The 243,793-nt window shown below is 39.3% G+C and overlaps 2 protein-coding genes, 1 long non-coding RNA gene and 1 other non-coding gene across 10 annotated transcripts; 2 read left to right on the forward strand and 2 right to left on the reverse strand.

Annotated features, from left to right (window-relative positions):
- The first annotated feature begins 20,879 nt into the window (after positions 1-20,879).
- Positions 20,880-84,288, forward strand: LOC139185700 (uncharacterized). The gene is made up of 11 exons (XM_070798159.1): positions 20,880-21,335; positions 21,393-21,479; positions 21,702-22,180; positions 29,693-29,786; positions 33,310-43,309; positions 44,923-45,027; positions 51,944-52,214; positions 54,699-54,863; positions 55,421-55,560; positions 73,460-73,514; positions 82,684-84,288. The coding sequence occupies exons 1-5, from the start codon at positions 20,880-20,882 to the stop codon at positions 33,457-33,459; spliced, it is 1,266 nt and encodes a 421-aa protein (XP_070654260.1). The 3' UTR covers positions 33,460-43,309; positions 44,923-45,027; positions 51,944-52,214; positions 54,699-54,863; positions 55,421-55,560; positions 73,460-73,514; positions 82,684-84,288.
- A 285-nt stretch (positions 84,289-84,573) lies between these two features.
- On the reverse strand, positions 84,574-88,763 carry LOC109565726 (uncharacterized). The gene is made up of 3 exons (XR_002181690.2): positions 88,637-88,763; positions 87,804-87,914; positions 84,574-85,383 (listed from the first exon to the last, which is right to left on the reverse strand). It is a non-coding gene; the product is annotated as an uncharacterized lncRNA (long non-coding RNA).
- Positions 88,764-88,870: 107 nt separating this feature from the next.
- Positions 88,871-243,590, forward strand: EML4 (EMAP like 4). 7 transcript variants are annotated; one of them, XM_019970058.2, is made up of 24 exons: positions 88,871-89,156; positions 152,395-152,577; positions 171,567-171,696; positions 174,563-174,736; positions 176,591-176,719; positions 177,193-177,218; positions 177,411-177,443; positions 191,329-191,452; positions 192,842-192,991; positions 195,733-195,802; positions 197,207-197,317; positions 199,149-199,244; positions 205,004-205,138; positions 205,245-205,380; positions 216,878-217,029; positions 218,118-218,243; positions 218,328-218,459; positions 219,188-219,255; positions 227,985-228,073; positions 229,460-229,557; positions 236,107-236,194; positions 236,838-236,936; positions 239,752-239,882; positions 240,779-243,590. In XM_019970058.2, the coding sequence occupies exons 1-24, from the start codon at positions 89,132-89,134 to the stop codon at positions 241,250-241,252; spliced, it is 2,979 nt and encodes a 992-aa protein (XP_019825617.1). In that variant the 5' UTR covers positions 88,871-89,131; the 3' UTR covers positions 241,253-243,590. The 7 variants fall into 7 exon arrangements, with proteins under 7 accessions (XP_019825617.1, XP_070654655.1, XP_070654656.1 ...); XM_070798552.1 differs by lacking the exon at positions 88,871-89,156 and adding an exon at positions 89,199-104,154; XM_019970056.2 differs by lacking the exon at positions 88,871-89,156 and adding an exon at positions 140,187-142,755.
- Positions 201,544-201,616, reverse strand: TRNAW-CCA (transfer RNA tryptophan (anticodon CCA)). The gene has a single exon. It is a non-coding gene; the product is annotated as a tRNA-Trp (tRNA).
- Positions 243,591-243,793: the final 203 nt, after the last annotated feature.

Genomic DNA, 243,793 nt, shown 5'->3' on the forward strand with positions numbered 1-243,793 from the left:
GAGATTGACAAAATTGTATCGGGGTGCTGTTTGGTGAGAAATGTTAAATGTGCATAAACTTTAACCTAGTTGTTGAACTTCTAAAATTTTATTCTAAAGAAAGAATTAGATAAGTGCACCAAGAAATCCACAAAGATGTTCTTTGCAGTGCTGTTTATAAAAAACTAAATGTACCCTCCTACCATTGTTTATGCACCATCTTGTACCAGCTTGCTATCTGGAATTCAGCTACTCTTCTTTGGATTTCTCTTTCTTCTCCCTTTGTCTATTATCTCAAAAGCCCATCCTAAAATTTCCTCCATGTATCACATCCACCAGTTTCTTCTGTCTAGCTCAGACCCTCCATGAACCACCTAGAGACTATTAAACTGGCCACCTTGAAGAAAGAGCATCTTTGTGAAGGGCATGCAAAACAGGGCCCTTCATGAAAGGGCCCTTCAGGAAACAGGCCAAAACATGAAAGACCCTCCAGAGCAAAGAGCAGCTTATTGTCAGCTTTTCAACTCCTGGCCCCTGAGTCTCTCTGACTCACCCTGGCTATGCCACTCAGCATAGGCCTGAGCAAAATCCTTTTCTCCTGAGTCCATCTGAAATAGATTAGAATTTTTCAAAAGGGACTTTAGTTCTTTTTTCTTTAAAGGGAAGGGAGGTAAATTCTGATATATTAAGCATTTTAAAAATGAGTTTGTGTGCTTCCTATCTTAAAATAATAACCACCTGGCAGGATATCTCTTCCCTAGTAAAGCTCTCTGAACTCCAAAACCCTGGCTTCCTGTCCTTCAGTTCTGTGTGCAATCGCCAGCACACAGCCCCCTTCTCTTTGCCTTTGGAATGAGTGTACCAACAAGCTTGACCTGGGATGCATAATGGAAATCACACCTTTCTCTGTGGTTGTTCCAAGTAGTACTATATTTTACTGCAAACCTTTATTTTTGAAAAGGTAATTCCTGAACAAGTTAAAAATATTTTTCAACAATGCCAAAATATTTACAGTGAAAAAACTTGCTTCCTCTCAGCCAGGCACCCAGCCAGGCACCCAGCTCCTTTCCCCAGAGGCAGACATAGTCTTCCCCGGCCAGCGTTATGTGGAGATGAGTAGGCAGTATACAGCCTATGCCCTGTTCTTCTCTGTGCCTTTTTCAATAATATACTTTAGAAATTGTTCCTTAATATACACACAGCTAGGCTTTATTCCTCTGATCAGTTTTATGGATGTATGTAACCCATCCACCAAGTCCCCTATGGATGGATATTTAGCTAATTTCCAATCTTTTGCTGTTGTAAATATGCTGCAGTAAATATCTCTTTGGTTTCCTTTTGTATGTCTGTTTTAAAAGCTAGGAATGTAGTTTTTAGGTTAGATTGAATCTGTATTTAAAATTGTGATAAAGAAAGAAAGTCAAGTCGTTCAGTCGTGTCCGACTCTTTTGCAACCCCATGGACTGTAGCCTATCAGGCTCCTCCATCCATGAGATTTTGCAGGCAAGAGTGCTGGAGTGGATTACCATTTCCTTCTCCAGGGGATCTTCCCGACCCAGGAATCAAACCCAGGTCTCCTGCATTGCAGGCAGTCGCTTTACCATCTGAGCCACCAGGGTAGTCACAAATTGTGATAGATATTGTCAAACTTCCAAAACAGTTGTTTCTATTTCCATTTTCACCAACAATACATTACAGTATTGGTCTCCTCCAACCACCCACCAAACTTTTTATCTTTGTCAATGTTATCATATAAAGAATGATGTTTTGGTGTGGGTTTAATATGGATTTCTTCCAGAACAGGTGACACAGAGCAAGTAGTGTAGCAGAGTGCTTGAGAGGAGAAACACTGATCCTTGGTTGCTTGAGTGACTTGGGTAATTTATTTAACCTCTCTGTTTTTGGTTCCTCATCAGTAAAATAAATATCATCATAATCATGCATTCCTCATAGCCTTGTTGTGAAAATCAGATGCATAAATAAAAGCAAAGCTCAGTATAAGTGTTAATTGTCACAATTACATTTTCCTGTGTTTAATGACCATTGTAATTTTTTCCCGGGAACTGTCTATTCATGTCCTTGACCCATTTTTCCATTGCTTGTTGTTTTTTCTTTCTGAAATGTAAAAGCTCTTTGTATATTTTTAGGAAATAGACCCTCTGTCACTTGCGTAGCAAATATTTCCCCAGTTTATCCTTGTCTGTTGACTTTATTGATGGCATTTTTGCCATGTAGAAAATTTTAAATTTTTATGCAGTTAAATATAGCAACCTTTCCTTTTATGACTGTTGGGCTTTAAGCTATGCTCCAAAAACCTCACACTTCTTAAAGTATTCAATATGAATGAATAGAAACTAGAACTACTTCCTGCTTTTCCCTCCCTGCCCTTCCTCCCCTGCCTGGCTTCCTCTCCTATGATTGAGTCAAGGTTATCGCCTAGTATAGCTTTAGTGGGTTTTCCACATTCAATTTCTCCCTGCTCCCATCTGAGGTCCTTGAAGAGTAGCTCCCATCAGGGCATTTTCCTGCTCTAGAGTGTTCAGGAACTACCCATCACCAACCGAAGCAAGGATAAGCTTCTCATTAGAGGCATCTGTCTCAATAACATCAGCTTACTTCGCCAGCTAGTGATCCCCCTAAACGTCTCTTGTCCTCCCTAAAGGAGGACTCTTGACTCTTCAGTGTTGCCCTAAATAATCTATTCCTCCTCCCTGATTTCTATGCTACATCTACTTGTAAAGTCTTCTGCCAATCTCTGCCTATGCAAATTATCCTCATCTTTCAAGACCCACCCCAAACCCCTTTTCTTCATAGTCTCAGCTGGTCCCCAGCAGTCAGACGTGAGCTCTTTTTCCCTTTCCCACTCGAAGAACCTTGTTTGTTCTTTTCCTGAGACACGCCTCTCCAGCTCCCTTAAACAAACCAAGAATCCTAGGGAAAATGTGAACTATTCTCATTCATCTCTGCCTCTGCCACAGTTCCTTAACCTTTAGTTGAAATAAATTGTAGACACAAGTAATCAGATTGATGGGGGCAGAAGGGCAGATTATGAGGGAGTTACTGTTCTCTGGCGAAACCAACGAGTCCAGACAGCTGGGCTGGAGGCTACAGGAGCTGCCTTGGCCAGTCAGCCTCTCCTGCTGTGTGTGTGTGGGGGGGGCGGGGGGGGAGGGGGTGCTACTTACCCTTCTTTCAGTTGGAAATGGAAGAATAGCAACCTTTAAACAAAACAGAAAGAACTTGTTGGGTGGAGAAGCAGCCTTCAGCCTCTGCCTGCCTCCTGGCTCCATTGTCAGAGAGGGATCATATGAACCCTGTGGAGGCAAGATGGCGGCAACAATTTAGCAGTCAGCTGTACTCCCAAATCATCTCAAATTCAAGTCAAGAAAAAGGGCACCTGCCTCCCTTCTAGCAGCCCCAGCAAAGTTCCCACTACCTTCCTCTGTCTCTGAATGGGCTAGATGTCCACCTTTGAGCCAATCACTGTGACCACAGGAAAGCATTGCTTTAATAGGACCTGAGCACATATCTACTCTCAGATATGGATTGGGTGGATTCTATGAGTATCGGGACACAGCATACAGCTTAAAATACTTCCCCAGAAGGAAACTGACATACTGTGACCAAAAGAAGGAAGAATAGATGCTGTTGACCAAACCAACCAAATAATGACCGCACAGAATACAGGAACACGGCTGCCCTCCTAGAAGACAGGGGTGGGTCAGTGCTATTTCTCTCCTGCCTACCACTCTCCCTGGCCCTGGAGGCAATGGTTCTAGCTTCCAAACACAACACAGTCCCCCAAGGTTTGTGGCTGAGCCGCAGGACCAGTGCGAACAGATCCTAACCAAACCCCAGACCAGGCAATGGCTGGCGTGGTCCAGCCGGCTCCAAGTTATTAGAACCAGGAGTCCCAGCCCCAGTCCCAAGAGTTGTAGGATTGTTTATCTTTGTTGGGGAAAAACTGCAGCCAGAGCCATAAATCACTGCCCAGCTGGATGGCTTCGCTGAAATGTTTGTTTAAACAGTGAAATCTCCTGACGGACTGAAAATATAGGATGGATCACTCTGTCCTTCTTGGGCCTAGTCGTGCAGGCTGGAGCCTGAGGCCTGTGAGGGGTCTCAAAATTGGCTCCCCACCCCCGACTCCTCATCCCTCCCACCCCCCAATATCAGCACTAAAGTATGAAGCCAGAGCATAGCTAATCTGAAACAGCAGATAATGCAAAAGCCGTGTCTATCAATCTTTGAAATGCAATCTCTAGAGTGGTTTGCATTGGACTAATGGAAGTAGCATTTCTGGGCTAATGTGCACAAAGAGGGTGGTCTCTGGAAGGACACGTGCGCAGAGCTTACGTGGTGAGGGCAAGTGAGCTCCGCTCTCTGGGCCTCAGTTTCCTCACTTGTTATGTAAGGGAATTAGACTTGGTCTTTACATTTTCTTCCATCTCTTGCCTGCCAAGTAAGGCTGCCGAATGTTTACATTCCCCAGAGAAAGACTAGATAAACAGGACGAGAGGAGCAGGAGAAAGAAGGGCGCTGATAATTCCCTGAGGTCCCTTTCAACCCTGGGGTGCGCCCTCCAGGGCTCTCTGACCCTTCAGAGGAGAGAAGAGGCAGCCGGGGACTAAGGGTGTGGTCGGCAGACACAGATGCGCTCCAAGGAGGAGGGAAAAGGGTAGCCACTGATGGATGTGTGTGACGTAAAGCAAGTCAAACTGCAAGACTGGGACCTGGGCCCAGGCGGGTCGAAGCCTGTGAAGGAAGGGAGGAAGGAAGCCCATCTGGACAGAGGAGGCTTGGCTGGGGCTGGGCAGCAACCAGAGATGAGCAACCCTCCTCAGTCCTTTTCTGAAGGAAGAAGGCAGCAGAGGCCTGAGTCTTTCCAGTCTGGGGGCTGTCTCCCCGTCTCTGTGATGGGAGCCATGACAAGCCTGTGATAGAGTATGTGACGTGGGGCATTGAGCCATCTTGTCATTGATTTGCCAAGTATTTTCAAGAATATATTGCCTGTCTGGTACTGTGGGAGGCTTTGGGAATGTAACGATGAATGAGACCAGGGTTCTTTAAGAGTTCGTGATGGGCTATCCCAAAAGGGTGAGCGATGGGATTTACAACAAGGATGTGGGAGGAGATTGGGAAAGAATTGCAAAGGGATTTGTTAATGGTTATGTGAGGAAGGTGTGGGGGGCTGGAATAGGGTCTGTTATTAAGGTCTGCAGTGGAGTCTGTGACGAATGGTCCAGAGGATGGGATGGGTTTTGTGGGGGCAGGGTGGGATTCATTAGCTATAAAATGGGAATATAATGGGGTGCATGATGGTAGGTGTAACAGGGTATGTGAAGGGGTAAGAACTGTTGGGACCCATGATGGTTCATTAATAGAGCTGCCTTTCTTGACAGCCCAGAGGAAATCAATTCTTCCTTTTAATAGGGTCTCAATATGGCACCCCACTTCAGTACTCTTGCCTGGAAAATCCCATGGACGGAAGAGCCTGGTGGGCTGCAGTCCATGGGGTCGCTACAGTCGGACACGACTGAGCGACTTCACTTTCACTTTTCACTTTCATGCATTGGAGAAGGAAATGGCAACCCACTCCAGTGTTCTTGCCTGGAGAATCCCAGGGACGGGGGAGCCTGGTGGGCTGCCGTCTATGGGGTCGTACAGAGTCGGACACTACTGAAGCGACTTAGCAGCAGCAATAACATTTTATATCTATCACTGCTAATGCTTTTGAAATTAGTTCATTAGACAACTGAGATGAGTTCATTATTTTGTAATTATTTGTCTAATTTCTGTCTCCCTTACTAGGCTTAAGAGCTGTGGAAAGAGCAGCTTTAGTGGATCTTGCAGGATCCTGTTCACTGCTGCACCCCACTTTCCACCCACTCAACAGGGCTGGGCACATAGAAAGCGTTCAGTAAAGTCTGAACAGATAGCTCCCTGGTAGCCAGGGTGCCAAGACCCTCCCCTAAATAATGCCAGCAACTGGATGTCTTCAAAATAAGTAATTTTCTGTCACGATGAGGGGGGTTCTGGTTCTGTTTGAAGGGACATGGTGCCATCTGGTGGTGAAAGGGAAGAAATGCATTGAGAAGAAGCACTCATCCTGCCGGGTGTTAACAGCCTTCACTACCTTAGGGGGCCAGCAGCTACCCACCTTCCACCCTCCCAACCCCCAACCCCCAGCTTTCAGCCCAGCCCCCAGCCTCAAAGAAATCAGCCCCAGCTTTCCTTGCTGTCTCAGGAGTGGAGCAAGAAGAGTAAGAAAATGGAGACCATGTGAGCCTTGCGCTGAACCGTCCTTTCCTCCATCTGCATTAGGGCCACCAGTCCTGCCTGCCTCTGGCTGGGCTCAGCCTCCTTCTCCTTGACTTTGAATTCAGCCCCTCATCCTAGGAAGCGGCCAGTCCAGGGCAGGGGGCATGGTGCAAACAAAGCTTAGATTCAGTGGCTTCCATATGAAAATTTCTCATCATTTGAGGCTTCACTGTCCAGAGCGGGTCAACCGTTTCACACACACAGACACAGGTACGTGATATCTCTGCTTTACATAATGGTGAGTGAGTTCTGATTAAACTGACCCCTTCCATCCCATTTCTGTACATGGTGTGGTCAAGTAAGTGAAAGTCTCTCAGTCATGTCTGACTCTTGGCAACCCCATGGATTGGGGGACCTCCCAGGCTCCTCTGTCCATGGGATTCTCCAGGTGAGAATACTGGAGTGGGTTGCCATTCTCTTCTCCAGGGGATCTTCCCAATCCAGGGATTGATGGTCTGGTCAAAGGTCCTGAACAAAACACTAGGCAAAAAGCCCCTCCTAGGGAGAACAAGTGGAGCATCTTTAATTACACAGCTTTCACTGTGGACCTCCTCATCCTCAGCTATAAAGTGGCCTATGGAATAGTAACGAGAGAATTGAACCCTGAAATGATTGGTTCACTGGAACACAGCTGCCCTGTACATTGAATTACCAGTAATACTTGTATGTGTTTTGTACTTGCTTTCTTTCATTCCCATGTAATGTGTTTTATTTTCATTATTGCAATTGGATGAGGGACAGCGGCAGTGCCCCTCAAAGCATGCCATATAAACACACACACGTCAGCTCAACACAAAGTGCATTCACAAAGCACACCCGTTGCCACTCTGCACTCAGTCCCCTAATCCCTTCTGTATGGGGATTCTGAAGTTGTCCTGGCCAGCAGAGTTCCCCTAAGGACATAGGAACATCTCTGAATGTCCTCCATCAAAATGCGGCTTTCCAGTGAACAGACAGCATGCCAGGTAGCTCACAAGTAATGGAAGATTTCCTTCTGCTCCCACAGTACCACTTTCTGCTGGGACCCAGGCACCCACGTCAGCCTTGCTTCCAATGCTGCAGTTCTCACCGAGGAGGGGAAAATGTCCCCCCAGTATGAATGGCTCTTTTCATTACTTTTCCAAAAGGTGGCCTGATTCTTTCCATTTCATTGCAGCCTCCTCTTTTTCATAACTTTTTAAATGGTCCCTCAGGGCAAAGCTGAAGGACACAGAATACTATCCACTGATGCCACCTTACAGCATCCTTGGGGCAAAGCATACCCAAAGCAGTATCCTGCACCTCACGCCTTTCCTACCTCAGGGTGAGTCCCCACTCTACCACAAGAGCAGTCAATCCCAAGCCCTCAGCATCGTCCTCCATCTTCTTCATCCATTGTGGTCCTAACCATTGGTCCCCAATTTTCCTTCACTGTTCCTCGAAGGAGGCCCATAATATTCCATCTTTATGACCTACAATTCTTACCACAGGAGCCTCTCCAGGAGACACTCACTGTAAATAGATAGGCTAGATACATGGAAAGGATCTTAAATTAATAAAGATAAAATAAACCAGAGTAAAAGAAAACAGCTCTGCCAGGTTGAAACATATACAGCCGTTTCTCCAGCAAAAAACACTGAAAACATCAAAGCTGATGTCCTGTTTATTTGAAGGTGACAAAGTTAGGATGGAGCAAGAACACACATGAAGGACTAAAGGAGAAGGTAAGAAACCCATCCAGCAATCCTGGCTGGAGTGTGGTGGGCAGGCACCCCTCAGATCCCATCACGGGGTCCGCCTGAGGCCGAGGCCACATTATTCTGTGCCTGTGTGACAGAATGGAACACTCCAGAAGCTGCCTGAACGGGGGTAGCAGGAGTCAGACCACCAAGGGCAGCAACATATGCTCAAGTAACAAAGGATGGGGATCCAACTGCGCAGCTGTGCTCCAAGGAGGCAGGCTTTGGTTTAAGTGGCAGGATGTGTGCGATCACTCGGGACAGTCTGGAGGAGGCTGACACTGCCAGGAGAGGCCACTGAAGAGAGAGAGCTTTACAAACAGAGAAACGAAAGTGAGAATGATGGCAGCAGTCTCATCAGAGACCAGGCGAGCCAGAAGGTTTGTTTCAAATGCTGAAAGGAAAAAAAAAAAACAACCTCTCATTCCTCAAAATCTGTACACAGTGAAATAGTGTTCAAAAATGGAGAAATAAAAGCTTTTCAGACAAACAGAAGCTGAGAGAATCAAATATCAGTCGGTCTCTTTTATAAGAAATGTAAAAGTAAGTTCTCCAAGGAGAGAGACACCGAACTGAAACTGGGGTCCACACAGAACATTAAGACCTCCAGGACAAGTTAAAATCAAAGTAAATATAAAAGGTTTCTTTTTAATTATGAATCATTGTAAAAGATAATTGACTAAGTCAAAAATAGTAGTATTGTGGGATTTTAGCATAACGTAAAACAATTGCTAATAGCCTAAAAGTTGGAAGGGGAAAAAAATGGGGTGGTAACATTGTAAGGTTCTTTCATTCTGGATGAAGAAGTATAATATTACATGGAGATAGTTGTGATTAATTGCAATGTATATTTTAAATTCTGGACTGCAGCCTACCAGGCTCCTCCGTCCATAGGATTTTCCAGGCAAGAGTACTGGAGTGGGGTGCCATTGCCTTCTCCGAATCTAAAATTAAGATTAATTAAATACATACAATTTAAACCCAATGGCAACATGAAAATTTTTAAGATGTAAATAAAGATGCCACAGTGGATACAAGAAGAAAAAAGAAGAAGTTCTCAATCGAAAACCAGGCAGAAAAAGAGGAAAAATTGAACAAATAACAGATAAATAGAAACCATCTAGCTAAATGTCAGAGTTTGATCCATGTTAACGATCTAAACAATATTAAAAGACAGATCATACTGCATAACATAGCAAGATCTAATTATATGCTGTCTACAAGAAATTTATTTTAAATAAAAAGATGTACATTGGTTAAAAGGAAAAGAATGGTAAATGATACACCATGCAAACACTAATCAACGAAATAGGTAGTGGTTACATTAATACCAGGCAAAGTAAATTTCAATGCAATAAATATTACCAATATAGAGAAAGATGTATTTAATGATAAATGAATCAATTCACCAAGAAGATATAATAATCCTAAATTTTTAAGCCCTTAACAAATACATGACGAAAAAACGGATAGAACTGAAAAAAGTAGGTAAATTCACAATTATAGTTGGAGCCTATAAATAAGTTATTAAAAAGCAGAAAATCATTAAGAATATAAAAGACCTAAGCATCACCATCAATGAACTTGACCTAATGCAACGTATAGAACACCCCACCCAATGAGGGCAGAATCCACATTTTTTTCAGGTACTTATGAAACAGAAGTCAGACTATTTGTGGGGCACAGAAGCAAAGCTCAACAATTTTTAAAGACTTTAAATTATACAAAGGATGCTCTCTGACCCAAATTGTGTTAAATTGGAAATTAACAACAAAAAGATAACTGGAAAACCCTCAAATATTTGAAAATTTAATGTCTGATGTGAGTATGACTAGGTGGTTGCTGTTTGGTGTGAGATACATCCCTCTTCTCAACTGCTTCACAAAAACCCTTAGTAAAACCTTCACAGCTGACTCATGCTTTAGCCCACGAGTACATGCTCAGTCATGCTTGACTCTTTGTGACCCCATGGACTGTAGTCCGCCAGGTTTCTCGGTCCATGGGATTTCCCAGGCAAGAACGCTGGAACAGGTTGCCATTTCCTTCTCCAGGGGATCTTCTGACTCAGTGATCAAACCCTCATCTCCTGCATTCCTGGCAGATTTTTTACCACTGAGCCAGCTGGGAGGTCTAAGGCTTTAGCTCTGTAGGTGGCAAACTAGGGCCTTTGGCCGGTTGTCTTTGGGCCTGCAAGCTAAGAATGGCTTTTCCAACTGGAAAGATCGTGAAGGTGGGGATGGAGGAGAAGGAAAAGGAAGAGCAGCAGTAGTCACCTAAAACCGCCTAAAATACTTGCAAACCTCTCCTTTAATAAATGAGATAGTGTTTCCTCTTCTATTTTCCAAAAGTTTCGTGACATATTGTGTGTGTGTGTGTGTGTGTGTGTGTGTGTGTGTGTGTTTTAAATGTTCAACAGAGAAGCCTGGTGTTTTGGAGTTTCCTTTGGGGAATGGTTTCTAATTATATATACAATTTCTGTAATAGCTATAGAGCTACTCAGATTTTTTCATTTCCTCTTTTGTCAGCTTTGGTGATTCACTGCTTTGTGTTAATTAACTTTTCCTTCTGGTGTCATTCTCCTTCATTTTGAAGGATTTTCTTTAGCATTCCATGTAGTGCATTTCACCGCTGTTAAGTTTCCTCATCCTTTGTCTTTAAGTACCTTTATTTCACTTTCATTTCGAAGGATATCTCCTGCAGGATACAGAATTCTAGGTTGACATTTTTCTTCTAGAATTTTAAAAATACCATTCTCCTATCTTCTGGGTTTTGTTGTTTCTGAGGAGAAAATTCAGTGTTCATTCTTACTTTTGTTTTCTGTTTGTAATGTATCCTTTTCTTCTGATGCTTTTACGATTTTTGTCTTCATTATTAATGTTTAACAATTTGATAGACTTGGTGCGGTTTTCTTTGTATTTATCCAGTTTGAGGTTTGTTGAGATTCTTTGGTATTTGACTGTATACCTTTATCAAATTTGGAAATTTTCCAGACACTGTTTTTTTTTTTCCAATTCTGCTATATTCAGTCTTTTCTCTCTTTCTGGAACTCTAATTACATGTCTATTGAACAGATGATATTGTCCCATAGGTCACTGAGTCTAGGAGCTCCAGTCTGGATAGTTGCTATTTTGCACATTCATAGGTATTTTCTTCTACAATCCCTAATCAGTGTTCTGTTGAGCCTATTCAGTGCATTTTTCACTCTAGATACTGTATTTTTCAGTTCTAGAAAAAAACAATACTTTGGTTCTTTTTTTTTTAATTTCTCTTCTCATTATTATCTTGTTTCCTCTAAATGCCTGAACATCTTTTTTTTTTTAATTGGAGTATAGTTGCTTTCCTGAATATCTTTGTAATATATCTTATGAAGTTCTTGTATGCTAATTCAATAATCTCTGTCACTTATGGTTCTGGTTTTCAGAATTGATTTTATCCTGGTTATGGGTCATCTTTTTCTACTTCTTAGTATGTCTAATAATTTGGATGCTGTTGGACATTGTAAATATTAAATTGTTGAGTGTCTGAATTTTGCTGTCTTTCTTTGAAGAATGTTGAGATGGGAGCTGGGGAGGTCAGGAAGTTGAGTTACTTATAGATACGGTAAATGCTTTTAAGTCCTGTTCTGGTGCTTTTTTAGGGTGAGTCTAAAGCAGTGGTTCTATATCAGCTTCCCTGCTAGCTCAGATGGTAAAGAATCTGCCTGCAGTACAGGAGACCTGAGTTCAATCCCTGGGTTGGGAAGATCCCCCAGAGAAGGAAATGGCAACCCACTCCCAGTATTCTTGCCTGGAGAATTCCATGGACAGAGGAGCCTGGTGGGCTACATGCAGTTAATGGGGTTGCAAGAATTGGACACAACCTAGGATTAAACCACAAAGCAGTGGTTCCATATCAGATAGAGTTTTCCCTCAATTCCCAACCCCAGGATATTAGTATTGTCTGAAAACATTTTTAGTTGCTAAAACCAGGAAGGTGCCAGGGTCATCTAGTGATTAGAGGACAGGAATGATGTTCAGTATCCTACAATGCAGAGGAAAGCTCCCCCAAAAGAAGAATTATTCTTCTCCCCAAATGTCATAGTATCAAGGTTGAAAACCCCATTCTAGAGTACTTTTACTCTAGTGGGGTCAGTTAGCCTACTACTGGGATATCTGCTGGATGCCTAGATATTCAAGAATGTTTGTCTCTTCTCCAATTTAGCTAGTTGGAGTTCTAACATGTAGACCAGTGTAAGCTCTGGAAGTTGTTCAGCTTACAGCTTCCTGGTAGTTATAGGAAGAGCCTGGTGGGAGTCTTACCCTACATGTACACAGCTTAGTATTTAGCCAAAACTCAAGGGAACACATGCAAATTGCTGAGGCTATTATCTGCATAGCTGCCTCCTCTCCAGTACTCTGTCTGTGCCACAAATTCCAGTTGCCTGAGTCTTCCGGACCTCTAACCTCTGACATTTCAACTAAATGAGACCTTCAGGCTCTGTTGGGGTTTCCCTTTCTCTGTGCTTGTCTGTAAAGAGCCTCCAGGCAGAAAGCCTGGGTGATGAAAGGCTTCTTTGTGTGTCTCTCCTATTTCTCCAGGTCTTGCAAGGTAAGACACTAATTCCCTTTGCTTCTTACATTCCTTTCAAGGGTGCTGGCATAGTGAAGAGCCTTGAAAGAGAGAGATAGTGCTTCCCTTTAGAGCAAAGGGCAGGTTCCTGTACAGTGTTATCAAGGTGATATCTCTCTGCAAGGCAAAGGTGAAGAGGCTTACTCCTCATTGAAAATGATGATATTTGGCAAAACTAATACAATTATGTAAAGTTTAAAAATAAAATAAAATTTAAAAAAAAAAAAAAGAAAATGATTCTGGTTTCCTAAGCTCAGGGTGCCTCTTCTGTAATGCAACCCAGGAAATGTGCATGTGTCAGTGGGACCTCTCCACATTGCCCCATGGGAACTGGGATGAGGAACCAATGCAAATGCTGATACTCTAGCTCCTGCTGTTGCTTTAAGTAATAACATTCTTTGTATCTGACCTGGGAGTCTTGTGTCTTCTGCCAGCACCTGTGAAACAGCATGAAGCTAACTTGTTAACTAGCAAGGAGGGTAAGTTCTCCTTCACATTTCATTTATCTATTTACTTAATTGCCTGCTCTAGGTCTTGGTTGCAGCACACCGGAGCTTCAGTCTTCATTTAGACTTTTAGTTGTGGTATGCAAACTCTTAGTTTCTGCATGGAGGATCTAGTTCCCTGACCAGGGATGGAACCCAGGCCCCCTACACTGGGAGCGAGGAGTCCTAGCTAAGCCACTGGACCACCAGGGAAGTCCCTCTCTGTCACTTTTCTTGACACACCTGTTACGTATTAGGTACTGTGCTCAGCTCTGAATATAGGAAGTGAATGCAGTCTACAGTCCAGTGGGAGAGGCAAAGATTTTAAAAGACAAACACATAAAAATTTTAAATGGCAGCAATTAGTAAGAAAGAAACAAGGAAATTACAAGAGAATGACAAGGAGGACAGTAGACTGGATTAGAGGAGGTCAGTAATGGGAGCAAGGAGATAAACCCACTCCAGTACTCTTGTACTCTTGTACTCTGGCAAATCCCACGGACGGAGGAGCCTGGTGGGCTGCAGTCCATGGGGTCTCTAGGAGTCGGACACGACTGAACGACTTCACTTTCACTTTTCACTTTCATGCACTGGAGAAGGAAATGGCAACCCACTCCAGTACTCTTGCCTGGAGAATCCCTGGAGAATCCCAGGGATGGGGGAGCCTAGTGGGCTGCGGTCTATGGGGTCACACAAAGTCGGACATGACTGAAGTGACTTAGCAGCAGCAGCAGCAGCAGGCAAGAAATGATGGAGGCTTGGGCTAAGGTGTGGCCATGAAGAGAATATTGGGAACACTGGGAATAAAAGCTGGATGAGTAAAGTCTGGCCAGGCCATGAATGCTCTGCCACAGGACCTTTGTAAATGTTGCTCCATCTGCCTGGAAAACTCTTTCCCTTCCTTGTTCTGTGTCTGCTTTTTCTTGTCCTTCAGGTTCAATTTTTTAAATCCCAGGTCAAGAAAATTAGACTTTACCCTGTAGGTGTTGGAGGAAGGGTGATATTTGAGAATCTTGAGTTTAGGATTATGTCCAGATGCACATAAATAAAAGCATGACTTTAGTGTCTTAAACAAATATAGGTTTGTTTTCCTCATAAACAAGGAATCTAGAAGGAGTGGCATTTGCCCAGCTGCTCAGTGAGACCAGGAACAACATTTGATCTTTCCTTCATGGTTGCAAAACGGCTGCTGCAGCTCCTTCAACCACATGTAATGCAGTAAGGAAGGAGAACAGGTGGCACCATTCAGGATGGCCTATTTTAACAAACCATGACAAACTTTCCCCAAAAGAAACCACTTCTACTTATTTCTCACTGGTTATAACTGATTCCTTTCCCTTTAGAAAACAAAACATTTAACTTTTTCCAGACTTTGTCATGCAAGAACTTCTGGAATTCTTGAGCTAAGGAATAACATCATCAAAGAGGTGCTTTAGGAAGGGACAGGCTGAGGGCAATGGAGTGGTAGAATGGGAAGAACTAGGAACGGAGATGAGTTAAGAGGCTGTTACTGTCAGTCAGTGAGAAGAAGGTCTGAATTAGAATAAAAACAGAAAAAATAAACTGCTTAACTTAGGGGAGGTGTTAAGGTGTTAACTACTCGAAGCTTTAGTCATAGATATGTGAGTTTCTATGCTGTCATGGAAATGTGTGTCCTTTTTGCAAGGAGAGAGAAATGTATGTACATAGATGTGCATTTCTGTGTATTAGCTTTTTCACTGTGTCTGTGACTGTATCATTTATTCATTCATTCAGCAAACACTTGCTAAGCCCCTACGTTGTGCAAAGCAATGTGGCAGGTACTATGGGGGAACATGAACACGAATCAAATAGAAATCCGACCCTTGAGGAGCTCACAGACTAGAAAGAGCAAGCACATTCCTCAAATAGCTAAAAGGCAAATTAGTAAAGTGATAAATATCATAAAGTTATGAAAGTTCAGAAGAGGAAGTCATGACCTTCACGGGAGGGATAAGGGAGAATATGGCATTTGAATTTGGTTTTAAGGAATTAACAGGATGATGGAATCACCATATGATCTGGGCACATATCCAGAGAAAACTCAAAAAGACACACGCACCCAGTGTTCATAGCAGCACTATTCACAATCGCCAAGGCATGGAAGTGACCCAAATGTCCACTGACAGATGGATGGATAAAGAAGACGCGGCACACACACACCACAAATACCCACACATATCATGGAATGTTACTCAGCCATAAAAAAGAATGAAATAACGCTGACTGCAGCAACACAGATGGACCTAGAGACTGTCACACCAAGTGAGCCAAGTAGGACACAGAAAGACAAATGTCACATGCTGTCACTGATATGTGGCATTTTTTAAATGATACAAATAAACCTATTTACAAAATAGAAATAGACTCACAGACACAGAAGACAAATGTATGGCTATCAAAGTGGAAAGGGGGGAGGAATAAACTTGGACTTCAGAGTTAACAGATACATACTACTATCTGCAAGATGGATAAACAAAAAGGACCTACTGGAGACTTGCCTGGTGGTCCAGTGGCTAGAACTGCACACTCCCAATGCAGGGGACCCAGGTTCAATCCCACATGCCACTACTAAATGTTCCGCTTGCCACAATTAAGGCCCGGCATGGTGAAGTATATAAACATTAATAAACAAATAATTTCTTTTTATAAACAAGGACCTACTGTATAGCACTGGGAACTATTTTCAGTACCTTATAATAACCTATAATGGAAAAGAATAAGAATATAGATGATGTATAACTGAATCATTTTGCTGTACACCTGAAACACTGTAAATCAACTACAATAAAAATTTTAAATTTAAAAACGAAAGAATAGGAGGAAGGGAAGGGATGTAGGCAGGGGACAAGGAGCATTCTTAGCAAATAAGCTTGAAAAGGTGGTGAAAAATAAGCCTGAAAGAAAGCTGATCTAAAGAATTGGGACTTTATTTTGTAGACCAGCAAATACTTATTGGACTCCTACCAAGGACACGGTACTGTGCAAGATCTTGAATCTCCATATACGATTGTGTGTCTGTGTTTCCATGTATGCCTGCCTGTTTTCCAAAATGTGTATGTTTCACGGTGTGTATGTACTTCTGTTGTGTCTCCCTCTATGTTGTAGTATCAGTAGTCAATTTCTTTGGGTGTACTCTCACACATAACCGTGTCCATGTGTTTATACATGGCCAGCAGATGGCGCCACAAAATCATAACTAGCAAGGACAATTCCGCCTGTTTCCAGCCGACTACTACAGCATCTCAGACTCTATGAGGCCATGGAGAGATCTTGAGGCCCTTGTAAGGGCTGGGGAGTCGTTTATTTCAATCACTAGCATTATTCACCACCGCATTCCCATGCCAAGCACAAAATTTGGCAAACCGAAATCCTCCATGATTGTGTATTGATGAAATGCTAACATGCCCTGTGGGAGAAGTGGGAGATGGAGACAGCCAGGGAAAGGAGAGAAATACAGCGAAGGTGGCCCACCAGTGAAGACCCCACAGGAAGTGGGCCGTCAGTCGCACTCACAGAAGTCACAGAGGGATACAGAGGGGGACAAACAGTAAACTCAGCCACTGCTGTCACCCAGAAGACTTCCCCTCCTTATACTGTGGCATCTGATCCCGATCCTTTTATTTCGTGCTTAATAAGCAGTAGGACTGGTGGGAAATACCACCTCTGATCTCTCAGAGCTTACAATCTAGGAAGAGAAATACAGTTGTTGAATTTATTATACGTATGATCTTGGATTTGGATCCTGAACTAGAAGGGAAAAGGAGACGTTGGAGAGTGGAAGAAATGTGAGTGGATTTCAAATTTGTGAACTAGACAGTAGTTATTTTAATTTTTTAAAATAATAATAATAATTACAACCAATAAATCCTCTCTGCCTATTGCTAAGAAAGTTCCTTCCTGCCCAGAGTGAGAAGTGCTCTATTAGGGACAGGGGCTTCCTTGGTGGCCCACCTGCCAATGCAGGAGAGGAAAGAGATGCGGGTTCAATCTCTGAGTGGAGGAGATCCCATGGAGAAGGAAATGGCAACCCACTCCAGTATTCTTGCCTGGAAAATTCCATGGATAGAGGAGTCTGGTCGGCTACCATCCATGGGGTCGAAAAGAGTCAGACATGGCTGAGCGTACACCCACGCACACATGCGGGAACAGGGGCACAGATCTGGGAGAGGGTCCAACTGGGTGTGTTAACAGACCCTCTGGCTCCTGGAACCTCCTCCCCAGCCCCTTCCCACCCCAGGAGACTGACTGATCAGGAGACTGGCTGCTCTCTCTCCCCTATCTGGGCTACCCCCAGGTCTCACCCTTCTCAGAGCCGACACCTGTGATCTCTCCCAAGAGAGTGCAGGCGCCACCCCCTCCCGCAATCAGCCTGTTCGGAGAGGGAGGCTATGATTGCTTGCAGGAGCTACCGCTCTGGTCATTACACACAAGAACACAGGAAGGGATCACCTTCCATACCGCTTCTGCTCCCATACGGGCAGTGAGGCTCAGATTTTTGCAGAAAAAACCTTGAACCAACGAAGATCTACGCAGTGGGACCAATTTCAGGTCAGCTGCATATATCGGGGGCCGGGACTATAAACACGTTAACGGCCTGGCTGAGCTAGTACGGCCGCGTCTGGCTGCTTCCCCGTGACTGCGCCATCCTCCGCATTGCCTCACTCCTTTCTCTGAGCTGCCAGCAGCACGTGGCTGTGCGTGTCACGCCACTGCCGGTCAAGGCCTCCGCGGGGCCCTCTGAGGAGTCCCACGTACCTCCGTCTGGCACTCAGAGCCCTCTGCAAAGTGGCCCCACTTCCTGCTCCAGCTGTTTCTCCCATCACTCCTCTGTACCCACTTTTGCCCAACACTCTCGGCATCCTGGCTATGCTCGCACTTTCCCTCTCCTGCACCTTTGTGGATGCAGTTCCTCCGCCGGAAGGGCCTCCCTCCCCATCTCCGCTTGGCAAGTGCCCATCTGCCTTTCAAGAAAGTTGCTCAATCATGTCCGACTGTTTTCGACCCCATGGACTGGAGCCCACCAGGCTTTTCTGTCGATGGAATTCTCCAGGCTAGAATACTGTAGTGGGTTGCCATGTCCTCCTCCAGGGGATCTTCATGACCCAGGGAACCTGGGTTTCCTGCATTGCTGGTGGCTCAGAGGGTAAAGCATCTGCCCACAATGCGGGAGACTCGGGTTTGATCCCTGGGTCAGGAAGATCCTCTGGAGAAGGAAATGGCAACCCACTCCATTATTCTTGCCTGGAGAATCCCATGGATGGCGGAGCCTGGTAGGTTACAGTCCACAGGGTCACAAACAGCGATTTCACTTTCTTTTCCTTCATTGCAGGCAGATTCTTTACCATCTGACCCTTCAAACATGTGTCTTTCTAAGGCCTTTCATACTCCACCCCAACCTGGTTTGGCCTCTTTCTCCTCTCTTGGCAGTTATTTTCAGCTTCATTACCTTAATGCTTTATTTTTGGAATGCTAATTCCTTCTGTCCAACTCTAAGCTCTTCAAGGGAAAAGCCTGTCTCTTATTCATTCAGTACCTAGCAACTTGTTGGACATACAGTAGGTGCTCAATAAATACACAGGAGGTAATATGGCTAAGAGTGTTTGCTATACTTCAATGCTATGAGACACAGGCTCACATAACCATGAGCTCTGAGGAACACAGAATGTGGGTGCTCTTTCCAGAAGGAGCTGGAAACAACAGCTACACTGAGCAACCGTTAGGTGCCCTCTGGCCCCAACCCCCTCCCCATCTGGCTCCCAGCTTCCTCAGTCCTCAAGAACACATTTTAAAAATAACTCCCTGGACTTCCCTGGTGGACCAGTGGCTAAGACTCTTCTTTCCCAATGCGGTGGGTCTGGGATCAATTCCTGGTCACAGACCTAGATATCACATGCCACAACTAAGAATTCGAATGCTACAAGGGAAAACTGAAGATCCCACATGCAGCAATGAAGATCCAGTGCAGCCAAATAAATAAATATGTAACGTATCTATATATCTCCCCTCCTTGCCTCCTTCTTCTCTTCTATGCCTTTCTCTTTTCTCTTCCTTTCTCTCTGCTAAAGCCCTCAGGTTCCTGCCCACAGAATACTGGGGACAAAAATAGAAGGGCTGGGGGAACCCACCAGCTTCTGAGCACTGAGATGAGGAAGTGATTATCAGAGGTCACTGTCCTGGTCAGTTCCTGTTTCTGGAGCAAAGATGCCAAAATCTGTTCCTTTTTCTTTTGAAAAATGTAGGAGTTTTGATTTCCAAAATTCCCAGAACCGAGACTGTCACTGTGAGCTGTCTGTGTTTCTGTCTGCCTGCATCTGTATGAAGGGTCTGCCAAGGCCTCCTGGACGTGCTCCTCATGGGCAAGCATCCAGGGGCAGCCTTGGAAATGACACCTTACTCCCTGCCCCTCCTCAGTTCCACCACCCCCAACTGGGCCTGACTGAGGAGAGATAAGTGTCTTAAGACAGGCCTGCCTCTGGCCTCCTAATGCCTCCTGGGGCATCCCCAGGATTAGGTCTGGCTACTGAGGAACCCTAGAGAGAGTAGAAATTTAAACTGATAACCTGGACTCAGAGGCAGACCAATTTGGGAAACCCTGTCCATGCTTTGCTCCCTTGCTTGAAACTATCCTATGGGAGTGGGGGGAGGAGGGGAATGGGAGGAGCACACACAGCCACCACTGTCCCTGCCCCTAGGCTTGGCACAGGGCCCCACCTTCTGTGCCCCAGTCCAGACAACCCACTTCATGTAGAATCAGACTCTCTTGAACCTTCTGCAGAGAAAAGAGGAGGTCCAGAAACGAAAAAAAAAAAAAAAAGGATTTCCCCAGCAGTCCTCCAGGTTCCATCCCTGGGTTTAGGTTTGATCCCTGGTCTGGGAACTAAGATCCCACGTGTCATGGGGTATGCGCAAAAAAAGAAGAAAGGAGGAGGGCCAGCATGGGAAGTATTGTAGGTGGAGATGTGGAAAGGTGAGCTAGGAAAAGGAGGCACTTATCGCTAAACCAAGCTCAGAGCTTAGAGCAAGGGGAAGAGAGTGAGAATGGGCCTTGGCGTTAAGACCAGGCTCAAGGTGTGAAGGTCAAAGCAGTCTTGGTGCCAGGCCCTTTGGGTTGGGTTTGCCTCGCAGTGGCAGGTTCTTTGCGTGTGCAGGAAGGAAAACTGAGCGCTTTCTAGCAGGATCTACATTTGGCCTGTTTTTCCTTTGGTCTCTGCTTTTGTTTGTCCTGTGCCTGCCCAATTCTCATTCATTCACTCATTTAACAAACACTTCAATAGCCTAGAACATTTGCAAGATAGCAATGGCCAGGGCTTTCCAAAAGGGTAGGCTGGGGCTTGCAGAGGCCTCCCTGCCTGGAGCTTCAGCATCACGCTCTGCTGAGGCCCTGGCGTGCAGTGCGCCCCGTTTGCACCATCCCAGAAGTGGGGCCCGAGGCCTGAACGGCAGGGAGGCCCGAGGGGACTGAGCAGGGGACGCAGAACCGCTTCCCAGATGGACGGCCCAGAAAACCAGGGGCAGGTTAAGGGGCCAGAAGACTCGGCAGGGCCGTGGAGTCTCTGTGGGGGCCGAGCCTGCGCCCGGGGAGCGCGGATGCTGGCAGTGAGAGACGGCGGCGCTCCCAGGAAAGGGGTCCCACCTCCGTGCCGCGGGCTGGGAGCCGCGCAGCCCTCGCCAGCGCCCCGCCCGCCCCGAGGCCCGAGCGCGAGGCGCCGCGGGAGGAATTCCAGCCATTTCCTCTGCGCCGAGCGGTATGCGGCCTGCTCGCTGCCCGACCGCAGCGCGGCCCGGAGGTGGGGGCCGGCGGCGCAGGCCAGTCACCAGCCGTGTCTGGCAGCTGCCCGGGCCTCGCAGTCCCGCTCCGGATTCCCAGAGGGCCTCCTCTAGTCCATGCGACCAAAGCGGCTCTCAAGCGGCCCCAGACCCGTGCGGCTCCCCCGGCCCCAGCTCCTCCGCGCGAGGCCGCCGCCGGCTGAACCGCCCCCGCCCCGCGCCTGCCCTCCCGCCTCCTGGGTCCCACCGCGCCACCCCCCACACACTCCCGGCTGCCGCCGACCTCCGCAGGGCTCCGGAATCTAAGTTTGAAACAGAAGGTGGCCCTTGCTACGTCCCTTTTGGGGCCCGTCCCTTGGCCTTTCTAAGCCTCAGTTTCTCCACCTGTGAAATGGTCACCCTAACAACAGCGCTACCACGTTTGTGCCGCCCCGAGGTTGAGTGAGAAAAGGAACATGCCGGATCAACATCGACGATGTTCTCGTTTCTCTAGGTACCTCTGCTGTCCTTAACCTCCCGGGATCTTCCGCCCACCCTGCCCAGGGCCTCTTCTGATGGAGCAGACAGGGCGGCTTCACAGGTAGGCACTCTAGACGGCCGCCTCAGGGACCAGCGGAAGACGCGGAAGACTCTTCCTCGGGTTTATTTGCCCTCCAGGTTCTTTAAAAGCCTAAAGAGCAGTTATTTTCATTTTTTAAAATGATGTCATCGCGGTCTGAGAACAACCCGGCACGTAGTGATTAGGAGAAGTTGAGGGTGCAGACCTGGATGGCCTGGACTCTACAAATGGGTCTGAATAGAGAATGGCCACCCCGTGCCCTCTGGGCTCCTCTTTCCAAATGCAGATACCTCCCACCACCCCACCCCCACCCCCATCCCCCTTCGGAGAGTGGACAGTCGTTCAGGCTTTAACTCTTTGGAGGAGAAAGAAAGGGAAAGCCAGAGCCCCCAGGCGACAAGGAAGGTGGGAGCCACTTCCCCCGCTGCCCACACCCGCCTCACCCACGCCCACGGCTGCGGTCAACAGAACACGAGGTGGGGTTGGAAAGCCCCGGGTTTCACCGGGCCTAACCGCCCACTTCTTTGCAAACGCGGCACGGTAAGAGCCGCTCTGCCTCGAGGTTCCCCGATATGGCCCTTCGTTTGGATACTGGAACTCCCTTTCCAGCCAGAGCCCCGAGGCCGAGAATCAGCCGCAGGAGGTGCGCTCCCTCATCCCCACTACACACGCTGCAGCCACAGACCGCAGAAATCCAGGTGGAGACAGGTCGAGAAAAACAGGTGCTATAAACATCCCAGTCCAGCGAGTTGGGAGACGCGGCTCGCAGGCAGCCCCTCCCCGCGCACACTCTTCCGAGCCGGGCACTTCCGGCCATCGTTGCGCTGCAGGCGGCTCTCGGAATCGGGAGGGGCGGACTCCATCTGTTTCTGAGGCCTGGCTTCCCTTTCCTGTCCCCAGACCCCTTAACTGCCTAACCTGAGGGTTTTCTCTGTACTCAGGATATACCTCCCTAACGGCCATTCGCAGACGGCTCCCTTCCTGCGCTGATATTTTTTTAAAGGCTTCTCCCAGGGACCCCAGGGACCCCAGGTTGTGTGGCCAGTCTTCCGGAAATGCTGGCTCCTCTTACAAAGATGCATGAGGGGATGCTGCCCTAGGTTGGAAGGCAACCAACTAAATCTTAAAATGTAAAGTTTGATTCTGAATTTTTGATAGCACTTTTTGTTTTGGGGGAGGGGGTGATGGTGGGGAAGAGGCTGGAGGCAGACTGTATTTAAAAGAGGAGGAAAAGGAAGGGGGGGAGTTAAGTATATGCAAAGAGTGGGTATGGCCGCATTAGAAAAGAGAATTGCTTTCCCAGCACTCTGGTTCCCAGTTTAGTGGGACTTTCTGAACCAGTCTCCTGAGCCTGGGACTTGTTGAGGTGCATGCAGCTCGCTGAGAAAGAGCCTGTTGGACAGAAAAAGACTCCACTGGGGAAAAGGCAGATGAAGTTCCACTGCCTGGGGCTAAGGGATTCAGACACAAAAATTGTCCCCAGAATCTCAGAGGATCTCATGGCTCCAGGAGAGAGTGGCAAAGAGCAAGGCAGGTTTGGAGATGATGAGTGAAACAGATCTGAACCACCAGTTTTCAAATGTGACTGTAAAAATAAGCTCTCACTAAATACTAAATAGAGCCCTGGTTTAAAAATGAAGTCACACCCCTTTTCCAGTGTGGGTGCTTACTCTTCAGTGGCTGTGCAGGGGAAACACTTGCCCAGCTCATTACACAGAACCCTACTTAGAACGTACTGTTAATTCCCTGTTATTACACATGAGAAAACTGAGGTCAGAGAGACTAATTAACTAGCAGAGGAGAGTTTCAAGCCCAGGGATCTGACTCTGGTGGCTACCTGTGGAACCTCTGCTGTAGGGTAATTGACTCTGATGCTCTTTCTGACCAGAGATTGAAATGACTCCACTTCAGCCTTCAGCTGCCTTTCACAGTGAGGAAGACATTGCTGTAACACCCACCAGGCTCTAGCAGGCCCCAGTGATTGCAGCTTCATTGAAATTGATGGTTTTCCTGAGGGGGCCATGCAACCTATTCCAAGACTCCAGAGTACAGAGGAACAGACTGCCCATAGGAGGAGGACTCTGAGTGGCCTGGATACAGTCATCAAGGTCAGGCCTTCCTGTGTGATTTCAAGACTACAAGGAGCCCCAAGTGGCCTTCTAACTAAAAATCAACCATAAAAGAACCATTGTGCTCAACACAGAATCAGATGTGTGCTTATAGGTCACTGCTGTCTCATCTTGGGCCACGCGCCAAGGCAACCCAAAGATATTTGTCTAGCTTTCCTAGTGTTTTTCAAAAGTTGAGTTAATTACCAAGCATTTAAAATTGGAAGATGGTACAAAAATATCTGGGTTTTCTTTCTCTTTCTTTTAGCTTCTGCCCCTAAATCTTAAGAGCTGGCCACACTGATGAGTTCTTCGTGGTCCACCCCAATCCCAGCCATCGCATCCTGGTTTTCACTCCCATCCTCCTGTTGGCCCATTAGCATTTGAATTTGCTGACCCACATCTCTCTCACTAAAATGCAGGTATTCACTGAAGAGGTAACTGTTGAGTCTAACTAGTCACATTCTGGTTTGGATATCTTTTCTGGAGAGCTGGTTATGATAGAACAGTTGAGGTAAGTTAAAGTGAGGGTAGGAGAGAAAGTAGGGCTCCCCTGGACAAGGCGCCCAGCCATACCAGAGCAGAGCAGATTGCTGAGATCCTGGAAGACCGCAAGATGAGAAATTAGTGTTTGAACAACTGACTTGGATGTCAGAACATCAGCTGCTTCCCAGAAGCTCGTCCTTTCATGTATCTTTGCAAACACCACACTTTCATTAGCATCTTGGGCTGCCTTCCCCAAACCTCCCTCTGGAAGTGCCTTGGGGAGTGTCCAGAAGCACACCCTGGAGGTGATTAGAGGGCTGCCGGCTCAGGCTGTGAGCAAGCCCAAAGGAATGGGTCTGGCTTTCAACCAGGACAGAACTGAGCCTGGAAGAGGAGCTGAATGAAGACGAGGACCAAGTGATTAACTGGGGTTTGAGCAGCCAGGAACTGAAGCATGGTCTCATTCACCAAGATGGTGAGCAGCTGTGCAATCTGAAATGTGGACCACAGGAGGGAAAACCATCTTCCCCGAACTTGGAAGCTTTCCTGCCAAAGCAGTTTACTGTGCCAGCAGAGAGGAGAGAAGATTTTGTGTGATGACGTGAAGGCGGATGAGATGGCCTTAGACAGACTACCTGATAGACCTTGGGACATCAGCCTTCCCCAGATGTCCATGGGGGAGAGTTTCAGCCCTGAATATTTGAACTTGGACCTTCTTGGCAGCAGTCCATAGGACAAGTGTGTCAACAGAGCCCCGGATGTGTACTCTGGGGTGTGGAGGGCGTGAATGTGATGAAGTACTTTTAGGGCTTTCAGAGAAACAGGAAATTCAGTTATCAGAGACAGGAAAGTCTGTCCACCTACTTTCAAACCCAGTGAATAGCGTGGCACTCAGACTTGTCACAACTGCCTTTGGAAAAGGCGACAAATTAAGAGAGCAGGAAAAGAGCAGGAAAGACCCCTTCAGGGAGTTGACTGGCTGGGTCAAGGCATGTTCTCTTCAGAGAGCCTCCTCTCACCTCCCATATTAGTGGGAGCCCCTGAAATCCCAGCGTTCAGCCTTGCCACCATCATCTGCTTTGTGTCCAATGGGACTAATCTCACGGTGAACTCGTTCCTGTTATGTCAGCCCTGAAATCCCCCTGGCTCCCAGAGGCCCTGTCTTTCTCCTATTCTGTGGCCTCTCCCACCCTCCTCAGTCTTGAAACTCTTCTTCCATGACATCTGTAGTTCATAATCCATGATTAGCAAACTTTCCTTTATCCTCAGTCTATTCTCTGAGCATCCCCTTCACTTCTTTCCCTATGGGACCCCCAGCTCTCCCCTGAGTTCATTGCTGACCCCACAGCCTTCTCCAGTGGGGCCTGAGTTTTTTCTCCCAGCCTTCTTTCCTAGGCCTAGGGGGGAGATAGGTGTCCTCCTTAATCCTGATTGTCACCTCTGCAAGTGCTCTCTTGCATACCACATTCAGTTGCATCTTATCAGATTTTACCAATCTCTGCTATCTTCTCCTGACCCCCCGGCCATATTTTGTTTGCAGTTTTTCTAGATCTTGATTCACCATCACTCTTTCCAACACTGTCTTAACTCTTGGTGATTTGGTATACATGTCAATGACCCTTCCAATACCCAAACCTTTCAATCTCTTGAATTTCTGTCCTGCAGTGATTTTTTCCTCCCCTCAATCCATAGTTGTGATTACACATGACTGCAGTCCCTCCATAATCTCAATTGTATGCATCCTCCTATCTTTCCAAGTTATCCCCTTGCTTGATCTCAGTTATCCTCTGACCCAACGAGAACCTTCAGTCAATTGATCCCACCACCCTTCACTGTTGCCCACCCCTTTGATGTTCTTACTCCCCTCCTGACCCAGTGTAAAATTTCATGACCATATCAGCTGGAGAAATACACCCAGCCAGGCTGCCTGACCTCGTTTGAAGTTCATACTGATGAAACTTAAGTGGGCCCTTAGTGCTTCCCAACTGTAATACTTAGGTTTCCCTGGTCCACTCACTCACCTAGGCTCCTGGATGACAGTTTCATACTTTATTTTTTCTTCTCAAACCCTTCATATTCCCTCCACACTCTCTATCACCTGAATTCTAAAAGAATCTATTGGGATTCTTTTTCCCCTGGGAAAATAGAAGGAGCCAAAGGAGAAAGCTGCAGATCCCTACCATCACATTTATCCCGTCCAGCAGTTTCATCTTCCTACTTTGCCTTTCCACCTACTATCTCAGTGCTGACTCATCCATCAAAAGCAAATTCCTCCACTTGTGTAGGCAATCCAGTCCCTCTCACCTACTCACGGACATTACTCAGTAATTCTTTCTTTCCTCTCCTACACCAAGTTATTACTCTGCTGGATTTTTTCCATCAGCATACAAACATGCTATTATTTCATGTATCTTTAAAAAAAAGAAAAGTCTTTTAATGACTGTACTTCCCTTGGCAGCCTCTGTCACATTTGTATGCTCCAATTTAGAGCAGATCCCTCAGAAAACTCATCTGTACTTGCTATGCCCAGTTCCTCTCCTCCAGTCCTGTCTTACACCAACCCCACAATCAGGTCTGTGTCCCTCAGAGTTCCACAGAAATTATTCTGGCCCGAGTCACCATGACTTACCTAAATCCAGTGGTCAATTCTCCGTTCTCATCTTATTAATAGCGTCTGATATAATGGACCACATCCTCCTCCTCCATATATCTCTCTTGGTTTCTGTCCTCTCTCACTGCACTCACCTTCTTGGTCTCTTCCATGGCTCCCCCTCTTTTCCCTGACCTCTAAATGTTGACTTGCCCAGGACTCAGACTTCAATCCTCTGCTCTTCTTTATCCACCTCTTTTGATGATCTCATCCAGATATGTGGTTTTAAATATAATCAGTACACCCATGACCCACATTTATATATCTAGTCCAAACCTCTGAGTTATCCTTGACTCTTGTCTTCTTCTCACATGCACATCAGATCTGGTAGGAATTAACTCTACCAACAGAATACACCCAGAATTGAAGCACTTCTCACCTCCTTCCTGGCTGCCATCCTAGTCAAAGACACCATCGTCTCTCTCCTGGATTACCACTGTGTCCATCTGTCCAGTCTCCCCACTTCTACTCTGGCCTTCAGCAAAGAAGCCAGAGTGATCCTTTTAGAATGTACTTTAGACCATATCTCTCTCTAATCAAAACTTCAAAAGCTCCCTCTCCTCTAATTTTTTTAGGGTTACACTTTAATAAATTCCTATTCCTCTCAGTATAAAAACTAGTCTTTATAATGGCCAAAACAGGTCCTGCATTAATTATCTACCCACCTCTCCCAGCACTCACCTCTTTCTTCTTTGCAGTATTTTATTTTATTCTTTTTTTTGGCCAAGCTCCATGACTTGCAGGATCTTAGTTCCCCAACCAGGAATTGAACTCAGGTCCCTGGCAGTGGAAGCACAGAGTTCTAATCACTGAACCACCAAGGAATTCCCTGTCTTCCTCTCTGGATATTCCCTTCCTCACTCATTCTGGGAGCCCAGCCTCCTTGATGTAGATGTACCCTCTACCGAAACACTCTTGCCCAGAGTCTACTTCCAACTTTCTCATTTCTGCAGTCTTTATATTCTCAGCTTTTCAATAAGACCCATTTGACCACCCTGTGTAATACCGAAACTTGCCCTTTCCCTGCATCCTGATACTCTTGATCACTCTTAACCTGCACAACCTTGTTTTTCTTGTCCCCAAAGCATTTCTTATCTAACATACTATATGATTTATATATTTATGTTTATTGCTTATTATCTATCTTCCCCTCAACTCCACCCCCACAGGGATCTGTCTCTATATTGTTCACAAATATATCTGAGATGGCCAGAACAATGCCTGCCACACGGTAGAGAAGCCAATGCATGTTTTTTGGAATGAGTGAAAATAATCCAGATACAGAGGGACTTACTCCCTTGGCCATCCAAAATTTCTGTGCCAAGAACAAAGGGGAAAATGGAACCAGAAAGAGCAGCTGGAGCTGACCATAAACACATGATTCATGGACAAAGTCAGGTCAAGTTGGAATGATCAAACTGAGTGCTCATAATCACTAGATAGATAGATAGGTGATAGATAGAATCCCCCACATTGACTGCAGAAATGAGAAAGTTGGAAGTAGAGTCTGGGCAAGAGTGTTCCAGTAGAGGGTACATCTACATCAAGGAGGCTGGGCTCCCAGAATGAGTGAGGAAGGGAATATCCAGAGAGGAAGACAGGTAGATAATAAAGTGACTTTGTTTACCACATCAGTTCAGTTCAGTCGCGCAGTCGTGTCTGACTCTTTGCGACCCCATGAATCTCAGCATGCCAGGCCTCCCTGTCCATCACCAAATCCCGGAGTTCACTCAGACTTACGTCCATTGAGTCAGTGATGCCATCCAGCCATCTCATCCTCTGTCGTCCCCTTCTCCTCCTGCCCTCAATCCCTCCCAGCATCAGAGTCTTTTCCAATGAGTCAGTTCTTCGCATGAGGTGGCCAAAGTACTGGAGTTTCAGCTTCAGCATCATTCCCTCCAAAGAAATCCCAGGGCTGATCTCCTTCAGAACGGACTGGTTGGATCTCCTTGCACATATAGAGTAATAAAAGCCTGGGCCAATGACACTGACTTACCCAAGTTCCCATCATTGTCAGTTGCTTCTTAGCTGTTCTCCCAGCCCTAAGTGGGCCAATTACAGTTGACACTTGAACAACGTGGGTGTGAACTGCCTGGGTCTACTTGTATGTGGGTGATTTTTAATAAATGTAAAATCAGTACTCCCTATCTGCAGGTTTCTCATTAAGGGGTTCAATCAACCACAGATTGTTTAATCCATGGATATGGAGGGTCAACTGTATTCAGTAGACTATACCGTCTTTCATGAAGTTTTTGAGCATCCACGGATTTTAGTATTTGCAGAGACTCCTGGAACCAGTGCCCCGTCGATACAGAGAGACAACTGTACAGGTTGACAGAGCCACCAGAGACAGTAAAGGGCAAAGGACAGGATCCTACAAGTGGAGACTTTGAAAAAGAAACTCCTGTCTCTTCACCTCTTCCTTTAAGTGCCTTCTCAGTGAAGGATGCTGCAGTATCAGATGTCTGGGACAGTACCCAGGCCATTTCATCAGATTTCTGCCATTATTGGATGCAGATGGTTAATAGTTCTGCTTGCCTGGCCCCCACATGTCCACTGTTAACAGAGGCCTGGAGGCCTTGCCTTCCTTTCCCATAGGGATTACACCCTCCAGGTTGACTGCCAATGTATTCCTTCTCGAAAGATGCCAGTGTTATGCAAGGAGCCTTTACACTAAAGATAAACCAGTTAAATGAGGCTCCTGAGGCCCTCCAGACATTTTAGATAGAGACTCTGTGGTACCAGCCGTGTAGCTGCACCAGGAGTTTGAGGCCAGAATAAGGTCTGGGGCAGGAGGCTTTACGGGTCCTGAGGCAAAGTAGAATCTCAAAGCCTTTACAGAGTTGAGGCTTCAGCTCATGACAGGCCTAAATAACTGCAGGCAGAACTTCCAAAGAACTCTAGGCAGAAGATCCCCCTTGACTAGACATGAAGACAAGATCCCAATTTAGAAGACAGACTCAAACCAACTTGCCTTTTTTCCAAAACAGGGGACTGTTCAGCTGCACCTTCATCTTAAGCAACATATGTGCATTGATGGAGCTTACCTGGTGCCAAGAGAGTGGTGAAAGGCATGGAAATAAGGTAAGCTGGTGTCATTTTCTCCATAGGAAACGTTCATTCATAAGGAAGGCATTCATCTTTGACATGAATAGGGATGCCCTCTGTGATTCAGATTAGACACAAAACACAGCGGAAGAAACAGCACTCCTGTATAACAATGTAATTTAAATTAGTTAAAAATATTTACCCAGTCCCATGAGAGAGGTCAAAGGGCTTAAAGTGTATTCTCAACGCTCAATCTAACATCTCTTTCCTCCACTCACCATTGCCCCATTTTGGTCCTCTTCACTCTCCCCAAAGTCAGCTAACAATCCTCCCCCACCCTCTGTACCTCCATCACACACACACACACGCACACACACACACACACACACACAGGTTCTTGATGCCCTTCCTCGATTCTGTCTCCTTGGACCTTTTCTTTTCTCCATTTCCAGTGTAATTATTCCTGGCCTCTCAGGCCCCTTTCAAGTCTTAGTTCTTCCCAATTCCTACTCTGATCAGCACAGTAGCAAATCAGCTGAGCTGGAATCTTTCTTAGGCAGTAGTTGGGTAAAGTTGTACATATTCATGGGGCAATATTGTATAATCCTATGCCTTTTCTCCATATCTCTTTTAAGGATGTGGTTTTAATATCCACATCCATCAGCATTTTCTCCCTGGGAGAAAAGAGAGTGAGGGAAGGAAAACAGTGAGGGGAGTCAGAGTGTGTCTGGGGAAGGGACAAGGCAGAGGTTCTTTTGATCTGCTCCTTACATTCAGCTCAGATGCCTACACTGGACAGTGCCCAGGTTATTGGTAGATTCTGGGACATTCCTATGTTAGCATAATCAAAAAGAAAACTGAACAAAACCAACAAGAGGTTAATGCACAAAGTCAAAGTAGAGAGGAATCTCTGGGCCTCTGAACTTGACTTGAAACATTCCGAATGAAGGCGGGAGCTGGGAGAAGAAAAAAAACCGAAAACTGTGTTTTTATTATTTTTTTTCTGATTACAAAAGTAATATATGTTCAATGTAGAAAACCAGAAAAATACAGAAAAGTATAAGAAGGGATTGGAAAAACAAAAGAAATAACACTTGTGTTCCCGCCACCCAGATATAATCAATATGAACTTATTTGTTTACATTTACAATGCATGCATATTGTTTTTTAATCAAATTATAAACATAGTATATACGCACTTTTAGAAATTTTTTCTCATTTAACAATGTATCATAATTTCCCCAAGTCATTAAATATTCTTACATACAATATGACTTGTTAAAGCTGTTTATGATTTTATACTGTGGATTTACTGTCATGGATTTGACCGGTTTTATATGGGAGAGTAGGTTGTTTCCAAGCATAGAATTTTAACTGTGGCAAGGTTGTCTGCACCACCCGTGTTTTTGGACAATCTAACCTTCTTCCCTTACCAGCAAGTAAGGATCCCTTCAAAGTTCTAGACCAAGAGAACCCTGCATTGGCAAAAGTAACTCCTCCCAAGCATTCAGCTATCTCTGTGTCCTTCAGAGAAAGCCTGGCATTAGGCTTACTCTGAGCATCAGAGTTGGAGAAGACAATGGCAACCCACTCCAGTACTCTTGCCTAGAAAATCCCATGGACGGAGGAGCCTGGTAGGCTGTAGTCCATGGGGTCACTAAGAGTTGGACACGACTGGGCGACTTCACTTTCACTTTTCACTTTCATGCACTGCAAAAGGAAATGGCAACCCACTCCAGTGTTCTTGCCTGGAGCATCCCAGGGACTGCTGTCTGGTGGGCTGCTGTCTATGGGGTCGTGCAGAGTTGGACACAACTGAAGCGACTCAGCAGCAGCAGAGCATTAGAGTAAGGATAGTTACTCTTATGGCCAGGCCATTCTTGAGCAGATGGAGGGAAAATATTTGTCATTCTAAATCAGGGAGTCCACCCAACTGATTCAATGCAGTCATCTTCAAAAATATTTTTTTGTGCTAGTCCTGAGCTAGATATTATAGAAGAAAAGATATGGTTTCCATGTGACATAAACCTGCACTCTTTGTGTGTCGACAGACATAGAGGTGTGAAAGAGTCAGGTAGAAACAGATTATGTGTGAATGACTACGTGCTAACTCTGTGGTTCGAATCACAAGTGCTTTAGGAGGTGAGAAAACTATAAGCACAAGGTAGACTTGAGCAGTCTGGGAAGGTGGAGCTTGGAGGCAGGGTAGGCAAGGAGCATTCCATGTGGGAGGGACACAGAGGCCAGAAAGCACAGGAGGCGAGAAGGAGGTGCATGTGGCTGCAGTCTGAGGTTGAGGGGGAAGTGGTCCGTCTAATTGGATAAGTCATATATGGGGCACATGCAGAGAGGGTCAAAAAGATGTTTGGCCCTAATTCTGTAGCTGTTTCCCCTTGTACCAGAGGTGTCACATCAAGAGAGGAAATGTCTAGTCAAATTCAGGCTGAGTTGTTTTTGTTTTTTGGTGTGTGTGGGGTAGCAGGGTGGGGCCAGGGGAATGGTTTATAAATAGAACTTCTCGAAGCCTTTAATATTGTTTATGAATGTGGCAAGGTCAAGAGAGGAGGGAATCCGACTTCCCAAGAGTCTTCGACCACAGAACTCTTGTTACCATGGACCATCTCCTTGGGTGTTCCGGGAGACACAATTAGGGGCTAGTGAGAACTTCCTCGGTGGTGCAGTGGATAAGAATTTGCTTGCCAATGCAAGGGACACCAGCCTGATTCCTGGGCCGGGAAGATCCCGCATACCACAGGGCAGCTAAGCCCATGCACTGCAACTACTGAGCCCGCGCTCCACAAGAGAAGACAGCACCACGAGAAGCCTCTGCCGCACAACCAGAGAGCAGCCGTCACTCGCCACAACTGGAGAAAGCCGGTGCACAATGACAGGTTTTCCAACTGGAGAGCAACACGTGAGGGAAAACAAAGTTTTGGAAGGTTAATCTCATAGTTAGAATGTAAGGTGAACAAGAGAGCAAACAGCCTGGATTCACGAAGTACAATTAGATGATTAAATAAAGACTCCAGATAAGTGGGCGGGGTTGGAGCATACTGGAGCCGAGAATGAAGAACAAAGCATTGATTGAATGCAGAGTCTGCTATTGGGCTCTAGAGAGATTCAAAAGTGTCAGAGTTCCTAGGTCTTTTAGGAGTTTGAATCCATTCATTAGGATTTTCATTGCAATGCACAGAAATCAACTTGAAGCAACTTAATCAAAAAAGAGTGTTTTTAAGGAAATAGGGATACTTCTTGAGGAGCTGAAGCCATGTACTGGAAAGTTGGCAAAAAGTCCCCTGTCCATCTGGTCTCAGCTACTCTGTGTCTGCTTCATCGTCCTCATATTATTTCTCTCTCCTCTTCTGTCCTCTAACAACCCCTCCCCTCTCCCCTCTCCCCTCTCCCCTCTCCGCCCCTCACCCTTCTCCCCTCTCCCTGCTCTCATTTGTGGAAGAAAATGGCTTCTCTACAGCTCCTGAGTTTGCATGTTACACTGTTTGCATGACAGAGTTCCAGGTATATCAGAGGCTAAATCTCCGTCTCTTCTTCCCAATTTCAGGTTTCCAGTGGAAAGAATCTCGTCGACCAGCTTGGGACACATCCTACTCTAACTAAGGGGACAGGTTTTAAAATTGAAACATGGCTTCAGGAGGCTTACCCTATGAATAGTGTTGGGGGACCACTACCAGGAACAGGTGTCTGCTATTGAGTGATGCTGGGCTTCCCTGGTGGCGCAGTGGTAGAAGACCCACCTGCCAATGCAGGAGACTCGAGTTCAATCCCCTGGAGAAGGAAATGGCACCCCACTGCTGTATTCTTGCCTAGGAAATCCCATGGACAGAGGAGCCTGTCTCTGTCCAAGAGGGCTACAGTCCAAGGGTTGGCAAAGACTCGGACATGACTTAGTGACTAAATAACGACAACATAGAGTGATGCTATGACCTTTCATTGGAAGCATGCTTCTGTAAGAGTTGAGCATGAGCACACTATTGTTGAATGAACGGATAACTAGGAAGCTTTAAGGCACCCTCGTTAGAGCCCGTACTCTTGTCCCTTTCCGAAACTCCTTCAGTCTCCCAGTTCTATAAAAACCTGCAAATGAAGGAAGCAGGATACACAGTGGTTATTAGCACACGTCTGGGTTAAATTGTCTTATTTTGGATCCTGTCCTGGAGGACTTGAGCAAGTGATGGAACCTACCTGAGCTGCAGGTTTCTCACCTCTAGAATGGGGATCATGAGGATTAACTAAGATAACATGAGTAAAGTGCTCAGCACAATGCACCTAATTATGTTGAAAAAGTGAAGGTGCAGTCGCTCAGTTGTGTCCAACTCTTTTCAAACCCATGGACTGTAGCCATGTGTCTCCTGCATTGTAGGCGGTTTCTTTACTGCTAAACCATTGGGGAAGCCCTGCAGATTGGGTCAAAGGAAAGAGAAGCAGAAAGTGGAGTGGGTTCAGATACCAAACTCAAATACCAGGCTTCTCTGTCTATGGGATTCTGCAAGCAAGAATACTGGAGTGGGTTGCCATTCCCTTCTCCAGGAGATCTTCCCAATCCAGGGATTGAACCCAGTTCTCCCACATTACAGGCAGATTCTTTACCATCTGAGCCACCAAGGAAGTCCAGTTATGTTAAGAACATAAGTTTTAAACAAAAATTAACTGATGGAGGGGGCTTCCTGGTGGCCCAGTGGCTAAGACTCTGTGTTCCTAATACAAGGGGGCTCGGGGTCAATCCCTGTTCTGGGAACTAGATCCCACATGCCACAACAAAGACCCATTGCAGCCAAATAAATAAATAAAATAATTTTTTAAAAGAATTAGAAAAAGAAAATTAACTGATGGAGCTGAAGTTGACAGGAGCGGATCCAAATGTCTTTGATAAACAGGGCAAAAGAAAGATGAATTGTCAGATGGGCAAGTGGTCAGCTTGGTTCTCCAGATATCTCCAGGAACATGGCCTTTGGAATAAGAGGTTTGGGGAGAAAAATAAGCCACGAAGATCTTATGGCGCCAACAGGGACTTTAGAGATCACAGGTCATATGCGCCAGTCACACTCCCTTTTGTTCCTAGAGATTTAATATCTACCAGCCTATTAAATGGTCATGATTTGGAGGAGAGAAGACAAGAAGAGGAATTACTTTCAGCTGGCCCCGGTCTTTAAATAACCCGGGGTACAGCATCTTTCAAACACAAAGGAGACCATGTGTAAAACATTAGTTAAATTCAGATATAAATCTAGTCTTTGACCAGTCCAAAGCTAATCAATATGCTTTTCTACTCTCTTTGAACTTTGCGTTTTCTGGCAACAACGAAAACCCCAAACCCCATCCAAAACCATCATCCAGACAGCCCAACTCCTATGCTCCCCTCTCTCGTGTCACATATTGTTGACAGAACTCCTCTCGTTACCACATTCATTCCAGTGGTGATTCAAATTCTTCTGCAGAAATGGACTTGAAAGACAGAAAATTGCTCTTGTAATCACTTAATAAGGAACCCTGGACAAGGAATACAGGACTATGAATATAGATTTACTCTTAGCTTTTATGGACGCATTTCCCTCGGTTATTTTCATTGAAAATCATGATGAACTAATTTAAATAGCAAGGTAAACTGAGATGGAAAATGATCCATAATAAGAATTTCGATGGAAAATATAGATTGGCCTGGTCTTCAGCACATCAAGGATTCTCTTGGTTTCAATTGCAAATTCGGAGAGATTTGAAATGTGTTTGTTTGAATGTGTCAGTTTTAGGCAGAACTAAACTACGCTGTCCCTTTCCAAAAATCAAGAATCTGCCCTGGAAAAAAATCATGCAGTATGATGTGCAAAGCAGAGGGGGAGGAAAGAAAGTAGTGGGTGAGAAAGACCCACCCAAGGACTGCAGCCAGCTTCCCCAGGAAGATTCATGACCACGCTTCAATCCTGTCCTGTGATTCTTTCCAAGGGATTTTACTATAAATCACTAAAAGCAACCGCTGCTGTTACCAGAGCTATCTTTGCCTCAAAAAGAAGAAAATTCAGGATATGCAATATAATCCTCTCGCTATCTAAGAGAGAAACCAGCCCATTTGTCATAAGAACTGAAAACACCAGCTATATAGTATATTAAACATTAGCGTTTCATCTTTCATAAAAGGCGGGGCACACATAGGATGTGATTGGATGCAACCATGATAAAGGGACTTAAATTGGATTGACTAACTATAACCTACAAAAACCATTGTAGTACAAATCCTTTTCAGTAAAAGGTAAGAAAATTCTATCAACACTTTTTTTTAACCACTCTGAGCTATTCACAACAAATAGATCCTTACTCTTAGCAGATGTATAAGCATTTATGTAATGCAGGGGTTTCATAACTTGAAGAGTGTCATCAAAGTCAGAGCTGATACAGTGTTCCTCCCTTTGACTTGAATGCCTTCTTCTTCCCTATATAGGGTGATTATTGCTTCACAGTGTCCCCGGTATGAAAAGACTTTGAAAGGTCATTTGCCTTGCATCCCAACTAGCTGCATTAGCATTACCAAGGAGAGGCTGGTTAGAAATGCACAGTCTTGGGGTCCACCCCAGTCTTACTGGCTCAGCTTCTGCATTTCGACAGGATCCCCAGGTGATTCATAGGCGTAGTGAAGGTGAAACTGTGCCACCCTAAGCCATCCTGCTGCCTCTGAGCAAAGCGTGCACATCGGAATGGATAGACTGGTCTGCTTCAGCCAATTTCAGGTCCTTTATAGTTTATCCTGTGTGAGTCATTGAGAGGAAAGAGGAAATACACTCATTTAAGGAGGTCTTGCTTAGCCTAACAAAGCTAGCAACTTCTTCAATACATTCAGGTTCCTATTCTTGGAAGAACTGCTGCTCTGTGTCCTGTTGCTTGGTCATGTTGACTCTTTACGACCCTTTGGACTGTAGCCCACCAGGCTCCTCTGTCCATGGGATTTTTCAGGCAAGAATACTGGAGCGGGTTGCCATATCATTCTCCAAGGATCTTCCTGACTCAGAGATCGAACCCGAGTCTCCTGTGTTTTCTGCATTGCAGGCGGTTTCTTTACCGCTGAACCATTTGGGAAGCCCTGCAGCTTGGGTCAAAGGAAAGAGAAGCAGAAAGTGGAGTAGGTTCAAATACCAAACTCTAATAAAGTAAGGGTAGCACAGAAGCTGAGACTGTGAGGGATGGGGAGAACAGTTTCACCAAATTACCAGTTCCAAAATTGTCTCTGCACTCTGGGTGATTTATAGCCCTGGAATCTTAAAGGCTTGAGTCTCTTGCTGTATTTTATTTCAGATTAGGAATTTTTATCTAGTACTTTCCTGCAGTTTAAAATGAAGGCCCTGGAACTACAAAAATGAATTTATCTGGTGGGCTGTGTTCATTTTGTAGTTATCCTGTAGGTTTCAGATTTGTTACAGAACTGGAACTGGACAATAGAAAAACTCTGTTGGTTAATGGCAGCCAACTTCTAAACCAAAACTGAAGGACATAGGATAATTATGTATATGTTTCAGTGTCCTCAAATTTAGCTCCACATTAGAGTCCCCTAGATAAAAGGTTTTTACACAGCTTTCTTGAGGTATAACTGACATATAATAAGCTGTATATATTTTAGGTGTACAGTAGGAAGAATTTTGATATGTTATACATCTGTGAAACTATCACCATGATCAAGCTAATCACCCCTAAAGTTTCCTTGTGCCCCTTGGCAACTCCTCCACCCATTCTGCGACAACTAATTGCTTTCTGCCACCATAGGTTAGTTTCCATTTTCTAGAATTTTAATTTAATGGAACTATACTCTTTTTTTTTTTTTTTTTTGAGGGGGGAGACCTGATTTCTCTTACTCAACATAATTATTCTGAGATTCATCCACATTGTTGCCTATATTACTACTAGTTTGTCCTTTTTATTGCTGAGTAATACTCCATTGTATGAATATACCACAATTTATCTTAACCATTTACCAGTGAAAGACATTTGGGTTGTTTCCAGTTTTAAACAACTATGAATAGCACTGCTATAAACCTCCATGAACAAGTATGAGCATATGAGTTTTCATTTCTCTAGGTAAATACCTAAAAGTGGGTATGGTAAGTATACATTTAACTTTAAAAGAAACTGCCAAATTGTTACCCAAAGTGACTGTACAATACCATTTTGCTTGCTTACCAGAAATGTATGAGTTCCAGTTGCTCCACATCCTCTCTAGGAATTGGATTGGTATTGTCAGTATTTCTAACTTTAGCTGTTTCAATAGATGTATAATTGTATCTCCATCGTGGTCTTAGTTTACATGTTCCTAGTGACTGCTGTGGAGAAGGAAACGGCAACCCACTCCAGTGTTCTTGCCTGGAGAATCCCAGGGACGGTGGAGCCTGGAGGGCTGCTGTCTCTGGGGTCGCACAGAGTCGGACACGACTGAAGCGACTTAGCAGCAGCAGCAGCAGCAGCAGCAGCAGTGACTGCTGACGTTGAGAATCTTTTCATGTGTATGTTTGCCATCCTTATATCTTTTTTGGTGAGAATCTTTGAAGTCTTTTGCTTATTTTTTAATTGGGTTTTGTTTTCTTAATTGTTGAGTTTTAAGAGTTCTTTATGTATTCTGAATATAAGTCCTTTGTCAGATATATGATTGATAAATACTGTCTCTCAAAGGGCAGAAGTTCTTAATTTTGATAAGGTTTAATTTATATTTTCTTTAATGGGTTGTACTTTTGGTGGTATAACTGACCAAAGATCACAAATATTTTCTTCTAGGTTATTTTTCTAGACATTTTATAATTTTAGGTTTTATATTTAGGTCTATAATCCATTTGGAGTTAGTTTTTATGTATGATGCAAGATATGGAATGATGTTTACTTTTTGCATAGGGATATTCACTATTTATTGAAATGACTGACCTTTCTCTATTGAATTGCCTTTGTACCTTTGTGCAAAAGCCAATTGACCATATATTTGTGGGTCTTTTCTAAAGTCTCCATTCTGTTCCACTGATCTATCTTTATACCAATATCACATAGCCTTGATTACTATAGCTTTATTATTAGTCTTGAAATCCAACTTTATTCTTTCTCTAAATAAGAATTTTAGAATTAACTTAAATTTTACAATATTTGTCAACTTCTGGGTTTAAAAAGTCTAATGGGATTTTGATTGGGATTTGATTTTATCAATCTATTTGGGAAGAACTTACAGCTTAACAATTTTAAATATCCCAATCCAAGAACACAGTATATCTCTCATAAGTGTGATCATTTTTTAATCTCTTTTCAGCAATGTATTTTCAGTGTACAGGTCTTATACTGCATTTTTGAGATTTAGTTTTAAGTAGTTGATACTGTTATGCCCTTGTAAATGTTTATGTAAGTTCAGTTTCCAACTGTTTGTTGTAACTATTTAGAAATACAGTTGATTTTTTTAAATATTGATCTTATGTCCTGCAGCCTCACTAAACTCATTTATTAGTCTTATAGCTTTTTTAGGTTCCATAGAATTTTCCACATAGATATTATGTTTTCGAGAGTAAAGACAGCTTTACTTCTTCTTGTCTAGAGTGGCTTCCTTTTATATATTTTTTCTTGCCTTATTGTACTTGCTAGAAGCAGTAAATTGCTAAATAGAAATAGTGACAGTGGACAGCCTTGCCTGTACTTGGTCTTAGAGGAAAGAGAGCCAGTCTTTTCCATTAAGTGTGATGTTATCATTAGGGTTTTCATAGATGCCCTTTCGCAAGTTGAGAAGTTCCCTACTTTGCTGAGAGTTGCTTTTTTAAAAAATCAGAAATGGATCTTGAATTTTGTCAAGTCTGCATCTATTGAGCTATTCTTATGGTTTTTCTTTTAAACCTGTTAACATGGTGAATTACACTGATTTTCAAATATCAAACTAACCTTGAAATCTTGAGGTAAATCCATTTGTTTACTATTTATTATCATATATATATATATATGTATATATATATAGTTAGATTCCATTTGCTAAAACTTACTTAAGAATTTTTACATCTATACTCATGAGATATCAGTCCCTGCTTTTCTTTTATTGTAATGTTTTTGTCTAGTTTTGGTATCAGAGTAATTCTAATCTTATAGAATGAGTTGGGATATGTTCCATCCCCATCCCCTTCAAGTTACTTGAAGTGTTTGTATATAGAATTAATATTATTTCTTCCTTAAATATTGGATAGAATTCATCTTGGACTAAAATTTTCTTTGTGGGAAGATTTTTAACCACTAACTCAATTTATTTAACAGATGTAGAGCTATACTGGTTATCTATTTTTGTTTGTTTGTTTGAATAATAAATTCTATCCAAAAAATTTTATATTTTCCTCTAAGTTGGTCATATTATTGGCACAAAGCTATTCTTGATATTATCTTATAGTAATTTTAATATCTGTAGAATACATAGTGATATCACCTCTCTCAATCCTGATATTAGTAATTTGTGTCTTCTTTCTCTTTTTTTCCTGATCAGTCTGGCTAGAGGTCTATCAACTTTACTAATCTTCTCAAAGAACCAGCTTTTAATTTCATGTATTTTTCTCCATTGTTTTTGTTTTCTGTTTCACTAATATCTTCTCTAATCTTGATAATTTACATTTTTCTGCTTAGTTGAGGTTTAATTTGCTCTTTTTCTAGTTGCTTATGGTGGTATCTAAAGTCATTGGTTTAAGGCCTTTCTTCTTCTGTACTATGTTTAGTGGTATAACTTGCCTATAAATACGTTTTGGCTAAACTTCAGAAATTTTGATATACTGTGTTTTCATTTAGTTCCAGATTATTTCTTAATTGCCCTTTTGATTTCTTCTTTGACCTGTAGGTTATGTAGAAGTGTGCAAATTCATTCCCAAACAATTGGCTACTTTCCAGATATCTTTCTGTTATTAACATTTAGCTTAATTCCTCTGTAACAAAAAAACATTCTTCTGATTTGGATATTTTAAAATTTCTTAAGACTTATTTTGTAGGTAGACTATGGTCTATCTTGGAAATTTTTCTGTGTGCTCTTGAAAAGAATAAGTACACTGTTAAGTGGAATGTTCTTAAAAATGTTAAGTTAAATTAGTTGATAGCATTGCTCAAGTCCTCTGTATCCTTACTGATTTTCTACTGTACATGTTCCATCAATTAGTAAGAGAAAGGTTTTGAAATCTTCAACTATAATTATAGATTTGTTTTTTTCTCTTTTACAGTTCTAAATATCCCACCACCAAAGCTACACATGATAAAAATCAATTCAGAACCTCTGGGGGCGTGACCCCAGCCATCATTATGTTTTTAACTCCCCAGAGTGATTTGGGCTTCCCTGGTGGCTCAAATGGTAAAGCGTCTGCCTGGAATGCAGGAGACCTGGGTTTGATCCCTGGGTCTGGAAGATTCCCTCGAGAAGGAAATGGCAACCCGCTCCAGTACTCTTGCCTGGAAAATTCCATGGATGAAGGAGCCTGGTAGGCTACAGTCCATGGGGTTGCAAAGAGTCAGACACAACAGAGCGACTTCACTGGTAGAGTGATTCTCGTGTGCAGCCAGGTTTGAGAAACGTCGCCTCATGCAGTCCACATTGTGAATTCAACAGATTCTCAAATGCATTATCTTATTTAATCCTCATGCCTGCCTTTGAGTTAGGCATTATTCATTTCTATTTTACCTAAAATGAAATTAAGTCCTAGACATTTGTCTAAGATCACACAGTTGACCAGAAAGCCTAGCTGGGGTTTGAACCCAAGTGACCTAATTCATAGTTTATTCCTTTGAGGTACTTACATTTTGTTCTGTGAGCTATGTTTATTGACTAGAATTCTATCTGTATTTCTATTCTATCCCCCTAACACACTCTTTTGGGTTGTGGGCAGAAGTTGTGTCTAACCCAAAACTTATAATTTTCACTGGACCTACCACAGTGTCTGTCCCCTGGAGACGATTCTAAGGTTTTTCTTTTTCCTGTTGAGAGATCTAAGTATCTGGGTTCATGTCACCACATAGTCATCCATCTGCCTTTTTCATAGTCTATCCACAATCTAAGGTTTAAGTCAAGCTGTAATTAACACTGGCACACAAACTCTTCTCCAGAAACCTTCTCGGGCTGCAGACTGTCAGCCTGCTTCACTCCACTAATACACAACATTGGCAGCCTGGGCCCAGAATTAGCCCTGAGCTACCCATACAAGTTTGGGGCAAGATTATGAGAGAAGAGCAGCCGGGGATGGATGGTTTGTTTGAGTGCTTCCAACAGGAGAAGTAATGATGAAAGAAGTCCTGCCCATGCCAACCCCTCATTTGTACTTGGCTGTCAGGGGTTTCTGGCTGGTCTTTTTCGATTTGTCATTATTTTTTTCCAGAGGTTCTGGGTTTGCCTGCATGTGTCTGCTGCTATGTGGATGCTATGATTAATTAAGTTGGTCAACGATTAATATTTAAAGATCAGGAGTGATTTGAATCATTCCTCCAGAGGAGTTGCTCAACTGCCTCCAGGGAAAGGGATTAGCCCCCCACAAAATGGATCATTAATGTTTTTGAGATAGTGTGCCTTTCAAAGAGACAGATACCTCATAATTTGTTTCACCATTCCTCTGCTACTGTCCATTGTTCATTGTTTCCAGTTTTCACAGTTATCAGTGATTCTCCCATAAATATCTATATTCATATAAAGATTTCCTTCCCCCTTCTTTTGAATTATTTTATTTGTAGAAATTTCCAGGAGTGCTATTACTATACAGAAGGGCTTGAATGATTTTAAGGGATTATGAGCTCTTAAAAAGGCAGTACCACAGAGTTCATAGCCCATGTCACATCTTGATTAGTTGAATTAATTATGACAAGGAAGAGCCAAGTTATTTCCTAAAGCATCACTCACTGTCCAGTCTTATCCCACAGAGTGGTGTGAGCAGTACTAGATAAAGGCATCTCCATCACCTCATTCTTTATTCCACCAAAACTCACCTAAAAAAAAAAAAAATCCTCACACATTTTAAGCGATGAGCTTTTGGAATAAATTTAAGGAACTCCAGAACAAAACCATGGGACAAATCAGTGACGCACCTCCTGAGATAAATGCTGTCTTGGAAATGAAAGGAGAGCATGCAGTGTGCGTGGCAGGGGGGACAGTAGGCAGGGGGGACAGTAGGGCGAGGGTACAGGTCAGATATGATTGGAACGTTGGTGTCACAGTTGTCCCCTGCAAACTGGTTTCTGGGAGCTGGGTGCAGACAGCCTGAGTTGAAAGCCAAACACAGACAGCAGCTGTTGAGGATGTAAAGTCTCTGGCCAGAGTGGATAGGGAGATGGGTGTGGTCACCCATAGACCAATTTCCACCCCACCCTATGAGCCCAGTGACAGAGGCTGAGAAGAAAGAACTTCCCGTGTTGCATTCCAGTGCTCCTTTCTGGGCTTAGTGGGAATCTTCGAGAATGCAAGAGACTGGTTGCCAGGCCTGATTACCCTGCACACACTCCCTCAACTGGGTTCCCCTGACAGTCACCGAGACTCCGGAGAACACCACGACCAGCCACACTGGCCCTGGATGGCTGCACTGCGCTGGCCATAGCCCCAGGTATAAAGTACAAGTAAATCCTACAACCATCCTCTCGGGACTGTGGGGAAAGTGCAGGGAGCCTGAGGATCTTTCCTGCATTGCACAAGGAAGCGCTGATCCACCAGATCACCACCGGCCCCTTCTGCAATTTCTCAGAACCTCTGACAAGAGCCCTCAGGCTGCATCACTGAGCAAGGAATCTTCATTATTCATTTCAACATCACTCTTCTTGGAAACCCTGACTGCTCCACTCTCCAGAAATAATCCATCAAACTTCTCCCTTTGTTGAAGTCACACTGTGAAAACTCCCATAATCAAATTCCCCATGTTCGGATCTCTGCTGATGTTATTATGTAACAGCGGAGTCCAGAGCAAAGAGTGGGGCAGACTGACATCTCTTTTTTTTTTTTTTTTTCTTTCTCAGCCTTTTAACTTTTTATCATGAAATGTTTTAAACATACACAAAGTGAGACAGAATGGCGTAGTGAACCCCATGTCCCTCCCACCCAGTTGGAACAATCTCTACAGGCGCTGATCTTGTTTCAAGGAGCACCCCTATCCTACTTCCATCCCCTCCCCCACAAATATGCACATTTTCTTAACTGGAAAATTTTTTTTTATGTGGACTATTTTTAATGCCTTTCTGAATTAGTTACAATATAGCTTGTTTTATGTTTTGGTTTTTTGGCCTCCAGGCATATCGATCTTAGCTCCCTGAGCAGGGATTAAACCTGCACTTTCTTGCATTGGATGGCAAAGTCTTAACCATTGGATCTCCAGGGAAGTCCCTAACTGGAATTTTTAAAAGCAAGTCCCAGACACAATGTCATTTCACTTGTAAATACTCTGGTATGCCTCTGTATCTAAAAAGAACTTTCTTTTTTGATGTAACTTCTATAGGCACTGGTATTTATTTAGCAACTATTGGTATTTGTTTGGGATTGATATTTAGGTTAAGCATAGCATCACTGACTCAATGGACATGAATTTGATCAAACTCCAGGAGACAGTGAAGGATAGGGAAGCCTGGCGTACCACAGTCCATGGGGTCGCAAACAGTTGAACATGACTTATCGACTGAACAACACATGACAATAAGACCCTTTACATAATTTAGTTAATGAAATCTCAGCCCAGCAGAGAAACACCTTAGAAATTCATAACCTCCCCAGTGGAAAGAAATGCTCTGGCCTTGAGAACTTTGCTGTTTGCATTTTACTCATGAAGAAAAACTGCTCAGCCAAGTCAGGGTAAGCTGTGGAGAGGCTGCAATCCAAGAGACCGCAGAGCTTGGAACAAGAGGCAACGAGTCAGAGCCTGACTTGCTCCATCCCCCCTGGATATTCAGGTTATTAAAGGGACAAAGCTTCCTCATATGAAAAATTCCTTTTAAAAATGAAACAAAAAACCTTACTTAAACCTTTAAATTACATTATCAAGATAGAAACACCCCGACTTCTTAAAAAGGTAGTGCCTTAAAAAAAAAAACTATTCATAAAAAGAGTTTTGAAAAATCTGATTCCTCTTTGTACTCTCATCAGGTGTGTGTGCAGAGAGAGCCCTGGAGGAATGTTGCTTCAAGCCTAAGCAATCTGAGTGTATTTCTGTTTGCTCTGTGTTCTTCCTTGCAGTCTCTGCACCTCACCTACATACCGGCACTCAGGAGATGGAAGCAGAGGAGCAGCACTAGACTGACCTGCCCGAAGAAATGTTCGACTGCACAAGCATAGCCTTGGGTGAGTCTCTGCCTCAAGGACAGGCTGATAAACTCACTCTCAGTCACACAGGCTTTGGGCCTTCTAACTCCAGCCTCCTAGACTCAAAACCCCAGGTCAGCCCTGGAGACAGTCACAGCATACTGCTGATTCTCCCTTATGCTTGCCATTACTTCATGCAAGAGTGCCCAGTGTGAATGGATGCCCTCCTCAGGCCCAGTCCACCACGGCTGGAGATTGGGATGTGTTACACAAAGGAGCTGCCACCCACTGTTGTGGGTGAGGACTGTGCATGAGGAAGGAGATACTGTCACCCTGGTTGGCAGTGTGCATAGCACTCACTGAAAACTGGGCTACTTTATTTATTTAATTTTTGTCTGTGCTGGGCTTCACTGCTGTGCGCTGGCTTTCTCTAGTTGCGGTGAGGCAGGGCTTCTCTTTGTTGTAGTGCATGGGTTTCTCATTGCGATGGCTTCTTTTGTTGTGGAACACAGGCTCCAGGGGCTTCCCTGGCTCACTGGTAAAAAGTCTGCCTGCAATGAAGGAGATGTGGGTTTGATCCCTGGGTCAGGAAGATCCCCTGGAGGAGGAAAACAGACAACAAATTATAACTATGTATCAGGTTGTGATAGGAGAAGGCAATGGCACCCCACTCCAGTACTCTTGCCTGGAAAATCCCATGGACCGAGGAGCCTGGTAGGCTGCAGTCCATGGGGTTGCTGGGAGTCGGACATGACTGAGCGACTTCACTTTCACTTTTCACTTTCATGCATTGGAAAAGGAAATGGCAACCCACTCCAGTATTCTTGCCTGGAGCATCCCGTGGACAGAAGAGCCTGGCGGGCTCCAATCCATGGGGTCACAAAAGAGTCAGACACGCCTTAGCCACTAAACGACAATGGGCTCTAGAGCATGGGCTTCAGTAGTGGTGGTGCACAGGCAGCCTGTGGAATCTTCCTGGGCCACGGAAGGCAAACTTAACCACCGCACCTCCAGGGAAGACCCCGAGCTACTTCCATAGGCTTTGATAGGTGTTCCCTCCATCCGGGCCAACCCGTCCGATGTCTCTGTGACTTGCCGTCTTGCCGCTTTCACTTCTTTCGCATCTCTGCACAAGTACCCCATTATCAGGGAGGCCTTCTCCCCCCACCCTAACACACACCCAGCCTTTTCTTCTCCTTGCTGTCTCTCTACCACTATCACAACCTGATACTGCTACTGCTGCTGCTGCTAAGTCGCTTCAGTCGTGTCCGACTCTGTGTGACCCCATAGACGGCAGCCCGCCAGGCCCGGCCAACCCTGGGATTCTCCAGGCAAGAACACTGGAGTGGGTTGCCATTTCCTTTTCCAGTGCATGAAAGTGAAAAGTGAAAGTGAAGTCGCTCAGTCATGTCCGACTCCCAGCAACCCCATGGACTGCAGCCTACCAGGCTCCTCGGTCCATGGGATTTTCCAGGCAAGAGTACTGGAGTGGGGTGCCATCGCCTTCTCCTATCACAACCTGATACATAGTTATAATTTGTTGTCTGTTTTGGTCCCTACCCTATGCCTTGAACCTGGATCAGTGCCTAGAACGTCCAGCAAGGGTTCATCACATTTGTCCAGGGTGAATGATCTCCTTAAGAACAAGGCCATGACCCCTTTTCCTGCCATACCTGACTGATCAGAGCAGGCAGTGAAAACAGATGCTCTTTGCCGAGCAGGAGCTCTGTAGGAAATCAATGGGGAAATACAAAGGAGCTTTCCAGATCCAACACTCACCCCAAAAACCTAGCTGTTCTAGTAGGAAAGCCACTTTCTTAAAGCTGTATCTTCCGTGACCACCTTTTGAGCTTGGGACCATCAGCTCGTCCTGTGTTCTTACCCTTCAGGGTATACATGAAGCTTCCCAGTGCCCCGACTAACAAACTTTCAGGCACTTACACTGTCATAATAATATATCCCTCTCAGAGCTATACCACTGAAAGGTGTTCCTTCAACAACAGAAAGATTTATTACTTTCTTCCCCCACAGAAAAACCACAAAAATATTTTCTTCTTGACTACAGCAGTGAGTTCCAAGTTTCATTAAAGAACTGGCCAGATGCTTCCTCCTAGCTTGTGTGGGAAGAACTTAAGATAAAGGGCACTTGGAACTCTACCTCTGAACACCTGCCTCATACCTTATTCCCTCATGACAGGTCTTCTTCCTGTTTTCCTGGGGTTGGGGATATAGAGCTGTATGTGACCTGCTTCTCCCAGCAGCTGGGGCTCTGGAACACCCCTCCCCACCCTCTCCTTTTGGGTATTAATAATAGATGGCTTTTATTGAACTGTGCACCTGCCATAAACCAGACATGGCACTTCACAAATTGTTTCAAATTCTTAATCTCCAAACTGGAAAAAGCTGTAACCTGAGTGTCTGCTGCTTGGACAGCCCCTCTCTCTGTAACAGCAGAGTCTGTCTTTCTGTCTCTGTCACTGAGAACCACTCTCCCCCAGTAGATTTGCAGAGAAGAATGGGTCTCTCATCTCCAAAGCCAGTCCAGGCTGTGGCCAGCTCCACTGCTTTCTCCTGCCCCCAGCTCCACCCTCAGCCAGGTTTCTGCTCGCCGGAGTGTGGGGCCTGGCCTGTGTTCTGGGGCTGCCATCTTCCCCGAGTATGACACTCATGGTGGCCTTGGGGGTGACATTGACAGAATAACGGCCCCTAGAACGTCCACATTCTGGAACCTGTGAATATGTTACCTTACATGGTAAAAGGACTTTGCAGATGCAATTAAGTTAAGGACCTTGAGTTGGGGAGATTGTCCTGAAATATCCGGGTGAACACGATGTAATCACAAGGGTCCTTATAAGGGAAAGAGAGTAAAAGTCAGAGAGGGAGATATGACGATGGGAGCAGAGGTCAGAGGGATATGAGGAAGAGGCCAAGGAATGCAGGCTGTCTTTAGAAGCTGAAAAGGGCAAGAAAACAGATTCTCGCTTGGTGGATTCAGAAGGAATGCAGCCCTGTAGACATCTTGATTTTAGGTCTTCTAACCTGCGGACAGTAAGATAGTACATTTGTGGTGTTGGTGACAGTTCGTTATACCAGCCATAGAAAACTAATACAAGGGACAGTGCAGGGAAGTCACATTCGCTATTGTTGTCTTCTCTCTTAATTCTACACATCCAACATGAATGTGTAGGCCACTTCATTAAAAATTTGGGATATGTATAGGGGAAAAAATGAAAATTAAACATAATTGTTCCCAGAGCCCCAGGTGAAGAAGGAAAAGCCCTTAGCAGTGTGTCTTCATAGGCCTGGTCCATTTCCTAACCTTGCTGACCAGTCCCAAGGCCAAACCTATTTCTTCTTTTCCTCTGTGAGCCCACTGCTCTCCATGGTGCCATTCATTCATTCAAGTGTTTACTAATTGCCTGTGGTGTCCAAGGCACCATTCTAGGTGCTGGGAGTACAGCACACAAAAGACAAAGAATACAAGCTGTCACTATATTTACCATTTACTGCAACACCCCTCCAAGCCCCATGATATCCCCACTCAACAAAATCCATCCAACCCTTACCCTCTACCACAAATAGGACCATCTATAGCAGAAGGATAATCCACAGCCAAACATTTTTCAAAGTCTAAGTTACTCAGAAATCATACCGTTGTTAGATGACTTCCAGAATAATCTATGAGAGGTTTCATTTCTCCAGTTCTTGTTCTCTTTAGGGTCCCTCTGCCAGAGTGTAATCAAGGTACCCCTCCTCATTCTTCCTGTGGTCTTCTGATCACCAATGATTAATTCTTAGATATCTCACACACACACACACATACACATACACCAAAGAAAAACCATCAGTGTTAGTCCAAATCCATACTAAGGAAGTGAGGGGAGAATCATCCTACATGAATTTCATTCTTCCAACACATTCTGCCCAACTAAATGCGGACATGCCTCACTTTTGTTATGCAAAGCAGCTCCAATTCCCCCTTTCTCAGTTCCTACCTGTAGACTACGCCCAGGATCTGCCCTAGCAATGCTGCCTATTACGGTGCCCTTCCGAACAGAAAGACCTCTAGTCATTACATCATCCCTTTCTACCCAGAAGCTTGGTAGATGTGCATTTTAGATTCATTGAGCCGCATCACGTTCCTATCCAGGGCTTCTTCGACTAACAGACTCCACAAGGACATGAATCTGCACCCTCTTTCCCCAATCCCTACCAAGCGCTCCAGAGTCATGGGACTTTTCTAGCTATAGGAAGGAACTCCCAAGGGAAAATACCTCCTTTTCATCACTTGTAAATGATTCTCTCCTTCTTCTTCTCTTCCTCTCCTATGGTCTTTTCCTAACAAAGGATAAACGGGCGCCATCCAGCAGATACTTCTTAAAAAAAAAAATTGTATTGGAGTATAGTTGATTTACAGTGTTGACAGGTGTCCATCAAAGTAATTCAGTTATACATATACATACATCTACTCTTTCTCAGATTCTTTTCCCAGATTCTTATCCCAATTACAGAATATTGAGTAGAGTTCCCGTCCTATATCATAGGTCCTTGTTGATTATTTTATATAGAGTAGTTGCTGCTGCTGCTGCTAAGTCGCTTCAGTTGTGTCCGACTCTGTGCGACCCCATAGAGGGCAGCCCACCAGGCTTCCCCGTCCCTGGGATTCCCCAGGCAAGAACAGTGGAGTGGGTTGCCATTTCCTTCTCCAATATAGAGTAGTGTGTATATGCTAATCCCAAACTCTTAATTTACCCCCTGCCCCACATCCTGGCCTTTCCCCTTTGATAACCATAAGTTTGTTTTCAAAGTCTGAGTCTGTTTCTGTTTTATACATAAGTTCATTTGTATTCTTTTTTTTTTTTTTTAGATCCCACAGATAAGTGATATCACATGATATTTGTCTTGCTCAAGCAAGTACTTTTGATTAAAGCAAATATTAGTTCTCTGGGCACTGAGAAATTTCAGAAGGAAAAAATGTTAGCAATAGAATCCAATGAAGCTTACTACCATTAGCTACACAGTGCTGGTTGAAGGGTGATTACTGTAATAGAAATAAAAATGCGTTGATTATGTGTTTACTGGGTGCCAGGGCTTTACTAAATGTTTTTCTTGCCTTTAGCTCATTTAGTCCTCCTCAGTGCAGTTGCTGCTGCTGCCGAGTCGCTTCAGTCATGTCCGACTCTGTGCGACCCCATAGACGGCAGCCCACCAGGCTCCCTCGTCCCTGGGATTCTCCAGGCAAGAGCACTGGAGTGGGTTGCCATTTCCTTCTCCAATGCATGAAAGTGAAAAGTGAAAGTGAAGTCGCTCAGTCGTGTCCGACTCTTAGCGACCCCGTGGACAGCAGCCCACCAGGCTCCTCCGTCCGTGGGATTTTCCAGGCAAGAGTACTGGAGTGGGGTGCCATTGCCTTCTCCGCCTCAATGAAGTTAGGATGATTTTTATCCACATTTCACAGATGAGGAATTTGAGGCTGTGAGGGGTTAAGAAAATTGCTCCAAGATTACATTGGGAGTTGGTGACAGAGTTGGGGTTCAACCAGGTTCACCTAATGGTCAGACCTTAACCTCTGCTGCACTGTGCTTTAGTGACTGGAATCCTCTCCAGGCTGGTACCTCCTATCTCCAGTTCCATTCTTAACTGAAAATGATAAAGGCAGGAAAGAAGGAAAAGACAGGTTTCCTGAGCAAATTTGAGTACCCTGAGAATTATAGATAGGTGAGAAGAAACCTGAAGCCAGGAATAAGAAATTTTAAATTACAACTAATTGAGCAATAATAAGGTTGGAAATTCATGGTTTAGAGTCAAGCGTGGTGTAGGGACCAGTGGCAACATTTATTTTGAAAAGTGTCAGGGACTGCCACCTCCATTTAGATGCTTTTAATAAATGACAGTCTAAAATACTCTAAAGAGAATCCCAGCAGAGACTACAAGCCAAAAGTCTTTGGCTTACAAAATCATGGGGGCTGCTACTTCCTAAGTTACCATGCACGGAAGCAAAACTTGGCAGAATCAGAGACAAAGGATTTTGATCTTGTTCCCACCATTGCAAAACAAACCGCTGGGTTACCTCCGTTGCTGCTCCTGAGTACCAAGATCCTGCTAGGCACTGTTTGGAAGAGAATCCCATTTAGGTCTATGCCCAGGGAAGTCAGCCCCTCTAGAGGTAGGGTCCCAAAAACCTAAGTTCAGGGTCTTTTCAACACCTTTTTGTTTTCTGCGGAGTTCTATTTCTTAAGGAAAATTTCCACATGTAATTGAGCTGCTACTCTGACACCATTTTCATTGAGTAACTCATGGTGATGTCACACCAGCCAGGCACTAGGGGAAGCCCTGCTTTTATGGGTTGGCTGTTAATTTAGGAATTTTTATTTTCTGACTTCCCTCCCCCCCACCTTTTTTTTTTTTTTTTGCTGGACTCCACTGCATTTGAGCAAGATGCCTGAGTGGTGAAGTGTTGCCTGCTTTTGAGAAAAGGAATTCCTGCTCGTTAAGAGGCAAATGGTTGAGTGAAAGCAAGATGTGAGTCCTGTAATAGTACATCTTAATTGGAGAGTTGGCAAGAGAGGAAAGATGTGTAGGCTTGGTGTGGGCTCCGTTGCCCCTAATGGGGTTCGTGGAGCTGAGCTGAAGAGTAGGCCACAGACAGCAGGATTCACAATCCCCCCACTGCCACTGTCCTGTGTACCTAGGGAGCCAACTGCCTCCTCCCTGGCACCTGGGCAACCACATCTAACCCATATCCCAGCTTCCTCCCTCGCCTCTCGTCTGCTCTGTGCAAGCTTGGCAAACCTCGCCTGTAAAAGCCTAATCCAAACAGCATGTCCGCTGAGCTCAGTGGGGTGACTCATGTGCAGTGATGCGTGAGGCCAGCAAGTGGAGATTAGGATCTGGCCCGCCCGCCAGCCTACCCTGCACTTCCTTTGATCAACTCTGATGGTTTTTAATTCTGCAGAAGCAGCTTCCTGCCAGGGACAAGTACCTCTTGGTGGAGGCTGGAGCCATGTCAATGCTGACCTACTTGTCAGAGTCAAGGCCTGCATGTGCTGATGGCACGCAGACTGACACTCTGGGCTCACAGCCCACACGGAGCCAAGAGGGGAGCCTCTTTCACTGAGATGCCCGTGGTAACATCAGAAGCTTGCTTCGAAGCCAACACCAGCAAGGCCATGCGTGTGAGCAGCCCGGTTTCTGAACCTGATCCTGGCATTGGTTAGACTCACTAGGTAATAAAGAAAAATGGGACTCTCTCTAGGGGACTTTTTTTTGGTAAGCTGGAACATCCCTAAGGACAGTGTTTGGCATAAAATGAAACACTCACTGGGCTCTTCAGAAGTGCCTTTTCACATCTGTTTTGCTCAAAATGGAACACATTCGAAGTATATTACTTTCTTGAACTTTTTTCCCCCTGCTTGAGTGGAATGTGTTTGCCTCTTGCTTCTTCCAAATCCCCTCAATGACCAACACCAAGCAGAGCCCCTGAGACCAGGTCTTATTCTCTCTGTTTCTCTCTCATTCTTTATCATGCTCTCTCCTTTCTCTCACTTTTCTCAGGAAGTGAAGGAGTGATTCTCAACCTCAGTTGCAAGTTAGGGAGACCCTGGGGTCAGGCTCGGGCTTTAAAAAATCCCCAGTCCCAGGCTCCACCCTAGCATAATTCATCAATAGTGCGTGCCTGTGTGTGTGCTAATCACTCAATGGTGTCTGACTCTTTATGACTCTATGGACTGTAGCCTGCCAGGCTCCTTTGTCCATGAGATTCTCTGGAGTAGGTTGCCATGTCCTCCTCCAGGGGGTCTTTCAGACCCAGGGATCAAACCCAAATCTCATGTCTGCTGCATTGGCAGGCGGATTCTTTACCATTAGCACCACCAGGGAAGCCCTCAACAGTGTGTGAAGTTCCCCATTGTGCAGGCAAAATTGAGGCTCATTGAAATTTAGGGTCACATGGCATAAGCTGTCAGCCCTAGAAATGCTTCCTGTTTCCCTGTCTGTCCTTCCCACCACCATTCGATCTGAGAGCCTTCTAGAGACTGGTGTATATTGATACTTTAACCAGGTTAAGGTAAGATGGTTACCTTATTAAAAGAATTTGTTCCTCTGATTTAAAGTATTTACCCTCCCCTTGTGATTTAGCTGAGATTGAACATGAAGAACTGAAATACAGAATAGGTGGATCTTGCAGGGAAGAAGTAGAGGATAGCTCAGTACACAGCAGAGGGACCAACCCAAAGGGAATTTCTGGGAGACAGGTTTGTATATGGTGATAATGGGCTGTGGGTAGGGCTTCCAGATCAAATAAGGACCACTAGCTTAATTTGAATTTTCCAATAAACAACAAGTAGTGCAATATTTGGAACATACTTATACTAAAAAATTATTCATTGTTTATTTGAAATTCAAATTTAATTGGATGTTCTATAGTTTTTTGCTAAATCTGGAAATCCAGTTGTAGATGGCAGAACTGCGAGGAGAATTTTGGGCATCTGAGGTAGTGGTCCGTCTCACCTGCGTGCATCACTGCCCTCCAGGGTGTGTTGAGGACAACGGGTAGAATTTGGGGCTGTCCCAGTGACTAGGGATTGTTATGAGCATCTAGTGGGTGTGAAGCAGGATGCCAAGGGTACTGTGGTATGTAGAATAGTCCCAATGAAGAATTATCCCATCTAAAATGCCAATATAGTGCCCCGACCTGTCCCACCCACTTCACCATTTTACTGAGGACTCACCTGATTGCCTTCACATAATTGCTCCCTAGAAAGTAATGCACTGGCCTCTCAGACTAAGTTCACAAACTATCCCCAGAAAAGAGCCAGTTGGATAAATTCCAAGGTACATGCTTCATGTAGTCCAGCCAAACTATATAAATGATCCAATGAAATGAACCCTTGAAATTAACCCCAAGCCTTCAAAGCTTACAATAAGTACTGCCGCCTTCGGGAAGCCTTCCTTGACTGCTCCAGTCTTCACTGATACGTTTCCTCAATCCCTAGAATCTTTGTTCTTCTCATTTAATGCTTGAACATATTCTAATCGTTGCATGTGTCTAGCCTGTGAGTCTCACTAACCACCTGGGAGATATTGGGGAAGTGAGACCAAGTTCTGGGTGACCTTGGTCATGTTACTAATTTGATGGTTAGTTTTGTTGTTTGTTGCACTTTTCAGGTTTTTTAAAAACTCTGGTGTAGCTGAAATTAAATGTACAACTAGATGAAGCAGTTAAAGTAAAGATGAAAGGAGGGGTTGAGAAACCACATAGAGGAAGGGGAAGATCAGGAGCTGGAGATAAGATAATTTTGTAAATGGGTATTAAACTTAAGTTCAGGCTCCCTGACAGTCAAAGCAAAAAGGGAAACACAAGTGGTTACTGTCTGGAAAAAAAGGAAGCAATATTAGCTCATGAGGAAACATAATCTTCTTCTTGTGAATTCTACGTGAAATTTATCACAAAGATCCTAAAAGGCAAGAGGCTGAGAAACATAATGGAAAATGTCTTCCACTGTGTTTTCACAAGATATCAAAATGTGGGTGGGCTTTTTTTTCCTTTTGGTTTTTGTTCTTCTATTTCTTCTGTTTACTTTCTAAGAAATATGGGACTGTAGTATTGAACTTTGACTCAGTGAAGGCACTCTTGTAAGGTGTTAAAAATATTCTTTTCTTTTTTTTTGTTTGTTTTGTTTTGTTTCATTTCTGGTGATCTGATTAATCAGGGGGAACTCAGAAGTTTTCACCACCTGGAGCTTTCCCATGGACAGAGGAGCCTAGCAAGCTACAGCCCATGGGGTTGAAGAGTCACGACTGAGTGACTACACAACAGCTTTCATGAAGGCTTCATGTGTGGCTCTCCCAGGAGCTCTGACAGCCTACAGGAAAAGGTAGGGATGCTTGTAAGTATCTAGGGTTGTGGTGAGAGGTAGCGGAAGGATGGCTGGAAACAGCCACGTTCTACCTCGCACCCAGCCTCCCCGCCATCCTCTCCACACCCAGCCTTTCCCCCCAAGTTAGAAGCAGATAGCTGGAGTTATCCAACTATCTTTCTAGCCACATCCTCAGGAAAGGGATAAAGGAAAACAGAGTGTCACCAAGGGCCCACCCCAGGGCAGGATCCTGAGAATGGCTTGAGGGACTGCCTAATCCCATGTATCATCCTTCAGTAAAGTGCTACACTTTGGGGTTATTTTGCCTCTCTTCTAAAGTCAGGGAACAAATAATCAGATGACTCAAAAAAAAAAGAGTTTCCTTTTTTGGTTTTATTTGGGGCTTTTTTTGTTTTGTTTTTAGACCAACTTACTAAATGGGTGGGGGACTAAAACAAACGGAAAATAAGCCACAGATGAACCGCCCACCCTGGGCTGGGCAACATCCGTAAGAGAAAACTGTGGCCTGGGACTTCGAAGGGTGGCTGCTGAGCACACGTGTCCCTTCTCCCTAGCCACCCACCCCCATCTCGGAGGCCAACCCTTCTGCGTGGTGGCTAGCAGTGACAAAACCAAGATGAATCACCATATGTCAGGATCCATAAATTGTGAAAAGTCTAAGCAGCAGGTCTGGGATGAGAGATCAAGGCCAAAGGTAAATATTTCTGACATAGGCTTTTGTTTTCCGATGGTGGCAGCTTGGATTTCCTTCCTGTTGGTGAGAAAAGGATGGAGGGGTTAGGCGGGGCTGATCCAGCTGCAGAAGGAAAGGCTGCTAGAGCGGGAGGGGACTGCACTTCTCACTCCCAGGGAGACTTCCCACAGCTCCCCCGCTTCTCCTTGCTGAGGCTGGAGGTAGGGGGCACCCAGGGAGAAGTCTCTACCTCCTTCTCTTAGGGAAGTTCACCCTGGTTGTGCTGACCTTACTGGCCTAAGGGCCTTGCTTCTGGGTCAGAGGACACCAGCCTCAGTGCTGAAATGTGTCTCCTGGACTTATTTCTAATCCTCTGGCAGGTCAGTGTTGACTCACGCTCTCCCTCCACATGGGATTAGAGGAAGGGGGCTTAGGGTCATTTTTGGCTACTGAGCATCTGAACCCCCTTCCCATGTTTGGGATGCTATCACTTCATGAATTTCAGCGCCCTAAAAAAGACTGTTCTAGTCTTCTAGAAGTCTCTAGAAAAGTCTAGTCCACTTTGCAGCTAGGACGTGGACATACAACCAAGACTTGGCCAATCAGGTGCTCTTGCTCCGGAAGGAATCAGAAGTTATTAGCATCAACAAAGTGGGACATTGGAGAATCCTTTCTGGGGGAGGCTGCAGGGTGACAAAAATATCCAGGCTCCCACTGCCCATGGTGGTATCAAGTGTTGAGGGCTGAAGACAGTGATGGTGGAAGCCGTGGTACAGCACTCAGCAGTGGCAGCAGAGGTACCCTCATCTCACTCTTGCTAGGCTGTGATTGTACCTGTGGCCTCAGATATGATCCTGAGTTCTCAGTTCTTATGTTTTCTGATCCTGTTTTTCAGCCTTCTCAGGGATTATTCGATAGCTTTTTGAGAAATTCCTTTTCTTTAATCTGTCAGAGTTAGTTTCTGTTGCTTGCAGCTGAAAACCCTGATTCTGCCCAGCTACAACTGGTTTCAGTCAATCATTTGCAGATGCTCCTTTTTTTTTTTCTTTCCTGCTTGCATTCTTCAAGCCTCTGTCCTCCTGGCAATTCCACAAGTAATCCAGAAAAGGAGGAACGAGCATGCAGAGAATTTGACCACAGCTGGGAAGTGAGCCAAGAGAACTCTGAAGAACTTGAGTATTAGCTCCTTCACTTTGTTAGGTGGGGTGGATGTGGGGCTGTGGGATGTTCCTCTTATGTTGTTCTTCTCATCTCTAATTTGGTTATACAGTGATTCCCTATGGCACTTACAGAGTCCATGAGGGCATGGACTGAGTCGCCTTGTTTTCCCCAGTATCCAGGCCATACAGGATGCTCAGTAAATAGTAGTAAATCGTGACAGAGAAAGTTTGAGAAAGAATTCAGGGGAAAGAAGGTACATACATCCTTAGTGTCTCTGTAAAAAAAGAACTGTCTCAACTCTGTGGGCTCGTGAGTCGAGCCAACACTGCAGGAATTTGGTGGTGTTGATTGAAGAGCAGGAACCTGGAGCTTTAGCCATCAGACTGTCAAAGACGGAGACACACTCCCAGGCAGGCAGAGCCTAACCTGGGTCTAGTCCAGGGAGAATGTCAGTCCATTCTTTCTTGGAAGGGAACCCCAACAGTGCCTGCAAGTTCAACTGAGATGGCTTTCCAGAAAGCATTTTGAATCAATTTCAAATGCATTGACAGTACTTGGTTGAAACCCCATACAGAGGTTGAGGGTGGGTGGAGTTAGTTTGAATCTAGAAGACCAAGAGCAGGTTACCTTAACCATAAAAGAGCCTCAGTGCATCTATTGTATGGGCTTCCCAGGTGGTACAGTTTAGGTGAAGAATCTACCTGCTGATGCAGGAGACTCAGGTTACATCCCTGGGTTGGAAAGGATCCCTGGAGAAGGAATGGCAACCCACTCCAGTATTCTTGCCTGGAAAATTCCATAGGGTTGTAAAGAGTTGGACACAAGTGAGCATACACACACGCACACACGCATCTTGTTTTGAGTAACATTTATTCAGATTTGAGTCCACAAGGAAGTGTTTGCTACAAACTGACTCTGGTTCTAATTTTTGTTTGTGGGATTAACCAAGGAAACATTTACCTTAGGCAGCTCTCTTAACTAACCTAAGTTTTCATTTCTTGATTTTAAAATCTCTAGTTGTAGAGAGTTGGGGCTACCTTGCTTACTAATTTCCTAGCGAAAATTCGATGTTTCTGTTAATTTTCTTAAGGACAAGAATCATGTGTTGTTTTCCAAATACCCTTGCATCCAAGTACAAAGCTGGACCCAGGAGGCACAGACAGCCCATGGTGTGGCCATGTTCTGAAAAGACTAGGCTGCTGCTGCTGCTGCTAAGTCGCTTCAGTCGTGTCCGACTCTGTGCGACCCCAAAGACGGCAGCTCACCAGGCTCCCCCATCCCTGGGATTCTCCAGGCAAGAACACTGGAGTGGGTTGCCATTTCCTTCTCCAATGCATGAAAGTAAAAAGTGAAAGTGAAGTCGCTCAGTCGTGTCCTACTCGTAGCGACCCCATGGACTGCAGCCTACCAGGCTCCTCCATCCATGGGATTTTCCAGGCAAGAGTACTGGAGTAGGGTGCCATCACCTTCTCTGAAGACTAGGCTAGACCCTTCTAAGACCCTTCTCAAGCCAGGACCTAAGGCTAGCAGTGAGAACGTTAGAAGGGGGAAAACACTGTAACTAGGATCTGTAACCAGTTACAGGTCCTTCTGAACTGTTTGTGGTGCTTAGTTCGGCTAGTGAAGCTGAATTTCCAAGATATCTACTTCTAGCCTATGCTTGTCCCTTGGACTGCAAGGAGATCCAACCAGACCATCCTACAGGAAATCAGTCCTGAATATTCACTGGAAGGACTGATGCTGAAGCTGAAACGCCAATATTTTGGCCACCTGATGCAAAGAACTGACTCATTTGAAAAGACCCTGATGCTGGGAAAGATTGAGGGTGGGAGGAGAAGGGGACAACAGAGGATGAGGTGGTTGGATGGCATCACCAACTCGATGGACTTGAGTTTGAGTAGGCTCCAGGAGTTGGTGATAGACAGAGAGACCTGGTATGCTGCAGTCCGTGGGGTCGCAAAGAGTTGAACACGACTGAGAGATTGAACTAAGCCTATGCTTATCTTTAAATTCACATCGAACAGTAGAAGATCATTAAAGCTGCTCATACATCCAATACTGTCTGGGGTTAGTGAAGGAGAGAATTGTGAAACATCATGTGTGTGTGTTAGTCGCTCAGTTGTGTCTGACTCTTTGCGACCCCATGGACTGTAGCCTGCCAGGCTCCTCCATCCATGGGCTTTTCCAGGCAAGAATACTGGAGTGGATTGCCATTTCCTTCTCCAGGGATCTTCCAGACCCAGGGATTGAACCCAGGTCTCCTGCATTGCCGTCTGACTCGTCTTACACATGCACGTATATTTCAAACCTGTGCTGTGCATCTTGGTTTCAGCCCGTGAAATTCTGTGGTGACTGTTTTTGCTCCGAGAAGGTGCTGCGCCTCTTTCCGTCCTGGGCTTAGAATGATAAGCAGATTAGAAGGTCATGAGTGACAGCGGCCAGGATGGTCCTCTTACTTCCTCCGCTTCCTCTCTCGGGAGAGGCCGGAGGACTCTGGAGAAAACAGAGATGGGAAGGAAAACAAGTCAATCCCAGCGTGGGGAGCAGGGAGGGGAGAGAATGGTGACAGACTGTGGGAGCTGCCAGCAAACATCTGATTCCCTGCATTGCTCGGAGGAGAGGAGGCAAGTCTTCCCAAATCCGGGCGCCCCAACACGATTGCGAAAGCCACGCCCATCGGCCCACAGACGGCCAACACTGCTGCAGAACCAGTGAGACACCTTGGGAAACCGCCCGAGTTTCTGGAGACATCTCTGTAAAAGCTGCCTTTCGCCCTGGTGGATGCTGGAATCCCAGCACTGGGTGACCCAGAGCCGCCTTTTGTTCACGGCAAAGTTAATTTCAGAAATGTCGTTCTCGGATGGATGCGGTCCTGGGGCGAAGAGTCAATGCCTTCTCCCACCGGCGGCCGCGGGGCTGGCTGAGCACGCGCGCAGAGGCACTCCTCGAGCTTTGAAGTCAACAGAGGTAGGCAGGGCAGGCCACGGTGGAAAACTGTGAAGTCAGCAGAGTTATCGCGGGCACTCCTCCCTTCCCCCTTGCTTCCCCTTTCTCCACCCATTTCCCCCCTCTCAGCTTGCAGCTTCTCATTTCCCAGGGGATCGTGCAACAGAAGAAAAGCCGTCCAGAGATACGAGGGGCCAGCCCACGGCTCCAGCTATCGAAGTATGCTCCCCCCCCCCAGCCCCCACCAAGTCTAAAACAAACACAGGAACGCATTCCATACATTTCCAAAGACTAGAGAGCGCACACAGAAATCCTGGCCTTTGTGCCTTCTCCCTTAAACCCCACGAGTTTGGGGCCTCAAGTTTGAAGCCGGCTTCCTGCCTCCCCTGGGTTTTTTGAAAGATTCAAAAGTGCCTCAGACCAAGACAGCTGCTTGGTTGATGGCTCACATTGAAACCACAAATTATAAAATGATAAATCGCTGCTCAAAGCTCTTCCAGGAAAGACTATGTTGTCAAGATTAAGTTACAACCTCATGGACCTATGAGTGAGTCGAGCTGCTGACTAACTCTCACACTTCTTTTCCTGCCCAAGATGTTTTTGCTTCGTGAACTTTCACTGTTTCTGAATACTTGAAACAAATGACTGAAGGCAGAAAAAACATCAGGGGACTTCTTAACCCATGGAGCTTTTTACAGGCTTTATTATGTAACGGCTGCTTTCGTTTTGTGAGACCCAAAGGAAGTTGAAGAAATCTCTTTCTTCTTGAGCACTTAACTGCCAGCGATCTGTGAGAAATGGCTTCGTGTGGGCAGCTCCACTCACTTGAAACTCTAGTTGGAACGTGTAGTGTGTGCTAAATCAAAGCTGGTTTTAAGGAATTTGGGTCTTAAAGTATCTGTTCAGTGATTTGGGCAGGATTGCAACATGAATTACTGTATTTGGTTCCCATGAAATAAATTCTTTGGACTACTCTTAAAGGGTCTGGTCTAGTGATCGAGTGTGACAAATAATTAGGCCACATGCATTCTCTCATGTAATGATGCTTCTCTCTGCCAGGGTTTTGGCAGGCAGAAGGAGGTAAGATGAAATGCTTGTTTGACACCTATATATTGCCTTGCTGAGGGGTCTGGCACACTGACCTCATTGAGATCACCTGGGGCTGGAGGAAGACCATCATCTATCCATTATGTGTCTCCAGCACAGGGCCTTGGTTACACAACTGTGATCCGGTTTCTCCAAGGCCACTCAAGTCTTGAGGACCATCAGACTGTGAGTCATAATCACTTTAGCATTGACTCCTAAGTTCCCTCTTGTTGATTTTACACCTCAAGCCCTTCAGTTTCTCTCTTTCTTGGAGGCCTTGGGTTCTGTGTGGCAGTTTTTGTTTTCTGATGTCATCTTGTGTTATCACCTACGCTAGCCACTGCAGGGCCTGCCACGGCTACTGTCTCTGCTTTTCTTGAAGGCAGGCCTGCTGTCATTACTGCTGCTTTTTCTGGGCTACTTCAAGTTGTGGGGAGAGTTCTTTACTGTGATTATAGCTCTTTCTTCCAATTTTGACTGGTCTGGCGTCTCTGTGACTATAGCTCATTAGGACTCCTGAGGCTAGGAGGCACTATTTTTTTATGCTACCTTGTTTTTATTTTTTTTAAATAACATATACTGTAACTTACTTTTTGCAGGGAAGTATAAATATGAAAACAATAATAGTCATTAATCCCACAGTCTAGTAATGCTTCACAGTATTTTTTTTTAAATAAAAGTAATAAACCCAAGGGAAAAAATTAAAGCAATAAAAATGGTATCAGAGAAAAATAAAAGCTCCTCTTCTGCCCCTAAATCCCTCCCCCAAATATAACTACGATTACTAATTTTTGTGTATCCTTGTTACTGCACATGTATGTATGTCCTTTAACAAAATTTTACATAAAAATAATCTTTCTGTACTCATCATCATTCTACATTTTGCTTTTTTCACCTAAAAGGCTATCTAAGAGATTTTTCCATCTATGCACTGCAGGGATACTCCCTATTTTTAATGTCTGCATAGTCTTTGTTAGAAGAGAATGTGCCTTCCAAATGAAATGCATTCAAATAAAATAATTCCAGGTCATTTCTATCCCTTACTTCCTCCACTCCCTGAATCCAAAGTGAATTATCTGACTTACAAGTTTGAAAGAATAACCTAGGCATGTTAGTTTCAACCCTGGCCTCCCTGAGACTCTCATTTTCACAGTGGTGAAGAAACTAGTACCTTCCTTGTATAGAGATTAGATGAGTTAATATATGTAAAGCTCTGATGCATAGAAATTATTCAGTAAGTGCTAGTTCTCGTAATTAATTTTGCATATGCTGTACTGGGACTTGCTCTCTCCCTTAACAATATATCTTAGGGATTATTCCGCAGCAGTATATATACACGCATGCTTAGTTGCTCAGTCGTGTCCAGCTCTTTGTGACCCCATGGACTGTAGCCCGCCAGGCTCCTCTATCCATGGGATTTTTTCAGGTAAAAATGCTGGAGTGGGTTGCCATTACCTCCTCCCGATCTTCCCTACCCAGGAATTGAACCCATATTTCCTGTGTCTCCTACATTGACAGGCAGATTTTTTTTTTTTTTTGACAGGCAGATTCTTTACCTGCTGAGCCATTGAGGAAACCCACTTATAGACATACCTCATTTTAAAAGTGGCTAGTATGGTGTTTCATAGTATAACCTCACTGTAGTTTATTTAGATGTGTTCCAATTTGGGTTGTTTCTAACATTCAACCCTTTCTCACCTGAGGATATAGAGTTCTGGAGTCAGTCATTATAAGGTTCACCTGCCATAAGTATATTTTCCTTTATTTAACAAACATGTATATCATTTACTACCTGTCATACAATGTCCTAATCACCTTTAAAACTTTATTATTAACTCATTAATACTCATAATGATGCTTTTGAAATAGGAGCAGTGTAATCTCCATATTACACATTGGGAAACTGAGGCACAGAGAGGTTAAATAACTTACCTGAGATCACATGGCTGGGAAAAGGAGGACCGAAAAAGCCAGGCCAGGCAGTCTGGCTCCCAAATTCACACATTTGACCTCCCTGTCCACATTCTTCACCTCTCTTTATTCTAAACCCTGTGGCATCACTTCAATAAGACCCTGAGACTCATTTTGTCACATTTCACACCCCTATTGTGGATGGGAATTCAGCCTTTTTGAAATATACTTAGGGACATATAGGTGATTTAAAAGAGAACATGATCGGGACTTTGCTGGTGGTCCAATGATTAGAACTGTGCTCGCCAACGCAAGGGGCACGAGTTCAATCTCTGGTCAGGGAACTAAGATCCCACGTACTATGTGGTGGGGCCAAAAGGAAAAAAATAAGACAAAACGTGTTTGCTGAATCAGTCTGACTCAAATTACCAAGAGCCAGCTTTTCTAAGGACTGTCCCGACTATACCCAGCCAGCATGGAGAAAGCTTTTCAAGTGATGATACCAGCATTTGCCTTCAGAGGTCCCAGGTCTGGGTTCTCAACTCTGCCACAGTGGCCCGCTGAGCAAACTCACAATACAGGTCAGCAGACAGCCTTAAAATAAACAAACATGTTTGTGCTGTGCCCAGTTATGAAACAGTGCATATCCAATTTGGTAGTGCAAAACTCATGCAAATAATCTGCTTTTTCCGATTCCTGCTGTGTATGAGTCTTTGACTTGGCCAACTCAAATTCCTAAAATACTAAGGTTCAGAAAGTCTGGTCAAAGTTTACTAGTTAAATATGAAACCCTGCCTCCTCTATCCATCATCACTGCCCCCATCCCTACCCTCAAGCCACTTTAGCTTTTAGACATATGTACACTAAATGCCTTTTTCTTTCAAGATATGAGTGAGGTATTTCTTTTGGAGTATATCCAGATAATCTGGCAAATCCACACTTGATGTTAGCCACAGGGAAGAATATTTATCAAAAAAAAAAAGAAAGAGGAACAAAATATAAAATTAGGGCAGACTATGGACTCACCCTCTTTAGAAATCAGAAAAATGGAAGACCTTACCAAACTGAAGAGTTTAATTTTTTTTTTTTGCTTTGTTAATGGAAAAAATATGTACACATACATAATTTAATATTCTGGAAAATTCTTAATGATTAGCATTTACATTTTCATTTCAAAAGTTATTGCTTATTCTAACATACTAAAACCTGTACTTTTTCCTTTTATACATAAACCTCTATCTCTGGGTTCTGTCTTGTAGAAAGAAAGTTACTTAAGGCCAGTTTTTTACCCATCCTGAAGCTTAAATTTTGGCTCAAGGAGCTTCCTGTTCTACTCCAGCTGTGACATGTTGAAAATAAACCTGGCAATTGGAGACAATTTGTTATACTTTCTGAGCTTTTGCTGTGGCTGTAGCCCTTTATGTCTTAGGAAATAGGGTGGGAGATAGGGAGAGAAGTGGGGGAGAGGGAAGGAGAAGGGGAGGAGATCTGATGGGAACAGGAAATAGGGTCTTCCGGTTTTCCCAGGCCTTCTTTCTGCTCCTTTTACCTTTGCATCCTCCAAGGGGATGAACTGCCTCTGCACATACAGGCGCACCTCACTTTATTGTGCTTCACTTTTTTGTGCGCTTTGCAAATATTATGCTTTTTACAACTGGAAGGTTTATGGCCATCCTGCATCAAGGAAGTCTATCAGCACCATTTTCCCAGTAACATTTGCTCATTTCATAACTCTGTGTCACACTTTGGTAATTCTGGCAATGAACGTGAAAAAAGAGTCACTCAATTGTGTCCGACTCTTTGTGACCCCATGGCCTGTAGCTCGGTAGGCTTCTCTGTCCATGGAATTTTCCAGGCAAGAATACTGGAGTGGGGAGCCATGTCCTCCTCCAGGGGATCTTTGTGACCTAGGGATCAAACCCAGGTCTCCCGTTTTGCAGGCATATTCTTTGCTATCTGAGCCACTAGAGAAGCCCTTTTTCAATATTGTACTTGCTACGGTGACATGATCAGTAATATTTCATGTTAGTACTACTACTCGCTGAAGGCTCAGATGACAGCCTTTTTTAGCAATAAATTGTATTTAAATTGGGCTTTTTCTATGGCTCAGTGGGTGAAGAATCCGCCTGCATAGGAGACATAGGAGACACGGATCCCCTTCCTTGGTCAGGAAGATCCCCTGGAGGAGGAAATGACAACCCACTCCAGAATTCTTGCCTGGAAAATCCCATGGACAAAGGAGCCTGGCAGGCTACAGTCCATGGGGTCACAAAGGGTTGGACATGACTGAGTGACTGAGTACACATGCATGTATTTAAATTAAGGTATGTTGTTTTTTTAGACGTAATGCCATTGCACACTTGATGGGCTACAGCATAGCCTAAGCATAAATTTTCTATGCACTAGGAAACCAGAAACTTCATGGGACTTGCTTTACTGCAGTCTTCACTTTATTGCTGTGGTCTGGAACCAAACCCGCAGTATCTCCGAGGTCTGCCTGTGTGTCTAATCCAACTCTTCTCACAGGGAGGTAGTTGAGCAAGAAGGGATTGTGTTGGGATGGGAGCAGGAACTTGTCTTACCCTTAATTATAATGCACAGTGCCGGAGATTGAACACAGGAAACTAGATTCTGGCAGAATTGCTAAGAACAAAGACAGAAATTGATTTAAAAAGGAGTGATCCATTTTTCATTAAAAATACCAACCACACACTCACAGAACTAATCACCCTATTCTCCCACCCCAGTATCATCTACTGGAAACTGCTCTAAACCCTTGTCCCTACTGAAGAAGTAGGCCCAACAGCCATGTTTTGTAGCTTGTTATCCAGCTCTCCATTCTCATAGCTGATTGAACAAGAGGTGAATACCCGATTCAAGAGCAGTTAATCTGTAAATTCACTAGATTCCCATGACCTGTAGCCCTATGAAAAGAGAAAGAGATCCTGGGCTAATCAGAGTCATTCTCAGAGGAGTGGCATGAAAGCAAAGAGAAAAGTTATTAGCAGTGCAGAAAGGAGGAAGGGTGAACTGTATTTATAATGATGAAATCCCACAGACAGCGATGAATGTCTGTTAGTGAGGTCTGTCAGGCCACCTCAAATTGAGAACTAGCTTTTAGTACTAGTTTTCTGAGGCCAGCCCGTTACGGTTTCTGTTCTTGTATTTCTGAAAGCTTCCATTATCTTATCTTGTATTTTTCTTAAAGTTCTTATACTCGAGCTAGCTGGAATGAGTGCCTGGTGGTTGTAGCCAAGAAAAAGCCAAACTAAAGCATTATTAAATAGGCAGGCAAAAATAGAGCCAAAATAAAGAGGACTGAGAAGTCAGGAAAGTCAAAGCCAAAAGCGATGGGAGTAGGTGACTTTTGTTAAGGTTCTTGAGGTTGCCGATAATGTTGTTGAAATGAGTTCAAATTGATTAAAGAAGAAAAAAGAAAAGGAATTCACATATTTATATGAAGGATGCTCAAGTAGAGCAAGGGCAGCCAGGACTCTTAAGAACTAGTGACAGTTCCTCAAAATGTTAATATAGTGTTATTACCATATGACCCAGTGATTCGACTCCTATGAAGACTTAAGTGCACACTAGAACTTGTGCGCCAGTGTTCATAGCAGCATTATTCAGAATAGACAAAGAGCGGAAACAACTCCACCAACTGACGAAGGATAAAGCAATTAGCATACCCCTATAATGGAATATTATTTTATCGTATAAAAGAAACGAAATGCTGATACATACTACAACATGAATGAACCTTGAATAAGTGAAAGAAACTAGACACAAAAGGTCACTTATTATGTGGTCCCAGTTGGCTACTGGGGGCTGGGCAGAGTGGGGAATGGAAAATGATTGCTAATGGTCCTGGAGTTTCTTCTGGGGGAGATAAAAATGGTCTGGAATTAGACAGTGATAGTTGCTGTACAATTCTGAATATAATTAAAAAAAAAACAACTCAATTGCATACTTCATTTTTTGAAATATTTATTTTTATTTATTTGGTTACATCATGTCTTAGTTGAGGCACACAGAGTCTTCGATCTCCGTTGTGGAATATGGGAGCTTTAGTTGCAGCATGTGGGACCCAGTTCTCTGACCAGGGATGGAACCCAGGTCCCCAGCACTGGAAGCCCAGAGTCTTAGCCACTGGACCACCAGGGAACTCCCTCACTTGTATACTTTCAAAAGAGTGAATTTTCTCAACATGTGAATTATATCTAAAGCTATTATTACAAAAAGTATATACATATGAAAACAGAACAAAGCCAAACAAAACAACAATATTGTGTCTCAAAGTGGAAAGCCAGGAAGAGAAAACCACATGACTCTCTCTGTCTCTCTCCACCCACTACTGCCCCAGGCTGTCATCTCTGCTTCCCTATGGACATCTGCTTCATTCTTCCCTCTCTACAAATCAGCTTTCTTTGCTGTTTCATGCACAAAGCAGCCTATAAACCCCACAGTTCACACTTATGTGTTGTGACAGAGACTAACCAGGTGGTCACCTGTCCATTTGTTCTTCATTCTGAGCATATAATGAAATGACATTTTTCAGCATCCTTTGCAGTTCAGTTCAGTTCAGTCAGTCAGTCGTGTCCGACTCTTTGAGACCCCATGGACTGCAGCACACAAGGCTTCCCTGTCTATCACCAACTCCTGTAGCTTGCTCAAACTCACGTCCATCGAGTCAGTGATGCCATCCAACCATCTCATCCTCTGTCGTCCCCTTCTCCTCCTGCCTTCAATCTTTCTAAGCATCAGGGTCTTTTCTAATGAGTCAGTTCTTCACATTAAGTGGCCAAAGTATTGCATATTCAGCTTCAGCATCAGTCCTTCCAATGAATATTCAGGAATGATTTCCTTTAGGATTGACTGGTTTGATCTCCTTGCAGTCCAAGGGACTCTTTGCAGTCAAGTGCAGTCATATGATGAATTATGGCCAGGAAAATGTGGGCAGAAGTGATACAAACTATTCTCAGGCCTGGTCAATTAAAAAACCTACTCTGTACCTCTCCATCCTCTTCCTTTGACTGCTGCTGTTGCTGCTGCTAAGTCGCTTCAGTTGTGTCCGACTCTGTGCGACCCCATAGATGGCAGCCCACCAGGCTTCCACGTCCCTGGGATTCTCCAGGCAAGAACACTGGAGTGGGTTGCCATTTCCTTCTCCAATGCATGAAAGTAAAAAGTGAAAGTGAAGTCGCTCAGTCGTGTCCGACTCTTAGCGACCCCATGGACTGCAGTCTACCAGGCTCCTCCATCCATGGGATTTTCCAGGCAAAAGTACTGGAATGGGGTGCCATTGCCTTCTCCGCTTCCTTTGACTAGGACCTTAGAAAATAGTTGAACTGCTAGATGAAAAAGGAGCCTGGATATTTGATAAAATTTATTGGAGCACAGCATTTCCCCACTGACCTATTTGAACTGGATATGATTGAGAAATAAGCTACTGAAATTTGGGGGTTGGTTGTTGCAGTAGCTAACTTACTCTGACCATATATGTCCTCTGTACAAGAGACTAACCCAGATTGACTGGTTGGGCTCTCAGATCCAGTGTAAAATCTTCAGATAAGAAAATTGTATTGGTCCTAAGTGAGTCAGGAAGTCTCCTAGTTCACTTGTCTGAAGCTGAGGCATGAGGTCACAGGGCATAAACATAGTTCCCTGGGGGCTACTTACATAAGCAAGAGGCACTTCTTAGAGAAAAGATGTCCACTCTAGTGGTTAAATAGGAGGGGTCACTGTGAATTAGGGAAATGAAGATGCAATGCCCAGAGCAACTCTATGTTTCTCCCCCTAATACATTCATAGATAGAAATATAGGTATGGGTATAGATATATTATAGATATGGATGTAATATATTCTGGTTCCTAATTTTAAAGGTAAAGTGCTTTTAAGGAAATTTGAAAAAAGAAAAAAAGATTGAGTCACCATTTTGCTGTAACTCCTCCCCTCCTTTCCATTCCATTCCTTCTCCTCCCCCCATCCTAGGGGACAGTACAGTGCAGTGTGTGCCTGCTAAGTCGATTCAGTCGTGTCCGACTCTGTGCGACCCCATAGATGGCAGCTCACCAGGCTCCCCCGTCCCTGGGATTCTCCAGGCAAGAACATTGGAGTGGGTTGCCATTTCCTTCTCCAATGCATGAAAGTGAAAAGTGAAAGTGAAGTCGCTCAGTCGTGTCTGACTCCTAGCGACCCCATGGACAGCAGCCCACCAGGCTCCTCCGTCCATGGGATTTTCCAGGCAAGAGTACTGGAGTGGGGTGCCATTGCCTTTTCTTTACAATGCAATGTGTGCCTGCTAAGTCACTTCAGTTGTGTCTGACTCTTTGCAACCCTATGGACTGTACCCCACCAGGCTCTTCTATCTATGGGATTCTCTAGGCAAGAACACTGGAGTGGGTTGCCATGCCCTCCTCCAGGGAATCTTCCTGACCCGGGGATTGAACCTCTGTCTCCTGCAGCTCTTGCATTGCAGGCAGATTCTTTACCACTGAGTCACCAGTGTAGCTAAGATTAGTTAACTCTCTAGAATGAGATTACCTGGCAATAGCTTTGTTTCACTGTTTCCTGGCTCTGGGCTGTTGGACAAATTATTTAACTCCTCTCTGTTCTAATTTCTCCATCCATATGGGAATATTAATAATAGCACTTACCATAAAAGAGTCTAATGAAGATCAATTAGTTAATTTGTTCAGGGTATAGGAATGTGCCTGGTTCATAGAATTTATTTGCTGTTTGTTGTTATTATGTATTTGAAACTGCATTGCAAATTTAAAAATTTTTTTCTAGAATCTTCTAAAGATTAAAGGTGGACTGTGTCTTTAGTGACAACTCTTTTTATCTTCTTGAAGATCCCAAAGAAGTGGCAATCAGTTGTTCTTGTGGATGCTCTGAACTGGTGGAGTTATCCAAATGCAGATATTTATATGGAGATTGAAAAGCAGAGACTTTACTTCGTCGACAAAGGTCCCTATAGTCAAAACTATGGTTTTTCCAATAGTCATGTAGGGATGTGAGAATTGGATCATAAAGGAAGCTGAGCATCAAAGAATTGACGTTTCTGAACTGTGGCGTTGGAGAAGACTCTTGAGAGTCCCTCAGACTGCAAGATCAAACCAGTCAGTCCCAAAGGAAGTCAGTCCTGAATACTAATTGGAAGGACTGAGGCTGAAGCTGAAGCTCCAATACTTTGGCCACCTGATGTGAAGAACTGACTCATTAGAAAAGACCCTGATGCTGGGAAAGATTGAAGGCTGGAGGAGAAGGGGCCTACAGAGGATGAGATGGTTGGATGGCATCACCGACTCAATGGACATGAGTTTGAGCAAGCTTCAGGAGTTGGTGATGGACAGGGAAGCCTGGCGTGCTGCAATCCATGGGGTCTCAAAGAGTCGGACATGACTGAGCGACTGAACTGAACTGAGATGAAGATACTGAGGTTTTTGTTTAAATAACACAAAGAGCCATTTTTATTGGCAGGAGGTGTACCTCTTCCAGATTATTGTAATGTCTCATTTCCTCTGTTAATGGTCTGAATCAAGAAGTTGGGGCCTCAGGACTTGGGTCAAGAGGACTAGAGGAGACTCCCCATCCAGGAGATAGAAAGAGCTCCTGCACCACACTGGCAGCTGAAAGCAAAGGAGCAGGATGCTAGGCAGGAGCCCCTGGAAAGAGTCTAATGGGGGAAATTTAGGAGCAGTGATATCCAATATCCACTTTTACAGGTTTTTTTTCCTGCACTGTAATTCCCCTCTGTAATCATTAAGACTTCATGAAGTTTGTTAAAACTGTAGCCTTATGTTAGCAGCATCCTGGGAAATAGAAAGGTTTTCATATTTCATGGTAAGGTAGATATTAGAGAGTGACAGCCAGCTGGAAAAGCTGTTATGAGATGACTAGAGGTGACTGGGGAAGAATTCTGGAACAGAGCTGCTCAGTGTAAGGTGACCAGTGGAAACCAGCGTAGATTGGGGAATATGGAAATACCTGGAAGGAGGCAAGGAAGGTAATCCAATAAAGCTGGAAAAATCTGGATAATCTCTCTCTCCATGTGTGTTTAAACGTGTGTTTGTGTGTCTGCATACCTATACAGAATTTATATCCACTTTGGATTTATGGCATATACTTTTTCCCATTATGTCGTGAGCTTTCTTAGTGTCTTTAAATATTGTTCAAGTACATAACAAGTATATAATGAATAATGATCTCTTAATACTCTATGATTTTATTCTCTTATTTAACTACTTCCAATTATTAGACTTTTTTTCAATTTTTCACTTTTGTAAGTAACATTGCAGTGAACATTCTTACGTATTCTTCTGTGCATATTAAAAAATTATTTCTCAAGATAAGTTCTCAAAAGTCTGTTTTCTGTGCTAAATTGTATGAACAGTCTTAGGCTTTTGATATATATTGACAAATTGCCTGTTGGAAAATTCATAGCCTAAAGGACTCCATAACCACTGCACCACATCTTCATGTTAGATTAGCTGTGCTCATTTAAAGAGGCTGAACATGATAAATATGGGACAGTGTTTGCCTGTTACCATGAGATTTCACCAAGGAAATATGTCTCAATTTCCTTGTCAAAAACTTGCCTTTCTTTACCTCCAGGATAGTCTTTCTTTAGCAGATTTAGCTGTGAGGAAACATTGATATTCTTTCCAGACAGAACTCTCTAGCCTCCCTCAAAGGGAGCTTATTCTTTTTAAAATTTTTTTAAACTTTTTATTTCATATTGGAGTATAGTCAATTAACAATGTTGTGATAATTTCAGGTGGACAGCAAAGGGACTCAGCCATGTATGTACCTGTATCTATTCTCCCCTAAACTCCCCTCCTATCCAGGCTGCTGCATAACATTGAGTTCCCTGTTCTATACAGTAGCACCCTGTTGGTCATCCATTTTAAATATAGCAACGCATATATGTCAATCCAAACTCCCTAACTATCACTTCCCCCAATTCCCCCCCACCCTACTGGAAACTGTAAGTTAGGTCTCTGAGTCTGTGAGTCTGTTTCTGTTTCCTAAATAAGTTCATCTGTATCATTTCTTTTTAGATCCCACATATAAGAAATGTCATATAATATTTCTCCTTCTCTATCTGATTTACTTCACTCGGCATGACCATCTCTAGGTCCATCCATGTTACTGCAAATGGCATTATTTCATTCTTTTTAATGGCTGAGTAGTATTCCATGCATATATGTACCACATCTTCTTTATCCATCCCTCTGCCAATGGACGTTTAGGTTGCTTCGATGCTTCAGCTATTGTAAACAGTGCTTCAGTGAATATTGGGGTGCATGTATCCTTTTGGGCCATGTTTTTCTCTGGGTATATGCCCAGAAGTAAGATCGCTGGATCATGTGGCAACTCTAGTTTTATTAAGGAACCTCCCGGAGAAGGTGATGGCACCCCACTCCAGTACTCTCACCTGGAAAATCCCATGGACGGAGGAGCCTGGTAGGCTGCAGTCCATGGGGTCGCTAAGAGTCTGACACGACTGAGTGACTTCACTTTCACTGTTCACTTCCATGCTTTGGAGAAGGAAATGGCAACCCACTCCAGTGTTCTTGCCTGGAGAATCCCAGGGACGTGGAAGCCTGGTGGGCTGCCGTCTATGGCGTCCAACTCTGTGGAGTTGGACACGACTGAAGCAGCTTAGCAGCAGCAGCAGCAGCAAGGAACCTCCATACTGTTCTCCATAGTGGCTGTACCAATTTACATTCCCCCTAATGACTGAGTGACTTGACTTTCACTTTTCACTTTCATGCATTGGAGAAGGAAATGGCAACCCACTCCAGTGTTCTTGCCTGGAGAATCCCAGGGACGGGGGAGCCTGGTGGGCTGCCGTCTATGGGGTTGCACAGAGTCGGACACGACTGAAGTGACTTAGAAGTAGCAACAGTGTAGGAGGATTCAAAGGGAGCTTATTCTTAATTCTCCTCTGTCTACTTTGAAAGCAAGGTGAAATAATCCATCTGCTGTGGCATGACTGAGGGAAAACCTTGTCTATGACTCTCAAGTTTACCCCCACAGCAGGTATCTTGACTCTAGATAAATGCCCACTAGTTCTTACATAACATACTTAGAGTGATTGTAACTTTACACATTACTATAGAGAATGTTGATGGCAAAATATGATGGGGTTATAGAGACCATTTACAAGACCAGACTGATGTATGTAGCATCATCCACTACAACATGCCAAGTGTTAGGATGGAGTTAGTGGCATCGGCATGAGAGGAGCAATACAAGTGGTGTGCTCACACCAGCTGTCCTGGCTCTCTCTTAATTGCATACTTTAATCCCAAGATAACCATGGGCAGCTCTGAGCCCTCGGCTCAGAGGGAGCAAGCCATTCAATTTCTTTGACTTTATTAATTCATGGGAAGTAGTTCTTGAGAAGTCCCTAGAACTCTGTTCTGCACTTTCAACACTTGACATCACAAATCCTCCACTGAGAAGTTGTGGAAACTAAGCAAGAAGTTTAATTGCATTTCCTGAATCATAACTAAATAATGAAAGAACCTGGACTAGTGCTGTGCATTTCCTTTTATTTGTTTATTTGTTCTTAACAGTACTGTTGCTGACTGCCAAAGTAACGCATGTGCATAGGAGGGAGAAATGAAAGTGCAGAGAGTAGAATAAAAATCACCCACAATTCTAGAACAGTAGAGATTTCTGCTGTTAACATTTTGGTAGATTATTTTCCCACGCTTTTACCCATAGATCTAGACACATACTGTCATCTCTTTTGTAATTCTGAGATCATACAGTATTATTTTGTAATCTCCTTTTTTCTTGTTGTAGGTTGTTTCTGATTTTGCACCATCAAAAGTAATACCATGAGGGCATTTCTTGGTAGGTAAGTCTTTGTATGTAGCTCTGATTATTTTCTTTGGGCTGATTCCTCAAAGTGAAGTTGCTGAGTTAAATAAAGATAGTCACAGTTTAGAGCTTTTGATAAACAGCACTAGCAGGCCCTCCAGAAATATGGGCCATTTTCCACACCTGTTAGTAGTATCTGAGGCTACCTGTTTGCCTGTCTCCTCATCTACAGCAAGGAGAATTTTTTTTTTTTTTAATAAATTTTCCAAGTTGATTTCTGGCAAATGATGTCTCCTCATCTTAATTTGTACTTTAAAAAATAAAACTCTTCTTGGATACAGAATTATTTATGCTCTGTATTTCTTCCTTAGTGAATGCCAGCTTCTGTCCTTTGCCATGCTAACACTTCCTAACCTGCCTTGTGGCCAGCTTGGTGAGCCTCATTTTGTGCAGGATCCTGGATGACTGAGAGTGACACCAGTGAGAAGAGGCCTTTCTCATACCATGTCCCTGTGAGGCCCCTAAGGCTCTTCCACAGGAATTACTTCTCACTCTTGGGCAAGAATGGTCTATTTTACACCATGGCCTGTCTGCACCTCAGTCATGTCTCACTGCACAGGCTGGTGCCAAAATGCCACCATTTTGGAAAAAAGGTTGCAGGTCTGAGGTAATCTCATCTTTATTTTAGTTCATAGACTAAAGATTTATAGATCTATAAATCTTAAAGATTTATACATCTTCCCCAAACTACAGCTGTCACAGTTTCACTGAAATGAAAGTGGCCAGGGGGACCTTATCTGAAAATGATCATTCAGTTGAGTGCAAGTCCCCAGGACCCGAGGATGAAAATCTCCTATTGTGAATGGAAGGACTTTGATGATGACTACCACTGACCTGTGCCAACTGGAAATGTTCTGCATCACAGACCATTCCCATCAGGCACTCAAACTCCATCAGGCACTCAGTGTGGGCAAAACCAAGTTTTTGATTAGGAGGAGGGTAAGGAATGATACCTTGATCTGGCGACACACATACTTATGTGCTCACAAATGCATTCTGTTTGCACATATGCATACAATTACTAGGAAAACAATAAATGCTGGAGAGGGTGTGGAAAAAAGGGAAAAAAGTTCTTGTACTGTTGATGGGAATGTAAATGGATGCAGCCTCTATGAAAGACAGTATGGAGATTCCTTAAAAAAAACTAGGAATAAAACCTCCATATGACCCAGCAATCCCACTCCTAGGCATATACCCTGAGGAAACCAGGGTTGAAAAAGACACATGTAACCCATTGTTCATTGCAGCACTATTTACAACAGGTAGAACATGGAAGCAACCTAGATGTCCATCGACAGATGAATGGATAAAGAAGTTGTGGTACATATGCACAATGGAATATTACTCAGCCATAAAAAGGAACACATTTGTGTCAGTTCTGATGAGGTAGATGAACCTAGAACCTATTATACAGAATGAAGTGAGTCAGAAAGAGAAAGATATATACCATATTCTAACACATATATACAGGATCTAGAAAAATGGTACTGAAGAATTTATTTACAGGACAACAGTGGAGAAACAGACATAGAGAATAGACTTAGGGACATGGGGAGAGGGGAGGAGAGGGTGAGATGTATGGAAAGAGTAACATGGAAACTTACATTACCATATGTAAAATAGATAGCCAACGGGAATTTACTGTATGGCTCAGGAACTCAAACAGGGGCTCTGTATCAACCTTGAGGGATGGGTGGGGAGGGAGATGGGAGGGAGTTTCAAAAGGGAGGGTATATATGTATGCCTATGACTGATTCAGGGGTGGATGGAGAGGGAGATGGGGTGGAGTTTCAAAAGGGAGGGGATATATGTATACCTATGATGGATTTATGCTGAGGTTTGACAGAAAACAGCAAAATTCTGTAAAGCAATTATTCTTCAATTAAAAAATAAATAAATTTTTAAAATTACTAGGAAAAGAAACTAAAGGAAATTACATGATCAAAAGCAAATTATTCATTTTGTATTTCTTTTTCCAAAAATAATTTCAGACTGTCTAAAGGCAAATTAATACAGTAATATCCATACAACTTACTCCTCTGATGAACCTTTGATAGGCACTCAGACTGCCTCCCTAAAGTGTGCAGACAAAAAAGGAAACTGCTTCTTAAATTCACTGGAAAAGCTTTATGTGCTTTACTTACATTCATGAAGAACCATAAACCAGGGGTGGGAAATCTCTCCAGGTCTTTAATCTTATTATTATAATCCAAGTGTTTCATCACACTAAAGAACCACTTAGGACTTCTTACATTTCTAGTTACAGTTTATCTCTTAAATGCCTGTTCTTTACTCACAGACTTCTGACATTTGGACAAAGACTGAAAATAAAATAAATCTATCTTTTATTACTTAAAGGCCATTTTAACTTTATGCTCTTATAAGATTTTGTTACAAGGTTTTGATCCTGTGTTTGGTCATTTAGTTATTGGACTTAAAATTTGGCGTTTCAGTGGACCTCAGAGCAGTGAATTTCTAGAAATGTACAATCAAGCTATCACCTAAAGGTTTATCTGAAAGTTTTTAATCAGACTTGGTTTTATCAGATCATCCCATAATAGTTTGCTGAGGTTTTACTGACATATGAAACAAAATAAATATGGATGAGGAATATTTGATTTAACTCTGTAGGGGATATGAATTAGTAGAAGAATGGATTTTCTGAGGAAAATAAGAAATTAGTAAGGACAAGAAATTGTGATCTAGACAATGGCTGCTGTATTAGCTTATAGTGTAAACTGAATAGTGGAGGAAGGAGGACAGCAGTAGAGAATGGGGGAAAAGCATCTACTCAGTAACTAATGAGAAGCTAGGAAATCAGCTTCTACAGCCCAAGGAGGAAGTGGGAGAGAAGAATTGGTAACCCTGGCTGGCAAGCATACTTGGGTACCCTGAATACTAAAAATATGTGCCTTTATCATACTCCAAGTCAAGTTAATTTTCTGCTTCTGCTCTTCTCCATTCATTCATTAAACAAATATTTATTAAGCACTTGCCATATGCCAGGTGCTTGTCCAGGGACTGGGAATACAATAGTGAACAAAATCAAGTCCTGCCAAAGTTCTTTCAACTCTAGCCTATATTTTCTTCTTCAGCTCTCATGCTAGCCCCTCAGTCTTCACCTCCTTTCCCCCCACTGCAACCTGATTTCTTTTCCCACCATCATGATAAAAGAGCTCTCTAAAGACCAGTGACAACTTAATCGCTGTATCTAGCGCCCCTTTGTCGTTCCCCATCTTCCTCAGACTCTGTAGCATTTAAGAGCATCTGATTTCCATCAGTTTTTAAAACTCTTGGCTTCTCTGGGTTTTGTGACATGACACTAGCTTGACTCGCCTTCTATGACTGTTATGCTCTTTCTCTGTCTTGTTCTCTTGCCTCCTAAATTGTGGTGGTCTGTTCATTTCTACACATTGCTCACGTCGATTTTCTCTTTCTCAAATCTTTCTCCTTGATCCTTCTCATGACTTAAGTCATTGGCTCTATTTAGAAGTATCCTAAATCTATATCCCCGGACCCAGCTCTCTCCTAAACTTGAATCTCACATTTTAGACTTTGTGTTGGAGGTTTCCATCTGGGCATCTGCTCGTGATGCCAGCGCAATCTGTTTAAAACTGAAGGCAGCGTATTTACCATCCAGGGTTCAAAACTGCAAACAACAGAAACCCACTCTGGCTAATTCAAGCAGAAAACGAATTCACTGGGAGGATATCAGGTGGCTCACTGGGTCGACAGGGAAGCCAGAGGACCAAGCATGGAAAATGGGCAGGAACCCAGGCAGTCTAGGGCACAGAGAGCACAGCCAAGTTCACTCCATAGGAGGAGTCTGTTGAGGACGCTGCCCTGGAGCTGGCTTTCCCCGCTCAATCAACGCTGGTCTTCAGTGTCTCAGTCACCTTCCAGTGTGGTCCTTGACGGCTAGATTTTTGTATTATTCCCCCCAGAGTCAAAGACTTGGGTTGGGGCTTCCGATTGGTCTAGGTCATGTGGTGGGTCCCAGCTGCCCAGGATGACAGCTGATTCCCTTCAGCTTCCCACAAAAAGAAAGGGATCTGACACAGGCCAACCAGAAAATGGCAACTAACCACTAACTTTTCCCCTTCTCACCTCACTTCCTTATGTCCCCTTTGGCATTTAATGCTGCCATCCTTCTCTCCATTACTGGGAGTTGAATCTGGATGATTTCTTTTACTCCTTCCTCTCCCTCAGCTTCTGAGGCAGTCAGTCATCCGGGTTTGCAAGGATTTATTTGTCATTCATTCATTTGTTGTTTTCCTTCACAGTATTTTCTTCTTGGACCTTTCTGTAGCTACTCCTCCAAATTGCATTCTCCTCTTCCAGGGCCTCCTCCATTTTATCCACCCACAGGTTCATTGTTTTCTGTAGCAACACTTTGATCTTATCACTTGCATTGTAGATGTCTCAGCCTGGCATTCGAGAATCTCCACAATAGAATTCTAATGAGACTAAGAGGTAAACTGGTGCAGTGAGAAGGGCTTGGCCTTCAGATACAGAGTAATGTGGGTTCAAACTCTGATTTTCCCACTTTCTAGTTGTAAGACTCTTGAGATTCACTTTCCTGATCTGAAAAATGGGAATAATAAAACCTATCTCCTAGGGTGTTTGTAAGTCAGCTCTTTGAAGGTTAGAATGGTGTTATGAGTTGTCTTTAGGTTACAACATCAACTCACAGATGCTTATATGAACAATATTCAATTACAGACCTGTCTGTTTCAAAACTTAAATAAGATTGTCATCAGTGTGGTTTTGACAAAGGCAGGTTAGGATCAGTATGCTACATGTTTTGAGAGCTAAGTGGAAATCTAACCACCATTTATAGCATTGTTCCTAATTTCAAACAGCTGACTTGCAAATGACCTTTTGGAAATATTTTATTTGCAAGTAGAGAACTTCCTGTGTTATTAATTTTGGGAGTTGAATTTCCCTGATTGGCTGCTTTCCACTATAACATTGCTATTTTAAAGTATTTCCCTGCAGAATTTCAATTTTGTGAGAGGCTGCTATGAATTCCTTATGGGGAAAAAAACATATAGTTATGGTGGACAGATGAAAATTATTAGCTATTATTTCTCAGGCTCACCCAGCATTCTGTAAACGTGGTGAAGCTCTAGCACATAGAAATAAAGTTCTAAAGTTTGTTCCACAGTCTCAACAAGCCCTGTTTCATGGCATAAGTTCTGGGTTGGCCCTGGAAAACTGAGCTCTGCAGCCCAGGCTGGAGCTTCTCTGGGCTCGACATGAATGGCACCATCAGAGCTACCCTAATTAACCTCAGTCAGCATTCATTCACTTACTCGTGCATCCACGCAGCAAATCCCCCTCAGTCAGGCGTGTTTGGTGAACCTCACAGTATAGGTTTCAGTCTCATCAGCTCCTGCCAAGAATTTACAGCACTGCTGATTGCTTGATTTTTTTCCCCTGAGGTCAGTAAGACTTTAGGTGAAAGATGGTAATCATGCCAAGATTGGTAAAAGTTGTTTAATTAGCATGATATTTTAAACTAGTCTCTACACATATAGTTTGTGGGTGAATTAATATGCACTGCAATGTATTTTTTTGTCTCTCTAATGGTTTTTAAAGTGAACACATGTTAACAATATGATTAAAATAATACTTATGATTATTAAATATTATTTTTGATTAATAGTATGATATGATATACTTAAAAGTGAAATCACCTGTATTTCTCTCCACATATTTCTTCCCCCACTCAATATCACTTCCCAAAGGCAACTACTTTTTAACACATTGGGGGTACATGCTCCCACACTTCTTTTTATTTTGGTATAATTTTATTTTTTTTTAATTTATTTAGTTTAATTGGAGGCTAATTACTTTACAATATTGTAGTGGTTTTTGCCATACATTGACATGAATCAGCCATGGGTGTACATGTGTTCCCCATCCTGAACCCCCCTCCCACCACCCTCCCCATCCCATCCCTCTGGGTCATCCCAGTGCACCAGCCCTGAGCACCCTGTCCCATGCATCAAACCTGGACTGGCAATCTCTTTCACATATGATAATATACATGTTTCAATGCTATTCTCTCAAATCATCCCACCCTTGCCTTCTCCCACAGAGTCCAAAAGACTGTTCTATACACCTGTGTCTCTTTTGCTGTCTCACATATAGGGTTATTGTTACTATCTTTTAAAATTCCATATATATGCATTAGTATACTGTATTGGTGTTTTTCTTTCTGGCTTACTTCACTCTGTATAATAGGCTCCAGTTTCATCCACCTCATTAGAATTGATTGAAATGTATTCTTTTTAATGGCTGAGTAATATTCCATTGTGTATATGTACCACAGTTTTCTTATCCATTCGTCTGCTCATGGACATCTAGGTTGCTTCCATGTCCTGGCTATTGTAAACAGTGCTGCAATGAACATTGGGGTACATGTGTCTCTTTCAATTCTGGTTTCCTTGGTGTGTATGCCCAGCAGTGGGATTGCTGGGTCATACGGCAGTTCTATTTCCAGTTTTTTAAGGAATTTCCACACTGTTCTCCGTAGTGGCTATACTAGTTTGCATTCCCATCAACAGTGTGAGAGGTTCCTTTTTCTCCACACCCTCTCCAGCATTTATTGTTTGTAGACTTTTGGATAGCAGCCATTCTGACAGGCGTGTGATGATATCTCATTGTGATTTTGATTTGCATTTCTCTGATAATGAGTGATGTTGAGCAGCTTTTCATGTGTTTGTTAGCCATCTGTATGTCTTCTTTGGAGAAATGTCTGCTTAGTTCTTTGGCCCATTTTTTGATTGGGTCGTTTATTTTTCTGGAATTGAGCTGCAGGAGCTGCTTGTATATTTTTAAGATTAATTCTTTGTCAGTTGCTTCATTTGCTATTATTTTCTCCCATTCTGAAGGCTGTCTTTTCACCTTGCTTATAGTTTCTGTCATTGTGCAAAAGCTTTTAAGTTTAATTAGGTCCCATTTGTTTATTTTTGCTTTTATTTCCATTACTCTGGGAGGTGGGTCATAGAGGGTCCTGCTGTGATTTATGTCAGAGAGTGTTTTGTCTATGTTTTCCTTTAGGAGTTTTATAGTTTCTGGTCTTACAATTAGATCTTTAATCCATTTTGAGTTTATTTTTATGTGTGGTGTTAGAAAGTGTTCTAGTTTCATTCTTTTACAAGTGGTTGACCGGTTTTCCCAGCACCACTTGTTAAAGAGATTGTCTTTTCTCCATTGTATATTCTTGCCTCTTGCCAAAGATAAGGTGTCCATAGGTGTGTGGATTTATCTCTGGGCTTTCATTTTGTTCTTTTGGAATAATTTTAAAGTTATCCCTAGGCATTCTTTATGGTTAGAAGCTAGAACAATATCGCCATTTAGCCTCTGACAGATCTTGGAACTCTTCCACACACTGCTTATGTTAAACATATTATAGAAACAAAGAATTAAAAGAACTCTTTTTCCCTCCACTCAGATATTGTTAATTTCTGATTCTGAAAGCCAAAGAAAAAAGCCCTGTTTTTTTTTGTACTTATGCTTATGTGGACTATAGATTTATATAATCTACACAATTCCATGACCATAGCATTTATTAAAAAAAAAAAAAAACAACATTAAGACAATGAAATAAAAGGAGAGAAAAGCCCAGCAAACTTAAAAAGCAAACAAACAAACTTAATTGCTCTTGAGGTCACTTAAAAAATGTCTGAAGGAGAGAATGTCAAGAAACCAAAGTTTCTAGTTACCTTTCAAGGCCATCTAGCTAATGAGAGCATAACAAAGAAACCATTTTAGGAATATTTTATTTTTCTTCAAATCTTAGGTCAGGGCATTGACAATAGGTGTTGTGTGGCTTCTCAAGTATTCAGAATCCCCTCCCACAGTAATCTCATTTTGATGGAGAAGGGAAGGTAATAAACAGAGTCAAGGTTCTGTGTATGAAGAAAATGTTTTTAATTTTTACTATTTGATAACTGTGTTTAGCCTTTTGCCATAATTGAGCTCCTGAAAAATGCTGCATATTTTTACTTCTGCTATTGAATTAAATTAAAAGTGCTCAAAGTGAGGAGTCAGGGGAGCTCTGTATTGAAAATAATTGAAAGATAAATCTTTTGTTAGAGTTGTTTTTACCCACTCAGTTGTGTCCAACTCTTTTTTGACCCCGTGGACTGTAGACCACCAGACTTCTCTGTCCACAGGATTTCCCAGGCAGGAATACTGGAGTGGGTTGCTATATCCTTCTCCAGGGGATCTTCCCAACCCAGGGATCGAACCCTAGTCTCTTGCATTGGCAAGCAGATTCTTTAACACTGAGCTACCTGGGAAGCCCTCTGTTAGAGTTCAGGGTCCAAATAACCACCCAATAATTAGTAACCGTTTAGTGTATTTGAATTTGTATGTGTGTTGGATGATAGTGTACAGCTATATCTTCATTTTGAGGAATTTACATTAAATCATCTATTTTATTATGGTAGTTTTAGACTGCAAGATCTAATTTGATAAATTTAAAACACAAATTAATACTTGCTGCTTTAAAACAATTAGGCAGTGGTTGTTGAAACAATGTTTTCAGATTGACTAGTTTTGAGTTCTATGTTTTTTTAATATTCAGTAAATATTTATCGAACAGCTAGTCTGTAATAGGCACTCGATATATAATGGTGAGTAAAAGCAGACACAGTGCAAGCCCACTTTTAATAATAGCAGCAGCTAATATTTACCAAGTTCTTGCAACATATGGGGCCCTGTTCTAAGGGTTCTTAATGTACTATATCATTGCATCCCCTCAACAACTCCAGGAGTAGAAATAGTATTATCCTCACTTTATAGATGAAAAACCTGAGGGACAGAGAGGTTAAGTAATTTGTCCAATGTTATATAGCTAGTAAGTGGTGGAGCTGGGATTTCAATCTAGGCAGTATCACCCCAGGGTCTGTACTCTTAAGCACTGGGATACACTCTCTTCTAAAAGCCTTTCTTGTAGTGTACAACCTAATGGGTAAGATACTGATTGAATAGTCATTTAAGGAAATGAAAACTTCTAACTCTGATAAGTGATATGAAAAGGAATATGGGAGAAACTATTTGGGTCATTGTTACCAAAATGTTTCTGTTTTCCTTCTGGTTACATGAACAATATTTCCTGGTCTTCCTTACAGTTAACTGTGGTCATGCAACTAATTCCGGACTGTGGAGTGTGGATGAACGTGAGGTTCATACTTCCATGTCTGGACCATAAATTTTCCTGATTGACTCTCCCTGTTCTTCCACCACTACCCCTATTTGGTGGCTGAAAAGAGTGGACTTAACATAGAAGAAACTTGGATCCTTGAATGGCTTCATGGAGCAGAGTCCCTGATGATATGTACTGGATAGTGATAAGTAAACAAAAAATATTATTTTAAGCCAACTGAAATTTTGGAATTGTTTTTAATAGCAGTCAGCCTATCTTGACTAATACAGAAGATAAAACCTTGAAGTTGCATGCTGCTATAAGGAAAAAAAAAAATCTAAAATATATGATTTTGAATTGGTAGCTGGGTAGGGATGGTGTGAAAACAGATATCAGAGGGCAGAATACTTGAGAGTTTGTAATGTCATCACAAAAGATTTGCTACAACTGTTGCTTGTGACAACTTAAAAGGTGGCACATTACTTGCCTAGTCAACCTATATAGCTCTACAAGAAGTTTTTGGAAAGAGAGTAGGTAGTAGGTATTGTCTACTATTTGCTGACTTTAGTAAAGCATTAGAACAAACAGAAAAGCTCAAGCAAGAACCGGCCATTTTTTAAGCAGGAAAGTACTCTTGCCTGGAAAATCCCATGGATGGAGGAGCCTGGTGGGCTACAGTCCGTGGGGTCGCTAAGAGTCAGACACAACTGAGTGACTTCACTTTCACTTTTCACTTTCATGCATTGGAGAAGGAAATGGCAACCCACTCCAGTGTTCTTGCCTGGAGAATCCCAGGGACGGGGGAGCCTGGTGAGCTGCCGTCTATGGGGTTGCACAGAGTTGGACACGACTGAAGCAACTTAGCAGCAGCAGCAGCAAAGGAGTTAGAAGAAGTCCAGAAATTTGGGGGATGAAAGATTATAAAGCTGACTACTTCTTGACACTAAAATAGGAAACAAAATATTAAAAACCTGTGAGTAACAAAGGCCCAGTTAGACCCAGACTTCAATGGCAAAGATCTGATTAAGAGTGTGGTCTTCCCATCCGAGTCTAATGGCCTGAAGATAGCCCCCCTTAAACAGAGAGAGGAACCAAGGAAGGAAAACAAAGACAGAATCATGCTTGAAAATTATGTATAGGAAAGAACTTTGGGTGTGGTTACTGGCACACGTTGCTGACTGGAAGCAAACAGATCAAAAGCCTACCAAGGTTTTGAGGGAATCATGTTCTCAAAGAAATCCTTTGATTATTTGAGTTGAAAGTAACCTTTGGATTTCATACTAGAACCAGTAGGAAGTAAGCTGAGCAGACTCTAAGGAAGGTGTATTCCCCAACACCCTTTTTCTGTAGAGTAGCAAAGCCAGGACCCGTGGAGTAGATAAGGGAATTCCTTGGAAAGATGAGTAAGATTTAAACAAAGAACTTTACTTACCCTTCATAGTAACTATCCCAGCAGAATTCTGGAATTGCTGTGGATAAGTGAACTATAAGTGATTACTGTATTTCTCCTATTTGTTCTTTTTCTGAATAAGCATTTATTTCATTTTTCTGTCCTTTTTGTTTGCTTTTAATAAACTTCTGGTTGACTTTACTAATTAGGATGAGCATGAATTTCTTTTGTAAAAATGTAAGTAACTAAAACAGAAGCAGGGGAATTCCCTGCTGGTTCAGTGGTTAGGGTCTGCACTCTCACTGCCAAGGGTTTGGGTTCAGTCCCTCCCTGGTAGGGGAACAACAACAACAGAACAAAAAGCAGAGACAGATTTATCAAGAAATTAATGAAACCTAAGCTCTAAGGGTCTCTGCCAAGGCTCCACTGCACCCTCCCCTTCATCACATTTCCCTTCATGTCAGTTTGTGTTGGAGTGACCCTGGATATTCTGGGTATCTGGCTAAGGGAAAGCTGAATTGAGGATACATTTAATTTTGGGCTTAATGAAACATACTTACATGTGTTACAGTCCCATTTAATTCAGTTATTGCTGGCTTTCCTTGTTTAGCAACAGATTCCAGGATGGAATCTATGGCCCTTTGCACTGATTCACTTGGCATCCTGTCATGGAGGTTACAGGGCTAGAGGTCATAATGTGGTATTAACACATGGCTGGCACTGGAAGTATGTGGGTAGTGTGGGAGAAACAAGGTTTGAAACATAAAGAGCCAGAAGCTAGTCCAGGGGAAATTCTTCTAATCATCAGACATGTACAAACTGTAAGTGGAAAATCTGGTTCTCATTGATGTCAAACCAAAATGGAAGTTCTCTTCTGTTAGAAATACACTCAATAATGCAGTGTTTTATTTTTAATTCATCATACATTTTATTTCTTTTCTTGTTTTTTTAAAGGGTAATCCCATGAAATGGGATCAATCAGAATTCCTTCAGCAGTATTACAGCCTGTTCAATATGTGTCAGATGGTTTTTTATGCATCCCAGCTGTCCATAATAAAGACTGATTGATGAACAATGATGCCAGAGGAAAAACTACATTTCTTTTGTCCTCTCTATTAAAAAGTTATTTAAAAATCACTGTCATATTCATAACACTGATCTTATAGGCTTACTGTGACATTGAAATGAGGTCAGGCATACAAACACAAAGTACTTGGGTACAAAACCTATATAGCAGGTTCCCATATAGCAGGATCATGTAACAGGCTCATATGACAGGATCCCAGTAAATAACACCTATTAAGGAAAAAAAATCGTTGTCATATGAAGAGGTAATCAAAGAATATACAACCAAGAAATTTAGTAAACGTGCATTGGACATTTAATTAGATGTCACATTTCTCAACTTTATAATGTTTATGGTATTTGCAGTCTTAACATGTATAATCTATTGTGATTACTTTTCTTAGTCTAAATAAATACTTGATTTAACCTAATTTTGTATCTGTATGGTTTGTATTAGCTTTTTTTTTTTTTTTAGCTCCATCACATGGCATGAGGGATCTTAGTTTTCCGATCAGGGACTGTACTTGCATCCCTTGTATTGGAAGTGCAGAATCTTAACCACTGGACCACCAGGGAAGTCCCTATATTAGTTTTTCTTAAAGGGGCCCCATAAACAGTAAATGTGTCAGGCCCCCACAAAACATGGATCCTTCTCTGAATTAAAAATATACATTTACTTGCTGTATATCAATTATATCTCAATAAAACTGGGAGAAAAAATGATTATTATTTTTTTAATTTAGCAGTTTTTTTTTTTTTAATGGAATGCACAGCTACCATTCAACCAAATAATCCAATTCCTGGGTATTTATCCCAAGAAATGAAAAATATGTTCACAAAAAAATATGTGTACATGAACATTAATAGCAACTCTCTATATATAACAGCCCCAAATTGGAAGCATCCCAAATGCCTTCAATGGATGAATGGCCAAACAGTGACAATCCCAACCATGGAATTCTCAGCAATAAAAACAGCAAACTCTTAATACTCACAATGACCTGGATACATCCCCAGAGAATTATGCTGAGTGAGAAAAGCCAATCCCAAATCATTACATATTACATGATTCCATTGAAATGACCTCTTTATAGAAATGGATTACAGATTAGTGGTTGCCAGGAGTGAAGGAGCAGATGGTATCAGGAGGAAAATGGGTGTGTTTATAAAAGACAGTTTGGATCCTCATGCTCATGGAAATGATACAAATGTTTTGTATCTCCACTGTATCAGTATCAATATCTTGGTTGTGATTTTGTACTATAGTTTTGTAAGATTCGGAGAAAGCAATGGCACCCCACTCCAGTACTCTTGCCTGAAAAATCTCATGGACGGAGGAGCCTGGTGGGCTGCAGTCCATGGGGTCGATACAGTCGGACACGACTGAGCGACTTCACTTTCACCTTTCACTTTCATATATTGGAGAAGGAAATGGCAACCCACTCCAGCGTTCTTGCCTGGAGAATCCCAGAGACGGAGGGCTGCCTGGTGGGCTGCCGTCTATGGGGTCACACAGAGTCGGACACGACTGAAGCAACTTAGCACAGCATAGCATTTGTAAGATTATCACTATTGCAAGGAACCTGGGTAAAGGATATTCTAACAAGTACATATGAATCTACAGTATTTAAAAATAAAAAGTTTTTTTAAATGTGTATATATACCACTATACAAGTTCTTATTCTTTCAACTGACTTAAAGCAGAAAGTTTTGCATACAGGCACAGAAGAGCAGCTGTCAGAAGCAAGCATGTCTCAAATATTAAGCAATTAAGACTTAACAGAATCATACAGATATGAAAATGCCCATAGCAAAGGAAACACTGGGTAAATAATTTCGAAGAAAGAGGAAACCTCAGACACCATTTTGTCTGTAACCTGAATTTATCTTGGCTGCTTTATGGCCCTTTCCCCATAGCATTCAGAAGACACACAGGTCTGATATCCAAAAAAGAAATTTAAAGTAATTTAGACTTTCAGGGAAGAATTTTAAAGAGACATCAAAGGTGAAAAGTATACTATAAGACTTTGACAAAATGTTTAAACAGTCCTTTCAACCATCCAGGTCCTCCAAGTTCCTCTCATTATGACAGGTGCTATTTCATTTTTCTCATCTTCTTATCTTCCTCTCTCCTGCAACTGACTAAAAGGACTGGTTGTTGTTTAGTCGTTAAGTCACGTCTGACTCTTGCCATCCTGTGGACTGTAGCCCTTCAGGCTCTTCTGTCCATGGTGTTTCCCAGGCAAGAATACTGGAGTGGGTTGCCATTTCTTTCTGCAGGGGATCTTCCAGACCCAGGGATGGAATCTGAGTCTCCTACATTGGCAAGCAGATTCTTTACCTCTGAGGCATCAGGAAAGGCTGTAAAATCACTCTTAAATCTCTTCTGAGCCAGCTCTTTATTATTGTACAGATCAGTTTAGTTCCTGGATACCTTATATTTCTCCTCTGTAACTAGTCCCCTGATCCACACAACGTAGTCCCAAGAGGGACTTGGGAAACCACTGGAAGGTCTTTAGAAGGATGGAGAATACAGGTGTGTGGGAGTGAGGATGAAAAAGAAGGTTTAGATGTTTTGCTTACCTATCCAGTCTTCCATTTACAATTGAATAAAATGAGGCCCAAGTGAGTTTAGTGACTTGATAACTCACCTCTTGAGTCACATGGAATTGGGGCTGGAACGCAGGATTACTTCAACCCTTTGTTCTACTTCCCTAGTAGGCAATCCTATGATTTGTCCTGTCAGGGGTGGCTTTGCATCCCTGGTGGAAAACAACAGGTAGGGGGAATTAATGCTAGTTCTGCCTTTACCATGTTCCATGACCTCGCGCTGCTGCTGCTGCTAAGTCGCTTCAGTTGTGTCCGACTCTGTGCGATCCCATAGACGGCAGCCCACCAGGCCCCTCTGTCCCTGGGATTCTCCAGGCAAGAATACTGGAGTGGGTTGCCATTTCCTTCTCCAGTGCATGCATGCATGCTAAGTTGCTTCAGTCGTGTCTCTGTGCGACCCTGTGGACAGTAGCCCACCAGGCTCGTCTGTCCACGGGATTCTCTAGGCAAGAATACTGGAATGGGTTGCCATTTTCTTCTCCTGACCTTGCACAGGTTATGTCTTTTCTAAGGCTCAGTGAAGCGGAGGCAAGATGAACGCTTGGGTCCTGTCCAGTACTAACATTCCTTGCTTCTGGAACATCCTGAGCCCTGCCCTGCTGTGAGCCTTGGGCTGTGTAGTGATGGCCTTGAGCTAGTCAAGAAGACTCACCCTCATCTCTGTCCCTCACCCTACTGGGGCAAAGGAAGAACCCGCGAAGACTGGATTCCTCCCCCAACTTGGTTGCCTCTTTAGTGTGCTAAGATACTCGGGGTGGCCATCTCCTGTCAGAGGAGCTCCAGACTTGAGCTCTGAAGGGTCTCTCCGGACTCCCTAGGAAGGAAGGAATCCTTGGAAGTTCCTGAGTATCCCAGGCTGGAGGTCTCCCCTTACCCCACTTCCTCGGAACCAGTTTCAAGACCCAAATCCTAGGCCCTTAGGAAGCCCACCGCGCAAGCGCAGACACACGTTCCCCGCGAGGGGGGCGGAATCCGAGGCTAAGGCAAGGTGAGAGGGAAGGGTCCGCGGGACCCCGCCTCCGGATCGTCACGTGGGAGGCGGGGTCGGAAGCGTGACAGCGTGCGCGGGGGCGGTGCTACCACTGCGCGCGGGCGCGGGGGCGGGACGCGGCGCGGCGCTCACGGCTGCTGTCTGGGACGGAGGCAGGGCAGGCGGCGGAGCGGCGCGGCTCTCAACCTGACGGGGAAGTGGTCCCGGCGGCCGCGGCTGACTGCCCCGGGGCGCACGGGCCGACGGACTACGGAGGCGGGAGCCGAGCCGCGCGTCCGAGAGAGCGAGCGGGTCAGGCTCAGCGTCGGCCACCCTAGTCGGTCCGCTGAATGAAGTGCCCGCCCCGCTGAGCCCGGAGCCCGGCGCTTTCCCCGCAAGATGGACGGTTTCGCCGGCAGCCTCGGTGAGTGCGGCTGGGAGCCCTTCCTCTCCTGCGCAGGGTGGGAACCTTGTTCCCTGCACACGCAGCCCGGGCCTGCTCTCCACCCTGCCCCTCGGGATGGCAGCAGTTCCACTGCACATGTTCCCCTCGAGCCTGCCGCCCCTCTCCGGGCTCTGGTGAACTCAGAACCCCTCCCCCATGCCAGCCCTCCTCAGCAAGACCCTCCTTTCCTCCAAGCGTTCCCGTCAGTGCGGGGCGCTTCTTCCCCGAAGTGGGAACCCCTTCTTTCATAGAGGCCGCCCTAAAGCTGCTGCGCCCCCCCGCCATACACTCACGGCTCCCCCCACCTTCAAGGTTAGGACACCTCTTTCTCAAACCTGAATCTCTTCTGGGTACAACACTCCTCCCCCGTCTTACATACCGAGCTCTCTTTCAGGGTGGGGACATCCCTTACCCACGCACAGGCTCCCTTTTAGGGAAGGGACCCCCATTCCCTCCCTCCTCCTCAAGCCTCCACTTTAAATTTGGAGTCGTCTTTTAAGTATCTCTCCGAGTAACTGACAACTTCCCCTCACTCCCTCCACTTCTCTGAACGTTTTGTAGTGGTGGAGAGATCCAGTAGCACTGAAGCATCATTTGCCTAATACAGGAAAGGAAGAGGCGCATTTGTGTTGGGGGACCCTCTTTAAGAGAGGAGTGAAAGCAGAAGTCTGCGTGCTGGCTCTGCAGGCATGCTGGGGAGAAGTAGTCCTGCCCCATGAATCCATAGGAAAGGGGGCCTCTGTTAGGGAAAGAAAGGATTCTCCATTTTTGGAATATGTTGTCTTTGTGGAATGGAGAAAGGGAAGTAGGCTGAAGTATTGTTTCAGTGTTCCCTTTCACCCGAATAAAGGTAGTAAATTTTGTAACTGGGTAAGAGAATCAGAACTCGTGGCTGGTACTCAGAGCCATATAATCTGTGTCTGGAATTACTATTCTTTGAGGCTATTGGAATTTGGTTACTGTAAAGATTGAGCTCAACTGTTATGATGGTGAGAGAAACAGTTTCTGCTTTGGCTGATACTGCAGTTATGTGATACCTGCTGCTGGATTGGTATATTGAGTATTTGACGCCTTTCTTTGCATTTCTTGATAATAAATTCCTAGTTGGTTAATGTTCATGGATGAATGCATGATCTGGCCATAGGCCATAGTTTATTCATACATGTTGAGATCAACTTTTTTTTTTTAATGTAAAGTATATTTAAGAACAGTGGACCCACTATAGGTATTAAATAGTAAAAACCGTAATTTTGGCTATGACTTTATTTGGGAAAAACACATACACTTTCTTTGGGAAACACACACTAGAGAGTGGAAATCCTAAAATAGGAGGCAACTGAGTGTTACTCTTTCCTCCCCAAAGGCACCTGTTGTCCATTATCTAACCTTTGATGTCTTATAATTCCTTTCATAGTGAAATTGTTTCATTCTTGGGCTCCTTTTAAAGAGGTATCAGCTTTTCACTACCTTTTTTTTTTTTAAGCCATATGCCTGTGTCTGGATTTATTCCCTAATCATATTGGACTGAAAGACTGGTCCTTTATGTTCACAAAGAGGTGATCATATACTTGGGCAAGAAACTGAGTGTTGGGGGATGTTGTGCGGCTGAGGTGTCTGCACTGCTGGCTCCTCAGCCTGTAGGAATGGTGGGATCACTGCTCAAATTAGAATCAGCTTTTACTTCTGGCTGTTGGTTTGTGGACTTCGAAGGCTTGCCAAAACTTCATCTTCTGTAAGCGTTTTGTGGGAGTCGTTCTCACTAATTGGGTGCCCTTAAGTTTATTTTGAAAGTGGATATGCATTTTTAAACAACTATTCCTTCTTATCCTTCTCATAAGGTAACTGGTAGTAGAGACTGAAAGAGAAATTTTAGTTGGGGCTCCCACTTTTCATAAAGAATGTTATAACTGATTGTGATGTTGAATTTTTGTATTGATTTAATAGTTATTTTTATTCATTTGGTACCACCCTTGGGTCTCACCTTGAGACTTTTCCCTTCTTTAAGTATGATGTTGATCAGGAGCAGAAGAGATGCTTATATTTAAAGAGAGGAACCTGTGTCAGCTGGGAGGGAAAGAAATGGTTCCTGGCAGTATTTTTGGAGCTGCTCCTGATGAAGATACTTCTCAGCAGGAGATGTGTGCTTTCTCTTTCTGTCCCCCTTTGAAAGAGTAAAACTAGGCCCCATCTTAATTGAAACCTTAAAGGATTGGGAGTGGGGTAAGGGTAAAGCTGGTATATTTTACTGGTAGTCTTTAAACATAGTTTTGCCCAACTCTAGCCAAATTGCTTGTTTCTATTCCCTTCAGTTCGTTAGTCTAGCACTTAGAGTTACGTTGATCTTTATTTTACCTTCAGGAGAGCCATGATTGTAAAGGCAAGCTCTTGTATTCTAGTAGATGTTTAAAAACCTTTTTTAACCAAACAAGAATTCAAAACACGTGAAGTTCTTCTGGGGTCATGAGTATTAAAGTATTTATTCTCAAGGAAGTGTATGTGTGTCATTTTATGTACTGTATGGCTTCCTGAAAATAAAGAAAACTACATTTTTATAAGCAGAAAAACTGAGTGCTTTGTAAACTGATTCTAGAGAAGCTGATTATTTAAGGGAATGTTATGATGCATCGTTTTGTTAAGTGAAAAACTTTAAAAATTCAGACTGTACCATTGATGAGTGTTTAGATAAGGAAAACACTTAAGTGCATTTTCTGAGATGTCTAACGGCAATTAAAACTGTGTAATGATTTTGAAATCATTGAGAGGAATATTAGGTGCTGGTCTGTGTTATATTTGCCATTTTGAAATTGTATACCTGTTATATTTCTTTTGTTTTGTCCATACGTTTAAAACAACGAAAGGATGCTTTTATTCTCTGCAGCTGATGAGTTTCCGGCAGTTGGACTGGCAGGTGTTTGTATTTTTTCCTTTAAGCATAGTATCTTTTAGTTCACAAATTATTGTAATACAAAAAAGCAGCACTTTAGAAGCAATTTTTTTTTTTAATTAGTGAGGGGGAAATACTCACTAATGAATTGTCTTAATGTCCTGCCTCCAAATCAGTATATATGAATATACACACATACCTGTACAAAACATGTATATAGTAAAACATTTTAAATTTCAGGTCTATGTGCAGAAGTGGAAAACTGTTGACAGAGCTTTTCTTGTTGATTTTCATAAGGCATAGGTTAGGTGCGTTTCATGCCTAGTTTCTTTAGCATCTCTTTTTCACAATAAAGGTTTTAATTTTAAAACTTGTCTTGGAAATAGCCTCAGGTTTAGTCAGTGTTTATGCCTTAAAGAAAGCATATTGTTAACCACGTCAGTTTTAACTTTTTCTGCTCCAAAGATTAAAAACAAAACTCCTAAACTTCTTTTTAAAGAAAAATTGTAATAAATTAAATTATAGGGTTAGTATAAGAAATGTAACATTCTTCAGTGCAGTAATAATACGCTTCAGTTTATCAGATACATGAAAAAAACGATTTTTTAACATAATATTAGAACTTACCATTTCTCATCTCATATATACTCTTGCTTTCTTAAAGGAATAGTGTAGTGTAAGATTTTTAAATATTAATCAAGTATTCTTTATTCATATAAAAGTGTTTCTCATGTAGTAACATTACTTGTGGAATTTTTCCTTAGCTTTTAATTTGTTAATGGCTGTCTCTTGAAGGGCTCGAGGCAGGTTTATATTATAATATGACATGAGTAGTAACTCTTAAATGGTTACTACAGCATCTATAACATGACTTAGAGTATTTCTTAACATGTACCCCTTTTATGACATTCTTCTTGCCCTTCAGGAGCTTACTATCTGGTTTTAAATAGGTATCTAGAGGTGTTTAATCCTAAGTAAAGGACCAGAAGTGGGAGTTGAAGGGGAAGGCATCATTTAGAAGGCAGTGCTGTGTATCAAGCACATAACTTCTAAGAGATGACATTTGGAGATTACTGAAATTATCTTCAATAGACTGTGGCTTTTTAAAACCGTGAAATAACTTACTTAGAAGTCCAAATATTAGGGAATGATAACTACTAGCTCTTTTTTTGCTTTGTATTTAAGTTTGAACAGCATGTAGTACAAGTACTGTATTAATTATATATGTATGATATTTATATATATATATTGCATGTAAAACTTCAGTGTCTGTTTATAAGAAATATTACAGTAACATTTTGATTTAAAAATAAATGGATTCTAAAACTTTTTAAAAGTGTAAGGAGATAATCTACTTCCCAAATCTGTAGTGTTTTTATGTCTGTGTGTGATATCTTGTCCTATAGTTGTAGTTGTCATAGACTGTTATAATGCCTTACCTTTGCATATTGCTGTATAGTTTACAAAACTTTATCTCATTTAATCTGCACACTAACCTTGAGAGAGAAGAAATTATTTCCCCATTTTTAGATGAAGAAACTAAAGTTCAAGAAGTTTGCATTTTTTTGAAAAGACTTCAAATCCAGGTTTTTCTTTTCCCTTTCGTCTTTTTCTGGGGTGGGGGTTCGGAGCCTGATTTGTAAGGTTTGTATCCAATGAGAACACAATACAAAAGAAGGAAAAAAAATCTTTTATTCCTAGTTTATTTGTAGTCAGCTGACGTTAACATGTTGATGTACATGTTTTTAGTGTTTTCCTGTGCTTTTTATACACAGTTAAAATTATACTATAGATATAATTTTGCGTTCTGGTTTTCTCATTAGAGCCTAACCATTTTTTTCACTTGAACTCAGATTTTTCTGATGGGACCAAGTGTTCTTTTCCTTATCCTATTACTGACTTTTCATAACCCACTTGCATGTCGATTCTAATGTACTTGGATATGAACTGTTCTTCCTCTAAATCAACTTCTTAATTTTTCACTGTAAGTATCACCCAGCCTTAAAATGTTTGACTCTTAGCTATTTTTGCCTACCACATTAAAATCTCTTCTAAGACTTATCAATTCTTGTCACCTTTTCACATTCCTTACTTTCCTTTTCTGACACCACAGTTGAAGGCCTTATTTTTCTGTGTTTGCATTATTGCATAGCCTCAAGAATCTCTGCTTTGTCCATAATTTGTTTTGTAAGGGGTGGGAGAGGGGGAGCCTTTTCCAGATTGCTGTATTGCCTTAATGACTAAATTCAAGCACCTTAGCCTTGCTGTCAAGATCCTCCATAATCTGTTTCTACTGTCTTAACATGATCTGGCCTAAATGACCTATTTCTTTTTTCCCATATTTGATTGGCAGTTTTTCATCCCTGTGTCTGTTCTGTCTTGAAGTACCCTTCAAGGCCCAACTCAGATATTGTTTCTTTTCTGAACACTTTCTTTGTTCTCTTTCATTCCCAACTCATAGTATCCACCCTTGAACTTTTAACACAGGAACGTTTTTAGGGCACTTAGCACAGAATATTTCTTCTCAAAAGGTAGAAGTAATTATGACAAGTCCTAAAATTACTGTAAGTCTTATTTCTACAGCCAGATTATAAACCCGCTGAAAGGCTGACACTCATGTGTGTTTGAAATCTCATAGCAGAGCAGGGGCGATTTCATGATCCTGTGAAATTGGGGGGAAATTACTAGGGAACCAGTATATAACTGGCAACGTACAACCTTTGCTCTTACCATCATTTCTTAAAAAAATGATAACTTGAAGACCAAAAAATTACCATACACAATGTCAGAGTAGAATCCTTAAAAAAATTAAATAACTCTTTATGTTCTTGTTTTTTTCTGTTATTTCACCTGAAATAAATGAAAATTGTCTCCCAACTTTGTTGAAAATTTAATAAAGAACTGTATCTCAGGTTCTAGGGTAGTGTTTATCAAGTGGAAGTTTTGTGAATCACTTATTAAGGATTTAGAAGTCAGTTTATTGAGGGTCAAGATGAATATTTAAAAAAATGAGAGAGACGGAAAGGAAAAAAAAAGATTATAAAATATTCGTGCTTTGCATGATATTGCTTCAAGAAATTCTCAATTTCATATAAATATGTTTGCCTTAGATTGCAGAATAAGATTTAATTTACGGGGGAGTCACAATTCAGATGAAAGATACGTTTTTAATGCCTGTTACTCCCTATCTTTGAAAGACTAGGCGGGATGGCTGACATATATGAAAATGTGGATGAACAATCAAAAAAAAAAAAAAAAAACAATCAGAAGTAGGAGTTATAATGAATTGTGCTGTTTTTGAAAAGTTTTTCAATTCAGTCACTCAGTCGCGTCCAACTTTTGACTCTAAATGTAATGATTATACCATAGTTATCATCAGTAGCAGCAGAAGTATATCTGTAGTTCTAGAATCAGTTCAGGCAAACTCCATATGTAGAAATGTGGTTTTATAAAACTGATAAGCTAGGGTATTATACTTACTTTGCAGAAGGATTCACCATATTGGTTTTTTTTTCCAGCTTTCCTGATGGATTTCTTTGTGTCTTGACTATCTCTCCATTTTATTAGCTTTTCAGAATCTATCCAATCTTTAAGGCGTGGCTCAGGTACACTTGTGGAGAAGGAAATGGCAACCCACTCCAGTGTTCTTGCCTGGAGAATCCCATGGACAGAGAAGCCTGGTAGGCTGCAGTCCATGGGGTCGCACAGAGTCGGACACGACTGAAGTGACTTGGCAGGCAGCAGGTACACTTGTCTTTTTCTGGAAGCTGTACCTGATTATTCTAGTCTTGCACTCAAACCATTGCCCTGTAGAGCTCCTAAGGTCAAGGAGACCAAGTGCATATACCTTAGGGATCTAGGAGTATAGCCAGAAATTATCTACTTAAACATTCATGTGATTATTTTGCAACCATTTTAATAAAGATTAGTTGAGACAAGAATCATTGATACATGCTAAATCTATGGGATATTTTTGATGAGGAGCAGAATGTTTCTGTTCAGTTCAGTCCCTCAGTCATGTCTGACTCTTTGTGACCCCATGGACTGCAGCACGCCAGGTTTCCCTGTCCATCACCAACTCCCAGAGCTTACTCAAACTCATGTCCATAGAGTCGGTGATGCCATCCAACCATCTCATCCTCTGTCGGGACGAGCTTCAATCTTTGAAGCTTCCAGCTTCGATCTTTCCCAGCATTAGGGTCTTTTCCAATGAGTCAGTCCTTCGCATCATGTGGCCAAAGTATTGAAGTTTCAGCTTCAGCATCAGCCCTTCCAATGAATATTCAGGACTGATTTCCTTTAGGATGGACTGGTTTGATCTCCTTGCAGTCCAAGGGACTCAAGAGTCTTCTCCAACACCACAGTTCAAAAGCATCAATTCTTCGGCACTTAGCTTTCTTTATAGTCCAACTCTCACATCCATACATGACTACTGGAAAAACCATAGTTTTGACTAGACAGATCTTTGTTGGCAGAGTAGTCTCTGCTTTTTAATGTGCTGTCTAGGCTGGTCATGGCTTTTCTTCCAAGGAGCAAGTGTTTTTTAATTTTGTGGCTGCAGTCACCATCTGCAGTGATTTCGGAGCCCCCCAAAATAAAGTCTCTCACTGTTTCCATTGTTTTCACATCTATTTGCCATGAAGTGATGGGACTGGATGCCATGATCTTAGTTTTCTGAATGTTGAGTTTTAAGATTACTTTTTCACTCTCCTTTCACTTTCATCAAGAGGCTTTTTAGTTCTTCTTCACTTTCTGCCATAAGTGTAGTGTCATCTGCATATCTGAGGTTATTGATATTTCTCCCGGCAATCTTGATTCCAGCTTGTGCTTCATCCAGCCCAGCATTTTGCATGATGTACTCTGCATATAAGTTAAATAAACAGGGTGATGTGTACAGCCTTGATGTACTCCTTTCCGTATTTGGAACCAGTCTGTTGTTACATGTCCAGTTCTAACTGTTGCTTTCTGACCTGCATACAGATTTCTCAAGAGGCAGGTCAGGTGGTCTGGTATGCCCATCTCTTGAAGAATTTTCCACAGAATGTTTGCTTGGTCTTAAATATCTCCCCATACATTGCATATTAGTTAGAAGGGGAAAAAACAGTAACTTTATACAGTGATGAAATCAGACAGTGCCTTGAGTGCATGATCAAAATAAATAGCATCAGTGGACGTTGTGTGCCTCTGAATATGATGCCCTGCAAAGAGCACATCACTTAGGTAGTTCTCCAGCGAGGAATGCATAACCTGGATGTAATCATGAGGCACATATTGGACTTCAATTGGGGAACATCCTATTTTATAAAAGGGTAGGGGGGAGACTGTACTCTTTAATGTTAATGTTACAAAGACAAAGAAAGGCTGTGGAAGTGTTTCAGATTAAAGGATACTGAAGAGACATAACATCTCTTCATGATACCTGATCCTAGAATAGATCTTGTATTAGAGGGGAAGATGCGGTAAAGGATATTATTGGGTCACTTGGCAAAATTGGAATATAGATGGTAGATAACATAAAGGTATGGCATCAGTGTTGAACTTTCTAAAGTTGATAACCTAAGGTTATATAAAATAATATTTTTATTCTTAAGAAATACACGCTGAACTTTTTTTTTTAGGAATAAAAGGCCGTGATACATAACTACTCTCAAATAGTTCAGGAAAAATTATGTATATATGTTTTATATATATGTATACACACACACACACACATATACAGCTGTATTTGTGTGTGTGTGTCTTTGTGTTTGTACTAGAGAGGAGGAGGGAGGGTGGAAGGATGCTCCTGTGCAATAATGCAGATGAGTAAAATGTTAACAGTAGATGAACTTGGTTAAAACTGTACAGGTGTTTTGTACTGTTCTTGTTCTTACAGCTTTTCTGTAGAAATTGAAATTATTTTTAAATGAAAGTTTTTAAAAAAATCATACGACTTTGCATTAAATTCCATAATGTAGGATTTTAAAAGTAAAGAAATATCTCCTCTCCCAGAAAATTCCAGGCTAACTCTTGGGATAAAACTGTGGCTCCAAGAATGTGTTCATGTATATCATGTGGTTTCCCTTTATCCCTCAGCCTCGGTTTGAGAAGCATGCCTCTGGGCCAGAGGCAGCTGCGGTTCAAATTTAGTCAGCAGACATGTTTTGTTTGGCCTTTTTGAGTGTGTTAAAAATTGGGAAATTTCACATAAAAATCTGCATCTTTGATTTCTCTTGAAAAAATGGGCTGATCTTGCCGCTGTCGACTTGCATTCCAGATGCTCTGTATACTCACGGAGTGGTGTGTCAGGTAACTAGCCTCAGCCCTGCCTTACGCCTAGCTTGTTTCAAGTGTTTGCCTCGTCGCCTGGCCCCTGTAGGCTGTGTTCACAGCCTTTCTCTCAGGGATCCCCAAACTCTGGGCCGCTCACTGGTACCTTCTGTCACATCAGCGACAACATTAGACTAGAAATAAAGTGCAAGGACTTCCCTGGCGGTCCATGGGTAACACTCTGCACTCCCAGTGCAGTGGGAACTAGATCCCATGTGCCGCAGCTGAGACCTGGTGTGGCCAAATAAGTAATTTAAAAAAAAATGCAATAAAGTGCACAGTAAATGTAAGTGTGCTTGAATCATCCCCAAATCATCTCTCGCACCCCAGGTCCATGGAAAAATTGTCTTCGAGAAAATTGGTCCCCCCAGAAAGTTGGGGACTGCTGCAGCTTGCCCAGGAGATGCTGGGGTATCTTCTTTGTGCTTGTAGTAATTTGAGAATTAAGTTGTTAAAATGATGCCCTGAGACTTGCTAACATTCAAGTGTGTGTCTCCTATAAACAAGGACATTGTCCTACATAACCGTATTACAGTGAGGAGAATCAGGAAATGAATATTGATACGTTACTACTGTGTCACCCTCAAACCCATTCATGTTTTGCTAATTATTTTAATAACGTCTTTTTTAGTAAATAACCAGTTCAGAATCAAATGTTGTATTTACCGATAGTTGTCATGTCTCTTTAGTCTTTTTGAATCTGGAGCAGTTAGTCTTTCCTTGGCTTTCATGAACTTGATGCTCTGCAAGATAATAGGCCATTTGTTTTGTAGAATGTCCTTAAATTTGATGTTTCCTCCTGATTGGATTCAAGTTATGTATCGTTGGTACAGAAGTCCCAGAGGTGAGCTGTGTTTCGTCTCATTGCACTCTATCAGGTGGCACACACTTTTGATTTGTCCCATAACTGATGATGTCCATTTTGACCCTTTGATTAGGGTGGGGTCTGCCAGGCCCTTCCATTGTAAAATTAATTTTTCTAAAAACTTTGTAATTAGTATTCTGTAGGAGGTTCTTTGAAATTTTGTAAATATTCTGTTCCTCGTCAAACCTTCACATTACTGGTATACTTAATATATCTGTATGGAATCAGCTGTCTTATTTTTTTTCCAATGGGTTATAATCCATTATTGTTTATATATTGATAAACGTTCTTTATGGTTCTTGTAATTTTGTAACCGTGTAGTAGTATATCTTACACTTAAAATTATGTTGAACACATGGACTAGACCATTCATATAAGTTAGTGTGAAGGAATTTGCTGTAAGTGGGAAGCCATACAGGGTGTTTGTTACTGTTATGTTTCTGTATTTAAATAATCAGCAATTATTGAGAGCGAGATACTGTTATGTGGTGTGTGTGTTCGGGGTAAAAGAGAATATAGTTAAGCAGCAAAGTCAACCATTTTTTTCCCCTTTAAATATTGTGATCATCTTTCCTTTTCAGAGAGTATAAATATAAACTTTAATGGATCATATTCCATTATTTGGACATCTGATCTGCTTAGGCTGTGTATATAGAACATAATTTAACATATTCTAGATGACTGATTCTGTGCTGTGATACGGTGGTGCTTCTGAGAGCTGTTTGTGTAGAACTGTTTCCTCCATACACTAAATGACGCTGAACAGTTATAACTGCCCTCCTTGCTGTTGTCATTCAGTGTCAGTGTGCTTTACCCTTTCCTCTGTTTTTATGTATTATTTAAAGAGTCTCACCCATAATATTTGAGTTTATATATCTTGAAAGATGATTCTTCTCTTATTATTAGACCTACAGTTTGACAGTAATTTCTTCTGGGGATGGGAATTGCACTGTGAGGCATATGGGATCTTAGTTCCCCAACCAGGAATCCAACCTGTGCCCCCTGCATTGGAAGCTCAGAGTCTTAACACCAGGAAAGTCCTAACAATAGTAGCTTAATGTCAAATATCCCTGATGGTCTCTTTAAGTGTCATTTTTCAGTGGTTTGTTTAAATCAGGGTTTAAACAGGATCATACATTGCATTCGGTTGCTATGTCTCTTTTAATCTATAATGTATATTTTCCTTTCCTTTTTCCCCCCCTAGTTTACTAAAGAAACTAGACCTTTCTTCCTGTAAAGTTAAATTAACATGAGTACTGATTGTATCTTTTGTTTTTTTTTTTAAGCATGTTTCTTTGTTTTGTCTGTCCTTTAAATAGAAACTTACAGATTTTTATTTATTTGATGTATTTTGATCTGCTGCCATTACTCTTCTAAATTTGGGCGCTTAGATTTTCCTGTTTTGACCTGTCAGAGCATCTTCACATTGCTGCTTGAGTCCTGATCCTGGTGCTTTGTCAGCTTCATTGCTTTCTGATAAGATGTTCAGACCTAACATTTACACTTCCTGCTCCATTTTTACAGTCAACTGTTCTTCTAAGAAGTTGTGGTTCCTTTTGGTAGAAAATGGTACTCTAGGCTCTAGAGGTGCTTGTTGTTACTAGATTGGTTATTGTTTCTAATCCAGCCTTTCTTTTGATTTCCAATTTTAAATTTGCTGTAGACTAGGAAGCCAGATAACAAAGCTGTTTTGACTTATATAAGGGTTGTTTCGGGTCTCAAAAAAGAACCCAGGAATCACGACCTATGCCTTTTGAAATTATATGGTATAGCACTTACAGGGACAGAATCATACCTAATAAATATTACTAATATTGGTAATGTGTGACTAACATAATGTCAGATGTTCCTCAGGATAAAATGATAAACTTCATTTTCTCACCCTAAGGATCCATCTTTTATTTTTCCCCTAATAATTTTATTTATTTATTAATTTTTGTTTGTGCTGAATCTTTATTGCTGCACAGGCTTTTCTCTAGTTGCAGTGTGTGGGCTACTCACTGTTGTGGCTTCTCTCGTTGTGGAGCATGGGCTCTAGGCATGTGGGCTTCAGTTGTGGCTTCCCGGCTCTGGAGCACAGGCTTAGTAGTTGCGGCTTGCGAGTTTAGTTGCCCCTCGGCATGTGGGATCTCTGGATCTCAGATCAAACCCGTGTCTCCTGCATTGGCAGGCTGATTCTTTACCACTGAGCCACCAGTGAAGCCTTCTGAATGAGGCCTTTAATAAAATACCTGAGCTTTTAGTTTATAAACTTGATGATATGTACATGTTTTAAATTATAGACCACTTATGTTCCCTATATCTTCATTTTTAACGTTATCTTTTGTTTCTTTTGTTTTTCTTTTAGGATAAATCTCTGAATTAATGAGCTGTTAGTATCTTGAGAGTCAAATTATGCTATATTAATATTTGTCATATTCCATAATAAGAATGTATTTCTTTTCCTTTGCAAAAATTTTTTCCAGAGAATGTACCTTTTCTGACTTTTCAAAATGGATGAGTTCCTAAAGTTGAGATGACTTGCTGTTGTAAAACAAAACTGTTTAGTTTTGATACCTGACATTTTTTTCCCTTAAGTCATTTTTCACTCTTGTATGTAACTTCTTAGGCTGATTTTTAAGTGACATGTCAGAGAAAATGACAAAATTTGTTTGTGTTTTTCTTTGAGGCATTTGTTCCAGAAAAGTGCCATAACTGACTTCTGTTGATGAGTGGGAGATTTTTTTTTTTTTTTTAACTTTGGAGGATATCCTGTTTTCAGTTTAGTTGGGGCATAGCCTTTGACTTTCTTTGACTGCTTTGAGTACCTCTTGGCATTCATCTTATTTTTTTAATCCTCTCCAATTATAATTAGTGAGGATTTTTTTTTTTGGGCACAAACAATATTTTCTTGATTTTTAGGATCTATTATTGTGGATCATATAAGATGTAACATATTGGGGAACAAAGTTTAGAATAAAGAGAATGGCCAGGAAAGTAATCAGTTTTTGACTTCTTTTCTTGAAATCTTTGTGAATACTTGTGAGTGAAATTTAATGATTATACACACACTGAAACTTGCGCACTGTGAAACTCCTTATCTTGGCCCATTAGTGCATACTGTAATTGGGCGAAGGTTATAGGTTTGAGTCTCATATAGGCCACTTATTTGCGTATGTTTCCTGGTCATAAACACGGTCATTAAGTAAATAGCTTTTGATTAGCTTCTTTGGATCACACTCTGTGCTAAGTGCAGTGGGAAATTGGTGATTGAGACTCTCGAAATCCCTGCTCTCATGAAGCTTATAATTCTGTGGGGGATTCAGGCAGTATTTATTCAGGAAATATTTATTGAATGCTTGGTATGTGCTCAGCACTCTTCCAGCTATAAACATAGTTCTTATGGAGCTTATGATGTTGGCTTTTAAAATACAGAGTAATAAGAATTGTGATGGTGAAGTATGGGAAGCTTTGGAAACAAAGGAGGGCTACCTTAAACTTCCGCCATCCAGCCTTTTCTGTTTTATTCAAATGCATGTCTTAGTTTTGGGTGTAAGCAGAAAAATAGAGATCAGGTCACAGTAGCCTTCCCAGCTCGTGAAAATGGCTTAAAGGGATGACATTTACTTTTTTCTTCCTCCTCCCATATACCTGAGAAAATGATGAACTACCAGTAGCGCTCACTTTGGTTGCAGTTTTCACCCCATGCAGAGACCGTTGTCAGCTTTGCTCTCCTGGTGTCGTCCTAACTTAAGTCAGTGAATTCAGTAACTTCCATCCTCTCTGTTATCTGTGTAAGTGGTGCTTTTCTGAGATATTTGCTTTTTCCATGTCTTTGTTGGAGTATGAGTCCTGTGATTAAGTCAGTGGTCTTTGATATACTTGCTTTAGGAAATAATCATTGAGGCAGTAGTTTATGGACTACATCTCAAGAAATTTGGTTCACGTGGCTAACTGTTTGAAAGGGAGCAGCAGAGCAGAGGCGCTAGCATTTATTCAGCTGTGAATCCAGGAAGCATGTCAGATGCTTTCCATAAACTGTAATAACTAAATGGCAAAGAAGGTTGTTAAAGTCAGTAAAAAAAAAAAAAAAATACCCTCGGGTAACTTGTTAACTAGATTGGGTAAAACTGAACTTGTTATTACAACCCTACATATGAGGGTGATGATTCTAGTAGTATCTGTGTTAGACTTTTGGTCACCGAAATGAACTGTTGCTGCTAGTATGAGAATCTAATAATTGAGCAAATATTTATTCACTAAGTGCCATGTGCCAGGAATTGTTTTCATACTGGGAATATATCAGTCAAGAAAAGAAACAAAAATTCCTACTAAAGCATATACTATAGTGAGGGGAGATAGACAGTGAACAGTTTTCATTTAATTATTCACTCTTAGGATGTGATTCCTGCATTATCTATTATAAACATACTGTCCTTTTTTTCATATAATAGATGGTAATACAGCCTGTGTGGTCTTTGGTTTTGTGAGATAAGCTTAGAGAAAAGTAATCTTGGGGAATGCAAAAACAGATAGGTAAAATATTGACTGTGCTGTGGCTACTATCATTGAGCATCTTAGTCACTGTATCTGATCATATGACAGTTTTGAAATAGTATATGTACTTCTTAGATGTCCACACTCAGACTCTTAAAAGTCTTTTTGTTTCATATTTAAAGTTTTATTGTTTACTATAGTACTTTTATATGTTTGAATATATATTCCCTTGAATTGTAATACTTTTTTCTTGTGGAAAAATTTGATCATATTTCTCTAAAATCTCTTGTTTCCTCTAGGTCAGTTACTGTAGATTTGTCAACCTGGATTCGGGACCCCTATTCAGTTACTAAGGAGAATTCCCAGGATGCTATGGAGCTCTCCAGACAGCTGTCTGTGGGTGGTGGTGAGAGTGGAGGCGAACAGTGGGTTGTGTGACCAGGGTGAGGTCACCTCTTTTACCTTCTGGCCCTCCTTCTTTCCGGACTTTTTTAACACCTGCTTTGGTACTTTAAGCAGTTTGGGTTCTATGCTGTGTTCTGAACAGTTGTTTAGTAGTAGTACCCATAAGATGATGTTAGATGTGTTTTGGATGGAACTCACGGGGGTGTGACTATGTCACAGCAACAACAAAGAAGTTGTTCCAGTAGTTTGAAAACCACTGGTATAGTTTTAAGTGTTCTGACCCACTATAGGCAGTTGTTTTCATGTCTGGAAATTAGTGACTTCACATTTGATCTTTCCTGCTCTCATTTAACTTGCATGTGGCCACCAGAATGTTTTTTGTCACTTTCTGGCCTGAAAGCTTTTTATCATTTTCAGCTTCTGTGAGATGAACTCTTGGCTTGGGCCACCTGGCTCCAGCTTACTTTGCCATTCTTAGCTCTTTTTGGGGGAATCTTAGGTGGATTCATTCTCTCACTATCCCTTTTCTCGCCTCATTTCTTGCTACCTTGTTTCTTATGCCATAATTTATTATATATTACATATATAATATGTTGATGGGGTTGGCATATACCCTTGGGAAAATTAGGGAATTTGAAAAGCAACAGATAATGACACATTCCTAAGAGTTGCATGAGAAAGTGTCTTTAGAGTAAGGTTTTATGAATTGTTTTCTTTTCCTACTTATTAACTTGTTCCTGCTTCTCAGCATTGGTATTTTGTGTAACCCTGGATAAGTCAATCTTCTTTTTTGCCAAACTTCATTGGACTTCTTTAAAACTGAGTGTATTCTGTTCCTTTAGGAATTTGGTATTTTTGCTATCAAATACAATGCATTCTTGATAGCAAATTCTAACTCATTTGTTTTAAAAAATCACCAAACACCTCATTATCATATCTTGATTTTAGTGAAAAAGAGTAGAACTACAGAGTAGTTTTGAGAATTCAAATTTTTAAAATCAGCTTTATTCAGCTGTGTGCGCGCTAAATTGTTTCAGTCATGTCTGAATCTTTGCAGCCCTATGGACTGTGGCTTCCTAGGCTCCTCTGTCCATGGGATTCCCCAGGCAGGAATAATGGAGAGGGTTTCCATGCCCTCCTCCAGGGGATCTTCCTGACCTTGGGATCAAACCTAGTCTCTTACGTCTCCTGCATTGGCAGGCAGGTTCTTTAGCACTAGCGCCACCTGGGAGCTGTGCTTTACCTGTGATAAATTATGCCAATTTCAAGTGTATAGTGGGTCTTCCAAAATTCATATAGTATGCACTACCACGATCAAGGTATAAACCATCTCGATTACACCAAAAAGTTCCCCCCAAAGTTCCTATACCACCTTGCAGTCAGTCCTTTCCTTCCACCCTGTTTCTGGCAACCACTGATTTGCTTTCTTTCCCTATATTCTGCCTTTCCTAAAATGTCATATAACTGGAATCTTAAAATCTGTGGTCTTTTGTGCTTTTCACTTAGTGTACTTTTGAGATTCATTTGTGTTGCATGTTTCAGTAATTTATTCCTTTTTATTGCTGAATAGCATTTCATTGTATGAATATACCACAGTTAGTTTATCCATTCACCAGATGATGGACATTTCAGTTGTTACCAGTTTTTGGCTATTATGAATACAGACAGCTGCTGTGAACATTGGAACTTTGGCTCCTCACAGCCCTGCAGCCACTAATCTGCCTTCTGACTATAAATTTGCCTGTCTGGTGCTCATTTTTTTAAAAAATGGGTTGATTGTCTTATGATTAGATTTTGAGAGTTCTCTGTATACTATGGATGCAAGTCCTTTATCAGTTATGTGTTTTGCAAATGTTTTCTTCCACTTTGTGACTTAACTTTTCATTTTCTTAACAGTGCCTTTTGAAGAGTGGAAGTTTATTTTGATGAAATCCAGTTTATCAATTTACTAGGATAAAGTTTGTCTTTTATAGTACATTTTGTGTCCCATTAAGAAATCTTTACCTAACCCAAGATCACAGGTTCTAAAAGAAAACTTTGTTCTGCTCACAACACACCAAATGTGTGGGTTTTCCACACCACTAACTTCCTGAAATTAGTGCAGATCCTATAGATTAAGGTTTCAGTCCCCCATGACTGCCTTCCTTCTCCAGATATCAACTACAGGTTCAGACCTCAGATACTTCTGACTGACCACTTATAAATGGGAGATTCCTATGCCCCTTCTTGGATCTGATAATATGTTAGAATGCCTTATAGAACTCAGGAAAGCACTTTACTTCCTGTTACTGGTTTATTATAAAGGATACAATGCAGAAGTACCCAGATGGAAGAGATGCATTGGACAAGGTTCTTAGGAAGGAGTGTGGAGCTTCAATGCCCTCTCTGGGCATGTCACTCTCCCAGCAACCACCTTGAAGTGTTCATGTACCTGGAAGCTCTCTGAACCCCATCATTTAGGGTTTTAATGAAGGCTCCGGTATATAGGCGTGATTGATTAAATCATTGACCAGTGTGGCTGAGCTCAAATTTTCAGTCCTTCTTACCTCCCCGGAGGTCAGGGGGTGGAGCTGAAAGTTCAAACTGTTTAATCAAGAAGTTGATTCCTCTGGCAACCAGCCTCCATCTTCCAAAAGTTACCTCTTTAACATAAACTCAGATATGGTTGAAAGGGGCTCTTCACATCTCTATTACTCAGAAAATTCCAAGGATTTTAGAAATTCTATGCCAGGAACTGGGGGCAAAAATCAGTTATATATATTGCATGTTATGTCACAATTTCTCTCCTATTTTCTTGAATAAGTTTATAGTTTTTACTTTTATTTTAGGTTTGTGATCCTTTTAGAATTAGTTTTTACATATGGTATGAGGTACGAATCAAGGTTCATTTATTTGCACACTGATACCCCTTTGTTCCAGCAACATTTGTTGAAAAGATTAGGCCTTTTCCTTTGAATTGCCTTGGCACCTTTGCTGAAAATCAATAGACTGCATATGTGTCAGTCTATTTTTGGACTCTCTATTCTGTTCCATAGATGGCTATGTTTATCATTAAGTAAATACCACACTGTCTGATTACTATAGCTGTAAAGGCTTCAATTAAATTTTTTATATTTGAAAAATAATTTAGAGGAAATAAATTTAACTTTAAAACTTTGTAGACTGACATAAAATTACATAATTCAATGATTGTTAACATTTTATATTTATATTTCAGAGTTTACTTTTTAAAATTACTTTTAAGAACACAATCTCTTGATTCACTAATGATTTTAAGAATTAGAGCAGGCATTGATATTCATATTTTATAAATGAGGAAGCTGTACTATTTAAGAGGGATAGTTTAAGATCAAGCTGTAATATTTAAGAGGGATAGTTTGAGTGTGATAAAGGAAGAACTAAAGCCCAAATGTTATGCCTTCAAAAAATCCAGTGTGCTTTCCCCTATAGCACACGGCTTTCATTTGCTACTTCTTTTTATTTTGAATATCGGAGAATGAGTATTTTATGAAAAATTGAATCACTAGATTTTATTTAAAGTATAGAGCTATAGGAGAACAGTTAATCTGTTTTTTTGGTCACCAACATCACAAGACACATTAAGAAGTCAAAATTGCACTTCATTCCCCCACCCCCACCCCCCACCCAGTGATGTGTTTTACAACCAGAATAGGTATTTACGGTTTCATTTTAAATTTAGAAGTGCAGGAAAGAAGCAGCAAGATTTGTTAAATGAAAGCTGAAAGATTCCTTCTAAATGAACTGTTTTAAGAAATGAGGATATTCTTGCCATAGTGAGAATAAGAACAATAAAACTTAAACTTTAGACTGTTTGAAGTCTGAAATTATCTATAGTATTCTCTTATGTTGCCATCACATTAAGTCTTTCGTCCCCAAATCCCCACACCCTCAGATCATACTTAAGAGATTCTTGCAGGAATACTGGTAAAAGATGATGACACCTGGGGCTTTGTGTGGTAGAGGTGGAAGAAGTGGTAGCTTTGGGAATGTATTTTGGAGAGGCTGTCAATGTGCCGATGGATGGGTGTAAGGGATAAAGAAGAGGAATAAATCATGATCCCATGCTTATCCACTTAGAGGTTTTTTCCCGTCATCAACTTGATGGTGCTATGCACTTGGTGTGGAGAATACCTAGATGAATTAGAAGAGCTACACAATGGAGGAAAGGAAATCAGGGAAGCTGCTAAAGTTCTTTTTTTAAGTTAATTTTTATTGGCATATAGTTGCTTTACAGTGTTGTTGGTTTCTTCTGTACAGCAAAGTGAATCATTTATACCCCCTCTTTTTTAGATTTCCTTCCCATTTAGGTCCCCAGAGAACATTGAATAGAGTTCCCTGTCCTATACAACAGGCTCTCATTAATCTATTTTATACATAGTAGTGTATATATGTTAGTCCCAATCTCTCAGTTCATCCCATTCTCCCTCTTCCCCCTTATCCATTAGTTTGTTCTCTACATCTTTATCTCTTTTTCTGATTTTCCATTATCTATACCATTTTCCTAGATGCCACATATAAGCAATATTATATACTTGTTTTTCTTTCTTTCTTTCTTACTTCACTCTGTATGACAATCTCTAGATCTGTCCACATCTCTGCAAATGGCACTGTTTTTTTCCTTTCTATGGCTGAGCAATATTTCATTGTATTTATGTACCACACCTTCTTTATCCATTCCTCGGTTGATGGGCATATTTAGTTTGCTTCCTTGTCCTGGCTTTTGTAGTAGTGCTGCAGTGAACATTAGGGTGCATGTATCTTTTTGTATTGGTCATTTTGTTGGGTTATATGGTAGTTCTGTTCCTAAAATTTTGTTTTTTTTGAAAGCAATATCACATCTCAGACTGAGAAGATAGAAACAAGATGAAATTCCTTATGATCTTACCTTCCTAACAGTCATTTAAAGTGTTTTGGTGTATGTGTTTACTGTTTTGTATAGAAATTGGCAAACTTTCTATAAAGGCAACTACTCAATTCTGTTGTGGCATGAAGGCACCCATAGATAGTATAGTTGGGTGTGCTTGTATTCCAATAAAGCTTTATTACAGCCACTGAAACATGAACTTCAGTTAATTTTCTCATATTGCAAAATATTCTGGTATTGATATTTCCCCCCAAACATTTAAAAATGTGAAAATTGTTCTTAGCTCACAGGCCCTACAAAAATCACTGGCAGACCAGATTTGTCGTATGCATTTGCTTTGTGGTTATAGTAATAGCTTACATTGAATTTTGTTACCTGCTTTTTGTATTTAATATATGTATAAATGTGTACAGTTCTAGTTGAAAACCAAAGTGATCACAACTGCTAAATAATCTGAATAAGCTCTGATAAACTTAGAGTTTACGAAGTACCTTTATGTTATTTCTTTTAATTCTTAAAATAACAATGGGAAATATTTACTGAGCTTAAGGTGGCTCAGAATCACTGCAGGTGGTGACTGCAGCCATGAAATTAAAAGATGCTTACTCCTTGGAAGAAAAGTTATGACCAGCTTAGATAAGCATATTGAAAAGCAGAGACATTACTTTGCCAACAAAGGTCCATCTAGTCAAGGCTATGGTTTTTCCAGTGGTCACGTATGGATGTGAGAGTTGGACTGTGAAGAAGGCTGAGTGCCGAAGAATTGATGCTTTTGAACTGTGGTGTTGGAGAAGACTCTTGAGAGTCCTTTGGACTGCAAGGAGATCCAACCAGTCCATTCTAAAGGAGATCAACCCTGGGTGTTCCTTGGAAGGAATGATGCTAAAGCTGAAACTCCAGTACTTTGGCCACCTCATGCAAAGCGTTGACTCATTGGAAAAGACTCTGATGCTGGGAGGGATTGGGGGCAGGAGGAGAAGGGGATGACAGAGGATGAGACGGCTGGATGGCATCACCGACTCGATGGACGTGAGTTTGAGTGAACTTTGGGAGTTGGTGATGGACAGGGAGGCCTGGCGTCCTGCGATTCATGGGGTCGCAAAGAGTCGGACACGACTGAACGACTAAACTGAACTGAAGGTGGCTCAGATGGTAAAGAATCCACCTGCAGTGCAGGAGACGTGAGTTTGATGCCTCGGTTGTGAAGATCCCCTGGAGAAGGAAATGGCTACCCACTCCAGTATTCTGGCTTAGAGAATTCCACTGGACAGAGGGGCCATGGGGTCTCAAAGAGTTGGACATGATTGAGCAACTTTTCACTTCACTTCACTTAAAATACATGTTATATACATAGTTGAGGGTAAGGATTGTGCATTATCATTGGAATTATTAGTCTCTTACCTCCACTTCTCCGTACATAACTAGTTTTGTTCTTTGAAATAAGTTTTCTTCAGCAGCAGGGCTTATCCCAGTAGCTCTGCAAATGTGTCCTCAAGGTTTCCTTCCCTTAATTCTAATTTGAAAAATCCAAAGACAGGACTTTGGTCTTGCTTACATCAAATTTTTATCCCACTGCTAATCATTATGTTTACGAAGGGCAAATTCATCATTTAGGAAGATACAATTCTCTTTTGGAACCAAAGTCTAGAATAATAGGAGAAAAGATTGAGTAGTCTCTCAAATGAAGGTCTAAAGGGTAGCGCACAGCCACTTGGGGGAATTATGAATTGGATAGCCCTACCAAATCATGTCTATTTATAATCCTTGGTTAATTCACTGATTTAATTTTGTGTTCTTTTCTTTTACTTGTTTGTATCACACTGAGTTCTCTTTCCTTCACTCTAGTTTTCATTGCTACTTAATTATTTTAACACCATCTCAAATTTAATTTTAAAAATCTCTAGTTTTGAAAGTCTCTTTCTCAAGAGTCTAGGTCTTACGCCTCAGTGAAAATTACTGTCTCCTTTTAGAAAGTCTGTATTTTTTCTGTTGTTTCCTGACCACTCCAATCCCTTAAATACTAATATGCTTTTAGAGCAAAATCTTGGTCCAGTCTCTTGTCTCTTCTATAACAACATAAAAGGTTGGATGAGAAATAAGTGAGGCTCATTTGGAAACCCAGACACTAAGATATGAGTATATTTTGCTAGAATAATTGGCTTCCACTAGGGCTGCAGTCCATGGGGTCGCTAAGAGTTGGGCACGACTGAGCGACTTCACTTTGACTTTTCACTTTCATGCATTGGAGAAGGAAATGGCAACCCACTCCAGTGTTGCCTGGAGAATCCCAGGGACGGGGGAGCCTGGTGGGCTGCCGTCTCTGGGGTCGCACAGAGTTGGACATGACTGAAGCGACTTAGCAGCAGCAGCAGAATTCAAAAGCCCCTGAAGCAGTTGCTGCTGTCTCAGGGTTTTTAGGGTAGTTGATTCCACTGTCATTTTCAGTTTTCTCCATACCTTATCTAGAGAATGTGAGATTCTTGGTTCACCTGTACAGGGTGTCCAGGTTTTTGCTAATGAGAGAAATGATAGGTGAAACCCAACAGTAGTAAGATTGTTTTGCAGGTTCTGAGATGATAGAGAGTATGGTGGAGAGGCCATGAAATAGACGTTTCAGTTGATTGGATCCATCAGCCAAGCATTGGTCTTCAGCTGCATCACAGCATGCTTCATAGTGCAGTACTACATAACGTGCAGACAGTTCATCCTGCTGAAGAAGAAATTAATAAAAGGTCGTTTGGGGATGAAGAATTAGAAGAAAAGCATTTAGAATTTTGTCTGTTGTGTAATTGTTTAGAATGATGGTAGAAAATTTTCTCAGGATAGAAATTACTGTGGAAATTTTATTTCTTAGGGCCAAACCCAATCTAATGCTGTAACGAGGACTAAAATGACTTCAATTCTTTTAAGTTTGGGCCATTTGTCATCTCAGATTTCTTAATATCCCCATCTCAAATTCTTTTAACTTAATCACACTATAAAGTTTTGGGTTTTCTTTTTTTTTCTTGCCATATAAAGTGACGTTCACGGGTTCCGGGGATTAGGACATACATAAAGGGCCATTCTTACATAGCTTTTCATTTGTTATTTATTGAGAGTAATATGCATTCTTATTTTTAAATGTGTTGATCTTACTTTATTGTCAGCTGGTTTTAAGATTTCCCTTTTAGCATTTTTAGGGCCATTCATGTTTTGCTTATTTTAATTCATATTTGCAATATATTATTTTTATAGCCTGTAAATAAAAATGTATACAAAGAGATGGTTACTGTAAACTCTTCACTTCTAATGTTAAGTGTTAATTAGAATAAGCTACAGTATGTGGTTAAGAAAATCATCTTTTAAAATGAGATTAGATAAAATATATTCGTATTTCATTTACTTTTCACTTCACATGTTTTCTATTCAATTGTTTAAATTTTTATTCTGGATTTGTTGTAGTTATGTACTCTGAATACAAATCCTTTGTCAACTGTATGTGCTGTTAATATTTCTCTTCACAACTGTGAAGTTATTTCCTTAACGGTGTCCTTTGATGGATAGGAATTTTAAAACTTTAGGTGAAATCTAATTTGTCATTTGTTCTCTGTGACTCATGCTTTTACTTTAGGTCAATGATTAATTATACTTCAGATTGATTTCTGTATGTGGTATGAGATAAGGAATAAAGATCATTTTTTCCTTATGCTCCGTAATAAACAGCACTTTTTGTTAAAGACCTTGCTTTACTTTCCTATTAGGTTTGAATATTACCTTATTAAAATAATTCTTCAAGTAGTTACATAGTTAGATAGATAGCTCATTGGTTATAGAAACTGTGCTTCTAAGTTCAGTATTACAGGTTCATTCTTTCAGGATCAGTTAACTTGGTCTAGTTTTGTGGCCATAGATATATTTCTAATCTGCTTTTAGCCAATTGGTAGACCTATATAGCCTAACTCCATTGTGCTACCAGATAAAACATTAGAGCATATCCCCTCTATGATAATTCACTAATTTAATTTAGTGTGAAAGACAGTACATTATTACATTTTTTAAGGATACAGTATGCATAGTAATACAGTGCTTATTGTGGCATACTCAGTTTTTGTGCCTTACTAAAATAATCAGAAGTACATTAATTCTTCTAAACATTAGGAAATAATTTTCCAGAATTTTGTATAGAGTGGAAAATGGAGACATGACACTATAAAGTCTATTTGTTGTTAGGTTTTGTGGGTAAATGATAATTATAAAAAATTTAGGACAGGAAAATTTAAAATGCAGTTCTTCATATACTTGTGTCAATATATAGATATATTACATAGACCCATTCATTGGCTTACATTTCTGAGAAATCCGCATTAAACACAAGTCATCTTTTAAGAGGCTGAATTTCAGTTATATTACTGTGGTAGGATTTGTGCCAACCTTTGGTTAATCATTATCTTGTTGATTATGTTTGGTTCAAGATGACTCATTTTTCAAGGAGCTTTATTGCAACATTGCATATTTACTACAGGAAGCCTGGACGGAAGTGGAGCATCAGGTCAATGGAGATTTTTTTTCTCTAAACTTGATTGTACCAAGTGTTATTAAAGTTAATTATTTTTCAGTAATTGAATTCTCTGTAGAGCCTAGTATTTCATTAACCAGATGTTATAGGATCAGTTATTCCTTTTTCATGACAGACAGGTATATATACACAGTTTGATGATTGTTTAAATATTGATCATACTTCATATCATACTTTCGGTTGCATTTGGATAAAATACTGTATCTTCATTAGGTTGAGTATTATAATTAACTGAGAATTTTGGAAACATAGAGATTTCAGTTGATGAAGATTTGAATGTATTTATATGCTGAGGGCAGATGACCAGTAGATAGATCAGAGGTGAGGGGAGGGGGCCATGCATGATGGACATAACTTTTCTACAGATAGTATTTAATATTAGGAATGCTCTGTAGTACATTTGGTTTTTAACCAGAGACAGACTGTTTCATTGCTGAGAGAAAAGGAGGTAAGGATACTGATTTGGGGAGGGTTATTTCTACCTGAAGTCTGCTATTTTCTCTTTAAAAGAAGAGGCGAGGATACTCAGTAAGTATGAGGTAGAAATGGGAGTTGAAAGCTGAAACTGACTTCTGAGAATTTGAAGTACTGAGGCTAACGCGATTGGCGTTTCCTTCAGAAGTGTAGACTCAGATGAGTTTGATGGCCTTGGACTTTCTGGTCACGTCGGCGGTGTGCATCATTTCCCCCATCCTGCCCCCACAGTACTCTGGTAAATGTGGAGGACAAAATTTGAGAAAGAGGGAGAATGGCATAAGAAGAGCCATTCTAAGAGTGGTTGAAAGGATATATCTTCGATGTCTGGACTGGATAGGGAAAGAAAGAAGTGAAGCCAAAACAAGACTGATGGGAGAAAATGGAGGAACGTAGCACCAAAAGTTTCCCTGAAGCTGAAGTGTGATGATGGGTGGGTTGGCTGGGAGCAGGGGTAGGGGGTGGGGGCGGGTGGCAGTGCACAGTGTGAAAGAGCCAAAGGATAAAAGGTGTTAGTTATAGGTCAAAACTATGAATTTTAAGGTTTCAGATGAATAATTGTTCTGGGTTATAAGGTCCAGAGTGATCATAGAGGTAGATTGTTCAGTTGAGTGTTTGATGTAAAGATCATTGTAGTTGGATATCTCCTTACTCCTTAAGGAGGAGAGCAGCTAGGATGTTCACAAGGATTTGGAAGTTACCTGGTTGATGGTGCCTAAAAAGGCAAGTGAGGCAGTAAGACAGGCATTAAAACTTCTCTGTTGAGGAGTAATGGGGAAGTTGATTGATGACAGTGATGAAAATTAAGTAGTGCCTGATTACAATTAAGGAAGAAAAGTTGTAACAGTAGACTTTCGGAGTAGTCATATGGTCATCTGTGTGCCACAATAGGAAAATGATAAGAAAATGCTGGTATCTCCCAGTCTGTTGTTGGAGAGGGGTACAGAGAAAGATAGGTGGAATGAGGTTCTGTTAAGGGTCTAGGAAAAGTTTATTCATATAAGAAGCAGCATTGCAAATAATGTAGTAAAAAGCTTTGGAAAGGAGGGCAACCTATCAGGAGAGAGGATGGGTAGGAAAGAGCAGGAGCCAAGCCTTACAGAAATCAGAGGTCTGTCATTTACTGGTCAGATGGTAAGTATTTTAGGGAAACAAAAATGGTTTGTATTATTATGGTAGCATGGACGGAGGAGGCCATTTGTTATGAGATGGTAATTCATGGTACATCATTTATGCCAGTTTCAAAAAACAATTTTGTGTGGTACCATTCCTTAATGAGATGAACAGTGGTTGGGTAAGTAAAGTTGTGAAGATTTAGAATAGAAATACCAGTACTGTGTACACGAGTAAAGAAGAATTTCAGCGGTAATTACTTATGACCTTTGCTACACAAACAGCTACAGACAGCAATTTTTTGTGAATTCTTTGTAAATGCTTATGTGGGTAAGTGTTAATTTGTGGTCGTCAAGCAAATTAATCAGTTCATTTAACAAATATGTATTGAGTTCTTATTTTGGTCATTGGGATCAAAAGCTGTCTTTTTTGCTTTAGCACACTTTAGTTGAGAAGATAGTTTCAGAAATTATGGCACTAATTCAGAGTCATAAGCCTTCTTTGTAAAGACAGTAATTCTCAAGTTTAGCAGTTTGGCTCCAAACATCGTAACAATTCTAAATTCATACATAGAGGAATGTTTTAAATCTTTTTTAGAGTTTTTACAGATACTAGTCTGATAATGTTGGCATGCCTTTTATTGAATCTTTGGTGGGAAAAATAGTACATGAAGCAAAGCACAGTGCTTTGCCAGGGGAGAATAGAGGAAGCCATGGGAAAGAAGGGCACACCCACAAGCAGCAGCAGCACGGTTTATTCCACGTCTTTGCCACTTCTTCCCCTAGTCTCCATGGATTGCCTACTCTATTCTCCTAGGGATGACCAAGGTAAGTGAAGTGAATTGCACCCTCTAATTGTTCACTACAGCAGCAACCTGGCAGAGTACAGTACTTGGCAAAGTTCCCAAGTTTGGAAAATGACAAACTTTAGCTTTATGACTTAATTTTAAGTTTGAAATCCATATAAGTAAAATTTAAGTGAAGGGTCAGTTCAGTTCAGTCGCCTATATTCTAATTCCCATCAATAGAATTGAATTTCTGAAGGTTTTGTGACCTGTGCTGATGTTCAGAATGTTTTTTTGGCTGCATGCCAACTTCCTAGTTAAAACTGTGAAAGCATTCCTGTCAAAATCTAGCTACTTAATTAAATTAATATGTAATTATAATAACTTTTATTGAGCACCACTCTGTAGCAGGTTGTGTTCCAAGTTCTTTACATGTATTGACTCATTTAATCCTCACAATAACCTTGTGAAAGAGTATTATTATCTCTGTTTTATAGATGAGGAAACTAAGGCTTGGGTTAAATAAGTTACTCAAGGTCACACAGCTAGACTCAGTGTATGTCAATTTTAAATTTGGTTTATGAAATTAAACTTAAGACTATTAAACTTTTAAAAACTTAAAATGCAAGTTGTAAATATAACACTTTCCATAAATATGTAAGGATGTCAGTGTTTTTTTTTTTTCATTGTTTAATGGACATAGTTTATCTTTCCATCTGTGGTAACCCTTTTTTGTTTATCATAGAATCTGAGATAAAAATATTTTGAATCCGTATTATGTACGGTATAGTTTTTCTGAATTTGAATAAATTTGGTTTGTCATTATTAAGCATACTAAATGACTTGACATAGCTGTAATTAAAGTTAATATAACAAAGTTCACTTGATTGTTACATAGATTTTATTTGTAGTACAATGGATGGTACCATTGCCCATGGAAGCAATTGTACAGGGTGGCTATAAAGTCTGGTTTCACTGATTAATGTTACAAACCCTTTTTCTGTATACTTACCTGTGTTTCCAAATTTTATAACCACCCTGTATTTTATAAAGGCCTTTTCTGCATGTTTTGGTGTGGGTTTTAGTTGCCTGGAAGTAAAGAGGAAAAAAATCAGAAAAGAGAGAGGTACTATACTTTTGTGGCATATATATCATAAGAAGAAGGCCTGGACTGCCAACAGTTTGATTCCCTGTAACTGTATGATGATGGTACTAATAATTAAAATATAGTAACACTGCATGCGTGCTCAGTTGCTCAGTCATGTCCAATTCTTTGCGACCCCGTGGACTGTGGCCCACCAGGCTCCTTTGTCCCTGGGATTCTCCAGGCAAGAATACTGGAGTGGGTTGCCATTTCCTCCTATGGGGATCTTCCCGACCATCCTAGGGATCAAACCTGAGTCTCCTGCTTGGCAGGAGGATTCTTCACCCTGAGCCACTTTATTTAGTGCTTACTGTGTATTAGGTATAGTGCTAAACACTTTATATTTATTTATCTTTTTAATCCCGTCAACAGTCCTATTAGGTACTATTTTCTGTCCTTAAAAAAAATTTAGAATTCTGAGTTTTAGAGTATTAAACAGTGAGACAGGCTTCATAACTAGTGGCATAGACAGATTTTGAAGCTGGGTTGATCTGATTTCAGTGCCTAAAGCATAAACTCTTGTCTGTTCTGCTATATGATACGGGTTGGCTTTTCCCTTAAGTGGTCATATGGTAAATATTTTAGGCTTTGTGGGACACATGGTCTCGCAGAATTACTCAACTCTGCCGTTTTTTAAAACAGCCATAGACAGTACTTAAAAGAATGGGTGAGACTGTAATAAAACTTTACTTACAGTCACTGAATTGCATATCATTTTGTGGGTCCTTTAATATTGTTCTCTTTTGAATTCAGTTTTCAGGTGTTCAAAAAGTGAAAAATCATTCTTAGTTAGCTGGCCCTATGAAAGTGGGTGGTGGAATCAGATTTGTCTTGTGGGTAGTAGTTTGTTGACCCCTGCAGAATGATGTAATTGTTCTTTCCCTCACCAAGGATAACAGAAATGGAGAATTATAAACATTTCTTTAGAATAAACTGGTATTTTTAGGTACAGTTACAATTTAGAAATGAATCTAGGTAAATATTCTTTTGGGCAGATATTCATGAAATGCTAAGATGATGAGACTCTTTAATATTATAATTCTTACTACCCTACCATATACTTTTAGAAATCATAAATATGCAACTTAGTTATTTCTGTTAAATTGCCAGTTTGTTTTATAACTATCAAAATTTTCTTATTTGAGGCCTTTTTGTATGTTAGATGCTGAGGTAATTTGATTCTTCTGTTAAGAAAAAAGAGTGTTGGAAATATAATGAAGAGTTCTCAAAAAAGATGATTCATGCAGAGTTTACAAAACTGGTGTCTTAGATTACAATTTGTCACTTATAAACTTGACCTTTTAGAATGGATTTACTGTAAGTTTGGCTTGTATGCAACAAAAATACTTCCAGATGTGATCACTGATATATGATTCTGATTTAAAATGCTTAATGAAAACTTTTAGTGTTGACACATCGATACTAATAAAAATCTGTCCCTACAGGTAGTGAGGTTTATCAGCAACTGTTTACTTTTTTATATTTGGTAAGGAAAAGAAATACACAAAGACTAAATTAATCTCAGTTTGATCAATAACGATTAGGTATTGATGGAATTAAACGGCCATTTATAGGGATTATATGATTCGTGCTGAGTCACCTTCCTTGACTTGCCTAATCCACAATAAGCAGTCAATATAAGTGTGATATTAAATTCTCTGTCAGCAGGTACACAAATGGAAGAATCAAAACATATGTTAGTACAAAAGGAAATATTCTTTTTAGGAATTGTCAAGTTGAGTAAATCAGATTCTAGACGGAAATGGGGGAAATTACTTGTATTAATAATGCTATGTCAGAATCATTTAGTGGTTGGCTATTACCTGTAGGACAGTGTCCAGTTTTCTTGGGGTAGGATTCAGAGTGCTCCATAATTTGGCCCTAGCCTTTCTTTCCAGCCTTGATTTTCATTCCCCAGTGTTAACAGACTGTGTAGTCAATCTTTGTTACTCAGTTGTCCACAAATACTCTCTCACTGTGGAATTTTCTTTTTTTTGCCTAGCCAGATCTTTCTTAGAGCTCAAGACCTGAGTCCAATCTCTCTTCTTTCAGTTGAACCACTTTATTCATCATGATCTTTTTTTCCCTCTAAATTTCTAGCACTCATTACTTCTGTCACACATTTGACAGTTACTGCTTTGTAATATTCCTTATAAAAATGTTACATATTTGTTTTGTCGGCCCAGCCAGATGGAAAACTCCTTGAGAACAGAGAACATATCTTGTACTTGTTTTGAAGTATTGTAGAACTTAGGAAGAAAGTAAAAATCTCATAAATTCCATGTTTATGTGTGATTTTTTTCCCTAATGTGCATTATTTCTCCTTTTTCTTCAACTGTTATTTTGAAGTAGCTTCAAATATAAGGAAAAGTTATAAGAATAATTCAAAGAACTTCATGTTCTTCACTCAGATTCACAGTTACTAACATTTTGCTGTATATGCTTTATTGTTATTTCTCTAAACCTTTTTTTTCCTACTGAGCCATTTGAGAGTAAGTTGTAAATATTACTGCCCTTTGTGCCTAAATACCACAGTGTACATTTTCTAAGAATAAGGGCATTATACAACCATAGTATAGTGGTCAAAATCAGGAAATAAACATTCGTACAATACTTGTTTTAAATCTGTAGACATAATTTATATTTCACTGATTGGTTCCATGTAGCATTACCCGCCCCGCCCCCCACCCAGCACACCCAGTTCTAGTCCAGGATCATGCATTGCATTTAGTTTTTTTGTTTCTTTAGTCTTCTTGCTTGCTTTAATCTGGGACTGAACCATTCCTGAGTCTTTTTTTTAAATGACATTAACATTTTGAAGATTACCAGCCATTTATTTTGTAGGATGCCTGCCAGTTTGAGTTTGTCTTATGTTTCATCATGACTAGATACAGGATATGAATTTTAGCACATGAATAGTCTATAAGTGATGTTGTATCTTTAGAGTGCATCATATAAGGGACACATGATAGTTGTTTGTCCGGTTATTTTTGATGTTTTGTTTGATCACTTGGTTAAAGTGGTTCTTTTTCTTCTTAAGAGGACCACCTCCTGCGGTGGAGCTAATAAATGTAAGAAATAGTTGAGGGCATTACCTGCATTAACTTAAGGGATATCAACTTACGTTAATTTGGTAAATAATAAAATTTGAATCATCGCAGAGTTGTAATAGTCACTAGTGAATTTGGATAGCACAGTGATCAAGACAGACCTGGACATTTATCCAGACGCATAGTAAGTAAGGTTGCTCAGTCGTGCCCGACTCTTTGTGACCCCGTAGACTGTAACCCACCAGGCTCCTCTGTCCATGGGATTCTTCAGGCAAGAATACTGGAGTGGGTTGCCATTTCCTTCTCCAGGGGAACTTCCCGACCCAGGGCTAGGGATCGAACCCAGGTCTCCCGAATTGCAGGCAGACACTTGAACCTCTGAGCCACCGCCATAGTAATCAAAAAATGTGGTGTTGGTAGTTGCATAAACAGGAAAAATATTTTAAAAGCAGACTCATAAAGCATTAAACATATGATAAAGGTTACATTTCAAATTAGTGAGGAAGAGAATGGGTTCATCAATGAATTATAGTTGGGAAAAATAGAACTATTACACAACTATCAGTTGTAAAAACTCAAGAGATAAAGTATCATTCCCATCGTATCAAGATGCATAGCAGCAACATGATTTATGACTCTTGGCTGAGATGTTTTTCAGACTTCTCCACTGTAAAGTTACTACCCCACTTTTCTATAACTACTCTTTCGAAGGTACAACCCATACTTAAGGAATAAGGAGTTAATGCTCTTATCTCCTTGAAGGCCGTCTACTTTCATGTAATAGTTTATTTGGAATTCTTCTACATGGGATATTTCTCTCTTCTCCCCCATTAGTTAAGTCATTCAGTTATTCCTATCAGTTTGGACTCATGGATATTTACTTTATACTTTGGGTTATAATCCAATACTACTTCATTTGATACTTAGATTGTTCAACTTTTTTTTATTTTGAGAACTTACTTTCTACTACTATAAAAGGACTTAGTTTTTAGATGAGTTTATTTAAAAATAAAATTTGAGGCAATTCTCTTACGGTCCAGTGGTTAGGACTCTGCTTTCACCAAGGGCCTGGGTTGAATCTCTGGTTGGAAAACTAAGATCCCTCAAACCTCACAGCCCATCTAAAATAAAATAAAATTTTATATCACTCAAAATTATATCTGTAAAATTATAGAATATTCTTATGCTTATCTTAGAAATCAGTTGTGTTTAAATATTAGGAATGTGTTATAGTTATTAAAAACAGACTTTCTTGAAGAAATCTGGAAGAAGCTTGTGTAAACTTCTGTCTCTCATGCTCTAGCGTATACTTCATTGGAGAGGCCTTTCTTTGCAGTTACAACTTTTTTTTTTTTTAGTATTTTCCTCAACATTTATTGAAATGCCTATAATGTCACGAGTATTGTGGGAGGTATATGAAAGACGGTCTTCTATTGTGAAGGGGCTTGCAGTTGAATCTGGTTAACAGTCTATAAGCACAGTTGAGAAAAATCAGTCACATACTGCTCAGTTCAGTTCAGTTCAGTCGCTCAGTTGTGTCCGACTCTTTGCAACCCCATGGACAGGCCTCCCTGTCCATCACCAACTCCCGTTGTTCACTCAGACTCACGTCCATCGAGTCAGTGATGCCATCCAGCCATCTCATCCTCTGTCGTCCCCTTCTCCTCCTGCCCCAATCCCTCCCAACATCAGAGTCTTTTCCAGTGAGTCAACTCTTCGCATGAGGTGGCCAAAGTACTGGAGTTTCAGTAGAAAGTACTAAATGATAGAGGTGAGGTTTATGAGAGTTTAGGAAAGAAAAGATTCAGTGTTGAATAGAATGAAAGAAATAACTTCTTGGGGATGAGAAAGGAGTGAGTGAGTCCTGAAGGTAAATAGAATATGGGAGATGGGCAAAGTTGTTTTAGACCAGAAAGTGAATTGAGTGAATGTTGTTATCTGTAGAACAATGAGGAAATTCTCTTGGGTGGATATATGTAAAACTGAAAGGGTTAGTTGCTCAGTCATGCCCAACCCTTTGTGACCCAATGGACTGTACTCACCAGGCTTCTCTGTCCATGGAATTCTCCAGGCAAGAATACTGGAGTGGGTTGCCATGCCCTCCTCCAGGGGATCTTCTCAACCCAGGAATCAAACCCAGGTCTCCTGCAAATATATACTTGGGATATATATTGGAGTAGTTTAAAAGTATCTGAACCAATGGATTCCCTCTATCTTTTGTAATGAAGTTTAAAATCATGGCTTTAAAGTATGACCATGCCTGAAGGGGGTCTAAGAAATGCTGGTCTGGATGAAGGACAAGCTGGAATCAGGATTGCTGGGAGAAATATCAATAACCTCAAATATGCAGATGATACCACCCTTATGGCAGAAAGTGAAGAAAAACTAAAGAGCCTCTTGATGAAAGTGGAAGAGGAAAGTGAAAAAGTTAGCTTAAAACTCAACATTCAGAAAACTAAGATCATGGAATCTGGTTGCATCACTTCATGGCAAATAAATGGGGAAACAGTGGAAACAGTGACAGACTTTATTTTGGGGGGCTCCAGAATCACTGCAGATAGTGACTGCAGCCATGAAATTAAAAGATGCTTGCTCTGTGGAAGAAAAGCTATGACCAACCTAGACAGCATATTAAAAAGCAGAGACATTACTCTGCCAGCAAAGGTCTGTCTCGTCAAGGCTACGGTTTTTCCAGTATACATGTATGAATGTGAGAGTTGGACAATTAAAGAAAGCTGAAGGCCAAAGAATTGATGCTTTGGAACTGTGGTGTTGGAGAAGACTCTTGAGAGTCCCTTGGACTGCAAGGAAATCCAACCAGTCCATCCTAAAGGCAATCAGTCCTGAATATTCATTGGAAGGACTGATGCTGAAACTGAAACCCCCATACTTTGGTCACCTGATGCGAAGAACTGACTCATGTGAAAAGACCCTGATGTTGGGAAAGATTGAAGGTGGGACGAAGAAGGGGTTGACAGAGGATGAGGTGGTTGGATGGCATCACCGACTCAATGGACATGAGTTTGAGTGAACTCTGGGAGTTGGTGATGGACAGGGAGGCCTGGTGTGCTGCAGTCCATGGGGTCGCAAAGAGTCGGACATGACTGAGAGACTGAACTGAACTGAAAGGGGATCTGTCCTAATTATTAAAGGACTTGGATATTTAAAGTTTGCGAATATTTCTCCATCTTCAAGTTTCGTGGATTATATTCCACTTTTATAGTAGTTTGTAGATGCTAGTCTACTTTTTAGCTGCCAGTGTTACAAAGAATTCCAATATTTTACTGCAAATAAAATGTTATTAAAGACATTGAAATTTATCTTCCTAGGAAGGTTATATTACTTTCTCATTGAAATAATTGAATTTAAATTGTATAACTTTGCTCTTGTTACTGCATAGTGTGTTGTCAGTGTTCTGACAAGAGTAAGATTTATCTTTTGTGTGGTGGGTAATATAAGCTTAGGCTGGCAGCGAACAGTAATATTTTCTTCCCAGACACACAATAAGCCACTTAAAAATAGTATGTAAGCATGTATAACGGCATTCTTTAGCCATTGTGGTACTTGACTACTTTGGGCCTTTGGATCATCTGTTAAGGATTATAATGTTTTTGTTGGTTTTAATTTCTTAATAAAAATTTTCTAATTGTATTTTTTTCGCTTATAGTTGATGGTGTTTGAAATTTGAACTAATGTGTATTTAAAGTCATCTTTAATAAAATGTTAGGCTTCCAAGTTTACCTGTCAGTATCCATTGAAATTTTTTATTTAACTATATTTTAAAGAAAAGGAAGAAAAATATATTAAAAAATTGACAATGCAGTAAATGTGTTTTTCTACATAAGTTTTATTTTCTATTATTTCTAATTAGAGGATACTTACTTTACAATATTGTAATGGTTTCTGCCATACATCAACACTTAGCTACATAAGTTTTATCACAAGAAATCAGAATGTTTTATAAATGTTTGAGACTATTGGTGGGGGGGGGGGGGGGGGTGTCATTGTTAGAAGCTTCCCTTTCCCAGCAAGTTGCTGCTAAAGTTCTGTCTTGATTTTCTTCTCTTTAGAACTTTTTTTTTTCCTATCCAGATTAACAGATATGTTGACATGACATTGACATAACATTTACAGATACACTTACTCTATGTATATTATTTGGTAAGGTAGTAAGGCAGATTATGATCCCTTTCTTGCATTTATGTATCTACATCACTTTGCCAGTGTTTCTTCTAGGGCAGCATGTACCATTCATCAGGGCTTGGAAATAGGAAAATGCATCTGCAGACATTGTAAAAGTAGCTAGTAGAGAAAGAGGGTTTGACAGTATTGTGTGGTGGTAAAGCACTGGAATAGGAGTGTGGAGGCCTGTGTTCTAGTCCTGGTTCTGCCCTGTATTATGTAATCTTGGAAGTCAGTTTCTGCATTCTCATTTGGCTTATGTGATCTCCAAGCCACCTTCTATAATTGTATCATTTTATGCCATGGTTCTGTAGACAAATGAGCAAACTAGTTTAAAGTATCAAGAATAAAGTGTTGGAAAACCTCTGCTTCAGGTGTAAAAAAATTAAAATCTTAGAATTTTCCCCACCCTCCATCAAGTACACTTATTTTTTTCATTTATTGATTCATTTTTCAAAATTTATTTTTAATTGGAGGATAATTGCTTTACAGTGTTTTGTCAGTGTCTGCCATAAGGTGTGAATCAGCCATAAGTATACATATATCCCCTCTTCCTTGAATCCTCCCCACACCCCAGTCCCACCCCTCTAAGTCGTCACAGAGCTTGGCGTTGAACTCCCTGTGTTATGCAGCTTCCCACAAGCTGTCCATTTTACACATGGTAATGTGTATGTTTCGGTGCTACTCTTTCAATCCAGGTAAGCTTTTAATTGAAGTATAGTATACATACAGAAAAACTACACAGATTATAACAACACAGAACATGAATCACAAAACATTACCAGAATCCCAGAAACCCTTTGGTGATTCATAGTCACTCCTTTTCCTCTCCTTTCTAAGGATAACTGCTGTCTTGACTTCTAACATCATAGATTAATTTTGACTATTTTTGAAATCACTTAGTATGGCTTTTTATGTCCGGCTTCTTTCCCTCAACATTATATTTGTATTGTAGTTTGTTCACTTTTTTTTTTAAATTTATATTTAAAATTGAGCTAACACAGTACCTTGTTCATTTTCATTGTGTAGAGTTCTTAGTATAAATATACATTGATTTATCTAGTCCTCTGTTGGAAAAATCAAAAGGGAAAGAAATTGAACTACCTTAAAGTTAAGCATGCCTGATATTTTTTTAATCTTCAGGGATTGAGTATTTCTAATTTATACTTTAACATAGTGATTAAATGAGCCTTCAAGTTACAAATGGATTCTTCAACTTAAAGTAGCCTAATGTTTCCCTTTTTTTCCTCTCTGCCAGCAGCCGTTTGAATCTTGTTCTGCTGCCTTTACTGGAAGAAAGGGATAATTATTATTTTAATAGCATGAAAAAAACTCCAGAAGCATACATATTAAAGAAGTAAAAGATTAATAAGGGCAGCAATTTAATATCTTCTAAGTTTTCAGTTCTAGGGTAGATATAAGAATTAGAGTCTTAATTTCATATTTTATAGCTATTTAGAAGGTACTTTTGTGTTTTCTTAAAATAAGTATAAAATTAAGGGTATTGATGACTGTGTTGTTATTTAAATACATCAACTTATGGTTCTCTCACATAATTTATAAGCTGAGTATGTAGAATTTTTATATTCATTCCATCAGCATTTGTCAAGCACCTATTACACATATAGTCATAAACTTTGTTTTACTGCCTATGTCAAGTATTGTGTCAGTTGGTGAATAACATATACAAGTTTGCAATCCTTAAAATTTTTCCCAACAAGTCACTGAAAACCGAAACTGTAGAGGCTTAAAGGACATTTTATTATTTTAGATGCAGTTAATTCTTTTAACTCTTTTTAAGATAGCAACTTGGATGGGAGTCACAGATAACTGACAGTGTCAGATGATGGATTCATTATGGATTTAAAGAGCAAATAATACATCAACACATTTGCTTTTCTGTAAATATCACCCAATATATAAAAAATGAATGGTTTAAGAAATAACTTGCTATTTGTTGCTTAGCTGAGTTTTTATTATACAGTGAGTGGGATCTATATATTTAAATAGACTAGGAAGTGATATTTCTAACTAGCCCTTTTCTCTCTCTCTTTTTTTTTTTTAATTTTTACCTGTTTAGCCTAGATATTATAGGGTCCTTTTTTATTTTTCAGTACATTGAGGATGGATCAGTTCATAAAAATGAAGGATTTGGACTAAATATTTACTATTTAAGGTATTTTATTTATGTATTCTGGTTTTTAAAAAGCACCGCCAAAATTTAGAAGCTTTAAAGAACAAGTGCATTGTTATAAATCATATTATTTTGAGTCAGAAACTTGGGCAGAGCTTAACTAGGCAGTTCTACATTAAGGTCACTCAGTTATATTCGACTAGAAGGTCAGACAGTTTCATTTACATGTCTGGTACACATCTGAGTGGCTCTCAGGCTGGATTTAGCTGAAACTATCAAACTGAGCATGGGTATGTGGCCTCTCTGGCATAATATCTCAGACTAGTTAGATTTATAAATGGCAGGTCAGTACTCCTGAAGAAAGAAACCAGAATCTTAGAATATGCAAGGCATATTAATATATAGTCTTGAAAGTTATACAACTTCTGTTAATCAAAAAGCAAGTCACAGGGCCACCCTAGATTCAAAGACGACTTTGAAAGTAGAAAGTCATGAATACTTTATTCATGTATTCAGGTGTGGTTTATTGGGGCATCATCTTTAGAGACTAGATACGTTACAGGATCTAAAGATCTATAACTGCATAGTAGATATAGAAAACATTTTTTAAACAGAATGGCATTCAAATACTGTAACCCAATTATCTTAATATTTTTCTCTATTAAATCTTCCAGAGTATTCTGTAATTTGTATTTTTCCTAGAAATGTATGTACCTCAGATATTTTTTTTTCTTTTAAGAAAACTGCTTAATGTACCAAAAAAAGATGAAGTAATTTACAATGAACACCTAGATAACCACCATTTAGGTTCTGTAGTTAGCATTTTGCTGTTCTTGGGTTATCACATGTTTATCTGTCATCAGTCTGTCTTATTTTCTGATGACTTTAAGAGATGTAGGTACTCAGAAGTAGATATGTTAGTTTTTCCTTTTGATTCTTTTACCTTGGAAAACAGAATATATAAAGAATCTCTCTTTAAGAACTTTTATGTTGGGAACTTTTCAACCTGCCTTATTCATCACATATCCAGCCAAACTTTGGTGTAGTTTTTCACAACTCTTAAGCTTCACAGTCTCAATAAGATCTTTGGAGGAAAAGAAATCATTTTTTAAATTATAAAAACAATCACTCACAATCCCAGCATAAGCACAGCTGTTCTCATTAATGTGTTCTTGTTCTTTTTCCATTGCTAGTATTTTTATAGTTATTTCTGATGTATTGCGCAGTGGGCCCTTAAAACAACTCAGGGATGAGGAGCACTGACCCTCCAGGGAGTAAAAAAATCTGTGTGTAACTTTATTGTCAGCCCTCTGTATCCCTGTTTTCTCTGTGTCTGGATTCCACATACATGCATTATGCCATGGATAATAGTCCTTGGACTATGTATTACTGTAGTACCTATTGAAAAAGAAATATGTATATAAGTGGACCCATGCTGTTCAAGCCTCAACTATATGTAGGTTTTAAATCTTTTATTGAATTTTGGAAAGATTTTAGATTATTATATTATAGCTTGATAATGAATGAGTGGTATTTTATTGAATATCTGGATCACTGTTTTTAACCCTGCCACTTTTGAACAGTTGCTTTTCAATTGAGAAAAGCTGTTGAACCCAATGAAATATTACACTTATTGTGTGAAATTGGTTATATGCAAAGTTTATCCCACACCTCTGATTTACACGACCTTAACTGTTGAAACAGATGAAATGGCAGAGAAACAAAAAAGTTAGAAGGAACAAAGATGAACTTCAGTTCTAATTAACTTTGCAACTGCCTCAGAAGCAAATAAGGAAGTTAGAAAAAAATTTTATTTTCAAGTTTGATGGAATGTTTTTGTCAATTAAGTAAATTTTCATTTTCACCAGTATTCTCAGACCTGGGCTGAGTAAATTTCCTAAAGTCTACCTACAATTTTAAGCATACTAGAATTTTTTGGTGTCGAAGTATAAGGACTAGATATGTATATTACATTTTCAATGAATTTTATTCCTGTTTGGTGTGAAACTCCTCTATGAATTATGAGAAGCAGTAACCAGTTCACTACACTTTCATAAGTGGTAGTTTCAAAATTTTCTCCCATTTTAAGCATAATCGGCTAATCAGAGAGATTCAAAAAAATTAGATCTGGTAATCTTAGGGATAAGAGTCTTGTAGGAGATAATTTATGAGTTCTACTATAGTGATATGGGCTTCCCAGATGGCTGTGGTGGTAAAGAACTTGCCTGCCAATGCAGGAGACGTAAGAGACACAGGTTTGATTCCTGGGTTGGGAAGGTCCCCTGGAGAAGGGCATGGCAACCCACTCCAGTATTCCTGGCTGGAGAATCTCATTGACAAAGGAGCTTGGTGGGCTACAGTCCTTAGGATCACAGAGAGTCAGACTTGGCACAGTGATATAGGATTACACTTAACCCGTCAAAGCAGTTAAATCTTGTTCTATTTAAAGATTTTTCAGACAAAACAGATCTTGTTAAAAGTTATTCTTCCTGGAATTAACTTTTACCAGTGAAATAAAAATTCTAAGACCTGTTTTTCATGTTATATATTGAGTATATTTCATCTTGTTTGACCCTCTGTGGAAACAGATGATTACTGTTTTTTGTAGAGTAACTTTAGATACTTGAAACCTAACATTTGTCTTCTAGGCTTCACTGTGCCTGAATTAAGTTATTTACATAATACAGACCTGAACAGAGCTTTCTGTTAGGAAAAAAAGATGCTCTCTGGGGATTCTTAAAATATGCTCTGAACTACATTAGATCTTGTTTGTATGTGCATATATTCATAGTCTTAATGAGTAGTTAGGTAATTCGACCTATCGATAAATTGATTGCCGGGACTCTTAGAACATATGCCCGAGTATCAGATCTGTCAACAAATATTATAGCTAATTGCTTAACTAGAGAAAATGGATTTGATCTGAATTTTGAATTAACTTTGGAGAAGACATGAGGAATTTGATCTAGGTTCTGATCATCCCACTTTTGGAAAATTCCTCTAATGGATGATTGATCCTGGGATTAATTTATGGATCTGAGTCAGATCTGGGGTGATCCCATAAGATTGCATCATCCTCTACAAAGTGGGCTCTAGAACATCCAGTTTGTTCCGCAATTGAAAATTACTACATGGATCTCTTGTTTATGTGTATCCTCCAGAATGTGTGTGAAGAGAATAGATGGTGGAGGAAAGAAGAATTAAATTTGTCTCATCATATTTACTTTGGTGTCAGCCTTTCACACTTGGTTCCTATCTGGACAACACAATACAATTTCATATGAGGAGTAAATGGATATTCCTTTAAATTTTGAGGGTGCTTTACTTTGACAATAAAAATATTTGAGCTTTGGGGATTTCATCCAGTAGGATGGTAGTGGCTTCTCCTTTGCTTTTTTGAAAATCAGAGAAAACTTTTAGTATAGGTATAGTACAATTGAGTAAGTTGTTTTGCATTTTCCTAAAAATGTAAGTGAGATACATTTACCTTGTTCATCAGTGACATCATTTAAACAATTATGAATCTCAGCAGTGCGGAACTAACAGTGAACACAGAAACAAGTGAATTCTGAAGCCAGTAATAAGTTTAGTTTTAGACCTTGAATTGATTAATTATTGGGAAAACAACAATTGGAGAAAAGCCCCTTTTCATAAGGAAATATCAGATGTCTTTGAAAAGGACTACCTTATAAATTTCCAAGTTCTGCAAATCTTAGATTGCTTTAGTTTTTACATTGATGTTTGTTTTGCTTTTCACAAATTAAAAAATGACATTACATTTAACATAAGCTTCCAAAAAAAGTTTATTTTGTGTTTTTGGGTTTGTTTTGGTGCACGAGCATTTGAAACTCTTCTGCAGCCAAGAGTACCTTCTTTGAAATTTCTGTTGTATATAAGAACAGTTTAAGAGTGTCAGTTTGTGTGTTTGTGAGGGGGGAGGATTTGTTCTTAATCTGCTATTTAATAAGTGCATTGTTTTCACTCCTACTGTTTGTTATAGATGATTCAAAGCAGCAAAGTTCTCTAAAATGATATTTACATATAGTGCACACATAATACTTGTGATTTAAAAATACTGATTATCCATATCAATTATATGTATGTATGTATATTTAGTATAGTTGAAGAAGGTTGCTCTTTGGGCATTTTTGAGAGAGAAGCTAGTAGTTAGAGGTAAAGGGAAGGGGGAGGGTAAAACTACCCATCAGCTCCGTCACTGACAGTAATCTATTTTGCCCCATTATTTAGGTTGCCACTGCTTTATTTAGACTATCATTACCTCTAGCCTTCATGGTCCTAGCAGCTCCTTATCTGTGCCTGGATTCTAGTCTCAACTCTCAAACCTATCCTTGGCCTTAAATTCATTCTCCATTTAGCTGGCAGGGGCGATGAGCTACTTAAATTGCAATTTTGATCTGGTCACTTTCCTGCTGTCCTTTAATAAGACAGTGGTTTTCAGAGTGACTTGTAGATGATTTCTTGGTGGTAAAAGAAAAAATTTTAGAATTTTAAAATTTACCTTTTAAACCTGAAGTAGAATAAAGGAAAGAAACTGTGCTTTACCAATATTAAAAAGAACAATTAACATGCTCCCTCATTCAGTCTGTTACATTGGATGGTCTTCTATCATGAAAGGAGGAGTGGGAATTCCACACTGCACAGGGATTGACAGTAGAACCCTCCTTCATGTACTCTCCGTGTGTTGCAGCATATTGCCATTTACCCGTACTCTGTTAAGTGCGTCTGGCTTCCCGTGTGGCCCAGACAGTAAAGAATCTGCCCGCAAGGCAGGAGACCTGGGTTTGATCCCTGGGTCAGGTATATCCCCTGGAGAAGGAAACAGCAACCCATTCCAGCATTCTTGCCTGGAGAATTCCATGGACAGAGGAGCTTGGCGTGCTACCGTCCAGGACACGATTGGAATAACACTTGAGTCAAAGAGTCAGACACAACTGAGTGACTAACACTTGTCATATTATCTAATGCTCACAAAATAAATAAGTGGCTTTGAGAAATTTCTTTGAAGAAACCATAGTTAATAATGTTTGTAAATCAAGCACAGGAAAACAAGAAAATGGTACAGTCAATCCTTCTGCTCTTAGTTCAAGCTCTTTGTCAGCCACATAACAGTCTTAACATCAGTGATCTAATCAGATCTGTAAATCATCTTGCTAAAGTGAATATTATTGAGAAGACTTGTGTGACTCTTTCCCTAAATACATGTATTGTCTTAAACTATTAACTAATGATTGAAAAGCCAAAAAGTAGTTTTTTCGGTCATGTCTTGATATTATTCACCACTCCAGGTCTGCATAAAATGTAAATATTATAAACACCTTGGGGATTAAGTCCTATTGGGAAAATAAGGCAATGTATTGGGAGTGTGTGAAAGTAATTTTAAAAAAATGGCAACCACAAGATTAAAATATTTGCTTCACTTGGAATAAATAAGTGTGCCATTTTTCAGGATACACACAGAAACTAAGCTATTACTATTAGCAAGATATTTAAGATATCATTTATCTTTATTCCATAATTTTCATGTTTTTATTTTTTACATGTTTTGTAGTATTCATAACATATTAGCACAGTTAATATGTGTATAAAAATACACATATATTGGGAATGTGAACTCAGTATTTAAAAATTTTTAAATTGTATAACATATGTAAGTGAGGACTTCCCTGGTGGCTCAGACTGGTTAAGCGTCTGTCTACAATGTGGGAGACCCAGGTTCAATCCCTGGGTCGGGAAGATCCCCTGGAGAAGAAAATGGCAATCCACTCCATTACTATTGCCTGGAAAATCCCATGGACTGAGAAGCCTGGTAGGCTACAGTCAACAGTCCATGGGGTTGCAAAGAGTCGGACACAACTGAGATGTAATCATAATGCAGATCCATAAAGAGAATATACCCCAAACTCCAAAAGACCCCACCTTCTTATGCTTCTATCGCTTACTATCGCCTCTCACGTCTCTAATAATAGCCTCTGTTTTGTTTTCTGACAATATGTATAGTTTTGCCTGGTTTTATACTTTTAAGTGGAATCATAAAGCATATATTCTTTTATGTCTAGTTTCTTTTGCTCAGTATTATGCTTGTGAGATTCATTTGTGTTGTATGTAGCTGTAGTTCATTCAGTGTCATGGTTATATGGATATGCCACAGTTTATTTGTCCATTCTGATATTGGTGGATATTGTTTGTTCCCAGTGTCTTCTTATGAATAATGCTGCTCTGATGCATATGCATATTTCTTGGTACACATGTATACACATTTCTCTTGGGTGTAATCATAGAACTGGAAGTGTTTGGTCATGGGAAATGTATTTATTCCACTTTAATTGATCACGCCAGATAGTTTTCCATAGTGGTTGTACCAGTACATAATCCTACCAGCAGTTCCCAGAGTTTCTGTCATCCCACATCTTCAGCAGCACTAAATACTGCTAGTCTTTTAAGCCATTTAGTGAGTGTACAGTGGTAGTTTCATGTGGTTTCAACTTGTACTTTCTTAATTACTAATAAGATTTAACACCTTTTTGTGTATTTATTATTGACCATCTGGCTGAAAAGTTCCTGTTCAGGTCTCTTGCCCAGTTTTCTGTCAGACTGTCTTCCTAATTGATATGTGGGTATTCTTTGTATATTGAGGATATGAACCCTTTGTTAGTTGTATATTCCAACCACTTTCACCTATTCTGGCTTGCCTTTTTACTCTTTTTTTTTTTTTTTTTAATATTTATTTGGCTGCATTGAGTTTTAGCTGCAGCACACGGGATCTTTGTTGTGTCATGCAGGATCTTTCCTTGCGGTGCATGAATTCTCTAGTTGTGGTCCATGGACTCAGTAGTTGTAGCCTGTGGGCTCAATTGCCCCACAGCATGTGGGAATCTTAGTTCCCCGACCAGGGATTGACCCTACATCCCCCTGCAGCGCAAGGCAGATCTTAACCACTGGACCACTCAGGAAGTCCCCCACTTTTTACTCTTAATGATATTTTTTTATGACTAAACATTCTCAATTTTAAGACTAATCTCACTATCAACCTTTTAACTTATCAATGGTGATTTTCATGTCTTATTTAAGTATCTTCTAAAAGGTTTATTGTTTCGTCTTTCACATTTAAATCAACAATCTACCTGAAATTTCTATTTTGAATACATTTTGAGATGAGGGTAAGGTTTCATTTCTTTTTTCCCCACATACGGAGATTCGTGTTACCCCGTATTATTTATTGGCATGATTCTTGTTTCCTCTGATCTCTAAAGTGCTGCCATTGGTCTGCATGAGTGTGCGTATTTTTGGATTGTCTTTTCAGTTCCATTTGCATGGATCTATTTGTCTATGTCTTAATTACTATAGTTTCATAGTAAGTCTTGATATCTAATTTAAAACAAGTCCTCCTACCTTTTTCCTTTTTTTCAAGAGGATGTTAGTAATTCTTGACCCTTTGCTTTTCCATATAAAGTTTAGAGTAAGCTTACCAAATTTCATGTGCATGAGCACACGCAGGGTGTTCACACACAGATTATTGGTGTTTTTCTGTATTGCATTACATTTCTGGGTCAGCTTGGTTAAAAGTGGCATATTTTCATTGAGTCTTCAATCCATGAACATGGTATATTTATCTTATTACTCAGGTCTTTAACTTCTCTCTATAGTATTTACTAGTTTTTTATGTAGAGCTCTTGAATGTCATTTATTAATTTTTATTCCTAGGTATTATTTTTTAGTACTACTGTAAATAATGTCTTAAAACTTTTTTTTCTTTTTCTGTTTCTTGCTAGGATGTACTGATACAGTTTGCTTTGTATACTGATCTGTATCCAATGTTGCTAAGCTTGCTATTAATTAAAATAAATTATTAGGATTTTTTAGGATTTTATATGCCTAATTGTATTGTCTGTGAATGATTTTATTTCTTTTCTAATCTTTATTTCTTTTGTCTTATTACTTGAGTAGAATTGAAATACAGAATAGAAGTAATGAAAGTAGGTATCCTTGGTTTATTTTTTTCTTTGTTCTCTATCTCAAAAGGAAGGCTTAAAGTATTTCAACATTAAATATGATGTTGTAGTTTTTTGGGTTTTGGTGTATGCATTTTCTGGTATATGCATGTTTGGTATATGTATGTTCTGCCAACAAAGGTCTGTCTAGTCAAAGCTATGGTTATTCCAGTAGTCATGTATGGATGTGAGAGTTGGACTATAAAGAAAGCTGAGCACCGAAGAATTGATGCTTTTGAACTGTGGTGTTGGAGAAGACTCTTGAGAGTCCCTTGGACTGCAAGGAGATCCATCCTAAAGGAAATCAGTCCTGGGTGTTCATTGGAAGGACTGATGCTGAAGCTGAAACTCCAGTACTTTGGCCACCTGATGCGAAGAACTGACTCATTAGGAAAGACCCTGATGCTGGGAAAGATTAAAGGCGGGAAGAGAAGGGGATGACAGAGGATGAGATGGTTGGATGGCATCACTGACTCAAAGGACATGAGTTTGAGTAAACTCTGGGAGTTGGTGATGGACAGAGTGGCCTGGCATGCTGCTGTCAATGGGGTCTCAGAGTCGGACACAACTGAGCAACTGAACTGAACTGGTTACTATGGCTACATAACCAATTAAAAACATAGAGGCATAAAGCAGACATTTATTTCAAACATGGATTTGGATTAGGAATTTAGAATTAGGGCTTACCATGGAAAGCTGTCTCCACTCTGTATTGTCTCATGCCTTGGCTGCAAGATACAAAGTAGTGGGAAGGAATCATCTGAAGGCCAGTCTACTTGTATATCCGGTTGTTTATGCTGGCCCTTGGCTCCAACCTGAGTTCTTTCATGTGGTCTCTCCCAGGGGGTTAGTGTGAGCTTCCCCACTGCATGGTGGCAAACATTTCCAAAGAGAGAAGGCTAGGAAGAAGCTGTATCTGTTTTACAGCCTCATCTCAAAAGTCATGTAAGCATCACTTTTTCATTCTCTGATTAAGCAGTCACAGGCCCCTGGCCAGATACAAGAAGAGGAAATATAAACCCTGCTTTTTGGTTAAAGGAGTATCTGTCAGTCACATTGTTAGATGAGCACTGGGATGCCATATGTACATACTTTTAATACATAAATGTATGTGTGTGTCTAACTAGGGAGAAACGTAGAAAATATGATCTCCCACAATGCCTTTTCATCAGATTAAGAATGTTCTTTTCTATTCATAGTTAATCAGATTAAGAATGTTCCCTTCTATTCATAGTATTTTTACATTTTTGTTTTGAATTGTTGTTAAATTTTATGAAATGTGTTTGTTGAACATGATCTTATTTTCTGTTAATGTGATAAATCTCATTGATTGCAATAAATTAAACTTGACTGTGATTTATTATTCTTTTAATATATTATTGCATTTGGTTTGTTAATATTTTCTTTAGGATTTTTGCATCTTTGAAAATTCCCTGGGGGTAAGGACTATCTCTTACATCACTTCAGTATCCTGCTGCTGCTGCTGCTAAGTCGCTTCAGTCATGTCCGACTCTGTGCCACCCCATAGAGTTAATATGGGCTTCTCTGGTGGCTCAGATGGTAAGGAATCCGCCTGCAAGGAGACCTGGGTGGTATCCCTGAGTTGGGAAGATCCCCTGGAGGAGGATGTGGCAACCTGCTCCAGTATTGTTGCCTGGAGAATCCCCATGGACAGAGGAGCCTGGTGGGCTACTGTCCATGGGGTTGCAGAGTCGGACATGACTGAGCGACCAAGCACAGCACAGACCTAATATAGCATTGAGCATAAGAGATACAAGCTTGGAAAATAATTTTTCTGTCGTCACTTCCTTATTCACAATCCCAAATCCTTTGAATACTGTGTGTTGGTGATTTTTTAAGAAATGTGCTCTATTGTGGGAAGCCTAGGAAAGTTTTTCTGAAAATGTGAACATATTTATCCTGTCACAGAACTGTTGACTGAGTAGTCCTGTATTTTTCCTCAGATACTGTGTTTCTGTTCTTTATGGTAGAACTTCATCATTTCTGCCAGCTTGAGAACACTCCCTTTAAATAAGCAAGGATTTAATTATTTGAAGCAGGAAGAACTACCATGAAATGCCAAATTCTCTACTTTGGGCTCAAAAAAATTTGAAGTTACCTTATTTTCTCCTTATTCTCCTCTCTCTGTAGCCATGGAGAAAGAGTCATAAAATCAGTATGCCGTCTACTTTGATTATGAAGGTGTTTCTTAGTCTTATTAGTAAAAATTACTTTGTCAATAAAATTGATTACCATCCTTTAAGAAGAGGTGCTCTTAAAAGTACTCTATATTTTTTAAAATTATAAATATATACTTGCTCATTTAGTTTGATTCTACATCAGAAATTGACAAACTGTGGCTCTTGCACAGAATCTGCAGTTTAACTCTTTGCAACCCCGTGGACTGTAGCCCTCCAGGCTTCTGTATACATGGAATTTTCCAGACAAGAATACTGGAGTGGTTGCCATTCCCTTCTCCGGAGGATCTTCCCAACCTAGGGATCAAACCTGGGTCTTCAGCATTGCAAGCAGATTCTTTACCGTTTGAGCCACCAGGGAAGCCTAGCCAGGAATAAGTTTTATATCTTTAAACGGTTAAAAAAAAAGCAAAAGAATAATAATTCACAACACATGAAAGTTACAGGAAATTCTAGTAGTAATTTCAGTGTTCATAAATGTAGTTTTATTGGAACATATTCCATTTGTAGAGATACTGTCTATCGCTGCTTGTTCTGCAAGAGCAGTGTGTGATGACTGGAATAGAGATCTTCTGACCTGCAAAACCTAACGTATTTACTTTCTGGTCCTTCACAGTAAAAGTTAGCCGACCCTTGTTCTGTATAAATGGATTTCGTTATTTTTTTTTTTCCTTCCAAAAAACAGAACATAAAATACACTGTTTATACAGTGGATATGCATCATCTTATTGGTGACTTTTTCCACTTATCTGCCGATCACTGATAGCATACTGATACCACACTGATATATTGTGTGTAATATTCCATATTTAGATACTATATTTCATTCACCTGATCTCATTTTTATAGACCTTTAGGTCTGTTTATACATACTACAGACATTGTTGCATCAGAGTACATATGTGTAATTTTAATTATTTAAGTAGCAATTACTAGATTGCTTTTCAGAATATTTGTAGCAGTTCACAAGTACACCGGTATAACTGCCTGTGTCCTAACACTATTTGCTGTCATTTTAAAAAAATTTTGCCTGTAAGAGCAGTAAGACTTATTTTAGTTTTCAGTCTCCTGCTGACTAAAGAGGCGAAGCCATTTGTACTTGTAAAGATGTGCTTTAAAGGAGCTGAAGTTTCATCATCTCAACATTTCATTTTTCTGTTTTTTAAGATCTTAAGTGTCAGCAGTCACAAATTGCAAAATTTTACGCTAGCCAGTCATCTTTCCTCTCCTTGCTTACAAGAAGTCTGTCCCTTTTACAAGAGTACTGTGTGAGAGATTTTGACCTACTTAGCCCAGATCTCTCTCAGTATATGAAAAACATCCTCACTAAACACATCTAGATATAATGAGTAACATGTTTATTGACAAACGCCGTTATATTTTTCTTAATCTTTGGATAGCTTAGTAAACAGACATAATAGTCTTTTAAGCAACGCCGGCTGTTACCTACGTTATGAAAAAGTTGTAGTTGTTCTTACAATTCCAGCTTCTTTCTCTGCCCCCCGCCCCACCCCCGCCCCATTGTACTCTTATTTAGGTGATTCCTATGTGCTTTTCACATTCTCAGTAATGCCCCAGGAAGCTCTAGTCAAGTCAGTTGGGGAAAATGGAAACTCTACTTATACTTTTAAAGGGAATTTACAATTTAAATTATGAAATGAAAGTTTTTGTTGCTTACTGAATGGTTTGTTGTTGTTTGGGTAATAGCTTTTTTGCTCTATAATTCATATACCATACATTTAAAGTATATAATGCAGTGGTTTTTAGTATACTCCCAAGGTTGTATAACCTTCACTACAATGAATTCTAGACCGTTTTCATCACCCTAAGAGAAGATTCTGTGTTTTTCAGCAGTCACTCCCATTTCCCCCACCTTCTATAGTCTGTAGGCAACCACTAGTCCACTTTGCCTGTTCTGAACGTTTAATGTAAATAGAATCACACAGTATGTGACTGACTTCTTTTAACTTAGCATGTTTTCAGGATTCATCTGTGTTACAGCATATATCGGTACTTCATTTCTTTTCATGGCTGAATAATATTCCATTGCGTGGTTATACCATGTGAATGAATATCTTTATAATTCAGTGGGTGTTTGGGTTATGTTTACTTTTTGGCTGTTATGAGTAGTGCTGCTATGAACATTTGTGTGCAAGTTTTTGTGTGGAGATACCTTTTCATTTCTCTTGTGTATATACCCAGGAGGGAATTGCTGGGTCATGTGGTAACTCTGTGTTTAACTTTTTGAGGAACTACCAGACTATTTTCCAAAGTGGCTGCACCATTTTTGTTCCCAGCAGCCCAGTGTATGAGGGTTCAGTTTTCTCCACACTCTCACCAACAGTAATTGTCATTTTGACTATAGCCGTCCTAATAGATGTGAAGTGATATCACATTGTGATATTTTTTGGTATGATAAAATATGCATAACATAAAGTTAACTATTTTAACCATTTTTAGGTATAAAATTTACAGTGTCGAATAACCATTATCACTGTCCATTTTCAGAACATTTTTGTCATTCTAAACAGAACTTTGTACTCATTAAATACTAACTCCACATTCCCCTCTTTTCCCAGCCCTGGTAACCTCTGTTCTGTTTTCCGTCTTTCTGAATTTGCTACTCTGTATACCTCATTTAAATGCAATCATATGCTATTTGTCCTTTTGTGTCTGACTTATTTTACTTAGCATAATAATTACATGCCATGCTGTAGCTTGTGTCACAGTTTTATTCCTTTTTAATGTTGAATAATATTCCATTATTTGTATATACCACATTTTGTTTATCCATTCATCTGTGGCTAGTCATTTCAGTGGCTTCACCTTTTGGCTATTGTGAATAATCTGATATGAATATTAGTACTGACATTAGCTGTTTGAGTCCCTGCTTTCAATTCATTTGGGTACATATCCTTAGAAGTGGAATTGCTGGTTCTCTGTTTAACTTTCTGAGGAATCACCAGGGTGTTTTGCACAGCAGTTACATGATTTTTTATTTCCATTTACAGTGCACTGGGTTTTAATTTCTCCACATTATTTCATGTACTTATTAGCAATTTATATATCTTCAGAGAAATGTCTATTCCACACCTTGGCCTATTTTTGAGTGTGGGATTGCTGGCTTGTAGAGTAAGCGTACTTCAAATTTAGTAAACCTGGCTAGCTTATTCTCCCAAGTAGTTTGTTAATGTACATTTTCCCTCCAAAGTGTATAAAAGTTCTGATGCCAATATTTGGTGTTGCCAGAATTTACAGCTTTTGTTTACTTAATAGCTATGAAATAGAAGCTTATGATTTTAATTGTATGTCCCTAATCAGGGAGGTTGATCTGTTTTCCCTTCTTCCCTACAAACAGAAGTTTGCAAACTCCTATCTTTTTCATGTTTTTTTCTTAATTTGGGTTCTTATTATAGTATCTGTTTTTAATTTTTGCCTTTAAAAGTCTTTACTTTTCAAAGCGGAAAGAGCTGAATTTGAATTTGTGTTCCTGGGATTTAATATGGTGCCTTACAAATTAGTCACTCAGTAAAATGTAGAATGAATAAGTATTTTATAGAAATCTAAAAATTTGTTCTGTGTTTAAAGAAATAATGCTACCCAAATTAAGACACAAATGAGTACTAACTTGCACAGCTGTGTAAATTGTATCTCTGTTGTTGTTGTTTAGTTGCTAAGTTGGGTCTGACTCTTCTGCAACCACATGGACTGTAGCCCGCCAAGCTTCTCTGTCCATAGGATTTCCCAGGCAGAACTGGAATGGGTTGCCCTTTCCTTCTGTGGGTTATCTTCCCAACACAGGGATCGAACCCACATCACTTGCATTATAGGTGAATTCTTTGCCACTTAGCCATGTGGGAAGCCCAAATTAAAAGCAATTTTACTAGCAAAATTTTACCTGCTAGAAATTAAAGGACAGACTTTAAGAGATGCTACTCAAGACACAGGGCATTTGGCAATGAAAGCTTGGAGTCCTAACCACTGGGCCAAAGGGAATTCCCCACCTCAGCATCTTGAATAATTTCTGTACCTCATAGTACTCAGATACTTGAAGGTATGAATAGGCCTTTTAGAAAGACTGACTGTAATAGTAAAGAGGGAAGAGGTGCCTAAGCAAAGAAACTAAACTATTTAGGAACCAAATACTTTCTGGTCTGAAGTCAGATTTTTATTTGAGAAGAAAGAAATGCCCAAGGTATATAATCTACAGATTAGTAGCAGTCTGCAAATGGGAGGTGGTGAAAAGAACCCCAGGTGCTGTCCTGTATGAGGAGCCTTTTGGTTATGAATTGGTTACAGAGCACTAGGTTGCAGAACTTCTTGACAGTTCTATAATCTTAGGAGTCTGTGAGCAGTCGTTTAATAGGGCTACATTTGTTATAAAGAAGAGTAGTTAAGACCTAAATTATAAAACTGCAGTCTTATATTTGTCTGTTGACTGAAGAGAGACAGTAAAGTACAGTCTGCGTCAGAGCTTCTTACCAATCGATAGCAAGAATTTGAACTCTGTCCTAGTCTGCGCCTGGCACTGCATTTCCTTTGTATCATTCTGTTTCCCTTCGGTCTGCTTTTATTCACTCTACATGGTCCTGCCTAAATGTCCTTTGTTTCAAACACATTGCACACCTCCCAGCACACTTAATTCCTGTTAATCTTCCAAGGAGCTCCTCCTGTATCTTGATGAATCTATACCAGGTATTAATCTATAGAGAAGTATTTTCCCAAGTCTCACTTGAGGAAACACTCGTGGTGGTTCCTGCTCTTCTGTAAAGGCTTCTGTAAATATTAATCTAGATCATTTTGTTTCATTCCTCTATTATCAGCTTTGCTTTTAGTTTATCCTTATCTCAATCTCTGTAGCATAGCTCTTAATGTTCCGTTTAGTTTAGGTTTTATCTGTTTTACAGTATTTTGTGTGTGTGTTGATAGTAGTCCTGTTATTTCTGTTTTTCTTTGGCTTGGTTTAAATTCGCTTCTCTCAATTATAAATAAAAGTTTAAAAGCAACAAATTGAAGAGATAATCCATCAGTAGTTTTGTTTTGACACTTAGCTCCATGAATTTGTTCTTTAGCTTTAAAAGTAGTTATCAAAAGAATAAATACATACTGTATGCATTAACTTTCACCTGCTTTTACATACTTTTGTGAGACTAAAGACACTTGTATTATTGTAAGCATATGTAGTTTAAAATTGGAATGTCTGACCAGAAGTAAATTATTATAGGTTACTTATACAATTGTATTATTTTAAAATAATTTGGAAAATTAGTGAATTAAGAAAAATGACTGTTCCCGTTGTTAATCGTATTCATTATCTTACTCTAGTGAAATACTTGTAATAAATCAGCCAACTTAGTCTTAACACTTAAGCTTTTTAAATTAATGAAGTGACCATTCTTTCAGTTTCTTTACAGTTCATGTGGATTTCATTTTATTTTAAACAAAGGCAAAAGGAAATGTGGCTTGCCACTTTGCACACACATTGTTTGTTTCCTAGTAGAGAAAAATACTCATTTGAAGGGCTTTAGTTCTGTTAATTATAGAAACTAATGTTTTATGTTTCAGTTTCAGAAGGCAGAGTTTTGTATTCATTACTCTTAACCAACTGAAAGATGATCAGAGAAGTAGTGCCTGAGGACAACCAAATAACTGTAGTGAATATTCATGGGTTCATTAATTCATGTGTTTCTGCGTGTGCCTGGAATTTAGCCACTCCCGAAAGCAGCCTTAGTTTTCTGTGTCTTTACCCTCCTTTTGCCTGCGTGCTGTTTGCTCTCCTTCAGTTCTTTGTCTCTCTAAATAAGTAGAAGACTTTTCTTTAGATAAGAGAGCAAAGGGGCAAGAGAAGAACTATCTTAAGAAGTTTTTATTTGTGCCAACATAGAAGTGCTTTGTGGTAGGCCATCTGGACCGGGAGGATTTCCTCAGAATGTAAAGTATGTCGTGAGATTTAGAGAGCTGGGATTTGCTCTGGAACTATCTGGGAAGGCAGCAGGAAACGTGGACAGAACTGGTTTATATTGCTTGTAACGTAGGTGGCAAGAATGGAAGACAGCCTGCCTAGTCTCGCTTCAGTATGTGCTTCCTCTACACTTTCAAACTTCTGTACTGGTAACGTATCTTTCCTTTTCTGGGAGACATGTGTCACAAACTTTACTACTTGTGACAAAAGAAATCTGAGGATGTGGGAATGAATTTAGGCCCCTTCTTTCCCCCCTTCCCCCTCCCCCCAGCTTCCTTTAAATATATGTGTCAGTAATAGCATAAATATTTGGTTACTTACTTTTATAAATGACTAAGATTGTACCCCCTTTAAGGAAGTATTTTCCTGTTGTGAGGGCAGAATAGGCTTTGTTTTCCCTATCCCCACAAAAGGTGGTCATTACATTGTTTGTGAGGGAAAAAATAAAAACAGCTTTTATTGGAAAGTAGTTTTTTTTTTAAAAAAAAAAGCATGTCTCTTAAAAATAGGAAATGAGAATTGTGTAATTAAGCTTGACTTTTGCTTCTATGAAGTCTAACCAAAAACACATCCAAAGCAGAATTATCTGATTGTGAATGAATCCTAGTGATAGAAGGAAGTAAAGTCCTTTCCTGGGACTAGCCTTCATGCTCAGAGTGCAATGGCAAAAATGGTTTTATATTTTCTTTTATTTTAACACAATTCCTTTTATAATTTATACTACTGGGGGATTTTTTAGTAAGAATATCTTGTAAGAAAAACAAATGAGTTCTTTAAAATAGAAAATATAAGTCAGTATTATTTGTGTTACTCAGTTGAAGACAGATACTCTTTATTTTCATATATTATTACTAGCTGGACACGACTGAGCAACTGAACTGAACTGGAGGTAATTAATATTGTCATTTACTAAAGAAATAAAATATCCAAACTTTAACAGTGGCTTGTTTAATTAAAACTTCTTTGAGAGGAAAAATTTGACTTCTAGCAGTAAAATATTAAGATAAATATGAAACATTAATTCCTACATAAATATATGTTCATATGAGCTCTGTTTTTATTAGTGTATTTTCTTATGGTTTATTTCCAAAGTAAATTGTGGCTGGTGTAGAATTAATAGTGCATAACTTTTTGATAAAATACTTAAATATTGTCTTTAAAAGACAATATTTGAAGACAACCATTTCCATTTTAGAACAAAAAACCATTTATTTTGCTAAATGCCTTCTGATGGGAATTTATTAATGTGACAAATCAGTTGTGATTTTGTTTTTTGAAGAAATGAAATTTAAAGGCATCCAGTTTTCCTTTGGATGTATTATATTGATTTTTGTGTCTTTCATTAACCTGAGAATATTTCTTTTAAACATCATGGGACAGACTTCTACAAAAATGTTTTTATTTACTGTGCATAAAAATCTACACATTAACCAAATTTGTATTTAAAATTTGGGTGCATTACTAATTAGGTTTACATCACAGCCTAAATTAGCTTTGCTTTTCTTTACTGAGAAAATAGTTGTATGTTGTGTTCATGAAGAATATTTCACAGAAAATTCATATAAAATAAGAATATAAGGAAGCAGAATCCCACTTGCCAGACACATACCTCCAGCCTCTATACAACTGTATGTGTATGTATGCTTGTGGGTATACAGTTCTATATGGATATAACTACACTATAAATGTTGCCTGCAATTTTTCCCCTCTTTTATAGTATGTTGTTATACCTACTAAACTTTCTAGTTTGTGGTTTTAAATATATAACATCCTTTTTAAGAGCTCCATGAGGTACCCTAGTACAGACGTTTATTTAATCAGTTCACCATTAGTAGTGATTTAGGCTAGTGCCTTGACTATTTTTTTTTTAAACTTTAAACAGTGCATGGTGGAATATGATTTCTCGTGGTTTTTCACCATATTAGCTCTTCTGATCTTCATCACTACCATTCTGCTCATTAAGGTCTGATCCGTGTCTTAACCTAAGTGTTGTAGGAAGGGTCGAGATCAGAAATGGTTTTTAATTTTTTTTTTTTTTTTAGTATTTGTTCTTTGGATGGTATTGTATCTCATATCATATGCCTTTTTGAAACAGACTTTTTCCCCCCCCAAAATTCATAGGTAACAACTAATCTTAGGTCATTCCATTAGGCCTCAAAACAATCATTAAACCCACAGGTTTAGTTGCTTTTATGACACAAAACTTCAGGGTTTTGGAAGTGAAACTCCATTTTTATCTGTTTGGGGATTTAATTTGAAAAACTGGTTTCATTGTTCTAAAACAAAATGAGTAAATTAATTATGTAGTCTAGTTATTCGCATTCCCCTTCCTCTCTCAGAAAAGTCACTAACCTCCACCTCAAAAAAGTATAACACAATATGTTTTAATTGTCTTTATGACACAGATATCCTATTATCTGTGGATACCTTCCTTACTATCCCCTGCTCTACACTATCAGAAGTAACTATTGTCATAAATTTTGTATATATCATTCCCTTGCTTTATGGGTTTATTCTAAACAATATATCACTTTTGTATTTTTTGAACTTCCTAAGATTTATACATGATATTTCATGTAGCCATAGTTTATTTTTACCACTTACTAGTATTCTGTTGGATGTTGTATCACAGTTTGTTTATACATTTTACAGCTAATGATTGTTTCCAGTTTGTTTCTGTTGTGGACATTATTGAACATTTCTATTGGTGTGCGTATGCACAAGCAGAGATTGGCCTGGCAGGCCACCTGTTTTAGTTAAAAAAAGAAAGAAAAGAAAAGTTTTATTGAAACATAGCCACACCCAATCATTTACGTATTTATGGCTGTTTTTGTGTTACAAAGGTAGGTTTGAGTAGTTATTATAGAGATTATGTGGTCTGAAAGCCTAGAATATTTATAGTATCTGGCCCTCACAGAAGAAGATTGCCAACCCTGCTGTAGGTCAGGGTCTATACACCAGGAGTCTGATTGCTGGGTCATGGGATGTGTGCATCTTCAATTTTACCGGATGAGGCCAAAGTTGTATTTTGTTGTTGTTGTTTGTTTTTTAGCTCAAAGTCTTGAAACAGTTCACTGCCTACCGGTAATATATGAGAATTCATATTGCTCTTTATCCTAGGGAATACTTGATATATTTCATATTGTCATGCTTTAAATTTTTTGCCCGTTTGGTGAGCATAAAATAGTAATTCACATGGTTTTAGTTTTCCTTTTCAAGATTATAAATGAGGTCCTTGAGCCTCATTTCATGCATCCATTGGCCATTTATGTTTCCTTTACCATGAGGTATTTAGTCAAGGGTTTTGCAAACAGTTTTTCTATAGGATTATTTGTCTTATCAATTTGTAGGAATTCTTTCTTCAGGATCCTAATCCTTTATCACTTATAAATGTTAGAACTATCTTTTCCTCATTTGCAAATAGCTTTTTCTCTTTATTGTGTCTTTTAGTGAACATGCATTTTGAAAGCTAATGTAGTTTCAGTATGTACTTTAATGGATAGCGCTTACTCTGTCTTCTTTAGGAAGCTCCTTTCTACTTGCAGGATATGAAGATATTCTCTATTATTTTTCTAAAGGTTTTTATGATTTGTGCCTTTAATTCTTTAACCTGCTTGGATTTGATTTTCATGTGTGGCGAGGAGAGGGACTTCAATATACTGAATTTTAATGAATTTGTGAATTTTCATTTAACTTGGGAAGTTCTGCCATTATTTCTTCACGTGTTTTTTTTTTTTTTTTAATCTAGAATCTTTTTCTCCTTTTCCTGTGGGACTCCAGTGATACAAACATTAGGTCTGAAGCTGTGTCCATTTTCTTCCTCTATGTTACAGTTGTAAGCATCATATATATATAATGTATGTGCTTATATATACATTATAGGTAACACTAAGTGCAAAGAAAGAAGCAGAAAAGGTATGAAGAAAGATTACAAGTTTGAAAATGTAGTACTTTAAATTATTTAATTAGAAACATAATAGCTTCTAGGGCATCATTTTATCACAGTGCTTGCAGCACAAAGTAATATTTTAAGTGAAAACTGAGTCATCTAGAAATGGCTACATTATAAGTATATGCCCTTATTAGGAAAACAGGAAAGTTGAGTGTACCATTTTAGAAAGATTTACATAAAATCATTAACATTCAAAAGATGCTAGAATGTATAGGCATGCCTGGTTCTGGTATGAGGCTGGCTTGCCAACTTTTAGATACTTAGAATAGAATACCATATATTTGTCTTGGCAAAGATAACACGTATTTCTTGACAATTCAGAAGACAGGTTAACTATGATTCACTGTAGTAAAAGCATAATAAGCAGTTAACCATTGTAGTTTTAAAACTGAAATATTGGATATTAACATTTACCTCGCACTTCTAATAAAAAAGACTAACTTATGCCAATAAATACATTAGACTGATGGAAAAGAGGCTTATGGACCTTCTTTCTCTTTTCTTTCTTTCCTTAATGAGTTTATGAACCCTTGGGAATTTATTTGTAGTTCATATTTTAACCGTCAAGGCTAGAAACTATTAATACTTCGAAAGGAGCAAAGAAATGGGAGACTACTGAAGGAAAAGGAATTAGTGTACTTGGATTAAGAAGGGTGAGTGGAATATGCCTCTGGAAATGGATATATTCTGTTTACTGAACAGATGTATTCTTTAAAATTTCATTGTGAATTCGCATGTGGTACATTAGAGATTGAAAGAAAAAATAAGAACAAACTTTTGAAAATGTAAAGAGGAAGAGTGATGGGTTTTTTGGAGTCATCTGAGGAAGAAGCTCTAACCCCAGTTTGCCGTGTGCCTAGGAGTAACTCTCCTAATTTCATAGTCTTTGTGTGTGTGTGCGCACACGTGCACGAGCGTGCTCAGTCACTCAGTTGTGTCCGTTACTTATCTATAAAATGGCAAGAGGGATGGTTGATCTTTAAGATAGTCTCATTTCTAGCTTTTGTAATCAGTGAGCGCAAATTTAAGTTCATTGCCTTATGCTCTAATATGTTTCTTTATAAATTGGAATACTGTGCCTAGAGGAAACTTGCTTTAAAAAATCAAACTTCAGAAGCAGCATATTTTAGCTTAAATATAAGTTTAAATAACATTGTTACTGTGAAATTCAAATAATGTAGAAATACTAAAAAGCAAAAATTTCCCTTTATCCTGTCCTTACCTCATTCTCCTAGTCGGAAGTAACCCAATTACCAGTTTGATGTGTATGTGTCTAGATTTTTCCTGTTGTGCATTATATACATATGTAGATATGAAGTTTTTTGTTTACTTTTTAGAAGTATGTTTTGGTGCATGTGTGTGTGTGTCAATAAATTATTCAGTACATGTTATTCCCCGATTTGTTTACTCCACTTGAGTTGTCTTGTGGGGCTTTCAAATTTCTAGTTTATATCCTGTCTTATTATTTTTATGTTATTTATTTATTTATTTGAAAAATCATTTTATTTATTTTTGGATGCACTGTCTTCGTTGCTGTGTGCGGGCTTTCTCTGGTTGCAGCAAGCAGGGGCTTCTCCTCGTTGCAGTGCACAGGCTTCTCATTGCAGGGGCTTCTCTTGTTGCGGAGCACAGGCTCTAGGTGCGTGATCTTCAGTAATTGCAGCGTGTGGGCTCAGCAGTTGCGGCACACGGGCTTCGTTGCTCTGTGGCATGTGGAATCTTCCTGGATCAGGGATCGAACCCGTGTCCCCTGCATTGGCAGATGGATTCTTATCCACTGCGCTACTAGAGAAGTCCACCTGTTTTACTATTTTTAATTGCATGGCTTTCTATGATGTGAATATATTATAATAGCTTATTAACCCCATCCAGGGATTTTAGATCATTCCAGCTTTGTAGCAATAATAAAAACAGTGTAGTAAAGAACATGCCCATACAGAATAGAAACTTATTGAACCCTTGGTGTACGGCAGTGCTGTACATTATTTCATTTAATAATCTCAAACTAGGAATAAGTACTATCATGAAAAAATTGCATGAAGAAGCCAGTCAGAGCTGGTAAGTCATAAACAAATTTATTCAGGCATTGTAACACCAGAATTTATGCACAGTTCAACCACAGCTTTTATTGCTCTTAAAAAGGTGAAAAAGGGCAAAATATTAGGAAGATGTTACAGGATTTGAGGACTATAAGGAACCACAGAGATCAATTCTATGCAGCTTTGTATCTCTGTTGCTGCTGCTGCCTTGTCTTGAGTGACCCTGTAATTGATCATTCAAACTGGGAAACTTTAGAGAGAAAGAAGGAGTGTTATGATAATATTTTTACTGAGATAGCAGACATGTTTGTCCTGGGCAAATCGAGATGCATGAACACCTTACCCCTAGCCTAGACCACCTTCACCTTTCACACGGGTTACTGCATTAGCCTCATGCTTGGTCTCCATATGTTTACCCTTATCCTTTTCCAGTCCGTTCTCTCACGGCAGCCAGAATAACCTTTTTAGAACAGAAATCTGTTTATATCACTTCATAGTTTAAACCCTGTTTGGCTTTGTGAAAGAACGTATTTATTCGATTCTCCTGTGATTATTAAAATGCAACATGAAAGTAAAGTGCACTTAAAACTGTGAGTCAAGTCCTCTGTTTGAATCTCATATATCAAGACTAGTTTGGTGACCTTGGGCAAGCTATTTCTCAAGCTGTTTCCTCAAGTATAAAATACAGATAGATCGAGGAGGGAGAGGAGGTAATAAATATGAAAGGTCCTGTATAAATCCAGGACGTTGTTAATAGTTAACATTATGCTTGTAATGCCCTTTGAAAAATTGTCCTGTGTCTTATCACAGTATCTAGCAGGTCGTGGTAGGATTTTTACAAGCTGAACCACCGTTCATGTGACTGTCCAAGTTTCACAAAATAAAAACCTTAGTCATTTTTTTTTTTAATCAAAATCTATAAAAGTTAAGTAATTTACCAAAAGTAAAACCTAGTTACCATGTCGGTACTAAAACCCAAGACTATACCTTTGGCATTATAGTCTGGTAATCGTTCCACTAGGCTTTGCTGCCTTCCCAAAAGAATTAAGAAGATTATGTGTTTATAAAAAGCACATAAATATTTTACCTGTGATTATAACTTTGATACATAACCCATCTTCTGTAATTTGAGAAAAGTTTAGAAAGGCGTATCTGTATCATTTCTGACTTAATTAGGACTTTTGGCTTATAGGTGGTGGCTTGTTGAAAGAGACTTTGTCAGGTTAGATAGGTAGCTGAAAGAAATATTAGAGTAACTCTCAGAATTGATGGTCCAGGCTTCAGAGACTAGAACTGGAACTTAGGGCAGACAAGACTCTTTATCATAGACAGCCCTAGATCTGTATGTCCTTACAGTTGACAAACCAAGAACGATGGGCTATACCTCCCCCCCTCCCTCCCTCTCTCCGCTCTCTCTCTCTTTCAAATTTGGGAGGACTCCTTTTGGCCTAACCCATAGCCATAACCATTTCTATGGTAGTATTTGAACCTTATGAAATTACCAATAGACATATTTTAACCATCAAAAAAAGCCACTTCATATACATTACCTTAGTAGTAGTGCAGGGTGTTAGAGGAGAAAATGAGGCATCATAGATCCACAGCCCTAATGGAACCTCAAAACCAGTAGAGTTCTGCAAAAAAGCTGTTTTTCTCCTGCCAGAAGAAGGAAAATAGGAAAGTGTTCTAGACAGCCGAATGTTAATATAACACTAACCCTGGTGTGACACATAGAGGATGGATCAGTTAGAATACAGCTAGTGTGTAGCGTGCATGCTCAGTCATGTCTGACTCTTTGCAACCCCATGGACTGTACCCCGCCAGACTCCTCTGTCCATGGAATTTTCCAGGCAAGAATACTGGAGTAGATTGCCATTTCCTACTCCAGGGGAATCCTCCTGACCCGGAGATCAAACCCATGTCTCTTGTATTAGCAGGCGGGGTCTTTACCACTGAGCACCTGGGAAGCCTAGAATTCATCTAGACCACTCTGGAAATGAAAAAGACTTCAAATATAAACATTTCTAAAATGAGAAGCTGAATTTTTCTTTCCTTAAGCCTCTCACAGTTTGACAGATCTGCCTTTTATGTAATACATGGGCCTAAAGCTCTCAAATTTTACCTTTTGCACTTTGCTGTTGTATGTTAAACATTTATTGAATGTCAGACACGTCCTGGATACCTTCCGCAAAACAATCATTTAAAGACAAACTGAGACTCAAAGAGATAAAATAACTTGCCTAAGATTACACAACTTATTAATTATGGAACTAGAATTCAAAGTCTAAATTGAAGATAAAACCCAACTTTTCCTTTCATTGCAGTACTTCTCAAAGATTGTCATTGAAATACCTCTAAAGACAGAAGAGAGTACATATGTATGCCTGAGATGTCTGTAGGCACATACGATCTTAAATGAGTGCGTTTGCTACTCTGTAATAAATGGTGATAACTTTGGTTTTTAAATGCTGACGGTTTTGTTGTTGTTGCTGTTTTTTTAGTTAATATATGGCTGGGCTGGGTCTTTGTTGCTGCAAGGACTTTTCTCTAGTTGTGGCGAGTGAGGGCTGTTCTCTGGTTGTGTGCAGGCTTCTCATTGTGGTGGCTTCTCTTGTTGCAGAGCACAGGCTGTAGGGCACACGGACTTCAGTAGTTGTGGCTCATGGGCTGTAGACCACAGGCTCAGTAGTTGTGGCACAAAGGCTTAGTTCCTCCACGGCATGTGGGGTCTTCCTGGATCAGGACTTGAACCAGTGTCTCCTACACTGGTAGGTGGATTCTTTGTCACTGAGCCACCAGGGAAGCCCCCGTTGTTGCTGTTTTTAACTCAGACTTTGAGTTAAATTGTCTGCCTAAGATGTCTGGCACATTATCTCAGTATGAGAAAAATGGCACACTGTGACTTAGCATGTGCTGCAACTAGAGAGTGGCCCACCCAGTATATATCACCCAGGTCAAACCGGTCAGCTGTGAGAACCTCATTTCTTCCATGAATTTTTCTGGTTATAGTGAATTAGCCATTAGCAATTGATCTTTTATACATTTGGATTCAGATTGAACCAACAAGTAGTGTACTCTAAAGGTACACAGCTCTGGAAGTAGTTTGTAATTGTTGTATTACACCTGAACATTATTTTTGTTGTTGTTGTTACATACCTAAGGGAGATATTAGCTATGTGCTTTATAGAAACTATACCTTTTTTTTTTTTTTTTTTTTAAGAGACTTTGAGGCATTGGAAAGAGCAGCAAAAAGTATGTTACTAATTATGTAGCAGTGCTTGGGGGAGGAGGTTGGGAGTATAATAATAAAGACAGAAGTAAAGAATGCTTTCTGGTCATTGATGCTGAAGGTGAGAGGTTCCCAGTTTGATACAAAAAGCAAAACTGAAGTGATTTGAACTCCTTATTTTCATAGATAATTATGATAATGATATAATAAGTAAGAAGGATGCTTTGAATAGTTTGCAGTTATGCAAGTTTCCAGATGTCTACAAAGTGGTATATTTAGGGAACATTTTGGTGGAAAAGTTATTAAGGTCGATGGTATGATAAACAAAAAACTTGACCATGAGAAAATTTTCATAGTTTTAATTACACGTCAGCTATGTTAGCTTTTTTGATTTAAATTAGTTCAAGTAGCTATGAAAATCTTTACAGAAGTTAATCTGTGTAAAAATGATTTTCAGTTTTTCTCATCTTTTATAAGAATTATCTGGTATACATTTTCTTATATGTCATTAAATTGTTTCATAAGCAGTTTACTTTAACAAATATTCTGTATTTTCTTATTTTTATAGATGATAGTATTTCCGCTGCAAGTACTTCTGATGTTCAGGATCGCCTCTCAGCCCTTGAGTTACGAGTTCAACAGCAAGAAGATGAAATCACAGTGCTAAAGGCAGCTTTGGCTGATGTTTTGAGGCGTCTTGCCATCTCTGAAGATCATGTAGCCTCGGTGAAAAAATCAGTCCCAAGTAAAGGTAATTTAAGTGTGTTGTAAAGTAGGGAGAATTTTGCTTTTCACACCATTTTCTTTGAAATAATGTATTAAATGTATTTTATCAATGACATTAAGATTGGGAATATAAAACTATAGTTTCTCTTTGGGGTTACATATGACTAGAGTTTTTTTTCCATTTCCTTTTTCTTTATTCCCAAGAAATTCTGAAAGTATATTTTAAATTGGGAATTTTTGTGTAATGCCACTAATAGTACTTACTGGCTTTTGTATCATAGTGTTTGTGTGAATTTAGTGTCTTTCAATTGCATAACAAATTTACTTAGAGCACAAACAGAATCATCTGTTTCCCGTAGACTTCACATTGTATGCTGAATATAGCAGATAGACACTCATCCTATTAAAATGAACCCTCTTATCATTACAGAAATGATTTACACCATTATAGTTGATTTGGCTTCATGCTAAGCCTTCTGTGGTCATTAGTCAGCAAAGTCTTGAAGAATTTAATTTAAACTCTGAAATTTATTGCCAACCCCAGTTCAATGGAAACTTCAACTTCCAGACTTTGGGAATTTTCAGAGGTTGAAATAAACAGTTATCAGGACCTTGTTGCTCTGAGTTTGGAGCAGATGTCGTGTGCCCTTTCTCTTCTTCCAGCCACCCAGAAGGAATTTTAAATTATTTCACATAATCGAACAATCAAACACATCATTTCATATGTCTCACTGACTTCTTGGTAGAGTAGATGGACATGTTGCAAGAAGGGGGAGCCCTTCCAGGGCCCGAAAGTGGGCTCTTTTCTAACATTGAGAAATGAATTGTCTGAGGAGAGCCACATGCTGACAAAGCAAGAGATTTTATTGGGAAAGGGCACTCTAGCCGAGAACAGTAGTGTAAGGGAACCCAGAAGAACTGCTCTACCACATGGCTCACAGTCTTGGGTTTTATGGTGATGGGATTAGTTCCGGGTTGTCTTTAGCCAGTCATTTGACTCTGAGTCCTTCCTGGTGGTGCATGCCTTGTTCAGCCAAGATGGATGCCGCAGAGAAGGATTCTGGGAGGTAGTTGGACGTGCGGTGTCACTTTTTAACCTTTCCTGAACTCTCCCCGTTGGTGGTGGCTTATTAGTTCCGTGTTTCTTACCAAGACCACCTGTGGTAAAACAACTCATGCAAATGGTGTGCCTGGCCAGGGTGGGCATTTTCAGTCAGTGTGCTTCCCCTAACAGACATAGGCATAATTATCCCCATTTGGCAACAGAAAAAGAAGATTCATCACCTTATCTCTACTGTAATATGTCAATGCAGATGATTAAACAGAGAGTCTTACATAACTCCTAGATCTTTAGTAAGTGATTAGATAGTTAACTAGAATGTGAGGAGCAGATTTGGAAGGAAGATTATGAATTCAGTTTCTGAATGTTGAATTTGAGGTACACATGGTGTATGCTGCTGCTAAGGTGCTTCAGTCGTGTCCGACTCTGTGCGACCCCATAGACGGCAGCCCACGAGGCTCCCCTGTCCCTGGGATTCTCCAGGCAAGAACACTGGAGTGGGTTGCCATTTCCTTCTCCAATGCATGAAAGTGAAAGTGAAATCGCTCAGTCCTGTCCGACTCTAGCGACCCCATGGACTGCAGCCCACCAGGTTCCTCTGTCCACGGGATTTTCTAGGCAAAAGTACTGGAGTGGGGTGCCATTGCATTCTCCGACACATGGTATATAGATAGATACATATTGATAGTGTTCATGCTAGTCTTGGCTAGCAATAAAAATTTGGGAATGTTCAGCTTATGGATGAACATTTCTATGTTGAAGTCATAGAAAGAGGATGTAAAAAAGAAAGTAGCTCAGGGTATTTTTTTGGGGAGCTCCAGTATTTTCAGCATAGCAAAGAAAGAGTGATTCATGTTGCCAGCTGCTACAAAGAGGTCAAGTAAAGCAAGGACTGAGAGGTGACCATTGGATTTGATATTTCTGAGAATGTTAGAAAACCTCTCCAAAAGAAATTTTAATAGAGTGATAGTATTACAAATCTAATTGCACTGTTTGAGAAACAAGAATTGAAGAGAATTGTGGAATCAAGAGCTGCAGCTATAGCCAGCTACTGTTTTCAAAAAAATTTGCCTGAGAAGGGAAGATGGTACTTACTAGAAGGATGCTAAATCAAAGGCCAGTTTTAATTTTAATTTTTTAAGATGTTATAGACTTGAGCAGAAAAATATGTTGAGACCAGAAAGGCAGCAGAGAGGAAGATGATATTGGTGGGGGAGGGGTAGTGGTAATTGTGGCAGGTTTCCTGGGAGTTTGAGAAGGGATGTTAAAGGCAGATGAAGAGCTGTTAGTGTTAGATGGAGTAGAGACTACTGCTGAGATAAACTGGGAAGAGATAAAATTCAGTGGAGATTGATGTATGTTCACAGTTGTCAGTGCTGGAAGTTTCATCCCTTATTACTTTCTCCTCAGGAGATAGTCGCTCAGCTCTGGACTGGAACCCACCAGGCTCCTCTGTCCATGGGGTTTTCCAGGCAAGAATATTGGAGTGGGTTGCCATTTCCTTCTCGTGAAGTCCTTTAAGAAACTAAGACAGCTTCTGGGTGATGGACTGAAAAAAGGGAGTAAATGTTAGGAATGGTTAGAGAGTAGAGAATGGAAGGCTACAGAAGGAAGTGCTCAGGGACCCTGGTGTGAAACTTCAGGGGAGAGGCATTCATTCTGCCTGGTTTTCTGATTTACATTCTTACACGTCCCACCCTCCAGCACTCCGGGGCTTGGTGTTAATAGTAGAGAGTTAGATAGCATGCCATTAATACATTTGTCTTACTAACCACCATTAGATAAATATGTCAGTGGTGTGGGATAAGGGGCCCATGTTTGACAAAAGACTTGATTGAAGCCACTCTGGTTGTTAGAAGTGGGTTTTTTATTTTTTGAGAACCAAGTTTGAGGACTGTCAAGATCATGCCAGGGGAAAAAATTTATTTGGTTATAAATTGATTTTTGTAAGAGGATTCTGGAATATTAATTTACAGGAAAGGTAAAACTGTGCATAATGAGAGAAGAACAAGTTTCTCTGCTATACTGGATATGTGTATCCTCAGCTTCTGGCTCTGTATTAAATCCTGTAAGAGAAAGTGACATAGTATTTGGTCATTACCCACAGCATTTTTAAAAACTTATTTTATATAGTTTGTATTAGCCTACAATCTTTAAAAAATTTTATTATGCTAAAACAATAATAGATTTTAATCTTGTTTTGAGGAAAAATTAAAAGTGTTTTCTCCCATTATTGATTTACTAAGGTATTTTAGTAAAGAAAAATTTATAGAGAAATTTAAAGACTGTTCTTTTTTTAATTTGGCGTGTAGATGATACTTTATATGATACATAAGTTATTTAGCATCTACTTATTTCAGTTTCATGAAATACAAATACAATAGCTGTAGTCCCTATCCCCAGGAATATATTTTTGTAAACTGTCTTTTTTTAACTGTCCTTCATTATTTCTTTATATCTAAAGTGAGTTTAGGATCAGCTTTGTTACAGGCTCTTCAGTGGAGATTTATCCAGTTCTGGAACCATCTGCAGTTTCTACATTGGAACTTTTCCTTCCACATAGTACTGATTATTAATTCTTATTAATAACTATTAGTTAGATAATAAGTTCCTTTCCATTAATTCTATGTCTTAAGTTTACTTTGACTGCCATTCTTATAATATGCTGATATGGTTCACTTTTTGAAATGGGGTCCACTAGTGAATATTCTTTAAGTTACTTTGTTACCTTAGACACAGACTTTGAATTGCTGGCTATAAAATAGATTGATGGGGGAGGATTGATTATATAATAATTTGGGGAAATACTAATTAAGAAATGAGCATAATTAAGAATTTATTACTGTTTCCCATTAGTGAAAAAATTTGCCTGACCATTTGTTTTCTAATATTGATACTAAAACATCAAGAGAAATACATAAAGTTTTGTTAATTTTATTTGCAATTCTGAGCAACTTTATCTTGAAATTTATATGTATTATAGTATAGAAAGTAATTGACAAATGTTAAGTGAATTTTGCTGTTGTCATTTGTATATAACCTTAAAAAGATCAACTATCAGTTTTGACATAAAACAATTAATATATTAATGCTATAAATATTTGGAATAAACACTTAAAGTGTTTTCTAACAAATGCAAAAAAGTTTTAGAAAAAATTTTGAAAAAGCAGTGAAATTATTTTGCAGGGATTTCGTATTTTTTCTTTCAATTTAAAAGTAAATGATTTGAAATTAATGTTATATGTGAATTATACCTCAATTTAAAAAAAATAGTGAAATCATTCCTGATACTATAGTACAGCTTTACACATGAAATTTTTTAGTCCCTTGCAAAATGAGGATTTGTAGTATTCACTTTCACACAAATTACTGCAGGGCAGTAATCATTACCATCTTCTTAAGATATTTAGAACTTCTAGAGGACTTTTCTTTAGAGGTAAGAGTAAACTGCAAGAGATAAGTAGGTAATAAGATTTTATGAAGTTATGATCAGAAGTATAGGTCAACTTCCTTATTATTGAAGACAACTATTACATGCTTTTGCTAGATGGTGGTGATATGGAAACATGACTTGGCTGCAGGTATGGCTAAAACTAAATGTGTATGCTAATGGTTTAATGACATTGTCTGCCACTTCATAGTAGTATTGCCATTCAGTTAATGCCAGAATCAGAAACACACCTAACTGGTCATTTTAGTCTTTTTAGTCCTGTTCTTTTAGTTTGTCCTCTCCACTATGCCAGCAGTATTAAAAGCTAAACCTCATTTTTTCTTTAACATATTATGTCAGACACTTAACTGAGGTAGAAAGTTTTCCCAATAGTTTTTAAAGTGGCCAGTCATTTAAATTTCTCATATACCTTCTCTTCTGTTGGAGAATTCTTTCCTTTTGACGACATATGTTCATAATATATACACCAGTTGCAACTGAATCCTTGCCAAAAAAAAAAAAAAATTACCTGTACTTTGGAGCAAAAGGGAAGGCCCAGGGAACACTCTGGCAGTTTTAACTGCCAGGAAGACAAATTATGTCACAGCTGGTGCCTGGGAAACCCATTAAGACCTCTTGGGGTGACCAAATGAATGTAATTTGAGAATATAGCCCAGTGGCAATATGTGAAGACAAGCTGTTAGTACACAATGGTATAGAAGCTCATGAGTCAAATTATCTAAAGGTGGGAAACCGTCATTTTAAACCAGGAAACTGCTGGTAAATCAGAAAAATCAAGCATTATGACTGCTGCTTGAGAAATGAGAGAACGCAGAGGCAAAATTGAAATTTAGAGGATGTCAGTTTTCTAAAAAAAGCATTCCTAATTATGCAGAATCTAGGATAGTATACAGGCACAGATCTGTATCATTTGGCTTTTACTGTAAATAACATTTGGGAGAAGACAGAGATGGTTACGAGTTTGCTGATAATGTTGTTAATAAGTAAATTCCTTTAATCAGGTTAGGAGGAGTGAATTTCCTTGGTGGGGCCCTTGAGCTAAAATGATTCAAAATTGTGGTAGGGGATGGGAGAGTATCTTATTTTGACAACACATCAAAGACTTCTAAGCTGCTCTTTGTATGTGAAAATAAATGAGTGGATATTGCCTCAGACAAGGCAGCAATTACCATTTACAGAACTCCATTTCTCCATGAGAGTCAAATACTCTTTGGTCATTTCTACTCAGAACACCCTTTAAAAAATTAATGGCCAAGAGTTAAGACTAAAGTACACCTTCCTGTGAGACAAGAGAAAAGGAGAAAAGTACAGATAAAATTCCAAATGGAAGAGATAAAATTTGTTAAAGTACATGTAGTCCTCAATCTTTTTAAAGAATGAAGCAAAGTTTAATTAACCAGTTGAAAAAGGTGGCAGGGAGCTTGAAAATGTGAAGAGAGTGGAAGAGGTGAGCGTGAACTAAAAGTTTCATCATAGACCGTCTTTACCCTTCTCCTCATCAAAAATTTTCTCATCCTTTAGGGCCTCAAATGAATTCCTGAAAATGATCTGTTTTGGTCTCTTTTTGGAGTTGTTTAAAATTTTATTATGTGGTTCTGTTGGTGTATATATATACTTGTTGCTCCTGCGAGATTATAAACTATTTGGAGGCAGGGACAGTTTCTTACATAACTAGGCTTGGGGTGACTCAATAAATGCTTGTTAAAATAAATGCAGGAAGAAGAAAGCTATAGAGTAGGAAGTTATTTTATAAGTTAGTCTTTGGATGGAGGGATTGGGATAGATGCAAGAATAAGAGGATGTTACAGATGAGGGTAGCAAGATGCATTTCAGATTTGCAACACTTACAGCAGTCCCTAGTTATAAGTTTACTGTGTGAGTGTAGCGTTCAGTGAAATTCATTAGTATTTAGGAACTGGTAGGCTAAAACCTCAGACAGATCATCTGCTTAGGTTTGTATCAAGAAATATAAACAATGATGATTAGCATCCTTATGTCACAATAAAGTAAAATAAAGTATAAAATTTATTCATTGTCCTTCAACCCTGGCCTTATGATGGTTAAAACTGAAATTGTAATTAAAACTGAATTAGTACCTTCTTGGTTTACAGGCTTTTAGCCTAATTTCTCTTATTTGAACTGGATTTCTGCTCAGAAATAGGACTACTTTTGTACCTTTGGTTACTAGAGGTCACTGTTGCTTCCAGTCTTCCAGTCTTGCAGGCTAATCTTTGAGAGGCTTGTGGCTCAGACTTTATAATGTCCAAGCCTTGGGGGAAGGGGGTGGTGTGTGTGTGTATATATATATATATATATTTTTTTTTTAAACATACGTGTGTGTGTGTGTAGCTGATGATGCATTTTAGTCATACATTTGTGTAACTGAAATCATTTTTATACTCCTTTCTTCCAGTTAGGTTCCTAATATTCTAAATTTTAAAGAATACATTTTAGACTTCTCAGGCAAAAAACAAGCCTCCACTCACAGTTCTTTTTGTTTTTTGCCTCTGCTTTACATAACTCATTGCTTCTACTATGGGAGATCATTCACTCTTTTATCCAAATACTGAGGATTCCTGGCATTAAGAGTTACTTGGAATTAAACTGTAGGATGGACAGTGACCACAAAAATCTTTTGGTCTCTTCTTGCTACTTAATGTAAGTGTCTGGGGACCTTGATGATTTAGTACTATTCTCTGCTTAGAATTTTCTTTTCCCCTACTCCCGTCTGGTGAATTCCTATCTGTTATCCTGACATAGCTGAAAATGTCACTCTCCATAAAATAGAGTTACTTCTTTCCACTTATTACCTAACCATTACTTCTCCCTGGACTCATATCTTGATTTCATTCTCTAATATAATCTTGAGCAAGTTAATAATGTCTCTAGGCCTCGGTTATTTCATCAACAAAACTTGAATGATAATAGTATATCCTTTTTAGGATTATAGTGAAGATTAAAGGACATAATAATTATAAAACACTTAGGATAACAATATTTAGCAAGTGCTTGATAATTAATATTAATACTCTTCTATACCATTTACTGTATTGTATCTCTTTCCTTCATCTTTTCAATGCACCAATCACTATTTTAGGTGCTGGAGACTGAAGAAATAAAAAAGGCACTGACTTCGCTTCCACGGGGCCTTAGGTAAAGTGAGAAGATAGCTAAGTCAATAATTATGAAAACTATACAATAATTGATATTAAAAAGGTAAATTTAGGGTATTGTTGGGAGCCCCTGATGCTGAGGCTGAAACTCCTTTGGCTACCTCATGTGAAGAGTTGACTCACTGGAAAAGACCCTGATGCTGGGAGGGATTGGGGGCAGGAGGAGAAGGGGACGACAGAGGATGAGATGGCTGGATGGCATCACTGACTCGATGGACGTGAGTCTGAGTGAACTCCAGGAGTTGATGATGGACAGGGAGGCCTGGTGTGCTGCGATGCATGGGGTGGCAAAGAGTCGGACACGACTGAGCTGACTGAACTGGGAGCACCTAACTGAAACTGGAGTCGAAGATTCCTTGCAGAAGGTGACATCAGCATTCATCTTCCTTTATGAGCCTAACATCCACCTACTGGTACCAGTTCCCAAATTGTTAATCTATATTCTAGACTTGAGCAGTTAAGAATTACTAGATTGTTCTGCTTCTATGTCCCTCAGAATTCATAAATGTAAAATGTCCCCAAGCTGAAATCATTATCTTTTAAGACCTAAATATTTCTTACAACTTCCTTTTCCTTTCCATTTATGCTGCTGCTGCTGCGTTGCTTCAGTCGTGTCCAACTCTGTGCGACCCCAGAGACGGCAGCCCACCAGGCTCCCCCGTCCCTGGGATTCTCCAGGCAAGAACACTGGAGTGGGTTGCCATTTCCTTCTCCAATGCATGAAAGTGAAAAGTGAAAGTGAAGTCGCTCAGTCGTGTCAGACCCTCAGCGACCCCATGGACTGCAGCCTACCAGGCTCCTCCATCCATGGGATTTTCCAGGCAAGAGTACTGGAGTGGGGTGCCATTGCCTTCTCCATTTACCTGGCTACCTCTTACTTATTCTTTAAGGCTGTTCTGCATTTTTTCTAGGAAGCCCTTCTTGGGCTCTTTGTCTCTAATCATCCTTACAGAATTGTGTGTCTTTTCTCTGTACTTGTATGATACTCTGTTCATTTCATTTTGTTGCTGTACTTACTTTATGTTTTCAGTGCTAGTGTGATTTTCTTGCAAGATTTTAATTCCCTGATGCTCGTGGCTCCCTTATATTCTCTTGTAAACACAAAGCTAGGATAATAATAGTCCTTGAGTAAATATTTAATGGGTAAATGGATAATGAATATATGTTAATGTAGGCAAGCAGAGGTGACTAGTGTATTACAGAGAGAAGGACCATCCAGGAGCAAAGTGCAGAGGAGTAAAAAGTACTTAGTTTGAAAGTTTAAAATAAACAGAAGTATGAGGTGTGAAAGTTGGGAGTGTCAAAAATGAGCTTCAACTGGTGAAGAGAGCCCATAGTGAAAGATTTTCTTATGCCTTGCTAAGGAATTTAGTTTTTATCCTGAGGACACTGGAGAGCCGTTAAAGGATTTTAAATTAAGTAACGACAGGTAGATTTACACTAATCCATTAATTCTAAGATGGCTGTGTTTCTTGCGTTTTAACATCTCTGGAATTGCAGTGTATCTTACTGTTGATTGTGTCTTACAGTTCTTATAAGCAACACTTCTTTCTGGTGCTGTTCATGATAATGGTATATATTACAGTTGATGGCATGTTCAATTCAAAGACACATAGCATGTTTTAGAAAGATTTCTGACACAGTGTACAGGATGTTTTAAGAACAAGGTCATAACAGTGCCAGAAGGGAGAATAGAGATAAACTAATCATAATCCAGAAGAGAAGTTTGAGGCAGTACTGGTGAAGAATGCATTCATTTAGTCGCTTAGATAGTAAGTGTTCTCTAGGATTCAAGCAGAATGCTAAGCATGGTGATACAGATAAGAATCATACAACAAGTAAGAGTTCCAGCTAGAGTTACAGGTTGTTATAAATGGTTTAAGTAAAAATGGATCATAGACCTCAGTGTGAGGACTAAAGCCATTAAAACTTCCATTAAAAAAATACAGAGTAGGAGCAAATCTTAGTGTCCTTGGTTTGGCAAAGATGTCTTTTCGTTTGGCAAAGATATCTTAAATAGGACACAGTGAGTGCAAATAATAGAAAACTCAGTTATTTGAACTTCATTAGAGTTTTTAATGTTTTTAGACTTTGGCTCAGACCATGAACTCCTTATTGCCAAATTCAGACTTAAATTGAAGAAAGTAGGGAAAACCACTAGACCATTCAGGTATAACCTAAATCAAATCCTTTATGATTATACAGTGGAAGTGAGAAATAGATTTAAGGGCCTAGATCTGATAGAGTACCTGATGAAATATGGAATGAGGTTCGTGACATTGTACAGGAGACAGGGATCAAGACCATCCCCATGGAAAAGAAATGCAAAAAAGCAAAATGGCTGTCTGGGGAGGCCTTACACATAGCTGTGAAAAGAAGAGAAGTGAAAAGCAAAGGAGAAAAGGAAAGATATAAACATCTGAATGCAGGGTTCCAAAGAATAGCAAGAAGAGATAAGAAAGCCTTCTTCAGCGATCAATGCAAAGAAATAGAGGAAAACAACAGAATGGGAAAGACTAGGGATCTCTTCAAGAAAATCAGAGATACCAAAGGAACATTTCATGCAAAGATGGGCTCGATAAAGGACAGAAATGGTATGGACCTAACGGAAGCAGAAGATATTAAGAAGAGATGGCAAGAATACACAGAAGAACGGTACAAAAAAGATCTTCACGACCCAGATAATCACGATGGTGTGATCACTGACCTAGAGCCAGACATCCTGGAATGTGAAGTCAAGTGGGCCTTAGAAAGCATCACTATGAACAAAGCTAGTGGAGGTGATAGAATTCCATCCTGGAAGATGATGCTGTGAAAGTGCTGCACTCAATATGCCAGCAAATGTGGAAAACTCAGCAGTGGCCACAGGACTGGAAAAGGTCAGTTTTCATTCCAATCCCAAAGAAAGGCAATGCCAAAGAATGCTCAAACTACCACACAATTGCACTCATGTCACACGCTAGTAAAGTAATGCTCAAAATTCTCCAAGCCAGGCTTCAGCAGTATGTGAACCGTGAACTTCCTGATGTTCAAGCTGGTTTTAGAAAAGGCAGAAGAACCAGAGATCAAATTGCCAACATCTGCTGGATCATCGAAAAAGCAAAAGAGTTCCAGAAACACATCTGTTTCTGCTTTATTGACTATGCCAAAGCCTTTGACTGTGTGGATCACAATCAACTGTGGGAAATTCTGAAAGAGATGGGAATACCAGACCACCTGACCTGCCTCTTGAGAAATTTGTATGCAGGTCAGGAAGCAACAGTTAGAACTGGACATGGAACAACAGACTGGTTCCAAATAGGAAAAGGAGTACGTCAAGGCTGTATATTGTCACCGTGTTTATTTAACTTCTATGCAGAGTACATCATGAGAAACGCTGGACTGGAAGAAACACAAGCTGGAATCAAGATTGCCGGGAGAAATATCAATAACCTCAGATATGCAGATGACACCACCCTTATGGCAGAAAGTGAAGAGGAACTAAAAAGCCTCTTGATGAAAGTGAAAGTGGAGAGTGAAAAAGTTGGCTTAAAGCTCAACATTCAGGAAACGAAGATCATGGCATCTGGTCCCATCACTTCATGGGAAATAGATGGGGAAACAGTGGAAACAGTGTCAGACTTCATTTTTCTGGGCTCCAAAATCACTGCAGATGGTGACTGCAGCCATGAAATTAAAAGATGCTTACTCCTTGGAAGGAAAGTTATGACCAACCTAGATAGCATATTCAAAAGCAGAGACATTACTTTGCCAACAAAGGTTTGTCTAGTCAAGGCTATGGTTTTTCCTGTGGTCATATATGGATGTGAGAGTTGGACTGTGAAGAAGGCTGAGCACTGAAGAATTGATGCTTTTGAACTGTGGTTTTGTAGAGGACTCTTGAGAGTCCCTTGGACTGCAAGGAGATCCAGCCGGTCCATTCTGAAGGAGATCAGCCCTGGGATTTCTTTGGAAGGACTGATGCTGAAGCTGAAATTCCAGTACTTTGGCCACCTCATGCGAAGAGTTGACTCATTGGAAAAGACTCTGATGCTGGGAGGGATTAGGGGCAAGAGGAGAAGGGGACGACAGAGGATGAGATGGTTGGATGGCATCACTGACTCGATGGACGTGAGTCTGAGTGAACTCCAGGAGTTGGTGATGGACAGGGAGGCCTGGCGTGCTGTGATTCATGGGTCGCAAAGAGTTGGACACGACTGAGCGACTGATCTGATCTGATCTGAGAGTTTTTAAGTCTCTTCTTCCAAAGACTGTCTTGAAAATAAATGTATCTACCTTTGAGAAATGAAAGCATGTGTCCACTCAAAGACTTGTACAGTTTTGTTCATTGTAGCTTTATTTGTAATATAGAAAACTGGAAACAATCCAAATGCCAACAAGTAAATGAATAAGTGAATTAAAACCTTGTGATATCCGTATGATGGGATAGTATTGAACTATAGAAAAGACTAATCTGCTGATACACTTACCAACTCAGATGAACCTCAAAATAATAATGCTGAATTTTAAAAGGCAGGCAAAAGAGATATACACTGTATTATTCCATTTATATAAAATTCTAGAAAATGCAGACTATGGTGATAGGAAGTAGATCAGTGGTTGCCTGTGGACAAGAGTGAGGGAGAGAGCAATGAGTCACAGAGGGACAGAAGGACACTTTAGAGAATGATGGCCACATTCATTATCCTGATTGTTATGATTGTTTCACAGGGACATAGGTATGAAAAACTTAGTATTAATAAATTGTACCCTTTATGTGGGCTTCCCTCGTAGCTCAGTTAGTAAAGAATCTGCCTGCAATGCAGGAGATCTGGGTTTGATTCCTGGGTTGGAAAGATGCCCTGTAGAAGGAAATGGCAATCCACTCCAGTATTCTTGCCTAGAAGATCCCATGGACAGAGGAGCCTGACAGGCTACACACTTTATGTATAACTTATTGCATGCCAATTTTCTCTGAACAGAACTGGAGGGAAAATTTTTTTTTTTTTAAGAATGATAGATGCCACAGAGCTCTTAGTCACCTGTTCATTGCCATTGAACGTTGGCAGTAAGGATGTGGAGGAATCGAAACTGATGTCTTATTTTCTGGTTTGTATAGTGAATGGCTGTTAATGTCTTTCACCATGAATAAGATGTATCACAGAGTCCTGGTTTTTAATTGTTTTTTGTTTGGTGCACATAAGTTCATGAGGAGGTATTCAATAGCAGTTAGATGTAAAAAATTGTAAAAAGGGTTTGATGGTGTCAAGATAACTGAAGGTCAAAATATAAAATCTGAGCAAGAAAAGAATATCCAGCAAATGAGAGTGAGAAGAAATCAGATCTAAGAAGAAATTCAGGCAAGGGCAGTGTCCTAGAAGCTAAGGACGTGTCATTGCCTAAATACTATTCTTTCCTGAAAGATTAACAGTAGTATTAGATGCTGAAGAAAAGTTAAGCAAGATAACGACTGAAAAATCTTCATTGAATTTAGTGAAAAAGAAGTCACGGGTGATCTTCTCAAGAAAAGTTTCTGTAAAGTGGTTAGATGATAACTAGGTTGTAGAGGCTGAGATGAAGATTGGAAAGTGTAGACTACTGGCTGTTTTCCAAATATTAAACTTGGAATGGAGGTGGGTGGGTGCATGTGTCAGGGTTGGGATAATTAGGGGAAATGCAGAATCAAGAGTTGTTTTGAGTATACAGTCATCCATTAGTATTCTTAGGAGATTCGTTCCAGGACACCTGAGGGGAATGCTCAAAATGCAAAGACACTTAAGTCCCTAATAAAATGGCATAGTACAGTTGGCCCACGGACTTGAGTGCCTGTGGATTTTCATATCTGTGGGAGAGGGAGGATGTCCCAGAACCAGTCTCCCATGGATGCCAAAGGACAGCTGGATGTATTTATGAATTATACATACCAAGTTATATATGTATACTTTGAACAATGCTAATAAAGTTGTTGGTGTTTAGCAAGTGGAATATATACAGTTATTAAATTCTAAATGAGTTACAGAGGACTTAACTACTCTTCGTGCCAATTGTGACCATAATCAGACTAAAACTAAAGAGAGTATCCCATTTATACTAACTGGGAGAATGTGTTTGTTTTTCTTTTGGAGATAATTGCTAGCTTAGTGTGTATGAAATACTAAGTCTTCTTTCTCCTTGAGGTAAAAGAACATGAAGTAGCTTTTCTCTGTTTACATATTTGTATGAGAAGTTCTAAAATAATTGAAAACAAAATTCAGGGGGCTTCCCTGGCGGTCCAGTGGTTAAGACTTATGACACAGGGGATATGGGTTCAATCTCTGGTTGGGGAGATAAAAATCTCACATGCCTTGGGGTCAAAAAAAAAAAAAACCCAAAAAACATAAAACAGAAGCAATATTTAACAAATTCAATAGACTTAAAGACAAAATTTAAAAATAAGTGTTGATTAGTGGCCTGTCTCACTGCTGCACTCCAGTTTTTCAGAAAGAGAACATTAATGTATAATTCCTTCCTGAAAGGTTTAATATCATGTGTATATTGGCAGGATTCTGATAAAGATATTAAAAATATAATAAAATGATTTGTACTTCTGTCTGTGGTGTAGCTCCAAAACTTCTCCAGTGTTTTAAATTTTGTTCTTGTTTACTCATGCTTATACAATCAACCAGATTCAATGAGAGTTCAGGTTAGGCTAAAGATTTGTCATTTTCAACGTAGAGTACTTGATAATTTTCAGTCATATAGTATGTTTTTTGAGACCTACCATCTTATTCATATCAGCATCTTCATTTTTCTATTTTTCATTTATTTTACATAATTAAGATAATAACTAGATAATTACAAAGATATTTCAACTTTTAAAATTGTTATTACTCTGTATACTTTATAACTGACTTAGTACTTGGGTACCTTTATAGTGAATAATAAAAAGGAAGCCATTATATTAACATATATACCTCAAAGTGGCCAATACATCATAATATATCTTGTCTTTTTGAAGTAAGTATCTAGGATGTGACAAGAGAGCCTTCTGATACTGATGAAAACTGTAAGGTATAACACTGCCATCTAATCATGTGGAGATGAATGGTAGTTTGACAAGATACCTTGAAGTATTTGAAGAATTGAATAGTAAACTGGAGGACTTCGAAACATTGATGATATGTTGATTTTTTTTTTTTAACATTTTTTTATTGTAAAATACATAGCATAAAATTTACTACTTTAACCATTTTTAGGTATACAGTTCAGTGGCATTAACTACATTCACATTGGTTGTATAACCATCATCACCATCCATCTCTGCTGCTACTAAGTCGCTTCAGTCGTGTCCAACTCTGTACGACCCCATAGATCTCTAGAACTCTCTTATCTTCCCAAACTGAAGCTGTGCATCCATCTACTCCTTTCCTTGTCCCCCACCCCCATTTTTTTTTTTAAGAAACTACCATTTTATTTTCTGTTTGTATGAATTTAACTCCTCCAGGTATCTAGTATAATTGAAATATGACAGTTGCCCGTTTCTTCTTATCTGGTCTATTTCACTTTGAATAATGTCTTCAAGGTTCATCCGTGTTATAACATGTTTTACAATTTCATTTCTTTATTAGGCTAACTAATATCCCATTGTGTGTGTGTGTGTGTGTATATATATATTTGTCATTTGTCATTCATTTGTCAATGGATATTTGGGTCAGTTCAGTTCAGTCACTCAGTCCTGTCTGACTCTTGGTGAACCCATGGCCTCCCTGTCCATCACCAACTCCCATAGTTTACTCAAACTCATGCCCATTGAGTCGGTGATGCCATCCAACCCTCTCATCCTCTGTCATCCCTTTCTCCTCCTGCCTTCAATCTTTCCCAGCATCAGGGTCTTTTCAAATGAGTCAGTTCTGCGCCTCAGGTGGCCAGAGTGTTGGAGTTTCAGCTTCAGCATCAGTCCTTCCAATGAACACCCAGGACTGATTTCCTTTAGGATGGATTGGTTGGATCATGCAGTCCAAGGAACTCTCAAGAGTCTTCTCCAGCACCACAGTTCAAAAGCATTAATTCTTCGGCACTCACCTTTCTTTATAGTCCAACTCTCACATCCATACATGACTACTGGAAAAACCATAGCCTTGACTAGACGAACCTTTGTTGGCAAAGTAATGTCTCTGCTTTTTAATATGCTGTCTAGGTTGGTCATACTTTTCTTCCAAGGAGCAAGCACCTTTTAATTTCATGGCTGCAGTCACCATCTGCAGTGATTTTGGAGCCCCCAAAAATAAAGTCTGCCACTGTTTCCACTGTTTCCCCATCTATTTGCCATGAAGTGACGGGACCAGATGCCGTAATCTTAGTTTTCAAGTGTTGAGTTATAAGCCAACTTTTTCACTCTCCTCTTTCACTTTCATTAAGAGTCTCTTTACTTCTTCACTTTCTACCATAAGAGTGGTGTCATCTGCATATCTGAGGTTATTGATATTTCTCCCGGCAATCTTGATTCCAGCTTGTGCTTCTTCCAGCCCAGCGTTTCTCATGATATACTCTGCATATAAGTTAAATAAGCAGGGTGACAATATACAGCCTTGACATACTCCTTTCCCGATTTGGAACCAGTCTGTTGTTCCATGTCCAGTTCTAACTGTTGCTTCCTGACCTGCATACAGATTTCTCAAGAGGCAGATCAGGTGGTCTGGTATTCCCATCTCTTTCAGAATTTTCCACAGTTTGTTGTGGTCCACACAGTCAAAGGCTTTGCATAGTCAATAAAGCAGAAGTAGATGTTTTTCTGGAATTCTCTTGCTTTTTCCATGATCCAGCAGATGTTGGCAATTTGACCTCTGGTTCCTCTGCCTTTTCTAAATACAGCCTGAATATCAGGAAGTTCACGGTTCACGTACTATTGAAGCCTGGCTTGGAGAACTTTGAGCATTACCTTTTGGCTATGTGGATAATTCCTCTATGAATATGGGTATACAGATATCTGCCTGACTTCCTGCTTTCAATTTTTGGGGCTGTATATACCTGGAATTGGAATTGCCAGATCATTTGATCCTTTCATGTTTAATTTTTTGAGAAACAGCCAGTAATGTTTTGTAGACCGGTGGGGTGGGGGGGTGTGTGCATGGTGTGCTGTCTTACATTTCTACATGTAATATAGAGGAATATGTAATATAGGAGGAATACATTGGGGTTTCAGTTTCTACATGTATGTAGAGAGCACTGTGGGCAATTTGCATCATATATTCTTACTGAAAAATAGTCAAAGATCTTGAATAGATAGTTCTCCAAAGATATACAGAGGGCCAGCAAACCCAGTAAAAGATTCTCAGTATTAGGGAAATGCAAATCAAAACCATGATGAGATAGCACTGAATTCCCAGAGATGGCTATAGCTGAAAAAAAAAACAAACAAGCCTGAAAATAACAAGTGTTGGCAAGGATGTGAAATTGGAACCCTCATACATTGTTGGTAACATGAAGTGGTGCAGCTGCTGGGTTTGGGGGTTCCTCAATAAGTTAAACGTAATGCAGTTACCCGGCAATCCAACTCCTAGCTATCTACCCGAAATAATTAAAAACATGTTCAAATGAAAACGTGTTTACAGATGTTTAAGGCAGCACTATTTACAGTAGCAAAGAGAGAAAACAACCCAGATGTCCATCAGCAGATGAATGGATAAACAAAATATGGCATAGTTGTAAAACTGAATATTATTCAGCCATAAAAAGAATAAAGAATAAAATACTCTTACGTTGCTGCCATGTGGATGAACCTTGAAAACAATTGTTCTAAGTGCAAGAAACCACACACAAAAAGTACATATTGTATGATTCCATGTATATGAAATACTCAGAATAGCCAAAACTATGGAGGCAATGAAGAGTAATGGTTGGCAAGGGCTGGGAGGATGGGTAGGAGGGAATGGGGGGTGAATGAGTACAGGGTTTCTGTTTGGGGTGATAAAAAGTTCTGGACCTGAGTAGTGGTGGTGGTTGCACAACATTGTGAATATACCAAATGCCACTAAATTGCACATGTTGAAATTGTTCAAATGTACTTTTTATGAGTGTTTTACTACAGTAAAAAAAAAGGTAACAAGAAGTCACTATTTGGGCAGACCATCACTAGATCTGATGATCAGTGATATTAGCATAGTTTGGGGGTTATTTTACCTTATATGTGAAAATTTTCCTGGGAAGTTTGAAAAATAAATTGTAGTAGGTCTTTTCCTTCCTCTTTTCTGATTCATTCTGTCTGAGGTAGAGAATAGGAATCTCAAAATTAAGGAAGCACTTTATATGATTGACACAAGTGGCTCCCAACAGCGTATTATTGTCAGAAATTTGGTGCTTTACTATCGTACATGTAACATTCTAGGGTGCCAAATATTGTAGGCTCTATACATAAAAGTTTTTGTTTTCTGTGCTTTTATGAAGGAAAAGAAATGAGATTGACCAAATAGAAAAGATTTTCCTGTGTTCATGTGAGAAAACTGAGTCCAAAAATTCAAAATTATTCTCTACTTCCAAATTTTTAAATAAATTTGACCCTTAATAGATGTGTCTCTTATCTTGTGACTGTGTCTTCCTTACCATGCCAGCATATTCATCACACATGTATTCCAGTCCTCCTCCTGTTTGAATGAAGGTAACAGAGGTTATTTCATATATTTATGCTTTATTTATAGGGAACAATATTCTAAGATTCAAGATTTATGATATCTAGGATTTCTAATGAATTAAATTTTGACAGAACCTGAGCTCTTTCTGAAAATTGCTGATATGTGGGGACTTGTGGTTTACTTAAGGCACAGCTTTGAATCGTGTCCTTTAAAACTACTATGTGTGGAAAACAAGCCATTTAGTTAGAGAATGACTCTAGCTGCAATTTAGCAAATTAGCATGTCTTTTTTTTATAGGTCTATTTTAATGAGATTAAATCTTCAGACAATAATATTATGTGCTACATAATGGATTTCTCTGAGACCTTCAGATCTTATTCATTTCCTTTTAAACTATAGACAATACTGGAGATGTATCTAATTAAAGTTGGGTGTACAAGCTAGCAAAGTTCATTATTCTGTGGCGGAAATAACTATTTCATTGTGTTTTTATATAATTTTTCCAAATAATTTATATATCACATAGAGTTGTCTCAGTTTACAGATATTTGTCTTTTTGCACTCATTCCTTTCTTACTTGTATACTTGATGCTTACTGAAAAAGAATAATTTTGTATGTTGCCTATGGCAGGGTGGGCAGTCTGCTTACTATATCTAAACACTAATGGACTGACTTTTAAAGCTCTAATCTTTGAGGAATATTTTGAAATTTGATTTTAAAACTTTTTTCTTAACTGTATCTAGGCCAGCCAGGCCTTCGAGAAGCTATTTCTATGTCCTGTATAACCAACGGGAGTGGTACAAACAGAAAACCAAGTCACACCAGCTCTGTCTCAATCGCAAGAAAAGAAACTCTTTCATCTGCTGCTAAAAGGTATGCATTTGTAAAAAGCTAACATTGCAAAACTATCTGAATGTGATAACTCAGTCTCCTTTTGAAAAGAATATGAAATAAGAGCTGTATGAAATTCAAGTAAGCATGTCTTTTGAATTCTTTGTCTGAATGCAATGATATCCTGCTTGTACTCGCTGAGTTTACATTCATCATACCTATCGAGTTGTGTGGGAAGTTTTTGGTTTTTACTAAAGAAAGCAAGCAGTTTCATTTCCTGGTTTGGTTTTGTTTCTTTTTAATAAGCATCTGTTGATGAGATAAGCATGACTATATTTAATTATATAAGTGAATTTTGCATAGCAAGTGATACATTTGATACAGCATTTTTAAAGGAGAAAAACTCTTTGGTATGTATGTACATTGGTGGGAGATTAGATGCTATAACTTTTATTCTCAATCATAACTATAAAATTGAGGTTTAATTTAAAAATGTGTGTGTGTGTGTATTAGGGGGTGGTGGATAGGAAGGCAGTGGAAATATTGCAATATAAAAATTTCAGTGGATATTATAGGTTTACATTCTCTATGTTCTTTTCATGAATTAATTAATTCAGTCTATTCTAATAAAATTGCTTACAGGATCTTAAAACTGTTTTCTTCAAAGAACGATTGAAGAAAAACTTTTAAGTAATAGAATAATATTTAAAATATGCTGATGGAAAAAGGTTGCCTCAATAAGCTAATGCTGAGTTTTTTGTCAGTGTGTTTTCACAGATGTTAACCAGACATTTGACTACAGGAATGGTGAAGAAATGACAGAATCTTTAGGCCTTTTAAAAATCCTGTTCTGTAATTGAGTCATTAAGTCGTCGTTACAGCATCTAGACTTTATCCTCCAAAGCATGCCAAAATTTATTACCTGTGTTCCAGTTTCAGGAGAAAAGGACAAACAACAAAAAAATAAGCATGTGGTGGAAATTTTTAATACAATTTTTAATAATAAACTTCCTTGTTGTATCCAGTGATAGTTTGTATTCAGCCCGTTTTCTTACATAGCTATAGTTATGTGCAGTGGTCAGTATTATGTACAGTAGTGACTTAGTTTAAACCAGATGAGTTTGTTAATTTATGATGCAGGGGCTTTGTGTTTTGTTTTGAAATAGCCCAGAAGGAAAATCTACTGCGTCCATATAAGACTACTGGCCCAATGCTGTGAATTCAGAATAATTTGAAGACCAGTAAGAAAGAAGTAGTTTCTAATTCAGTTTTAAATTTCAAAGTTAGTCTGATATTTTTGAGGTAGAATTAAATTTCTCAGCACATACTGTAAAAATTGAGTATGAACAAGACAATCAAAAGCCAGTCTGAAGTCAGAAGGTATCAGAATGAACTAGATTAAGAAATGTTACTGTCAAAATTATATTTGAACATTATTCATTATTATCATGTGATTACATTGTACTATTTACATTTGTTTAGCATGTTCTTAAACATGCTTTCTTTGTAGATTATGCACCTTATAGTAAATTTTAAAATGTCCTTTGGTTAAAATAGTTGCAATTTTATACCTTTTCAACTCTGGAATCATTGTTTCCATCTGTTTTGTAATATTGTCAAAAGTGTTTGTGCAGTATAAGGATGCTTATCCAAGTGTGATCAGGGATAGCGATGCTTCATTAACCAAGAGTCAGTGTGGAATCATGTGAATTTATAAATAAATATCTGAAATATTTTATTTTAGCTTAAATATGTTCACATGGGCTTCTCTGGTGGCTCAGATGGTAAAGAATTTGTGTGCAATGCAGGAGACCCAGGTTCGATCCCTGAGTTGGGAAGATCCCCTAGAGAAGAGAATGGCTACCCAGGGCTCCAGTATTCTTCCCTGGAGAATTTAATGGACAGAGGAGCCTGGTGGACTACAGTCCATGTGGTCACAAAGAGTCGGACGCAACTGAGCGACTTTCACTATGGTCATTTGTCAATTTTTTAATGAAAGACTGAGTCTCCCCCTTTTTCCTCTCTTAAATATGCATATCTCATTAGACTACTTACTGTCTTGCGTAAAATACACCCATAAATTGTTTTTTATAATTTTTAGTTTCACTTTTTAAGATAGAATAAGAAACTTAAAATTCTTGCAAAATGGTATTACATAGAAACTATCTTTTTTCTGTGATTTTTTTCTTAATCTCTTGTAATTGTTTCACCTACACAAAATTTAGCAGCAGTTCTTTTAGTAACTCATTTTTATTTGGTCTTTGCAAAGCATTTAGCTTAGTTTACATAGAAATTATTCTCTTTTCTATGTACATTTTGTCAGTTTTCTTTGTATTTTATTAACTTAATCATTAAAATAACAAATACAACTGGCATTAAGAAGTTCAGGGGGAAAAAAAAAAAAGAAGTTCAGGGGGGAAAACACAGTTGACTCTTGGTAAGTGTAAAACTCAACTGGTGAGAGCAGAAGTGTACAAAAGAAATAGGAATTAGAGCATAACCTACAGAATGTGAGCATTTAGTGTTCCTTGGGTGTCAGTGTGCTTAACCAGAGGTAATGGATAGTGTCATTAATGCTCTGATTTGGGTAAACTGAAGTCAGTTAAGAGAGCTTTTACTGTCCCCCCAAATTTGCTAGGATGGCATAAGGCATTAGAGGCCAGTTTGGTCCAAAGGGGCAATCTTCATAGGATATGTTGTCTTAGAATTATAACAGATTCTTTACTGAAGATTTTAAGAGCTTCCAGAATTCTTAAAGAAATATTTTCATTATTGAATGAAAGCAGTGTAAATTGTATTAGCTGTATGATTTAGGATTTTGAATTATATAATAGTAGTAACTTTTTCCATCATTTGATATCTTTTTTGTTTAAATATGTGTTGTTCCATGTTATACTTTATTTTACAGTGGTACAGAAAAAAAGAAAGAAAAACCACAAGGACAGAGAGAGAAAAAAGAGGACTCTCACTCTAATGATCAAAGTCCACAAATTCGAGCATCACCTTCTCCCCAGCCCTCTTCACAGCCTCTCCAAATACACAGGCAAACTCAAGAAAGCAAGAATTCTACTCCCACCAAAAGGTTTTAACTGACCCCAAGTACAGAGTTAGGGAATGGTTGTAATGATCCCTAAATTCTGTGACTTGAGAAAAAGTTGGCTATCCATGGATTCTAAGAGAAAAACTTATTGACTTTTTCCCCTTCACTTCTTTATGGCAGTAATCTGTATTTTAACACATTGGGGAATGATATTTTAAAATTATCATTCAAAATCTATAAGTTAAAACTTGAGGAAAAAGCTAAGTTATAAAGATGAAAGGAAGGCAAAGGTAACCTACTCTAAAACCAAAACATTTTAAAATTACAGAATATTAAAAAAATATATGTAACTGCATAAATTTATAGCCATGGATAAAAAATTGCATGTGTTCTTATGCTCACCATATTTTGGCATCATTACAACCTTCAGCTTGTCAGGGTCCTTCACAACATACGGCTCTTGACTGTGACTGCATCTCAGTTTCAGTTTTGGGTTTTGGGAGGATAAGTTCTTGCTTGAGTAGAGAATTGAATTCATTTCTCCTAATCTTTTCTATGCTAAAGGCTTGCTTGAGGGCTTCTCTCTGTGTCTTAATAATTAATATTTTAAAGTTATGAGAAGGGGAGAAGGGAGAAACCTTCTAACAATGTGTGTGAGCCTAAATTGGGGGTCCAAACTTGCATGCTGGGAGTTCAGCACTACAGCTACCTTGTAATCAAATATTTAGACCAACTTAATGAAATTTGCCTGCTTTAGGGATGTTGATTCAAGCTTTATAATTAGGTATAGATATATTTTATCATCATACTTCCACTTGGAAATCTTAGGAAAATATTAAACCATTCCCAGAACTGGCTAGGATTTTAATAAAAACAAATGACATCCATTCCTAAAAGATTTTTTAATATATTTTTATTTGATTAGCTTACTATTTTGCCTCAAATCTCTAATGGAAAATTTGGGAAAACACAACACCCTTCACTTGATTGATGCATGTTTAACATTTTTAAAATGCTTTGTGTGTCTCACGCAGATTCTTATCCTATCTTAATGGTTTGTAATTCTTCTGCCTGATCTAATGTGGAGTTTTTCTTGGATATAGCTTATTAATGTTTTGCAGCCTTGGATTGTATGTGATTAAAGGTGGCTTTTTTGTAATCAGTCTCTTTAAGGTTCTGATTTGACTTGGCATCTTTGTCCCAGATCTCTTTTTTCAGCTTCTTAAGGTCTCCTGGAAATGTGCTTGCCATTCTAAATTTCTCTTTGAATGTACTATTACAAGATGCATTGAAGACTGGATGAGTTGTAGGGCAGTTAACAGTGCAGCAAAAGATTCATTTATAAATCAAAATATTTCAGTTATAAATATATGGGATTAGTTTTGATAATATCAAAACATTCCTGTATTAAAATGTGTTTATTTCTGATCATGGGTAAAGTTGAGAGATACAAAGAAGAGTTTTGCTTTTAGTCCCACAATTATTTAGAAATTGTCATTTGTACCATATATAATTTAATTACACGAGTACATAAAAAATGAAAATAGCCTTGTCATGATTTTGAATAAGTTTTTTCACAAGTTCACACAATTTCGTAAATTATGAGAGAGAGTAATTATTCAGATTTAAGCACATGAGTGTTCTAAAAATCGAGTACTATTTACTCTAGCCAATCTTTTGAAAAATAGTGATAATTAAAAAACAGACTAGATAATTGCCTTGTTTAACTCCTTCACTCATCCAAGCACCGAACCTTTCAACTAATCATTCTTTGTCTTTTCTGGATTAGCTTTAAGAAAATGTTAATTGCTACTTATATGTTCTATTCAAATTGTCAATTATATTTCATTGCTATGCATAGAATTTTTCTCTAATAAATTAATATGTTTCTTGCAGCATAAAACGACCATCAACAGCTGAAAAATCACATAATTCATGGGAAAATTCAGACGATAGCCGTAATAAATTATTGAAGGCAGTTTCAACATCAAAATTAATATCGAAAGTTATAAAAAATACAGACAAGTAAGTATTATACTTCTATCTGAAAATTACTAGTTCTTTTACTATCAGGTTTGTATGTACAGTTATATGCCTTGTTTGAATCGTTTTTAAAAATCTGTATTTATAATTTATATCTTTTTTCTTGTAAGTACATTTTTTCTTTTGTGTTCTTTAAAAAAGGCTATGTCTTCCTGTTAATGCTTCTCAACTCATAATAAATCTCAATAATGTCATAAAATTTGAGTATTTTTCATAAATTCTTTCTGTGTTTTACTATTTAAGTGATCCTAATGGAATATTCCTTGTTTTATGACACAGTGTATATTAGTAGTTGAGACCAGAGAGAAACTTTAAAGAATACTGATGCCTGCATTTCACATCTGCAAATTTATTTGGGTTGTAGCCTAGACATTAAAGCTTTTGCAGTTTTCAGGTGATTATAATGGTGAGCCAAATAAGGTTATGAAATAAATATCTTTGAATTCCTTTTGTAGGCATAAAGATGTCATCATCAACCAAGGTAAATTAAAAATCCTTTTTAAAAAATATTTTTTCTAAATCATAAGTTTCCCTCTTGATAAGAATATTGACTTATTTTCATTCAGTGTATTTTATTTATTAGCTCACAATAATAAAAAGAAGCATATTTTATAGTCATCTAAGAAAATCTCTTAATTTTTATTGTAAGATATGTCATTTTTGTCTCAACCAGCAAAAATGTCAACCCGTGAAAAAAACAGCCAAGGTAAGAATAAGCTACGCAGTTGGTCGCCTTCTTAGTTAATTTCTTTCTGGATCTCTTATTTGGCTTTTCATTATTTATACTACCTCAGTTTCCTCTTAATGAAGAAAATACGGTAATTTGAACTAGTGAATCCAAACACTTTTCCACTTCTGTGAGCTCTGAAGAGTCAAAGTCAACAGTAGAAATAAATATATCATCACAAAGCAGTATAAAATACCAAGGGGAGTTTCCCCCCTTTAAAAAAAAGAAAAGTACTTAGAAAAGCCATTTAAAAGATTGATAAATTTTAACTCAGTTTCCTGTCTTGCCAACTTCATTGCAAATAATCACTCATTTCTTGAAGCTAAGACTTAAAATGTAATGAGTCTAGCAAATCCATTTCCTCTTAAATTTTTCTTTTATATTAATTGTAATTTCTGGCTACTTGCTGTTGTTGGCTTGTTCTGACCCAAAAAAGGAGAGCAGACTTTCTGTAAATGTGTATTTAATTGCAAAGTAGGTAAGATTTGTACATCAGTTTTACATTCCCCTTCAATTGCCTGCAAATTTAATTAAAGCATGCTATTCTAAGTAAAAGCATGTCCTTCCTGTGCATGCTTTTTACAGCTAATTTCTGTGTGTCATAGTTATCTTTATTTTTCTACGCTATTATATTAACCATATACCATGTGGTTAAAATTTTTGTTAGACATTTAACTTGATTTCTATAGATTTTTACTTTCTTTGATTCTACTAAAAAAGTGTTTGTGATCTTCTTTGGGTCATTTGTTTTTACATAGAAATTCTAAATAAAGTTGATTTTTGCTACTGTTTTCCTTCAGTTAGGTCTTATGTTCTCTTTCTTAATTAAGTACAGATTAATGGTTGAAATACCTTAAGGAAAAGTGAAAATTTATTTACAAAGCCAATTCTTTCTATGTGCCAAAACATTAAAAAAAAAAGAGAGATAATGATAGATAGTGAAAGGAGCAGTGAATGGAGAGTGTCTGTGTTTAATATTTGGCTCTATTGTATAGCAATCTTGTGACATAGGCAAAATGGCAACATCTTTGGGTGTTTTTCTAATCTGAGAATAGTAACTATAAAGCTTATTTCACAAGACTGCTGAATATGTATGGAAGTACTTTAAAAACAGAAAACACTGTACCTATAAAAAGGTGCTACTATTATTACATGTTTTGCTAAAGAACTTACATTTCATAAAAATCCTTATAGCTATGGTAAATGAGAAAGGGCTACCTCTCTGTCATGCTGTGGTATGCCCTTTGGAAGGAAAAGGGAACTAACTTATGCGTAGTAGGTCATAAGTGAGTGGTTTGTGTTGGTGACAATTTTCAAAACCATTCAAATAGGCAGATAAGTAAATGTATTTAAAAGGGAAGAGTTTTGCTAGAGAAGGATCACCAAAGTGGGGAAGAAAGGATGGAATGAAAAACTGAAAAAGGATATAGAAAAATCAGTTAAATTCTATGACAGGAATTGTATGTGGCTCTAGTGCTAAAGAATCTACCTGCCAGTGCAGGAGACATGAGATGAGATTTTGATCCCTGGGTCAGGAAGATCCCCTGGAAAAGGAAATTGCAAACCACTCCAGTACTCTTGCTTGGAAAATTCCATGGATGGAATTGTTCCAGATGTTGGAATTTAATAATGTCAAATGTTGCTTGCATTAAGCCTTATTTTTGAAATTTGAGTTTGTTCTTTTGCCACTTTAATCAGCTATATATATCATTAGAGTGTATTTTGAAGGAGAACTCTTACACTTCAGCCTGCTACATAATTCAGGTCTGACTGAAGCAGAACCTGTGCAAAGAAGTAGATGGTTCTAGAGATTGCAGGTAGGGTATGAGAGGTAAGGAACAGAGGGAATCTATGAAGGCAAGCTTGAAAGTGGGTAAGAGGCATCTACTGAAATAAGGGACATTTGAGGAGGAATAGATGTGGAGAAAAGAATAGTTTGGTTTTGAACAGTTACGCTTGAGTTGCCTGTAAATCTTAATTTACTTGTAGAGATGTGTAACAAACAATGTACTGTAGATCTTTAACACCTGTAGTTGAAGTCAAGACTGATTTCAGATTTACTTAACCTGTAATCAAAAGCAGATTAATCAATCTTGTCTTTGTTTTCTTATCTATAGTTGAGACAACAATAAAAACCCTTGAAGGATTATTATAAAAATTAAAGATAACGAAGTGTCATAGCACATGGCACATAGTACCAAATAAATTTTCGTTATTATAAATGTAACAGTAAAACTTTGCACTTAAATATGTGGAGTTAAGATGAAAAGATGACCATTAAATAGATGGTCTTCACTTGATGTAAGTTGTAGATTTAGTATTCATTTTGCATAATATATTTCACAGCACATTTTCTTATACTTTAGCTATTTAAAGTATCTCATTTTTGGATAGTCCGTTTAAATGTGATTTATTAGTTCTCTGGCTCTTTTTTGACAGTGACAAGTGTGACTTGTTCTAAGCCATCTGCTTTGATTTGGGAACAAGCTGATTTACATTTGGTATACATAAATGAGTGGTAGCAGAGAAAGCTTGACCTGAAAGGACTGTGTTCTTTAAGCCCAGCAAAGTAAAAGAGCAGTAAATCTGCATATTCTGATCAGCACTTTGAAGAAAGGAAACCATGGTTGAAAGCAGGAGGAGGTGAAATGGGGTGTACACAGGGCAATCGCTCATCTAGGTGCACTATACCATATTGTCTGAACTCCGTGGAACTTATATGCTCCCTATAAGAAACAAGTGATAACTATTTAACATATCAGGAAGTAATACACATTGAGGAAGAACAGGAGAGGGGAGAAGTGCTATTTTATATAGAGTGATTAGGGGAGACATACAGTGACATGGAGTCACCTGAAAGGAAGTAAGTGAACAATTGGGTATCCAAAGAAAAGAATTTCATGAGCAGAGAAAATTAGAAATACATAAGCTCTGAGTTAAGAGCCTTCTTGCTGTGTTAGGGGCAGCAAGGAGGTCCTTGATCATAGTGTGCATACAATTCTGTATTTGTTAACCACTCCACTTATACAATATAGATTCATTCTAAGCAAGAGAGGCGTCATTAGACACCTCACTTAGGAAAGGAAAGCAATGTTATTTAGTGGAAAGAGCATAAGAATAATAAGCATGAGACCTAGTTAGGGGTGAATCACAGAAATTTAAAGAATCAGAATATTACAGTGACTACAGTTATGAGTGTTGGTTAGGAAGAAAGTAAAATTTCATTTGCCAGAGGAAATTATGAAAAAAAGATAAAACATCCTTCATCTGTTAATAAATTTTTCACTGCCTCTTGGGATCTTGGATCTCGGTTTCCTGATATATACTTTGGCTTAGACTGCATATTGCCAAGAATCTCTTTAATCACTTTATGAAAGCTCTTTCTTCGCAACAAATAGAAAATGGAAGACAGCCCTTCATACCTTCTCTAACTCAGGTTTAATCTACTCTGAAGAGTTTGGCTGCAGGTGCTTTTGCTTAGTGCTTAGTATTGTTTTCTGACCTGTTGGCTCCAGGCATGTTCTGTCCTAAAACCTGATCACATCTGTGTAAAGTGAGCATTGTATCTGAAAACATAGCTAAAATTTACTGCAATATAGAGTAGCAGTGTCCTACTGACACTGTTACCTGCTGAGAGGGTGTGCAGTTTGAAACAAACCAAAGAAATCAAAAGCCCTTGAGCTACAGATAGAATCTTTCCTTGTTGTTTCCAAGATAATATCCAGAACTTTGCAATTCCAGAAGTTAGAAAGAAGGATGCTAACCTTAAATCTATGGTGGCTCAGATGGTAAAGCATCTGCCTGCAATGCGGGAGACCCGGGTTTGATTCCTGGGTCGGGAAGACCTCCTGGAGAAGGAAATGTCAACCCACTCCAGCACTGTTGCCTGGAAAATCCCATGGTTGGAGGAGCCTGATAGGCTACAGTCCATGGAGTCGCAAAGAGTCGGACATGACTGAGCGACTTCACTTTCCTTTCAAGCAGAAGGGAAGGAAACCAAATATTGCACTTCCAAAAAATATACTTAGTACTAAAATTTACCTATTGGCATATGTTAAATAGAATATATAAATATTACTTAGATATCTAGGTCTTGGCTTTGTCCAAGTATATTCTCTGTATTTAAAAAGAAACCAAAAAGGAGGGGACTTATCTGTTGGAAATTTTTTTTTTTAAGCAGAGATCTGATTTCTTGTTGTTAGTGACAGTCATCTAGATTAAAATGTATTTCAGGGCTGTCCAATTTTTAAAAATACAAACCACCCCAACTTCTAGAATATGTGTTTTTGACATCCTCTTTGCTTATTTTCAGCTGAGAAAAAAGCCCCGACTGCCCCTGTTTGATGATTCTAGTGGTAAAGAACTCACCTGCTGATGCATGAGACATAAGAGATGCAGGTTCAGTCCCTGGATTGGAAAGATCTCCTGGAGAAGGGCCTGGCAACCCACTCCAGTATGTTCCAAGGACAGAGGAGCCTGGCAGGCTACAGTCCATGCTGCTGCTGCTAAGTCGCTTCAGTTGTGTCTGACCCTGTGCGACCCCATAGATGGCAGCCCATCAGGCTTCCCCATCCCTGGGATTCTCCAGGCCAGAACACTGGAGTGGGTTGCCTTTTCCTTCTCCAGTGCATGAAAGTGAAAAGTGAAAGTGAAGTCACTCAGTCGTGTCCGACTCTTAGCAACCTCATGGACTGCAGCCTACCAGGCTCCTCTGTCCATGGGATTTTCCAGGCAAGAGTACTGGAGCAGGGTGCCATTGCCTTCTCCGCTACAGTCCATAGGGTCGCAAAGAATTGGACACAACTGAAGTGATTTAGCATGCCCCCTTTGAACATGGAGAATATGAGTTTTCATGAGAATTTCTAGTCTTGTACATATTTATTTTGTTGTGTTTGAAGACGTTTACGTTTCACCCATACTGAATTTTCACAACTGTAGGTAGAAGTTTTCTGTTTTGTTTTTTTAATTTAAACTAGGAAATACAATTAACTGGAAAATATTCATTCCTTAGCCATGCCGGTTAACTGAGCTAGTACAGTTAGAAATCCATTCTATCTGGAAATGACATTCAGACTGCATGTTGTGTTGCTCATTCTATCAGTTGTTACTCTTTTCCTGAAGTGCTTTGAAAAGAATTCTGAAACTTGTGATTAGCGTAGCAGAAAAGAGGTACAAATCATCAGGACATATGAGAGTGCAGGAAAAGACTCAGGGAATTACATACCACATTTCTAAGCCATACTCACGGTTGATTCTCCAAGGAACAATTTCACCAAAAATATTCTATTGATTATTTCCTTTAATAATGCTTTTTAAACTTTTTAAACATTTTAATCTTTCTAAAAATATATGCAAATAATACAACAAGCACCCATCTACTGACCCCCCCCAAATTTATTCAGATCAGATCAGTCCCTCAGTCATGTCCGACTCTTTGCGATCCCATGAATCGCAGCACGCCAGGCCTCCCTGTCCATCACCAGCTCCCAGAGTTCACTGAGACTCAACGTCCATCGAGTCAGTGATGCCATCCAGCCATCTCATCCTCTGTCGTCCCCTTCTCCTCCTGCCCCCAATCCCTCCCAGCATCAGAGTCTTTTCCAATGAGTCAACTCTTCACATGAGGTGGCCAAAGTACTGGAGTTTCAGCTTTAGCATCATTCCTTCCAAAGAAATCCCAGGGCTGATCTCCTTCAGAATGGACTGGTTGGATCTCCTTGCAGTCCAAGGGACTCGAAAGAGTCTTCTCCAACACCACAGTTCAAAACCATCAGTTCTTTAGCGCTCAGCCTTCTTCACAGTCCAACTCTCACATCCATACATGACCACAGGAAAAACCATAGCCTTGACTAGACGAACCTTTGTTGGCAAAGTAATGTCTCTGCTTTTGAATATGCTATCTAGGTTGGTCATAACTTTCCTTCCAAGGAGTAAGCATCTTTTAATTTCATGGCTGCAGTCACCATCTGCAGTGATTTTGGAGCCCAGAAAAATGAAGTCTGCCACTGTTACTGTTTCCCCATCTATTTCCCATGAAGTGGTGGGACCGGATGCCATGATCTTCGTTTTCTGAATGTTGAGCTTTAAGCCAACTTTTTCACTCTCCACTTTCACTTTCATCAAGAGGCTTTTGAGTTCCTCTTCACTTTCTGCCATAAGGGTGGTGTCATCTGCATATCTGAGGTTATTGAGATTTCTCCTAGCAGTCTTGATTCCAGCTTGTGTTTCTTCCAGTCCAGAGTTTCTCATGATGTACTCTGCATAGAAGTTAAATAAACACGGTGACAATATACAGTCTTGACATACTCCTTTTCCTGTTTGGAACCAGTCTGTTGTTCCATGTCCAGTTCTAACTGTTGCTTCCTGACCTGCATACACATTTCTCAAGAGGCAGGTCAGGTGGTCTGGTATTCCCATCTCTTTCAGAATTTCCCACAGTTGATTGTGATCCACACAGTCAAAGGCTTTGGCATAGTCAATAAAGCAGAAACAGATGTGTTTCTGGAACTCTCTTGCTTTTTCCATGATCCAGCGGATGTTGGCAATTTGATCTCTGGTTCCTCTGCCTTTTCTAAAACCAGCTTGAACATCAAGAAGTTCACGGTTCACGTATTGCTGAAGCCTGGCTTGGAGAATTTTGAGCATTACTTTACTAGCGTGTGAGATGAGTGCAATTGTGCAGTAGTTTGAGCATTCTTTGGCATTGCCTTTCTTTGGGATTGGAATGAAAACTGACCTTTTCCAGTCCTGTGGCCACTGCTGAGTTTTCCAAATTTGCTGGCATATTGAGTGCAGCACTTTCACAGCATCATCTTTCAGGATTTGGAATAGCTCAACTGGAATTCTGTCACCTCCACTAGCTTTGTTTGTAGTGATGTTTTCTAAGGCCCACTTGACTTCACATTCCAGGATGTCTGGCTCTAGGTCAGTGATCACACCATCGTGATTATCTGGGTCGTGAAGATCTTTTTTGTACAGTTCTTCTGTGTATTCTTGCTGTCTCTTCTTAATATTTTCTGACATTTTGCTTTATTTAACTCAGGTTTTTTGTTTTTTGTTTTTATTCATCTTTCCCCCCCCGCCCCCAGCTATACCATGTGATATATCTTAGTTCCCCAACCAGGGATCTTAGTTCCCCAACCAGGGATCAAAATCATGCCCCCTGCAATAGGAGCTCAAAGTCTTAACCACTGGACCACTGGGGAAGTACCTTTTTTTTTAAAAAAAAAGAAAACATTAAAGATAAGTTGAAATCTCTCAATACTGTTTAATTAAAATTTTGTAGATAAGTTTTTATCTTTCTCCTTGGGCCTCTTGATTCTCTTTCTACTGTAGTTAATTGGGAAAGAGCTAAAGGGATAAATATTTTGGTATCTGGAATTTCTTTTTTAAAAAAAATTAAATCCAGCTTGGTATATTCAGATAAAGTAAAGAATTTTTTTCATTTATTTAGTGTTTAAGATAACTTTTCCTGGAGATATAAGTGAGTGATTTGAGGGACTTTTTTAAAAACCATATTTTGCTTAGTTTAGAAATGTTTTAAGCAATATAGCAAATCTTTTAGAAGTTCTGTGTGCCTTACGTTGTTGAATAGATTCATTTCCCTTCTTTTTACCAAAGAAACCCTTGTTCACACAATAAAAATAATCTGAAATGCTTAAGCAAACTCCCATATCTGATATTTTCAAGTAATTCTATTACAGTCACAGTTGTAAAAAAAAAAAACGCAAAGAAATCTGACTAAAGGAAGTTTAGGTTTAAGAAAGCAGTTAACTACAGGTTGACTTACTACTGTAATCAGTATGTGCTGGGCAGCAGATACATAAGATTCGGTTATGTTTCTCTGTTGTAGGCTCCTAAGAGTCTAGGTTCACATCTTTTACATCTTCATTGTGTACCCTCACCCCAGCCCCATGTATCAATAATTAAGAATTTAATAAAATTTACCAGCTAGTAGAACTCTACCTATAAAACAAGGGAAATTAAGGTTTTAGCATTTTGTCAAATTTTTCAGATCTGTGTTCTTGCCCAAGCCATTAAAACTAACTGTATAGTATTTGACAAGCACCGCAACTAGGAATTTTTTTTGATGTGCAAAATAAGGTTAGATCATATATCCTAAATTTATGACTCTTCTTTTTATTTTGAAGTCTGCATTTTATGATCTATTTTTACAGCTAGCCCTTTGAAAAGGAGTGAAATTAAGATTTTATTATAGCATATATCAACTTTCTTATTCAAAATCCAAAGATCCTTTTATAAATTATGTAGTTTCATTGGAATTTTAAAAAAATATTACTGTAGTGTAAAACTTGAAATGTTTTGTTTAAAAATAAATTTGTTTTAAGAAAAGATTTTAGCTTTCCTTAAATGGGTTTTTGCCACTTTGTACCATAAGATTGTGGATAGTATTTCTAGCATCTTGTTTACTGGCCTGTTCTGCAGCTCTGTGCTTTGGGGGAGTAGAACTGGTAGTATCTGAGGGAAAGCTCACGTTAAAGATCCTGCAATTTTCTGTTTGCTGAAATTGGGTAGAATCACACTGCCGCATTTTAGTGAAATATAAAACCCAAATAAAGTTGTAGAGGGGGAGACTTTTAGTTCTAAAAATCATGAAATACAAATAAAAATGAATTTCTAAAGTGAAAACTTTGAGAGAAAGATGCTTTAAACTGTAAGCATTCTAGAAGGTCAGAAGGCTTTCTACGGGCAGTGCCCATTACATAAATAAGTACAAATCATAGTCCCAACCCTTGAAGCTCTGCTGCTGTTGTCTTTGAAAGGCTTTTTTTTTTTTTTCCCCTTTAATATCTCTAGGTGCAGAAATAGGGAAAGCTATTAAAAAAAAAAGACACAGAAGGATAAGAGTCTTGGATAAGAGTACAATTTTCTTCTACACTTTTCCTGAATTTTTCCTTTTGTTATAATCTGTGAAAGATTAATAAATTTTGATGAGCATCTTTTAAGCATATAATATTGATAACCAGTTGTTTATATCAATATGAGTCATTTCAGCAATACTTTTCTCAGAACACCTGAGAGTAACTATCCCAGAAAGTTTGGATTAGGGAATATAAAGATCATTTGGCAATTTGGAGCACTTTGGAAGATAAGACAGCCCAGGGGGGATGCTAAAGTAGAAGAGTTAACAGCACGTGAGGAGACTGAAGGGCGAGGACTAAGAGGTGTGCATGAAGGACATAGAAATACAGTATTTCATATTTTTATCTAACATTCATTGTTCCAAAAGATAATAGAGCAGAAACATCATTTTGTTCTCTTGTACTCTGATTTCCTAGTGTTGGGAATTCAGGGCTTAAGCTAATACTATTTGCATTATAAGTAAGCTACATTATCAGTTAATTGGACTTCTGTAGCCTAGGGACCTCACCACTGTCTGAACAGTACTGTCCAATGGAAATATATAAAGCACATATAATTTTAAATGTTCTAATAGCAACATTTAAAAAAAAGAAAATTTCACAGGTAAGATAAGTTTGGGCTTCCCCAGTGGCTCAGTGGTAAAGAACCCACCTGCCAATGCAGGAAACCAAGGTTCAATCCTTGGGTCGGGAAGATCCCCCTGGAGAAGGAAACGGCAGCCCCCTTCAGTATTCTTGCCTGGAAAGTCTCATGGACAAAGGAGCCTGGCAGGCTGCAGTTTGTGGAATCACAAAGAGTCAGACACAACTCAGTGACTAAACAACAACAACAAGATTAATATATTTAATCCAGTATATTCAGAATATCAATGGGTGATCAATGTACAAAACCATTAATGAGTAGCCCAGTGGTTAAGATGCTGTGCGTTCAGTGCAGAGGGTATGGGTTTACTTCCTGGGCAGGACACTAAGATTCCACATATCATGAAGCTGGGGGTGGAAGGCGTGGGGGTGGGCGGAGGAACATTAAGGAAACCTTTTACTTTTTTTTCCATACAAACATCATCGGACTCTCCTGCCTATTTTATACTTAGAGCATGCCTCAGTTCACACTGCCTGCCTGCTAAGTGTTCTGCCAGTGGCTCTTGTTCCGAATTGTGCAGATCTAGAACAATAGTTTAGAAAGAAAATATTTCACAAGTTCTAAGTAATAGACATTTTGGGACACAGTCTAGGAACTCATTTGACCTTTCTGAGCCTTGGTTTCTCCTTCTGTAAAAACAGGTGTTTGGACTAGGTGAGCTGTAAGATTTCTTCCAGTTCCAACATTATATGTATCTAGAGAAATGAACTGATAAAATTTATTAACAATATCCCACACAGTTTCTTGTGTTTTTGTTTTATTTATTTTTCCTTACACAATGTGACTTGGAGGATCTTAGTTCCCTGATCAAGGATTGAACCTGGGGCCTGGCAGTAAAAGCACTGAGTTCTAACCACTAGATCACCAGGGAATTCCCTGAATTTCTTCTTTTATAATTAAGCTATCAATCATTGATCAGATTCAATTAAGAATATTTATTTTATTTGGGCATAAGCTAGTAAGTGGTAAAGCTTAGATTCAGATAAGGATGGCCTTTATCACAGTGCTTGCATTCTGTCCACTATACTGTATACCCACCCTCTCAGTACCAGGAATTTTCACAGTGTCAAAATAGATAAAATGTTGAGATGAATTACATTTCAGGAAGCAGCAGCTTCATTATTGAATACAGATAGCCCTATGCTGTGTTTACTAATTATCAAGAGATAGATAATCATTTATTTTTCTCACATTTCTGGACCAGCACACTATATTAATATATTAATTAATATTACTAACCTCATATGCTTTTTTGACCAGTCCCATGGCCCCTCTTCCCCTTGACTTTCATGCTGGTGTCCAATGAGGACAGCCAGAAAGCAGCAGTTGGGTAAAACAACTGAGTTGTTTAGCTATAAGGTCAAGAAACCTGACACACTCAAAATGTTTGCAGTGAGAATTTGACTCACTAGTGATTGAGGAGGAAAGAGGTTCTTCATCTGTATATTCTGTCTAACTCCCAAGGTAAAGACTCTATTCTTAGTTTGCAAACTAGTGAGCTCTATGTAGGCCAAAGGTGTGTTTTCACATGGTATTCTCCCTCTTTGGCAAAGGAGTAAACATTTAAAAATTAGGAGACTTCACAATAAAATATAGGTTTTCTGTTTCTCTTAAAAAATGAGAAGCTCTAGCAGCACTGGGCCCACATTTTTCCCGAGGTTGATTAACTGCTGCCTCCCTAAGATGGGCCTGGTGGATACCAGTGCCCCCACCCTAACTGGTCATCCCGTATGCTCCCAGGGGTCTCAATTTGCATTTCCTGCCTGGCCTATAGACACTTGAACTTGTGCCCCCTGTATTAGTGGCCCAGATAGGACCCTCAGAATTCTAGCTTATTTGCCTGCAGTTGCTGTTCTGTGGTCACTCTAAAGCTTTTGAAAAGAGATTGTGGAGTGTTGAATCATGTATTATAAGCAGTTCCTAGACAGTGTTTAGAATGCTTACAAATCTAAAGGGAAGGAAAGAAATAGTCGTCAAGACCTCATACTTTACAGTGTAGTATCTTATTTGTCCGATCAGAATTTCAAATGGTAAGTAGTAGTATCATTTTATTTATTAGGAATATGAGGCCAGAGTCTCATGGCTAGGAAGAGGATAAAGCTGGCATTCAAATCCCAGACAGTGTTTCTCTAACGCTCAGGCTCTTTTCCACTATAATGTGTTCCCCCACTCAGTTACCAGAATTGTTCCCAGTGTCTAGACATATACTCAGCCTCCAACATGTATACCGCCAATTTATAGACAGGAAAAGGATTTTCATCCTAACATGCATTGCCATTTTTATATTGTATTAGAAAAGTTCGCAAGCATAGGTACAGCTACTTTGCTTATACTTGATTGCTTGTGCTGCTTTACAGTTGCTGAAGGAATCAGTGCAATATTCTGAGCTGTCTCTATTAGCAGAAATGAAGTTGCTCAGTCGTGTACGACTCTTTGTGATCCCATTGACTGTAGCCTACCAGGTTCCTCCATCCCTGGCATTTTCCAGGCAAGAATACTGGAGTGGGTTGCCATTTCCTTCTCCAGGGGATCTTCTTGACCCAGGGATCGAACCCAGGTCTCCCACATTGCGGTCAGATGCTTTACCCTCTGAGCCACCAGGAAAGCCCCTATTAGCAGAGGAGGGCACTTTTCTTTTCTTTGATGCTGCCCTAACCCATTCCCTTTGCTGGATATACAGTCTCTTTTAACTGGCAATAGAAACATCTATGAAATATTTTTTTTCCATTCAGAAAGCATTTATGCTGTACACCTCTGACCAGTGAATGACCTTGGAAGAAATTCCACAAGACAGGATATTTCCCTTTAAGGATTTATTTTCTTTAAAAAAAAAAAACTAGAGGGAAAATTATGTAACAAATCGACACCTAGAAGAAAGTGGACTTTACAAAAAATGACAAGGAGATACAAATAAAGATGATTGCTGAAGGGAAATAGTTACAGCTGATAACTAAATCATTTAGTTATCATCAAAGTCCAGGAAACAGAGCCCACTCTTAGATTCAGAAGTAACAGAGACATACATCATGTGGTGTTAAAAAGTTGTGGCGTGGGAGGTCTTAGCCTGTTCTTAGATCAAACCCTGAGGCCGAGCACACTGTAATAATAATAAAAATAACTTGAACTTCTCACCCATAGCAAGTACAGTTTAAAAGTCTGAAGAAATACTTACAAACATTCAGCAAATGGTTTTTTTCCTCTTGTTTTCATGGTTTGTGTTACATAAGCTATTGAATTATCTACACTTCTTCTTAGTGGCTTACGTCATTCATTATTAGATGTCCTAAGGTTGATTCAGCCTCTGATTGATAATCACACTTTGTTTCTAACATGATTTTCCTATCGTAGCAGACAAGTAAGCAAGTTCTAGACAGTGCCTATGCATTTGTATGCAGTCCCTTATTTTCTCCTTCCCCTTTAGGTTCTTTTCTAAACATTTCACAGCCACCATCAACATTTATTAAACCTGTCTGTATGTAGGTCAGCCAAGGATGGATGTTTTTGTTTTGTTTCTTAAGACTTGCAAACAGTCTGATCTGATCACTTAAGTATTGTTTTCATTTGTAAAAGGTGTACCATAAATGTTGATTTGATTCTGGAGTTGTCTTTTTAACATTTTTAGTTTTAGACTGTTGCACATCTTACAAGCAGCTATTGGTTTATGTAAATAAAAGATGTTTGTGCTATTATGTTAATATTACCTATGCTACAAACTAGAAAACTATTCCCTAGCACGGTCTTTAAGATTTTAGTGTATTATAATTGAATTTAACTGCTTAAACTCGAGGCTGATTGTAGGCACAGTTGTGAAATGAAGGACATCGGTCATCTTTCCTCCATCTCTGACCACTGCTCTATGTAACAGAGTGCTCAGTCCCTCTTTCTGTCCTTGACTTACGGGGCTGTCTGACTCCACTCCTGGTGTGCTCTGTGGCCATGGTTTTTTGTCTGTCATTAAATGTCGGTAGGTTGATCAGGTAGTGTGGCAGACATGGTTGTCATCGGAGTACTTTGATAATCTTTTTTTTCAATTGTCAGAGAACCTTCCATCACAAAATTATTTTCCTCTTGCTTTTTTGTACCTCAACTTTCCTGACTTTCTTGTTGAAATGTGTCAACTTATAGATAAATTATATTTTAATTATGAAAAGTTACTCTCACTTAAGGAATGACCAGTGATTTTTTTCCTTTGATGTTTTAAACTAAGTCTTTATACAAAAGCAGTTATATAAAGTAGCTATTTTCTATCTTGTTTTTATTATAGCATATTAATAATCAATTTTTCTATGAATATTCAGCAAATACATCTGTCTTAATGTTTTTTCTTGTGTTTCAACAGAAGGAGAATACATTAAAATGTTTATGCGAGGTCGACCAATTACAATGTTCATTCCTTCTGATGTTGAGAACTATGATGACATCAGAACAGAACTGCCTCCTGAGAAGCTCAAACTGGAGTGGGTGTATCCTTTTCTTTTGTGACAGCAAATTTGTTTGCTCTGTTTTTAAGAAAAATTACTTTACCTGACGTCTGTCAGAATTGTCTTTATGTCAAGTAAACGTGGTAAACAGTGACCACTTGAGAAAGTAAAGAGATGTCATCTCTAATCCTTTCACATATTATGTGTATATTGCTGTTAGCAACTTAAAAGCACCAAAATTTAATACCTTCAGATAGGGTAAGCAGTGTTCCATGGACATCAAGGCAGGTGCTTGTGGTGTAGTGAAAGAGGCATCAGACTAGAATTGGAAGGCTGGTGTTTTGAGTCTTGGCTCTGCCACTTACCCTCCATGAACCTTACTTCTTCCAATATAAAAAGAGGTCAGTAATCCCTACCTCACAGGTCCGTTTTAAGAATTAAATAAGGAAACATCAGTTAAGCATTTTGTAACCCTTGAAATAATATGAATTATCTTATTAAGAGCTGAAATTAGCAAGGTGGATTCTAATTTGAGAATTAACTTCTTCATGACCAGACATTTTCTTTAAAATGAGTATATGAAACAGTGCTCCTTATTTCACTTAGGAAGCCTTATTTCTCTTAGACATTCTTAAGAAATTCTCAGTGAAGCAGAAGAAACTTAATATTTGAACTTTGCTTTTTGCCTCCATTCTCTTATATCCCCTTTCCCACTCCTTGAATCAGTCCCTCCTTTTGGCAGAAATTAGCTTGAGAAGACTCAGCAATCCTGTGATTCTGCATAGTTTTTTTTTTAGCAGGCACTCTGCTTACACCAAACTGTGCCTGGCTGTCTTTTATTCATTAGTTAGGGTAAGTATAAGTGTCAAGTAGCTCTTCTTTTGTTCTTAGTTTTGGGCTGCACCATGCGGTTTGTGGGATCTTAGGTCCCAACTAGGGATCAAACCTGGTTAAGCAGTGAAAACACAGAGTCCAGCGGGTAGATCAACAAGAGATTCCCTCTGGTAGCCCTTCTTTTGATCTCTCTCTTTTTCTCTCTCCATTTAAGTTAGATCCTCCTTCTGTTTTCTCCTAGCATCCTGTTGTTTTTTCTTCCACAATTTCTAATGATATACTTGGTGTAAATTTTTGTTACCTTTGAAAAGCAAGAACTCCAGGGACACAGGCCCACATATTTTTGTTCAGAAGTGCATGTTCTACGCTATGCCTGATACACATTAGGAGCTCAATATGTATTTCTTGGTTGAATGAGGAAACTAAGATTTAAGCGTATTAAGTCTTGGAACTGCACAAGGGCTGATGGCAAGACATGAGTTTTATAGTTCCAGTCCAGTCCTCTTTTCTTATACTGATTCCCTTACATATCCATTAATAAATCATTTAACATTTTGAAAGTTGTGTTTGTTTGAAACCTTGACTCTTTATTTTAAGATACGGTTATCGAGGAAAGGATTGTCGAGCTAATGTTTACCTTCTTCCTACCGGGGAAATTGTTTATTTCATAGCATCCGTAGTAGTACTATTTAATTATGAAGAGAGAACTCAACGGCACTACCTGGGTCATACAGACTGTGTAAAATGGTTGGTATCATTTTATACATATATATATATATTTCATGCTCTTTTTTTGTATTTTATTAAGCTAGGTTTTTATTGGAAATGATTTCTTGTGGAAAAATGAGAATTTAAGGATATTATGGACATCCTGTAGGTAGATTTCAAAAATAAAAAAGACTTACAGGCCTCCAAAATAGTTGGTGTGATACCTGCATCAATAGGTACCTGCAATAGATACCTGCAACATATCATCTATAAATTTTGATGGGGGCTTCTTTGGCTTTCCCAGAGCTTTTATACTTTTTCCTCTGGCCTGAAACATCAGATATATGTGGCAGACTAGACTTTTACATACTTCTGAGAGTGATTATTGGTTACTTAATATTTATTGAGAATTTGTTTTATGTAGGTAAGTTTTGAACTTGAGACTTTGAGGAGAAAAGGGAAATGATAGCTGAATAAGGATCAAACTGTAAAACAGAATGAGAGCCATAAAAATGTGAGAACTCCTTTTCTATGCTTGGCGTATTTTTGAAGTACTCAATTTTACTAATTTGAAGTTAACTTTAATTACCTATTGCTTAAATTCATTATTTTCCAATATTTAAAATGTATTCTGGCAACTATATCTATACCTAGAAAAAAATTAATATACATTAGACTTAAAATATAGATATTGTTAAACTTTTAGAGATGATTAAAATTTTGTCTTTTTCACTAGAAGAATACATGTACAAGATTACTTATTACAACATCATTTTTGATGGTAAAGGTTGGAAAGAACCTGAATATCTTTTAGCTGGTGACTAGTAACGTGTGGTTTCCATGCAGCCATGCAGCCATAAAGAAAGAATGAGGTTAGATGGACTTAGAGATTACCCTACTTAAGTGAAGTAAGTCAGAAAGAAAAAGACAGTTAAAATATGCTATCACATATTTAGAATCTAAAATCTCAGTAAGAAATAGACTTACTGAGTAGAGAATAGATTTATTGAGATTGGGGAGAAAAGAATTGGGAGTTTGGAATTAGCAGATGCAATCTATTATATATAGGATGGATATACAACACAGTCCTATTGTATAGCACAGGGAATTATATTCAGTACCCTGTGATAAACCATAATGGAAATGAATGTAAAAAAGAAAAAAAAATATATATATATATAACTGAATCACTTTGCTGTGCAACATAAATTAACACAACATTGTAAATCAACTCTGCTTCAATAAAATTAGAATGAGGAGGAGTTTTTGTGTATTAGAAATTAGAAAGAATGAGGAGAGTGTTTGTGTATTAAGTGGAAAAATTCCTAAGATACATTTGTAAGTATAAAAGAACAAGAAAATGTGTAGTATTTTACCATTTGTATAAAAAAGGAGGTGGAAGATAAATATTTATCTTGACTTTCACATAGGTAAAATTTTTCCAGAATTAGTAATAAAAAGAAACTGATTACAGCGATTACCTGGTTGATGTTACAGGGAGTAGGGATAATAACCAGATAGATGAGATTTTAGCAGAATTTCATAAGTGTTTTTATAGTTTTTGATATTTGAACCATGCACATATATTACCTAATCCAGTAATTTTGCTTTTTTAAATGTTTAAGATTTGAATTAAATATGGCAAAATGTTAGTTAGATTTTTCATTAACTCAATGTAATTGATCTATATTAAAAAAAGTAAAATTGCTGGATTAGATAATATATGTGTCTGGTTCAAATATTAACTGTCAATGTAATTGATCTCAATAAAGTATATATGGGCTTCCATGATAGTTCAGTTGGTAAAGAATCTGCCTGCAATGCAGGAGACCCCAGTTCAATTCCTGAGTCAGGAAGATCCACTGGAAAAGGGATAGGCTACCCACTCCAGTGTTCTTAGGTTCCCTTGTGGCTTAGCTGGCAAAGAATCTGCATGCAATGCAGGAGACCTGGGTTTGATCCCTGGGTTGGGAAGATCCCCTGGAAAACGGAAAGGCTACCGACTCTAGTGTTCTGGCCTAGAGAGTTCCATGGACTCTATATTCCATGGGGTCGCAAAGAGTTGGACACAACTGAGTGACTTTCACTTTCATTTTTCTTTCAAAGGATATGAACTATTTGAGAGGAAATAACATTAGTTAAAGCAACATATTGATAAACTCTAGCCTCTTTAATAATAAAAGAAATTAAACTGATAATCTTTTATACCAAATTATCAAGGCATGTTAAAAGGTATAATTCTTAATATGAGGAAGTTGTAGTGAAATTTTTAAAACATTTTTATTTATAACAATTTAAATTGATAATGTTCTGGAAAGTAATGAGCAATACATACCAAAAACAAAAAATGTATATTCTCTATTTATTGCTTAAATTCATTATTCTCCAACATTTAAAATCTTCACAAGTTGTAATACTACATCTTCATGGTAATAAAACTATGTGAATATGTCTAGGTGTAAGACTAGAAAGAAACAAGTTCCTTTATCATGAACACGTGATAAATTTATCATGCCACAATTATGAGTAGATGTTTTCTTCAAATTTAGTGTTCTAATAATTCAGTTTAACAAAGAAGGCAGAAATACGGCAGAAAACTTAGAAAAGAAGTCCTGTAGGTAATTGATGTTTATTTGATTAGCCAAAGAAAATAAAACAAATGGGTCACATTGAGTTTTTTTAATGATTAAAAACTGTTTGAAAAATGTTGATACTGAGGCATGTTTCTGCTGTTTTACATCTTTCCTGTATTTAAAATTGTTGTTAACACTGCTTTTTAGCCTTGCTATACATCCTGACAAAATTAGGATTGCAACTGGACAGATAGCTGGAGTGGATAAGGATGGAAGGGTGAGTGGCACAGTTTTATGCATTCTGTACCAGGTGATATTGATATTAGGATGGCATTGATTGTATTTAACCCTAACTCATTTATTTCATTCTCTTAAAATTTAACTATTAAGGAATTTTTAGTATAAGCAGAGAAACAAATAATAGAATGTAATAACATTTAAAAAAGAACAAAAGAGTCACACTAAAATATTCCTTTTCAAAAAATAAGTGTTCTCCCTAAGGAAGCTATTTATTTATAAGAATGGGAGAACTGATAAGCTTATTAAAGTTCTTTTTTTAAGTATAGAATAATTTATCAGTCTGCTGGAAGGTATTATAATCATCCTAAATTGATGGATCCCTTAATTTTATATTTTACATATGATTTTATATGTAATTTATATATGACTAGAAATAACACTTAAAATTTTTCAGTTATTATTCAATACTATTGACTTACATGACAAATTCCTTATTAATAAGGATCAGCAGTGAATATTAATGACTGATTAGCATGTATATGACTATACTTAATAACATTTTCTGCCTGGTTTCTTTAAAGAAAAGTAGTTGGAGGGGTTATGTTGGATGACTTTTAATACTCCTTCCAGTTCTAAATTCTGTTTAAGGGCTGTTTGCTTAGCAGTTTTTTGGACACTGATTTTTTTTTTTTTTTTTAATATTATTTTCTCAGGAATGAAAGTAATGCAAAAAGCAGGATTTCCAGTGCAGATTTGCTGGTATTAGAATCCTGACTCTACCTTTTAATAGCTGGATAAATATGGACAAGTTATTTAAATCTCTTTTTCAAAATAGCATTGAAACTTATATATTGCCATATGTAAAATAGATGACCAGTGCAGGTTCGATGCAGGGCACTCAAAACAGTGCTCTAGGACAACCCAGAGGGATGGGATAGGGAGGGAGGTAGGAGGGGGATTCAGGAAGAGCAGAACAGATGCACCCTTGGCAGATTCATGTCAATATATGGCAAAAATCACCACAATATATATTGTAAAGTAATTAGCCTCCAATTAAAATAATTAATTTTAAAAACTGTCTTAATTTCCTCATTTGTTAAATGGTGATTATAATAGCACCTAAGCCCCAAGGTCTGTGAGAATTAAATGAATTAACGCATGTGACGTACTAGAATAGTATACTGCACATAATAGATACTCAGATCATTTGCTGCTTCTATTATCACTTTGTCATTTCCTTATTTTTGTAGTATGAGAAGAAAATACCTACTTAAGATTCTTTGGGGGCATGTGTAAATGTACTGGCTATTTTTTATTAGATATTTATCCATCCATCATTATTTTTTAAAGATGGCAAGCAGTTCTTGTAGGAGTGGTATTTTCATCTATGTAAATACTAGTTAAGTCCTGCTATCTTGTATTTTTCCCCTTGTTTTTGCAGCCCCTGCAACCCCATGTCAGAGTGTGGGATTCAGTTAGTCTTTCTACACTGCAAATTATTGGACTTGGAACTTTTGAACGTGGAGTAGGATGCCTGGATTTTTCAAAAGCAGTAAGTAACAATTTTTAAGGGAGTAAGCCAGCCACACAAAGATACAGAAAAGACGTTAAGCTCAGTTTTGTGTGTGTGTTCATAGAAAGTGATCACTGAATTGAAAAATTAGATGTTAGCTGTTGCTTATCAGTGGCCAGCATTTTAACTGAAATACTAAAGGACTTTGGTTTAGATAAGATCCAGGATATTACACTTAATTATACTTACTTTGTTCTGCCTGAAATAGAATTGCAGTGTAATAGCAGGAAATGGTTAAAGGAATGCATACATAGCATAGTAAAATTGAAGTAAGTAATAAGATATGATTTTGATTCAGCTTGAGTCATAGAAGTCTATTTTATTTAGAAAATTTACGGACGTGAAACTTGGCCAATTCTGCCCCAAGTATTGTCTTTTCTTAATGTCATGTTGCAGCAAAGAAAACAGCCAGATCTTTGTGCTCACTAAAGTCATGAATTGTTTTGGTTCTGAATTGTTGATTGCATGGTTTTATATTTAAGTTTAAAATTCAGCATCTAGCAATCTTAACCGAAGTCTTGATGCTTTATTCTGGGGAGAATGAAATAAGATGTTGCTCATTTAAACATTCTGTTTATTCTTGAACTATATGTAATTGTTACAGACCATACAGGAGAACATCTATATTTTTAGGATGCATAATTTTTACTTTCAAACACAAATATCCCTCCAGATTTTATTGGGCCTTGTTCTTACTTTAGAATATATTTATGTATTCACATTTATCTCTTTAATTCCTAACTATTGCAGCTGTATTCTGGATTATGGCTGTTTTGTGGGATGTGGAGGAGGAAGGGACATTTTTAGAGCAGAAGTATAAATTTGGGTGGATACAGGAACTTTACTAGCTTACAAGTACTGAATGTCAAGGGTTCTCATGAATCAGGAATTAGAAGAAAGGAGATGAGAAGAGGAGATGAGCAGAGAGAAGGGAAATACTTTTACTACCTTTTTTACCCCCTAAAATCTCTGTAGCAGTAACTGTTGTCTTCTGGTTGATACCTTTGTTACAATGTTAGGATTATCTTGAATTGCCTCATACACTGACTTTTCCTAGTTTAGGTAATCATTCCAATACAGGGTAAAAGAAAGCAGAAGAGAAGAGAATAAGCTCTGCCCTTCCTCAGTACTCTCACTTGTCACCACAGTATTTCTTTGTTCCATATACATCATAAGGTATAGATTACAAAGGCTACTAGAAAAAAAATAATCTTTTAATATCATCCACAGTTCTTTTTCTGGGAGGCATCAATTAGTGAATGAAAATAGTTTCAGGAAAATAGAAAGGAATTTATGTTTTTATTTATCTTGTTTATTCATTTTAATATAAATCAAGAATATCATGAAAAACTAAAATTGGCAAACTTTCACATAATTTATTCCAACAGATTTACCGAAATTTAGGACCAAAGTTATAAAAGTATATACATTTCACGTCTACTGCAAAGGAAAATACTTCAAAAGCAGTCAGAACACTTTAAAGCAGAAAATACTTTAAGATGCAGAATGGACTATCCTCAAAATTGATTATTTGCTATTTTTGAATAGTGGAAGTGGCTAGATAGCAAATGGAGATCAACCTAGGGGGAAAAATTAGAAACATGAAAAAAAATTAAGAATCCTTATTATATTTCTTAAGAAAATACAGTCTTAGTAAATAGTATATTCATTGTATTTCAAGGAACCATGAGTTTAAAGGATTTTGGATTTATCTTAATGTTGGCGGTTTTCATAATATGGTATTTCTTTTTAAAAAGTAAGCCTTATCTGAAGATTTTTAAATGCCTTATTTCAACTGACTTTTCTTTAGGATTCAGGTGTTCATTTATGTGTTATCGATGACTCCAATGAGCATATGCTTACTGTGTGGGATTGGCAGAAAAAATCAAAAGGAGCAGAAATAAAGGTAAAAAAATTTCGAACAGGGTATTTGTCTTTTAGAATACATTTTTTGTTTTACAAGTCCTTGGAAGTATGTTGCATATTCTTGGGTTTCAGGAGAGTACCAGCTGACCAAATTCATCAGATTTGCTGATTTGTCATCATTCTTACGATGGTGGTGGTTTAGTCACTAAGTCATGTCTGACTCTTGCGACCCCATGGACTGTAGCTAGCCAGGCTCCTCTGCCCATGGGATTCTCCAGGCAAGAATACTGGAGTGGGTTGCCATTTCCTTTTCCAAGCATTCTTATAGTACCTTTAAGATAAAATAGTCAAGCAGCTTCAGCCACTTTCAGTGATGTTTCAGTTACATTGTACTACTGAAATGCTGAAGTAGTTGGATATCTAATCTCAAAATTAAGACTACATGTTCTACTTGGCTTGTTCTTTAACAAAATGTTATTTTGTTCAGTCTATAACGATTAAAAAATCTAAAGGAAAAATTCAGCCTCGGGAATATGACTGACATAACTGAAAAAACATAACAGTAATAAGTTTTTTGGTCTTAATTATATTTGTGGGACTACTACATAAAATGCTACAGCATTTATAGTTGCTGTGGAATAGTGTTAATCCTTTTGTGTGGAGCAGGCTATAACTTGTAAGAAAGGAATGAGGTTAGCATTGCAGCTGCATTCATATGGCTCAGAAAATAGCCTCCCTCTGACAGGCTTTCAGAGGGATCCAGAGGTACAGGATGGCTTTTAAAAGCCTATGACATATTTGCTTTACTCTTAAATAACATCACATTCCTCCTCAGTTGCTCTCCAAGTTTTGTTTTGTAAAATCTTCAAGCTTTCAACTTGTTGGATGAAAAGAGGTTATTTCTTTTAGATAGTTTTAATCTTTTGACAGAAGTAGGGTAGATTTTATTTTACTTGAATATAAGGTGTCAGGAGACCTCAAATTTAAAAAAAACATAAATGAAGATAGATTGTCTTTCAGCCATTGTTCAGAGTAATTTTACGTTGAAACATAGGGAAGTTATACCACAGTGAAACATAAATTTTGGTCCTTTGTATTAAAGGCTGCCAGATGAAGTCTTATGGTTTTCCTCCTACTGGCCTCTCCTCGATCTCCTTTCTGGAACCTTCAGCGTATATGTTGCTGAGAGTTACATCCCATGTCTTGTACAAACACCATATGCTGCTCCGTTTGCTCCCATGGCCTTGATGTGTCCCATACCAGCTAACTCCAGCCCAGAGCAACAAGGGCAACTCTTGTTGCCTGTTGGACATCTTCATATGAATACCCCAGCCCGCAATGCATACAGATACGTACTAATCATATTTATTAGCCCCCAATCAGTTTTGCCTCTCAGTGAGTAGCATCACATTCCACTTAATTGCCCAAGCTGAAAATTCAGGCATCATTCATGACTCTTTCCCTCACTTTCACACTCAGCCAGTCAACAGGTGCTTTCAATTCTGTCCTTAATCTCTGTGTTAGAACTCTTTCTCCCTTTCTCTCTCTCTTTTTTTTTTAATTTTTTGTAATTTTTAAATAATTTATTTTTTTGGCCACACTGCACAGCTTGGGGGATCTTAGTTCTCTGACCATGGATTGAACCCAGGGCCATGGCAGTAAAGTGCCTAATCCTAACCACTGGACCATCAGGGAAGTCCCTATAATAGAAGTCTTTCATTGCAAATGAAAGTGGTATAAACCCTAAAGAAGATAATACATGTGTTGACCAAAAGACAAGTAATCAAAAATAACAGAAGCAAAAAAGAAAGTTACTCAAATGTCCATCAATAAGAGAATGGATAAGTCAGCGCTGTGGTCTTTCCCTGTAAAGGAATCCTGTAAAGCAGTTTGCATGATCAAATTGCAATGTATATACCAACATTAAATGTATCTCACAAATGTAATGATAAAATAAGCTAGACACAAAAGAATACCCTCTATATTATTCCACTTAAATAAAACAGACAAAGCTAATCTTTGCTGCTGCAAATCAGGATCATGGTTATTTCAGTGGAGGGAGAGGATGGTAACTAGAAGAGGGATCTGGGATGTTAGTAATGTTCTGTTTCTTGCTTTAGATGCTATACACAGGTGTGTTCAGTTTGTGAGAATTTATCAAACTGTGTACTTAGGATTTGTGAACTTTTCTGATTATATAGTATGAGTGAGTGAGTGAAGTCGGCAGTCGTGTCCGACTCTTTGCGACCCTGTGGACTGTAGCCTACCAGGCTTATCCATCCATGGGATTCTCCAGGCAAGAATACTGGAGTGGGGTGCCATTGCCTTCTCCAGGGCATCTTCCTGACCCAGGGATCGAACCTGGGTCTCCCGCATTGGAGGCAGATGCTTTAACCTCTGAGCCACCAGGGATTATATAGTATACATTAATAAAAAGTTAAAATATCCTATAAAGCTACACTAAAACCCAAGTGATTTATTTTCATAGATTACTTCAGTTTATATCTTGAACATCTTATCACTAGAACTATGGGTGTGTATACTTGGAAGTATTTATACCGGTGTGTGTTAGTCGCTCAGTTGTGTCCAACTCCTTGTGACCCCATGGACTATAGCCTTCCAGGTTCCTCTGTCCATGGGCTTTCCCAGGCAAGAATACTGGAGTTGGTTGCCATTTTCTTCTCCAGGGGATCTTCCTGACCCAGGGATCGAACCCGGGTCTCCTGCATTGCTGGCAGATTCTTTACTGTCTGAGCCAACAGGGAAGCCCGGGGAGTGTTTATAGTTAGCTTTATAATCCTTGATTTATAGTTAGTTTTATAATCCTTGATTAATCAGTTTCATGTAAGATCTGTTGAGTAGTTTTGTTCATGTGAAAGCTAAGGACTCTTCGATCAGTCTTTTAAAGATTCTGAGTCTGGAAGAGAAATCACTAATTTTGCTTTGTTATTAACGTATTATCTTTTTCTTCCTTTTTTCCTTCCAGTTTTGTTGAAATATAATTGACATACAGGCCTGTTTAAGATGTACAGCATAATGATTTGACTTAAATTTGTCATGAAATGATTATCACAATAAATTTTGTGAACATCCATCATCTCATACAGATAGAAAATAAAAGAAATAGGAAAAAATCCTTTTCCTTGTAATGAGAATTCTCTTTACAAGTTTTGTATGTAGCATTCAGCAATGTTAATAATATTTTTTACATTACATCCTTAGTGGTGTACTTTATATATTTATTTTTTTATTGAAATATACTTGATTTCCAGTGTATTAGTTCTAGTATATAGCAGAGTGATTCAGTGTGTGTGTGTGTGTGTATATATATATATATATATATATATATACACGCACACACACATATACACAAACATATATGTATACACACACACAGGTATATATTCTTTTTCAGATTCTTTTTCCAATATAGTTATTACTAAATATTGAATATAGTTGCCTGTGCTATATAGTAGGCCCTTATTGTTTTATCTATGTAATATATAGTAGTGTATATATGTTACTCCCAAATTCCTAATTTATCCCTTTCCACTTTGGTAACCGTAAGTTTGTTTACTATTAGTCCGTTTATGTTTTGTAAATAAAATTCATTAGTATCATTTTTTTAGATTACACTTTTAAGTGATATCACATGATATTTGTCTTTCTCTGTCTGACTCTGTTGTTTTTGTTGGTTAGTCACTATATTGTGTGCGACTCTTGCAACCCCATGGACTGTAGCTCCTCTGTCTGTGGGATTTCCCAGGCAAAAATACTGAAGTGGGTTGCCATTTCCTTCTCCATGGGATCTTCCCACCCAGGGATTGAACCTGCATCTCCTGCTTGGCAGTTGGATTCTTTACCGCTGAGCCACCCGGGAAGGCCCCCCCCTCATTGACTTAGTATGATAATCTCTAAGCCCATCCATGTTGCTATAAATGGTATTATTTCATTTCTTTTTATGGCTGAGTAATATTCCATTGTATTTATGTACCACATCTTCTTTATCCACTCATCTGTCAGTGAACATTTAGGTTGCCTCCATGTCTTGGCTATTGTAAATAATGCTGCAGTGAACATTAGGTGCATATATTTTTTTGAATTATGGTTTTTTCTGGATATAGGCCCAGGAGTGGGATTATATAAGATCATATGGTAGTTCTGTTTTTAGGTTTTTAAGAATCTCCATACTGTTCTCCATAGTGACTTTACCAATTTACATTCCCACTAACAGTATAGGAGGGTTCCCTTTTCTCCACCCCTTCTGCAGCATTTATTATTTATAGACTTTTTGATGATGGTCATTCTGACTGGTGTGAAGTGATACCACATTATAGTTTTGATTTGCATTTCTCTAATAATTAGCAGTATCTAACATCTTTTCTTGTGCCTTTTGGCCATCTGTATGTTTTCTTTGGAGAAAGGTCTATTTAGATCTTTTGCCCATTTTTTCATTTGTTTGTTGGATACTGAGCTATATATATATTTTGGAGATTTGTCTCTTGTTGGTTGATTTTCTCCTTTCTGTGGGTAGTCTTTTCATTTTGTTTATAGTTTCCTTTGCTGTACAAAAGCCTCTTACATTTAACTAGGTCCCTTTCTTAGGTATTTTTGGTGGAAAGCACATAAAAGCTCTCTGTGGTTTTTTGTTTGATTTTTCATTCCATAGGAATCCATAGTGACCATTCAGCCTTCAGTCTGAGGATGAATCTCTAAATCAGTAATATTTTCTTTTTTTTTTTAATTTTATTTTATTTTTAAACTTTACAATATTGTATTAGTTTTGCCAAATATCGAAATAAATCCGCCACAGGTATACCCGTGTTCCCCATCCTGAACCCTCCTCCCTCCTCCCTCCCCATACCCTCCCTCTGGGTCGTCCCAGTGCACCAGCCCCAAGTCTCCAGTATCGTGCATCGAACCTGGACTGGCGACTCGTTTCATACATGATATTATACATGTTTCAATGCCATTCTCCCAAATCTCCCCACCCTCTCCCTCTCCCACAGAGTCCATAAGACTGATCTATACATCAGTGTCTCTTTTGCTGTCTTGTACACGGGGTTATTGTTACCATCTTTCTAAATTCCATATATATGCGTTAGTATACTGTATTGGTGTTTTTCTTTCTGGCTTACTTCACTCTGTATAATAGGTTCCAGTTTCATCCATCTCATTAGAACTGATTCAAATGTATTCTTTTTAATGGCTGAGTAATACTCCATTGTGTATATGTACCACAGCTTTCTTATCTTGAATGAATGATCAATAGTAATAGTAAAAAAAAAAAAAAACGGAGGGGGGGGGTTTAAGACCAAAATGGCAGTGTCTTTAAGACAGAATTTATATTGCTCTTTCATTTGCTAGTTTTAGTGTTCTTTTCCCTGAATGTGCAAGAAATTAAAACTGTGATTTTCGTAAATGTCTTTTTAGTGCAGTTATTATATATAGATGGCATAAAAGATAATATAATAAGATAAGGACATCAAATTTAAACCATTTTATTCTAAAAATGTATTACTTAAGTTTTTCAGGAAAATAGACTTTGGAAGAAAAGGCATTTCCTTAAAAATTTTCCCTATCTTTGGGACCTCCCTGATGGTCCAGTGGTTAAGATTCTGTGTTTCCACTGCTAGGGTCACAGGTTTGATTACCTGGTCAGTGAACTGAGATCCCACATGCTACATGTGGTGTGGCCAAAAAATAAAATTCCGTGTCTTTGATTATCGGGACCTGTAATTGGTATTTAATGAAGATAAGGATATACATGCATCTAAAGCTGTATTTCTCTTTTCACAGACAACAAATGAAGTTGTTTTGGCTGTGGGGTTCCATCCAACAGATGCAAATATCATAATAACATGTGGTAAATCACATATTTTTTTCTGGACCTGGAGTGGCAATTCACTAACAAAAAAACAAGGAGTTTTTGGGGTAAGGATCAGAATGTTACAACTTCATTATAGAACTTTAATTTTGAGTAAGGATAAAGTCATCATGCCAAAGGGGAAAACTGAAAATTCTCATTGTTTCATTGTAGAAATACGAAAAACCAAAATTTGTGCAGTGTTTAGCTTTCTTGGGAAATGGAGATGTTCTTGCTGGAGACTCAGGTGGAGTCATACTCATATGGAGCAAAACTACTGTAGAGCCCACACCTGGGAAAGGGCCTAAAGGTATAGTATCTCATGTGGGATCATCCTTTTTAGTTTGCAGTGTCACTGTTGCAGTCCCATCTGCTACCCAGACCAGGGGAGAGGGAGCTGTAAGGAGACCGTATGAGAGGCACTAACATACATTTCTTTTTCTATGGTTCTTCATAACAGCCTTTTTTAAAATCAAATTATCTACTTATTTATTAAGCATATATAGCCTACATTTGGCTACCTTTCCTTCCAGGAGATTAATACAAAATAATTAAAAAAGATGATACAAATACCATGTTAAAAACTATAGAGATTGAGAGAGAAGTCACCCCAGTCTTCAGTATTTTGTAAAGCCCCCACAGAAGAAATGGTATTTAAGCTAAACCATAGTGAATGTAGAACACTACAGAAGATAGGGAACCTTAATCCCAGTTACGGATCAGTGTACATTAAGGGAGGAAAATGGTTATGACTGTGACGCAGCCAGAATGGTGTGAATAACTTTGTCATGTGTTAACAGAAACAAGAAATAGCCAGCATGAAGGAATGACACTTCCAGGATAGTGTGAATGAATTTGTCATGTGTGAACAAACAAGAGATAGCCAGCATGAAGGAAATACTGTTTTAAAAAATAGCAGTGTTTTGCAGTTGCTCTTATCAATTTAAACTAATATATACTGAGCCCTTGAAAATTCAAATAGAGATTAAAGATACAGATTTTTTTGAGTTACCCACAATAATCCTTAAACCTGATTGAGTTCACCATGGAAGATAGAAGAGCTATGAGGCCAAGGATACTTTGTCCCACAGTTAGATGACCAGAAAAGAGCCTGCAAGGATTGCAGATTTTTTAAAAAGAAGTTAGTAAGATAGAACTTCTTATTTAGTGCTCCTGAACAAAGAAGAGGAGAACGTTCCCAGGAGTATCAGGAAGGAGGTCTATAGGAAGGTCAAGAAGAATAAGAACCAAGAAAAGACCATTAGAAGTTCACAATTTCAATAGAAAAATTAAGGCTGTAGAACAGCTGAGTGTAGAATAGCCAGTTTTTAAATGGAGACTTTTGAGAATCCCAATTGAAAATGGAATGAAAAGTAGAGTTACTCGAATCAATAGTCTTTTTAAGGTTGACTAAACCTGAAAGTAAAATGAGTATTGTGGTGGAAAAAAGATGAAAACTCTTAAGAGAGATGGGAATAACTGGATTGGACATCAGAAGAAAGATTATCCTTCAAAAAGAGTGATACTGTACATTTATTCTGAAACTGGAGCTTTGGAAAACTAGTATCTTACGTGGCTAAATGATAGAGGTCATGCAGAATTAACATTGCTCTCTGTTAAAAGCTTGAAGTTATTTTTAAATGGGTAATATAAGAATAGTATACATCATGTAATACAGTATACAGTAGTGTACATATACTACTGGAACTAGCAAACAGTAGTATACATCATGGAATCAGACTCCATCACTTCAGAATTCTACTTGTTGGAGTCGGGATCCAGCTGAAACCTTAGACCTGCTTGTGGATATTAGATTTATTAAAATACTAAAACTGAAGACCTACAAAATTTAGCGGTATCATTTTCTAAATAGTCATTAAAATTGTCCTTATCCACTTAAAAAAGGATGGGCCCAAGGACCTTTTCCTTTCTTTTTTTTTTTTTTAATTTTTGAAAATTTTTATTGAAGAATAGTTGATTTACAATGTTGTATTGGTTTCAGGTGGATTGCAAAGTAAATCAGTTATAGGTATACTTATATACACTCTTTTTTAGATTCTTTCCTTATAGAGGCCATTACAGAGTACTGAGTGGAGTTCCCTGTGCTATACAGTACGTGCTTTTTAGTTACCCGTTTTATATATAGTAGTATGTATGTGTTAGTCCCAGTCTCCCAATTTAATCCCTTCTCCTCCTTACCCCCTCAAATCAGTTCAGTTGCTCAGTCGTGTCCTACTCTTTGCGACCCCACAGACCACAGCACACCAAACCCTTCTGTTCATCACTAACTCTCGGAGTTTACCCAGACTCGTGTCTATTGAGTCGGTGATGCCATCCAACCATCTCATCCTATGTCATCCCCTTCTTCTCCTGCCCTCAATCTTTCCCAGCATCAGGGTCTTTTCAAATGAGTCAGCTCTTCGCATCAGGTGGCCAAAGTATTAGAGTTTGAGCTTCAACATCAGTCCTTCCAGTGAACATTCAGGACTGATTTCCTTTAGGATGGACTGGTTGGATCTCCTTGCAGTCCAGGGGACTCTCGAGAGTCTTCTCCAACACCACAGTTCAAAAGCATCAGTTCTTCGGCACTCAGCTTTCTTTATAGTCCGACTCACACCCATACGTGACTACTGGAAAAAACATAGCTTTGACTAGATGGACCTTTGTTGGTCAAGTAATGTCTCTGCTTTTTAATATGCTATCTAGGTTGGTCATAACTTTCCTTCCAAGGAATAAGTGTCTTTTAACTTCATGGCTGCAATCACCATCTGCAGTGATTTTGGAGCCCAAAAAAATAAAGTCTGATGCTGTTTCCACTGTTTCCCATCTATTTCCCATGAAGTGATTCATTTTCTGAATGTTGAGCTTTAAGCCAACTTTTTCACTCTCCTCTTCACTTTCATCAAGAGACTCTTTAGTTACTCTTCACTTTCTGCCATAACGGTGGTGTCATCTGCATATCTGAGGTTATTGAGATTTCTCCCAGCAATCTTGATTCCAGCTTGTGCTTCTTCCAGCCCCACGTTTCTCATGATGTACTCTGCATATAAGTTAAATAAGCAGGGTGACAATATACAGCCTTGACATACTCCTTTCCCAATTTGGAACCAGTCTGTTTGTTGTCCCACATCCAGTTCTGACTGTTGCTTCCTGACCTGCATATAGGTTTCTCAAGAGGCAGGTCAGGTGATCTGGTATTCCCATCTCTTTCAGAATTTTCCACAGTTTATTGTGATCCACACAGTCAAAGGCTTCGGCATAGTCAGTAAAGCAGAAATAGATGTGTTTCTGGAATTCTCTTGCTTTTTCGATGATCCAGCAGATATTAGCAATTTGAACTCTGGTTCCTCTGCCTTTTCTAAAACCAGCTTGAGCATCTGTAAGTTCACTATTCATATATTGCTAAAGCCTGGTTTGGAGAATTTTGAGCATTACTTTACTAGTGTGTGAGATGAGTGCAATTGTGTGGTAGTTTGAGCATTCTTTGGCATTGCCTTTCTTTGGGATTGGAATGAAAACTGACCTTTTCCAGTCCTGTGGCCACTGCTGAGTTTTCCAAATTTGCTGGCATGTTGAGGGCAGCACTTTCACAGCATCATCTTTCAGGATTTGAAATAGCTCTACTGGAATTCCATCACCTCCACTAGCTTTGTTCATAGTGATGTTTTCTAAGGCCCACTTGACTTCACATTCCAGGATGTCTGGCTCTAGGTCGGTGATCACACCATCGTGATTATCTGGGTTGTGGAAATCTTTTTTGTACAGTTCTGTGTATTCTTGCCACCTCTTCTTAGTATCTTCTGCTTCTGTTAGATCCATACCATTTCTGCCCTTTATTGAGCCCATCTTTGCATGAAATGTTCCCTTGGTATCTCTAATTTTCTTGAAGAGATCTCTAGTCTTTCCCATTCTGTTGTTTTCCTCTATTTGCAGTAATCAGTGAGGAAGGCGTTCTTATCGCTCCTTGCTATTCTTACCCCTTAGCAGCCGTCAGTTTGTTTTCTGCATCCATAACTCTATTCTGTGTGTAGATAAGTTATTTTATACCTTTTTGTAGATTCCACATATAAGCGATGCAATATGATATTTGCCAAGTACCTTAACAGCTGTTGGATAACATAGTTATTTGTAATATAGAAAGATAGTCCCGATTACTACATTTGTGGTACATTTTCTCCCTTTCTCATCTCCTTTTCCCAACATAGCAACAGACTACAGGATTCATTCTCCCCTGGACTGAGTCTGGAGGTATCTGTGAGAGCATTGTGCATGGCCATATGGTAAAACGGGAGCAGAAAGAAAAAAAGAATAAATTCATAGCTAGTCTCTTTCTTCTTTTTCTTTTTCTCACTACACCTCCTGTTCCCACCCCCAGTAGTAGGCCTTGGAATTCATTCAGCATTACCTCAAATTAATTTTCCTCAAAAATACAGATATATTTTATTCTCAAGTCTCATTTGTGCTCTAATATAAGGTCCACTTTGCCCTTTTCTGTGGTACATGAAGAAATCAGAGGAAAGGCATTGAAAATAGCCTTTTTTCACATACACACTAATATATATAAAATAGATAATCAACAACACCCTATTGTATAGCCCAGGGAACTCTATTCAGTATTCTGTAATAACCTTTACAGGAAAAGAATCTGTAAAAGAATGGATATTGTGTAACTGAATCACTTTGCTTTACACCTGAAACTAACACAACATTTTCTATCAACTATACTCCAAAATAAAAATTAAATTGAAAAAAATAGCATTTATTCAACCCTATTTATCCTTACTGTTTAAGGACAATAAAACTGAAACAGTATCCATAGAACCATATAGAATACTTCCTTCAAGGTAGAAGGTTATGAGAGAAAATTAGAGAACTTGTTCTAAAGTCAGTGGATTGGAAGTAGAGATTCTTTATTAGTAGCAGTAGGTCTATGGGGTCGCACAGAGTCAGGCACAACTGAAGCAACTTAGCAGCAGCAGCAGCAGCAGCAGCAGGAGAGAAAAAAAAAATAAGCCTGTCAGTTTCTGAGCTCCACAAACAAAACGGAGAGGGAGAAAGAAAAAGGAGGTTATGCGGAACCAGCCTGAGGTTCCTGAGACATTTCCCCCGAGGATTTGTTTTTTTATATTTGTGACATTACTGTCTTCCACTTCACACCCCTTTTCCATGTGTGAAAGTGAAAGTTGCTCAGTCATGTCCAACTCTTTGCGACCCCATGGACATTCTCCAGACCAGAATACTGTGGTGGATAGCCGTTCCCTTCTCCAAGGGATCTTTCCAACCCAGGGATCAAACCCAGGTCTCCCGCATTGCAGGCGGATTCTTTACCAGCTGAGCCATAAGGGAAGCCCTTTCCATACATAAAAACCAACAATTGAAGACATCTATTAATTAGCTGAGAGCCTTCAGAGCTAGCAATTGAAATGAGTTCTCTCATTTCAGTTTGATGATCTTCCACCATCATCCTTAGTGCGAGCAAGTGACCATATGTGCAGTTGAGGCATCATGGCAGATAGACAGTAAATTCGTTCCAGTACTGGAACCTGGCGAGCGCTGTAGCCATTGCTACAAAGTAGATCACCAGTTACTATGAAAGGAGATAACTCAAGAACAGTCAGATGGAAAAGGTGATTAGGACAAGGCCTGGGGAAAGGACCTGTCCAGAACCTCCATGCCCCCTCCGGAAATAACACTCTCTCCAAGTCTCCATGTGTTCACTGACCCAGAAGCTCTGGATTGAGGATCCTTAAGAAAAAAGAGAGAAGAGTAGTATTATCAGTAATCCTCCCCACTCTCTTTTCTTTTTCTTCCTACTCTCTTCTCTTTCCTAGGCATACATTTTCAGTATCGGGAATGTCAGGAGCAGTATTATATTATCAAAATATTATCAAAACCATGACTTAAATTGTTGACATACATTACCCTACCTCTCTGAGTAGTTTGGATATAAATGCACCCTTCATTGGCCTTAGTGTGCAGGGGCTGGTAAAGGTTCCAAATTGTTTCTATTTTTGTTTTTGTCTGAAAAACTGGTGCCTTACCCTTTGTGCAGAGAAAATCTGCGTAGGCATAAACAGAAAACAGAAAATCTAATCTTGTAAGCTGCTGGACACATGAAATGTGCAGAGAAAATCTGCGTAGGCATAAACAGAAAACAGAAAATCTAATCTTGTAAGCTGCTGGGCACATGAAATTTGCTATGTGACTGACCCTATTATGGGCGAACTTGCTGAGAATTTGGTTTCTTCCTTTATATATGGAGTTTTCCATTATGTAAGTAAGGCTGGAAAGGATTTGGTGAGTTTAGTAAAATAAATGTGTAAGAGTGGATTGGAACAGACGTTCATAGTTTCCATTTCTAAATTCTTGCCCCAAATTTTAATAGATTGATCCAGTTTACATATTCCCTGATAAGATATTTCTGTACCCATGGCAGTCTTTATCAACCAAAATTTCAATATACTGTCATAATTGCATCTAATAAAGGGACATTTGGGAATTGCAGAAGTATAATTTCACAGCTAATTCTTTTATTTTAGTGAATAGGAGACAAACAAAAACTGTGTTTTATGCCTCATAAGGAGCTCTCTTGCTTCCAAACCACTTTTTCCTTATCTTAAATGTAAATTAAGGGGAATCTTCAAAGTAATTAGTATTTTCTGTTTCCTGTTTTTCCAGTTTTATAATATTTTCATATATAACCTTGTCTAGCTTAATATATATAGTTTTTAATATGTAACCTTGTCTATAATGACTTGATACTTGTATGTACTGCAGAATGATTACCGAAATAAGTTTACATGCATCACCTCACAGTTACAATTTTTTTTTCTTGGGATGAGAACTTCTAAGATCTGCTCCCTTCAGTTCAGTTCAGTCACTCAGTCGTGTCCGACTCTTTGCCACCCCATGAATTGCAGCACGCCAGGCCTCCCTGTCCATCACCAACTCTCAGAGTTCACTCAAACTCACGTCCATCGAGTCAGTGATGCCATCCAACCATCTCATCCTCTGTCGTCCCCTTCTCCTCCTGCCCCCAATCCCTCCCAGCATCAGAGTCTTTTCCAGTGAGTCAATTCTTCACATGAGGTGGCCAAAGTACTGGAGTTTCAGCTTTAGCATCATTCCTTCCAAAGAACACCCCGGACTGATCTCCTTCAAAATGGACTGGTTGGATCTCCTTGCAGTCCAAGGGACTCTTAAGAGTCTCCTCCAACACCACAGTTCAAAAGCATCAATTCTTCGGCGCTCGGCTTTCTTCACAGTCCAACTTTCACTTCCATACATGACCACAGGAAAAACCATAGCCTTGACTAGATGGACCTTTGTTGGCAAAGTAATGTCTCTGCTTTTGAATATGCTATCTAGGTTGGTCAGAACTTTCCTTCCAAGGAGTGCTCCCTTAGCAACTTTCAAATATACATTATAGTATATAGTCCCCATGCTCTGCATTAAATTTCACAGTTGATACCTTTTGACTGCCTTCACACATTTCTTCTACCCCCACCCGCACCTCTGACCACCACCAGTCTGTTCTCTTTCCGTGAATTCTTTTTTTTCTTAGATTCTACATGTAAGTGAGATCTCATAGTATTTGTCTTTCTCTGACTTCTTACACTTAGCTTAATGTCCTCAAGATCCATTCATGTTGCATATGGCAGGATTTCTATCTTTTTAATCCATTGTGTGTACACCACGTCTTCTGTATCCATTCATCCATCTGTGGACACTTACGTTATTTCAGTATTTTCTGTTTCTTACGTGGGTACAAGGTATTTGTTGTTTCCTATATATATGAAATAGTTCAGAGTTTTTCTTTTACGAAAAAATTTCAAGATTCTTTAAGTTGAGGGGGAGGTTGAAAGTATCTGTACCCCCCTTAAAATGTTCATTATTCTTAAATCTTTACCAAGTTCCTTAAAGGAACTTAGAAACACCATTTCACCAAATATCAACATGTGTACATTTGCACGTTGCTGAGAATATAACGGGATTCCCAGGTGGGTCAGTGGTAAAGAGTCCGCCTGCCAGTGCAGATGTGGGTTCAGTCCCTGGGTCGAGAAGATCCCCTCAAGAAATAGATCAGATCAGTCACTCAGTCATGTCCTACTCTTTGCTACCCCATGAATCGCAGCACGCCAGGCCTCCGTGTCCATCACCAACTCCCAGAGTTCACTCAGACTCACTTCCCATCGAGTCAGTGATGCCATCCAGCCATCTCATCCTCTGTCGTCCCCTTCTCCTCTTGCCCCCAGTCCCTCCCAGCATCACAGTCTTTTCCAGTGAGTCAGTTCTTCGCATGAGGTGGCCAAAGTACTGGAGTTTCAGCTTTAGCATCATTCCTTCCAGAGAACACCCAGGGCTGATCTCTTTCAGAATGGACTGGTTGGATCTCCTTGCAGTCCAAGGGACTCTCAAGAGTGTTCTCCAATACCACAGTTCAAAAGCATCAGTTCTTTGGCGCTCAGCCTTCTTCACAGTCCAACTCTCACATCCATACATGACCACAGGAAAAACCTTAGCCTTGACTAGACAGACCTTTGTTGGCAAAGTAATGTCTCTGCTATGACCTTCTCCAGTTGAGTTCTCCTATGAATTCTCCAACCCAACTCCAGTATTCTTGCCTGGGAAATCCCATGGACCAGAGGAGGCTGGCGATCTACAGTCCATGGGATCACAAAGAGTCGGACATGACTTAGTACACACACAAGAATATAACATAAATTTCAAAGTCTCCCTGACATTTGATTCTGTACTTAAACAGGCACAGAAAGCCCTCCAAACAGTCTTTATTTGGCAGTCTAGATAAACTTGCTTTTTATGGAAACCTTGTTTCTGTTAGAGTTGAGAATAAAGGGGGGATTTGCAGTTAAGCTTGGATAGACTTGGCCATGATTATGCCTGGAGGTACAGTAGGTTTTTAAATACAAGGATAATTATTTTTCTTGGCAGGTATTTCAAACATTATTTGGCTTAAATTAGAATGTCAGAAATATAGGCCCATGAGAAGGAAATCTTAGACTATAAATTACTTTGTAGGTAAATACTATCTAAAGTAGAGTATTTTTATTCTTGATGAAGCATTTGTTCTTCAGTTTCTCCATTTTCTATGATTCTGTCTTTCTAGGAAGATCTTAAGTGTTTAACAAGGTATTTGTAATGTTTAGAAGTAGGGAAGACTGAATTAAAAATAGAAAAGCTGTATTTCACTTCCCTGCTTTCTGATGGAGAGTTGTAAAACACACCCCTGCATTTTATAATTTCTTACATGGTACTCTCAGACTACTTTTGTTAATTTGACCATGTGTGAGAAAAATAAGCTCACGCTCCCTCTCACCCCTCACCCCCAACTTTTAACTGCCCAAATAAAGCCAGCAATACTCTCAGAAAGTTCACATCTCTCAGATGTTCTTTCTTTCTTGATCACATCAGGGCCATGATAGATAATTGGCTGGATATCCTACTGGACACAGTTGTGTTGTTCAGTGTTTAAAGTATTTTTAGGTGATGAATGTTGATGTGAGCCGAGGCAGTTGACCTGAATAGCAAGTTTGTTGGAGCTCTGCTCCCAGCTCTGCTGAATCAGGAAAGGTCTACTCCAAAGCTTGCAGGCCCTTTCCTTTCCCCTTGCCAGAGATACCTATCTATTAAGTTATTTATGCCACTAGCTGCCTCACACTGAGAAATACTGAGAGTCAACTATAGCATAATTTTTTTTAAGATACCAAAGCCCTACACATTTTAGTTAATATTAACAATATAATGACAGCTCAAATGGTAAATGAGCAATCTCAGTTAACATCTTCTCTGAGATGATACTTCACATACCATAAAATTTTATCATTTTAAAATGTACAATTCAGTGATGTTTAATATATTCAGAGTTGTGTAATTATCACCGCTGTCTAACTTCAAAATATTTTTATCACCTCAAAATGAAACACTGTGCCCGTTAGCAGTCCCTTCCCATTCCTCTCTCTCCTCAGTCACTAGCAACCGCTTGCCTTCTTTGGATTTGCCTGTCGGACAGTTCATGTAAATGGAATCATAAAATATTTTGTCTTTTGTGAACAGCTTCTTTGAGTTGCATCTTAATGTTTTTAGGTTCATCCATGTTATTTCATGTATTAGTACCTTATTCCTTTTTGTCACTGAATAATACCAATTTTGTTTTTCCGTTTGTCAGCTGATGAGCAATTTTATTAGAAAATGAACAGTTTTTTCCAGTTTGTTGAGGTATAATTGACACATAACTTTGTATAAGGTATACAATAAGTTGATTTGCTGTATGTTTATCTTGCAAAATGATTGCCACAATAAGTTAACATCCATCACTTCACATAGTTAGAGATTTTTCTCTTGTGCTGAGAACTTTTAAGATGTACTGTCTTAGCATCTTCAAATATATGATACTCTATTGTTAACTGTAGTCACCATATTATACATTAAATTCTCAGAACTTATAGCTGGAACTTTGTACCTTTAACCACCTTCATCCATTTCCCCCACTGAATAGTTTTTAAATTTAATTTTTTCCCCCCCCAAGGGGAATCTAGGGTGTATTTTATTGACTGACTGGTCATGTTTAAACCAGGCTCTACCTGGTCATTATGAACCTAGTAATTAGTCTGCAAGATACCATCTTCCAAAAAGCTTTTACTGTGTTTTTTTTTTGTTTTAAACAGAGTATTTAAAATAAATTTTGTTTTGCACATTGCATACAAGCTGCCCCTGCTTTCTATTTATTCATTTATTTTAAATTTTTTTAATTGGAGGATACTTGCTTTACAATGTTGTGTTGGCTTCTGCCGTACAACATCATGAATCAGCAATAAGTATACATTTATCTCTTCCCTCTTGAGCCTCCCTCCCAGCCCATGCCCCTTCTTACCCCCTAGGTCATCACAGAGCAGCAGGCTGAGCTCCCTTATCTCTGGGAAGAGCTTCTCTGAGTAAGGCATCATGAATACCAAGGAAAAGGGCTTGAGTACCAAACTCTGTTATCTTCACTCTTAAGAAAGAGGCTTTGATTATATTTTTATGCCTGCCTTGTTCCTTCCTGGGTACTTGTGAAAGTGCTGAGAGCATACCAGAAACCTGGGTCATCGTTCAGCTTTCACACTGGTATAGCTGTCAGTTTTTAAAATACTTCTCTGCTTGGTCAAAAGCCACTGCTCCAAGCCACCAGTGCCTCTTCTGCCCCACACCTTCCCCAGTATCTCAGCAAATAAAAGGGGTTATCCTTGGCAGAGCAGAAGGCCTGTGGGTCAGCAGTGGTTAAATGTTAAACATTATGCCTGTTGCCCCAGGAGGAAGTGAAGGCTCTTTTGCAAACTTAAAGGAACACTGAATATAAGAGACTTGAGTTCCTGTCACAGCTTTGTCACTAGCTAACCATGTGGTATTGGTTAAGCCAGTTCTATACCTATGTGCTTAGTTATAAAATTAGAGGAGTAATATCTACCTTAACTGTTGAATGAGATGATTGTAAGAGATAGTAAAGTTCTGAGGCTAATATATCCCCTCTTGTCTGTGGAATTGTCACTACTTTAGCCTACCTTTTTGTAAGAATATATTTTGAATTATTTTCAGAGTAACTAAATATTGGCATGAATGCCAAATATTGTATTAAGCTTTGATATCTGCCTTGCAGAAAAATTGGCTGGAAATAGATTTTTGATCGTTGAGTCATGAGAACTTTTGATTATTTACTCTGTAGTTCTGCTAAAGTTTTTTCCCAAAAAGACACTAAAATCTGATGGAAAATGTTATGACTAGTGTTTCTGTTTTACCCCTCATTTTGTTAGGTGTTTATCAGATCAGCAAACAAATCAAAGCTCATGATGGCAGTGTGTTCACACTTTGTCAGATGAGAAATGGGATGTTATTAACTGGAGGTGGGAAAGACAGAAAAATAATTCTGTGGGATCATGATCTGAATCCTGAAAGAGAAATAGAGGTAAGGATGAAAATAGAACATAAACATTTTAAAATGTTAAACCCTCTATAAACTCATGTCTTTTGTCCCACATTAAGATAACTTACACTTTTCTGGAAAATTTGGAATACATTCTTGTCATTTCATTCCCTTGAAATAAACCAGGAAAAAAAGGACTATTCACTAAGCCAAATAATTTGAAAGAATAAGAAAAATGGGCAGAATAGTTAACTTGCTTACTTATTTCTGACATTATTTTTTAGTGACCCCAAAATAACCACATAACCATATAAACTTAAAATTTGCCAGACATTTATCAAATATTATATTCTACTCCATGGTATACAAGATGACCAGCTTAATTTTAAAACTCAAAAATAATCTTTTAAATGATGGGCTTAATAATAATTGCTGATTATATCTCTGTATATGTCAGCTTCATGGTATAAATGAAGTATATGCATAAAACCTAACAGGTTTTATGTGTTCAGTGAAAGTTGAATTGAGATCTCAAGAAATGAAATGGTTTAGAATAGTGTTTTAGATCACTGATTGTCAGAGCAAAGGCAAATCTCACAGTTCAATAATGCTTCTATTTGTTGGTAACTTTAACTTTGAATTTACTCTCAGCTTTTTCCATTTATAACATGCTTTGCAGACAAAATCTCTTAAAAAGAGAATTCTGACGTACTGCTCTTGGATTTTATTTCCAAGAAGATATATCCCCATATTATAGATAAAGAAATTTGTCTCAGCCTAAATGGCTTACCCAAAATAATATAACCAATAAGTAACAAAATCAAGCCACAGTCTTCATGTAGTCTCTCAGAACTTATTCCTTTATCCCTTACTCATAATCCTTAACTCTTGAAATCATATAAAATGTGAATTTAAAATTGAAGCAAAGAATGTTGATAATCCATTATAACTTCTGTGTATAAAATATAAATGTTTGAATAAATAATTTATTAACATAAAATTACCTTGTACTTTCAAATTTGAAATTCTGTCATTTATTACCACATAATTGTGTACAGCTATAACTTCAGTCTTCAGGTTGATTAATGCATTGAATTATGTGTATGGTGACTTTATAAATTATTTTTTAGGTTCCTGATCAGTATGGAACAATCAGAGCTGTAGCAGAAGGAAAGGCAGATCAATTTTTGGTCGGCACATCACGAAACTTTATTTTACGAGGAACATTTAATGATGGCTTCCAAATAGAAGTACAGGTAAGCTGTCTGATTTTAACCATTAACTGAATATTTTGATGATACCCTTTATTTCTTATAACTATGGGTATGTTTCTTTTTCAGGGTCATACAGATGAGCTTTGGGGTCTTGCCACACATCCCTTCAAAGACTTGCTCTTGACTTGTGCTCAGGACAGACAGGTGTGCATGTGGAACTCAGTAGAACACAGACTGGAATGGACCAGGCTTCTAGATGTGAGTAAAGCAAAATGTGATTATAATTTTCCCACAGAAACTCCCCAAACTGGCAGTTGGTAGCAGCAAAGCAAAAAGGACTCAGTATTGGTTAAAACCAAGTTTATTGCTATAGTTCAGTAAAGAGGAAGGGATAAGGGGGAGAGTGTTTAGTTACAAAGTACATCATGAACCCACTCCAAAGAAGCAAGTTAACAGGATAGAAGCTCAACTTTTGTGTCAGGTTCAGTAGTAAAAATCAAGAATATTTCACATCTTTATGGAGCGTTAATTGTTACAGAAATGTTTGGGCCGCTGGTGGTGGGGCAGTTGGGTTCAGTAAGTACTGCTCACTAACGGATCTACTGTCTTCTTTTTGAGTTGGTCTCTTACTGTATTTTCTCCCTCCCCCACCCAGATATTCACCTTTTCTAGCCTAAAAGGTGTATACACGTTCTTTGCAGACTCTAAAGAACTGTACAAATGTTTGTTGTTACCTTATTATTGTTCCACTGCCTAGCTGCAAGCTGGTGGTCCTTTCCCCTTACCACTCTGCCAGCATGTCCCCTTCCTGCTCTGAAATTCTTTTTCCTCTTATGTCCATGTGGTATTCCCATTGGCTGTAGTAAAGTTGATTGAGATTCCATGTTTATGTGAAACAAGTTATTTTCAAATGTTTTGCCACTCTTCCCATAGATCTAGGGAGACTTTCTCATGTACTCCCCAACAGCTGTCTGTCTCTCTTCTAGGAACCAGGACACTGTGCAGATTTTCATCCAAGTGGCACAGTGGTGGCCATAGGAACGCACTCAGGCAGGTAGGGTCTTTAAGGGAAATGTGAGCTGAGTAACCTTAAGTGGTGGGATGTTTAACCATTATTCAGGAATGTTCTCTATCTGATCTGGAGAATTGATCTTTTAAGTGGCACAGTTTTATACTTTTTGCTCTTTTCTGTTATGTATACTCATTTAATCACTCAGTAATTTTTTGTTAAGGACCTACCATTTGTTAGACCCAATTGTGAGGGTTCAGGCTACATCACAGTACAAAGCAAAAATCCCTGCCCCCATGGAGTTCACACTTTAATGTGTGTCAGGGGTGGCGGCAGAATAAAAAAAGAAGCCTTAACTAATTACGTTAGTTATTAACTAATTAAGTTAGAAAAATGAAGAGCTATGATGGGGGAGGGTTGAACATAGTAAGAGGGATCTGGAAGGGTACAGTTGCAAAATGATATCCTGATAGGGAGGTCAGGATAGGCTTCACTAAGGAAGGAGGCAGTTCAGCAAACTTGACCCTCTCTTGTGACATTTTCTGTGGTATCAGAAAACTTCTGTCCTCGTTATCTTTAAAAAGGGAAGGAAATCGAATCTGAAATAACCCAGTTGAGCTTTTGTTTGAGCTATAGCTTTTTCCCTTCTTGAATGCTGCACAGGTAAATAATAAAGGTATGTTTCTTGAAATTGTTATTAATTACTTATCTTTGCAGACCTTATATAGTACCTTTCCAAGACTATTAAGTAATACATATTTATTATCTATATTTTTTAATTGTCCTTTTTATTGCCTCTGCTAGTAAGTAGCCCTCATCACAAATAGCTTATTTTTTAAAGAGGCAGAGGAAAAATATAAAGTCAGTTTTCAAAAGTTAAACCCATTAAAAATGTGGCATGCTGATTTCTAATAAGGTGAAAGTATTGTGAACACACATAAATATTTTTATGACTGTAACAAATATTTCAAATCATCCAGTTTATTCCAGTACAGTCACTCAGTAGTGTCCAACTCTTTGTGTCCCCATGGACTGCAGCACGCCAAGCTTCCCTGTCCATCACCAACTCTCAGAGCTTATTCAAACTCGCATCCATCGAGTCAGTGATGCCATCCAACCATCTCATCCTCTGTCGTCCCCTTTTCCTCCCGCCTTCAATCTTTGCCAGCATCAGGGTCTTTTCTAATGAGTCAGTTCTTCCTATCAGGTGGCCAAAGTATTGGAGCATCAGCTTCAGCATCAGTCCTTCCAGTGAATATTCAGGACTGATTTCCTTTAGGATGGACTGGTTGGATCTCCTTGCAGTCCAAGAGATGGACTCTTAAGAGTCTTCTCCAACACCACAGTTCAAAAGTATCAATTCTTCGGCACTCAGCTTTCTTTATAGTCCAACTCTCACATCCATACATGACTACTGGAAAAACCATAGCTTTGACTAGATGGTTTATTTAATTCCACTTTACTGAATTCTAACTAAATTTAGCCATTTAGAGTTTTTTTTTTTTTTTAATCAAGTTTTCCCCTTTGGCTGTTAGATACAAACCTAATACCTCTGGAAAATCAGAACATTTTCAAAATCCTCATTTATAGTGCTCAGAATCATGGAAGAACAGGTCTTTAAGGTAAAGATAAACTTTGAAGTGTGGGTATGTAATTAGAGATGTTATTTGAGTGGTTCTGAAATAGTGGAGTTTTAGAATTAGGCTGCTTGGGAGCGTAATTGGTGATAACTTGGAAATATAGATGGCTTTCCTATCTCAGATTTCCTCAAAATACATGTCAGTAATAGATTGTTGCTTGGACTAAACAGGCATATGTCAGGCCACTTTGTAGAATCTGAAGGAATTTATTTTCTGTTTTACAAAAAATGTATGTCTTGAGCATATAAGAATCTCCTAAACTATAGTGGTGAACTGGTTTTCAGGAAACCACAAAAGAGTTTACTTCAGATTTATTTTGGGGGCAGCTGAACAGATATTACAAATGCTAATATCAATGAAACAGTAGGAATAAGAGCTACCGTTTTTTCACAGTCTGATGACACACCTTGTACTAAATTATTTTCATATTTGACTTTAAATTTTAACAAGAATGCAGCAAATGTTCATTACTATCTCCTTTGCACAAACAGGAAACCCAAGACCCAAGTCACATGAGTCACTTGTGCTTGAGCTGGGATTTAACTCAGGTTCTATATGATTCAAGTTCTATATGGTTTTAAAGCTTGTCTCTTTCCAGGACTCCACCAGTACTCTTTTGAGATGTGTTTATAGTGTTTGTAGTATTACTTAGAAATGTTACAAAGAAAGTTTATCTTTGAAGGTTGAATCACTGTCTGACATAGTGTTTTAAAAGCATTTACTGTGTATAATAAGGAGTTCAACACTGAGTGAAGTAGTGCTAGAAGGACTTGAATCATTAAGACTCAACCCCTTATTGGATGCATGTACATACAGAGCCCCAGTTTTTCATGACAAGCAGATCTGATGAAACTTACTGAAGTTACTTGCTAACATTTAGTATAACTGTGAAGTCATCATTAACAAATTTAAAAGGGAAAGTTACTTAATGTAAGTGACTTAGCTAAGCCAGTTGTTTCGTCTTGGAATTGTGAGTAGGAAAAACCTTATGAATGAGAGTGATATAACTCAAAAGTGCTGTCAGTTAATTCTTTCTAGTGTAGAGTTGGGGATTATTTAAAATCTAGGGGAGATTTTATACTGTAGTTATCAGTATTCATTTTCCTGCCTTTGATTCTTAGAGAACTTTTCTTATTTATTATTATTTTTTTTGCATGGGTCTGTGAACACCTGGCTCTATTGTCTAAAACAATATTCCACGATGTAACCATTCAGATTATTATCACTGACCCTAAGCCTGCAAAAAATCACACTGAGGGCAAGAATTTTTTTTTTTTTAATACAGCACGTTATCCAAATTGTTCATGATCCAGAAAAGGTGACTAGCAACATGTTTAAAGATGTGTTCATGTCTGTATCTAGAAATCTACTTGTAATCAAGAAGTAACCACAAGTATGAATAAATTATCACAATGATAAATTTATCATTTTAAAAGATTATATTATGAATACAATTTCTAAGGGAAAAAATGAAATGCATGGCCCTACATGGACATACTGCTTCCATAACATTGCTATTCCTTATATGTTAATAGTAAAGAGTCTTTTTAACAGCTTTATTGAGATATCATTCATATACCTTAAAATTCACCCTTTTAAAGTATACAGTGCAGTAGTTTTCAAGAAGTTCACAGCATTGTGGAACTTTCATCACAAGCTACTTGCAGAACATTTTCATTAACCCTGAAAGAATGTACACGATAGCAGTCATTCCTCATTATCCCCACCCACTTCCAGCCCTGAGTAACTGGTCTACCTTCTATTTCTATAGGTTTGCCTCTTCTAGACATTTCATATAAATACAATCATATAATTGTGATTTGTGACTAGTTTCTTTCACGTAACATGTTTTGAAGGTTCGTGCATGTTGTACAGCATGTATCAGCATTTCATTCCCTTTTGTCACCAAACATCCCATTGTATGGCTGTACCTCAAATAACCATCTGAATTAATATTTCCATTTTATGACTGCTGTGAGTAGTGCTGCCGTAAGCAGTCATACACAAGCTTTCGTGTGGACAAATGTTTTCTCTTCTCTTGGGTATACACCAAGGAGTAGAGTGAACTATGTTTAAAGCATTTTAAGGAGCTTCCAAATTGTTTTCCACAACAGCTATACCATTTTACAATTCTGCCAATAAAATATAAGGGTTCCAATTTCTCTACATCCTTGCCAACAGTTGTCATTGCCTGTGTGTTGATTATAGCTGTCCTAATGGCTGTGAAGTGCTTTTTCATTGTTTTAATTTGTGTTTCTCTGATGGCTAATGATGTTGAGTATCTTTTTCATGTGTTTATTAGTTATTTATGTATAGACTCTTTAGAGATATGTTTGTTCATGTCCTGTGCCTATCTTTGAATTGATTTGTCTTTTTATTGTTAGTTGTAAGGGCTATAAATTTATATATTCTGGATATAGTACCTCATCAGATGTATGACTTGCAAGTATTTTCTGTCATTCCAGTGCTGTCTTTTCACTTTCTTTCTTTCTTTCTTTTTCTAATATTTATTTGCCTGTGTTGGGTCTTAGTTGTGGCACCCAGGGCCTTTCATTACCGCGAGTGGTCTCCCTAGTTGTTGGCATGGTGTGCAGGCTGAGTTGCCCCACAGCATGTGAGATCTTAGTTCCCCAACCAGGGCTCAAAAACAGGTCCCCTGCATTGCAAGGCGGAGTCTTAACCACTGGACTTCTAGCAGAAGTCCCTCTTTTAACTTTCCTAATGGTAAAGTTTATTGCATTAAAGTTTAAAATTTTCATATTGTCCCATTTATCTGTTCTTTCTCTTGGTCTTAAACATTTACTACAACATTTTCTTCCAAGAATTTTATAGTTTTAGCTCTTACCTTGAGATCTTGATTTATTCTGAGTTAATCTTTGTGTAGATATCCAACCTCATTCTCTGCATGTGGATATCCAGTGTTGCGGCACTGTTTTGTTTTGATTTGTTTAGCACTGTTTCTTGAAAAGACTTTTCTTGCTGCAATGAAGACTTGAAACCCTTGTTGAAAATCAGTTGACCATAACTGGGTTTCAGTCTGGATTCTCACTTATATTTCATTGATCTCTATGTTCATATTATGCAATACTGGTCTTGATTATTATAGCTTTGCATTATGTTTTGAATTGAGAAATGTGAGTCCTCCAACTTTGTTCTTTTTCAGGGTGGTTTTAGCTATTGAGGATTCCTTGAATTCTATGCGAATTTTAAGATCAGCTTGTCAGTTTCTGCAAAGAAGCCTTGATAAGGATTGTTTTCTTCTTTATAGATCAATTTGAATATGTCACTATTTTAACAATATTAAGGCTTCCAATTTATGAACAGGTGTTTTTCCATTTATTTAGGTCTTCAGTTTTCTTCAAAGATGTTTTTAGGGTACAAATTTGTACATTTGTTAAATTGTACCAAAGTGTTTCATTTTCTTGATGCCATTTTTAATGAAATTGTTTTCTCAATTTCATTTTTAAAATATTCATTGCTGGTATATATAAATACAACTGCTTTTTGCATATTGATCTTGTATTACTTGAATAAACAAGCAGTAATACTTGAAATCAACAGAGAAATTACTGTGAACCTGAGTGGTCAGAGAGCACCTCCCAAAGGAGGTGGAGCTGGTCCTGCCTTGTAGGAGTTCTGAGATCTTAAGAAGGCAGTGAAGAGTTAGGAGCTCATATCAGGCAGGGGAAGTGGATTGAGCCAACACAAGAAACTATGAGCTAACTGAAATAGAACATTCCTTAAGGCCTCTTGATAGCTAAACAGTGGAATCCAAACTTCTTAGCCTGGCCTTTAAAGCCCATTAAAAATCTTTCCTTCACCATTCCAGCCAGAGTGGTTAAGTTGTTATCCTTCAGATACACCTCAACCCTTTCTGTCCTTTCTTACCTATATTCCTCTCCACCTGATTCTTACCACATTTGATACGATGAAATCCTAAACTACCCCCACATCCTCAGTGATTACTCCCTGCTCTGAAACTTCATGATCCTTCATGATCATAAAAGCAGTTGGAAAAAAGTTACAAACCTCTGCCACGCAGAGGATACACTTTATATGATGATGAATAATTTTTAATGCATTTTATGAACAGATATAGATTCATTTAGAGACTTTAACATGTGATAACTTTCCAGCTCTGAAATCTTATGATTCTCCTTTTGCCACTAAAGAAATCAATGTATGGTGTTTATTTTTTTTTTTAAGTCATCAAACTATGGTGGTAGTGTGTGTGGTTATTTGACTCACACTCAGATTAGTTTAAATATATGGCCAAAGATTTCCCACCTCTGATGCTGAGCAGTTCCATTTAGAAAGATCCTTTAGGCCACATAGAGCCCCATAATGATTCTTTGAAGCAGAAGCTTGGTTCCAGTGTATATACTGTAGATTAGAATGAGAGTCCAATTCAGCACAGTGAAAACTTAAATTATTTATTTGTAGAAAATTTCCTTTACTTCTCCATACTCTCGTTAAGGATAGAGGTCCTGAGCTAGAAAGTCTTTTCTAAAGGTAGAATGTAAATTCATGCACTGAAAAGGGTGGGAGCCTTAAAATTACTGCTGTATAGTTTTCACAACAAAGTTATTTTAATTATTACTGAAAATTACTCGCCACAAGTGAAAGAATTAATCTCTGATAGCTTCCCACATAGCTCAGCTGGTAAAGAATCTGCCTGCAGTGCAGAAGATCCCAGTTTGATTACTGGGTCTGGAAGTTCCCCTGGAGAAAGGCATAGCAACCCACTCTAGTATTCTTGCCTGGAGAATACTCATGGACTGAGGAGCCTGACGGGCTACAGTCCAGGGGGTTGCAAAGAGTCAGATATAACTGAGCGACTAGGCGCACACGTGTACAATTCAAGAAATAGAAAAAGTAAGCAGAGGGCTTTCTGGGTGTTTTTATTTTTAATTGTTGTTGTTTGTTTCTTTTTTGAGAGCTACTATCTCTCACCAGTAAATAACTCAGTTTTAGGATCTACATATTGTATACCAACAGACATTCTGGAGGGTTTTTTTATTGCCTTTTTATTTTTTTTTCTATGTGGGATCATAGTTCCCTGACCAGGAATCAGACCCATTCCCCCCGTGCAGTGGAAGTAGAGTCCTAACCGCTGGACCACCAGGAAATTCCCTTTTTTTTTTTAAAAAAAAATTACTTTTAAAGAGAATTTTTAGAGCAGTAAAATTGTTTACTGTTTTCCTAGGAAGATTGAACTGGAAACAATATCAGTCAAGGCTTCTTCAAAATAAAAATTGGTAATTTTAAATGCCTAAGTATAGTGAAGTGTTTACGTAAACTCATTACAAACTTAAAGCCCACAGAGCAGTGTTGTGTCTCATTGTTCTTCAGGCATGTCTGTTCACTCTTAAGTTGGAATATTTTGTTCCCTTACTCTGAAAAGGAATTATAATTTGTTCCTTCACTTGGCATCAGCTTTGGCATTTCTTGGCTAAAGAGTAGTTTCATGGTGGCAGCCATAAAAATTGATGAATGAATTACACTCTCAGAAGAAACCTGTAATCTCTGCGTACTGTCCAATTGCAATAAAGTATGTTCCTTATGCACCTTTGAAGTAGAAATGATCAAACCATGAGCCCAGGGCTTCAAAGTGCCAGTTTCCTGCTGATTGGCTTTTCATAAACTTGGATATTTACAAATAGAAGCTATTTCTCTTACCTGAGTAAAAGGCAAAATTATTAATTAGTTTAGTACCTAGAAATTTCAACCCATAACCCACAAGTTATTTGAAGGAATAGTGGTCTCTTCTCAGATATTTATTATAATGCTTCAAGATTAAAAGGAACTGTCATTATGACTCCTGCTATTGAATTTAGTGGAACTTTTCCCATCTGAATAATTAAGAACAAAACTTACTGCTCATTTGTCCCATTCAGTTCCATGAAATTAAGGTAGTGATTTTATTTTTCTAATTTTGTCCCATTCTTTCCACTCCAACCATTTCTTCCTGCACTGCATTTCAGCTACATAATTCTTACTAAAACAGCATCTGTCATGTTTGAGACATTTTATATTTGTTCATTTGTCCATTCTGTAAATATTTATTTAGTGCCTGATCTGAGCCAGGCAGTCTCAACTCTGAGCTCCTCCAACTAACTGTGCCTGCTGTCTGTAACCTGCTCCTGTCCTTTATCTGTCCTTTAGTTGTCCTTCCTTAGTTCCCAGTCTTTGCTTTGTACTCCGTATCTCACCCTGCTCTTAGAAGAGGGTCTGATGAGAGTCACTTAGTATGTAGTTGGATATAAATCATTGTTTTACCTATCAAGAGGCCTTTTACATTTTGACTTTTCCTATAAATGTGATTGAAAAACTGCTTTTCAGAGAACTTAAGCGGTTGCCTATGCTGGTGTTGGGGTTATTGGAGAGGTACAGTGCCCCCTGCTGGTCCCTTTGAAATCTCACCAAATGAATGGCCTGCCTTTCCCTCCCACCTTCATACTATCCATGCTGCTTCTACCTCCATGGCAGTGCAGCTGTCACTCCTCCTGCGTGAACTGCCTGTAATTCACCCTCAATGTGCAGCTCAACCCATATTCTACTGATACATCCTCCCTAAAGGTTTTTCTATGCCTATTCATTTTTATGCTATTCAATTTCTGTGCTATTCATTTTCCTTGAGTTCCTCCTACTATACGTAGTCACCATCAATGAGATTAGCACTTAATTGTGCTTTGTTTTATTTTCTTAATATAAATTTGTTTTAATTGGAGGCTAATTACTTTACAATATTGTATTGGTTTTGCCATACATCAACATGAATCCTGTGCTTTGTTTTAATTAGCTTATTTCCTTTTCCCTGGCTCTAGTGTAATTTTCAAAAACACTGATCATCTTGTCATTTTCTATTTGGACAGCGCCTCTCAAAGAGCACCCTTGGTATTTGGTGAATACCTAAATAGAAATGAGAACATGCCTAGGCCCATACGTATAAGTATATTGCATCTAGTAACATTTTACAAAATGAATTCATCCTTCATTAGAAAAGGGTAACATGTCCAGCTTTAGGGCATTATTTAAAATTTCTTTTTAAAAGGAGAAAAAAGTCAGCAACCATTTTTTTTTTCTATAAATGCTAATGTTTGAGGAAAATTTTGATTTTTTACTTCCTAACAGGTGGTTTGTTCTGGATGCAGAAACCAGAGATCTAGTTTCTATCCACACAGACGGAAATGAGCAGCTTTCGGTGATGCGCTACTCAATAGGTAGGCAGATTTACTCCCACTCCAGGGGGCATTTACGGCTTTTCTCAGCAATTGCATATTTTCACGTCCAATAATGCTGACTACTTTTTTCTCTGCTCTCTAAAGTTGCTAAGTATTGAATATGTTACCCCAACAGTAGGTTTAATTCTGCTGTAGGAAACTGCAAAAGATCTGCTAAAGTTAAACAGTATTCTGAATCATCAAGCAAACATAAATTTAGAACAAACTGTTAAAACTGCATTTGCAGTTGAAAGCAGAATACAGAGCAATCAAATACCTTTTTTTTTTTTGAACTCCACCTACTTAGAATTTTGAATAGGTATTAGGCTGAATGTTAATAAATTTAGCAATCTTTTCTTTGTATATAAGAGGATATAAAACAAATTATAATAATATTCAAAGAATACAAATTTTATAGGCCCTTCAAGTTCTTTAAAAAATCTCTCTAGTTTGCTTTTCACTGTTTACATAGGAATGATTGGTTTGTTAATTAGATAAAATACCCAGCAACTCGTTACAAGAATGTGATCAATTCATTTAGCTACTTTGAATAATTCTTTTCTATTTTATTCAGAATATTTATTAAGTTTCCAACACCTTTTTCCCTGTATTAATATGGTTTTAATCCACACAGTTCAAGTGACATTTTCTTGTATTCAGAAATATATTCCAGTAGTTGTTGGATCAGTGTGAAATCGAAATGATCTTTTTGATGGCTTCTAAGTCATTTCAAAGGAAGCTGAGAATGCTCTTCTCTCTGTTGAACAAGGAAGGAAAAGTATTTGCTTTGAGGTATAAGCTTGGCAAGAGTTATTCTGAAGAAGAAAAGTTTACCTATTCTGTTTTAGTTTGGCTTTTTTCAGTGCTATAATAGCAAATAACTGCTCAAATGTAGCATTTAAAACCCCAAGATCAAATGAACTTTATTGACTGTCTGTTATGTGGTTACAGTGGAGGAGACGATAGAAGAGAACATGGTCCCTTCCCAAGAGAACCTACCCCATAACTGGAGAGATCACATGTCCTCGGTTGAAATGAACAGTTGTACACTCAGCTTGCTATATGAACCCTGTATACTTAAACCTATAAAACCAGGTTAACCTCCTTGGGCCTAGTCTGTAGCTAACTGGAAGGAGGTGAAGCTGAGGTCCGAGTCCAAGGCCCATGGAGCATTTCCTAGAAGGGATTGTGCACTTGACTAGATGACCATTTGGTTTCAAGTATGTTTAGTGATGGAAGAAGTCATTCATTAAATACCAAATAATAATTAATTTGATGAGATTTAACATTTGTAAAATGTCATTTGGTATCGGTCCAGTAAAGTGATGGTAAATAAACCTGTCATTGTATTTCTCTGTTCGACATTTTTTTCCTGTTTCATTCTAGATGGCACCCTCCTGGCTGTAGGATCTCATGACAACTTCATTTACCTCTATGCCGTCTCAGAAAATGGAAGGAAGTATAGCAGACATGGAAAGTGCACTGTAAGTAGTGAAGGGAAATAAATTGACCTATAAAATTGTTGGAAAATTTCACTTCGTAAAAAGAGTTAAATGTTTGCATTGATGTATCACCTTTAAACTTAGCAGATTGAAACTTCGGTCTTTATCTTTGAAAATTGACATTACCTGACAGCAGAATTTTGCAGTGCCCTTGAAGTTCTAGAAAGATTTCTTCTTTGATGAAAGTTTAATATTTGTCTCTCTGTGACTGCTAGTTTTAATGCAGTTTCTGATATCAAAGCTATTTCCTTAGGAAATCCTTAGAAAATAATGCTTCTTTAAGATGAAGTGAGTCAGGAATGGAAGGGTATCTCTCAGGTTTTAAGTTCAGTGTCCCATGATCCTACCCATCCTCGACACTGCAGTTTCATTTTCTTGTGACCTCTGTAGCACTAAACAGAACATAATTTATATGAAGAATAGAAGCATACTTTCTTTAGTTTATTGCGTTTCTGATTGATTAGTTTTATCATTGTAAGATGAAATTTAGGTTCAGTTACAGACATACTGAGTATGTATCTTATCGCAGGCAGTTTGCTAACTCAGGAAGCGTTCCAGGCACTGGGAATACGCCTAAGATTTGTTCATTGTCCTCTAAAAGTACATATTCAAACTGAGGACAGAGCAAAAAAGGCAGGAGGTATAGCGTAGTGCTTATGGGGATAAACTTTGGATTGAACTACCTGGATTTTAACTCTCATTTCACTACTCAAGTGTGACCTTGGGCAAGTTATTTAAAACCTTCTACTTCAGTTTTCTCATTTATAAAGTGAATTTAGTAGTGCTTTCTACTTCACTGGATTGAAACAAGGCATATAAAATACTTGTAATAGTGTTTGGCAAATAAATGTACTCAATATATGTTAACTATGGTTTTTATAGAAAATGAGGTGGTTTGGTATCATGTTAGCAGTCAGTTTAGGATTAGCAAATTACTTGATGAGTTAGTAGGACAGATTCTTCAACAGTCTTTACCACAGAAGAGTTTTAGGGTAATGAATAAAAGAATGAGTTTTTAAAAGCAAATACATAAGTAAAACCCAGGCCATTTACTATTCAGAGAAGAGACTTACTGCCTTTTTTGGTTTATTTTCTTTTTTCTTGAGGAGGGAGCATATTTTGTACCATGTGCCAAAACCAGGCAATAAACTGATCTATAAGCAATCTTGTAATTTTATAATTTACCCAAAATATTTTTATTGACTTCGACAAAAATTATGAATCGATATCCATTAATTTATTTAAATTATGTCTTTTAATCAATTTATTATCTTAATAGTTGGGATATGGAATAGTAGAGTAATCGTGTATCATTGTATATAGCATGATCAAATGTTCCACTGAAAGGGATTTGCAGACTACTTAAGTTTACCCTACCAGGCACCAGAATTTTCTTAATTATTTTTTACCCCAGCCTGTTTTTAAAAGTCCATGTCTTAATAAGTAGAGTATTATTAAATATAATGTAATCTTGTGGAATCATAAAATTATACAGTAGCACGTTAGCTCAGACCTCATTTTACAGACCAAGAGCCTGAGTTTCAGTCTTCAGAGAAGGTAAGTGGCTTGTCCTGATCGCATCTTGACATAGTGGCTGATCTGGGGCCTGAACCCTGTTCTCCTGACTCTTAGTAGAGCAGACTTCTCGAGGTACAAAAATGCCTCAGATCTGTTTATGTGTGTGTTAGTGTGCTCTGCTCTTACAGCTCAGCACCTGATGCAGAAAGAACAGCGTGTGACCCTGGCAGTGAGATGACCTTGGAAGTGTTGAGAAGTGGCAGGTTTATCAATTGCATGACACTGATTTAGCCTTCTCCAGTTAGACAGCTTGTATCTTCAGAGCATATGAAAGTATTATGTTGAAATATCTTTAAGAACTGTGGAATTTTATGATACTTTTTGAGGCTATAATGAAAGGCTCAACTACTCTGCTTTTCTAATTATCTTCTGTTCTGTGCTTTGCTTCCAGCTCTCACTTCTCCTTGCTGTCTGCTTCCACCAGCTGGTCTTATAACCTCATGTCTGCTTTTATCTGTTGTCTGCTATGATATAGGACAGAGAAAAGGTTGGGCTAATGCTGCCTGGCCACTTTCTAGGTTGCAACTTTAGGCAAGTTAATTTCTGAATCTTAATTCTTAAAATTGGAGATTATAATAGTTGCTACTTTTATAGGATTGCTGTAAAGGTTTTAAATGTGGCAACTGGACCTACTCTTGAAGTTCCAAACACAAATGCTGTTTTCTATTTTGTTTCCAGTATTTCCTGTTGTTACTAGTTAACATTTAAGTGACCCTATAGCTTCAGAAACATACTGGGCTTAGAACTTTAGGAAGTGTCCCTGTACTAAATTATAAGCAAGCAGCTGAAACTGTCCCTGAGTGCCAACATAGTAGCTTTCTGTTTGACTCAAATTCCCGCATGCCTTTTAACACTGCTACTCCAAGATTTGAGCCCAGGAGAGAGAGTGTGTATTCAAGTTGCAGTGATGTACTAAAAAAGCATTACAAATAGGTAAGAATTGCTGGTAAATGTTTCTTTTTTGGTCAGGATTTTGGTAAATGAAAATATATATACAAAGAGAAGAGTAAAAGACTTTTAAACTGTCTACCTGGAAATCACCAAGAAAATTACCCATAACACTAATGCTGTATATATTTCAATATTACTGTAACAGGAATTCTATTGCAATCATTTGTGGCTTAAACAAATGGGGGTTATGTTCTCATTTAAAAGAAGTCACCGTGGACTCAGGATTCTTCTTTCTATTCCCATCATCCTCAGTATGGTGCTGCTGGAATTCCAGTCATCATATCCTGGTTCCAGGAAGAATCAGAGCAAGGGGAAAAAAGACATTCTTCCTCCTAAGTCAGTTCTAAAGTTTCCCTAGTAGCCCCACACAGTGACTTCTGCCACCCATAACTGCAAAAGAGGTTAGCAAATACAGGGTTTTAGCTGGGCACTGAAAAGGAGAGATAGTGGAATGGATAAATATACTTTACATATCTACACTCTGAAGATTGAGTTAGAAAGGCTGATCCTCTGGAAATTCACTTTCTCTCAAACCAGCAAAGCACATCAAAAATGTAATGGGGAAAAAAATCCTAATTGCAATAATAACAAAAACTGTAGATGCTTTGAGAATAGACTTAGCAAAAAAAGCACAGGAAGCTATGTGAAACATGGCTGAAATACAAACTAAGAACTGAAAAATAGACATAACGTATTTCTGGAAGAAAAGACTTGACAAAATACTGTTCTCTCCAAATTAGTCTCTAAATTTGATGCGCTCTTACTTAAATTTTCATGATATTTATGAGCTTGATAAAATGGTTCTAAAGTTCATCTGAGATTTTCCACATTATAAAACTATCACAGTTGGCTGGGAATAGGTAGATAGACTAATGGAACAGAGAAGAGAGTCCAAAAACAGATCTCCGTTCATATGGAAATTTACTAGAATAATACAAGAGGTATTTCAAATCAGTAGAGAAACAGTGGGCTCTTCTCAGCCTGCACTGTCCAGCATCACAGCTACCGACCACAGCTTTATGAAAGTGACTACAGTTCCGTCCCCTGGGAGCACGGGCCACATTTTGAGTACTCGGGAGCCGCAGGTGCTGGCTGCTGCTGCATTGGACTGCACAGTACACACGTTTTCATCACTGCAGAAAGAAAGGTCCGTTGGATGTCACTGCCCTGGATAGTGAAGGGGCACCTGCTAAGTTGCTTCAGTCGTGTCTTGACTCTTTGCAACCCTATGGACTGTAGCCTGCCAAATTCCTTTGTCTGTGGAATTGTCCAGGCAAGAGTACTGGAGTGGGTTGCCTCCAGGGGATCTTCCCCACCCAGGGGAACCTGTGTCTCTTATGTCCCCTGAATTGGTAGGAAGGTTCTTTACCACCAGTCAGGACCTGTTAAATAATAGAAAATGGATTCTTTGGGGAGTGTCATTGGGCTCGCTGAGAATCAGATCCCTCAACACTTGGCACCTGTTGAAAAACTGCCACGAGCTTTTCGAATATCCAAACCAAGAAAGCCCCCTGTTACAAATCTGCTTCATTGTCAGACTTGCCATGGCACCCTACCCCCCAGCATCCACCTGGACACCTACTTAGGAAAAATTTAATGCCTTGTGAACTCAAGGCCTCGGTACTTTTTTTTGAAAACTCGTCAGGTGATATTAATCTACAGCCAGGGTTGCAAAGCACTGATGTAGGTGATGACATTCTGTGTGATTAACAAAAGATTTAGCTGAAATATTTCAGACTTTTCCAGAGTGTACTGTCAGGCACCATCACTTGCGGTGGTTACTGTGGTTACACCATTCAGCTGCTTAAAGGCGCTAGTGACATACCAGCTTAGAAGACTCTTGTTTCTCTTCTGGGAGGTATACTTATTTGCTCCCAACCATGTCTTGCCTATGGGGGGACATTTGAGGGGGTCTTCCCCCAATGTATGTATGCATGTATCTTTAATGGCCTGTGAATTAGATGAGACAAGGACACTCTGAAGTGGAATCTGGGAAGGCAGCATCATAGATTCCTAGCTGAAAGTCACATCTCATCTTTGCTTCTTTATTGGACTCCATATCAGGGGAAAAAAAATACTTTGTTTTCTAGTATGAATTGATAGCTTTCTAAATTTGGGGGCTTTTCCTACTCAAGTTCTTTCTGAAAATACTTGATATTTAGATTTTTTTTACCATCTAAATACATCGTGTCCAACACAGATGTGAATTAAATGAATGTTATGTATCCATACAATGCTTTTGATTCTTTTCTAAGTAATACTATTAAAGTCTCTTCAGAGAGATTCAAACAGTATTTTTAAGCACTATGTTAGGAGGAATGCTTCCTGGAGGACAGTACTTTGCCGTGATTGGTTAAATCCTTCATTCACGTAGTGCCAGTGTTCTTATCTTAGAAGCTTGGCCTCTCTGGATGCCAGCCAGGCACCAGATTGATGAACCCTGTGAAGAAGATCTGTGTGACCCTGTCCTCCTGGGCCATATTCAGAAAATATCCACAAACCGTATATATCTTACTGGCATTGATTTCTTGTAAAGTTGGGAGGTCTCCCACATGCCTAGCAAGTAATTCCTAACCTGTTTGCTGACATACCACCTAACCTCCAGTGACTTCAGGAAGCTTCATGGTTCCCAAATTCACGTAAATTCATTTAGATGTATAAATTTGGGTATTTTCCATACAGCACTGTGGTGGATTATAGTGCCAGGGAGGTTTTAAGACATGTCACTGAACTGCTGAAGGCTCCTGGAATAATTAAAATACTCTGTGTAAGTCATTAAAAAGTATTTTGAATTTATTAACTTTTTAAAAAAAATTTCTTTTTGGCTGTGCTGGGTCTTCGTTGCTGCATGGGCTTTCCTCTAATTGTGGCTGCCGGGTGCTGTTCTTTGTTGCAGTGCTCGGGCTTCTCGCTGCAGTGGCTTCTCTTGTGGAGCACAGGGTCTAGGCCACGTAGGCTTCAGTAATTGCGATTCCCAGGTTCTAGAGCACAGGCTCAGTAGTTGCGGCGCGTGGGTTTAGTTGCTCCGAGGCATGTGGGTCTTCCAAGATCAGGGGTTGAACCTATGACTCCTGCATTGCCAGGTAGATTCTTTACCACTGTGCCACCAGGGAAGCCCCTGAATTTATTAACTTTAAAAATAAAAACCATGTGAGCAGAAAGCGAGTAATGCAAAAAGTACAATCAAAATTATCAATAAGTTTTAATACAGAGCATAGGAGATAAGTGATTTTGAGTCTCTGTTGGCTTTACTGTAAACTGTAAGACCTGTGTGATTTATCTGCAGTAGTTTATTGAAAATCATCAAATGCTCACATGTGAAGCCAGCATAATATGGCACTTCAGTAATTTTTTTATTTGAATTCCCAGTGTTAGTAAAACCTAAGCAGAAAAAGATCCATCTTTTTGTATAGTCAGATAGATGATTAATTATTGGATCCAGTTGATCAGAGGTAGTGTGCTATTGGGGAACTTTTCCCCCAGCATCTTCTTTGGAGATAGGGGTTTTTTTAGATCTCCACATGCCATGGGTACTCAAGAAACAGACCAGGAAAATTGTACTCTTCTTGTATACAACCTGGAACCAAGATTTCATTCTCAAAAATGAAGTCACTCTAATTAGGGCCACTAGTGACTTGAAATAAGGCCCGAGGTTGTAGTGTCTGTTTCAGCGCCTTCCGAGACTGTCTTCCCTGGAAGTGTAGCGCTGGTAGTGCTCGGGGATGGCATCCAGGTGGAGGCACCAGCAGGATGCTCCCAGGTTCCGAGTGCTTACCCTTCCCACTGTGGTCAGTTCTCTTCAGTCCCACAGTTCTGGCTCACAACCAAAGACCTGCTCCAAACCATAAGCCTCATTTGGTTCCAGAGGCTGTGATACTGCTCTACTCCAGGAATTCCCAGTGAATGGCTACCGAGAAGACAGTCTTGATTAACTGTGAGACTACTTATCATTCATTCAGAACTCTATAAACACATTCTAATGATTGATGTGTTACTTTCTAGGGACATTCCAGCTATATCACACACCTTGACTGGTCCCCAGACAACAAGTATATAATGTCTAACTCGGGAGACTATGAGATCCTGTACTGTAAGTATGAATGCTCACATACAGCTGAGGTGTGTCTGTCAGAGGGTAGTAAAGAGCAGGCTCCATGAAGTCTGAAATGTGCAGCGCTGCACAGTGGCCCCTCTAACCTGACAAAGCACGTGCTGCTCAAAGCTGACCAAGGACTGAGAATCTCAAAGAAAGTAATCAGTTCATTCAAATGTCATGAGAAATTACTCAGGGAGACTGATCCTGCTCTGGATGGTTCTGTATTTAACAGCTCTTCCTGGAGACAGGAAGGAGTATAATGGATGGGCATTTATGCTTTTTAAAGAAAAAAGAATAACTTCGGTGGGAAAGTTTACAGTTCTGTGTCTGCGTGCATGTTCATTGCATCCAACTCTTAGCAACCCCCATGAACTGTAGCCTGCCAGGCTCCTCTGTTCCTGGAGTTTTCCAGGCAAGAATACTGGAGTGGTTTGCCGTTTCCTACTCCAGGGGATCTTACTGACCCAGGGATCTAAAACCATGGTAAACACTTTCTTTTCCTTTCAGCTCTGTCTTAATATGTTTGAGTGTATGGATTATAAATACAACTAAACATGGCTAGTTTGAATCAAGATGCATTTTCAAATCCATTTGTACACAAGCACTATGAATATACTTCCTGTTTCTAAATTTAAAGGGGACATTGAACATGGCTGCAAACTAATGAGGAATCGATCAGAATGTAAGGACATCAATTGGACGACATACACCTGTGTGCTAGGCTTCCAAGTCTTTGGTAAGGATGTTGCACTTAATGGGAAAAGTCGGTCTTGTGTGGTTTTTATGTGTAATACTTAAATTTCTAAATGAAAGATAGTCTGCATGTATTCTTTTATTTCTTATTGAAGTACAGTTGAATTACAATGTTAATTTTGGCTGTCTAGCAGAGTGACTCAGTTATTCATACACGTACATTCTCTTTCATATTCTTTTCCGCTGTGGTTTGTTCCAGGATATTAATACAGTTCCCCACGCTGCACAGTAGGGCCTTGTTGTTTATCCATTCTGTACGCGCCAGTTTGCATCGGCTAACTCCATGCTGCCAGTCCCGCCCTCTCACACCCCGCCCCCTTGGCAACCACGACTGTTCTGTGTGTCTCTGATTCTGTTTCATAGACAGGTTCAATTTGTCATATTTTAGATTCCACATATAAGATATCATAATAGTGTGTGTCTCTCTCTGACTTCCTTCATTTAGTACTACATGTGTTCTTTCGTGTTAACTGCTATTAATGTCCAATTCAGAGAAGTTAAATACATTAGGACTGAACCAATACAAGGTTTGTTCTCTACAGAATCCATTGGTCCCTAATAAATATGACAATTAAAAAGGAAAGGCATTTACATAATATTATGGATTGCCTTTCACGTTTTTTCCTCCAGGTGAAAATTGAAGCTTTCAAATTAGTAAAAATCATTTTCAAAATAACAGCTTTATCATCACATACCATATACCACGTGTACAATTTGGTTATTTCAGCATATTCACCAGATTGTGCAGCCATCATCACTGGTGAATTTTAGACCATTTTCATCACCCAGAAAGAAATTCTCTGCCCGTGAGCACTCACTACCCTACCTCACCCTTCCACAACCTCCCAGCAACCACTGATCTCCTTTTTATAATGATTCTCATACTCAGGACAGTTCATATAAATGGAATCATACAATATGTGATGCATAAAACTGGCTTTTCCCTTTAGCACAAGGTGTTCGGGGTCTGTGTGGTAGTGTGCATCGGTGCTTCGCTGTGGCTGAACACCCCCGTGCGCAGCTGTTCCGCACTGTTCATCATCAGTTGAGGGACGCTGAGGTCGATTATAAATAATGCTGGCATGAGCAGTAACGTACAAGCTCTAGTGAGACGCGTTTTCATTCTCTTGGGTGTATACCTACGAGTGGATTTGCAGGGTCGGATGGTAATTCTGTGTTAACCTTTTGAGGAACTGCTGGACTGCTTCCCACAGTGGCCGCACCATTTTCCCTCCTGCCAGCAGCGCACCAGGGTTCTTTCTCTGCGTGGCTGTCGGGAGCTGGTTGTTCCTTTGCATGTGGGTGTCCGGCTTTCCCACTACCATTGGTTGACATATGAAGGCATTCTCAGTAGATGTTATTTAAAGATAAAATGTGGAGATCATTCCTAATACAATATTTTGAACATTTCTAGAAATCTGTCCTTTGACAATTTTCTCAGTCTTTGCAAGACTGTAGGATTCCTTCTGAGAAAGTTAGGATTAAAAAGAGATGGTATCTTCTGTAATTAGAATACTTAAATGGATATGGCACCAGTACCTAAAGCAGTACCCAAAATAGGAGGGTTTTTCCCTTATCAGTGTATCTCTGCCTTCTGAGAGCTGGACTCTCTCCACCCTGGTGGTAGATCTGAACGTTTCTTTATGCAGTGTGCATTAGAAAAAATAATCCATTATAGGTACTTGTTCTAAACTAACTGCTATAGAGATGTAGAAGCCAACTAAGTAAGCTTGGAAGAAATTAAAATAATCCTGACTAGTCCGTAAACAAATTCATTATTCTGGGTGAAGCTGAAGCAGTGGCCAATAGGTAGTAACTTACCTAGTTATTTTAATGAAACAATATTTAATTTACTTATTAAGAGATGTCAATTACCAGTTAACGTATTAACTAGAGACATATTAATACATCTTTTGTTACTCAAATGTTATTGACCAGAGATGTTTCAGTATTCACTTACCTAACAAATCATTGGCCACAGGCATTAGTTTCTGCAAAAATTACCTGGTCAATAATGTGTTAAGTGTTTTGTCTTTACCAAAATTAACCCCCCTCAAAAAAAAAACTGTTCTCTAGAGCAGTATTGAACTAGAGGAGGCCAGCTTCTCAACTCTTACATATTATTTTTAGTCTAGTAGGGATTTGTGCTGATCGTGTTGAGCATCACCAGTGCCTCAGGATGACTCAGAATAGTTAAATTTGCTGTGTCGGCTTTTGGGCGTAAATCATGGTTCCAGGGAAACTCTGTGGATAGCGTGACAGACGAGTGGGGTATGACCTATGCATTTCCATTAAGGAAGAAAAAGTTTGGTTTTTGTTTTTTTTTAAAGTGCCTGCCTGAAAAGGAGCAGTGAAAAAGTATGTAAATTTGCAACTGCCCAGAGTCCACGTTGCAGAATTAGTGCCCACGTTGTTTCTGCACTCTGGTACAGAAGTAACTAAGAATTTCCCCTCCAGCTAGAAACTTTGAGGAGCTTATTGTCCAGTTGAGACAAGCTATATTTATTAGCCCCACCTGCTGGTTACTAGTGAGTACTTTGAGTCTTAAAGTCTTAAATTTTCAATCTTGAGGTTATTTCAGTTTAATTATTATTAGTTAGATTTCAGAAAAAATTTCATTTGAATGAAGTATTGAGGCACTAAGAAATCCATAAGGGAAATTTAGCAGCTAAGAGTCTGAACACAGATGAAAATTAATAAGTTTCTAAAATAAACAAAGGTAGCGTGGCACTTGTATTTTTCAGACTAATTTTTCTAACACTGCACCCCCCGCCCCCCACCATGTTTCCATATCAAAGGTGTCTGGCCAGAAGGATCTGATGGGACAGATATCAACGCGCTGGTACGATCCCACAACAGAAAGGTGATCGCTGTTGCTGATGACTTTTGCAAAGTCCATCTGTTTCAGTATCCCTGCTCCAAAGCAAAGGTAAAACCAACTTTATAAAGACTAGTGTTATATTTAGGGCCCTTTGTTTGGGGGATAATGTTGTGTCAATGGCGGGAAAGTATTTGTAGACAGGCTGCTAATTACTCTCCATGATGCTAGAGTGCACAGGGAGCACGAACAGGGCCATCTGTGAGCGTCCATGCAGGCAGCGCTCGTCCTTTCCTTCATTGTGGTGAAAGAGAAGACACTTGATGACATGTCACTCGTTTGGTTTTTTTTTTCATTTTTATATCTTAGCAGTTTTATATTTCTTCTAAACATATTAAAATATTTTATTTTTGATACACGATCAACATTATAAGACTCCTAAACCATCTATAATCCTACCAACCTAGTAAATTGTCCCCTTGTCATCTCAGTAGAATAGTCACTAAACTCTTAACAAGTATACCAACCTGACATCAGAAGAGACATTTTTTAAACACAGTCTAAAAGCACAGCTGTCCAGTTCCTTTGTTTCCCACATGCTCTGCTGCTGCTAAGTCGCTTCAGTCGTGTCCGACTCTGTGTGACCCCATAGGCAGCAGCCCACCAGGCTCCCCTGTCCCCGGGATTCTCCAGGCAAGAACACTGGAGTGGGTTGCCATTTCCTTCTCCAATGCATGGAAGTGAAAAGTGAAAGTCGCTCAGTTGTGTCTGACTGTGTGACCCCATAGATGACAGCCCACCAGGCTCCTCCGTCCATGGGATTCTCCAGCCACACATAATAGGTATTAAAAGGAAATTGCTGCTAGCTTTATTCTTCAGTCAATGATTTGTGGTTTTTTAGCTTGTTTCACAAGCTGAATTGACCTTCCTAACCTAGTCTCCCCCATTGCTGTAAGTAGGCATGTAGGGAATGAATTTAATTTTGCTGTCTGATTTATTTCACATAGGCTCCCAGTCACAAGTACAGTGCCCACAGCAGCCATGTCACCAATGTCAGTTTTACTCATAATGACAGTCACCTGATTTCAACTGGTGGAAAAGACATGAGCATCATTCAGTGGAAACTTGTGGAAAAGTTACCTTTGCCTCAAAATGAGACTCTAGCGGATCCTACACTCACCAAAGCCCCTCCCTCTTCCATCGAGAGTGTGGTGCAGTCTGATACCCCCACTCCGCCTCCTTCCCAGCCCTTAAATGAGACAGCTGAAGAAGAAAGTCGGATAAGCAGTTCTCCCACACTTCTGGAGAACAGCTTGGAACAGACCGTGGAGCCCAGCGAAGACCACAGTGAGGATCAGAGTGAGGGGGGCAGCGAAGACCTCGGTGAGCCTGTTTATGAAGAGCTAGCCAATGAGCTAAGCGAGGAGCAGAGCAAAGCCGCCCTTCCCGGGGACCAGCAAGACCCCTCATCCCTGTCCTAACACCAGGACTTCAGTGCGATTCACTTTTTCCTTCAACTGCATGTGGTCTTGTGATAGCAGAGTTCAGATAACATGCCGAGAAGTGATGAAGAATCACTATTGATGGAGTTTTGGTTTCCACGTAATCTGTTTTCAACAATCTCATCTTCCGTCTCTTAAATGCAGTCAACCTAAAGGTTCGGTTTGACGTGTGTTGAAAATTAACCAAACTTAATAGTAGGAAAAGACTGAAACATTGATTATGTCTCAGAAATTACTGTGTATGTGAGTAGTATGATGTAAATACTGGAAACAAAAACAGCAGTTGTATAGATTTAAAAATAAACCCCTCGTTATCTGAACAGGTTTCTTCAGGAACAGCCAGAGGCATCACAGACACTGTCGCTCATCTGTTCATCTACTGGCTCAGACTGTGCTTTTTTTTTTTTCCTGATGCTGAAAATCAGAAAAACAAAAACCAAAAAAAACTCTCACTGAGACCCTCCCACCCCAGATATCTAGTGGAAATTTTTAGTTAACGAAAACTTCAGTATCGCTCTGAGCAGTGGTATGGCCTTCCTGAATAACAACACCGTTTTCTCATGCTGCCAGCAGACGTCCAGACGTGCTTGTTAGTCTACTATGTAGGTGCTGCCTTTTCTAAGTCAGAGTGAGGAACAGTCCCTGAATTTCCTGTGTGCAGATCTATTTTATCTTAGAATTAAGAAAGCAGTGGTTTGTTAAAGAGCTTTTAATGTATATTAAACCATTGATGCTCAGAAATAATGGATTCCGCCAAGGATCCCTTTACTGGCCTAAACATTTTCAAGTGAATGGAAGAAAAAAAAACCGCATGCCTATAAAACGAAACTTGGCTAATTTTAGCTTAGCCTTCATCATAATTTGTTCCCTCAATAACAAATATTAATACAGTAAGTTTAAATGATTAAATTGGTGCTTGAAATCCATTGGTTTAGTTGTAATTTTTATACAAATTGAGGGATACAATAACAAATTGCAAATTGTTTTTTACAGAAGTGTGACAGTAGTCACAGTGATTTTTTATAAATTGCATACTTAATAGACTTCCTATATATATGGTGATTTTATCTGGTGGAGTTGCTTTAAGCCTTGCAGTTCTGAGTGACTATCCTCTGCTACTGGGGGCAGTGCATGTATTTTTATGCAGTGGATAGTTTTGGTTTTTTGTTGTTTTTTTTTAAGTTTTGTCAGACAATTGTTTTTCTTAAGTATGTGTTTCCTATTTTCAAAATAATTACTGACAAATATGCATTTCCTATATATTTGTTTCTACTTTGATTATAAAAAGACTTATTTTTTAACTTGCTGCATTGTTTGATATCTTTTTGTTGTTGTTAGATCATGTTTAGAAACTTCAGATGAGTTCAGAAGTCTTAAGTATGCAAGTGTTTACGTGATTGTGCCATTCCAAAGTGCTTCAGAACTGTCATTCCCTTCTGTCTTCTCAGGAGTAATACAAGTCAGGTATTTCATCATCTGGTAACATACAGACTCCCGTGAACGCCCAAGGACACTCACCACATTTGTATTCAGATGCTGTATGTAGGGTGTGGGTGTGTGTGAAGGGGTGAGTGGGTGTAGACACTTACTCTGTGTGTCTCTATAAGAAGATACGTGCCACAGTGAAGATACTCAGTGTGTATCTCTGTGTATAGATATATGTTGTGTATATCTCTTTCCTTTTGTTTACAACTGTTCAGAAAAAAAACCTCAAAGCAGTTCTCTTCACAAGAGAGACTCCAAGCAACCCATCATTTTTCAGTATGTTTATACATAATTATCAGAGGGCAGCAGCAGTATCAGGCATATATTTTTGCCTGTTAGCTGTGGTGATTGAATCATCAGGTCAGCATGTGCTAGACCCTGCAAAATAATAGGAGATGAACAAGTAATTCTAGAAGAAGAAAAAAGCATTTTGTAAAGTACCTGGGGGATACCGCTCTCCATGATAAGCAGGGAGTGTATCTGGGGATATCAGTCACCTTTGGGGTTGCTGTGTACAATGAAATTTATATTCGTGATATTTGTGATATCTTGGGTGGTAGTTTCAAAAAGACACTACTAATACGCAGAAAGCGTTCCAGCTCTCTATTGCTGGCAACTACTGTTTAACAGTCAATTAAATCTGTGATTATGGTTGGAAGTGGGTGGGATTATGAAATTGTAGATGTTTTTAGAAAAACTTGTGAATGAAAATGAATCCAAGTGTTTTATGTGAAGATGTTGAGCCATTTCTATCATGCATTCCTGTCTTATGACAGAAAAATTTGAAGATTAAAAAATAAAATAATCAAAATGTTTCATTTGTCTCTCTAAATGTGTCTTGAGTCTTTCTTCCTTTATGCTGCCAGTTTCATCCAGTTATCAGGAGACACGACAGACAGTTCAGAAGGACATTTATCAGTTGACCACTGCCGCTATGGATACAGCCATTCTGGTGGGGACAGACTCCATCTCATAAAGCTAGAGGAAATTACTTGTGATTTACGCTTCCATTTAATAGGCAATAGCTTCGTTTTA

This window comes from Bos indicus, chromosome 11, assembly GCF_029378745.1.
Source record: "Bos indicus isolate NIAB-ARS_2022 breed Sahiwal x Tharparkar chromosome 11, NIAB-ARS_B.indTharparkar_mat_pri_1.0, whole genome shotgun sequence".
Taxonomy (NCBI): Eukaryota; Metazoa; Chordata; class Mammalia; order Artiodactyla; family Bovidae; genus Bos; species Bos indicus.

Coding starts and splice junctions, on each gene's coding strand:
- LOC139185700 (XM_070798159.1), top strand. CDS start 20,880: ATGCGGCCTGCTCGCTGCCCGACCGCAGCGCGGCCCGGAGGTGGGGGC. Junction 21,480..21,701: donor CAGACAGGGCGGCTTCACAG/GTAGGCACTCTA, acceptor GTCTGAATAGAG/AATGGCCACCCCGTGCCCTC. Junction 22,181..29,692: donor AGACAGGTCGAGAAAAACAG/GTGCTATAAACA, acceptor TTTCCAAAACAG/GGGACTGTTCAGCTGCACCT.
- EML4 (XM_070798552.1), top strand. CDS start 104,079: ATGCTATGGAGCTCTCCAGACAGCTGTCTGTGGGTGGTGGTGAGAGTG. Junction 236,195..236,837: donor AGACTATGAGATCCTGTACT/GTAAGTATGAAT, acceptor CTAAATTTAAAG/GGGACATTGAACATGGCTGC. Junction 239,883..240,778: donor ATCCCTGCTCCAAAGCAAAG/GTAAAACCAACT, acceptor TATTTCACATAG/GCTCCCAGTCACAAGTACAG.